A 233,077-nucleotide genomic window follows, 5' to 3' on the forward strand; every position below is an offset into this window, starting at 1 on the left:
TTTTTCTCCTGTTTTTCACACAATTCTACGAGTTGCGAATTTTCCTCTTCATCACTTTCTTCAATCTCGATTGGAATGGTTGAACTGTCGATCGTTGCTTTTTTCAATCTCAGTTTCTTTGCTGGTCGGAGTGGGTTTTGTACAGATGATGATGATGATGATTCTTCTTGCATTGTTTCAGCACAATGTAGCAACTGGACACTATCATCGTCATCACTATCTTCAAAAATTAACCTCTTCCTTGATTTCATCACTTTATTAAGAGGTGTTTTTTCACTAACTTGCTGGGACGAACTCATTTTGAAGTGCGTATGGTTCGAGCTCTGAACAATGAATGAATGAAAATGCTAAGTTGGAAACACTTTATGCGAATTTATTCACTAATTAGAGGAAGTCTTGGTTTTGATAAGACTTAATAAAAGTACTGAGAATTTGATGCTTTAACGTGATCTACCTTTCATCGTCTGAGCTTTGTGGTTGTACGCTCGATCCGTCAAGGATGTTTAGTCTACTACATTCTCGTACTGCCATTGTATTTCATTTGTAAAATATATTTATTAATATAATTTGTAATTTTCTCGGATTTTACAGTTTTGTTTGTTACCATGGAATACGTATTCAACTTAGGAAAAAAAAAATAAAAAAATAACATTGTATTTCAATACATTTGTTTAGTCTGAACGAAACAGAGTAACCCTTTGTAGTCTGGGTACGAATCCCTTAACTCAAAGAATTAATTGCTGATAAGAAGTAATTTTTTATTAATTTATTGTGAATAATTACATTGTATGTATGCACACATTGGATTTAATTTTGCATGTTCTACAATTGGTATTTCATAATCATTCCATTCTGATAATTTTAATCCGCACTGGTGACAAGTTACCATATCAGAAAATCCATCATAATAAAATCCCGCTTGCGCTAATGCTTTTGGAGTTGGTTTGTGATGATATGATGCATTTAAATATGGCCAGTTTGCTAAATAAAAAGTACCCACTCGCGTTTCAACAAATTTGTAGAATGCAGTTGCAAATGACCCTTGTAGTTGCTGTTGGTGATGAGGTTCTTGTTCTTGTGTTTGAGAGTGTTCCTTATATATGCCACATTCATCCAATCCATTTTTAGACGCTTGTCTTTGCATCTTTACACGGTGAATGTAGCGTTAGTCGATGTATTCGTTATTACTGTTGTAAACGAACTGATTTAGTATGCAAATAACTTTCGAATTAATCGGTTGTTGTGCAAAAAATGTCTGAAACAAACGTTGCAATGTCAAGTAGTGCATCTGCAGTTAACGCGGTGACTTATATTATTAGTTCTAAAACAAACATTTCACTTGGATTTATTACAACTATTGGTTTTTACCCTGGAATTATAATTAAATGTGGTAAAAAGAAACTGATGCTTCAAGCAGTGGAATGGGACGCATTTTTGAAGTATAAAGAAGATATTATAAATTATTTTAAAAAGCGACGAATAAACGTCGTTAATCATGTAAGAATAACAAAGAAATGCAAATATTGCAATTGTATTGAAAGCAAGGAAATCATAAACGGAAATGATAAAACTGAAAAGAAAGTCAAAGTTCCAGAAAATCACATCATTGAAGTTGGTATGGATCTCAAAATAATTTTTACGAAGCAATTATCACCATCTACTACAATCAAGATGATTATACTGGAAAAGGATGGAATCAGAATGCAATTTGATAAGCATGACATACTTACTTTATTAAACTTAAACCCACTGATTTCCTATCGTTTGGAAAGATTGGCACAACTGAAATTCTATCAGTTTTATAACAGTTGCATTGAATTTATTAAGGAACAATTAATACATCGACCGACTGAGGATCCAATAAAGGATATTTTATTACCAGCATTAGAACCAGAGCAGATAAATATTACAGATGAAACTACTAAGGAACTGTCTACAATTAATTATTATTATGAGACAACGGAAATAATGCATGAAATTAGTATTTTTAAAAGTGACTTATTATTGGAACATATAAAAACTTGATGTTACTAGCTTTTATAATGATAGAAATAAAAATCATTTAAATGTAATTCATTGCTTTATTTTACTAACTTTTATGCACACGATAATAAAATATCAAAATGCAAAATAATAGTATTGCAATGCATAATAAACTTATAAAAATATATTGTCCCACAAGAACATGTTTACAATTTATCGCTGTAGTTGTATTGATGGTTGTTTGGTTGTTTGCTGAGTTGGTTGTTGTTTCTTCCGTTGTATTGATGGTTGTTTGGTTGTTGTTTCTTCCGTTGTATTGATGGTTGTTTGGTTGTTTGCTGAGTTGGTTGTTGTTTCTTCCGTTGTATTGATGGTTGTTTCTACAGTTGTATTGTTGTTGTTGTTGTTATCATCTTCATACGTTGACCATACAACATCTTCATACGTTGACCATACAATGTTTATTTATCCAACTATTATGTGAATGATCTAATCCTAACCACTTAACTAATACTTTTGACCCCTTTTGACGAATAACTCTTTCAACGAGATATATATCTTGATGTTTTACTTTTTGTAACTCTGGCTCATAAAAAGCGCCAAGAATTGGTTGTTTTCTATAATCCTCCAATGTATAAGTGACTGGATTTGTGATTTTAACTTGTTTTATTGTAAACAATTCAGTACTCCAATTTCTTGTATACCCTTTCTCAAAGAGAGCTTTCTGCTTACTGATTCTAACAACGTCTCCAACCTTATATTTAGCAAAACCGGCAATTTTCACATTTGAATATACAGTCTTCAACAATTGTTTCTCTATAATTTTTCCTTTAACATCACATGGTCTCATTTTAATTGTTCGATGTACTCGATTATTATACTTTGCAGTTATTTTATCCAAAATTGTCACCCATTTTGAATTTCCATTTCGTGTAAATTCTTTAGATAGAAATGATTTTATCGTTCTTATTACACGCTCAACAATACTTGCTTTAAGTATGGTATAAGTGGAATAATGATTAATCTCATATGTTTTCATAATTTTATCAAATTGCTTATTGTAAAATTCTTTTCCATTGTCCGTTTGTAAATTATTAGGTCGACGTTTAGTTTCATATGTAAATAAATGATTAAATGCATTTGCAATACTTATTGCTGATTTATCTTTTAAAGCAACTGTCCATACATACTTTGAAAAGCAATCAATAATCACTAATAAAAATTTATATCCTTTATTTTGACTGCTAAACTTTTGGTACTCTGCTAAATCTGCTTGCCACAAATCATCAATACCAAGTAAAATAGTTCTTCGCCGTTTATAATTCTTTCGTGCCGGTTTATGTAATTCCTGTATTACATCTTCACGAGAATTTGTTTTTTTATCACTTTCCATTGTACTTTACTATGTTTAAAGTGTAAGTTTCCGATTTTGTTGCACTATTATTGTATTATTAGTAGTATAACCAACTGACTATTATACTGAATACGCGTTGATATTAATAGTATTTAAGTTAATATTTGGATCTAAGAGTGAATGTTGTGGTAATTTATTTAATGAAACTGTACTTGGAAAATAAGGAATTTCTTCAAGTTTAAGTTTTTTAAAATGTTTGTTTAAATGATTTTGAAAGTCGTTCATTTGTTCAACTGCTGCGTTGAGTTGATCAAATGTATTTTTATTTTGTGCTTCTACCATACGATGTATATAATTATCTAAACTTTTAATTATAACATAAAAATATTGAAAATCTTTATATGCGTTTCTTTCGGCCACTTCCATAAGTTTTTTCAACTGACCCGCAATATTTTGAAATGATTTCATAACTGTAGTACTCTTAAGTTTTTCATTTAACACATTAACACTTAACTCTCCTGTTATTTTTTTCGTTAATTCAGTTATTAATAAATTAGTTTCTGATTTAAATGTTTGAATATCCATATTAATTTTGTTATCGACATATTGTTTTGAAATGGCATCGTTTGCTTCTTTTGGAGTAGAGTTTAAATTAATAATACGCTTATGTTCCAAATCAAAATCACCATTTTCGCTTAATTTAAAACCCACACCAGGAGGACCACGTTGAAGGTTAAGCGATTTAGTTTTTTCACCCAATGTTGTTTGTCCAAATTTATTAACACTCATCTTGCAGCTTATTTCCTTCAACTTTCGAATTAAGACTGGCTCCAAAATATATTTTAGTTTATTTATACGATTTTGAAATCTAACACGATCAACTATCATTTGTGAGCAATCAATTATTTGATTTAAATCAACGCGTTCATAATAATAAATTGAAACATTTTTATTAAATCTAATTTTTTTCTTATCATTTGTCATATTTATAATTACTTAATAATTTTTGCTTCCCTAAGTTCTTCTTCAATGACAATTATTTCATTTTGAACTGAAGTGTTTCCAGCATTTTTAGAAGCATGTAATAGAAACAAACGATGTACTAATTCATTCACGTCATCCCAATATATTGCTTTATATGGCTTATTTTCTACTTTTAATAATTGCATGCCTTTACCAACCTTATCAGAAAAAAAAGGTTTAATAACATCCATATACTTTTTTGATGCATTACCCTTTATACGTTGAGTTGGATCGTTATTTAAGTATATAACTTTACTTAATTTTAACAATGAAATGTAATGTACATTGTCATTTTTAGTAAAATGTTTTGGATCTTTAAGAAATAGTAAATTATACAAGCCTGAAGTACCATTAAAACTTTTTCCGTTTATAATTATGTCTTTTCCTTGAATTTTAATTTCTTCTGCTCCTAATTTTAGTTTATTGTCATTAGAATCGTATTTAATACCAAATACATGATCATATTTATTGCTAAAATGTTGATCTTTAGTGTTTCTTATATGCTTTTTCAAGTCTTCCAAAGTATTAAAATGAGCAGATTCGTCGTATGCATCTTTAAATTCTTGATCATCATCAGATTTTGCTTCTTCTTTATCGTCTTGTTTATTTTCAATTTTATAATTCTCTTCTTTTAACTCCTGTTTGATTTTTTTTTTATTTTTGTTTCTTTAACATGTTCTACGATTGAATTGATCGGATCAATCAACTGTTGATATGATTCTTTAAACTCACGATCACTCTCTGATTTTCCTATTTTAAGAGCCAATAGTTTCTCTCTAATGTTTTTTCTAAGTTTTATTATTTCTTTTTTCTGCTTAATTAACTCATGAGACATGTTGTTTTTTCAATGCTTCTTACACAAATGAAGTTGATATTAAAATTTCTCAATTATATTGTCAAAATTTTTTCGGTATCTACCGCAGCTAATATTGCTCTCTTTATCTATTACCAAAAAATCATAGTTACATTGCCAGCAGAAACAACATATTTTTTTAAACTGTTCAAACGTCATATCACTACCTACATGATCGTTATATACATGTCTTAAGTTTAAGTCATCTTGCTTAAACAATATTATTAAATTTGCATTATCTCTAATCAAATGTTTAGGAATACGTGTATAAGTTTGACATAAATAGAAAGAATCAATGCCATTATGCCTACCCATACTAAAATATTCTCGAATTTTCTCTTGATTGCTGCAAGCAATATCGTCGAATATAAAGAGTGAATTTTTTTGTGCTTTATCCACACTTATCACCTCATCATTTTCCTTAAAAGAGTAATAATTAATTCCTTTTATTTTTTAAGACGCTTTCTAAATAAATATATTTAGGTTGATATAAAGACTTGGAATAAATGTAGAGGTTTTCAAACTTAAGTCCATTTTTATCGAATATTAACGAAAGCATTACATTCGATTTACCACAGTTAGAAGGGCCGCATATTAGACATCGAATAGTATTAGGAAATAATAATCCATGTTTTCTTACTAATTCTTTAGAATTTGTCACTGTTTTATCTAGATTAATAATAGGCAATTTTAACTTATGTTTAACAACCTTCATTTTATAGATCTAATTGCAATCACATCTTTATTAAGACTAACATCCAATCAACTTTTTAGTAATATATAAGAACTCGTAATGAAAGCAACGATAAAAAGAAAAAATAAACAAATTTTATCTAAAAGACGAGGTGGTGGAATTGTTAATTCAGTTATTAATAATCTTCCATTTGAAGCACATATTCCTGGTGGTTATCAGTATTGTGGACCTGGTACTTTATAAAAGCAATGTTTTTTCATTATAATAAAAACATTGTTTCCCTATAATTGTAGGTACTAAATTAAAAAAGCGGTTACAACGTAGAGATACGGGTATTAATGGCTTAGATTCGGCTTGTAAAGCACATGATATTGCTTATTCAACACATAAATCTCTAGAAGATAGACATAAGGCTGATAAATTACTCGAAGAAGCAGCTTGGGCACGTGTAAAAGCTAAAGATTCAAAGTTTGGTGAAAAAGCAGCTGCTTGGGCAGTTACAACGGCAATGAAAATTAAACGTAAATTAGGTATGGGAATTCAGAAGAAAAAAAGTAAGAATAACGTAAAAAAGAGAAAAACTGTTAGTTTAAACCAGGCGCTTCTAAGTAAAGTGAAATCAAAACTTAAAAATAATAAAGCAAAAACAAGTATTTCGGAAGGAAGTAAAATTGGCTTGACTGCAGCAAGAGTCGCTCTAAAAAATGTTGGTGGAAAACAAAACGTAGAACAACCTCGCGTAATACCCATTCCAAAATATGGTGGAATATTACCATTAATACCAATATTTGCGGGGCTCAGTGCATTAGGTGCACTTACAGGGGGAGCGGCAGGAGTTGCAAAAGCAGTTAGCGATGCAAAAAATGCAAGAAAAACATTGGAAGAAACAAATCGACACAACAAAACAATGGAAGCCGTTGCTATTGGAAAAAGTGGTTCTGGTTTGTATCTAAAACCGTTCAAGAAAGGTTTAGGATTATACCTCTCAAAAAAATCAATCAAAAAACTACTAGATAAGCTACCTAAAAACAAACCATTAAGTAATATAGATATAAATAGCTTTGGTCAGAAAAATATTCCACAGTTTAGAGGAGTTTTTATGCGTGATACATTGCCAAATCGAGCATATAAACTCGTCTTCGACGACATCAACGCAACTCGTCTTCGACGACATCAACGCAGCTCGTCTTCGACGACATCAACGCAGCACGTCTTCGACGACATCAACGCAGCTCGTCTTCGACGACATCAACGCAGCTCGTCTTCGACGACATCAACGCAGCTCGTCTACGACGACACCAACCAGCAAAAGAGTGAGTCAACTCATTTTATCCTTTTCGTTATACCTCCTTCAATTGCCGATATACACGTATCAAAATGGCAGAAAGAGATAATTTAAAAATGCTTACAACACAAAAAAATCGCAAGCATTGTTGGCAATTATTAGAAATAAATATTGGCCGCTATCTGGGAGAAGCTTATGTCGCATAATTGTAAGAAATTGCATTACGTGCTTTAAATGCAATCCAACCAAATCACAACAATTGATGGGTGATTTCCCTGAGACACGCATCAGTCCTGGTAGTCCGTTCTAGCGGAATTGACTACGCAGGACCCTTTATTGTTAAGGGCAGGAAGGGTCGCGGCGCCAAAAATCATAAGGCTTATTTATGCATATTTGTCTGTTTCGCCACAAAGGCAATACATTTAGAGCTTGTTTCGGATCTAACGACTGCCGCATTCATTGCATGCTTGCGTCGGTTTTGTAGCAGGCGTGGAAAACCATCACAAATTTTTTCTGACAATGGCAAGAATTTTGTAGGAGCACAAAGAGAGTTAAATGAGCTCGGAAAATTTATATCTGATATTGCAAATCAAAACTCTATAAGAGAAAACTCGAACGAATTCGATATTGAATGGCATTTTATTCCCCCGCGTTCTCCTCATTTTGGGGGGCTCTGGGAAGCGGGTGTAAAATCAGTCAAATCAGCATTAAAACGCGTTGTTGGTAACGCATCGCTTACTTTCGAAGAGCTAAATACGCATTTGATACAAGTAGAAGGTATCCTAAACTCAAGACCATTAACACCGCTTTCAAATGATCCTAATGACCTGAATCCTTTGACTCCGGCTCATTTTTTAATTGGTCGACCAATAAGCGGACCTCCGGATGAAGACCTCACCGACCTACCAGAAACAAGGCTATGCAGATTTCAACGAGTGCAGCAGCTTACCCAGCACTTCTGGCGAAGGTGGTCAAGAGAGTACTTGTGTGAGTTACAGCAACGCACCAAGTGGAAACGCAGTTCCAAAAACAATATTTGTGTCGGTGATTTAGTGCTTCTAAAGGACGAAAACATTGTAACATGTTCATGGGTGCTTGGCCGTGTGCAAGCGGTGCATCCTGGTGCCGATGGTATTGTGCGCGTCGCAACAATCAAGACGTCGACGGCATTGCTAAAACGCCCCGTGACAAGTATGTGTGCTTTGCCAATAGACTGCGCCAAGTGAATTTTTATTGTTGCGTTATTTACCTATGTAAACATATTATCACTTACTTGTTTCTATATTTTAGACATTAAGGTATCTTTACTATTAGTGCATGTTCTATACTTTGAATTGTTTCAACTTTATTTGTTTATGTACAATCTATGTAACTCATTTCCACATGCGCAATATCATTGAAGGATTTCAACCCTTCAAGGCGGGCGGCATGTTCGGGCCAAGTCCGACAAACGTATTGATAACGCGGTGAATTGTTATCATACATTTGGCTAACACCTGCCAGGGGACAGCTGCAATTATATGCTTTGTTCTCCCGGTCAGTCCAGACAGCAGCTGCATCATTCTTGCAACGTTAGCAGGAATGTCCCCAAGATCTGCATTTACTTGATTTATAAATTCATTCGCTCTTGAGCTCTTGTGCAAGTAACACGGTAAATGAACGGTTAAAATCATCAAGAGTTTTCTTCACTGCATACCTCATCCACCACATCACTATCATATCTTGGAGCGCGATGTTAGACCGGCTAAACTCAGCCAGAGTCGCTTGAGCATCGCAAATAAAAATCGGGCAAACCGTCTTCAGAACCAGGAAGACAAGCTACGCAGGTTTCGCCCCAACAGTATCAATCATTTAACTCGGTTAACTGTGGTCATTTATGTTTAGAGTTTTTAATGTTATAAACATCATGTCGATTACATTTACACTACATGGAACTAGCAATATACTACAAACTAATTTTTATCCACCAATTGATATTTCAAATGAGTCATATGAAATTGCTCTAATCGGCTTGTATATTGGGAACAACTAAATTTTACTATGATAATGATAAGGTTATAACAATTCCAACAGGAGCTTATGAAATTAGTGACCTTGAAAAGTATCTAAAACTAAAACTGAGAGAAACTCACGCTTTAAAGAAAGAAAACGAGATAATAACACTTAGAGCAAACAATAATACCATTAAATCGGAATTACATTGTGAGTACAATGTTGATTTTTCACCCTCTGATTCAATTGATAAAATACTAGGTTTTTCGGGTAATGAAATATTATCAGCAAAGAAATGGCATTTTTCTGATTTACCAGTTAATATTATAAAAGTTACTAGTATTAGAGTTGAATGTAATATTGTAAAAGGTTCATATTATGGTAGTGAAGAATCACATACATTGTATGAATTGTCACCACAAGTTGATCCAGGTTATGCAATAAATATAGAGCCAAGAAATCATATTTATTTAGCTGTTAACACAAGAACTATTAGTAACATTACACTAAAACTCATTGATCAAGACGGTCATCCAGTTAATTTGCGAGGTGAAAAAATTGTAATTCGATTAGAATTAAGGAACAGTGCAAGAACATGGGACTAATTTACAACAATAGCAACAAAGTGAACCATTATATTGCAGAGTCTACCTCAGATAGTATAAAACGTAAACGTAAACCCAATTTAACCGTTAGTCGTAAAAAAGTCGCTAAAGCGTGTAGTAATATACATAAATCATTAAATAGTGAGAGCAGAAAGATTTTGTTATCATTAGGTTATACTTTAATTTAATATTCCATCATGAACATCAATAACGATTTAAACATTATGGAAAAAATAAACTCTGATGATACAGTTACTAGAGAACAATATCATACATATCAACCGCGAACCAATAACTTCAAAAAGAACGATGAAATACGTATTTTAATTCAACAACAAGATCAATATACCAAACCTTATAAAAGTTACCTATTAGTTGAAGGAGAGATAGTGTTACCAGCTGCGGTTCAAGGAAACGATCCTCCTAGCGCCCAGTTAACTAGAAATGCATTTTGCTACTTATTTCAAGAAGCTAGATATGAAATAAATGGCATAGAAATTGATCGAAATTACGATGTTGGGATGACAACAACAATTAAGAACTACTTATCATGTAAAGCAAATGATTATAACAACATATTATTTGGTGCAAATTCCACTATGCAAATTGTTTGGTTTTGCTGAAGACTATTGTAAAGTTATCATTAACGCAAGGCAAGAGTTAATATTGTTAAGGTCAGCAACTGATAAAAATTGTTATGTAGGAGTTGATAATGTAAGCATAAACCTAACGAAAGTTGAATGGCACGTTCCACATATCGAGTTGAATGATTCAGCTCGCGTTCATTTTCTCAATCTTCTTAAAGCGGATAAACCATTATTATGTCCGTTTCGTAAATGGGAATTGCATGAATTACCTGCTCTAAAAAACACTAGTAATGATATTTGGTCGGTTAAAACCTCTACATCTCTTGAAAGACCACGTTATGTAATTGTATGTTTTCAAACTAATAAGAAAAATAATCACGAGGAAGATGTAACAGTTTTTAGTCATTGTAATATTAGAAACATTAAAGTATTTTTAAATTCTACTTCTTATCCGTATGACAGTATGAATTTAGATTTTGAAAATAATAACTACATTACGGCATACAATCAATTCATTAATTTTCAATCTAGTTACTATGGTTCGGAATATCAAACATCAACGCCTGATTTATCATATCTTGATTTTAAAACTCATGCGTTTTATGTTTTCGATGTAACAAAGCAAAATGAAAGCGTTAAATCTTCAACAATTGATTTGCGTATAGAAATGGAATCAACTCAAATATTCCCAGCAAATACAAAAGCTTATTGCCTCATTCTGTTCGACTCCGTTGTTGAGTACACACCATTAACGGGTATTGTTCGTAAATTAATTTAGTTGTTATGTTAAAAATGCTTCAAAAGTTTCGCGAAAGAAATGCTATCAGTTTACCCGCGTGTGACGTTATCAGCGCGTGTGTGAATAAACCGCAACGTATTTTATACATTGATATGCAAGGTTTCAACATACCATCATTCACACCAAAAGAAATATCGTTTACCTATGATGGAATCAACATCTACAACTACTTAATTCTACCCAAAGAAAATTATCACTCTTTAGATGGAAGAATTAAACAAACCATCCGTTGGACAGAAAACAATCATCATGGCATATCCTACAACAGCGGATATATTAAATATGACGATTTACCAAACATATTTAAATTGTATGAAACTAATTTAGTTGTAGTAAAAGGAGCACAAAAAATTGATTTTTTAAAAACATATTATAACAATATTATTAATATAGAATTTATGGTAAACTGTGTTAAGTTTGAAAAGCAATTAAATACTACTTGCTTTTTTCATAATAAACTTAAGATTCCATATGTAATGTGCTCTAAACATAATGTAAAAATGATATATAATTATATTCAAGAAAATAAACACATGTTTAATTTTTAATTTTTGAATGTATATTTTATTACTAAATCCTGATTAATAATTTAGTATTTAGCATCATGTCGTCCAATACGAAACAGTGTTGGAGCTCCAAAGCTCAATTCATTGATGGTTGTCCATTTTGTGGTGAAAAGTTCATTAAAACGATAACTGAACCTAAGATTTCAATTAAAACGCATTTACTTGCTCTTTTAATGTGTATAGTATTTTTTCCATGCGCATGTATACCATACATCTTTAACTCTTGTAAAACAGTAAATCATTATTGTTCAAAATGTAATGCCTACATAGGAACTTGCGATAATTAAAACACGTATTGTCTATATAATGTTGTTGTTGCTTATTTATTTAATACACAATTGTCCGTGTGCGCAGTTATGACTGTGGGCAGTACAGACCCGCCGTAACCGGGCGTGCAAAGCGTGCACCGCACGCGGGCGGCACGCCCAGGGGGGCGGCAAATTGAGCGACTTCTTACGTACCTAATTCAAGTTTTTGACAAAACACTTATAGTAGGGCGGCATAATCGGTATTGCACACGAGCGACGAAACAGTTGCACACGGGCGACGAAACAGCTAGCGGCGGGTCTGATACACCATAAGTCAAAAAAATGTTTCCGTGCGATAAGTGTGGTAAAACGTTTGCTAGGAAAGACATTTTAACTCGGCATAAGAAAAGTAGTGTTAGCAAAATTATATGCAATATTTGCAATAAGGAATTTACGCGTAATGATAATTTAAAGCGACATATTAAATTACATTCTTCGCATATAAAGCAATCGGCAACGCTACTACAAAAGAACATCAAGCACCGTAACGACAACAACGTCGAGGATAATGAAGAAAGCAAGATGTCGCAGCATAGATCACCTAAGAAGAAAATCCGACTACAAAATGAAAGTGCGATTGAGTGTAATGTGTGTAAACTAATTTTTAAATCAAACTTTGACTATATTTCACATATCAAAACTAAAAAGCATATTGAACAACAAGGAAAACTATGTTTGAACTCAGTGCAATTAATAGACACGGCATACAAGAATCGAATTCTGACGTATAGAATTTCTTGTGCATCTGATGTGATTATTGATATTACATCGTTCCTCAATAATCATAAACAGACAGTTATGCATCTTGTTGAGGATACATTTAAGAACTTACCTTCATGTAAAGTAAACATGGAATTATTTGCTTACTTTACGAAAATGTGTCAAAACAACGATAATGATGATGATTGCAATGAAAACGTTATCGACTTAAAATCGTTTATTACAAAGTTTAAAATTATGTCAAAAACATCAGATTTAAATCAATTGTGTGAAGAATTTTTTAATGAACTATTAAAAAAAAGTGAAGAGTTTCAAGAAAGGGATAGCGGCTGGGCCTTGTTTGCTATCTCACATCTTATCGTAAACATTAATAAATATCAACCGATTCGAGGTGGTAGCTACATTCCTCTACCAAAGAACATTGAGCTGAAGAAGGCCTGCGTTAACATCCTCAACAACGATGACAACTGTATTGGATGGTGCATCGCCGCCGCTATGTACCCTATTGAAGAACATTGCAATCGTCCTCAAAAGTACCAGCAGCATATCGATAAAATTAACTTAAAAAACGTTTCTCTCACGTGCAGTATCAGTGACATTCACATTGTTGAGAAAAATAATAATGTAAGCATTAATGTTTATGGTTTATATTTTGATAATGAGTCTAATTTGCATATGATAGAGGGGCCGCTTTACTATTCAAAAAACAAAAAAGAACTTCATATAAATTTATTACTGCTGCAAAATAATGAAAAATTTCACTATGTACTAATTAAACACTTATCACGATTAGTAGGTAGTCAAATTAATTCACACAATGGTAGACTCTATTTATGTGATGGATGCTTACAATATTTTAATAATTCATTTAAATTAGACGATCATTTAATGTATGGTTGTACAGGAGTTTGCTTACGATTACCGGATAGTTCAAAATTCATAACTACATATACAGGGGAGCAAGTACAAGAGAGCATAATGAAATTTACAAATTTTCAGAAAAAGATAAAAATGCCTTTCATTGTAGTTGCTGATTTTGAGTCGCTACAAATTCCTATTAGTACATGTGCACCTGATTCAAATAGATCATTTACGCAAAAAACACATAAACATGTCCCATATTCTTTTGCATACTATATAATTTGCGATTTTGATGAGGAGAAGAATAAATTTGTTACATACACAGGACCTGATTGTTCAACAGTATTTGTCGAAAAATTAACTCAAGACGTTAAACATATCTATAATACATATTTTAAATCTATTACTCCCATTATTCAACCTACAGGATTTGAGGCGTTAAAATATATGTTTGAAGATAAATGTCACATTTGTGAGAAAGAATTTTCCATTGATAACTATAAAGTAATGGATCACTGCCATTTAACAGGTATAGTACGTGGCGCTGCACATCTTAAATGTAATTTAAATTATAAACTTCCGAAAATAATACCAGTATATTTTCACAATTTAACGGGGTACGATTCACATCTCTTTGTTAAAGATTTAGCATGCGATGGGCAAGATATTGAAGTAATACCGCGCAATAAAGAAAAATACATTTCATTTAGCAAATCTATATTAGTTGACGTATGTGATAATAAATCAGTTTTCATGAAAATTAGATTTTTAGACTCGTTTCAATTCATGCCATGTAGTCTTAATAATCTAGCACAAAATATAACTTCATATAATCACGTTGCCAAATTTTTCCCAAATTTGGAAATGCAAAGATTGATGACTAGAAAAGGAGTATTTCCATATGAATATTTGGACGATTGGCAAAAGTTGAATGAAACTCAATTACCGGATAAAGACAAATTTTACAGTCGTCTTAATAATTCAGAAATATCTTTAGCTGAGTATGAACACGCTAAAAATGTATGGACTTTCTTCCAATGTAAAAATATTCAAGAATACTCTGACCTATATTTAAAAGTAGACGTACTTTTATTAGCTGATATATTTACAAATTTTCGCGACACCTGCTATAAAACATATAATTTAGATCCAGCTCACTATTTTACAGCACCAGGTTTAAGTTTTGATGCCATGTTAAAATCAACTAAAGTAGAAATTGAACTATTAACCGATCACACTATGCTGAATTTTTTACAAAATAACATGCGTGGAGGTATTAGTCAATGTTCCCATCGGTATGCGAATGCTAACAATGAATATACTATACCATACGATGTTTCAAAACCGCGTAGTTACTTATGTTATTTAGATGCAGTTAATTTATATGGTTGGGCTCAAAGTCAGTATTTACCCATTGGCAAATTTGAATGGCTTGAAAATTTTCAAAATCTGGATGTTTCTCAAGTTGCTGATGATTCGGAGATCGGGTATATTTTGGATGTTGATATTGACTATCCAGACACATTGCATAATGAACATAATGACTTTCCACTTTTACCTGAAACTATGAAACCACCTGGTTCAAAAACTAAAAAATTATTAACAACATTACAAAACAAACAAAATTATGTTATACATTACAGAAATTTAAAGCAAGCCCTAGCGTTTGGTCTAAAATTGCGTAGGATCAATAGAGTTTTAAAGTTTAAACAATCAGATTGGTTGAAACCATATATAACACTTAATACAAAATTACGTCAAACAGCAGCCAATGAATTTGAAAAAGCATTTTATAAGCTAATGATAAACGCAATCTTTGGGAAAACCATGGAAAATGTATTTAAGCGAATGCTTGTTAAATTTGTAAAAAATTGGGAAAATGAGATGAAAAGACAGGGTGCACGTTCACTAATCAGTAAACCTAACTTTCATAGCTGTAAAATCTTTAATGAAAATCTTTGTGCAGTCCAATTAAATCCTACTAAAGTATATTGCAATAAACCATTGTTCGTTGGTTTTGCAATTCTTGAAATATCAAAAACATTAATTTATGATTTTTATTATAATTTTATTAAAACGATATATCCAAATAATGCAAGCAAACTCCTATACATTGATACAGACAGCCTAACTATTCATTGTTATGACAAAAGCATCTATGATGTTATATTAAACAATCCAACACTCTTCGATACATCAAACTTTGAGAAAGGAAATGTTTACAACATAAAACAACAAAATAAAGCACAGCTAGGTTTATTTAAGGATGAATATGGAGGTAGAGTTATGCAAAAATTTATTGGCCTTAAATCGAAATGCTATAGTCATATGTTAACATTCAATGTAATAGGTGCTAAAAAAGCAAAAGGAACAAAAAATGTGTTGTAAAAAATAATATCACATTCAATGACTATGAAGATTGTTTACTAAATCAAACGTCAAAATATGTTAAGCAAGTAGTATTCCAAACGGAATTACACAATATTCACACTTCAGAGCAATATAAGAAATGTTTAAGTTTTGAAGATGATAAACGGTGTATTTTAGAAGATGGTATTTCCAGTCTTGCTTGGGGGCATTTTAATTTATAAAAGGAGAACTATAATGTAAAACTATAATGTATAAAATATTACTCAACGGATCAATTTGTATACTTGTTTATTTTTATTTTGTTATTTATAACACCCTATATATGCTATTTGTAACACGCAGTATCTCCGATGGTTCAAGTTTCAAAATTCCCACCAAGAAAATATTACTCAACAGGTCAATTTGGCTGATACTAACAAAAAAAAAGGGCCTGGACTGGCTGATAAAAACGAAAAATGGGGCCTTCACTGGCTGATACTAACAGAAAAGGAGCCTTAACTGACTAAAAAAACTAAAAAAAAAAAAATTAAAAAAAACTTGGGGCGTCCCACCTTAAACAGTAAAATATGAAAACTTATTGTGATTGCGAGTGTTTCAGAAAACAAAGATGAGCGTATAACAGATCTGGTCAACAAACTACTCTAGACTGAGTGAGTTAGAGTAGATGGTTGGAAACAAAAGATGGTCCGAGGACGAACCAAGGGCAGGAAGGCCGTGTAAGGTTGCGTATATGACCATGCACCAACAACATGCAGAACACCCGGTGGACATGCAGTCACATCACTGATGGGGGGTTTTTCTGTTCATGTCAGCGACTTGCGTCGCTTGGCATGCGTCTCCTAAGAAATAACACGGACTCGTGCTCCGGCATTCGTTGTAAACTGTTCACAATTAAGATCCGACCGCTCTGTATTTCTGAATAAAACTAGTAAAACCGAAACAACATTTCGTAATTCTAACATAAATATGATTTCTGGGCTCTATATGAATCGCATAACCTGGATAACTTGCTATTGTAGTAGGTATGCTCCACTAATATTATTGCACTCTACTCTAACACTTTAATAATAAAAACTGGAAGATCAGATGAGTGTAATTTATTTGCTGTTAAGATCTTGCTCCCCGAAAATCCCAACAATTTTCCAATAGAATCATGATTTTTAAAATTCACTTAATATTTACACATTAATTCAGCTTTAATAGTAATCCTCCTTTTTAATTGTTCACGTAGATAATCTTCAATATCACTGATTTCATATGATCCCGTTGGAATGGTTATTACTTTATTTTCATCATAATAAAATTTATTGCATCCATCCTCAATATTTGGAATTGTGTTGTATGTGTAAAATCCAATTAGGGCTAAACAGTAATGATCATTTTGCAGATGTATTGGAGGATAATATTTCCCCTCTAATACAGATGATGAACCATTTATCGTAAATGTGTATGACATATTGGTACAACTTGATGCGTCTAATAGGAATGTGATACAAAGGTTGCCACAATTTACCAAATTGTATGATTGATATTGGTGATAATTGTAATTAATTTCACAATTGCTTAAGTATTTTACTAATTCTTTCGGTGGTAGTAGATTTCCAAATGAAACAAAATATCGTACGTTTTTATCGTGTTTAATATATGCTACCCAATGCGTCCCTGCTGACTTCACACTGTCTAAATTCACAACAGCACATTCCCGTTTCTTTGCTCTCTTTGGACGAGTGTGTCGCATGAAAACACTTCTGAAGTCTTTTATGTACTTTGTTGCAAATTTATTTATATCAAGATCAGTCAATGGTCGATTTTTGGGTAACGTTTTCATAAGTTTTTTGGATTTTGTTTTAAATACAATCCATAACCTTTTCGAAATGGTTTAAGATGCAATCCTGAACCACTTTTTCCCAGCGCGACTGCTTCCATCATTCTATTGTGTCGAGCTGCTTCGGCAAAATTTGCTCGAGCGCTATTTGCATCAGTAACGGCTTTAGCTATTCCTGCAGCACCTCCTGATAGTGCGCCCAAAGCGCTAAGTCCAGCAAAAATTGGAATTAATGGAAGAATTCCTCATTGTTTTGGAATGGGTATTACCCGAGGTGCGCTTATGATTGTATTCTTGCGTATATTTTTCTTAGCTGATTTTGCTACCGCTAAAGCAATATTGCTTCCTTTTAAAATATCAGTTGGTTGCTGTTTTAATCGCATTCGATTCCTAACTTTATTTAAAACACCAGTTTGAAAGGAAACGACTTTATTTAACTTATTCTTTCTTTTATTTTTCTTTAGGCCCATACCTAATTTACGCTTGATTTTCATATCAGCAGTCACAATTAATGCTCTCACCCAACTTAGCGTCTGATGATTTAACACGTTTCCACGCTGCTTGCTGAAGAACTTTATCTGCTTGGTGTCTTTTTTCTAATGAATTATGTGTTGAATATGCAATGTCGTGATTTCTACACGCTGCGTCTAATCCATTAATACCTTTATCGTTCCTTTCTAAACGCTTTGCTAATTTAGTGCCAGGGCCGCAAAATTGATAACAAGGAATATGTGCTTCAAACGGAAGCCTGTTGATTACTGAATCTATTATACCATCATGTTTCTTTCGTATGCAAGACATCTTTATATAAACTAATATAAAAAAAACAGCAGTTTATATACCTGTTTGAGGTGGGTTTGTGTATGTATGTGTGTTTCAATCTCTTTATAAAAAAATATGAAAACAATTAAACATAAAGTGCAGCTGCCTATAACAAATATGTATCAACGTTGTTGGGAAAAAAGAAGTTGTTTTGCAAAACATGGAGATTTATTTCCAACAACGTTAAGAACTCTAATTTGTGGCCCATCAAATTGTTGCAAATCAAACGTTATGTTATCGTTATTACTTGATATTAATAGATTACGATTTGAAAATGTATACATTTACTCAAGATCATTGTATCAACCAAAATATCAATTTTTAGAAAAAATATTTAAGAATATTGTAATCTATTTTCCAAATAAGGATAATGAGGAAATTCAAAACCCTGAGGATGCGAGAGAAAACTCAATTTTTTTTTCGATAATGTTGCTTACTGCAATCAAGACAAAATTCGAGAATATACCGAAGCAACTCATACGTAATAACGTAAATTTTATTATTTTACTCAAACAAGATGATTTGAATTTAAAGCATGTATATCATGATCATGTGGGAAGTGATATGTCATTTGGGTGTTTTAAAGAAATGTGTGGTAAATGTTGGATTAATAAATACTCATTCATCTGCATTGATAAAGATAAAAATTTTGACGAAATTATACAATTGAACAAGTACCTAACAATATGGATCTTAAACAATCTAATAGTGAAATCAATGCAAAAAAAGAATTGATAAAACTTCGAAAGAATATAAAACGAAAGGTATTAGCTCTTAAATTAAATGAAACTGAAAATGATCAAACATTTATGAAAACATATGATGCAATCATAAATCCCTTACAAACAATTGCAAAACTTAAACCAATTAAAAGTGAGAACAGGGATAAATTAAAAATTAAAGCAGATCCTCGTTCAAATATTAATAATGAAGATACAAAGGAAAGCAAAAGTAAATAGTGTGTTGAAGAAGGAAAGTGACCGGGATGGGGAAGATAGGAGTATGAAGATGCGGAAGATGTGGAGTATGAAGATGAGGATGAATTAAAAATAGTTGATATAAAACCTATTACAAATAATGAAATGATCAATCAACACCTTAACGGATTTATTACCAATGCAAAGAAGTATGATATGAAACTTGGTTTGAACTATAATCCACACACAAAGCAACTGTATATTGGTAATCAAATAGCGCAAATTGATAATAATTCTATAATTATAAAGCAAATTCGATTTCCCTTAACAACTGGTCTTTGTGAGTTACTGTTTTTTAAAAAAACCTATGAATTATACGGAAGATGATGTTTTCAATTATATACAAATTTTAAAAATAAGTAGGGTAGACTGGGTACGGTAGTACCAGGGGGGCGGTAGTACCAAAGCAAATATCTCGTGAACAGTTGAGCACAGCCCTATGCGTTCAAGGAGTGATAGTAGCCGCATACAAGTTGAAGTATGTAAGTTGTAAGTTGAGTCACACAAAGCCAGTTACACGCGTGTAGGACGTGTTTTTGATTTTTTGAGATCAAAAGTAAATATTTGATGATGAATTGTTTTTAGTTTTTAAATCTTGTCTTGCGTGTTATATTATACGTGTGTGTTTATTGAAAATAAATGGTTTTTGAAGAATAAAGGTATGTTAATCAAATTCTTGTATCTCTATTATTTTTTTTATTATTAAATATAATTTGGAAAATTTCCACATGGGGACGGTTGTACCAAATAATATGGGGACAGTTGTACCGGTATAAACGACCCCATGCCTTGTATTATTTTAAAGTAAAATTTCTTTTTCTTTCTAATCGTAAAACGTTTGCTTTATATTAGATGCCACGAGTACGTATTCGCAAAACAGGAAAAGGCCAACATGATGATAGCGCTTATATCAATGCCTATGAGTGTATATTGAGTGTAAGAACTGGGCTCATGAGCAATGCACTGACGGAGAACCCAGCTACGTATGCAATAATTGTGATTCCAACTAATTTTATTGTTGCACACATAGCAGGACATTTAAGTATAATTTTAAAAGTGTTTTCTTTATTGTAATAAATACGTTTATTGTAATAAATAAGTTTTATTTCTGGATGGTACAATCGACCCCACCCCCTGGTACAACCGTCCTGAGGTCTGAGGTCGGTTGTACCATTTCTCACCCACAACAAAATTTAGATTTATGAAGGTACTTGTAACCTTGAGGGATTAAAAATATGGGCAAAACGTAGCCAGATGATTAGGCATTAAACTATGACAAGTACCATTGGGCTAAGTAAAATCCTATCAAGCCTACAGGCAAAAATCTAAAAAATGGTACAACCGTACCCAGTCTACCCTAAAGTAATTTACTTAAATAATGACTCTACGAAAAAAGTTAAAGGCAACTCGTCAGAAAAATACAAGGAAATAATTAAACCTCATTTTGCACATAGCAATGAGTTGTTAAAAGAAGGGTGAGGTTATTTTGATAATAAACTAAAATATGAAAATAAATCATATAGAATATAGACACATATATTGGGATGATCCCAATGAATTAGTTGAGCGATTGATGTTATTGTTAGCGGCAAAAGAAGCAAGAAATAATTCAACAAATAATGAAATCATAACTATTGAAGAAGAACTGAGAGAAGCAAAATATATTTATTAGATTAACGTTTTTTTCCTTATTGCACAAACAAGATGAATAGTAATCACACAATCAATAATAATCACAATAACGCTTCTAATAAAATACATAGTCCATACAAAGAAGTGTATTTATCAACATTTAACCAACAGAAACGTTTACAGTTATTTTGCCGTACCGGTCATTTTTTAGCAATTGATTCTAACGGAAAAGTTTATGGAACTCGAGATAAAAATAATGTTTACAGTAAGTAGTTTTTTTTTCTTATCTTTTCAAAAACTAAGATACATTATTGTTATTATGCAGCAAATTTGCAAATGTACTCAACTAGATTTCCTGGACATGTTATAATAAAAGGAATACAAAGCAATATTTTTCTAGCTATGAACAATAAAGGGAAAATCTATATGCAGGTTCTTTCATTTCAACAACACAAATAATATATAGTTGTAAAATTTAGAATGAAAATCAAGATGCTGAAAGATCAGTTTTTATCGAAGGCCACCATGGACTTTTCGGAATATAATATCACTAAGTAACAATTGTAGTTGCTCAAGTAATGGTTTTGTGGGGCAATTTAGGTTAAATATTAGACTATTCCTAGGTTTGGTCGTCTTAATTGTCTTTAAAAATTCATTATAAATGTATACAATTTCATCATGTATAAAATATAAATTACCATCAATATACCTATAAGCTACTTCAATTCCGTTTGGAATTCCAGGAAAAACACTATCGATTAGACCAATTTTTCGCACGCTATTATTATTCAAATCAATTTCAGCAACGAACATATTATTATATATAACTAGTTAACCGGGCAAACGTTGTTTTGCCATATAAATTATTTCAAGTTTCTAGATAAATTTTAGTGTAGACAAAAAGTAACTTACTTATTATAAAAAATAGGGGTTGGTGATAAGAAACCAAAAATTTAGGGTTGTATGTATATTTTAATGCCACATTAAAAAAAATAAAAACAAAAAATTTTGACCAAAATTTAAAAAAAATTAAGGGTGAACAACCCTTATCACTTAGAGATATGAAGTTACCGATTCTCAGACCTACTGAATACGCATATAAGAATTTTCTTTGAGCGGGATGAAAAATGATTAAATTACTAAAATGGCTATAAAGAAATAGGGGTTGGTGATAAAAAACTAAAAATTTAGGGTTGTATGTATTTTTTAATTCCACATTATAAAAAAAATAAAAACAAAAGAATTTGTCCAAAAATTTAAAAAAAAGTTAAGGGTGAACAACCCTTATCACTTAGGGGTATGAAAAATAGATGTTAGCCGATTCTCAGACCTACTGAATACGCATATAAAATTTGGTAAAAATCGGTAAAGCCGTTTCGGAGGAGTATGGAAACAAACACTGTGACACGCAAATTTTATATATATAGATAAATACATTTCGTTGGTAAGAGTTAAAAATAGCGTTAATTTTATTTATTTGTGGCAAATCAGTGAAAAACGTGATAAGAGGAATTGGGCCTTCTTTTAAACTTAAGCTTGGTATTTTGATAACATATACCAATGCATCAATAATAATCACCATCTCATTATTTGTTTGTTTATAAATGTGAGAAATTTGATATGAAAATTTTTGCAGTAGAAAAGTTAACCAATCATTAACTTTTTCAGCGTCAGTTAGTAAATCGTTTTTTGGATTTAACATCCAAACCCAATTTTTATAAAAAATACTAGTCAACCCGACAAACGCTGTTTTGTAAGGTAAGCTACCTTGTTTGGTATTATTTGTGGGGCGGTCGGGGGGTTGGGGTGGTCGGGGGGTTGGGACCGGCTAAGAGTACGGCACGTACTTAATACTGCAAGTTTTATAAGTGCAAAGTATTAATTTCATAGTGGAAAGCATTTTTCAAAGTGCAAATATTTATTTTTAAGTTCAGTTCTGTATTCTTAAGTGCAAACAATAATTATAAGTGCATTTAATGAATTGACAAGTTAAAAATCGAAAAAATAAAGTTCGTTTAATTACATGCCATTTTATTATTATCAATAAAATAGTATTAATTAATAGTTATTATGAGAGTTACACTGAGATAGCAATATGATAATTGTAAACGTTACTACTACACTTGATACATATACCATAATGATGTCCGAAAATTGTGTAGGGGGTGGGAGAAGTCTTATTGTGTGAGTGAAACAGGAGACCGGCTTCAGTCTCATTCCCTCGAACGGGATGAAAAATTATTAAATTACTAAAATGGCTATGAACAATAGGAATTGGTGATAAAAAAGTAAAAATTTAGGGTTGTATGTATTTTTTAATGCCACATTATAAAAAAATAACAAAAAAATTTATCCAAAATAAAAAAAATAAGGGTGAAGAACTCTTATCATTTAGGGCTGTGAAAAATTGATAGTAGTCGATTCTCAGACCTACTGCATACGCATTTAAAATTTTCTTTCGAGCGGGATAAAAAATGATTAAATTACTAAAATGGCTATAAAGAAATAAGGGTTGGTGATAAAAAAGTAAAAATTTAGGGATAAAATTTACCATCAATAAAGGAAAATGCCGTTAAATTCTTTTGCGCTTCTCATATATTAGGTTTTAGATGATTTGGTAGTTCAATTGTCTTCTTCTGTGTTGTAGTTTCTTCCTCATCAATTTCATAATCATCAGAAGTAGTGACTTTTTTGGGTACTCCGTATAGGGCTTGAATTGCAAATACATCATCTTTTGATAGTGTGTCAACTGTTGAACTATAGTACGGATACATTATTGAACGGTTCACACCATAATGTGATAGCCCTAACCCATGACCAATTTCATGAATCATAACTAGAGAAAAATTTCCATTGCTTGAGTAAACCCATGTTTCACTTGCATCCATATGAATTTCAACTATGTCATCAATTCCGGGGAAGTCTGCATGTGTTAATACATTGCCAGGTCCATCAAACGGACTGCACACATGTTTTCTACAACATCTTCGTTTTCGATGAGAAAATTTTTCATTTGATATAATAATATCGATATTTGATCCTGAAATTTGATCATTCACAAATGATAAGTTCGCAACTTTTGACCAAGTATTAAAAGCAATGTAAGCTAACGCTATTTCATGCTCATTTCCTGATAAGTATTTTCATTTGATGCCTATGTTTTTTTAAGTTTTTCCACTCAGTTTATAATTATTTGTTTCATTAAAGATATAGTGTCATAATTTAATCTACCATCGTTTGGTAAAATATTATAAAAATTTTGGAATGATATAAAAGCATCTTGATATTCTTCGGTTTCTTCTTTTTATCATTAAGTGAAGAAATTAGAGTTGATGTATTTACATCCAAATAATTATACAACATCAAAAAATTAACAGCATCATCATCATTATACGTTTTATTATTATCAAATCTTTGTTCAGATGAAAGTATATTGGCAAAAAGATTGATATATATACTCATGTTAAATATAATTTCATTTTTCTTTTATTCACTATTATTCACTTTTATTCACTTTCTTTATAACTGTATCTGCATTAATCCAACTGTTTTGGCTATTATCAAATCAACTTAACAATTTTTTTTCCTTTTTGTCGTATTTTCCTTTCTATTAAATAAATTTCACTGTATTTAACTTTTTGTAGCTCTTTTTCGTAGAACAGCCCTTTTATTGGTCTATTTTGAGAATCTTTTATTAAATATGTAGCAGAATTTGAAATTTTTACTTTGTCAATTACAAATATTTCATAAAATGTATTTATTAAAATAATTTTGTGATTTCAGAAACTGTTTCTGATGATGCCCACAGGGCGAAACATGTAAAACTCGCATACAAAATTGTAAAATCCAAGAAAATCACAAAATTATTTTAATAAATACATTTTATAAACCATGGATTACGTATTCAACTTAGAAAATAATACAAATATTTCAGTGCTCCAGTTGGGTGTGTAACCTTTTTCAAAAGCAGCCTTTTGCCGACTAATTCTAACTGAGTCGCCTCGTTTATATTTAGCAAAACCTGCAATTTTTGGGTTAGTGTAAACTCTTTGCAATAATTGCTTTTCAATTTTATTTCCTTTTACTTCAGTTGATTTCATATTAATTGTTGTATGTTTACGATGATTGTACTCATGTGTGATATCTTTGAAACGATTAATCCATATCGAATTGCTATTTCTAGTCATTTCTTTTGCCATCATCATTTTTATTGTTCTAATAACGTGCTCAACCATGCTAGCTTTCATTACGCTATATGTGGAATAATGATTTATCTCATAATTTTTCATTAACTTTTTGAAGTGGTTATTATAGAATTCATTACCATTATCTGTTTGAAAATTCTTAGGTTGACGATTTCCTTTGAGTATCAACTCCATTCCATTTTTCACAGCAACTGAAGATTTATTTTTTAAAGGTACAGTCCATAGAAATTTGGAAAAGCAATCAATCACGACAAGTAGGTACATATTTAAAACTTTTGTTATATTTAGCAAGAGGTTGATAATGAATTAAATCTGCTTGCCATAAATCATCGATCCCATACACAATTGTTCTTCTACGAGAATAATTTCTTCGCGCTGGCTTGTGTAATTCATTAATTACTTCATCTCTTGGATTCAACATTGTGAATACTATTTACTTTTTCGCGAATAATTAAATATATATAGATGTAGCAGGATTTGAAATTTTTACTTTGTCAATTACAAATATTTCAAAACTTCATTTGCTCTGATTGGCGTAACATTAATATTTTCGATTCGTCTCTTTTCTACATCGTAATTGCCGTCAGTTGTTAACATTAGATTTGCACCCAACAATGCATTCCTACGAATATTTGTACTTGTACTATTTCCACCATTTGAGTAATGACCAAACTTGTCAACGCTCATTTTGCTTATTAACATTCAGCATCATAAACATTGGTATATATATATAAGTTTCTTCATAGCAATATGTAGATCAAATACATACCTCGCCTATTGAGCAGGTGAGTCTAATTTAATTCCTATGCAAATATGTGCAAAATATGTTTTTATTATTTCCTTTGTTTAGATTCACAGTGTGCAATCTCAAACTGATACAAAAATGAGTTCTATTGAATCGCATCTTAAAGAGATTTAAGATGTAACTCGATTAAATGAGATCTTAAAGAACACGGATGTTATTGCATTACTTCTAACGCGGTCTAAAGCATGTGTCTCCGATTTGATACGAATTAAAAATAACATCCAACAAATCCAATACAATACATACACAGATCTGAAAAAGATATATAATATGCTAAAAGATTATATTAATAATCTATGCATTATGATACAATCTTTCGGCACGCATATGAATAGTCAGGCAAAAAACATTGCTGAAGTAGTAAATACTAGCATGAGAGTTGCAGATGACAGTAATGATGAAAAACGAGCGTGCGTCGGCTTTGCTGAGGTTGATTTAAGTGTGCTAGCTTCACATTAACAACTGAAATCAATCTAGCAACTGGAAGTAAATTAACTCCACTAGCCAATTGAAATGAAAAACCTACAACAAATGCAACCTAAAATATAATTTAGAAATAAATAAATAAATAAATAAAAACACAATTTTTTTTCTTCTTTGAACAAGTATTTATTTTCGTTACGATGAAAAAAAGTTATTTCCATAAAAACAATTTGTAATAATTTTTAGATGCTTCGCTAAAATTTCAACCATTGTGCAATCGTTTGAATCTATATGTAATTTAAAAATCTTTAGAGGTTCCTGTTCCAAACTTAAAATATATTTCATACTAGCGGACGCGACAGACTTCGTCCTGTCAGATTTGGAATGTGGCAGTTTCTTGTTCCTACCTATTTTTTACTCGGCGCAAATAATAACAAATATCAGTTTTAATTTCATTCTAGTGCTTTGTAATATACGATGTTTTTCAATTGACAACTTGTAGAGTGGTTCTACACAACACCGACACTTTACATCAAATGTTTTAAACCGTTCATTACCTAAAACGTCACTTATGAGGAACCATGTATTGATTACATTCATTACACCGTCACTATCATGTTGGTCGTACAGCGATTTGTCACAATCTTCACAAACTAAGTGATCACTGTACTCAGGTATTATTTCACCCGTCTCTGACCAGTTATGACCTTCTTGATTATTATATTATTTGCTGAATATAACGAATGGATCTCTGCTGATAGAAAAACATACGACACCACTCTTGCCCGCCTTTAGTAACTATATTTGACTGCATTTCGAATAAAAAAGGAAGGGATTGATTGTAGAGGAGGGGGGTATGAATCATACATATTTTGCACAATTGTCATTTCCGTTAAATTCAATATAAATATTTTACAAAAATCTCAAAATATTTCAGTAGAAATTAGATATTTGTTCAATATGTTTATGTGTAATGATTGTGACAAAACATTTACAAGAAAAGATACTAATCTAACACGTCATATTCGAGTATCTCATTCTGCTGACTTTATTTATAAATGCGATTATTGTGAACTTACCTATACGAGGCTGGACAATTTAACACGACATTTGCTCACCAACCACAAAGGAAAAATTGTGATGGAACGAAAATTGCCTACGACACCATCATCATCATCATTATCATCGTCATCAATAGCAACGAAACAAATTAAATGAAACGATAAGTGTGTTCTTAATAATGTTGAAGTAGTTCAAAGTGCATATAAAAAACGTCTAATTTCATACAGAATTAACGGCACGGATGGCAATGACAACATTCTTGATGTAAATAATTTTTTAACAACAAATATAGGGAAATGAGTGGATCTCATTGCAAACTATCTATTGAAATGGCCAGCTATTAAAGTAAACATGGAACTTTTTGCATATTATATTAAACAAATACCTGCAGAAAGAGAAAATGAAAAGGACGACGGGGTTCCTTTGAAATCAACTCCAAACTCCAAACTCCAAATTTGTAGTAATAACAAAAGGTTCAAATATTGGAGAATACTGTGACAATGTATTCGCAATTCTAAAGAAGAAAAGTGAAGAATTTAGTGAAATGAGCTCAGGCTGGGCGCTATATGGAATAAAACATCTGAAGATAAATATTAATAAATATAATCCTCTACGAGGTACGTCATACATTCCACTACCATCTTCAATTCAACAAAAGAGTGCATGTTTAAATATTATTAACGACGACAATGCCTGTTTTGCATGGGCGATTACAGCTGCATTATATCCAGCAGTGAAAACGAGAAATACGAGTAGAACATCCAGCTATCCACATTACTCAACTGTGCTAAACTTGAACAATATTAATTTCTCTTTCGAAATTTGTAATACGCAAAAAGTGGAAAAAAATAATAATATAAGCATAAATATTTATGGACTGCAGTTTGATCAAAATGTGAAGGATTATGTGTTAATTGGACCGTATTATTTAACTTCCAACAAAAAACCACAACATATCAATCTGTTGCTATATAAATACAAAAACAAAAAACAATTTATACTTATTACCAACTTGTCAGGACTGATTAACAACAAATTCTCGAAACATAATGGTAAAATGTTTATATGTGATAGTTGTTTACAATTCTTTCGCAGTGAATCCAAACTCAATACTCATTTTACATATGGATGTAATAAAGTAAGAGTATACATGCTTTGGTGTGCGTTAATATTGTACACCAAACGAACTCGAAGAATTCACTTCATTCAAGATTGTTGACACATTTGTAATAAACATCTGGTTGACAGTGACAAAGTTAAAGACAATTGCCATCTAACTGGAGCGTATCGAGGACCAGCACATTCCGTGTGCAACTTAAACTACAAAATTCCACAATTCATTCCAGTGTTTTTTCATAATTTATCTGGGTATGATGCGCATATATTTATTCGTGACATTGATTGTACTGAACATGAGTCAATTGAATTACTTCCGATAAATACGGAACGCTACATTTCATTCCCGAAAACAATTAAAGTGGAAGAAGGTACAAATATTTCCTTGAGATTCTTAGATTCATTTGAATTTATGCCTTCCAGTTTAGAGAAGCTAGCACAAAATTTACTACGTTCTAAATTTAACCACTTGAAACAATATTTTCAAAATACGGAGCAACAAAACCTTTTATTTCGCAAGGGTGTGTTTCCATATGAATATATCAAATCATTTGCTACCCTAACAGAACAACAACTTCCATCTAAAGAGAAATTTTACAGTCAATTGAATGATTCACACATTAGCAACGAAAATTATGAACACGCTCAGAATATTTGGAAAGTGTTCAATTGTGAAACAATTCAAGACTACTCAGATATCTATTTAAAAACCGATGTATTTCTCCTTGCTGATTATTCTTGATAGTTTTCGTGATACATGTTACCAAACTTATGGTTTAGATTCTGCACATTATTATACATCACCCGGATTAAGTTGGGATGCTATGCATAAATCAACATGTGTTGAATTAGAGTTATTCACTGATTATGATATGTTAAACATGATACAAAATAGCATTCAAGGTGGGATAAGTGTTGCGATTAGACGTTATGCGAAGGCAAACAATCATTTAATTCCAAACATTTTTGATATCACACAACCCGAAACATATCTTACATATTTTGATGAAAATAATCTCTATGGATTAAGTCAATCAGAATACTTAACAATATCAAATTTTCAATGGTGTGATAATTATGAGTTGGACGTTACACAAATATCAGATACCAATGATATCGGCTACATTCTTGACTTGGTTATTGATTACCCAATTGAGCTGCATGATATGCATAATGATTTGCCATTTTTGCCTATAAATGAAATACCACCATTTTCATCAAGCAAACAAAAAACTAATGTGCACGCTCACAGACAAAGAAACTACATACTTCACTATAGAACTTTAAAGTTAGCTCTAAAGAATAATCTCAAACTTAGGAAAATCAATAAAATTTTACAATTTAAACAATCACCTTGGTTAAAAAAAATATATTGATATAAATACAGAGCTTAGACAAAAAGCAATTAATGATTTTGATAAAGATTTTAAAAACTCATGAATAACTCTGATTTTGGCAAAACCATGGGAAACCTCTTTAATCGTTAAATTATTTTCACATTTCGAAAATCGAGGCAGAAAGAAAGAGGCAAGTGATTACATTTCCAAACCAAACTTTCATAGTTCAACAAATTTTACCGAAAATTTAGTAGCTGTTCAATTAAACCAAACTAAACTATTTTACAATAAACCAATAAAACCAATATGTTGGCTTTACAATTTTAGAACTGTCCAAAATTGTTATGTATGATTTCTTTTATGATTTTATCAAAAAGCATTTTCTTGGCGATAAGTCAAAATTATGCTATATGGATACCGACAGTTTTACACTCTTGCTTCAGTCACCCAACATACTCGTATATTCATTTATTCACGAACACCTTGATATGTTTGACACATCAAACTATCCTCCTAACAATCAACATAACATGCATTGGTAAATAAGGCAGTGTTAGGAAAAATGAAGGATGAATACGGAGGCAAGCTTCTCAGTGTAAAAGGAAACAAACATAATCGCTTATGGTTTAGCCTACGGGAAAAAAAGAGCACACACATATAATGTTTTTTATCTCCGTCTCACCTTCGTGCAATTCGTAGCTTCTCCCTAAGCATAGACGTGCAATTTGTAGCGTCCCCCTAAGCATAGACGTGCGTGAAACGTTACATTTTTAAAGGAAACCGCAACCCAAATCAGTGTAAAAGGAAACAAACATAATCGCTTATATGGTTTAGCCTACGGGAAAAAAAGAGCACACAAATATAATGTTTTTTTTATCTCCGTCTCCCTTCTGTGCAATTCGTAGCTTCCCCCTAGACATAGACGTGCGATTCGTAGCGTCCCCTAAGCATAGACGTGCGTGAAACGTTACATTTTTAAAGGAAACCGCATTCCAAATCAGTGTTAGAACGAAACTTTAATTGTGACTTATTTAGTAATCTGTGATAATTTGTGACATACCCGCCGCGCAAATAATAAGGTTATTAAAGTTTTTGACAAAGGTTTTAGATAAAGTCTTCCCCAAGCATAGACGTGTGTATGTGTGTACGTGTGGGTTGAAGTTGACCGGTTGATGTTTTTGTTTGGAAAAGGAAAGTCGCTTTCTCTGTCTGTCCCTTTGTATGCTTAAATCTTTGAAACTACGCAACGGATTTTGATGCGGTTTTTTACTTCCGTGCGAAGCCGGGGCGGGTCGCTAGTTATAGTATATTAAGTAGGTAACAAGTGGCTAAACGAAGGCATTACAGACAAGAATTGATTGGGAGCGAGCGTAGCGACATCACAGGTTGGCTCGATATTGCAGTACCTCCGAGATCGGCCCACATTTAATATCAATCAAAAATAATTACATTTTTCTACTTCCACCTATAAAACGCCAGCTTATCCACGATATTTAGACCCAAAACATAGTACTTTATAGGGGAAAGTAGCCATATTTGGACCATTTTTATATTTTTTGATTTATGGAGCCACTATAATCTATAAACTATAAACTATCAATAAAAATTAAGTAGCGGAAAAGTAACTCACAAGGCTTACCAACAAATTTTAATTTAAAAAAATTGTGTCTTTGGTCCAAATTAAGAAACTGGTTTCCTAAATTGGACCGCGCGGTTTCCTAAATTGGACCATGCTTTTTTAACGGCAATTGACGCAATAGTAAATTTTAGTTTTAGCAGTAACACAAGCACATTTTGTATAAACCAAAGTGCGGCATTTCATACAGTGGATCATTTCGAAGATTTGTGCTCGTCCACAAGCTTTTCTAGGAGGTCGAAAAAATGATATACGTTTTCCCTGTTAAAACCCCGGTGCCTGTCTTTGGTCCAACTTGGGCAACTAGAAGAATTTATATTTAATGATCAACAACAATCTTAATACCTAACATAACCTCTCAAAATTAATACTATAAATTGTAGATAAATAAAGAAGCTTTCTGATGATAAAATAATAATCGGCAAAACTAACGTTTAAACGGCTTGACAGCTTTTGCACTTACGTCGTTATAATAGATTTGATAATCAATGATTTTCGAAGTTGTTGTCACGACGAAAGCACGCGGCAAGTTTTAACCCAAATAGTTGCATTAATTGTTTATAAATACGAGTAAAACAAGGAGCCAGTCTATTTTTGCACAAACCTCAACAGTCCGCGGATATCGTGGTGGTCCAATTTAGGCGCTGGTCCAACTTAGGCTACCTTCCCCTATATGGGCGGCCAAGCCGTACACAATAATCATAATGTACTTGCATTATGCCCGGGACGCAGCAGCCGCCTGCGTATTTGCTTACGGAGCAGCACAAGGAGGTTAGATCTATATATCTCGAGTTGCAGGGGTGGCAATCGTACCTATGCTGGAGTTAAACATTTGGAAGGCTCTATTGTTGTTGAATTATTTTTTTTTTAATTTGGAGGTTTCTTTTTGTGCGGGATAAAAATTGAGTTTTCTAAGATGGTTGAAGAATTTCATGTTGCCTGGCGAAAACGGGGAAGAGAAGTAACGGGGATTTGTTTCCTTATAGAGCAAGAGCCCGTGACGGCCAGACTTTCTTCATTTTAGGAAAGATGAATTCGTTATTATAGCAAACTCCATTTTTACATATTTTCTTCGTAACATTATTACAACATACGCTGCTCATTGCCAGACACCTGGTATGGTTCTAACCCTAGCCAGACACCCCTAAACTATAATATTTTGTAACTTTTTTACTTTCGTTATATTGGGAAAGCTGATTTTGATACACATTATGAAGAAAGCTATGAAATTGTGTTTTCTTTCACGCCAGACAGTTTGGTCGGTTCTATCATCCTGCTAGATGCATTGAAAGTGTATAAGAGTTGCAAAAATTAAATTGTTTAAACATGAAATTTTCAGAGAGTAGTAATTTTATTTTGACAAATATTTAATAATAATCATCACTGTCATCGATATCTTTGCGATTCGTTCCTTTTTATCTCCTTTAGTTTACGAGATATTAGCAATTGAAATAAAACGTAAAAAATTGAAAAATTGCACTTTTGAGCACTTTCAGTCGAGGTTTCAGTCGCTAAATATTCTTTTGTTTTATAAATAATGTTATCTACAAAATTAGGGGATATTTATTATTGAAAGCAAATTACTTCAGTGTATTTCTTTCCTAGTTAAAATTGTGTTCGGATAGGGGGAGGCTGAAGGCACGGAATATCGTTTCAAATGTAGACACTTTATGTTGACGGGCATTAGGAATCAAACGGGATGATATTATCAGAGAGTGTGCCTTTCCTATAGATATCGACGATAGATATAATGATGTCCTCAACGGTGAAACAATTGTTGCTTCATCAATAAACTCAGTGCACATAAACTAAAAAATTCTCTCAGTTAAAATCTTAATACAGTGGAATCCCGGTAATCCGGACCCGGCTTGATCGCTTGATCCGGCACCTTTTGTAATCCGACATAGTCATATGCCATATGTTTGTACTTTAGGATTTGTAATTTGTTGGATTACAAGGTACTTTTTTGTAAAACAATTCCGAACTGTAAGGGGTCTTAGACAGTTTCCTATAATCCGACAAATTCGCTCATTCGACACTATATTTTGTATTAACATAGGTTGTCTTCACTATCACTACATAGTATAAAACAAAGTCGCTTTCTCTGTCCCTATGTCCTTTTGTATGCTTTAATCTTTGCAACTACGCAACTGATTTTGATGCGGTTTTTTTTAATAGATAGAGTGTTTCAAGAAGAAGGTTTATATGTATAATAACATCCATTAAATAGTGGAGAAGTACTGTTATTTTTGAGGTTTCTAATGTGATGCCGTAAATAATTACATTTTATCCGCTTACATTGCAAACGCAGGCTGAACCCCACGAGTTTTATCAAAATAATGTACTAAGTCTTGTACACATTGAAAAGGTCTACAGAAAAGTCCGTGATGGTATATGTCTATCTCTTACGGATAACCCACAATAACTTTTTTTTGGCATTTACTTTTTACGACAAATAATGGCTAATTTTCGAAGCTATTTTAACCAATACAGTATTAATCTTTAACCAATTAAATACTTTGAATATATTGTTCATTTAATATAGACTATATGACCCTTTACACCGTATGATTTAAGTGAATATTTTCGAAGATATTACAGATTTAAAAATTGCGGGACGGCAAGAGCGTGCCTATAAATAGCGCGTCTGAGGCCGCGGTTTTCCCATAGCACTTTGAATTTAGCAGCGTGCAAAAACCGGTGCGGGTCGCTAGTTGCAAATAAATTTCAAACACTCACACATTAACACAAGTGCCACGTTCAACAAAAAAAAAACGCGACCCTATAGTGTAATCCTTATTATATAATGAAAATCATAAAAAATCATATGTGAAGAATATTATGCAGAGTAACATAGAATATTGTAGTATTAATATCCTTGAGAAAAGAAATTGTACATACTTTCTGAGGGGAACTTTACGTGTGTTAGCATAAGTTTATACTTGCGTAGTTTGTTCATAGAGGGCGGTAAATTATTTCTAATGTTGAAAAATGACTAGTTTTGTATTTAGATGTGCAGAAATCCAAATTTAGTTATCGCTTCTCGGCTCCGGCTAAGATCAAAGTGTAGTATCTGTTCTTATCAGCTTAATATCTGATACGACCCGCATGCGGGTCCAGTATATTAAACTGATTTTTGGACATGGATGAGAGTTAGGGGCTTGCTCCACTCACATCACGGGTTGGCTCGGTATTGCAGTACCTCCGAGATCGGCCCACATTTAATAATAATTAAAGATAATTGCATCTTTTCCTTTTACCTATAAAGCGCCAGTTTAACACACAGTTTGACCTGAAACAATCATTACTACTACAGCGCAAACTCCAACAATCTTTTACGGGAACAAAACAAAAATATTCGCGAAATCGGGCAACGACTACAAGAAACTCATTCATTTATTCGACCATCAACAACTGGAGTATTTTTCCTATCACAAACAGACGGAAGCTACAAAATCTCTAGTCATTAAAACAGTTCCATTTTTGGAAGAAGACGAACTAACGAAGTTTTACAAACAGCAACATCCGGACGTGCTATACGTGCGGAAAATGAAAAGCAAGAAGGATGACTCGGAAAGTCGATCATATCTCATCAAACTCACGTCGGAACCAACATAAATGACTTTAAAAAAATCAAAAACACAGACGCTGCATTCATCTATTATGAGCGCTACATGAAACCTACGAAAATAACAATGTGTCGAAGATGTCAGGAGTTCGGCCATGGAACAGAAAATTGCCGGAGCGCCCCAAGATGCGTTAAATGTCCAAAAAATCATCTCACTGAGGACTGCGATAAGGAGGCAGATGCACCACCGATATGCACAAATTGTACCGGACCTCACCCAGCAAACTTCACCGGATGCCCTGCTTACAACAGGTATGTACAACAAAGCACATTAAAGTAGCTGAGGTCAGAATTCCAAACCTCACAATCGACGACAAGACATTCCCGCTTCCAAAGCCATATTACAAACCAACACCTTCTACTGCGCAAAACTCCTCGCCAAAAAATACATACACAAATAACACTAACACCACTCCTAATACTCATCATCCCATGCAATCATATATAAACATCCTACAAAAATTCCAAAAAATCAAACCTGAAATTGACAACGCTCCAACGGAGGTGGAGAAACTAATAGTTATTCTTAAACATTATGGATCCTAAATCCTTAAATCATTTAAAAATCATTACATGGAACGCATGCTCCCTACAAAACAAAATCCTTCAATTTCGGCATTTCCTAGAACAAAATAAAATTCATGTTGCATGTATACAAGAAGCCTCCAAATCCAAAAAACCTCAAAAATTGTGAATTACAATCTTATTTCCAACAAAAAATTGCAATATACATTAAAAAAGAACTTCACTATGATCAACTCCTCGAAACCGAAAACTCAATTAGCATCCTAGTAAATAAAATTCGCATTACCAACTTCTATAATTATCCGAAATTTGCATCTGACCTTAACGAATTAAAATATATCACAAAATTTCCAAATACCATAATCTTTGGCGATTTTAACGCGAAACACCCGAAATGGAAAAATCCTAAACGATTTCCTTAATTGTCATCCACAACTTAACTTACTTTACCCACAAAATTCTTACACCCATTATCCGACAAATGGCAATAATCCTTCCACAATAGACCTAATTGACACAAACTTAAAATTTTATGTTGAACCTCCTTCAACGGTCAATGACCTGGATTCCGATCATCTACCTGTCGCCACGCGAATCCACTTAAAAGTCCCCATAAAATTAAATACCAAAATTTCCCGAATTACAAAATGGAACAATTATAAAAACTACCTGAAAAATCAAAATCCCAATTTTTTATTACACAGTACTAACAGCATTGACAAAGCCCTGCACCGACTAACAAATGCCACTTTGCATGCATATCACAAAAACACACAAATTATAAACACTCCCTCACATAAATTACAGCTTCCCCGTGACATCCTAAACTTAATTAACACCAAAAACAAACTACGTAAAATTTCCCAAAAATATAATATATTTCAAATCCTTAAACCCCAAATTAATAAATTATCCCAAGAAATTAATGAATAAATTGCCTCCTACACCAACCAGCAATAGAATCATAAACTATCCAATACCAAGAATCTCCTATCCCCAAAATTATATATATATGTCGGATTCGAATACGAACAAGGACGCCATCTAGACATAAGAAGATGAATCAGCTAATGGAGGTGCAGTCTTGCATCGATGTGGTCTGGGTGTGTGTCTCGAGTAAGAGCGACAAGCGCAGAAGGGATTCGAAGGTTTCGAGGGAAAGGAGAATCATGTATGAAGACACTCACTCTGAGAGCACCGTTGAGCGCGCACCCAGAACTCATCCCGTTACGCCGATTCAATTCGTATTGTTTAAGCTAAGACATACTTTGTTTTGTAATAAATGGCGCGTAATTTAAATTGGAATGTTGTTAATGTAGTTGAGGAGGAGGTGTATCCGACATCAGAAGTGGGATCTGGATCCAATTTGCGATCTAATTTGCGATCTAGTGAAAAGTGCGATAGAGAAAGTGACAATGATAAAGAAAAGTGGAGTCAGTTATTACAAGTGCAAAATAACAATATGCGTAATCTTATTGAAGCGTTGATAAAACCCCAGGTGACCGAACAATTTAATTTGTCGGAATTTAATCCGGATGATCGTGATGCTGACGCGCGTGCTTGGTGTTCCATGGCAGAGTTATGTATTGGTGACAAGAATCTGACGGGTGCCAAACTAATTATGACGTTAAGCAGAACAATGAAGGGTGCTGCATCATCGTGGTTGTCGCAGATCTCTTACCCGGATATTTCGTGGGAAGATTTTAAATCACAGTTTACTGCATGATTTATTCAATCAGAGACGATGACTGCGTCTCTAATAAATCTACAGAATGGAAGGCCACGAGGTGATGAAAATTTGAGTACTTACGCGGGGCGACTTTTCAATTCGCTGATGACTAACTGGAAAGATGCGTCCATCGAGCAAATCGCTACTGCGACAATATTATCGCATATTGCTCAATTCGATAATCGAGTACAGCGTATGTCATTCACCAACGAAATTCAGACGAGACAGCAATTACAAAAGGAGTTACAAGCACTCTCTTTTAAACGACCAGCCGCAGTAGACAATGCTTCGCAACGCCCGGAGAAGATGCGAAGAACTTCATCATTCCAACCCAAGATGACGAAGTGTTTCAACTGCAATAAATTTGGACATCGACAGGCTGACTGCCCCGAGAAGCGGAGACAAGACCAGAAATTCACCCCTCAGCGGTCCACATCGGGAGCGTCAAACAGCGGGAGATGCTTCAAATGCGGTGAGACCGGACACTTCGCCAACCGCTGCAGGAAGAATGAGGGCTTTGTCAAGATGGTCAACATCTGTGCAGTTGATTTACCTGGAGGTACTTTTAAACATAACGGTGAGTCGTAACCCTTTTATTTGGATTCTGGAGAGAATGGAGAGAATTAGTAAAAGAGAGTATTGCACGAAATTTCTGCGGGAAGAAATTTTATAATTCAATTACGATGGTTGGAATTGGTACGAGTAAAGTAAATTCGTTTGAACAAATATTATGTCAAGTTGAAATTCAAAGTCACTATGCTGAGATCTTGTTTCACGTCTTGCCTGATTTGTATTTGATTCATGACGTATTGCTGGGTCGTGAGATTTTGAATCAAAATTTTACTGCGATAATAACTAAAAGTTCATTTCAACTTAAAAAAAGAGCTTTTGAAAAACATCCACTCGTGTGTTCCAGACAACACAACTTTTAAATTAGAGAATCTAGACACACATATTTCAGCTTGTCAAAAAGCAAAACTCGAAAGCGTGATAAGTAGTTTCTCTGAATACTTTGTGACCAAAATGCCATTAACGCGCGTAAACACGGGCACACTTGAGATCAGACTTATAGACTCAACAAAAACAGTACAAAGACGCCCTTATCGTCTCTCATTCGAAGAAAGAGAATCAATGCGTGGGAAAGTTAAAGAACTTTTGGACGCCAAGATAATTAGACCAAGTTATTCCCCATTTGCTAGTCCTGCACTTCTCGTAAAAAAAAGTGACGGCACTGATAGAATGTGCATTGATTACCGAGAACTAAACGACAATACAATTCCGGATAGATATCCATTGCCATTAATCTCTGATCAAATTGACCGAATGACGAATATAAAGTACTTTACCGCATTGGATTGTGCGAGCGGATTTCATTTGATTCCGGTGCATGAAAATTCTATCGAGAAAACGGCCTTTGTTACCCCCGACGGTTCATATGAATATCTTTCGATGCCATTTGGTCTGCGAAACGCAGTCTCTGTTTTTCAGAGAGCAATAATAAAAGCTTTGGGAGAATTAGCATTTAGTTACGTAATCGTTTATGTCGACGATGTGATGATTGTATCACAAACGGTCGACGAGGGAATAGAAAGGTTGAGAATTGTTTTAGATGTTTTATCGAAAGCAGGATTTTCATTTAATTTAAAGAAATGCTCATTCCTGAAAACAAAAGTACAATTTCTTGGGTATGAAATAGAAAATGGCACAATCCGACCCAATCAGAGAAAAATTGAAGCACTAAAAAATCTTGCACCGCCTACTTCAGTCACACAAGTCAGACAATTTATAGGACTCGCATCTTACTTTCGTCGATTCATAGAAAAATTTTCAAGGAAAATGTCACCTCTCCACAAACTTACAACGCGTGAACAGCAGTTTTCATGGGAAATAGAACATGAACAAATACGTCAACAAATTATTTCAATTCTAACTGGGCACCCTGTTTTAATTATTTTTGACCCGAACCTTCCGATTGAATTACATACGGACGCTAGTGCAGATGGTTATGGAGGAATTTTAATGCAGATAAAGGAACAGAAGAAACATGTAGTTGCGTATTATAGCAAGCGAACAACACCGACAGAATTTAAGTACCATTCGTATGAATTAGAGACACTTGCGATAGTGAACGCCATTAAACATTTTCGTCAATATCTAAGCGGACGCAAATTTACAATTTTTACGGATTGTAATTCCATAAAAGCTGCACAAAAGAAATGTGATTTAACACCACGAGTACATCGATGGTGGGCGTATTTGCAAGCGTTTGAATTTAACATAGAGTATAGGGAGGGAAAGCGAATGGCACATGTAGATTTTCTATCACGTAACCACCTAGGCGAAAATAAAAACCCACCGCGCATGGAAAATAGAAAAGAACTGAAAATTGTTAACTTAGCAGAACTACAAGACAATTGGCTACTTGCAGAACAGTTGAAAGATGAAGAGATTTCGAAATTAAAATTAGACTTAGCGAATAACACATTAGACGAAAACATAGCGGCGACATACGAGTTAAGATCGGGCATTCTTCACCGACATATCCAAAGAAACGGAAAGTCTCTATGCCTACCAATAATTCCTCACTCGATGAAATGGTCGGTCATAAATAATATTCATGAGTCAATAATGCATTTAGGATCGGATAAGACGCTCGAAAAGATTTACGAACACTATTGGTTTCAAGGAATGTCACGACTTGTCAAGCGTTTTGTAGATAACTTGTAAACTCAGTAAACCACATTCAGGCAAAATTCAGGCAGAATTACACCCTATTCCAAAGACTACTACCCCATGGAATACGATACATATTGACGCAACAGGCAAGCTAAGTGGAAAGAATGATACCAAAGAATATGTTTTCGTATTAATAGACTCTTTCACAAAATTTGTTTTTCTACATCACTCAAAAAATATCAATAGTCACAGCTGTATCGACGCATTAAATAAGGCTGTCTGTTTGTTTGGTGCTCCAACAAGAGTAATAGCCGACCAAGGTAGATGTTTTACCAGTAATGATTTTAAAACTTATTGTAATTCAAAAAATATTAACCTACATCTTATTGCGACGGGAGCATCGCGCGCAAACGGCCAAGTGGAAAGAGTGATGAGCGTTTTAAAAGCAATGTTAACGGCAATCGAAATTACACCAGATAAGTCATGGCAGAATGAGTTAGGAAATATTCAATTAGCAATTAATTGCACAATTAATAAAACTACAAAGACGTCCCCCTTAGAACTCTTAATAGGGAAAGTAGCGAGACCGTTGGCAATGATGGTAGATAACGCGGAACATGACGTAGATCTTAACTTAATTCGACAAGTGGCAATAGATCGAATTCAAAAATCGGCAAAGTACGAGAAGGCAAGATTTGACAAGACAAAAGCAAAAATAAAGCGTTTCTCAGTAGGAGAATTTGTGCTCATACAAAACGAAGAGCGTAATCAAACTAAGCTAGAAGCCAAGTATAAAGGGCCTTATGAAATAATAGAGGTATTAGAAAATGATAGATACAAATTAAAGTCGTTAAGTTCGAAGAGAACGTACAAGTACGCTCACGATCGACTAAGAAAGATGCCGGACGCACAAGTCGCGGCAGAGGAATTGTTAGGCAATACTACGTAGGAGTATTGGAAAGGTTGCACGGGGAGTGTAATAGCTGTAGTACTTGTAACGGTATGTAAGTTTTTCTTGAGCATGAGACGGTTTGTAGTTTGATGGATAATTATAATGTGTACCATTTATGACTAAATTGTTTTTCTTTTTGTTTAGTTGTGAACTGCTGGTCATTGTAGTGATCATGCAGGGTTGCCAACCATTGGTGTGGTTGTGTAACGTGTGACCTAATCATTGGTGTGATTAGTTGTGAACTGCCAACCATTGTAGTGGTTGAGTAGGTTGCCAACCATTGGTGTGGTTGTGTGACATGAGACCTAATCATTGGTGTGATTAGTTGTGAACTGCCAACCATTGTAGTGGTTGAGTAGGTTGCCAACCATTGGTGTGGTTGTGTGACATGAGACCTAATCATTGGTGTGATTAGTTGTGAACTGCCAACCATTGTAGTGGTTGAGTAGGTTGCCAACCATTGGTGTGGTTGTGTGACATGAGACCTAATCATTGGTGTGATTAGTTGTGAACTGCCAACCATTGTAGTGGTTGAGTAGGTTGCCAACCATTGGTGTGGTTGTGTAACGTGTGACCTAATCATTGGTGTGATTAGTTGTGAACTGCCAGCCATCATTCTAGTGATTGTGCTTGATGTTGCAAATCATTGTAGTGATTGTGCAGGGTTGAAAACCATTGTAGTGGTTTTGTAACATGTTATTTTTGTGATTTTGTGAAATGTAATATTGCTGCATATGAGAGAGATATGACAGAGATGTGGTCAGAGATGACCGAGTGATTAAAATTTTCGAACAAGATTCTGAGATTTACTTTGTTTTACAGAATAAGCCACACGAGGACGTGTGTGCGCAGGATGGCCGTGTCGGATTCGAATACGAACAAGGACGCCATCTAGACATAAGAAGATGAATCAGCTAATGGAGGTGCAGTCTTGCATCGATGTGGTCTGGGTGTGTGTCTCGAGTAAGAGCGACAAGCGCAGAAGGGATTCGAAGGTTTCGAGGGAAAGGAGAATCATGTATGAAGACACTCACTCTGAGAGCACCGTTGAGCGCGCACCCAGAACTCATCCCGTTACGCCGATTCAATTCGTATTGTTTAAGCTAAGACATACTTTGTTTTGTAATAAATGGCGCGTAATTTAAATTGGAATGTTGTTAATGTAGTTGAGGAGGAGGTGTATCCGACATATATATATATATATATACATATATATATATATATAATGACGAAAGTCTGGCCGTCACGGGCTCTTAGTCTATAAGGTACGTTAGGTTATCGGATTCCAAAATTTCGTTAACCTCGCTAGAAATGCCTTTAAAGTTAAGCAATTGTTGTTATCTTTTTTTGGAAATATATTTGTAACGTACAGTAGAGTCCGGTTATAATGACATCGAAGGGAATTGACAAACACGTCATAATAAGCGGACGTCATACAAAGCGTTTTGTGAAATGAAATCCCTTTTTTATGTAAATATGTACATATACATACATATTAAATCAAAATCAAAATTGCACATAATCAGCACATTATAACACATACAAGTGTATTTTTTACTTCAAGTAATCTGTAATTTTTGTCTGCTTTTGTTTTTTCATTTAATTAATTTTCTTGTGATTTTCGAAGCCTCTTCGGTTTCAAAACATTTGAATTGAACGATTGCTTAATGCGGTTCTTGTTTTTTAAAAAGCATTGAGATTGTCGAATGACCCACGCCAAATTCGGATTAATGGAAAATACGGATTAAGTCGTGGTCAAGGTACTGCTGCCCGAATGCTTATATTTATTATTTAAGCATTTGGTCTTTCCGATAGTAAATACATAAAAGTAATTTGACAATCATAAAAGAAATGTAGCAATATATATAAAAAGTTCGCCACGTGTCGAACGTCGTCGGGTATCAACGAACATTACCGGAGGTGTAAAGAATCATGTTGGTCAATATAACCGGACATAATCTGTTAAAAATGGGTCATAATAAGCGACATGTCACTGTAAGCGAAGTCATTATATCCGACTTTTTTTATACAGAATTTTATATGAAAACCAAACTTGGTAGTGTAGGTACGTCATAATAACCGGTTGGTCAATATAAGCGGAGTCATAATAAACGGATTCTACTGTATTTACTTGTTTTCCCTTTTTTACATTTATTGTAATAATAATAGAGTTCTTATGTCTGAGCCTAAATATCTACTACATGCTATTACCATATCTTGCCGTCTTGAATCTCTCGAATCATTGCTCGTTTAAAGTTTTCTTGTTTTGTTGCTAGTTAAAAGTATCTTATGGAGTGCTGTCCGGCAGAATACGTGATGTACCCTGTATGTTCTGAGTGTCACTTAGTGATATTTTCCATTATCCAGTAGCGCGATCAATACTAGTTCCAACTGTGTCCTAGTTAATAAAGTTTAAGCCATGACTTAAGGAATTGATGTACCACATCACAACCGAATACGCAAACCTGAAAATCTAAAAAACATCCATCAGAACAAATTGCAATATATAGAAATTGTCTGTCAATTAAATACATCCAACGCTAAAGCATTCGAATATGTTGCATAATTGTTTCCTATTTCAACGCCAAATACGTTCAACGAATTTAAGTGCATAAACATGAGAAATTTAACACTCTGTACATCTCCGTCCCAGGGACAAGCGTAAAAAATTGCGTGTGTTAGAGCCACGTTCTAAAACCAATTAAAATCATTTATATTTTAAAATATTTTCGTACTAAGAATACTCACAACTTCAAGAACTCGTTCACCAATCACTCCCATGGTTATTGTTCCAATCATATAAGTTAAAACGTGAGCAAATGATATTAAATTAAATTTCTATGAAATAAAAATAAAATATTCTTATATCGGCCATCTATAATTACCTTACACATATTTACAATTAACTGCGCTATAAAAATTATGGCCATTATAAAACCACTAATTACGAATTGCACGAGCAACGGCCATTTGAACATAAGATTTAAAAGCTCCCAAAATCTGTTAACCAAATATATTAAAATTAACCCAAATAATATCTTGGTTTTTTGATAAATATTATTAACACAATGAAAAGGATAGATTATATTACCTTAACATAAATATATGCTGCTCGTAGGCTAACATCAGTTTCTGTTTCCGCATTTTTTTGTCTGTTGTTTGTATTGCGTCCTCCAAAGTATTTTTAAATACATCCAGAAAAAGCACCAAGTAACAACTTGTGAAGTGCATCATAATTGCACCTGTTATTACTCCAAATGCTAAATAAATGAAGAGACATACTATAGTAACATTGTAAAATAACCGCAGAGCTGGCTTCACGTCATCAATAAAAAAATACTGCAACATTTCAAAATTTTTACAAAATGTTTATTTTATTATAAATATATTTGCGTACGCTTGGCAAAATATATCCGCATGAAAAACGTTGGGAAGGTACATCACAAGTCTGTAATTCAACACGAAGTACCGCAGTCACTCCGACGATAACATAAGCAACTCCAAATATCGCAAAAATTATATTATGTATTCTTGTTATTCGACAAACTCTTTTATCTAGTACGCTGAGATATGGATTATTGTCGACCATGTTGCACAATTGAAGACCTGTTTTAGTTCTTATTTTGATTGCGAATTGAATAAAGTAACCGAATGTGCTAGATAGCAAAACCGAGACATTAAATGATATATCTGCAAACGTCCCACCATTTTGATACTGATAGTACAAATGGCCTAAATTTCCAAACAGATATATAACGCTGCAGAGTACCAGCAAAATGTCTTTGATGGTACTTTTAATTAAGCCGTACAAAATTAATAGTACATATCCACACAACAATGAATTTAATATACCAGGATCTGAATTTGCGTACATTTTGAAACTAAGCCAGTTTTATTCAGTTCTACGTGCGCAATGATCACAAACTGCTAGAACTATCGTATTCTTTGATTATTGTATCAAATATTTAAACACCTTCTAATGATATGCTTTTTGGGAAAAATGTTTTTAGTACAATTTAATAATGTTGGAAATATAAATAATGTAATGTTATTATTAATTTATTTATGTTGAATGTTTACCAAATATCTAATTGCATTAAAATATAATACAATACAGTAGAGTCCGGTTATAATGACATCGAAGGGAATTGACAAACACGTCATAATAAGCGGACGTCATACAAAGCGTTTTGTGAAATGAAAAGCCTTTTTTGTGTAAATATGTACATATACATACATATTAAATCAAAATCAAAATTGCACGTAATCAGCACATTATAACACATACAAGTGTATTTTTTACTGCAAGTAATCTGTAATTTTTGTCTGCTTTTGTTTTTTCATTTAATTAATTTTCTTGTGATTTTCGAAGCCTCTTCGGTTTCAAAACATTTGAATTGAACGATTGCTTAATGCGGTTCTTGTTTTTTAAAAAGCATTGAGATTGTCGAATGACCCACGCCAAATTCGGATTAATGGAAAATACGGATTAAGTCGTGGTCAAGGTGCTGCTGCCCGAATGCTTATATTTATTATTTAAGCATTTGGTCTTTCCGATAGTAAATACATAAAAGTAATTTGACAATCATAAAAGAAATGTAGCAATATATATAAAAAGTTCGCCACGTGTCGAACGTCGTCGGGTATCAACGAACATTACCGGAGGTGTAAAGAATCATGTTGGTCATTATAACCGGACATAATCTGTTAAAAATGGGTCATAATAAGCGACATGTCACTGTAAGCGAAGTCATTAGGTATATCCGATTTTTTTATACAGAATTTCATATGAAAACCAAACTTGGTAGTGTAGGTACGTCATAATAACCGGTTGGTCAATATAAGCGGAGTCATAATAAACGGATTCTACTGTACATGCAATAAAGTTTTAAATTTTCGATGGAATGCTAGATGGCGTTAAAGTAGTCAATTAGCCAGATGCAGAGGTATTATTGGCTAAACAATTTCATTATTTTATTTTTAAAATATTTTTTTTATTAAATAAAAAAGTAGCCTATAACCATTTGGGGACCATCGGGGACCACCAAGAATATGTGTACGGATTTGATGTTGACGTAGTAATACAGTGTGATTCTACTATAGTACTTATGTGTGAGCTTCATTGCTGGAATGCTAGATGGCGTTAAAGTAGTCAAATAACCAGATGCAGAGGTATTAGTGACTAAACAATTTCTTTATTTTATTGAAAAAAATAATTATTTTTATTAAATAAAAAGTAGCCTATAACCTATCGGGGACCACTAAGAATATGTGTACAAATTTTCATGGTGATCTGTTAAGTAGTTTTTGCGTGAAAGCACGATAAACTTCAGGACATACACATTTATAATATTAGTAAGGATATATATATATATAGAGCTTGTTGCTCTACAATACTGTGGAATGAGAGAGCATGAAGGCTATAAAGACGTTGTTGTTAATTTTGTGAAATTGTAATTTTTTTTTTCTTTTTAACAAGTGAAATAAAATGTATTAACTTTAAATCGTTGACTTTTATTGTCATTCAAAATTACAGATTGTGTTCTCAGTAAAAGTGAGCATTTGGAATCCGCCACCAACAATACCACCACCACTACCACCACAGTAAAAAAAGTGCAATTTTCAAATGTTCTTGAAACGCGCATTTATTATCATCAGACATCTTTGAATGGTAATATTGATTGGTTAAGAGAAGCAAATGATCGTAGTCGTTTTCAAAGAAGAATAGAACAATTTAAAAAATTATTTGATTGTATTCCAATAAGGAAATAAAATAGGTATATATATCAATATTAATATACGAATATCTGTGTTTTCTCTCTCATTTTTCTTTCCTAACCTCCATTTTGTTTTTTTCTCACATCACCCATTTTGCGGTCACAAAGTGTATGTGGACCAATCACCACAACAAAAGTAAACCGCCATTTTCCACCCATTCCCTTTTTGCAGACGCCCCTTTAGATGATAAGCGTTATGTAAATGAAGACAATATTACAACACTCGCTTGGGGTCATTATAAACTATGTAAATAAATATATGTAGTACTTTATAAAAACTATATCTATTTGTTTCTCTCATTTTCTTTCCTAACCTCCATTTTGTTTTTTTTCTCACACCACCCATTCTGCGGTCACAAACCAATTAACCAATTACAACATAAGCCGCCATTTTTCTTTCAATATTTCCAAGCGCCATTTTGTTTTTTGCACAACACCCATTTTGCGGTCACAAACCACACCCATACCCACTACCACAAGGTGGGGGCCTCAAGACCATCCAATCACAACAAGCACCAATAGGCGGTGGCCTGAGGAGGAACCAATCACTTACTTGAGGAGGAAGGAGTGGGGGAACACTACCAACCAATCACAACACTCCTTTTATCCCCACCACACACTTTCAACCAATCACAGAGCTCCATTTTCACACCCACTCTTGGGGCGGGGCTTGAGGAGGTCACAGAACTCTCATTTTTATACTACTAACGCATCAAATTCACCTTCGAAATTGAAATCAACTAATCCATTAACTTACTCAACTTTACTATAACAAATGTAAACAATCAACATGCGCTTAAAAAAAATTATCACAAACCTACCCATACAGACACAACAATTAATTTTCATTATTTTCAGCCTAGAATCCATAAATTAGCAGCATTTAGATCAATGATCCATTGGTGATTACACACTCCTCTCTAAAAAGAAAATTTTAATGTAGAACTCGCGCACATCTACACCATTTCTTACAGTACCAATTTCCCAAAATTATATATATATGTCGGAAACCTCCTCCGCAACTACATCAACAACACTCCAATTCAAATTACGCGTCATTTATTACAAAGTATTTGATTATACAAAACGAATTGAATCGGCGTAACGGAATGAGTTCTGGGTGAGCGCTCAACGGTGTCCTTCACCCATGCTTCTCCTTTCCCGCGATACCTTTGAATCCCCACTGCGCCTGTCCGTCTTTTCTCGAGACACACACACACAGACCACATCGATACAAAACTGCACCTCCATTATGCTAATTCGTTTTCTTATGTCTAGATGGCGCCCTTGTTCGTATTCTGTGGCGGTCTCGCCGCCTCGGTCACGCCGCCACCGGCCACCAGCAGAAGCAAAGGGACTGAAGCGCCAGCCAACGCAGCGACAAGATCCCGAAAAACGATAAAATACTGACACATACTGACGAGAAGTTAGCTACCATAAGCGAATAAACAATCTAATTTTACTTATTTACTACCAGGAGTGAATATATTGTAGTTTAGAACCCTCGCAACTACATATTGGTGACCCCGACGTGATTCCTGCAAAAATAAGTAAAAAAAGGCCTCGCCTCGCTACCGACGCCGCGGCGATAACCAAGAAAGTAAATTGGCGGAAAAGACATCACGAAAAATTACACATGCTGAGGACCCCTAAAAAAAAGAACAACAACACCATGTCAACGAACACCACTCAGGATCCTCTGAACAACAATCTGCTTGGCGATTTCGGCGTCGAGTCATCGGACAGACCACCGGGTGTCGAACAAACACCACAGCAAAATAACAACGCCCACTCGAGCGGCCCACCAGTCCTCCAGCTGCCTGCACATCTGAATACAAATCCACAACAAGTCTTCGCAGTCAACCTCAACCTGCCGCAGTGTGCCGCGGATTCACCGGAGATGTGGTTCGCCATCGCTGAAGCTGACTTCACAGCCAACCGCATTACCAGTGACAACCAAAAGTACAGCCAGACCCTGAAGGCTCTTCCACTCAGCAAATCCAAGCAACTCTGGGACGTAATCAGCAACCCGCCAATTCAAGATAAGTATCCAACCCTAAAAACGGCAATATTAAGCCGATTCTCGGATTCCAGACAAACACAACTGCACAAACTCCTCAGAGACATGACACTCGGCGACAAACGACCCTCGCAACTCCTGCGGGAGATGCGCGAGCTAGCAAAGGGCTCCATGGAAGATGAGGCGCTGCACCAACTCTGGAAAGAGCGTCTCCCTGCCTGGGTACGCCCATACCTCCTGGTCTCAACCAACCTAAACGATCTCAACAGCCTGGCGGAAATAGCGGACCGCCTCGTGCTCAACATGGGCAGCAGCTCGGTCTACGCAGTACACAACAGAGACCATATACAAACAGCGGGACCTTCACAACTTGAGCAGCAAATCCTGGAACTCAAGATGACCCTGAAAAGCTGCCAGCAAGAGATCAATAACCTACAGCTAAGTCAACAACAAATCACGAAACAACTGACCGAGGTACAATATCAGCAGCAGCAACATCAACTGGCAATCAACAACCTGACACAACGCAGCTCAAGGTCCGACTCCGGCTACAGAGGTCATCAACCCAGGGGAAGATCAGTAACACCCAACCGCAACGGTTACTGCACGACAGTGCGTCCAATCATGCAAATTCACCCCCATCACAACTAACAACCAGCTGCTCAAACTTACAACGTCTCAACCATAAACTCAAAACTCCCGGCTCTCTACGCAGATCTACTTCAAAAATTCATAGAAATCACGAAGCCGATCAGCAGGCCGAACCTAGCAAACATCCAGTATGCTCACCGCATCAGCACCAAAGGACCGCCCGTCACAGCTCGCGCGCGAAAGCTGGGGGGCGAAAAGGCAGAAGCAGCAAAAGCCCAAATAGCAGACATGCTCGACAAAGGTATCCTCAGAGCGTCATACAGCCCCTATGCAAGCCCAATTCACATGGCAAAGAAGAAAAATGATACCTGGACTCTGCGGCGATTATCGTGGGCTAAACCCAAACACTGAAAAAGACATGTACCCACCACCGTTCATACAGGACTTATTTCAACGACTCCCTGGGAAACGCGTATTCACCAAGCTCGACCTCGACAGAGCCTACTACCAAATACCGATGCATCCAGACGACATACAAAAAATGGCAATCATCACCCCTTGGGGGCTCTTCGAGTATGTCGTCATGCCTTTCGGACTCAAAAATGCTACCCAGTCATTTCAAAGATTCATGGACTCAGTATTCCGCGATCTAGACTTCGTCTTTGTATACATAGATGACATCCTCATCATGTCAAAGAATGAGGCGGAACACCTCCAACACCTGGAGATCGTCTTCGAGCGACTTAAAGCTCACTCTCTCAGTATAAACAACGACAAGTGCGTCTTCGGCCAAACCGAGGTCAACTTCCTCGGACACACAATCAACGCACAAGGCTATGCTCCAGTTCAAGAACGCGTCTCAGCAATACTTAATTACAAAAAACCAGAAACCGTCGAGGAACTCAGACGCTTCCTTGGAATGATCAATTATTACAGACGCTGTGTTCCGCAAGCTGCGCACGCTCAACAACCGCTCAACAACTTCCTGAAACGGTCAATCAAGAGAGACAAATCGAAGGTACCATGGACACCTGAAGCCAACCAAGCATTTGAAGACTGCAAGACGAAACTGGCAGAAGTCACATTACTCTCCTACCCGTCACCCGACGCCCGTCTAGCACTAACAACCGACGCTTCCTCAACCGCAATCGGCGCCAAGCTCGAACAACTCGTCAACAACAACTGGGAACCACTCGGATTTTTCTCTAGAAAACTCACACCGACGGAGCAGCGCTACAGCACTTACGACCGCGAGCTACTCGCCGTGTTCGCCTCAATCAAATTCTTCCAGCAACTTCTGGACTGCCGGCACTTCACAGTCAAAACAGACCATAGACCGCTCACCTTCGCTCTAAAACAAAAACACGACAAGGCATCAGAACGCCATCTGAGACAGCTAGACTATATCTCTCAATACTCAACTGACATTCAATACCTGAAAGGAGAGGAGAACACAGTCGCTGATGCCCTCTCTCGCATCTACACAATCGACATGCCGACAGTACTAAACCCACAAGAAATCTCCAACCAACAGCTCTTGGACCAAGAATTAAGAGAATTGCTTCGAAATTCCACGTCTCTGCAGCTGCAAGAACTTGAAATCGAGGACGGCATCAAAATCTTCTGCAACGTCGCCAACGGACGGGTAAAACCATACATTCCAGTGTCCTTACGCAGAACAGCCTTCAACGTCATCCACGAGCCAGCTCATCCAAGCACAAGAACAACTTCAAGGCTACTCAGAGAAAAGTTCACATGGCCCGGCATTGGAAAAGACGCCACACAGTGGTCACGCGAATGCGTCGCATGCCAACGCTCCAAAACTCACCGGCACACCCGTCTGGAACCAAACCACATCGACGTACCGGACTCGAGATTCAACCAAGTACACATCGACATAATCACCCTACCAAACGTACAGGGATTCCAATACTGCCTCACGGTGATCGACCGCTTCTCAAGATGGCCGGAAGCCGTGCCTATGAAAGACATGACCACTGACACGGTGGCAACCGAATTCTTTAACCACTGGGTGACTCGCTTCGGATCTCCAATCACAATTACCTCCGACCAGGGAACACAATTTGAATCGGCGCTCTTTCAAGCCCTCACAATACTAGTAGGAGCAAACAAGAACCGGACAACGGCATACCATCCTCAGTCAAACGGGATAGTCGAGCGCATGCACCGAACTCTAAAAGCTGCACTCATGTGCTCCCCAAAACCTTGGCTCGACATCCTACCAACTGTCCTCCTGGGACTCAGGACATCCTTCAAAGAAGACATACAGGCCACCCCGGCAGAGATGCTATATGGCACATGCCTAAGAATACCTGGAGAATTCTTCGTCTCCGCAGACTTGCCACCGAATCCTCAGATATTTGTCGAGAAGCACAGGGAATACATGCGCGGCATCCGCCCGACTCAAACGGCTCATCACACAAAATCCAGAGTCTTCGTACTAAAAGACCTGGATAAATGTTCACACGTCTGGCTACGCAGTGATCATGTAAAGGCTCCACTAGAGCCGCCGTACCAAAGCCCGTACAAAGTCGTCAAACGGATCACTGACAGACTGTACACTCTGGACATCGACGGGGAAAATAAAAACGTGTCAGTCGAAAGACTGAAACCCCACTACTGCAACAAGACTGACAATGATCTCACGAAGGAAGAAGGCGCCCCTTCAACTTCCAACCAATCCAATTCACACCACTGGGGATCAACAATGGACCCTCCGAAGAGGACATACTCTCGCACCGTGACTTTCAAACGTCCCGCCGAAAGTCACTCGGGGGGGAGTGGTTGTGGCGGTCTCGCCGCCTCGGTCACGCCGCCACCGGCCACCAGCAGAAGCAAAGGGACTGAAGCGCCAGCCAACGCAGCGACAAGATCCCGAAAAACGATAAAATACTAACACACACTGACGACAAGTTAGCTACCATAAGCGAATAAACAATCTAATTTTACTTATTTACTACCAGGAGTGAATATATTGTAGTTTAGAACCCTCGCAACTACAATTCGAATATATATATATATATATAGAACTTACAGAACTTAGTTACTTCTCTTATTTTTTCCAGAATCTCGAATATTAAATCGAAAATTTATTCTTCTCAAACTTATGATGGAAAACCTTCCGATGCCTTTACTAAATTCTTAAGAATATCCGATCTGACAATTTCATTCAAAACATACAATTCCATAGGTAAATTTATTAAAAACTGTACAGACCAAATAGATCCTAAAACTGCTCTAAGGTATAGGTCAAACGTTGGTCAAACAGAGAAGTCTTTTAATGCCCAGAGTAAAGAACACGCGCACAGTTTTAAAATCAAGTCAAAACATTCAACATATGCAAAACATTTAATAAACCTTAATCATAAATTCGATCCAAATTTCAAAATTTTACATAGGTGTAATAAAAGCACAAAATTGAATTTACTTGAATCTCTGAAAATCAACCCCTATAACCAGAAGAGATTATTGTCAAACGATCAGGTAGAAGTTAACAAATCCACTTTGTTCAATTTACACCTTTTAAATTAGTTTCCGCCACCACTTTTTAACATTTATTTCTCTATAAATAGTTTAATTTTGCACTCTTTATTTTTACATTCATGTGCCTGATGATGAAACACGTGGCGAAACATGAAGCAGACGGTTAATTGTTTTTTGTGAAACCCTTAAGGTATATCCTTTCATTTTACGATAATAATGAAATTTCCTCATGTAAGTGCCGCAAGAATTTAATACCTACCTACCTACAATAACTACCTAAATAGTCGTATGTATAATCCATCGAACACTAAAGCACAATGTAAGATTTGTTTGCAAATCAGAGGAATAGAACATTCAACACACTTTTAAAGTAAAAACCGCTTGACACGCATCGCGAATATAATTTGTAGGTTACTTATCTAGGCGCTAATGCTTACATGCTAGAGAATCAACGCGAATCAAAATCGTCGTTACAATTACATGAAATCAAAGAACAAACGACCATCCGCTGTCATCCGAGCAGACAGCGATAACACACCATAACACGCTATAAAACCGTAGTCGAAAACATGCAGCCTCCAAGAAAACGCGATTATTTTCTGAATTGCAATTTGAACTTCAACAAAAACATAGCTCTTTTATACCTTCAGCGCGCCTGTAATTATTAAGGAACCTTTACAAACGTTAATTATAACTAAGGTTTGGACGGTGTAGGTCAAGGTGTTAGCACGTGTTTGAAAGAGCTCCGCAAACTCAATCTTGAGCCCTAACGACAGTTTTAAATACATAGCAAGTAAGCAATACATAAAGTAAGTCAAAGAAGTGAAGGGAGTTAGTATGCCAGAAGAGAATAAACAAATAGAAAAGTAATTACTAGTTATAACGCAAGCAAAAAAATTACGGTTAGGACACGACTGTCGGTAGCACGATACGAAAAAGGAAAATACAGTACAAAGAAGTGACCATGGAGAAATTAGAAAAGATGATTGAAGAATTGACAAAGAAAGTTGTGCACAGTAACAAGGAATTGATAGAGATAAGGAAAGAATGTAGACAGCGAGAAGATCAATGGAATGAAGAAAGGATGGCGATGAAGACGAAGATCGATTACCTGGAAACGTGACTGGAAACGATGGATAGGGAGAAGCGGAAGAAGAAATTAATAATAAAATGCCAAGATGTGACGGAAGGAAAAAAACAGGAGCCAGAAGTTCAGCAGCTACTGCAAGACTAGTTCGAGGTGCAAACCGAAGTAACAAAAGCAGTGGTAGGGGGTAGAAAGAGGAAGATAATAGTAGTAGAAATTGCCACATTAGAGGAAACAATTAAAATAATGAAGAACAAGAAAAATTGAAAGGACATAAAGTGCATATACTCGTAGAAAATGACATGACCAAAAAAGAAAGAGACTTCTATCTATATATATACAAGAAAGTCGTGTTGGTTACCTTGATTATAACTAAAGAACGGATAATCAAATTTAGCAAAAAATTGGTGGAGAGGTGGCTTAGGGGAGAAGGTAATGGGATACTTTTTGAAATGAAAACTTTTCTAAAAAGGCACTAAACGACACTAAAAAGAGACAAACATATTTGCGTATATGGATTATCTTGCGGGAGCATAAGAGAACGCAAATACAAAGTTTTCTATTATCCCCGTCTCCTCTTTGTGCGATGCTTCGTAGCTTCCCCCTAAGCATAGACGTGCGAGTGTTTGTACGTGTTGGTTGAAGTTGCCCGGTTAATGTGTTTGTTTGAATAAGACTTAGTAATTGTTGGATACTTTTTTTAATACTTTTGACGTGATAACGTCGGGTGACATGTTCAGAAACTTGTGTCACACCAAAACCTCACGAGCGCGGTCGCAGGTATAACGAGAGAGAGACGGACCGATCTCCCGTCTCATCTCGAGCGCTGCCAGTTATTCCGTGAAACTTGTCACGCGGAATCCTCACGAGCGGGGGCAGGCATAGCGTTCGAGTGAGTGGACCGATCTTCCGTCTCTCTCACTCTAGCGGCATACAAACGAATGGAGATTTTCTCGTGCGGTTAAGTTTTCGTTGAATGTTTAACAGTGAAACAAAATGTGAAGTGTAAGTGAAGTGTTACAACAATTGCAACAATAAAAGGAATTAAAATATTTTGTGTTCCATAGAAATCACCACGCTCAACTTGATGGATCCCTGTGCGCACATTCCTTCAACATCCAGTACACCGATGGAGACCGAGGATGCTTTGCCGTCAACGTCTGCAATACCCACCACTGCCGAAAAGTATGCCCTGCGAAATCGTGAGTACAGAAAACGTGTAGCAGCTATTAGAACACCAGAACAGGCCGCAGCGTTTGCAAGAAAAGCCGCTGAAAGGCAACGCAAAGCGTACCATCTACGTAGAGCTGCAAATTTAGCTCTCGCCAGCGGCATGGTGGAGACAACTACAATTGTACAAACCAGCGCTCAGCGAAAACGTGCATCTCGACAGCGTCAAGCCGAACGAGTTAGGAGTGCTGCACAACCCAGTACTTCATCGAATCAAGCCGGTTACAGAAAACGTAACTCGACGAATGTTAGAAGACCCAGAATTTCTTAAAGAATTTGTTATACAAAACCTTGCCTTTATGAAATCAGTGCCTAACTCCGTCCAGTACTGGGCCTCTCGCAAACGGGATCTCTTTGCTATGCTCCGTCAACTTGGGAAGCCGACCATCTTTCTCACTCTAAGTGCAAATGAAGTACGCTGGTTGACATTACTGAACTTACTCCTCAAATTGAGTAACAAATATCCTGGCAAAGTTGCTGAAGATCTAAACACATCAGAGCGGTGCAGCTTAGTGAGTGACGATCCAGTTACGTGCTGCATATATTTTCACAAACTTGTTGGTACATTGATGATTTCCTATCATCGTCCTATCCTGAACAGAATTACCCAGATTGGAAACAGATAAATTTACGAGAAGATTGTAACTGATCGTATTGTATGTTATGTATGTATGTATGCATGCATAAATGTTTGTATGAATGTATGTATGAAAAATGTATATCATAGTTGGATAAGTAAACTTGTCATTTTACACCCGAAATTTATCATCAAAAGTGTGAATAAAACGATAGATGTAATTTAAAATTTGAAAAAATTGTTATCTTCATTAATTCCTTACTTCCCAAAAACTTATATCACCAATAAGACGTTATCACGTAAACATCTCGATCGTAAACCTACTTTACAAACAACCATTCTGTTTTTTTTAACAACCCATTTTAATTTTTGACTGAAAAAAGGCGAATAAATTGTAAAATATAAATAATTATTGGTATTAATTATTCTTTACAAGTAACAATTAAATTTCATTTTTGAAGTGAAAACTTGTTTGGTAGATACTAAACGAGTTTTCTCCGTCTCTTCTTTTTGTGCGATGCTTCGTAGCTTCCCCATTCAACATGCCGCGACCAAAACGATCAAATCTTACCCAACAAAACCGTAAAGCAACTAGGATTCGAAGGATTGCGAATGAAAGGACTGAAGAAGAACAAAAAATTGCACGTGAAAAGCGCCGTGATAGTATGACTCGACTTCGTGCTTCTCAATCACAAGAGCAAAGCGAGGCGGAATAAAGTTTGCCGGGTCAGCTTGTACAATATAAAATAAGACAAGTTGTAACAGAAGAAAGGAGAGCTGGAAAGAAATGTGAAGTATGGATACAAAAAAAATAATGATAGATGGACAACAGTACAGATGGTGTGACAAAGAAGGGAAACTAATCTGGACAAGGAACTAAAAGCGTCGATTCTCGTTTTCTTCATCCAACTGATAAACGAAACAAGTTCCGCAGCCTTCTTTGATTTATTTATTTTTGTTTCATTGTTTTATATGGTGTTTTGCTCAAAGTGTTTTCTACTGAGTGTTCTTTTGTCATCTGATAAACAAAACAAATTCCATAGCTTTCTTCGGTTCATTTTTGTTTGATTGTTTCATTTCGGGATTTGAGAAAAGTGTTTAATTGGGAATTTGAAAAAAAAAATTATTTATTTTTTTTTATGTATTTTAAAACTTAATTATTAATTTTATTGATATGCAATGTAAAAAACGAAAAAAAATTTTTTTCAATTAATTATAAACGATTAAAAATTGATAAAATTCAAAAAAATCATGTGACTGTGAACGCACCACGATTGGCTACCATACTTGTGACGTCATAATGTTAAAGCAATTATATTACAGTGCAGCGCTTACGGCTATTAAAGATTTGTTAAAGTTAATTTCGTTCAGCTATGTGTGATACAGGATTTATAAAAGCAAATTCTGATAACATTCCTGATGTTGATATATTTATGATCACCAATTTTTTAAAAAATGACCTTCTAGTTCTAGTTATTTACTTTGAACACTTACATAAAAATAATTAATAACAATATGATTACGAAATACTTACATCAAAGTGATCTTCACAACAAAAAAAATCGATTTTGTTTTAGGATTATCTCGGAGCACTGCTTGAAACCATTTTTTTCGACTTTTCTCGTCTTGAGGAACATTTAAAAACATTTTTTCAGGAGTTGTCTTTGTTGTATTTGTACATAATGGTACAAAACAAGAGCGATAACTTTTGAGATTTGACATTTTTTATATATTTTTGAGTATTTAACAATTACAGAATGAAATTAATCAAAACTCAAAGCACTGTGCTTATTATCTCTGTCTCTGTATACTACTATGAGTGAAAACTAACATTATGACGTCACACGCGCTCGGATTTGTTCGGGAGTTGTCGGCGCGTCTTCGGTACTGGATTCAAAAATTAATTTATATTTTTATATAACTTTTTAATTATTGCGAAAAATAAAAAAAATAAAATTGTTTTGTTATAAAACTTATATATGATCTTTCCATTTAAAAACAAAAAAAAAAATAATTCAAAAACCCAATTACCACCGGGGTGACGGTTTAGTTCAAAAGAATTTTTTGCACCGACTATAAAATAATTAGGAACAAAAAAATGCCACATTCCAAATCTTTTTGACAGAACGATGACTGTTGGGTCCTCTAGTTGACCATAAAATTGACAGGGGCACAAAAACAGACCGTAATTACTGTGTATGTATTACTGGTATTACCGAATGAAGATGAAGTAGCAAGCAAAAAGGATGAATTTTGGAACGAGCTAACAAACGCAGTAGAAAAATCGGAAGGCGCATTTTATATACTGGATGATTTTAATAGCAGAAATGGTAAAACATGATGAAGAAAATAAAAATATAATGGGAGGACACGGGGAAGATGTAAGAAATAATAACGGTAAACGTATGCTAGAATTTTGTAGATTACACAATCTGATTATAACTAACACTCTGTTCAAGCACAAACAAATACATCAATATACACGTGAGATTATAAGTAGAAATTAAAAATCATTAATTGATTATATATTGATAGAGTAAGATAGAAGCAACGATATATTAGATACCAAAGTCTAAAAAGTTATGAAATAGAGGAGCGATCACTACATGGTAATTGCAAAAGTCAAGAGAAGGAAAGAAGAAGTAAATAGCATACAGTATAGCAAAAACAAGAACACATATAGAAAAATAAAGACATACAAGTTAAAAATGAAGCGGAATGCTACAAATATAAAGAGAGACTGGACCAGAAACTAGAATAACTTCAAGATACACAACCGGCAACAGACCTATGGAAACAGATGAAAGAAGCAGTGCTCGAGACAGCAATAGAAGAATGCGATCTCTACACTGTAATGAAGACGCATCAAACCAAATGGTAGACTGAAGAAGTAAAGGAAGCGATAAAGGAAAAGAAGAAGACTTGGAAACCATATTTACAAAAAGACGACATAAGGAATACAAGGAATACCTGGAGAGAAGGGCAAAAGCCAAGAAGATAGTATTAGAAGCAAAAAGAAAAAAATGGGAGGAATTTGGAAATATAACAGAAAATAATAGTTAACATAACCAAAAATTATTTTACAACGTAATAAAAGAATTCAGAAGTGGCAAACAGTACCAAGCCAAACAAATAATAGACAAAAAAGGAACTATATTAACAAACAAAGACCAAATTATCAGAAGATGGAAAGAGTATTTTGAAGAATTACTCAACACAACTAACCTAGAACGTGACCGGACATTTGCCCATAAGACGATCGCTCACACGACAACTGCTCATAGACAACTGCCCACAGTCATAACTACGCACACGGACAATTGCTCACAGGGCTTTTGCTCACAGGGAATACTCCCTACAGTGACTTTTGCTCACATTGACAATTGCCCACAAAGACAATTGCGCACATGGACAATTGCTCACAATTTAATTTTTTTATATTTATTAAAAAACAATGAATAATAATTATGAAATAATTTATATACAAATATATAACAATTAAGAGGCCTCGCTTGCACGCTAATAGTGTTTGATTTTTCAAATAAACTATTTGTTCATTCTATCTTAATTTATTAGCAATAAATATAACTCTTTGAAGTTTCACTTCTAGTATACTCGCACATAATTTTTAATAATTACGTAATTAAATAACTAATACTCGTATATGAATAATTGTAAATTTGCCAATCTCCTTAAATATTGCATTATTATTCATTGTTTTATAATAAATATAAAAAAATTAAATTGTGAACTATTGTCCATGTGCGCAATTGTCCGTGTGAGCAAAAGTCACTCTGGGCAATTGTAAATGTTTGCAATTGTGCAATTGTCCGTGTGCGCAGTTATGACTGTGGGCAGTTGTCTTGTGAGTAGTTGTCGTGTGAGCGATCGTCTTATGGGCAAATGTCCGGGAACCGACATAGAAATACCAGAAAAAGGTGAATTTACAGAACAACTAGAACAAGAAGAAGATAACGTCTCAGTTCTCTTAATACTATTTTAATATCCTCCTCTGTAATGTAATTTTCTGCTTGTTCTAGGTGATGCCAAAATGGTGAAGATCATAAGACAAGTAGGATACGAAACAACTATATTCAATAATGCAAAAAATATGGAATGGAAAAGATATACCTAAGGGATTGGCTAACATCACTAATAACACATATTTCCAAGAAAGGAGACAGGAAGAACTGCGCAAATTATAGAGGAATCACCATCATCAACACTGCCATGAAGATACTGGATAAAAATATTAGATAAGAAGGTTCATAAGAAAATAAATTAAACGTTAGATGAATGCCAAAGCGGATTCAGATCAGGAAGGACAACACATGACCATATTTTCACAATAAATCAGTTAATAGAGAAATTATATCAAAGACAATAAAATATATATATATACCTAGGATTCATAAATGTAGATAAAGCTTTTGATACAGTGAATAGAGGAAAATTATGGACAATATTAAAAAATAGAGGTATTAGTGACAAAATAATCAAAATAGCGCGTCAAATCTAATTTAGCTAAAAATTGGTGGAGAGGTAGCTTAGGGCCAGGAGAAGGTAATGGCATACTTTTTGAAATGAAAACTTTTCTAAAAAGGCACTAAACGACACTAAAAAGAGACAAACATATTTGCGTATATGGATTATCTTGCGGGAGAATAACAGAACGCAAATACAAAGTTTTCTATTATCCCCGTCTCCTCTTTGTGCGATGCTTCGTAGCATAGACGTGTGTATGTGTGTACGTGTGGGTTGAAGTTGACCGGTTGATGTTTTTGTTTGGAGAAGGTTACTAGGATACTTTTTGAAGTGAAAATATGGTTTATAGCCTACGGGAGAAAAAGAGCACACAAATATAATGTTTTCTATTATCTCCGTCTCCTCTTTGTGCGATGCTTCGTAGCTTCCCCACTCAACATGCAACGACCAAAACGATCAAATCTTATCCGACAAAACCGTAATGCAACTAGGATTCGAAGGATTGCAAATGAAAGGACTGAAGAAGAACAAAAAATTGCACGTGAAAAGCGCCGTGTTAGTATGACTCGACTTCGTGCTTCTCAATCACAAGAGCAAAGCGAGGCGGAACAAAGTTTGCCGGGTCAGCTAGTATACAATAAAAATGAATAAAAATAGATAATTAAAAATGGAAATCAGAAATGCAAACAAATTACAATAGGATATAATAACAAGGCACCAGTTAGAATTAGTCAAGCAGCATTTGCAGCTGATATTATGTAAATAGCCAAAACTGAGGAAAACTTGCAAAATAATATGACAATATAGAATAATACGAAAAACAATTTTCACTTACAATAAATAAAACTAAGACAAAAGTTATGATCATGAGGCGAAGAATAAATATTGACAATTAAAATAGACAATAATATTATAGAACAAGTCAATAGCTGCTGTTATTTAGGAATAAATATTTTCAAAAAACGGGAAAAACAAACTAGAAGTAAGTTCTACAATTGAGAAAACTGTTAAATTATATTACCAAAGAAGTAGTTCAAAACAAAGTTCAAAACAATATAAAGACCAAGTCTAGCATACGGGTGTGAAACATAGATTCTAAATGAAAATTGCAAGAGTAGAATACAGGCGATGAAAATCAAATATCTAAGAAGAGTAGCAAAAAAGACTAGGCTTGACAAAGTGAGAAATGAAATAATAAGGCAGGAAGTAGAGGTAGAAGATATTAAAGTGTACATAGAGAGAAGAACGCTAAGTTGGTGCGGACGCATGAACAGAATGAATGATTCATCACATGCAAAAAGAGTGTGGATGGCAAAACCGAACGGAAGTAGAAAGAGAGGTAGATCAAGGAATGAATGTGATAGTCTTGTAAAGCAAATTCTGAATAACAGAAAATTAAGTATAATAGAGGCGAAAAGGCTATGCAGAATGCTTAAAGTAAATTTAATGAAAGAAATGTAACTGTAAGGGAAAAACCCGACACCGAGAGGTAAACTGGGTATGACAAAATAAAAAATATTATGGAACGATCTCAAAAAGATCTGGTGATTACACCTGGAAAGTTTCTGATATTATCTTTACCTACCTTAATTTTCAAAGCAAACATTCAATATTAGATAGTAAAAATGTGATTTTTTTAGATAATGAAAACGGCCTATTGGTACTTTGCAGTTTTACAACAATACTATAAAGATAAGGAATTAATATTTGTTAAATTGTAATACTTTGCAATGCGCAAAGCAATATGTCACTTATTAATGTCAATTATAATGTAAGTGAAATATAAATACAGTGGAACCTTGATAACTTAAACCTTACTAAGTTCAAAACCTTTGTAACTAAAAAATTTCTGATTCCCTTGCCTTGACAGCGTAAAACCTCTTTTACTTAAAATAAAAAACCTCGTTAACTCAAAGAAATATTTTGAACATTGCCCTTGATAACTTCAAAAAAATATTTTTCTGACCTAGCAGGGTCGATAAGAAGGGAGGGGGTCAACTGGGGTAAATTCCTCGGGGCCCGGCCGAACAATCATAAAACGCAAATACAAATAAATTAGCATGGCAAAGAACGCCGTCGCCGAGCGATTTACTTTGTTGGTCAACAATATTTGCTAATCCGCAGCAAGTCATCGTATTAAGTATGAATACAAACAAAAAATCCAAAATTTCCAATCTATCTTCAATTTTTGCTTTACTGCTGTTGTAAATAGATTTAGTGTTCCATTCCATATTTCTGAAAATTCCTAAAATCGGTCATCAATCGTTACTCAATCAGCTATTTTGTCCCTTTGATAATAAATATCGCATCATCTCACTACAAATTGATAAACAATTATTTACACCCAGCTTTAAGGAACACAACCCCTCAATTGAATTAAACAAACAGATCAATCAACATTCCTTTTTCACTCACATTCCCGAAATCCATACACCTCATTATGATAAAAATTATTTTCCAGTAACCTCTCTAACTTCAACCCTCAATAACTTAAAACCTTGATAACTTAAATTTTTAACCGCGTCCCTTCAACTTTAACTTATCGAGGTTCTACTGTATATAGTATTGTGGGAATCTACGACCTAAATTTATTCCGCGCTATCCAAAAAAATTCCGTTTACCTTCAATTACTTCACATTACTGCTTAATTTTGTTGTAAATCGTTTTAATTGCATCTTTTCTTCAATCTAGAAATTCACAAAATTTAAGTTCCAAATAGCGCTGTTTCTAAATAACTATTGATCGGTCAGAGCGCTAAGCCACCCTTCTCATTACTCTACCAATCAGCAAACTAGAATGAGTGAAGTTGGTAAGGAGAGAAAGGTCGAGATCAACAAGACATTATGTTCACAGTTAGTTTAGAGTTCGTTTTTCAACTGCTACTGAAATGAGTTGCTTCTACACATCGTTGCTTTGATCACCTATTATTGTGCCTTATCTGGTATTAATACAAGTGCCACGTTCAACTATAAATACGTGACCCCACCGTGCAATCCTTATTATATAAAATAAAACATTAAAATATCATCTGAGAAGAATATTATACAGGGTATTTGCTTATTATGTTCAGAGAGGGCGCTAAATTATTTCTAATGCTAAAAACTTTGTGGTTTTGTATTTAGACGTGCAGAAATCCAATTTTTGTTATCGCTTCTCGGCTCCGGCTAAGATCAAAGTGTAGTATCTGTTCTTATCAGCTTAATATCTGATACGACCCGCATGCGGGTCCAGTATATTAAACTGATTTTTGGACATGGATGAGAGTTAGGGGCTTGCTCCACTCACATCGCGGGTTGGCTCGGTATTGCAGTACCTCCGAGATCGGCCCACATTTAATGACAATCAAAAATAATCACTTTCCGTAAATTTTCAGCCCTCAGTAGAAGTTGTAGCCGATGACCAGGCAAGAAACATTATTTAAGACGTAATCTCGATATTTATTTCCAGCGCAATACCTATTTATTTAAAACGTAATTACTAATTTCTCTAGAAATCATTGTCTTAAAATCATCTTATTGCGCATTTCCTGTTTCGTTGCACATCGTATCTTTATATTTATTTGCAACGCAGATTCAAGCCATAGGTATAAATAGAGCACAGACCTAGACCTAAGCGATTATTGTATTATCCAAGTTCGTTAAATAAACAAGTAAAAGTTAATTAGTTCTTCTGAATCAATCATCAAGAACGTACTTAACAAAATCCTAAAAACCAACAGAAGTTAATCGAAGTCTAAATCAATTCGCGATCGCGATTCGAACAAACAATTTTTTTACTTTTGAGTACTAGTTTACGCGCAGTTGATAGGTACCTGGAAAGATATTACTAACCACTCTTAACATATTTATAGGTACATTTAGATTTTTTCCGAAAACCATAGTTTAAGTTTAATGTCTATTAAGTGTTTTTCTTCTTTTATGTCAATTTAGAATGGAATAAAAACGTAAATTATAAAATAATGCAACGGCACGTACCTTCACACAATTAGAATATCAGAAATAATCGAATTTACAAAAAAATTATCTCACTTAAAAGAACCACTGGCACCAGAGCCAGTGGTTCTACAACACAAAACAATTGTGATGGTCGCTCCCTTTCCTGACTATTTTCTTCTTAAGTGTCAGGTTAAAACTTATGTTTTAAATTTATGTTGTAGTTAGGCAACCAAAACTACTTTTAACAACTGTAGACACAAATTTCTAACCGCTGAATAAAGCTATTTAAGCATTTATTTACAAATCATTTGCTGATTCAATATTATCATGTTATCCGGAAGCTGAACAAATTTTGAAAGAGGACAGAATGTGCCAAAATCTGTAATATTTAACAATCTAGGCTCATTGTAATCATTTTACAATAGCACCTACAAAACAAATTATTATAATAATTATTTTCATTCAATTCATTAATAGTTTTATTTTAAATCCGTAAGTTCCTCGAGTATAATACACTTCAAAAATTATATAGGTAATCTCCGTACAGCGTTTCTTCGCCTTCCGAAACATTGAAAGCTTGCAGCAAATAATAGACGTTTAAATCATGACCAGCTTAGAGAAACATTTTCCTTCCCGACGATTCTAAAGTGTTGCTAGCTTTAGCTACAGCATTATCAGTAATAAACTTTACCAATAGACCAATTAATCCCACGATTTACGAAGTAAACATTTAACGGTTCAGAATAGATATTTTTAAAATAATCTGGTATTTTTAATCTTTGTTCTGACTGGAAAAGATTTTTAAAAAATCGAAATATTAAAGAAAAAACGGAAATATTTTAATTACAGAAGTTTTTAGGTAATCATAAAAAAATGCTTGTCGGTATCCAACATTCTCAAATCCTGCGCATTGCTTTAAAGTTTGAAAAAACGACATTATTTCCTCATCCAATTGGTTCAAATCGGGATATTTAATGTTGTCCTTCATAGATGGACAAATTAATTGTACAGATAGAATATTATCCTGCTCTGGTGGTATAATAAAATAAGGTGCTTGCTATGAAATGTTTTTGATCGGAACAGCTTCTAAGCCTCCAAACAATCCGGTATGCAAAGCTTGCAACGACATCTGACATCGGCAATAACTCGAAGTGACAGATTCTACTTAATCTCTCTACTATACCTATCTCTCCTAGAAAGTCATTGTAACGTTTGCGAAGTTTAAGTCCTTTGTTGTACAATATTTTTTGACCATCTTGTGTATTAATTTAATTTGAAACGTTTTTAATGTCATGTATGTGTTGTTAAAGTAACCAGTGTCAAATCACCATAATTGTATTGAAAAATTGTCTCATTCTGTATAAATTGTATTTAGAAAGTTGCTATGAATTTAATTTACAGTGCGAGTGTGTAGTTATCAAAAAAATGTAATGGAGAGGTTGCGGTATTTGTGTTATCTGGTCCCGGTGTAAAGGTAAATGAGGCTGCTGAAGTGAATACGTTGGCTGGTCTCGTCTCCTTCTTATGAATGGCCTCTCGTCTGCTCGTTCAAAATATATGTACCTTGGGAGCGAAATAAACATTGTAGATTACTGGTTGTATGCTTTGTATACGGAATAAGGGCGTTATCTGTTAATTATCTCATTGATCACAAGTAGTTGGTTTAACACCAGGGGCGGATCAGCACGATGGGCTAAACGTACCAAGAATATTATCGGCTTAACCCGAGGGCGATTCAGTACGAGGATTTGAACGAAAACTGTCGTACCAAGAATGTTATCGGCTTAACCCGGGGGCGGTTCAGTACGAGGGTTTGAACGAAAACCTTACCGAACAGTTAAGCCGAAGACTCCCCAGGAGGCAGCTCAGTACGAGGGGCTGAACTACCCGAACAGTGGAGGCCTAACCCCGGGGGCGGTTCAGAACGAGGGTCTGAACGAAAACCGGACCTGACGGTTAAGCACTCGCAAAAAGAAAGAAGAAAAATGTACACAGCGTTAATGAGCCAACCTTAGTCGATTGAGGTTATTTATGAGTCGCATGATGGCTGTTAGTATCAAGTGGAGTTCGTAATGTAATGTGTTTACTCATACCTTGTAGCAGTAGTTTTGGGTGAACGAAAAAATTACAATTTTACTCAAAAAAAACGGGATTATTTCATAGTTCTAATTATTTAAAAAAAAATTGTCTACTTCTTCAAAAAATTCATTCAAAAGCAAAAATATTCAAGAAAAAAACGTATCAATAGGTCAATTTTGGAAAGAGTTATGGTTATTTGAAAATTAAATTGTCAATTTTTTGAAAAATTCATAACTTTTTTGAGGTTAGAAAAAAAAATTTGAAAAAATTCTAATAAACGTTTTTCAAATGGTAGAAAAGAATGAAAAAGTTTTAGCTAAATCAAAAAGGGTCGGGTTCAAAAGTGGTCGATTTGGCATGGAATACCCCATATATAATATATATGGCCAAATCTTCCTAGGGGCGTCTGAAACTTGCCAATGGGAGCAGATACATGTCGAGAAATTTTTGCTTGCTGGCACTCTAGGCAAGCCTTTGCCCACTCCCGACAGTCACTCTTCACTCCTGGCCACACAAATCTCTCCGCCACTGCACGAGCTGTCGGTTTGGGTCCAATATATGCAATATTATGAACTGAAGCAAAAGCTGCTCGACGAAACTCGGGCGTGACGTAGGGTCTAGCTTTCGATGTGGATATGTCGCACACCAACGATACCTCAACTCCAGGGATCTGAAGGAGCTTCAAATTCAGACCACTGCTGTCATCCTTGAATTTTGTCACATCTTGGTCTTTCTTTTGTGATTCAGCCAGGGCGACAAAATCGATGGCGATGCTTATCTCGTCGACACGAGACAAGGCATCGGCCACCACGTTTTCTTCGCCGGCGACGTGACGAATGTCTGTGCAAAATTGCCCAATCTATTCGAAATGTTTCACCTGGCGTGGTGTTGACGGCTGGGTCTTCTGTTTGAAAGCGAACGTCAAGGGCTTATAGTTAGCGAAAATGTGGAAATCCCGTGCTTCCACCATGTACCGGAAATGCTTGACAGTAGCATGCATGGCTAACAGCTCGCGATCGTACGCAGCATATTTGGTCCCCACCGGCGATAATTTCTTTGAAAAGAATTCCAAAGGTTGCCACTCTTTATCCACCCTTTGTTGCAATACCGCACCTACGACAAAGTCAGACGCGTCGCAAAATATTGCGAGTGGCGCTGTAGGATCTGAATGGCTCAGCAACGTTGCTTTGGCAAGCGCTTCCTTGCAAACCCGGAACGCTGCACATGCCACCTCATTCCAACTGATTGGTTTATTTTCCTTAATATTGCCGTGAAGTAGCTCATTTGGTGGGGCCTGAAGAGAAGCAGCTCGAGGGATAAACCTCCTGTAAAAGTTGATCATCCCGAGAAAACGCCGAAGTTGCTTAGCTGTCTCAGGTTGCGCAAAATCCATGATCGCTTTGACCTTTGTTGGGAGCGGGCTGGTGCCTTGACTGGACACCAGATATTCTGGCCAAACACACACTTCGCAGCATTGATTACAACGCCGTAGTCGCTCAGGCGATGGAATAGCTGATGTCACATGTTCCTCCTCAGTGGTCGATGCGACCAAAATGTCGTCAATATAAGCGAATGCAAAATCCAACCCCTGAAGAACCTCATCAATGAAACGTTGAAACGTCAGCGCAGCATTACGCAGCCCGAACGTCATCACGAATTATAATAGCACAGATGGTGAGATGGTAGTCCCCTTAGATATATAGTATTTTGAGTATCTTCGACCAAAATTTATTCCCAACTATCCAAAAAAATTCCGTCTACCTTCAATTACTTCACATTATTGCTTAATAGTGTTGTAAATAATTTTTATTGCATCTTTTCTTAAATCTTGAAATTCACAAAACATAAGTTCCAAATAGCGCTGTTGTCAAATAACCATTGATTGGCCTGGGTGCCAAGCCACCCTTCTCAATACTCTACCAATCAGCAAACTACAATGAATGAAGTTGGTGAGGAGAGAAAGGTCGAGATCAACAAGACAATAGGTTCACAATTAGTTTAGAGTTCGTTTTACAACTGCTACAGAAATGAGTTGCTTCTACGAGTACACATCGTTGCTTTGATCACCTATTATTGTGCCAAATCTTGTATTAATACAAGTGTCACGTTCAACTATAAATACGCGACCCCACAGTGTAATTGTATTATTAGTATCCTTTAAGAAAAAATAATTGTACCCAAATTGTGAGTGGAGGTTTACATGTGTAAGCACAAGTTTATAGTTGCGTAGTTTGTTCATAGAGGGCGGTAAAGTACTTCCAATGTTGAAAAATTAGTGGTTTTGTATTTAGATGTGCAGAAATCCAAATTTTGTTATCTTGGATTTTCTTCGATTGCCGAAGTAGGTAATTGTGGATTTTTCCGGGTTTGGGAGGAGTTTCCACTTTTGGTAATACATTTGGAGTTTGTTTAGGTGTTGTTGGGTGTATTTGTTAGCTTGAGCGGTTTGAGATGATGTAGTGATGATTGCGGTATCATCAGCAAACAAGGCAATATCGGTATTTGGATCGGTAGGAATGTCGTGGGTATAAATGTTGTAAAGTTGGGGAGAAAGTACGCCGCCTTGTGGGACCCCTGTGGTTAATTTTTGCGAGTTGGAAAAAGTGTTTTGAAGTTTTACTTGGAAAGAGCGATTGCTCAGGTAGTTGCGTATTAGCAGGATTAGATTTTTGGGATATTTTAAGAGAATAAGTTTATAAATTAACGCGTCATGCCAAATAGTGTCGAATGCTTTTGTTAAGTCTATTGTAGTTAAAGAGGTAGTTTTGTTCAGATTAGTGTTAATGGTGATTTTGTTAATAATTCTAGCTATTTGCATGTTAGTAGAATGATGTTTTCGGAAGCCAAATTGGGAGTCAGGTATAACTTTAAGTAATTGGGTGTGTTTTGTTAGCTCTACATTAATAATTTTTTCGTTAAGTTTACCGAGCATAGAAATTAAGCTAATAGGACGATAATTTTGTGGAAGTGTCTACTCCTTCTTTAAACAATTTAAACATCCCAGAAACACCCGACCCTAAATATTTAGGCGTAATTATTGACAAAAAATTAACTTTCAAAAAACACATCTCTTCAGCCTTATGCAAAGCCAGAATTACCAAAACAAAATTATACCCTCTTCTTGGACCCCATTCAAAATTAAATACACATCTGAAAACCCAAATCTACAAATCTTACATTCTTCCAATTTTAACGTACGGATCACAAGTAACTGAACTTGCTGCGAAAACAACTAAATCCAAAATGCAAATTTTCCAAAACGCGATTCTCCGGAACATACTCAAAATCACGCGACAATCTCGAATTCGCACCAAAATTATTCATGAACGTACGCGCTGCGAAACAATTTCAAATTACATTAAAAAATTAAATACCAATTTTTATAAACATCACATTTTAGCGTCCAACTTAACAGAAAACATACTAAATCATCCCCTTAAAAATCATTATAGAAATAACCAAAAAACTCTCACAAATATTCCTCTAAATTAATTACACCCCTTTTTCCCCCTCTCTTCCCTATTATTAACGTCTCTACTTTGTGTTTTTTTTTACTACCTACGTATCAGGGCACAAGTGACATAATAATAAAACTCTCGTCGTAAAATCATCAATGATGTCAATCATATGTAAATTTTAAAAATTAGCAGGTAATTTGTTCGTCAAAAGGTACTGTATAAAAATTATTATTAAATCGTAAACAATAAGAAATATGTACTGTGTAAGTTATTTTCTATTTAATTGTTTTTGTTTATACTTAATTTATTAAATGTTTTCCAAAAAAAAAAAAGTGTTTTTTTTTACTACCTACGTAATTTTGTTATCGCTTCTCGGCTCCGGCTAAGATCAAAGTGTATCGGTAAGTAATCGGTTCTTATCAGCTTAATATCTGATACGACCCGCATGCGGGTCCAGTATATTAAACTGATTTTTGGACATGGATGAGAGTTAGGGGCTTGCTCCACTCACATCATGATGTAGAGTTTAGTTGCCTAATTCAATTCTAGTCTAATTCCAAATTTTTCGCCGTTAAATAACGCCATTGAGCGCCATACTACACATCACAAATTCTTCAATAAAAATTGAACGGACATAACATTCAAACTTTGTTCGCCAAATTAGTTAAATTTTTACATTTTATTTTTTAACACCCCGTATATACAATTTGCAACATCCAGTATAAACACTGCCCACTGTTACTTCGCAGCCGAACACGTCAAATGTCAACTACCATACTCCCACACACAAAGTATCTCCCACTCTCCCCATTCCACATACAAACATTGCCGAATATTCTCGAACGATTTCAGAACGGCCCGAACGTTCCCGAAATTAACAAACCGGATGTCCATAGGAATAAAATGGGACCTTGAAGTCTGGGTTCCCTTATTTTGATTACTAACATGCAACATCGAGTGGTGCTTTTTTTGGCAGATCTTCCAGACATGATTGCTTTTACATTGCCTCTGCATAGACCGCTACCCAAGCAGTTGGTACAGACTTAGATCTCTGGTCTTCGCAAGTTTTTCGGTTGATGGCAAAGCATTGAATTGGAATCATAAACGAATAAAATGGTTTTTATTGCATAGTTTGCAGGTGCCGAACATGAGTACTAGCGTTATTAGAAGTATGCTTTGGTTTCGATGAATTTTGTTTACATAATGGTTTTGGCCCTTGAAAGCGTAAGGTGTCGAAAAGGTTGCATTGTTGGTCAGCGTCCATTTCTACGAAATTTACCCAGTCTACCAGCATCGTGTGCAGCATCTCGTCCCCGACAACATCAACCACTAAAGAGTGAGTCAATTCATTATATGCTTTTTATTTTACCTCCTTCAATTGCCGATCTGCTTGTATCAGAATGGTTGAAAGAGACAACTTAAGAGGCTATATACAATTAGAAGGCCGAAAAAAGTGAATTTTCCTGATTTTTTTTCTGAGAAAACTTTTAAACTGATTGATCCAAAAATTTATACACATATTATAATATCTTTTAACTATATTTTAAGATTTAGTACTAGTACAAATATTTATTTGGAAAAGAGCTACAGCTGATCTATGGGGGCTCCTCTCAAAAAAGACGTTTTGCGGTGACCACTATATCTTTGAACTGAATCATATGAAATTAAGAAACCAAACAGATTTCGTTAAAGTAATGTTAAATTTAGTAATTAATCAAAGGAATTATAATAGCAAATTTTTTATTTGGCAAAATGACAATTTCAAAAAAAAAATCGTTTTTCCCCAAAATTTTTGCCTTAAATTGTTTATAAAATTAAAAATATTTATTGGAGCAAAAAAATCTTTGAATAATTACTGAAAAATATATTTAAGAAGCTCATGTTGAAATTTGAGACTAATCGGATTAGCCTTTTTCGTGTAATGTTAGTCACCGACTTTGAAAACACCATTCTGAGAAGAACGAAACGCCTTTTCGAATTCGCGTGTAACTTCAAAAATATTCATCGGAACGATATGAAATTGTCTGTACGAGTATGTATTCTTCAATATATGGACATTAAGAAATTAAATTTAAAAAAAAATCAATTTTTTGAAAATTCTAACTGTAAATACTGCAAATACCTTATATAATAATTGCAATTTAGAAGTAATTGACCGCACCAACTTTCAAGTGCGACTTGACACAATTTTGCTATTGCTTGATAAATTTAATGATATCATGGATCAAATAGAGTTCAATGATGACGAAAACCCAGATATGCACAACAATGGGCATGAGACTTTCAAAAATTCATATTTTGTTATAATTGCCAAATACAAAAATCTGCTTAAGGATTCTGCATTAGATGCTAAACTAACGTCAAATGTAACTGAATCCAGTGCAACTTCATTTCAGGTAAAATTACCGACTTTAGTCTTGCCTAAATTCAACGGTCAATATAACGCATAAACGTCATTTTCAGAGACGTTTCAATCGTCAATTCACAACCATCCTGATCTATAGACAACGTCTAGAAAACTCAATATTTGCGCTCTTGCCTAACTGGAGAAGCAGCAAATACTATTTCATCTCTCACACCAACATCTGATAATTACGAGATTGCCTGGAATTTATTAATTGAAAGATTCCAAAACAAAAGATTAATTGTTGACAAGCTATAGCACGCAATATGGGATATGACTTTAGACAGTAATGCGTCAACCTTCTCGATACTGCGAAGTGCAACATAAGAACCTGTAGGAACATTGTGCCTGTCAAAGATATGTGGGATATCACAATGTGTTTCCTAATTAAAAACAAATTTGATTTTAAAACCAGAAGCGTCTCGGTCTCGTATCGCTTTTCCGAGACGATACCGAGACCGAGACGATACCTTTGATAGTCTCGTCCAGTCTCGTCTCGTGTGAAGCCCTAGACCAACCTCGGCGGATGCCTCTTGCAAATAGACGGTTAGCCCAATTTTTATTTGCGATGATAAAAGGACTCTGATTGAGGTTAGCCGGTCTAGCATCGCGCTCCAAAATAAAATAGTTCAACGGTGGCGGATGAGGTTTACAATGAACCAAATGTCTTGCTACTTTTAAGATTTATTTAAGTGTAACTTTCACAAGAGCTCAAGTGCGAATGAATCAAAGACTGACGCGAATGAGGCTGAGCAAATATTCCTCCTAGCTTCGCAAGAGTGATGCAGCTGCAGGTTAAGAGTGAATTTTGGGAACAAAGCAGGTAGTTTTAGCTGTATCCTTGCAGGTGGTTGCACCTGCTAACACTTTGACGTATTATCGACAGGTTTTGACTTGTCTGATTTTCGCTCAAACATTGCCATAAATCTAACATTCTGATTGTGCCTAGAAGTAGGAATCTGAGATCCAAAACAAAGACTCCGGAACAAAGAAGCTTACTTACAAAAGATTGCCGAACAAAGCAAGAACTAAAAGTACTCCCACAGGAAAACGACCCATACAAAAAATACAAAAATACCCAAACAGCTGAAGAACGCGATAGATTTAAGGTGATTAGAAATGATATCAACGCTTAAAGTTTTAAAATAAAACAGTATTGAGAGAACTTCTCCATAGACATTGAACATGATATCTATAGTGCGCAAAAAGAACATGGACATTGTTCAGGAAGTATGAAAAATCAGTAGATGAAGAGATTCAAACAGAAAATATAAATCAGAAGAAAATCAACAACCGCATAACAACAAATGATGAGCAGCAGGAATTTCGATCAAACCGCTCCAACTGAACAAAACTGGACACAATGTTTGTACTTTGGCAAATAGCAGAAAAGGCAATAAAATATGCAAAAGCCGCGTACTTGTACTTTATTGCTCTAACCAAAGCATTTGACAAAATCCGAATAACCGATGTGGAACACACTTTAGAAGAAGAAGCATTGGAAATTAATTTACCAACTTTAATAATCGACCCAAAAATCCATAACTGAACTCAAGTAAGAACAAACTCAAGCACTATAGGCTACATTCCAGAACAAGACGAAATTAGATAAAAGAATATCACGTTATATCACGGCATTATCAAGAACAATATCATAAAGAAAGTAAAGAAATTTAAAATAGGATATTGAATAGGGCAAAGACGTTTCAACGTATTGTACTATGCAAGGGATGCGGTCCTGATGGCTGAAGATAAAGACCCAACTGAAAAATCTCTCTCGACAAAAATACGAGCAAGGTTGTAAGTTAAACACAAGGATGTGGAGCGATTGGACGCTTCGCGTATCGTCCACTGGGCAATAACAAGCAAATCTTATAAAACCAGATCAATGTGCAGACCACTAAAAAGATGAGCCGACTCCAGGGTCTCGGTATCCCAAGAAAAAGGAGGATAACGCTCACGCACGCGAGATTAATTATCATTGTGTAATCAAAGAGGAGGAGTATATATGAACATGCAGAGATCACAAAAATATCAGAAACTATTCACGAATTAAAAGAGTTTCGGTTACTCCCCACCCGTTCTACGATCGCAATAAGAACTACCTGTTTCACAAACTCGTGTTAGGTAGGCGCATTCTTGCGATAAATCTGATTTAAATATATACTTACCTATCGTAAAATGTGTGTAAAACAAATTTGTGACATTAAATGAAATTAATTTTGAATTATTTGAGATTCTAATATAAAAATTCTTATGAGCTCGTAAATAAAATTAAACATATTAGAATCCCAAATAATTTGAAATAAATTTCTTTACCAGTATACCTCCCTCTGAGGTGGTCAATATTATGTACAAAAATCTTTGCCTTCGAAATTGTAATCAACAAATCAATTAACTTTTTCGGCTTTACTATTTCAAATGTAAACAATCAACACGCGTTCAAAAAAAATTATCACAAATTTACCCATACAGATACAACAATTAATTTTCATTATTTTCTTCCTGTGGAAGGCCACGAGGTGATGAAAATTTGAGTTCTTACGCGGGGCGACTTTTCAATTCGCTGATGACTAACTGGAAAGATGCGTCCATCGAGCAAATCGCTATTGCGACAATATTATCGCATATTGCTCAATTCGATAATCGAGTACAGGGTATGTCATTCACCAACGAAATTCAGACGAGACAGCAATTACAAAAGGAGTTACAAGCACTCTCTTTTAAACGACCAGCCGCAGTAGACAATGCTTCGCAACGCCCGGAGAAGATGCGAAGAACTTCATCATTTCAACCCAAGATGACGAAATGTTTCAACTGCAATAAATTTGGACATCGACAGGCTGACTGCCCCGAGAAGCGGAGACAAGACCAGAAATTCACCCCTCAGCGGTCCACATCGGGAGCGTCAAACAGCGGGAGATGCTTCAAATGCGGTGAGACCGGACACTTCGCCAACCGCTGCAGGAAGAATGAGGGTTCTGTCAAGACGGTCAACGTCTGTGCAGTTGATTTACCTGGGGGTACTTTTAAGCATAACGGTGAGTCGTAACCCTTTCATTTGAATTCTGGAGAGAATGGAAAGAATTAGTAAAAGAAAGTATTGCACAAAATTTCTGCGGGAAGAAATTTTATAATTCAGTTACGATGGTTGGAATTGGAACGAGTAAAGTAAATTCGTTTGAACAAATATTATGTCAAGTTGAAATTCAAAGTTACTATGCTGAGATCTTGTTTCACGTCTTGCCTGATTTGTATTTGATTCATGACGTATTGCTGGGTCGTGAGGTTTTGAATCAAAATTTTACTGCGATAATAACTAAAAGTTCATTTCAACTTAAAAAAGAGCTTTTGAAAAACATCCACTCGTGTGTTCCAGACAACACAACTTTTAAATTAGAGAATCTAGACACACATATTTCAGCTTGTCAAAAAGCAAAACTCGAAAGCGTGATAAGTAGTTTCTGTGAATACTTTGTGACCAAAATGCCATTAACGCGCGTAAACACGGGCACACTTGAGATCAGACTTATAGACTCAACAAAAACAGTACAAAGACGCCCTTATCGTCTCTCATTCGAAGAAAGAGAATCAATGCGTGGGAAAGTCAAAGAACTTTTAGACGCAAGTCTAGACGGTTATGGAGGAATTTTAATGCAGATAAAGGAACAGAAGAAACATGTAGTTGCGTATTATAGCAAGCGAACAACACCGACAGAATTTAAGTACCATTCGTATGAATTAGAGACACTTGCGATAGTGAACGCCATTAAACATTTTCGTCAATATCTAAGCGGACGCAAATTTACAATTTTTACGGATTGTAATTCCATAAAAGCTGCACAAAAGAAATGTGATTTAACACCACGAGTACATCGATGGTGGGCGTATTTGCAAGCGTTTGAATTTAACATAGAGTATAGGGAGGGAAAGCGAATGGCACATGTAGATTTTCTATCACGTAACCACCTAGGCGAAAATAAAAAACCCACCGCGCATGGAAAATAGAAAAGAACTGAAAATTGTTAACTTAGCAGAACTACAAGACAATTGGCTACTTGCAGAACAGTTGAAAGATGAAGAGATTTCGAAATTAAAATTAGACTTAGCGAATAACACATTAGACGAAAACATAGCGGCGACATACGAGTTAAGATCGGGCATTCTTCACCGGCATATCCAAAGAAACGGAAAGTCTCTATGCCTACCAATAATTCCTCACTCGATGAAATGGTCGGTCATAAATAATATTCATGAGTCAATAATGCATTTAGGATCGGATAAGACGCTCGAAAAGATTTACGAACACTATTGGTTTCAAGGAATGTCACGACTTGTCAAGCGTTTTGTAGATAACTGCATCACTTGTAAACTCAGTAAACCACATTCAGGCAAAATTCAGGCAGAATTACACCCTATTCCAAAGACTACTACCCCATGGAATACGATACATATTGACGCAACAGGCAAGCTAAGTGGAAAGAATGATACCAAAGAATATGTTTTCGTATTAATAGACTCTTTCACAAAATTTGTTTTTCTACATCACTCAAAAAATATCAATAGTCACAGCTGTATCGACGCATTAAATAAGGCTGTCTGTTTGTTTGGTGCCCCAACAAGAGTAATAGCCGACCAAGGTAGATGTTTTACCAGTAATGATTTTAAAACTTATTGTAATTCAAAAAATATTAACCTACATCTTATTGCGACGGGAGCATCGCGCGCAAACGGCCAAGTGGAAAGAGTGATGAGCGTTTTAAAAGCAATGTTAACGGCAATCGAAATTACACCAGATAAGTCATGGCAGAATGAGTTAGGAAATATTCAATTAGCAATTAATTGCACAATTAATAAAACTACAAAGACGTCCCCCTTAGAACTCTTAATAGGGAAAGTAGCGAGACCGTTGGCAATGATGGTAGATAACGCGGAACATGACGTAGATCTTAATTTAATTCGACAAGTGGCAATTGATCGAATTCAAAAATCGGCAAAGTACGAGAAGGCAAGATTTGACAAGACAAAAGCAAAAATAAAGCGTTTTTCAGTAGGAGAATTTGTGCTCATACAAAATGAGGAGCGTAACCAAACTAAGCTAGAAGCCAAGTATAAAGGGCCTTATGAAATAATAGAGGTATTAGAAAATGATAGATACAAATTAAAGTCGTTAAGTTCGAAGAGAACGTACAAGTACGCTCACGATCGACTAAGAAAGATGCCGGACGCACAAGTCGCGGCAGAGGAATTGTTAGGCAATACTACGTAGGAGTATTGGAAGGGTTGCACGGGGAGTGTAATAGCTGTAGTACTTGTAACGGTATGTATGTTTTTCTTGAGCATGAGACGGTTTGTAGTTTGATGGATAATTATAATGTGTACCATTTATGACTAAATTGTTTTTCTTTTTGATTAGTTGTGAACTGCCAACCATTGTAGTGGTTGAGTAGGTTGCCAACCATTGGTGTGGTTGTGTAACATGGGACCTAATCATTGGTGTGATTAGTTGTGAACTGCCAACCATTGTAGTGGTTGAGTAGGTTGCCAACCATTGGTGTGGTTGTGTAACATGGGACCTAATCATTGGTGTGATTAGTTGTGAACTGCCAGCCATTGTAGTGGTTGAGTAGGTTGCCAACCATTGGTGTGGTTGTGTAACGTGTGACCTAATCATTGGTGTGATTAGTTGTGAACATTGGTGTGATTAGTTGTGAACTGCCAACCATTGTAGTGGTTGAGTAGGTTGCCAACCATTGGTGTGGTTGTGTAACGTGTGACCTAATCATTGGTGTGATTAGTTGTGAACTGCCAACCATTGTAGTGGTTGAGTAGGTTGCCAACCATTGGTGTGGTTGTGTGACATGAGACCTAATCATTGGTGTGATTAGTTGTGAACTGCCAGCCATGGTAGTGGCTGAGTAGAATTTCCAACCATTGTAGTGGTTGTGAAATTGTTAGAAGTCAATCATTGTAGTGATTGTGCTTGATGTTGCAAATCATTGTAGTGATTGTGCAGGGTTGAAAACCATTGTAGTGGTTTTGTAACATGTTATTTTTGTGATTTTGTGAAATGTAATATTGCTGCATATGAGAGAGATATGACAGAGATGTGGTCAGAGATGACCGAGTGATTAAAATTTTCGAACAAGATTCTGAGATTTACTTTGTTTTACAGAATAAGCCACACGAGGACGTGTGTGCGCAGGATGGCCGTGTCGGATTCGAATACGAACAAGGACGCCATCTAGACATAATGATGAATCAGCTAATGGAGGTGCAGTCTTGCATCGATGTGGTCTGGGTGTGTGTCTCGAGTAAGAGCGACAAGCGCAGAAGGGATTCGAAGGTTTCGAGGGAAAGGCGAATCATGTATGAAGACACTCACTCTGAGAGCACCGTTGGGCGCGCACCCAGAACTCATCCCGTTACGCCGATTCAATTCGTATTGTTTAAGCTAAGACATACTTTGTTTTGTAATAAATGGCGCGTAATTTAAATTGGAATGTTGTTAATGTAGTTGAGGAGGAGGTGTATCCGACATATATATATATATATATATATATAAAATACTTAAATCTAAACTTAGTTACTTCTCTTATTTTTCCAGAATCTCGAACATTAAATCGAAAATTTATTCTTCTCTAACTTATGATGGAAAACCTTCCGAAACCATTACTAAATTCTTAAGAACATCCGATCTAACAGTTTCATTTAAAACATTCAATTGCATAGGTAAATTTATTAAAAACTGTACAGACCAAGTAAATCCCAAAACAGATTCTGGTGTTTATTTATAATCATGTGGGAATTGCCCTAAGGTATAGGTGAAACGTTGGTCAAACAGGGAGGTCCTTTAATGCCCGGATTAAAGAACACGCGCACAGTTTTAAAATCAAGTCAAAACATTCAACATATGCAAAACATTTAATAAACCTTAGGTATAAACCTTAATCATAAATTCGATCCAAATTTCAAAATTTTTCATAGATCTAATAAAAGCACAAAATTGAATTTACTAGAATCTTTGAAAATTAACATCTATAGCTAGAAGGAATTATGGTCTAACAATCAGGTAGAAGTTAACATATCCCTTTTGCTCAATTTACACATTTTAAATTAGTTTCCGCCACCACTTTTCAACATTTTTTTTCTATATAAATAGTTTTATTTTGCACTTTTTATTTTTATATTCATGTGCCTGATGATGCCACAGTGTGGCGAAACTTAAGGTATATCCGTTCATTTTACGATAATAATGGAGTTTCATCATGTAAGTGCCGCAACAATTCAATTTACTACCTATGTATAGTCCATCGAATACTAAGGCACAATGTAAGATTATGTTCGCAAATCAGAGGAATAGAACGTACAACACACTCCTTTAAAATAGAAACCGCTTGACACAAATCACGAATATAATTTGTATGTTACTCAACGGGAATCAAGATCGACACTACAATTTCATGAAGTCAAAGAACAAACGCCCATCCGCTGTCATCCGAGCAAACAGCGATGACACATCATAACACGCTATAAAACCGTAGTCGAAAACATGCAGCCACCAAGAAAACGCGAATATTTTCTGAATTGCAATTTGAATTTGAACCCTAACAAAAATATAGCGCGCCTGTAATTATTAATGAAACTTTACAAACGTTAATTTTCAACTAAATAGCTGATAATATTAGGAATATAACGCGATTTTTTGAAGGAAAATCTGATTGAATAGTACAATCAACGAAATTCACGTACATGCAACACAAAGATATCTCAACTATCAGCAAGCGCATTCCGAGAAATACGATAGCAAGCGATAAGAATGCCCGCAATGTACACTACAGCGTGGAGCATGAAATGTTCAACGTCACGCGGATCGCTCGCAAATTGGATGTTGTTATTATGCGTGACCGGACATTTGCTCACAAGACGATCGCTCACATGACAACTGCTCACAGAAAACTGCCCACAGTCATAACTGCGCACACGGACAATTGCTGACAATTTAATTATTTTTTATTAAAAAAAAACAATGAATAATAATTATGAAATAATTTATATACAAATATATAATAACAATTAAGAGGCCTCGCTAGCACGCTAATAGTGTTTGATTTTTCAAATAAACTATTTGTTCATTCTATGTTAATTAATTAGCAATAAATATAACTCTTCGAAGTTTCACTTCTAATATACTCACACATAATTTTTAATAATTTCATAATTAAATAACTAATAAATGATCTATTAGTCAAATAGGTTTTTATTTATTTGTACAAAATTAGGCGGTTGAGGAAATAGTACGTGAAACAATAAGTAAAACAATAATTACATATGAAAAATCTAAAACTAAATTTATTTTTCACCAAAAAAAAACAACAAATAATTATATTTATTGTAAACTAGTATTTATTGTAAATTTGCCAATATCCTTAAATACAGTGGAATCCCGGTAATCCAACAATCACTTTGCAAGGCAGTGTCGGATGAGCGAATTTGTCGGATTATAGAGGACTGCCTAAGACCCCTTACAGTCCGGAATCTTTTTCAAAAAAGTACCTTGTAATCCGACAAATTACAAATCCTAAAGAAGAAACATATGGCATATGACCATATCGGATTACAAGAGGTGCCGAATGAAGCCGGGTCCGGATTACCGGGATTCCACTGTATTGCATTTTGTCGTCTGCAGCTTTTTACTTCTATTTGGATCTATCTCCCAAAGCTAAAAAGTGGGGCATACTTAGCCGGTATATCGAAAGCAGATGTTCTTGGGTTTGGCAAATGTCCTGCTTGCCTATGCCTACGCAAATTCCTTTGCAGGGACGATTGCTTGGGAAGATGAGCTAATACATCATTATGCACGGTCGCCATCACTGCCCCAATGACATTTCTTGGCGTTGCACCAATATCAGTAATCGCTTCTTTCATCCTAATTCGGGCTTTCTGCACTTCAATTCGTTGCGGACAGGAATCATGGCAATGTGTAGTGGGTTCTTCAATAATTGCGTTATTTGATGTATTTCCTGCACCTCCAAAAAATGATGTTTTCTTTAACTCTGAATTGAAGATATTCAAACCCAGCGTAAATAAGAATGGGCTTGCCCCTTGCACTCTTGGTAAATTCCATTTTCAATTAAAAAAGAAACTTAATTAAACTAAAAAGAAAATCCAGAATAATAATCAAATTATAGTATTATATAATAAGACCAGGAATTCAAAAAATGAAATAAAAAGAAAACTGAAACACTTGAAAATACAATGAAATGAAAGCAAAATTCTTTAGAATTTACAAGCGTATGAAGAAAATGAAGGAAATTCCTGGTCTACAATAATATGTAATAAAATAGTAACTTACCAAAGATTAGGAAACTTTAAAACTTTATTAAAAAATACAAATATCACAATATGTAGGTAGAAGATCAAACACAAAATTTCACAAATGCCAAAACGAAGAGAACTGATATCGAACAACTCCAAAGAGTATTTGCACTGGATTTGCACGAGGACTATCAACACGGCACTTCAAAGACATTGCTTAAATAATATTATCAGGCTTAAATCGGGTTAAATTTTGGGAAGAGGGGATTTATTTAGATCTGACATTTCATGTATGGCTTGTACCACGGGGTTCCCTAATGTCTTTTGTATTTCCACTGGAATTTCCACGCCCTTATTACACTTGTATTTAATGGAAAATTAGAGTCGGGTTTTTCATGTTTATTGAACCTAGTTTGGAAATTTCTACAAGTTTTCCCTATATACCTGGAGTTGCAAAAATGACAATCATATCTATAAATACCTGAAATAAACATTTGGGGGACCCTCTCTTTGTTGTTGAATAAAATGGTTCTTAATTTATACGGAATAAAACTTGAGTTTTGAGTAATTATTAAAAATTTTGCATGAGTATACTAGAAGTGAAACTTCAAAGAGTTATATTTATTGCTAATTAATTAAGATATAATTGTTTATTTGAAAAATCAAACACTATTAGCGTGCTAGCGAGGCCTTTTAATTCTTATATATTTGTATATAAATTATTTCATAATTATTATTCATTGTTTAAAAAAAACAATTTTTAATTAAATTTTGAGTAATTGTCCGTGTTGAGTTTTGCGCTCTTTCACAAGTGGCGTTGCGCCACGGAGGGGGGGGGGTTCACCCCAAGTGACTTAAGGGCTTTCTAGCCACCTTGTGTGTTGTTAGTCAGTTAGTTAAGTTCGTTACGTTGTCAAGGGTAGTTCTGTTCTATGCAATATCAAGCAACACTGGATTGTTATTGGCGTTAAATAATAAACTCTATTCTTATTAAAGGTGTTGCTGATTGATGTACTCTACATTCCAAAGCTGGGTCGAAATCTTCTATCGTTGGGTGCTGCAACGAAGAAGAAAGTAGAGATCGGATTCCGAGAAGACTCGCTGATAATGAAACAAAATGGAAGAACGATTGCAACGGGGCATCGACAGGCAAATAACTTGTATGAAATTGACTTTGTTCAAGTGGATGCAAGTGCCCATATTGCCGAACAACCAGCATCGCTTCAAGTGTGGCATAATCGTCTGGGGCACGTAAATTACGGTTCTGTCAGGGAGTTGGCCAAAGGATCGGCTGTCATCGGTATGAATGCAACAAAGTCAACGACCAGTGGGAGCAAAGCGGAGGAGTTCTGCGAAATTTGCGTGTGTGCTAAACAAACGCAGAAGCCGTTTGAAGAAAATGAGAAACGGGCAATGTATCCTGGTGAGTTGATTTATTTTGACATTTGCGGTCCCATGCCTTGTAGATCATTCAGTGGTGCAATCGTGATGGCAGTCTTTGTGGATGATTATTCGGGTTTGATTTTTGTTAAGCCATTGAAATCAAAGGCTGAGATTGTTGCTGCAGTGCAAGATGTAATTGCAGAATTTAACGCAGCTGGGCACGAGGTAAGACGCATGAGGTCGGATAATGCCTGTGAATTTAAGAGTGGTGAGATGCAAAAGATTATGCGACACCACGGAATTAAAATTGAGTACAGCGCACCATATACACCACAACAAGTGGGTCGAGTCGAAAGACAGAATCGAACCATTGTTGAGATGAGTCGCGCCATGATAAACGGCGCCGGGCTTCCTCAAAGTCTATGGGCGGAAGCATGTACAACAGCGGCACTTCTTCGAAGTACCATCCCGTTAAAACGGTTAAGGGGTCGAACGCCTCACGAGGCGTTTTATGGCAGTAAGCCAAAGGTCGGTCATCTTCGAATATATGGCAGTACGGCATATGTTTTGTCAAACGATCCAAAGAAATCGAAGCTGGATTTGAAATCTGATCCGATGGTGCTCGTCGGATATTCTTCGGAGGGCTATCGTTTGTGGAAACGCGAAACATTGCGGGTAATAACAAGCCGCAATGTGGTAATAAACGAAGTGGTACCAAAATCTTTAGCCGTAATTGATTTGGCTCGGGAAGAAAACGCTGTGGTACCTGATACCGATTGTGTCAAGGTAGAGTCAAGAATTGCGGACAGAACGCGTTCAAAAGCTGGCGATCCTGCCAGGATACCTGACGCTGGAGCTCGAGAAGGAATTCCACACGAACCACTACCTGACGCGGCGGAGACGCATCGAAATGGCGCACGCGTTGTGCCTCACCTCAACGAGCAGGAGATGCGGGCGATCAAGGAGCTCAACGAGCAGGAGAAGCAGGCGCAAGCAAAGTGGCCAGTTCCGGGCAACTGGCGGACTGTTTAACGAAACCTTTGGTTAAGGACAAATTTGTGAAAAATGTGCGTGATCTCGGTGTAGATTAATTAGTGAAAGTGCGAGTGGGAGTGTTGAGTTTTGCGCTCTTTCACAAGTGGCGTTGCGCCACGGGGGGGGGTTCACCCCAAGTGACTTAAGGGCTTTCTAGCCACCTTGTGTGTTGTTAGTCAGTTAGTTAAGTTCGTTACGTTGTCAAGGGTAGTTCTGTTCTATGCAATATCAAGCAACACTGGATTGTTACTGGCGTTAAATAATAAACTCTATTCTTATTAAAATTCACTCTGCGCAACAGTCCGTGTGCACAATTGTTCGTGTAAGCAAAAGTCCCGTGAGCAATTGTCAATGTGAGCAAAAGTCGCTGTGGGGAGTATTCCCTGTGAGCAAAAGCCCTGTGAGCAATTGTCCGTGTGCGCAGTTATGACTGCGGGCAATTTTCTGTGTGCAGTTGTCGTGTGAGCGATCGTCTTGTGGGCAAATGTCCGGGAACCGTTATTATGCAGTCGTGTAAATGGAGAAACGCAGTTTTTTTTGTTTTTGCAGTATGCAACTCTCCATAATTGGTAAAACACAATATTACATTTTTAAAATGGTTTTAAATGATTGTAAACTTTACTCTGCGATATATTAACACAAATACCAAATAGACGAAACATTTATTTGTTAATTTCAAAATTAAAAATCCTTATAAATGTGGCTGGTTAACTCTATAAATTTATCTAAAGGGCAAAAACTTTTACATCCAGGTATAATTAGTAATCTCGTGTTCGGTCTATTATTGTTGTAGTAAATTATAAATCCATATACGTTGTTGATTTTGTGCAATTCAAATAGTAGGTAGGCGCCATATTCTACTGCTTCCGCTGACCATAAATTAAATGCAGTCAACATGTAATGAATATTCATATCGTGTCCGGAATACAACATGATTTTTCTGGTGATAGGTAATAAAGAGCCAGTTGATTTTTTTAGTGCATCTTCAGTAATCTTTTCAAGAGGAATCCACATCCAAGGTTGACATATTCCTTTGCCATAACACCAAATGTTTGAGTAGTCATCTGAGAAAGAGGGTTTGGATAGATAGGTCTGAGCCATGCAGGAAGCGGTAATCCATTTTCTGTTGATGTTTTTGTATAGTCCGAAATCTGCAATGCTTCCAGATAGGATACCTTAGAGTACCCAGAGTTCATTTGGAGGTAATCAAATATTTCTTGAGTAGCATCGTCAGGTTGTGGAAAGGTAACGTTGTAGAATAATTGTGGGTATGTACGCCATACAGCTATAAGCTAAAATGTAAAAAATACTGAATTGATCTTTTAGAATATGTATAATAAATACATGGTCTTGTTGTTCGTAAATAGAATATGGTATAGCTTGCCAGAAGAAGCCAGGAATGGGATTTTGTGTATTCGTTTTAAAAAGCCCTGCATGCAGAGCCTGTAAGGACATCTGAGTTCTAAAATAGTTTGATGCTGATGAGCTAATCAGGTTACTAAAGTATGTGTCACCAAGAAAGTCATTATAGCGATGCCTTAATTTACGTCCCACGTTAAACATGCGAGCTTGGCCTTTCTAAAACAATTATTGTGAATGTTTAATTTTTTTCTGTAAAAAAATTGTATACAATAGTCAAATCGCCATAATTATAGGGAGCGAATGAAGAACTTGTATATGGGCTATTTGGATACACTGTTGACTCATCAGGAATACGATCTCCATGTCTAAACAACTAAAATTTTAAATTTTTGGTATACTAGTATTGAATAGAAATGAAACTTAAAAAATTACTTACAACATTCGTGAAAACCAAAGTGCTAACATCATCTACGCCATCAGATGATTGCGAAGCATGGGTATCCAAATTAAAGTAAATTAGCACAAGCAAAATAAAGGTTGGTACTGAAAACATTACAAATTCCCAACTTTACTTTTTTTATGTTTTTGTAAACAGATGGAAAGTAAAAATGTTCTTTCATCAATATTTTAAATTTTGTACGTCAAAAACATAAGTAATTAGGTTTTATGTAACGGTGTTCATTAGCATGACCAAAAACAGTTAAGTTGATCGGATTTAAAATGTAAGTACATAGATCTGTAGAAAAACTCAATATACCATAGAGATAGCGTAAAAGTAATTTAAAGAAACATTTCATTTACTAATTGTGATTGCGAAAAACACTATTAAAACCAACCGTATGATTCTAGATACGTATACCTGCGTGTAATTGTATTTATTTACATAATCTAAGATAACATTTACGTATGTCAATGCGTCCTTAGTAACTAAATGTTTATAGACAAATATAAAAACAACTTTTTAAATACACATATAAATATTTAAATAATTTTCCATGTTGCACATAGAATTAATCTCATTAAAAATAACAATTGTCGTGTAGATAAAAATAATTAAACACAACTAGGCATTTTAATCATTTTTAATATAACTTAAAATTATTTGCATATTGGAGGGGGTTCATAAAGATGTCGAAACATTTGAATAAACTCATCCAACGGGCAAAAAGTCCCACATCCTGGAATTGTCTGAAGTTGAGGCTTCGTATACCCATTATTAAAATAAACCTAAACATTTATGGTTATAATAACGTTTAATATTTCTTTATTCTAGTAAGTACAAACCTTAAACCCATACTCAGGTCCAATTTTATGCAACTCCAATAAAACGTACGCGCCATACTCACAAGGTTCTGCTGTCCAAATATTCAACGCACTTCTCAAAAACAATATAGTAAAGTCATGAGCAGAATACAAAAACAACTTTCTGTTTGGTGGCACAAGAGTGTTGTCTCGTTTTGCGAGTGCATCGTCACTAATCCGTTTCACCAGGTATGCACCACCAATGCGTCTCTTTTGTATTCGCAACATATCTAAATATTTTGCCGACAATGGCGCCAATGGGTTCGGATATATTTTCTTATGCCATTCGGGTATAGGAATATTTGTTTCTATCATAGTTTTTGCATAATCTGCCAGCACCCACATTTCATGATAGCTTATTTGTGATACACCCGTATGCATCTTTACGTAGTTGAATAAGTCTTGAACATCTGGAGGTATTGGAGGATACGTCAGGTTGAGAAGAATTGCTAAACACGGCTTATATGCAGCAAGGTACTATAATATCATTAATATTTCATAAATGTGTAGTAACATATTATTAGGATATAGAATACCTTATCTTCAGACCAAGGAATAATTCTGTATGGAACCGGTTTCCACAAAAACCCAGGAATTGTGTTTGGTTTCATCGTGAGAAATAGCCCAGCATGCAAAGATTGCAGTGACATTTGAGTGCGTGGATAATCGGAAGTCGTTGATTCCACCAGATCGGTGTAATACGTGTCTCCAAGAAAATTTGCATAACGAAGTTTTAGCTGTTTTCCAATCATAAACATACGCGTTTGTCCTGTCTAAGTACAATTTAAATAAATATGATTTAATATGATTTAAAATTGAAGCTTACTCTGGTTAATTCGCCGAATTTGTAAGGAAACACGGATCTATTTTTATTTGGATCATTTGAATAAAAATGTGCAGGTTCTGGATATCTGTCACCATGTCTAAAGATCTAAAATGTGTATGAAACCTGTATAATTGAAATTATTTGGTTAGTTTTTATCTTACCACATTAGAAAGTACCAGAGTATCATCGGCTTTGAAAAGAGTTCTCTGTAAAGTTGGACCAATGTGAATAGTTTTATTGATGGCAGTTTCACATAATATGTTTTGTATTGATAAAATTACAAAACTTAAAATTTTAATTTTTGGAGTCATTTTTCAAATATATTTTGAGTGCAACCTTTAAATTGAAAAAAATTCTATTTATTCCTTTTGAACATGTCCTTGCAACTCATAATCTTGCTATAAAAATTATTTGATTGTTTAATATTAAGCAACACCAGCAAGGTATATTTGTTGAAGCGGCCAACAATTACTCGAATTTTATTACGTTATAAACGCACTTTTGAGTTCAAGTGCAGACTAAATTCAATAACAAACAGGGGTAGGGTCATAATACCATTCAGTGTTTTTGATAAAAGTATTCAATTTACAAAATGATTCACCATTGATGTCATTTTCACAGAATGGCACTTTCAATGATATTGGATGATCTTTCTGGTAGTTATTATAAAATATCTACAATATATTAAAATTAATATGAATAGTTATTGTAAAATATTTGTATTTTTAATTTACCTTGAATCCGTAGTGTCCATGAATTTTGTGTAACTCAAAAATTAGGTGTGCTCCAAAATTTGCCGAATCGACGTTGGCGATTTTTAAACTATGGCGTAAAAATAGCAAAGTGTAATCATGACCTGAGTATAGAACCATTTTTGGATGTTCTGTTTCTGAATGCTTTGCCATTTTTGCCCGGAGTGCATTTTCTGTAATCATTTTAAGCAAACCGCCAGCACCCAATCGGATATTTGCTTTAGCAAATTGTGCCCAGCCTATTTCATCAAACGTTAGAAGTGGATGTGGATACAAAGGCTTACCCCATTCGGGTAGTTCTAAGCCATAACCTGTCTGTAACAATGAGCTATAAATATTTGAAAAAAAATTATATAAGTAAAAATTACCTCAACTTGAAACGCGTTTGATACCACAATAGAATCATAATAACTTGTAATGTTCTCTCCGGATTTTTCACTTAAGAATTCAAATAGGTTTTTAGTTGTATTATCTGTTGGTTTAATGTGTGGTACTTTTAGTGTTTTGCAATGAGCCATAATTCCAATTCTCTACCAAATATTTAAAAAAATGATACTTGTTGTTGTATTTTCAATAAAAATAAAAATATACTAACGTTGTCATCATCAAACTCAAAAACTTCATATGGAATTGGTTGCCAGGGTATGCCCATGATAGTGTTTTTATTTGGAAATAGACCAGCATGCACGCATTGCAAGGACATTTGAGTGCGATCATAACCCGAAACAAAAGACTTGATCAAACCCGGATAAAAATTAGTTTTACCAAGGAAACTGTCGTATTTCTGTCTTAGCTGTTGTCCAAGATCATAAGCAACTTTTCTACCTTTCTAAAATAATATCCAGAATACATAAATATTTACAAAAAATATAATTAACTTTAACTGGAAAATTGTCTCCTACTTTAAATTTTATTTTACAACTTACCGTTGTTAATTCTCCGTAATTTTCTGGATGAAACGAATAATTATTATAAGGATCTAATTTGTAAAGTTTGCCAGGTTCAGGTGTGCGGTGACCATGTCTGAAAACCTTAACAAATACAATATAAAAGATTTAAATTATAAGATTTATTTTATTAAATACTTACAACTTGAACTGAAATTAACGTATCATTCTTTTCATTCTTCTTGATGTGCAAATTTTGCTGACTACTGCTACTGTTATTATTATTATTTAATAGACTAGCAACAATTGCTGAAACTGCAGCTGAAATTACAGCAATAGTTACAATTAAGAAGAAGAATTTTTGGTGCACTTCATTATGAAACTGTATTAACTATCAAAACTCATCAGGAACGACTAATAACTTAATCTAAGAGCTCGAGAATAATGTGAATTTATATGATTGTTCTAAATTCGTTATAACGATGAACATTTAATCTTTGCACAAGGTAAACACGTGCAGTACATGTGATGCAATAAAATGTAGTTTAATATGTGAGATGATGTGCAAACTAAGTAAGTTAATACATAATTAAATACTCGCACGTGATTTTTAGTACAAACCACAGTCAAATATAGTGAATTAAGGATTTTATAATGAACTAGTTTTTGCCCTCGACTTCGTCCCGGTAGTGTTTAATAAAAATGTAATTCGTTTTTATTCCCTTGTTCTAGATATAGTATGTGTCAATTCTATCAATAAGATACGCAATTTTATTTTAAAGAAATTGATTTCATAAAAAATCTCGGATTCAACTATTTAACTATAACTATGATTGAATCTCAATGCCAACTTTTATCCTCTAGAAAAGGGCTAACTTTAAGGTTTTCCCTACAATTATTCGAATTTTTTCGCCGTAAACACAATTCTTGGACTTTAGCGAACATTTACAAAAAAGAATTGACCAAATTGGTCTAGGCGTTGTTGAGTTATGTGCTTACCAACAAATTTTGCGATTCATTTTTATATAATGGAAAAGAAATTTAAATATGCAGTGACGTTTTATTATCTTAAATATTTCAACTTTCTGATGTATACAACCACTTAGTGGCGTTAATAAACTCGTCCAAAGTACAAAAGTCTTCTGACATAGATGGAATGATCTTCAAGGGTTTTCTAGTAGTTTCATCCAATCCATTTTGGAAAACAATTTTAACAAAATATTTCTCATCAATTAGATGCAGTTCCATTGCAATAAAAGAACAATAACCAGTATATTTCCGTTTGAATGAATTAAACGCTCCTAATAATGCTACAATATTGAGATCATGTCCAGAAAACAAGCATATTTTACGTTCTTCAAATCCTTTGTCGGAGTTCACTTTTGCATTGAAATTATTTGTTATTAACTGCACTAGAGGTCCTGCTACATCAGGCAAACGAAGTGTAGCCAAGTCCTCCCAAAAATTCAAAGTGTGGTCCATCATAACCTCTGAAGGAATTGATTTTGCCCAAGATGGCGGCTCTAAACCAAGTTCTGCCTATAATAAGTTTTTTTTTTTAAACTTAAATCAAATATTATTGTTTATGCTCCTGACCTGAACTTGGATGGCGTTTTGTACTTTGAAAAAGCAATGCGATGTTTGTATTTTTGTCCCGGCATGTTGACTCACATAATCGTACAGTTTCTGTGTTTCCGGATCAAGTTTTCTATGAACGTCTAACAAAGAGTTGTTGTATCGATGATATGCTAAATACTGATACAATAATATTTGAATTAATTGATGTGGATATAACTTAAAAAATTAAATTAAAAATTACTTTATCTCCGCTTTTGGGATAAACATCGTACAAAATTGGTTGCCAGGTGAGGCCTTCCTCAAGTTGCTTGTCTTTGCGAATAGGAAACAAACCCGCATGAACGCACTGCAACGTTAATTCGGTCCTCGCCATGCCGGATGTGACAGAATACAAGACATCTGGATCGTATTCATCTCCCAATAACGATCCGTAAAGACCACGCAAGATTTTTCCCAAACTGAAAGATTCCTTTTTGCCTTGATGCGTTAATTGTCCTTGACCATAGGGTTTAAAGTGGTTATCTTTGTGTTTGTCGGTTGGGAACGATGTTGCTGGTGTTCTATTACCATGACGAAATACCTATTCATATCACAAAATGATTAAATTATAAAATGATATTTTTTTAAGTACTTACAATTTGAACAAAAACCAATGAATTGGCAGTTGCCATATTTATTAATTATTTTTAAGTACATGTACTAAACTTGACTGCAATTCATTGTCTGAATGTTGTCTCAGGCTGAGTGTCGCCTCAATATTTCGCCACATAGATGATAGCCAGACAGACAACATTTATTTGTTGACGCTTTGTTTGATCGACTTTTTATTTGCCATAATTTACAATTCCAAGCTTAACATTTAATGTTGTAAATTATAATTAAGTCAACGAAATGTTAACCTTGACAACTGTGGACATACAGAGTAATATAACTAGAATTGTATCGATAGTTGTGTTGGCTGTAGATTAACAATTTAAGAAAATTTATCCACATGATTTACGTGTTCATAAGAACGAGTTTAAAATATCTACAGATTTTTTTGTGTGGTCACGGATATATTTCCAGCGACTTTACTATAGATTTAGTCTAATCTTTACGATCAGATATTTTAATTATTTTTTTAATAGGAAAATATTTGCACTAACTCATGACTGCCAGACTTTTAAATATTTTACCTATACATTGATAAGAAACAGTTGAACTATTTCTATTTAATAGCACCATGAAATAATTTTGCAATAAATATTTATAACTGTAAACAACAATTTGAACTATTGTGATAACTAGAAACATTCCGGATTCGGTTCGTAGAATTTTTTAGCTTTGTTTACAAAATCATCCATCAAACAAAACTCGCCACAATCAAGAATATTCACTTGTTGAAAACCTTGCGGTTCGTTTTTCTGATTTGAAATGTGTGATGTTTGATTTACATTCAACTGATAAAACAATTTAAAACCAACTTGGTCATTCACTCTATGCAACTCTAACAACACACAACTTGAGTCGGAGACATTGACTGCATTGATTTCAGTTAATGCCGATAATATGAACATCACATTGAAAATGTCACCTGAATACAGAAACATTTTTCTGTCTGGTGGCTTCAATGTTTGATTTAGTTTTTGTTCTGTTAGATTGATTATTTCTTTGAGAAATCTGCCAACTCAATTGCTTTCCTTTCTTGAATTAATTGTTTAAAAAACTCTGTAGAGGCAATTTCAAGATCTTTCAAAATATGGCTTTCTTCTTGCTCAACCCATTGAGGAAGATGAAAATTGTTCTTTTCCTTAAAAAAATATATACGTAAATTATAACACAGGCAATAAGTAGATAATACATGTGTTGAACTCACTTGGTAGTTGAATGAATGGTAAATATGATAAATATCTTCATTTGTTGTCACTTGTTGCCCGATTTTTTCAGAAAGCATTTTGTACATTTGACTGTAATTCATATTCGATGGTAGATTCCAAGATGACTTACCACAAAATTGCAGTGGCGATAAAAACTATAATGAAAATTTTTGTAGGAGTTCTATTTTGGTTTTTGTATTACTTACTTTATCGTAAGAGGGTTTTAAAATTTTATAGGGAACAGGTTGCCAGTTTAAATTTGATTCAAATTTTTGTACACCTTGAGGAGGGTATAATCCTAGATGAACACATTGTAAACTACTTTGAGATGCTTGAAAATAAGTAGAATATCCTTGTGATAAATTGGTTTGATAGATATTTCCCAAAAAGTCATCATAACGTGTCCTTAGTTGCTGACCAAGAAAATAAGAAGACAATTCTCCTTCCTAAAACAGTTAGATATTTAAACTTTTTGCCTGAAAATTTTCTTTTAATTTATTTTTTTACTTTGGTTAATGTTCCAGAAAATTGCTTAAAATGCATATGATTTTTATAAACATCTCCAGGATAACTCAGAGGAACTACTTCTCCAGAAGAAAACAACTAAAACATTAATGTCCAATATTATTTGTTTTGTTTTTTTTGATCAATTTTTATTCTCACCACATGTGTCAACAGCAATTCACAATTTGCAAAATTTATTAAAAAGAAAAACGGGCACAAAATTTTATATATGACTAACATTTTGAATGATATTAGAATCTGTGCAAGCATTTGATCTAATTTTCATATTTAAACCCATTAAATTACGTTTTATGGTTTACTTAAGATTAGAGTCTAATTACAACGTTAAGGCAATATTTGAACAAACTATTAGGTTAAATAATTATCATAAACTTGTAAAGATTATGTTAAATCCATGTTTTTATTTTCGACAAAAAGGTTTAGGTCCTTCAGTTAACCATTTTGTTCCATTTAAAAGTACTTCTAAAGGACAAAATTCTCCTTGTTGTAAAATATTAATAGGCACAGGAGCAACCTCGTCATAATTTTGAAAAAGTACCTAGAAATTACTGTGTTTGATTTTAAAATACAAATATTTCTTGATTAAATACCTTCAATCCGTAAGTTTGGTTAATATAGTGCCACTCAAAGGCAAGATAAGATGCCAATTTAGGCACTTGCCCACTGTATGCCTCAATTCCTCCAAGAGCATAAACTAATGTCTGTTCATGTGCTGAATACAGCATCATTTTGCGTCTGGGCGGCGATAACTTACCTTCTAATTTTTTAACAATATCGGAAGTTAAACGACGATAAAGACCGGAAGCACCCAGTCGTAATCGTTGCTGGAGCATATCGTAGTAGACTTCACGGCAAGCAGACCGCAAAGGTTCCGGGTAAATGTTGAAAACCCATTTTGGTTGAGGTTTTCCCAACTTAATCTTTGCATCAAATTTAGTCAATATCAATTCATGCAATTTTTTAAAAATATTTACCGTGACTGAAATAGTTTCATGCAGGATAAAAAGTGCTGAACTGTTTCGAATTGGTTCCCCAGTCTGTTCTGTTAGGTAATCATACAAATCAAAAAGACTTTTGTCGGTTACTTCATGAGTCAGGTTCCAGTAATTGTCACATTCGTACAAAGCAAAAGTCTTAAACATTTCAAAAATAAATGAATTGTAAGAAAATCAAGTAAAATATTTTTTTAATACATCATCCTCATTATCTGATAAATATTCATAAGCAATTGGACGCCATTGAAGATCAGCTATAAATTGCTCTTCTTCACTCGGCGGAAACAATGCAGCGAAAACACTTTGCAATGAAGTTTTACAACGAGGTTTCGGTGAACTTAAACCACCAATTAAATCAGGAAAATAAACATTTCCCAAGAAATTGTCATATCTTTTTCGTAATTCCAAACCGAGTTTATAGGTTTCCAACATTCCCAACTAAAAATTCCAGGTTTTATCATTTGGGCCATATTTATTTTAAAATTACTTTAGTCAACTGGCCAACTCCTATCGGCCAATACGATGCATATTTATTTGGATCATTTGCATACGTTGAAATTGACGTAGGTGTTCTATCTCCATGTCTAAACAACTAAAAAAGTATACATTACCCATTTATATATCAATTTTTTTTAGAGAGAAAAACTTACAACATGTGCAAACAATAAAGTGTCTTCAGCCGGGGGAACATTTACAAGCTCATTTAGTAAATCCTGTTTGCTCGGTAAAGCCTCAAAATTAGGAACTACGTTTAATATTAGCCACAAAATAAGGTACATTTTTAGTGAACTAAAATCAAGACTTTTAATGACACCACAAAGTTTGCTGTTCTACGTTGAATAGCATGCACTCACCGACATGCCGATGCATGATAATGACTTTGTAAGTAAAGCTTCTTATCAAGGATTAACATTTATATCTCACTAATGACATAATGTCTACGTTGTGTAATAATGTAATAGTTGTGTTAGTAACACACTGGTTCGGGAATATACAAATGTTTTGTCGATTCTATGAAGTCTTTCATTTTACAGAAATCTTTGGAACATTTCTTGAATTTTAATTGGCGTAGCTCATTGCCAGGTCCGTTTTGGAAATATACCTACAACAATAACGTCAGTATAATGCATAATAACAATTAAAGTCTTTGTGTTTACCTTGAAACCATATACGTCGTCAATTTTATGTAACTCTATATAAACATGCGATAAATATTCCAACTCAAACTTGGTGTAAGCATCAAACACACCTAGCATTCCAGCAACTGTCGTATCATGCCCAGAATAAAGAAATATTTGGTTTGCAATTTCGTTTTTAGTTTTTAACGCTATCTTCAGTTATTTTTCTGATTAAATTTCCTGAAATTATTGGTAATTGTTGTTCGATTATATCAACCCAAAGTGATAACGCTGCATCTTGCAGTTTGCCATTGTTAAAATTTCCTCTGCCCAGTCTGGAACTGGGAAACCATTTTGTTTCTCAACTAAAATTGTGTTGTACACATTCATAATATCATTAGAGTCAATCATCTTTTTTCCAGCGTGTGCACTGACATAATCGTACAAATTTTGTAATTCTTGGTCTCTTTTTACCGGTGTCTCGAGTTTTTTGGAACAGTTAACCATAATCAACTTAAAAATAAAATTTAAATATTGGGGTAGCTGTGTTAAACCTAATTTATTATATACGGTATCGTCATTTGTTGGAATAGTTTCGTAAGATATGGGTTGCCACATTAAATATGGCAAAACAACATTTGGATATATTGGAGGATACATCGCTGTTAACACAGATTGCAGCGTCATCTGTGTGCGAGATATGTTGGATGTGAACGCTTTGATCTCCGGTGGGAAGTAGGTCTCGTTGAGAAAACTCTGATACCTCGCGCGAATTTCCACTCCGAAATTGTAAGCGTTTCGTTTTCCTTCCAGTGTCAACTCTGCTTGCCCGAAAGGATAATAGGTTTCGTTGATGTGCGGATCAGACGGATAAATCATATCTGGAATGGTAGTTCGGTTGCCATGGCGGAAAATCTAAAATTTCACAACATTTACGTAAGATTAACATTTAAATTATACACTATTATATTTCTTACAACATGGACAAGTTCTAGCGTATCTTGGTCTCTTGCTGCTGTACAAAAATTTACATTAAGAATAAATAGTATTATTCCAGTGAATAAAATGTTACACATTTTGTAGAATTTCAACCAGGACTGTTCACGTAGGTAGGAATTATAATAGTTTTATATTCCGTCAAAGTGTCGATAATTTTAGTTATGTTATTTCGAATGAATGTTTGCAAAAGCTTATCACTATTGATTATGGCAGAACAGTTGCTAGTTAAACGTAGTTGTGAATTTTATCAGTACTCAAACATGCAAATTGGTTGAAAGAAATTAGTTGAGCGCTAGACTAAATTCAATAATTTACCTATAAAGTCAAACAAATGTCGTATTCCAATTGACGTAATGGCAAACAATAATTATTTACGTAACTACATGCAATTTATTTTGATCATCAAGATATAATTATTAGTAATCAATTGTTAATCAGTAATTATTTTTGAGAAAGGTGGGAAAAAGTAGGAAAATTATGCACGTAACGCGCATGCGCTATATACTTTAGAAGTAAAGTATCGTATTGCATTCTTTTGCAAAAAATATCGATTATAATAAATTTTATTTATAAAAGTGTTAGGCCATTAACAATTTTCGTAAACTCAAAAATTGTACAAGTCTCATTTGCGCATCTTTTAGGTGTAAACGGTCGTGGTTGATCTACTTCGGTCCCGTTTCCAAAATAAAACTAAAAATGAGAAAAAAATTATTTTGTTTTAAGTTTAATTGGCAATAAACTTACATGTATTTTATAATAACCTGTTGCAAATTCTTGGACCATTTCCAAAAGAATATACGAACAAGGTGTAATGGTTCCGTTTAGAATATCCCAACTTTCTAAACCCGATAAAATCTCTACAAGACTCAAACGATGGGCAGAAAACAAATGTAGTTTTCTAGCCGTGGGAAGCTCATTAGCTATTTTTTTCTTAATATTTTCTAGAAAAACATTCAGTAGTGGCACTAAAATATTGACAATTAATTTATGTTTATGTATTGAATTTTGTTTATGTTTTTGTATCTGTTTACCAGCAGATGGTTGTGCGTGTGATGCAAATTCTTTCCAAAATTCATTTACTAACGCAGTTGTGTCACCAGGCCAAATTTCGTTCCATTCATTTGATAACTTTCTAAATTTATTCTAAAATAATTATATTATTTTTTTTATTTGGTATTTTAACTAATTCTATAAATTAAATACTACCTGGATGTTTAAATAGTCATTAATCATAACTACATCGCTCAAACTAGCATTAAATTTAATAATATTTGAGATAACATCTAAAGTTTTCTTTAATTGTGTCTCATACATTGAATCATTTTGTCCATTAACTCTTAAATCTCTTAATGTTTTAAGAACTTCTGTTTGGTAGATATAGATGTCATCATTTTTAGGATAAACTTCATAAGGTACAGGTCTCCAATCAAGATTAACGTTAATAATCTGAGCGCCCGGAAATGTCGGAAAGAGCCCTGCATGTACACACTGTAATGTCGCTTGTAAAATATTTAAATATCCAGTGCTAGAATAAACTAAATCATATGAAAAATCATAGTTTTGAAGGTATAACTGATAGATGTTTTTTATTGCTTTCCCGAGTTTGAAGGCACGCTTTTGTCCTTGCAATGAAAGCACTGAACTTTCGTTTAACCAGTAGATGTCAGCATCAGAAGAAGATTGTGGAATGAAGGGTAATGAGTCTTGTTCACCATTAGCAAATATCTTGAAGTAATATTTGTAAATTGTATATTTATTTAATATATGGATACTTACTACTTGCAGTAACAGTAATTTTTCTGTCTTGTTTGGGTATTTAACAACGTGCTCTGAGATAGTTATCATGGCAATGATTATGCTTACTATTGCAAGAGGAACAATGCCAATATGTACAAGCCACTGACTAGTATTCATTGTTAAAACTAAACCTTTACTGTATCATATGTTGTTTGTTTTGTTAAAGAATTTAAAATAATCAGTTAAAAATACATACAGATATTATATTCAAAGAATTTGAAAAATTTAAAAAACATTTCTTTTTTATGTGAAATAAAATTTAATGCTTTCAGTTCTGAAAATGAATTTATTATCTACAAATTCGGATTTATCTTATGGCAAAAAATACTATATTTATTGTAAAATCATAAAATCACACATTGGTCATGTATTTGTACACTGCTGTCATAAAATTAGTTTTTTACGTAGTACTCGCTTAATAAATAATCATATTTAATTAATAAATACATCTATAAATCTTTGAGTTTTTAAGCCAATTTAAAACATTCAAGAATAAGATGCAAATGAATCATTTGCACCATTTATTAGGCGCTGGTATGTTTTCCTTCATCAGATCCTGGAACTGTTCAAAAGGACACAACTCTGGACAATCCTTTACTCGTAGTAATTTAGGTTCCGGTTCAGAATAATCATTATAAAATGCCTGAAATTAAATTATAGAGAATTACTACATGAATGACCATGAAGTGAATAAAGAAAGAACAATGTTATTCATGCTTGAAGGCAATAATGTGCATTGCCTACTGCCATTGACCTCATAAACATTAAATTGACTGTACCTTAATATAATATTCATCGTCAACATTGTGAACCTCCAAAATAACATGTGCGGTGTAAGGTGTCTCCGAAACAGGGTTACCAAGTGCAGCAACAAATGGTACCACATTGAAATCATGACCAGCGTAAAGGAACATTTTCCTCGCTTGTGGTAAATCATTGGTGATGTGCATAATGGTGTCGTTGATCATTTTCCCTAAGAGATTACCAATTGCCATACTTCGTAGTTTTGGGGTACTACCGTAGAATCTCCAGAATTCACCAGCGGCGCGTTTTAATGGACCGGGCCACACCTTCTCCACCCATTCTGGGAGTTGTAGACCCCACTCAGATTCAGTCTGTAGAGTGTTTTGAATAAAACTAGCGCGTGTGGTGCTATTCACATCCCATCCTGACTTTTCGCTGAGGTAATCGTACATTCTTTTGTTTTTCCTGAATTCCTTCCTTGCTTTCGGAGCTTTCTGGACTTCCTCAACCTCGTCAAATACTTTTTCGCATGAGATAAACGTCGCAATTAACTGTAATCAAATATAAATATTAGTTTTATACACTTTTAAATTTAAGATAATAAATTTTACATTATCAGTTTCTCTTGGTGTGAATTCAAATGGAATTGGTTGCCAGAGTAAGTTGTCTCTGATTTTGTACTCTTCGGTAGGAACAAATAAACTAGCAAGAACTAATTCTAAAGTTGCTCTAGTCCTAGGATACGACGAACTTCTTGCTTCTACAAGGTCTGGTAAATAAATGGGTCCAAGAAAATTGTCGTAGCGCTCTCGTAGAAGTTCACCAAGTCGATAAGCCCTTTCTTTTCCTTGCAGAGTCAATTGTCCTTTACCGTAGGGAGCATACGTCTCATTGGCGTACGGATCAGTGGGATAAATTGTGCTGACATCTGGTGTTCGATCTCCATGACGAAATAACTAAACAAATTCAAAACAAATAAACTATAAAAAAGTATATAAACAGTAATAACATTCATGTGAGTATGATACTTATAACACTCATAACAAACACTGAACTGTTTGAACTGGGAATTGCATTGTGATACAAAGGTTAGAATCATGATCATGAATAAATATCATTGAAAATTAGAAATAAAAGTTAATTATTATTAATATTAATAGATTTTGATTTGCTTACCACATGAGCTAGGACTAGTGTGTCGCTACTCTCATTTGAATCGTCATCGAGATGTTTATTCTTGTCCTTTTCGGAGATGCGATAGCCGGCCGCGAAGGTGGCGCAGGCGGCGAGCGCTACCAGAATGGCGAACGTCTTCTGCAGCATTGGCACTGATCCTGACGCGGATGGCGACACCGACGAGAGCACCTTGCGCGACGGCATTTCGCACGGATTTGTGAGAATCGGAATTATTCGTTTTGACTTTATAGAGCGCTAGGCTAAATGTCGGGCGTTCGCGAACCGCACCGACCGCGCCGGCAAATCCAAGTGATGTCGACTCGTTTCCCAACCACGGCGGCACGTCAGTGCTGCTAATTACCATTCATTTGCTAATCATCGACGCTCCAAACTTGACCGACTCAAGTGCGCCCTAATCTCGCTCGTCGTACAAGAGACGGAATTTGCGGTTTTTAATCATTATACAACTTTATTACATTTTTAACGGCGCACTGAAGCATGAATCACAAACAAACTCTAAGTCCTTGAAATTCACTAACGGAAAAATCCAAAGTTTATATTATTTTATCAATAAAAATAAATACTAATCTATAAATAAAATACTACTTCCTTGACATAAAATAAATGATAAGGAAATATACTGCAATTAGCGCTTTTGTGGTTAAAAATGCGGTTAAGTTGTAAATTTGTATTTTGATTTCTCATTCAGTTATTATGAATTCAACGCATTTGTGCTTTACAATAAACGTGCGTAAATATTAATGTGTTATTTCCAAACCACATTTTCACCGAGTGCGCGCAAACTAAATATAAATTTGTCACCAGTTATCAACGCATTTGTTTTGTTCGTGTATTTGTAGAGTCAAGTCAATTTCAATGCCAAAACAAATATAGCGAAACACACGCACTACTGGCGTTAGTTTCTAGTACGAGTACAATTCTTCTTTGCTCTTTGGTCATCGGTCAAGACTTAAGACTAATCAATCGACAACTATTTGCACTAGATAAACGTGCCGCGTGTGATTAATTGTGCGCACAATACGCAAAAATGGTCTGCCGAAGAATTATTACATGCTTGCCGTCGCTTTGAAATTACAACGCACACGTCAGTCAAGTACTCAAAGCCGATAATAATTAAGAGAATACCTAATACTTTTCTGCACATGATTTTGCCATGCATTAAGTTTACTTTACGTTAATGAGTTGTTTGTTGATATACCCAGCGTTTACGTTCGAAATTTTTGTAAAATATTTTAAATAATTGCCTTTAATTAAAATGCTTCAAAAAAATAATTACGTTTAAAAACGCTTTACGAGGAAATTTAATGAGTTGGTGAAGTATTTTTTGTATGCATGTGTTATATTATATCTTGATGGAACACTCGGTATGCCCGCAGTTGGCTAATTCTTGTTGGAAGTTACGCGCCTGCAGAAGCGTATAGAAGTCATCCTTGAAATTTATCGAACGACCTTCTGCACGTTGACTCTTGCAACGACCCACCAAGTTTACATCAAATTTAAAAATGCATCGATCCTAGTGTAGAAAATTAATAATTTTTATTGTATTCGTAATTACATCCACTCTACTATTATTATAGGCAATAATCTTGTAGTCATAAATTCGAAAGGCAATGAAACATTGTTCTAAAATTAAAATATACGACATTCAATTATTTTTTTATGTTAAAAAATAATATATGGCAGACATTGTAAACTGTAATTGTATTAATGAGAATAGAACATGTTATTAAATAATTAGTGATGTTAATATGAGAATATTAAAGTCGTAAAACTACGATTTAATAACACGATAAAATGTTAATATTTACATTTTTTCTCATTTTATGAATAAATTTAAATTCAGCAGTAGTTTGGATATGGCAAAAACTTAATTCTAGTCAATAAAAAGTCGTCAAACAAGCAGCGCATTTGACCATCACTTGCGGGTGCTTGACAATCAGGAATTTTTAATTCTAGAAGCGGTCCGTCCAAATTTGGCCGATAGAAAAACTGTAAACAAAAATATTTAATAAATACTTTTAAGATATATTACATTAGTACTTGTAAAAATGATTCCTCGCCGTTTTTATGAAATTCAATAATAAGATGTGCTCCAAACGGAGGATTATCAAAAATTTCTTGTCCAAGAATCCTTATTAAAAACATAATGTTAAAATCACTTCCAGCATAAATATGTATCTTTGTCATATTTGAATCCATTAGTTTTTTAGTTATTTGCTCAAGAAGCTCATCAATAAATTTACCTAAATTTAAATTTATTAAATAATATAATATAAAATAACTAGTCTAAGTACCAGCTCCTGCAATTTGAGTGTTTTCCGTATTTGTGAAAGCTTTCCAGAAAATATTATTCAATGTCAACGTCGGTTCCGGCCAGAATTCCTTTAAACTTTCATCGAGTTCGTAGCCCCAAGCCAACTTAAACAACCAAATATTATTTTTTAACATTGACATTCAAATTTCACGCAAAATTACATTCGTTGTGATTGAATTATACATCAAGTTGGCGCTTAGGAGATTGCGGTCCCATCCGGTGAATTCCACAAGTCGATCGAAGTAATTTGAATAGTTAGTCATCACGTCTTGGAAATTCGCGTGCGATTCTGCATAATATTGCGTCCAGTTAGCGCAATTACGACGGGGATTTCCCAAAAGCTATCGCAAATTAAAAATAACAGCTACTGATATCGTCATTATTATAGTAATTGTACTTAATTTACATAATTAGCATAACTATCATATTAGCAATCATATTTGAATTAAAACGCACATTATCTTTACCACTGTTGGAGTGAAACGGAATCGGCTGCCAGTTAAATCCTTTCATCCAAATAAATTCCTCACTAGGTGGAAACAATCCAGCCAAAATCAATTCCAACGAATTTCTGGCTCTTCCCAACTCTGAGGCAACAGCATTTAAATATTCTGATTTATAATCACCTAGGTATTCGTTATATTGATGTCGTAATGCTCTTCCAACTTCATACATTCTCCGCTTGCCTAAATTGGTCAATTTCCCAATACCTACCGGTTCGTAGGTTTCATTTAAATATGGATCATTTGGATATTTACATTCTTCTAAATTGGTTCGATCACCATGTCTAACGAGCTGAAAGATTTGATCTATTATATAATTTTATATGTATTTGATATTGACTTAAACTTTTAACGCCAGTTTAACTCAATTTTCACATTAGTTTTAACCTTGAGGTAACACCATAATAACACTATTTGAGTTTCGTTGTTTACTTCTTACCTAGCAACAAATTATAACATCGAAAACATCACAAACGTGTTTTTGATGCAACCATTACAAAAATAAATAATCCATCTCAATCTTGTTATGTTTTTATATAAAAAATTAATAATTGTATTCTTACCACATGTAATAACTTCAATGTGCTCATATTTCTCTCTGGATAATATTCAGAGTATTTTTGAAACCATGCTTCATTTTCTATATCATTTAAATAATCGTTATCTAATGAATTATTATTCGAATATTTTTATCAACTTCATTCAATCGATCACAATAATATCCAGGCCAGATACCAGTAAAGTAAATAATGACCAGCAAAACAACCCAGCAGGCCAAAATAATGAAGGTACCTTTCATAGCAGACATAATGGTGGTCTGATAAGTTAACAATTTGAATTTGAATGGTTTGAGGTGTTTCGTAACATGTTGAACTGTTTGAAGGCTTTGATTACCACAATGAGGGAATTATGTTTACTACATAATTTTACATTTAACACGCTTGGTTGTTTGGAAGATTACATTTTGAAATGATAACAGGTGCTTTATTCGCTTGGAAATTGTGACAGTTTAAAAATAATTTACATAAATCTTTTCGTAAATCTAAAACAAACTAAATCTAAAAGATAATTTAATTGCAGTTATTGTCAGTTCTACCTAAAATTATGACTACATTCTAGATGTCTAATAAATTTTAACATAAATATTAAAAATAATGTAGGTTATATTAAATCGTAATGTAGCTATGGACTATCCAGTTTGCAAGCTTCTTCAATACTGAGAGTCGGCAGATAATGATTCTGCAAATCAAAGAACTTTTTTAGTGGACAAAAAGTCCTACCATTACATCCTGGAAGAATGAATTCTAGAGCTGCATTGGCCACAGGACTATTGCGGTATTTAATCTGAAAATAGAATTTTAAATGTGCTATTTGTGTTGCCTACATTAACAAGTTAAATATTACTTTAATAAAATATTCCGACTGTTTATCTTTGTAAAGTTCAATCATTATCGCACTACCATAGGCAGGAATGTGCGGTTTGAGGACATCCAGTGCAAAAAGTAAATAACCTAAAGTACTCTCATGGCCAGAGTACAAATACAATTTCTTAACACCTTCTTGTTTCGGTACTTCAGTCATATTAAAAGCATCCATTAGAATCTTTTTCACTAAATATCCCGCGTTGATTTTCTTGATTTCATTGTCCATATTATGATAGCTATAAGTCAGACTAGCCACTGGGTATATTTGATCCGGGTAGACTTTGTGTACCCATTCAGGTAGATTTAAATGAAGATCTTCTTCTGTATTCACAACAAAATAGAATTCAAGAAGCTGATGGGGATGTCGTATTTTCATTCCAGATTTTTCTTCGACGTATTTATATAAACTTTCATATGGTTTAATAAAAGTTTGATAAATGCTGCCTTGATTTGGTAAGTCATCATAGTAAGCAAGTTTTTTCGGACATAACTCAGGATGCAAAAGCTGCAAACACAATTTCAACATTGAACTAGAAAAATTCATTGATGAATAGTCAAAATCGAATTAATTGTAGATCAATCCAGTTTGAGTTGTGTTGGCAAAGACTCATTTCGTCATAGTATATTGACATTGACGAGCGATAATGCGGCCGAGAATGAAAATGAGACTTTGCCTACGATGCGAACACACGAGTCGCGTGCGATAAGCGCAATTTATTGTCGCGTGCAATATAGTTCAGTTTACATACGTCTTCTTCTGGTTTTAACTTGCTGAAAACCGGAATTGGTTGCCAGCGCAGCTCGGGATGCCAGATCTGTTCAGAAACGGGTGGATATAGTCCTGCGAGGACTAGCTGCGCACTTTGGATTGTCCGAATTGTATTGGTACTTCTCACGTCCACATCTTGATCAGAGTATAATTCACCTATCAAGGAATTGTATTCTTTTCGCAGGAACTTTCCAAGTTTGTATTCGCCAAGTTTTCCATTCTAAATATAAATATAAAATATAATTAATTGATTATAATAAAAATAAAGCAATATAAAAGTAATTCTTACGTTTGTTAATCCGCCAAGTCCGATAGGATGAAAAGTTTTGTTAATATGGGGGTCATTTGGATAGAATTGATAGGTAGTACGTTCACCATGCCTAAAAATCTTTAAAAAACATTTTTTAAATTTTGTTTTATGTTTTATTGTTATAAATTATAACTCACCACATGTGCTTGTACCAATTCCTTGTCTTTACTCTCTCCATCAAGAGCTCTGCAGTCATTTATAGTCACAATTAATGCGAAAAACGCGAACGCAAAGTGCAAATTCATCTTGACAACGCAAAAAAACTTGTGATATTATTTTTATTACGAGTTATCAACAATTGCAATTGAGTGTTAATACATATTATGCAGTCAAGTTTTACTTTCTCGTGAAGTACAATCTTGAACTGATTGCTTTTATTGACAATTTGAATATTTATACGAGCAATGCGTCTCGATCTTCTTTTTTCTGCTCATCCCCACTTTGATCATTCCTTATTAATTATGCATAAAATCATAGCGCCCATCTAGACACAGCATGTCGTAGTTGATAACGGCGTCTGCATCATTATCGCACATGGTCATACGTTGTTTTTGATGTATATAGTGGTTTTGGATTTTTGCGTGCCCAATTGCTATGTCATGATAAATGTTACACTGATCTTTTGACCGATTTCCATATTACGAAATGTCAAGTGAATTATTCATAGCTGTTTTAATGTTTAACTGATAATTAATAATGATGAATTTATCAATTATTTTAATAGATGGTTAAAACGTGCACGAAACTTGTACAAACAAACTATTGCTACAGTGTGATAGTAGTTACGGATATGTAACTTTTTTATCTATTTATTTCTATTTGGTACATTGAGCATCATGTGAGGATAAATGAGGTGCGCTATTTCGATTTCTTAACAAAAAAGATTTAAATGGTTCAAATCACCTTGAACATTTAAAACAATAATTTGTAAAATGCACAATATTTGCATGAAATATATGAATATTATAATAGGTAGATATGCAAAAACATCTCATAGGTGCGCATATTCTTATGAATTTAATTTGTCCATAACTGAAACTTGATTTATATTATATAGTTTTTATATATATATATTTTTTAATTTGATGTGATTTGTTAACTTAAGTCGGTGATTCCTGCTAATATAACCATAAAATGCAAAATAATGCAAAGTAGTTTATTGGGAGACCAATTAAATTGGTTATCAAGACACCAAAAAGTAATTCTTTAATAATTCAATATAGGTTTCATTCAACTTTATTTCGGAATTAGATAGTACACACTTCCAGATGGACTTCGTGAGTGGGACATTTTAAAAATTGTTTTTTACATTCCTGTTTTTTCATGAATACATAATACAAATTTTATTTGCGCGGACATAACATTTTTATGTGATTACCACCCGAACCACACGTAAACGATTGCATTTTATTATATTTTTTGGAAAAATATTTAAAACTAGCCTTTGCCCGCAACTTTGTCCCGGTAGTGTTTAATAAAAATGTAATTCGTTTTTACTCTCTTGTTCTAGACATAGTATGTGTCAATTCTGTCAAAAAGATTCGCAATTTTATTTTAAAGAAATTAATTATATAAAGAATAGCTAATAATGCGCCTCAGCGCGCCATCTTGGATAGAACTATTTAACTATATCTATGATTGAATCTCAATTCCAATTTTTATCCTATAGAAAAGGGCTGTTTTTAGGGTTCTCCCGACAATTATTCGAATTTTTCTTACAGCAAAAACAATTATTGGACTTTAACGAACATTTAAAAAAAAATTGGTCAAATTGGTCTCGGCGTTGTTGAGTTATGCGCTTACCAACAGATTCTGAGATTCATTTTTATATTATAGATGTATACTTTAAATATTTCAGATATTAAATGTCGTATTGCTTTTTTATTTTCAATGGTAACTAATACATTCCATACAAAGTGCAACACTTTGTGCAGTAAAGTAACGTGTTTTCAATCACAAAACCGTTTCAAACATGGCAAACAATCAAATTTAATAAATACATTAAATAACAAAATTGTTCATAAATAATTAAACTAAGAGTTACATACAATAAATAGGAATAATAAATAATTACGGGTATACAGATATGGCTTAACAATGACTTAAAATAAATTAATTAAGTTATACATAATTGTACCTTATTTAAATTAAATATTGTACTAAATGTGTTCATTAATATTTGCTACTTGTGCATCAAACTTTAGCACCAAACTTGTTACATTTGTATTTATTGCACCTTCAAGGTTAGATTTAATTGATAGATTCTTAAAAGACACTGATCATGTTTGATGTCTTTGCTAAATTGCAAAACTTGTATCACAATTTCATAATTTCATAACTTCTCAATAAATTGAAGCTATTTAAAACGTGTTCACTCTTTAATCTAAAGCCCCTTGTCCTGTGCTCGGTAATTTGAAGCACAACAGTCCACTCCCGACGAGCATAAATGCGAACAAGGCTATCGGAACAACGCAATGCAAATCGATGAGGAAACCAAAGACGAGATTTCCAATCAACGCACCTGCTCGTCCAAATGTCAATGATAAAGCTGCCGCCATTACCCTAAACAAACAATATGTTATATACAATCATATTTATAGGTTATAACTTCATAAGTTACCTTAATTGTGTTGGAAATAGATCAACCATTACGCAATACACTGTACTGATAGCTAAACTGGTCAGAGCTTCAAAGATGCAGGACAAAATTAAGTTGGTACTGCTAGAGTCAACAAAATATAAACCCATGGTAACCCCACCAGCAACCAGCAAACTGAACACCAAGAAGAACTTGGCGCCGAAGCGATGCACACATAGTGGTAACCATAAACTGGTAGGAATGCACGCCAGACCGATGATCAAAGTATGAAGGTACACCTCATCACCAATTGGTTCCCCGCAGTATTCAACATCTGTGGAATTACCTCCAATAACGATGGAACTCACATCACACACCGACGCACTTTGTCCAGGGTGGAGAGATTCAAACTCTTCGAAACGATAGAATAACTCAGGGAACCAGATCATCAATGTGAAGTAGCTCGAGGTGAGACCAAATTGAATTAAGCAGGTTAATACAGTATATCTGAGGTATGGTGGTTTGCACAACGCCTTTGTTTGTTCCCAAATTTCTTGAAGAAGTAGTTTAAGTTCTTTTGGTTTTCTGATGCGAAGTGATCGTACACTACGGGTGGAGTTCTGTGAGACCACACTCATGGTGCGCACCTTTTCTCGTAGAGAGTGAACTGGAAACGTGTCTGGAGATTTACCAGTGTTGATGGAGTACATGTTTCTGAGAACTTCAAGAGCTTCATCTGCTTCTCCACATTCTAGGAGAAACTTGGGGCTTTCAGGGAAGAAGAGCAACCACATTCCGATTAGAATCGAAGGTATTGAACAAACGGTAACGAAAAGATTCCAACTGGCGTATTTGAAACTGGGCATGATGATTTCAAACTCCAATGGGATGACAATCCATGCTATACCAGGAAGTACTATCACTCCAATGGTCCAAAATATCTCCATCCAACAAAGAATGGTTTCACGGTGTTTGACGGGTTGGAATTCGCCAAGGTAAGGGAAGCATATACCCATAGCTCCCGTAATGCTAAATTTTTAAATAAAATTAGAATATTTCTTAAGTTGAGTTGTAGAAGAAGGTAACTTACGCAAATCCATTGATAAACCTTAGGATCAAAAACAGAATATAGGTTTGAGCAACACTGGAGAGAATCCCACAAAGTCCATCCATAATTAGTGCACCTATAAGAACAACCTTGCGTCCTTTGGTATCAGCCAGACAACCCCAGAAGTAAGATCCCAACAACATGCCTAAAAATTAAATGAAAAATGAGAATCATAACTAATGTCTACGCAAATCCTTGAATTAGTTTGAAATGACTTGGTCTAGGTTGAAGCTGTTAAGGAAGAAAGGAAAAACGCGCGCATGAGATTGACGGATAACCTTTGCATTTATAATCGATATAATCGACATTCTTTGGGTTTAAACATTCGACAAGTGGCAAGGCTTTTCATTTCAATGCGATTTCGCCAAATTGTCATCCATTAATCATGCGTGAATTTCGAGCGCAGATAAATCACTTGCCTAGCATTGGCGCAGCGGTCAGCCATCCTTTGTCAGAGGACGTCATCTGGAAGTCGCAGGTCGCCGACGGTAGCACAAACGAGATGATCGTGATGGCCACTGCAGTATTCAGGTAAATCAAGCCGCATAGTGTCAGTAATGCGTAGTGAAATCGACCAAAACCTAAAATTAAAAAAAAAAAACAATTTTTAAACTTATTGAATATTGATCACATTGACCTATCAGACAGACATCTTTATTTATAATTGTACAGAAATTAACTCAGCTCGATCGATCAGTTTGACGAAAATAACATGAAAAACATTGTCATAATGCATGTGTAACACACACGAAACTATATTAAGTAATTCTTATGGAACGTCCTTGAGGCGAACGCACTCGATATATCGAACGATTTGTGAAGCGCTTCTTAATTAATTAAGATGTTTACCACTTTTACTCGAAGCGGCTGCAAACGTGCGCCGGTGTGCAAACATCGAGGAAGAAACCATTTTCAGGCCGCGCGTCGAGCAAACAAAAATAACTCGTACAAAAGCGTCGCGCGCGCGCCTGGAATATTAAAGAATGACCAAGGTCGAGGGCCATTCAGATGCACGCATAATCGCTTAATTATACTAGGAGCATCAAGTGTCACTTCACTCATGAACGATATTTAGGCATCGATAATAAAAATGTGTTTCAGAATTGGAATAAAAGGGATTTATTTTTAGGTCAAGTGCTTGAATGTTGACATAATTACAGTCAAATAGAATACTATACATTATTCACGATTTCAAAATAGTATTTTTTGAGGTTATAATTTTTAAAAAATCAAATAATAATTAAATTTAAACTGAATTAATTTTATTTCTTAATAGTGATGACACTATGAAAGCAATAAATCATTTCAAGTTATAAATCAGTAAATCCATGATTGACATTTCATTATTTCGTTATTTTATTATTGCAATACATTTGTATCACACTCACGCATTATTCTCTTTGATTTATACAAATTTCTACCGAATTGAATTGAATTTAAAGTCGAAGTAATTTATTTAAATGCGTATGTTAATTTATGCATTATTCAAATCCGATGGAAATTTTTTGGTGGCCCATAACATTGAGTAACACCTTCTGGATTTGATTTATCTATTTCACGCGAGATGATTCCGCTCTCGATTTCAATATTATTCAAACGATTCAAACCATTCAAAAACAGATGTTGTCGATCACTTAAACAAATTTGATCTTATCTGTCATGAATGGATTGAATTTGGTGTAAATACAGGTAATAATTTTCTCATTTATACAAAATGAACTAATAAATTATTTCGAAACAATTTAAGATTTTTTTATTTTTAGCGCTCGTGATCACTTAATTAACATTTCGTTTAATGGAGTGCACGATATATCATAATTGGGAGTAGCACTTTAATTGAGACGTTTTGTGCGTGTGTCTTGCGAATCGATTTAATCTTTTCACGTCATGTCCGAATATTCGAGACACAATTAATCTTGTATCCTTTTAAAGTTCTACGTTTTCAATCATTGTAATTTTGTAATCAATTTGAATTAATTAATTTTTAAACATTCACTTGTGTAATCGATCAAAATAAAACGTCTAGAAAGTAAAATTTCGTGTGTAAATTAAAAAATTTATATTCAAATGAAACACATTTTATGGCACTTGAATATTTAATTAATGTGCGTTTAATGGCGCGATAAATTTAATATAACGCATTTTTAATTAATATGAATCCAAATTAATTAACTAAACTATTTATTAATAGATTATGAATATTTTTATAACTCACCAGTGCTTTCAAGCGCTCGTTCAAAGTCTTCTCCCTGTGACTCCAAAAAGTCCAACCCTAAAAACACACAAATATTAAAACACAATGAATTATTGTTATTTTTATTTGATTTTAGGTGATTTTAAGTGTTTAAAATTGAACTAACCCATCTTGTCTGAAGATAAATGTAAACTTTGTCAATGTTTGAAACTTTTCGCAGACACTTTTCAGTTATAGTCGCGAGCTCGTCGCGAAAAGAACGTTTATTTGGCTTTGCGCAAACTCTCACTAAAGACGCACGCGGTCCGACAATAGTTAATTATATAGCTGTCGATTCGCGATCAGCCAAAAAGCCGGGCAGGAGTAGCCTTCAAAGGACACTGCGTTTCATTGGCGCGATCACCATTATCACTCATTATCTCAAGATCAGCAACTCGCGGCTGCGAATATCATCAATGCGCTACTCTCGCCACTTCCCCCAAAAACTTACACACTGCGGAACCGTGACGGAATTTTTTAAATTTTCAATTTAACAATATTCTCAACAAGTTTACTTTGTATACATTATTAGTAGATTATTAATAAAAGGAACTTATCACGTTGTGATTGTAATCGGTGAATATGTTTCAAGTGATTTGGTTATAAATATCAACGTCTCGACTAAAAATACTTTACGATTGTTCTAAACTTGTTTATTTATAGCCGTGCACGCATGATAACAATAATAATTAACGAAAATTTACGCTCTGTCATAACATCCTCGATTGATAATAATTTGTTGTTGTGTTTGATATATTTTTAGTCACTGGTTAATTTGTTTTGTTAGGTTGGTGGAATTTATTTTGGAAAAAGTGTTTTTTTCCGCTTTTTGGGGGAAAATTTTCGAAAGGCGGTCGAATCCGGTTCTCTCCGGAACACCGGAGTGCTTGCAACGAGGCGTAATTACGAAATGATCGCTCGTGCCGTGCCATCGCACTGCGTAACAATGTCAGACCCAGAATAATCGATTCGATTGATTAAGACAACTTCTATTATATGCACAACAACAACAAGTTCATCATTTATATTATTAATTACAGATATTTTAAAAACAACTTTATTAAAACATCATAATATTTAATTTTTAATTTTTTGTCGAAAGATAAAATAATAAACACTTTGTATACTAAAATTGATCAGAACTCAGAGTTTAATTCCTTCAATGCGTGAAACATCCATTATTATGTCAACTAATTACGCGATGGCATTATAATTTCATTTTCTCCGTTAATGTTTGTTTCCATACATTTACGTTAATTATAGACCTCTATATTTTTAGTAGTTAGCCTAAAATACGCAAAAAATCATCGCCTTTTATTATCCTTGCAAAAATAAACTAGGTTTGCGATTAATTAAAAATCGATTTAAAGCATACACAACTAATTAATTGATTGAAAAAAATATTAATCTGGAACGGATGTAATTAGCGAAAATTTGTATGACTGCGAGTTAAAGGTGGTCTGAACGCGTGATTGACGTGTCGCTTGGTAAAAAAAAATATAAACATATAGTACCTACACATTTGCGTGTCATAACATTTTGAAAGAATTAAGTGGCAGACTTAAAAAAACAAATTGCACGGTATAATAATAAGTTCTGACCTTTCACAATGATCTCACACTTGATAAATGTCTTAAATATTAATTATTAAAAATAATTTACAATATTTTCGTACTTAATGTTTGTAATTTTAAACTGTCATTAGATTAATATTGTTTTATCCGAATACAGATCAAATTACTTTTTAAGTGTTTATTCTTGTATTATAACGTTGGAATATATGATAATTGGCATGTAATACGACCATTACCAATCGCTTAAACGGTTGGTAACCACATAAGTTACCGAAATGCTAATTTTCAAGTCCGCAAAAATCAGCGGCGAGCTCAGAGATAAATAATAGAAATTGAGAATTTGGTTCAGACTGAATGTGACCATGGAAAATTAATAAACAACACCTCCTCCTTGCCTTTTCGCCAATTTCGCAGAATGTCACCGCGTCAGACATTGGTAGTGATTTTAATGCCGCATAATTTCGAACAAGTGCCGCGATATTTGATTTGTCGCCGTCTCCCGTCCGCAATTCCTAGTAGCACACATAAATTTTGAAATATTCACAGTTTATGTGTTTGAAATCATATTATAAGTAATAATGAATGTTTGGATTGCTTGGAATTCGTCATTGGCGATGTTGTTATCCGAATATCGCTGTTATTGGCACAAATCTATCTTGTTTTTGGCGATTTTTTACTAGGTTACCACTTATGAATTTCGTGCGACATTTTTACGACCATGGCTCGGTGTTTAACTTTATTTCCAGAAAATTTTACGTTGACATATTCAAACATGTTGTTGTTGTTGCTGTTATTTATAAATAATCAATAATGTGTTATTAAGTAATTGTAAATTTTTCTTTTTCCTTTTTTGGTGAATGTGAAACGAAAAATATTTATTTTCTGACACAATTTATGAGATTTATTGATGAAATTTGAATTTATTGAAATCTAGTTGATGTCATGTTTTGAGTTGCGCTGCCACCACCGTTGATTTATTTCTTGACTTTAACCCAATTTCGTTCGTCCTTTGTTTCGGCGCGTCGCGAGAAATTCGCATGTAAATCACGCGTCTCACGACACTTCCACTTTTATTTTTTGCGCAAAACCGCGCACGCCCGTCGATTAACAATTAATCCGGCGATATCTACGAACAATGCGCCCGCGAATCCTCGAAGACGAAACAAAATCCTTGATGCGGCAATTTGCATAATTATGCAAACGTAATTTTCAACTACGCACCCAATAAATATTAAATTTAAATCAATTCATGAAAAGGTTTTCATACTCACACACATATATGAAAAGTGAAGATGTGAAAAAATATTTCCAATAAAATTTGCAGCTTTATCTTCAATGTTAAAAAGTTATTCGTGCATATATTGATATTTATGAGATCAAAGTAATTTTGCGTGCAATTAGTGTCGACACCGTTCATGAGAAGTGGCGAGGTGCCCGATGTCGGATGTGCTCGGGCCGGAGCAATGTCGGCGAGAGGGTCAGTGTATCGCCGAGGGACGGACGGAAAGAAAACGCGGCGACAATGAACGACCTCGTCGCGATTTCGCCGACGATGACGATGCTCAATGCTCTGCTTCAACTCGCGCGCCATCCGCGACAGCTCTCCGCTCGGTTACAGCGCGATTGTTTCATTATTTCGCGCAGAATTCAACAAGCAGCGTGGATGTCAAGAACGACGCCGGTTTTACTTGACCGCGAGTTACACCAAACCACACGTAACACGATTTATAACACTAATAATATATTTCAAACAAGACGGAAATGAAATGCATTAATGAGTTAAAGATTGGAATCTGGAAGTAGTGATCACATAATGTTTGGTAACTAGTGTAATAAATGGAACTCAAAATATAAATGCGAATGTGTGTTTGTTTATTTGTGACGGTTTCGCGCTAAAAACACATAACAAATTTTGAAATTTTGAAATTTTGGAAATTTTTGTATATTTTTGACGCTAGATGGCGTTAAAGTTCATTATTACTTTCTTCATTTCTTTAAATTAAATTTGATGATTTTATTGTCAGAGATAGCTCATAATAGGTCAAAGGAACAATAACGCAATTAGTTAGGCTATTTTGTATTAAAACACGTAATAATAAAGCAATGTTTGTAAATAATAGCTTCATTACTTGGGGAACTTAAGATTGAAAAATAAAATTTAATTCAAGTGATTAATAATTAAATATAATTTATCAGATTACTCGAAAAGCTGTCTGTGTAAATAAGCTACAGATATTTATCTTGAAGCATATTAAGTCACGCATTAAAAATCAGTTTCATTGACACTGCAATTTTTCTTCTCTTTAGTTGGTACCGGTTTTTGGCTCTCATGTTCCTCGATGTATAATGTAAAATCAGATAATTACAAACCCGCCGACAATAAAAGGTCTGCACAAAAACATCACGTTTGTAACCCTTTTAATCCATCACCATATCATATTACTTTCGGTAAAAATAAACAACATCATGTAATCGTAATGCTTTCATCAACCTGTCCAATGTATACATTTTAAAAATAACCTTCTGGATTTTATGGTAAGAAAATGAAAAAGTATTCTGATAAATGTATACCAACCAAATGTCCAGCCCAAATATTTAATTCATTCATTCGTAAACAAACAAGCATGTTATCCGTATACGTAATCACATCGTAACTCTGTCGCAGTGAGAATGTATGACTTCAGCAGATGTCGAAATATATGGGTCTGTATTCAACGCGAACCGGTGGAACCTGATGGTACGTGACTAACATCATCATAAACGACGAAGAAAAAGGAAGTAGTCCTTGTCAGTCAATGTTTTGCGGCGAACCGGAACGACGCCCAAGAATCCGGAACCAGACCAAAAAATTTCTCGTGTCGTAAATTATCTTCACACTTGTTGCTTTTATTTCGAGGCATTGCGATTATTTTTATAACGAGCGCCATAAATTTCAACGTGACAAATTGTTTATGCTATTTTTATTTATAATAACTGAACGAAAATAAATCATTATAATTAAAATGCTATTTGAAAACAACTCTACAAATATTGAAATTAAATATTTTCTGAAGGATTTTTAGGGATTCTCAGGAGGGTAAGTTTGAAGTTTAATTTGCCATGGCATAATCGATCTATTTATGCAATTTAAATCCAAAGAAACGCATTTTCATTAAAATTTACTTTGAATAACAATGTTATTTAAAAGCAGCATTACCAACATTGAAAATTAATATTTCCCGAATGATTCTATTGATTTTGAGGAATTTAATTGAAAATTTGTATTTTATTAATTTTTTTTTTAATAAAATTGAGACTAAAGTATTCAAATTCATTAATCCCTCAATATTTTATGTCACTAGCAAAAATTTATGCAATTCAGATAAAAAATCACACACATTCGTAGGTATTTACTTTAAAAGTCCAATATACTGTATAATACCTATGTGTGTTTTATTCAAGTTAACCTTTCTTTTAAATAAAATTAACACTAAAACCTTCCAAATCATTAATCCCTCAATATTTTTGTCGCCAGCAAAAAGAAAAGCGCATCGATTGCTTCACAAAACAGTTACGACAAGCCGATCCCAGATCCAATTATACGACCTAATTAGTAGGGTTTCTTATCGTTGCTCGACAGCCAGTGCGCAAGAAAAAGCTGCATCGCAAACATTCGCGACGTCTCATCCGAAGCGAGGAGCGTCGAGCGCGACAGAAACGAAAACGGCGCAGGACTTCGTATTGTCTCTCCTGCGGCCGTCTGCAGGGACTTCATTAACCGCCAGCTGGATGTTTACTCAGTCTCTGTGAGCTCTTTCAACCGTACATCACACAATGTGTCTCCAAATAATACACACGTGAAAACATAATATTTGAGCAATATGGCTGAAAAATTATATGAGTATCAAGGCATAACTGGTCGTTGGCATACGTTTAAGGATAATCTCCGAGAAAAGTTTGCTAGTTATAAGGAGGATAACTCTGATGGATTATTGGCGAGTGTTAGAAAAAAGTGTTTTGGAGTTCCACAACCTGGTGATACGATCACTGAAGAACATGCACACGTTTTCAGGTAAATTTTTAAATTTTTTAGTAAAATATACTTCCGATTGATGTAATTTTATAGACAAAAATCTCGCACGGATTTGATTCGTATCTCTGCGGCAGTGATGGGAATTGAGTTTTCATACGCTGCCGAAACGGCGTTTGTGTCGCCAACTTTGCTCAAAATCGGTGTTGAGCATAAGCACATGACCCTAGTATGGGCCTTAAGCCCTTTAATTGGATTTTTTCTCACACCAATTTTAGGATCGCTGAGTGATAAATGTCCGTTGAACATTGGCAGACGCAGACCGTTTATTTTCTGTATGTCCTTAGGTGTTCTACTGGGTAATTCATAAAAAAAAATACAGAAAGAAATTTAATTTTCAAATTATATAATCTTATAGGCTTGCTACTTGTGCCAAACGGCGAGGATATTGGTTATGCACTTGGAGATCCTTATTACAATACTAGTGTTACACAAATAGTTTCACATCGAACTTCCGCTACATCTGAGAATAATATTGATGATAATACTAATCATCCAAATAGTCATCCGTGGGGTGTGTTGTTTACTATTTTGGGTACTGTCTTATTGGATTTTGATGCTGACGCATGTCAAAGTCCCGCGAGGACCTACCTCTTGGATGTCACCGTCGAAGGTAACATAATTGTATTTATTAATTTCAACTTTCAAATATATAAATCTATATTTTATGTGTTTTTCGATTTTTATCGTGTGAAATTTAATATGTACTAAAATATATTGACATATTTGAAGAATTTCATTGCAAACTAATAAAATTAAATCTAGATGACCACGCAAAAGGATTAAGCACTTTCACGATAATGGCTGGCCTTGGAGGATTCTTTGGATATGCATTAGGAGGCATTAATTGGGATGTCACCACCATTGGTGAGTCAAAAACGGATGCTACTGATAAACCGACATATGTCTACTGATAAAATTCTATGCAAAAATTAAAAATAGATACTACCTGACCAAATACACATAAATCCATTTCATTTTAACCGGTTCAAAATGGATTCAATTACTGATGCAATAAATAAACTTTGTCGCATTGATTGATCTTTGATCATCTGTGAAACAATTTTATTGTCTATGTGTATTGTAGGAATTTTATTGGGCGGTCACGTACGCGCAGTTTTCACACTCATCACAATCATTTTTGTCGTGTGCGTGACGCTGACGCTGACAAGCTTCAAGGAAATCCCGCTCCAGCTATTGGAAAGCCATCAACTAGAGAATTTGCATACGAACGGTCCCGGCTACGGCAGTCTCTCCCCTGCTCCAACCGACGGGAACAATGAGGTTTTATTGCCATTCCCATATCAATTTCAATTTCGACTCAAATCGTGCCGTTGGGGCAACAAAACAAATTTACGACTTTCATATGTTTCCCTTTTTTTATTAAACAACTGAGATGTAAGCTGAACATGATACAAATGATGTTGTTTCATTTCCAGAATTGCAAAGAAACGGCTTTTAATGAAAGTGAAGGCGTTGCAATGGGAAGTGTTGAAAATGAGATTTCTGGCAATAGAAAACGAATAATGAAGCAACAGTCGAGTATTATCGTTCATCCAGATGCGTCCCTTGTGACGTATTTACAGAGCATTGTCTGTATGCCGAGAAGTTTGAAAATTCTCTGCTTGACAAATTTATTCTGTTGGATGGCGCACGTCTGCTACTCGCTGTATTTTACTGATTTCGTTGGAGAGGCAGTTTTTAATGGATCACCAACCGTAAATATAAAGCAATACATAATAAACACTTTAAAATATTCATCTATCTACATAGGCACCGGAAGGAAGTGAAAGTAGAGAGTTGTACGAAGATGGAGTTCGTTTTGGTTGTTGGGGTATGTCGATGTATTCACTATCATGTGCTTGCTACTCATCTGTTATTGAAAAACTAATTAAGAAATATGGGTAGGTAATAAACTAGTTTTATATTCGCTTAGTAATCTTGTTTGAAACTCTACAGTGCCAAACGTGTGTACGTTGGAGGATTATTGGTTTACTCTTCCGGCATGTGTCTGATGGCATTAACCAAGCATAAAGTTGGTGTAATCATATTTAGTTGGACTGCCGGAGTAATGTATTCGACATTATTCACCATGCCGTATCTACTGGTCGCGCATTATCACACAACCGGGACAGTAAGATTCGCAATTGATTTTTATATGTGAAGAGATTGTTTAACATTTTTTTGAAGTTTGAACTAAATCAAGAAGGGATCGGAGTCATAGGTGGGCAGGTACGAGGTTTGGGTACTGACATTGCAATCGTCTCTAGTATGGTTTTCCTGGCCCAATTTATACTCTCACTCTGTATGGGCACGATTGTGGTCGTCACCGGCACTACGACTGCCGTGGTGGCTGTCGCTAGTATGCTAGCGTTTTGTGGGGCTTTGAGTGCCACTCAAGTCATGTACTTGGAACTATGAACGAGTGCACTTCGTCTAATTGTTCGTTGATAATTGTGTTTGAGTGTCTGATGTCTGATATGTTTGATTGTAAGATGATTTCATGAATATTAATGTGTCGCGCATAATCAACGTTCACTTTATTTCACCCTACCTTCCATCGTTTCATCGTCGATCTCGGCATCCGAGTCCAATTGATGCACTTCGATTAGGACATCACTTCCCGCCCACGAAACGCTTGTAGCTGGTTTTTTCTTCGTGTACATTATCAATCAGTAAAATTGACGAGCGCGGACGAAGTACCGTTTAAAAGTAATAATGATTTTAGAGATCATTGCCAATCGCGATCGATTCAGGAGATGAACAACCGGGTGCCAAGAAATAAAATTCCTACAGAACCAACACGTGTGCGATATATTTATACTCGTCAACACGCGTCAACCTCATCATCAAGTACAATTAGTGAATCAGTGAAAACACGTTTATAAAGTTAATCATTAAGTGCGTAAATTATTAATACTCTTATCCAAAATATCCTTCTTAATCTTTACGTATTCTGGATGCATTTTGTAGATCAATTGGCCCACGTCAATTGCATCTGCGTACCGCTTGCACTTCATTAGATTGTATGCCAGGCGATATCCAATACTAGGGTTGTTTTTGCCATTATACTTCCAGGCAGCTTCGTAGTGAGCGGCAGCGTCACGATATTTCTGTTCTTTTTCCGAAATGAAACCAGCAAACTCGTAAGCTTTGCTAGATGCTTTGTTGTACTGCAATACCTTCTTAATCAGATCGCTCGACAGGTCATATTTTCCTGATTGAATGTAGTAATCGGCAAGAAGTAACCAACATCTCTCTAAATATTCAGCATCTTCAAAAGTCCATACGGCTTTGATCAATCGCTTCAACTGTGTTTTGGCGCGCTGTGACTGCTTCAACATGGTGTATGCTGTCGCCACACCCAAGATAGGACCTACCTGATCTTTGTAGTTCTCCTGTGAAGCTAAATTTACAAAATCTTCCAAGGCACGCTCCATGTTATATTTTTCTTTGGATGCCAGCAGTATAAAGTTTTGTAGTAACCGGCATTTTAAAGTAGACTCACCAAAACTAATCTGCTTCAATTCACGAAGAAGTCTTTCAGCTAGAAAAAAAATCGCTGTATCTGTATTCGAGTAACATTTTATAATCAAATACCTGTTTTAATTGCCATTGTACGAGAGTCTCTGTAGTCAAAATCATCCACGTCGACATTAAACTGATCTCCAAACATATCATCATCGGGATTCAGGCAAATTTCAATCATATTAATGATAGCATCTGCACCCCAATCGGGATCTTGTCTTGCCTGATTAAAATTCCTTAATGCCGAATTTAAATTACCTGTGTACCATTGGTACAAGGCGGTACAATAAAATAACCCTGGTTCGCGGTTATTCTCAGAAAATTGCTCAGCTTGTTTTAAATATTGTGAAGTTTCGCCCAAGTTTCCAGTGCGTCGCAGAACTTCGACCAATCTGACCAAGGCAACCCAGTTAGTAGGTTGTTTATTTACCAGTTGGGTAAAATGGAATACCGCCATGTCGAAATCTACCTTTCTAAAGGAAATATCCGCCATTAGCACCGAAGCCATCTCGTTGTCATTGTCAAGAGCGAGCAGTTTCGAGCAAGTTTGCTGGCACAGCTCCAAGTGATTCAGCTAATAGTAAAAAGCGGGCAATTTTTAGATAACATAATTAAAATAGGCCAATGAATTACCTGCATGTATAATTTTGCCAACGCGGCCAAAATTTTATGATTGGTTGGAGATACAGCCAAAGCATCCTTATAATAATTAATGGCTTGCCCATTATCACGAGTACTAACAGCGATTTCAGCCAGTTTAACGTTGAAATTAACAAGTAAGTCAATTTCTTCGGTGGGAATCACGGCTTGTTCCACAGAGAGAATTTTTCTAACGCGGCTTTGGTTGTCTCTGCCAGCCCTCAATACCTCACTCGCTGATTTTACCTTTCCACTTCGTTCCATTACTTCAGCCAAAAGTTTATAAATCTTGCTCCGATGTTGCAACAATATTAAATCTTCATTTTGTGGCAGAATTTTCTCCCGTTCAATTTCTGTAGTCAATAGCTCTTCGGATTTATCAAACTCCTTCATTTGCATGTACAACTCAGATAATTGTAACTTAAGTTCAGGATATCCAGTCGACTCTATAGAATCTTTGTAGTATTTCACCGCCTTTTTATAGTAGTGCGTGTCAATTAATGCCTTCCCCATTTTGCACATAAGCTGAACGTCTTTCGGATTCATTTGCAACGCGTTGTTGTATGCTTCCAGCGCCTTGTCCGGTTCCAAAATCGTCATGTATGCATCACCCAACAAGAGGAAACTCTCAGGGCTCATGTTAAATTGAACCATCTCTTGATAGCAATTCATAAATGCTTTCTTATCCTGGCGATGAATCAGAAAGATCTCAGCAAGTTTAGTTCTCGCAGTCAAGTAATACGACTCGTTGGGCGTGACCTTTGATAGCATATCAATTGCTTTCTCGACATCATCTAAATTTGCAGCTGATTCTGCGTTTAGAATCATGAATCTGGCTTCCTCGGGGGTATGCCGGAATTCCTGAATGGCATCCTCCATCAACTTAGAAGCTTCATGCATTTGATTTGAATCCCTGTGAGCGTTAATCAACTCAATGTAGATTGTCGCTTTGTCAGACATCGATAAGCCTCCCAATAAATTTTCCGCCCTTGTTTTTGACTCAATAGAATTCATGAGACTCAAAGCTGTGTTGAATGATTTTATGGCATCATCCAAGTTATTTTTTGCTTTGTAAATCAAACCAAAAATTAAATGGTATTGAGGACGCTCCCGAACTTGAAAATCATGGCTCAAACCGACTTCCAATGATTGCGCAGCTCTATCAAATTGTGAATTGTTTAGGTGGATCTGCGCCATCAACAAATGAGCATCGCTACTCGAAGTATCCAAACTCGTGATGTGATTTAATGTTTGCGTGGCTTCAAAGTAATCACCCCTTGAAAACTGAACCTGAGCAAAGAGTAAATGTGCCTCTTCATGGCCTGGTAAAGCTCTTGTCACAATTCTTAGAGTGTTCAATGCATTAGTTAATATATTGTTGGGCTGAGTTGTTTTTGTGGTAGTTTGCGTAATGCCAGTGGGTTTGGGAGCAAATGTTAGGTAATACTTAACAACTTGTAGTAAGAAATCAGCATCCAGTTTCGTCAAGTAGTAATCACAGAATGGCATATTCATAATGGGTTTGAGTTGCTCACTGCATGCTTCCTCCAAAAATTGCACTGAACTTTCCATTCCATCAGCTAACTTAGCTCTCATATACAATAACAGTGGATTTGGTTCAGTTTCTAACTCCAATAAGAAAAAAATCTGCTGTTTTATCTGATCAGTTTTAGTATTCTCGCTCATTTCACTCAAAGTCATCCCAAGCAGTGCATTAAACGATGTGTTATCAGTCTTCGACGCAGTTCTGTAGTACTTCAAAGCGTCCTTTGATTTGTTTTGCAAAAGACATTGATAACCCAACTCAATCATTGCGTCAATATCGCCACTGTTGATATAAACTGCTTTTTCTAGCATGCCATGCGTTTGTTCTAAGACAGATTCGTCCCTTGCACAGAGACGTGAAAAGAGCGCGCCGTTTTCAATAAATATCTTGGCATTTTTCGGCTCGGCCACTTGGAGAATCTGCGAAAACTTGCTGATCTCCAATGCGGCTTCAGAGTAGTTACCATTTCGACAAATCATGATCAAAATTAATAGCTTTAACGCAATGTAGTTATTCTCATCAGCAGAAAGTAAACGATTGCAACTTTCTATGGCTGGGTCAAAATCCTGCATTGAAAACAAGATCTTCGCTTTGTACATCAGTGGTAAATTCATCGATGGAAAACGAACAATCGCTTTGTTCGCCACATTCAAAGAATCTGAATAATTCTTATCCAACATGTATGCTTCACACAAACCCATGCTCAAATCCAAATGTCTTTTTGATTCTCGAACGCATTTCTCAAATACTTGAATACAGTCCTGCACATTAGCCTTGTTCTGATATGCCAGTTTAATCAAAATCCAACCCTTAAGCCCTTGAACATCAAGCTGTTCACGACTTAACTTCAGAGACTTTTCAACATATTCCAAAGCTTTCTCGTACTTCTCCAGGCAATACAAAACAAACGCCGAGTTGTAGAAGTCCGAAGCATTGGCATTCTTTCGATGTTCACGCAAAGCAGTATCCAAAGCACCCAGAACTTCGCTGTCGGTGGTCTGTGTCCGTTTGTGAGTGTAAATCAAACCAATGGTACTCGCAAGACGCACGTCAGTCTCGGAGCGTAGAACTTCCAACTCGCGAATGCACTCAGTGAAGCGATTATTCAAATACAAAGCAAGGGCGTGATACAAATTCAAATGAACTTCCCCAACAAACTTTTTAAGAGCATCGTTGCACGATTGCAGCATGCTGTTATAAAGTTTCTCGCGCAAAAAGAAATTAATCTTTGCTTTCACGTCAGTAAACTCCATTTTAATTAATTGCAGCAAATAAACGATAGAAAAATAGTTATTTTTTATAAAATATCTTTACACAATATGTTCTTTATATTGATCTTTGTTTTGTGAATAGAAATGTACCAGAAAATCACATGTCAGCTTCATCTTGCCATTTTGACTGATAATGTGATCAAAGGTTTTCTGAAACAAATATTGACACTTAAGCAAAAAAATTAAGAATCAAGAATGTGGTGAAAGTGAGAAATGAAATGGACCCCAGAACAATGGTAAATCATTGTTACACCATCAATACTAATTATTTTGTGAAGTGTTCTTATAGTGAGATTTATAAAACATTTATAGTGTCAGGTGTAACTAACCTGGGCTAATAATTTTCCCAATCCTTGCCCAGAGTACTCTTTAGGAACCACAGTCTCTACTAGATCGTAGGTCTGGTCAGTCAACTCATACTGAATAAAAGCCACATCATCATTATCAAGAGGCAATTCAAATTGTTGCTCCTCTACATTGTCTTCAACTTTGCGGTTTAAGTAGTTGGACATTGAACGTGTTGTGGCCCCAAGAAATTTGCCTAATCTACTGACAAGAACGGTGCCCTTAGTGGTGCTATTAGCAAGCATTGCACATCTACAACAAGAATGCAAATAATTAAAAACCATAGCCACAATTAAACAAGAAAACAAATTTAGAAGAAAAAGTGTTTCTAAAACGGTGAAAGTACAGTAAAATATAAAATTTATATTTGGATTTACCTATTGCGTCTCAAATTCCGTGCTGCTCGATGGTATATTTAGGTCAATATGAAGTATTTTTCGATACAAACAAATTTTTACGGACTTAGAGTTTGACCGGCCTGACGCAAGTGACGCAAACACAAATCACAAGGTTATAAACATAGAGTTTGGAATGTTTGGAGATGGCGCCACATCGCACAAAAATATAGTTTTTTTTATTTTAAAAATATTTAAAATAAATGCGGACATAGTGTAAATTTATTTAATTTTTATTTATTTATGCAAAACAAAACAGTTTCAATTGAAACTAAACTATATAGCCTGCAGTAATTGTCAAATATATTAAAATACTATCGTGACTAATCATTGACTAAGTTCTATCAATTTACAGCCTTTCAACTTCATTCATTCGCATTAATAGTGCCAAATAAGAGTATGATGTCTTCAAAACCTACAAGAAACCTTTCAAATCATATTTTAATTACTGTTAAATATCTTAATATAACCTGCATCAACGTTTGTAGTGTTAAATCAAAAAACTTTCCAGCTGTCAAGGTTACTGGACGTTTAGATCTTTCCATAATTATAAAAATTGTTCTTCCAACTCTTATACCACAATTATACCAATCGGACATGTAACATGCTTCACCAATGCCTTCACTCTAAAAATTATATCATTCATAGTTATATTAAAAGCATAAAATGCGAATATTAAAATACTTGAGTCATAATATCGTGTCCAAACCAGCAACACATCAAAACCTGGATCAAATTACAAGAAAAATACAATATTAACGTTATAAACTTCATATCTGTGAATGGTGTTACAATAATCTGAAAACCAGTAACACAAATGATGATGCTGCTTGCCAAGAACTGGACAAACTGAACAAAAGAAAACATATTTTCAATTTCATACGCATATCTAAAACAATTAAAGTTATAAATTGTTTAAAACAGATGTTTCGAAGTAATTTACTTGATTGTAACAACATGATGGTGTACATATGTCCGCAATTTCTTCAAAATATAATCTTCTTGCATTTCTTTTTCTATATCACTAGCAGGCATTCTCAAACCTTTTCTTAAATTGTTTAAATTATTCTTCAAAATCTCAAACTGCGCCGATCCCATCATAATCAAGCCTGCAACCATACTATCATGACTAGAATGCACATAACCATTGATAATAATTCCCCAAAGTTGAAACAAATAACAGAAGAACTGATATCGTTCGACTGATGATGGAAACCAACTGGGAATGATGAGAAGATTATCAGACTTATCCAAAAATGGGAACACAATAAAGAACATGATTGTTATTGTCACGCATCCTCGAAAAGCATGTGCAAAAATATGCACCAGTGTTATTCCTTTCTTGATGAAAGCTTCTTGCTCCCTTGTGTATTGATTAAAAACCGGATTTGATAGATATTTAACCAAGTTTTGATATGTTTTATAACGAAAGTGAATATTGATCAATTTTGCAACAAATGTAGTTTCAGTCAAGCCAAAATACAAAGTTTCAATTACTTCTCCCGAGTTTTCAAAATTTAAGATGATATTCATCCAGATTGAAACGCTAAACGAAAATGTCACAATTAAATTGATGACGTATTTCATGTAGAATAAAATGCGATTCTGAGGCATTGTTTGGTTGTACATAGGAATTAATCCAAATGATTTCATTATGGCTATTTCATTCGATATAGCATCCATTGGTACCTACATAATATAAATGAATAGTATTCAATTAATTTATGTCACAAAACTCTTACTTTCTTTTTGGATGATTTCTTAGGTTCATTATCTTTCTTAAGAGTCATTGTGATAAATGCACAATACACAAAGATTTCTTCAAGTTTGCTGCAATTTGGAGTTTATATATCCACCAATCTCTTTGAAGTCGAATAATTGAATTCTCTTTGTTTGCCACGGTGTACAGACAATACTTAATTGGTAGTTTATAATTAATTACGTTTTATATAGATGTTCAGATCGATGTAGAACCTTGTAATTAACTAAAATTAATTTATTTTTCATGTATTTATTAAATAATTACTACTGTTTAATATAAAATGTATTAAAAAAACTACAAAAAACAATTTTAATCAAAACTCGTTTTTATCAATTTATAACATTTGTTTTGGTTTTAATCATTAGTATGTAATTCTTTCGTATGCATTCTTTTATGACGCATAGAGGTCAATGCAAAAACTGTTATGATAAGAAAAGTCAGTATCAAGGAGTAAAGAACTCATTATGATGCTACGTCGACAAAAGATATAAATAGACATTAAGTTTTTCTTAAAGTATATTTTATTCCTACATTAACAGTACGATAGACGTTTATGAAAAATTTATTTAAACCAAGTTTTAAGTTTATTCAACATGCAGTGGTGTCACATTAGTTTTATTTTAGTTCTAAGTTTAATTGTTGTTGATTTTTCCAGTGGATTATCAGTGAATTCTTATCATGAAGAATCCAAAGAAGATTTTGCAAAGACTTTATTATCAGTTATTGCGGTAAATATCTATTTCTAAGACATGAATTACTACTTAACCTCAAATGTCTGTCACTTGTGCACATAACCTTTAAACTTTTATTGGTTAGTTTTTTAGACATGGCGAACGAATACCTGACAAAATGACAGATTACCCAGCAAATCCGTATAAAAATTATTCATATTTTCCATATGAGTTGGGTGATTTAACAAGAGTAAGGTTGTGTTTAATATTATGCATTTGACAATAGCATAACCATTCTAGAAAGGACAAAAAACAATGATTGAATTAGGACTTTTGCTTAAAAAACGATATAAAGCTTTTCTTGGTGATAGATATTTCGGTGGATTAATTAGTTCAACATCATCTTCATATATTCGATGTCAAATGAGTTTGCAAGCCTTGCACGCTGGTTTATTTTGGACTAACAATTGGAATGCTGTCGAAGGACTTCCTTGGCAACCAATTCCTTATCAAACATTACCAATCAACAACGATTATGTGTCGATTTTCAAAACTTGCCCATCAGTTTTAACCAATATTACTATTCCTGAACTTGACATGGAAACTCAGGAAGTTTTTGATTATCTTAAACAACATTCTGGATATGATGAAATAGATTACATGCGTGCTTTGACTATTTTTGATCATACCAAAACTAACGTGAGCACTTTCTGATTTTTATCAGCAATCCACTTTTGTTTACAATATTTTAGCTTGAAGTTGGATTGGACCCACCTGATTGGTTAAAGAAAATTTATCCGGAACCATTAAAATCTGTAGGAATGAAGTTTTGGAAACTGGTCATTGATCAAAAACAAAGAATTGGCGCCGGACCGCTTTTGCAAAGAATCGTGCAACATGCAGAGTTGAGTAATCAAGGAGTATCGATTACTAAAATGTTTCTTTATGCTGGTCATGATATAACAATCCACTTTTTGTTGAATGCTTTAAATTCTTGGAAAAGTGAAATTGTTGAGTATGGTGCTTTGCTTTTGTTTGAATTGCATAAAATTCATGATACGGTTGGGTTTAAAGTGAGTGTATTCATAGAATATATTAAAAGCTGTTGTACAAAAGTAACAAAATTTTTGCTTTAGGTGTTTTTCCGAAATAATGCTGGCGGATTGGAGGACGGAGCCATTTACATTCCAAATTGCGGATTGTTTTGTCCTCTAAAGCAGTTTATTAAACTTGTAGAACATACATATAATCCAACATTAAGCAAAAATATCACTTTGGCAGTTTATTAAATTTACGGCAAAAGACGCAAATGTAAAATTGACTTCATGCTAAATAAATGTTTGTCACTAAAATAGTTTAACATAGTTATAAAACTTAAATAAAATGTAAATGTATGTGTTGCTTTTACATATGTTGAGAGATATACCTCTAGATAATTATTTATTTACTTATTTATTTCCGTGATCATGAATCATATAGCTGTGTGAGTCATTACTCTACAAATGTATTCATTTACACAATTAAATTAAAAGTTGTATTTAAAATTAGCTTAATACTTTCTTTATTACAAAGTCTGGATGTAAAAAAACCTTTTAAAAATACAAATTTTTAAATCAGTAGTACATAATGAATAAGTTATATACTAAAAATCTGCACATGCATATTTATTCGCTAATAAATAAACTAAAGTTTGAACAGATGCATATTTTCGGCTTAGTCACTGTCTACGTAAATAATTTGACACCATTTGCGCAATTTAGACAGTTTTGGGAAAAAGCACGACGCAACACAACCACTTATCATATAATTACCCCAAAATTAAACACTGTATTTGTTTGTTTAATTATATCTACCTATTACTGTGCTAAAACTATTGTGTAAATATAATTAAAGTTATTAAAGCAATAAATTGCACATTACATTTATTATCATATGAATTCCTAGCAATTTATATAAGTAGAATTTGCTTCATTTCGTAATTATAATAATTACAAACATGATGTTTTATCAAGTTTTGATAGGTGTTTCGTGCATTTCTTTCTGTGTGATATCAGTTGATGCACTTCCAGGTTATTTAGAAGCAATACTAAAGCATAAATTGAAGGATCTGATTATAAATAAAGTCAATCAACACGTTGACAAAAGTTTTAAAGACACGCTAGTTTTAACATCAGTTGTATTTCGACATGGTGACAGAATTCCGGAACTACAAACTGGCTATCCTAACAATCCGTATGTGAATGATACATTTTTTCCATACGATTATGGTGATTTAACTTTGGTTAGTTTAACAACACTAAAATTACAATAAAAAGGTTAAGGATTAAATTATTTTGCAGGCTGGTCAAAGAACATTGTACAACAAAGGACTCGAACTTCGCAAACGTTACAATGACTTTCTAGGAGAGATATACTTTAATGATTTAGTAGAATCTGTTTCTTCGAGTTATAGACGATGTCAGATGTCGTTGCAAGCTTTGCACACCGGATTGTTTGGAGGATTAGAAGATGTTCCTATCAAAAACATTTCATGGCATGCTGTACCTTATTTTATTATACCACCAGAGCAGGATAATACTTTATCTATTCAATTAACTTGTCCATTTATGATGGACAACATTAAATATCCAGATTTGAACAAAATAGATGCTGAAACAAAGACGTTTTTTCAAACTTTAAAGCAATGCTCAGGATTTGAACAAGTTGGATATCGACAAGCATTATTAGTTTATGATTACCTAAAAACTTCAGTAAGCAAAATTATTTCCGTTTTATCCTTAATATATTTTTTAAATCTTTTCAGTCAGAACAAGGATTACAAATACCAGATGATTTTAAAAGTATCTATCCTGAACCGTTACGAAAATATGCCATGCAAGATTGGAACATGTTTACTTCGCAAACCGTTGGATTAATTGGCCCATTGGTAAAACTCATTACTGATAACGCTGTTGCTAAAGCTAGCAACACTTTAGAACCGCCGGGAAGGAAAATGTTTCTCTACGCTGGTCATGATTTGAACGTTTATTATCTGCTGCAGGCTTTGAATGTTTGGGAAGGCGAAGAGATGTTATACGGTGCTTATATCATCATTGAAGTGCATAATATCCGAGGAACTTACGGATTTAAAGTAAAACTATTAATACATTCAATAGAAATAGTAATAATAATGCTTTATTTTGTAGGTATTATTGCAAAATGGCTACAACGAGCCTAGATTGTTGAACATTACTGGTTGTGGCACATTCTGTCCTCTTTCAAAATTTGTTCAACTCTCGGATAACTTGATGAAATTAAATCAGCAAATGATTTGTACATAAATGCTAAAATTGTTTTATTCAGCAGTTAGAAGTTTAACTTAACAGTTGTTAAGAGTTGTATTGGTTGCCTAAGTATAACAGAAACTCACAAATGAAGCTAACTAAAATTAATTCCATTATGTACAAAGTGATTTGTCCTGTAGAACTACCGACGAGAACAGTTTGCTCTGGTGCCATTTTATATACTTAAAAAAGAATATTTTTTGATTATGTATTTTACCTTGTTGTATAAACCATGTAATGAATATAAATAATACTATAATGTAACTCTTATATTATTCTACGTTTAAATTTGCATTTAAAATAAGCGTAGAATTTATATATCAGTATAAAGACGTTGCAGAACCGCAAAATACGAATAAGAAGATTTCAATATCTACAAAATAACTTTACGTTATATGTGGCTAATAAATTATTTAAGAAATTCATACCATAACCAAAGTAGGTAGGGATAAAGTAAAAAACTTCCCTGCGGTCATTCTCAACTGTCGTTTAGAGCGTTCCATCATAATAAATATAAATTTCTTATCTGATACGGAACCTTCGTACCAATTGGACATGTAACATGATTCACCTAGGCCATCACTCTGTAAAAATATATTTTTAATAATCAAATGAGTGTCTTTGCATTAATTTATTAAACCCACCTCAAATAGAATTTCATTGCCATACCAACAATACATTATAACTTGACACATCATACAGTTGATATAAAGAATCAACAATACGAATTGTCCACTCTGTGGTGGTGTAATCATAAGTTGAAAACCAGTCATGCAAACCACTGCAATACTCGCTAAAAACTGAATAAAAATGCCATATGAAAACAATTCTTCCACCATTAGCAAGTATTTAATAATATATTCATGAAATCTATACAGTTCAGCAAGATCTTTTGGTGATAAAACTTTGTTAGTTGTATCTGTCGAATTTTTATTCGCTTTTTTAATCGATTCTGTTGTTTGTAGTGTATAATCAACATGACGAAAACACTCTTTAATCAATTTTAACTTCCCAATTCCAATACTTAATAAATAAATTGTAAACAAATCCATATTGCCATTTGTAAAAGCGCTGACAAACACGCACATTAATTGTAAAAAATAAACCAAGCATCTGTAACCCAACACGTTGATATCTACCGGAATCCAACCGGCAAATGGTAAATCTTTGTTATCATCCAAATATGGAAAAATGGCGTATAAACCCACGATACCAACAATAAGAAATCGAAAAATTACTGCCACAGCGTCACATTGTTTAATAATCTTGTGTAGATCATCTCTACCAAATTTTTGATAAAATTTCTGCGAAATGGGATGTTGAAGGTGTTCCTCGATTTGAAGAAGTTTACCAGGGCCATAAACAAAGTTGGTTAATTTGCAGAGATAGGCTGCTTGCGTGACCAAGTAATAAAGAATATCGGCAAATTCTTCTAGTGAATCCACTCCGATGAGAAGTTTAATAATCATGCTCACTGGTAAAAGTATAGAGAAGAAGAATACCAACGCACGCTTCAAGCTGTAAAGGATCGGAGTAGGTCCATGAAGAGGATACAAACCAGTGAGAAGAAATTGTTTTCGCTCTAAAGCGAAAAATGAAGTAAAATCTTCCGACATTTTAGACATTTTAATTGAGCACAACTCAAAATAAATCTGTTTATAGTGTTTATATATGAATTGAGAAGTGAATGAATAATTCACCTTAAATTTATTGGTATAGAATCGGGGAATAGCTTGAATAATTCATTAATTGAGTCATTATGTTGTGATTTACAAAAGTGCTTATTAACTGAAAGAGTTATATAATTATCATTAATTATACTATAGGAACTTGAATTCTAGTACATCGAAACAACAACACGCCTTTTGTATGTTTATGATTTTAATTTTATTTCAGGTGACTGAATTGTATATTGCAGAAATCCGTTGAATTCTTTTATAATTTACGTTCTTACGTTCTAAATTGACATAAAAGAAGGAAGCCACCTAACTAAACATTAAACTGAAATTAAGATTTTCGGAAAAAGTCTAAATTTACCTATAAATGTGTTAAATTGTTAGTAATACCTTTCCAGGTACGGAAACTACGCGAAAACTACTACTCAAAAAGTAGACACACAGATAAAGAGTGGGCACACAAGTGAAATGGTGTGACGGTAATCCCAATTTGTTCACTTTGAAGAATTAGCAAACACGCAAAACAAAAAAGCATTAGAGAGAAACTTTATGCATCTATAACTTCTACTAAGGGTTGAACGGACAATAGTTTTAGGAGAGAGTGAGTATAAAGCTAAGTAAACACTTACTGTACGCTATAATAGTGGAATAAAATTCAATTGGAAAGAGGTCAACGAGATTAAGGAAACGTAGTATGTGATAAATAAACGAAGCACTGAAGCAATGATGAGGGTGCGCATCGACGTGATCGACTCCGGGAGCGAGGAGGAGAACAACGCGCCAGTGCAAGCAACGCAGAACATTCTGGAGGCCAACGGACTTCTGCCGGCAACACACCCGGACCCGAAACAAGAGATAGTGGTGGAAAACAGTTTTGTGGATTTTTTGGAAGTTCTGTGGGTTCCGACATTCACCCTGAATGTGTTGCTAACGATTCTAGACAAGGTACTGGTGGAGTGTACATTAAGCTGGTCCTGCAGATTCATGGATGTCTGAGAAGCCCCTCAAGCAGCTCGGCGAAATGAACACGAAGCCCGTGGTTGGCATGTCAATCGATACATTCAAGCTGGCGTTCTTAAACGCCGATTCTTGCATGATATTGACCGAATAGATGCTTCCCGCAGATATTCGTGACTTCATACCGAACTTTATATTCAACTTCCTGCTTGTCATCAACCACGACGATCACTCCTACGGCAACGACCCCTGCCGCTGCACAAGAATTAGGACAATTCTATCAGACCGTGTTTTATTAAGTGCTAAAATTTACTGAAAGTGGCATTCTTAATTATTTTTGATTGTCATTAAATGTGGGCCGATCTCGGAGGTACTGCAATACCGAGCCAACCCGTGATGTGAGTGGAGCAAGCCCCTAACTCTCATCCATGTCCAAAAATCAGTTTAATATACTGGACCCGCATGCGGGTCGTATCAGATATTAAGCTGATAAGAACAGATACTACACTTTGATCTTAGCCGGAGCCGAGAAGCGATAACGAAAATTGGATTTCTGCAAGTCTAAATACAAAACCACTAAGTTTTCAGCATTAGAAATAATTTTGCGCCCTCTCTGAACATAATATACAAGTTTGAACCTGAGCTAACACACATAACCTCAGAATGTGTGTACCATTTTTGTATTCGTGTTTTGTATTTAAAAAATATTAATAATACAATTTTCTATATCACAAATAATTTTTTTATTAGTTACATTATATAATAATGATTAAAATGTGAAGTCGCCTATTTATAGTTGAACGTGGCACTTGTTTTAATTCAAGATATGGCACAATAATAGGTGATCAAAGCACAGATGTGTGGAAGCAATTCATTTCGGAAGCAGTTGGAAAACGAACTCTAAACTGACTGTGAACCTACTGTCTTGTTGATTTCGAACTATCCTCACCAACACGTCTAATTGTAGGTTGGCGGATGTTGATTGGTAGAGTAATGAGAATGGTGGCTTAGCGCTATTAACTTAGCTTTTGTGAATTTCAAGATTGAAGAAAAATGCAATAAAAATTATTTCCAACAGTATTAAGCAAGAAAGTGAAGGAATTGACGGTAAACTGTAAATTTTTGCTTAACTGGGAATTTTTAAATCAAATTTTGGTCTAGGAGAACAACACTATATTATTTCACTTATATTAAAATTGACATTAAAAATTAACATACTGCCTTGCGCAAAACTGCTAAGTACGAATAAGCCGTTTTCATTATCTAAAAGAATCATATTTTTATTATTTTATATTAAATGGATGTTTCATAAAAACTGTCTTACGAAAATTAAGGTAGCTAATATAATGTCAAAAACTTTCTAGCAGTAATCACCAAATCTTTTTGAGATCGTTCCATGATAAGAAACAAAACCATCGTACCATCGTACCAATTAGTCATATAACAAGACTATACAATTCCACCGCTCTGGATTTAACAAAATTCAAAATAAGTCTTTAAAAATACATCTTCGGTTACTAATTATTACCTCAAATAGAATTTTGTTTCCAATGCAACAATACAAAACAATTTGATTCATTGCGCATACAAAGAAGCAATCCACCCCAAAAAATTCCTTGGAATCCGTAGGAACCTGAAATAAAGACATTTTGGAGATAAATGTATTACTTGATTGCACAAATTATAAAAATACTAGTTAACCGGGCAAACGTTGTTTTGCCATATAAATTATTTCTAGTTTCTAGATAAATTTTAGTGTAGACAAAAAGTAACTTACTTATTATAAAAAATAGGGGTTGGTGATAAGAAACCAAAAATTTAGGGTTGTATGTATATTTTAATGCCACATTAAAAAAATAAAAACAAAAAATTTCGCCCAAAATTAAAAAAAAATTAAGGGTGAACAACCCTTATCACTTAGAGATATGAAGTTACCGATTCTCAGACCTACTGAATACGCACATAAAAATTTTCTCTGAGCGGGATGAAAAATGATTAAATTACTAAAATGGCTATAAAGAAATAGGGGTTGGTGATAAAAAACTAAAAATTTAGGGTTGTATGTATTTTTTAATTCCACATTATAAAAAAAATAAAAGCAAAAGAATTTGTCCAAAAATTTAAAAAAAAGTTAAGGGTGAACAACCCTTATCACTTAGGGGTATGAAAAATAGATGTTAGCCGATTCTCAGACCTACTGAATACGCATATAAAATTTGGTAAAAATCGGTAAAGCCGTTTCGGAGGAGTATGGAAACAAACACTGTGACACGCAAATTTTATATATATAGATATAATCATGGCTTACAATCAATGTTTGAAAACCGATTAAACCCATTACTCCAATACTTGACAAAAACTGCGAAAATATTCCATAAGAAAAAGTGCTTTCAATCATTGCAATATACCTATAAAATGATATATTTATCATAAATTTAATGTTAACCAAGTTTGGAAATTTGCCATACGTTAATACATGTTTATGTAATTCAACAATATCTTTTAATTTACCTATTTGACGCAACTTTTGTCTTATTCTTGCCATTTTCTTCGATCACATAAATTTCAGTCCTTTCATCTGATCTGTGTGCCCGTAATATTTGATAAACAAGTTTTCAACAATCGCAATTGCCCAATACCAATGCTAATACTAAACGTCGAATACCAATCCAAGTTAGCATTCATGTTATCACTCACAAATATGGCAATGGATTGCACGAGGAGGCGATATATTATATTCTTAATTGGATACCATCCGGGAAAAGTCTACTCTCCATCTCTTAAAATGAGAGGTACTATCATATTAAACAAATTAAACAGTGAGATAGCTCCACGTAAAGTTATCGCCATTACGTTGCATATTTTAATAATAGCGTCTAAATATTTTGTATATTTATAAGACAATTTTTGGCGTAGGAGTTCTTCTATTATTAATAATTTGTTGCGATTGAACTAAAATATACAGGTCTTCAAAACGCAACATACACTTTTTATATTGTAGATAAGAATTTCAAGTGAAGTGTTTAAATAACTGCCATTTATTCTTTGTTTGAATTGGATACATTCCTCCCAAGATTAAAATGTTACGCTCTAGTTGATTATAATCATTCAAGTCAAACTTAATGAAACTTAAATTAGATAAGGAAATTATGATTTTATATAATTCCTGAAATAGTTTTTTAATAGGTACCTAATCAATATTTTTATTTGAATGATTTGTTAATATATAAACAATATTTAAGTATTCCTTTTACTTTTTCCATCTTTTTAATATTTTGATCTTTCCTCAAAAAAAAAATAAATCTATACGATAACGCTACACTTGTACAGCTTGTTAATACTTCTACTCTATTATTATTTATATGTGATATATAAGATATAGAGGTAAATATCATTTAGAACGCAGTAATTAAAACCAATTAGTTTTTTGAAGAACTTAATACATTAATTTATTCAGTGGGCAGTCAAGGTAGGCTGACAATGTAAAACACTACCCTTTTCAATTGTGTAAAAAGTGGTATTTAAAGTAAACCCCGTTCCGGGTACGTTTTGTAGAAAGGTCAAAACACATTGTACAACAAAGAACTCGGACATCGTAAACATTGCATTGATTTCCTAGGTGAGACGTACTTTAATCATTTAGTTGAATCGGTTTCTGCGAGTTATCTTTTTTCAAGTGCCCTGTCCGGTCCCCCTGACGTTGGCGATCACTTTGACAAATTTCTGACGGTCTTCTACTAGTGTAAAAAATTGTTCGGCACTCCGAATATTTGTCAATTCGCGAATTTTACCTAGCCAAGACATTAGCTTACTAGCGATTCCTCAACGGCCTTCAATTTTTCCTTTTATTGTCAGATGTAGATGTAGAGTTTAATTGCGGGAAGTTTGCGGGCTGTATTTGCTGTGTTCTGCGCGTTATAGAAGAGGTCATATGTCGATGCAAAACTTTGCATACCGGATTGTTTGGTGGTGAGAAGCCTTTCCGACCAAAATGTTGTAAGCGTTATTACAAAATGATGATCTAATTATTAGGATCCATAGTGTTTGAGGATAACTATTAATTTCTCCACATCTGTTGGAGCATTGTTATAGGATTGCATGGGATGAGTATTATGGATGATGTTAGAATTATTTATGGATGTATTTTTAGGTGCGGAATTTTGCGATGTCGAAGGTGTTCGTTTGTAGTAAGGGTTTGAAAGCGGGAAAGATCCGGTGCAGTTTGTACAAAGGAGTGGCGCGTCTCTTTGTCGCAGTCCTGGGTTAGGTGTTTTTAAAGTGATTTCACACATCTTGGGAGTGCACGATTAGTTTTCTGCCGAACTCTTGGCATCTTGGGCGCATTGTGATTATCGTGGGATTTACATAGCTTTCGTAGTGGATGTACCGTCTTGTTAATTAGATAGATCGACTTTTACGTATTCCACGCCCGGATACTGTTTGTAGAATTTCGTATGTTCTTCTTCGAAAAAAGAATATTAAATTTACGATTTCTCCACCTGTAAATATAAAACCAATGAATGTTCAATATTAAGGTAGAAACTTGTAATTACACATCTCAGCTTTCCCTCAGAATATATATTATGTTTCCATTTCTTTCTCAAATGACATTAGTATTAGAATTTTTATGTTACCCTGTATAATATTGTTCGCGTTTCAATAGCAATACGTTCTGAATTAAATCATCTTAATATATATATATTGGACTCCTAAACCACTTAACCGATTATAATAAAATTCGCACACCATGTGCAGTTCGATCCAACTTGAGAGATAGGGTAGTTTAAATCTCAACTTATAGTCGCAATTTTAATTTATTGCTAATTATTTGTCTGTTATTATTTTACAAAGTTTTCTATTATCTTCTTCTTTGTGCGATGCTTCGTAGCTTCCCCCCCTAAGCATAGACGTGTGTATGTGTGTAAGTGTGGGTTGAAGTTGACCGGTTGATGTTTTTGTTTGGAGAAGGAAAGTCGCTTTCTCTGTCTGTCCCTTTGTATGCTTAAATCTTTGAAACTACGCAACGGATTTTGATGCGGTTTTTTACTTCCGTGCGAAGCCGGGGCGGGTCGCTAGTATTTTAATAAATATTAAGTATTATTAATTTTTTAATTGAAATTAATTTTATTATTGTGATAACAATTTTTCCTTACCTAAAAAAATGACATTAAAGATTTACATACTATTTTGTGTAGACATTATTTTTAAAAGTATTTCTATTAATTTTATCATAAATTTATCAAGATCTATTTTATATAAGCAAATAATTCGTACTCGTATTTCTAAGACTTCTGCACCTCTAAATACAAAACCATAAGCCTTTGTAAGTTTTCAGTGATATCATATTTTATATTATATTATTTATTATGTATCAATTATTAATTTCTTTACCAAGAAGTATGTTAGTGTTGATAACACTTTATTTATATTCCACACACATAGAAATTGGCAATAACAACTACAATAATGCCTTGTTTATTATTGTTAAAATATCACTATTGCTTTTATTATAAATTTATCAAGATCCATTTTAATTTACCAAGTATTAACTTGTTAATCTTATAAAAACAAGTCCTTGTTTTTATAGTATTGTTGTAAAACTGCAAAGTACGAATAGGCCGTTTTCATTATCTAAAAAATCACATTTTTATTACATAATAAGGAATGTTTGTTTCCTAAAAAATGCCTTACAAAAATTAAAGTTGCTAAAGATAATGTTAGAAATTTTCCAGCTGTGATTATCACATTGTTTCGAGCTCGTTCCATGATAAAAAACAAAACTTTCTTTTCCGACTGAGTACCATCGTACCAGTTTGTCATATAACAAGACTCTACAATTCCACTGCTCTGGATTCAACAAATTTCGAAATAATTATTTACAAAAACAATCTTGCACTATTAATTATTACCTCAAATAGAATTTCGTTGCCAAACCAGCAATATAAAACAACTTGACCCATTGCACACACAAAGAAGCAAACCACCACAAAAAATTCCTTAGAACTCGGAGGAACCTGAAATAAATGCATTTTTAATTGCATTCCAATTATCTAAATATATAATTTTGGCTTACAATCAAAGTTTGAAAACCAATTAAACCAATAATTCCAATGCTTGACAAAAACTGAGAAAATATGCCATAAGAAAATATGCCTTCTATCATTGCAATATACCTATAAACAGATTTAATTAACATAAATTTAAATTTAAAGAAGTTTATTAAATTGGTTTACGTTAAAACATGTTTATGTAATTCAACAATATCTTTTAAATTATTCGACACAACTTTGGTCCTTTTCTCTCCATCTTCTTCGATCGTATAAATTTCAGTTTTTCCATCTGTATGTCCATAATGAATATTAGAAAAGCAAGTCTTCAACAATCGCAATTGCCCAATACCAATGCTAATACTAAACGTCGCATATATATCCATGTTAGCATTCATATACGCACATACAGGTATCGCTATGGATTCTATAGAAAAAACGATGAAGCGATATTTTGTTTGGTCAATCGGGAACCATCCAGGAAAGGGAAGTGGAGCATTAGGTGAAAATAATGGTACCAGTATATAAAACAAATTAAACATTGTGATAGCTCCACGTAAAGTTATCGACATTACGTTGCATATATGAATAATGGCTTCTATTCCATCACGTCCAAATATTTTGTAATATTTATAAGACAGTGGTTGTCGAAGGTGTTCTTCTATTATTAACAATTTGTTGCGATTGTAGAGAAATATACAGGCTTTTACCATGCAACATATCATTGTTATATTGTAGATAAGAATTTCCACTTTCTCAGGTAATGTTTTATCGTCGAGAATCAAAGATAATGTGAGAGTTAATACAAGTGTCATAAAACACGAAAGTACAAAGACTAGTCGCAAGAAATGTTTAAATAACTTCCATTTATTCTTTGTTTTAATTGGATACATACCACCCAGGAGAAAAATATTACGTTCAAGTTGGTTAAAATCATTTAAGTCAAACTTAAAATAAAATAAATACATAAATCTTTATTTAATATGAAATTATTTTTTTGATAGGTACTTCATCAATATTTCCGTTCGCATGATTTGTTATTTTATAAGCAATTTTTTGGAGTACTTCTTTAACTTTTTCCATTTTTTTAAAATATTTTGATGTTTCTTTGAAAATAATTGAAACTGTACTACGTTTACGTTATAAATCTATGAGTGATCAGACTTTTATAACTTCTCTGCAATTATTATTTAATTGGGAAATATTAAGTGAAGGGGAAGATATCGTTTAGAATACAGTAATTAAAACCAATTTAGTGGTGAATAATTATTTATTCAGTGAGCAGTCAAGGTACTAGCTACCTACTAACAAGTACTCTTAAATAATATCATGTACAAATTAGTGTTTTGCTATAATTTGATTGGTGTTTAAAGTAAACAGATGCGTTGCACCTACTCGTACATATCCGCTCCGAGTGCCACCTGTGCTTTTTACACCATTCACGTAAACACCAATTAATTATTTTATAATGCTATTTTCTAACATGCTATAATCTAATAGAACTATTGTTGGTTTAATGCATAAGTAGCAATTAGGTCATACAAAGTTTTCGTTTAAGTTTCTTTGTAAAGACGTTGCAACACCGCAAAATATGAATATGATGATTTGACGATCTGAAAATTAACATTGAATTAAAAATTACGTCCAGCGAATTACAATTAATTATTTTCAATTAAATAAAAAGAAAAAATATAAAATAAAATTGGCCCACTCGGGAATTAGCGGGAAAAGTTGTCAGAAAAAAGTTTTTTTGACGAAAAAAAAATTGAATTTGCGAACTTTGAAAAATCACAATTACTAAAAAGGCGATTATTTCATAGTTTTGATCATTTAAAAAATGTTTGTTGACTTATTTGAAAAATTCATTCAAAAACAATATTTATCAAAAAAAGGTATCTAAAGGACAATTTTGGAAAAAGTTATGGCTATTTGAAAATTAAAATGCCATTTTTTTGGAAATTCATAATTGAGGATAGGAGAAAAAAAAAATGAAAAAGTCTCAATAATATTTCTCAAAGGATAGAAGAATGGAAAAATTTCAATATAATCTAAAAGAGACGGGTTCAAAAGTGGTCGATTGGGCATAGAATACCTCATATGTACGTATATGTCCCTGTTTTTGTGTGTATGTTTTTTAACTCACCATAACTAAAGTCGTCAGCGATAAAATGAAGAATTTCCCAGCCGTGAGAAATATCACTCGTTTAGAACGCTCCATCATGATAATCAAAACTTTCTTGTATTTTGGGTCAGCTTCTTGCCAATTTGACATATAACAGGCTTCAACAATACCACCACTCTAGAATTAATTTATGTTAGAATAAAAGCTGTATAGTGCTGATTTAAATTTGACAATTACCTCGAACATAATTTCATTTCCATACCAGCAGTAGAGAATAACTTGACACATCATACAAGCAAAATAGAAAAAAAGAAGAACAAATTCTGCACTTGCCGGAGAAACCTACAAAGAATATTATGAGAGAGAATGAGAGATAACGTCGTAACTAAATAATTATTTTAACTTAAAACATTTCCAAGTAAAAATGTTTGCCAATTTTTGATTTTTAACAAATAAAACTTTTAATTTTAAGGCAAAGTAAAACTTTTTTTGAGAGTGGTTAATGCCTCTTAGAAACACGAGCTTAAATCTTATAACATTTTATTGTGTAATACTTACAACTAGCATTTGGAACCCAGTTAAACAAATAACCGCAATACTTGCCAAAAACTGAACAAAAATGCCATACGAAAATGTATTTTCGATCATATTAATCAACCTGAAATTGTATGCTTATTAAATTTGTCTTTTCCCCTCCTGACAAAACAATTGTTTTACGTTATTGCATGTTTATGTAGAACTAAAACTTCACGAAGAGTACTCGCCGGTAATTTAGGCTCATTCTTCTCTTGAAAACCATCATCTTCCCCATATTGTTTTTTAAGATCAGGATTAGACTCATTGTGAAATGCTTTGCAAACTCCATCATCTCCCATGGTATAATCAATGTTCATTAATGCCGATTTAACCAATCGTAACTCTCCAACACCAATACTGATGTAATACGCAGAATAAATATCAATCGATGAGTTTGTGTAAGCACTCACAAAATAACAACAAATCTGCACAGTGAATATAATTGCCCTGTAATCTTCCTTGCTAACTGGCATCCATCCAGCAAATGGCAATAAAACCCCACTGGACACAAGCGGTACAAGAATGTAAAATACCAACACAACAGTGACACACACTCGAAAATACATCCCAGTAAAAACGCAAACTTTTATAATAGAATCCAGACCTTCATGCCCAAAAATCTTATAAAACTTATAGGAAATATAATGTTTTAAATGCTCCTCAAGATGGGGTAGTTTATGTCGTTGAATGAGAAAGTTTGCGAGTTTAATCAAGTACGCACTTTGTGTAATCAAATAGTAGAGAATTGCTGTGACCTCCGAAAGGTTGTCAACGCCAAGAATCAAATTGACCGTCATTGAAACAGCAAGAATAGAAGAAAACATTAAAAGAATTAAGAATTTAATGTTGTGGATTAATATTTTCCATTTATTGGTCGTATCTAGAGGGTACATACCACTCCATGTAAATTGCTTGCGTTCCAGGGATGTATAATTACTTAAATCAAAAATTTCTTCGTCTTGAGATTCTTTGTTTTCATTTTTATAAGCAGATGTTGCTGTTTTAACAGAGATTGCCGATGGTTTCGAATACATTTTTAGTCAATTCGCTGACATTGAGGGAAATGTATGGGAAGTGGACCCCGTAATCAGATCCATTTATATAACATCTTCTTTGTAAACATTTGCAGGGCTGGAGCTAGATATTTAAGTTTTTAAAATAAACTTTATTCGAATTATTTGGTGTCTTACATTAATCTATACATTATAAATTTTAGTGTTTTGATTTTAGGCTTTATTGCTTATTTTGCTTTTAAATTAAGCCAATTCTGCACTTGTTTGCTTAATTTTTAATGCACAGTGCATCATATAATTAATTTTGATCTAGTGTAACATTCAATTATGTATTTATACATAAAAGAAAACAGTTCTGTGAAAAATGTCAAAAATATCAGAAAATGTATGAGATTATAAAATATTCATTACAGTAATATCTTGTCCGTGTTATTACAGAATAAGAGTAATAGCCTACATGCTTTCATTTTTTTTCCTCATTTGGTTCATAAATAATTTTAAATTACGTAGTTCTGTGTTTATTACGTTAAATTATAGTAGTGGCTTAGATATTTTGGTAAACACGACGCAAAACAGCGAAATACGAATAAGATGTTTTCATAATCTGCAATTAGAAATAAATTAGAAATACTATACTTGTACTGACTGAATATCAAATTGATGCTAATAATGACGCTTTTATATAAATAAATTACTAATATTAACTTACCAAAACGAATGTTGTCAAAGACAAAAAGAAGAATTTTCCAGCGCTGAGCGCTATTAATCGTTTGGAACGCTCCATCATGATAAGAAGAACTTTTTTGAACTTTTGCTTGCCTTCATACCAATTAGACATGTAACATGCATCACCAATTGAATTGCTCTAAAATTTTCAAAATATTAAAAATTGCAATATTTGTGAAATTTATTATTATTACTTCAAATATAACTTCATTTCCGTAATAACAATAGAATGACATTTGCATCGTCATGCAAAGACAGTAAAAGAGGAACAGCATAAATTCCACACTTGCTTTGGGTACCTAAATTATAAAAAAATTAAAATAATATTAGTAACGCATAGTAAACAAGTAAATAACAATTAATAAAGCTTTGCATAGTTACCATCAACATATTAAATCCACTCAAGCATATAACCGCCATACTTGCCAGAAACTGCACAAATATTCCATACGAAAAAATACTTTCAATTGTGTTAATAAGTCTACAAGATAACATCATAGAATTTAAAAACTTTAATCAGAACAGTGTATTTTAACTAATATTATAAATACAAATTTGAGTTTCATTATTTGTTTGTGACGTTTACACTTAAAAACCACTTAACCAATTTTGATAAATTTTGGTATTGAAAAAATGGCTATTTCAATATGTAAAATAATTGATGAAAGAAAATATGGAGATTCTTGAGGTGCAATATTAATATTTCTCATTTTTATAAAATACTAGCTTTTGCTCGCGACTTTGTCCCGATAGTGTTAAATAAAAATGTAATTTGTTTTTACTATTTTGTTCTAGACATAGTATGTGTCAATTCTATCAATAAGATTCGCAATTTTATTTAAAAAAAAATAATTATAATATAACGAATTGCTAAAGCCATCTGGATTCAACTATTTAACTATAACTATGATTGAATCTCAATGCCAACTTGTATCCTATAGAAAAGGGCTGTCTTTTGGGTTTTCCCGGCAATTATTCAAATTTTTCTCGCCGTAAAAACCATCTTTGGACTTTAACGAATATTAAAAAAACAAGAATTGGCCAAATCGGCCTAAACGTTGTTGAGTTATGCGCTTACCAACAGATTTTGCGATTCATTTTTATATTATGGAAGATGTAGTGTAGTGCCTCTATATGTGTATACTTACACAATTGCATGCTTATGTATAAATACAAGATCATCCAAAGAACTAGGAGGTAATTTTGGCAATTCTTCCTCATCTTCATCCAAACAAGCACCAACCAAATCATCACTTCTTGCACTTTCACTTCTTTTCTCATTGTTTTCCAATGTATAATCAATATTCATCAAACATATTTTCAACAATCTTAACTCGCCTACAGCTACGCTGATATAATGCGCAGTAAAAATATCAATTGATATATTTGTATATGCACTGATGACAAAAGATATCATCTGTATCAGAAACAGCAGGCCTCGGTACTTCTCTTTATCTAGTGGGTACCAACCAGCAAAAGGTAAAATATGACCGGTGTCCATCAATGGCACCATCACATAAAACACGATATCTGTGGTAACACACACTCTGAAAAAGTGTGCGGTGAAGGTGCAGATTCTGCTTATCGAATCCAAGCATTCAGAGCCGTACATATGATAGTATTTATAGATGATTTTGTTTTGGACGTGTTCTTCCATTATTGGTAATTTGTAGCGAGTTATCATAAAGTTAACCAGTTTTATAAGATAAGCAGTTTGTGTTACGAGGTAGTAGAGAATTTCGGTGACTTCTGAAAGACTATTTACTTCTACAGCCAGTCCAATAACCATTGAAACGAAGAGAATCGAAGAGACCATGTACAAAATTACGAATCGGATATAGTGGATGAATTGTGCAAATTTACTCTTTGACGGGATGGGATATAAACCAGAAAATATAAACTGATTTCTCTCTAAAGCTGTGTAAGACCCTAAATCGAACTAAAACATAATATTTTAATTATTAGTTTCTTTAATTGTTTATTCTAATTATTCTAATATACATCTTCTGCTGTTTTCTTTCTAGGCGTACTAGTTCTTTTAATATTTGTTTTGAAATAACCATTTTCTTTTGATTTGACATTCATTTTGATGAATGTCTAATTTGTGTCAACCACAAAAGAAATGCGTAACTAATGTAGAAGAGAAATGTCTTATATAATCTTTTGATCGCCGGCTGTGATTGAGATAAATATTTAATAAAGTTCCTATAGATTAATTGTGTCAATAATTATTTTGTGTACATAGTAATTATAAGACCAACTAATTAAATTCTTATTTAAAAATGATATAAAATGATGAGATAAAATTTTATACTACTGTAGTTGAAAACGGATTTATATTAAGAGGATATAATTAAAAGTAATATTAAATTAGTATTTCAAAAAATAGAATGAAATATTACTTAACATTATGATTACGATGCAAATAATTAGTCTTATGACAAAATTTAACTAAAATAAAATATTCTGAATAACAATTTCCTAAGAAATCTACAATTAAAAGTTAATATTTTAATTATTAATGTTTTTGCGTAAAAAGTAATGCGGAAAATGAATAATTCAATGAATAAGTCATACACATTTGGAAAATCTAAGACGTAAATTTACATAATTAAGAACGAAAAAAAAATCAGTTTTTCAAAGTTACGTAATTATTGGAAATGGTCAATAACTAATTATAGTATCCAAATTTTAGATTAAATTAGAAAGTTTGGGGAAAATCAGAGTTGTTATTTAATTCGGTCAATTCTTGTTTTCACCTGAATTTTCCAAAATGTCGGTGTTATCAGAAAACTACGGAATATCTTTTATCGCTTCGTAATTGAGCCAAAAAAGAGTGAAATGTCTCTTGACTGATTTCAAGTGGTTCTTGGCCAACTTAGGAAAAACAACAAAAAATTCAAGTGTGCTATATTGCCTTCTTAATTTTTAAGATATCTGAAGTTGCTTAGTTTAATTTTTTTCGATTATAATTAATTAAAAAAAAAGTTTCGGCGCAATCTTTTGACAAAATATATAGTTTTAAAACAAACTAAGCCCTGTTTTTCTACCAGAATGATAAAAATTAGTATTTATTCATAAATGGCGTTTTAGAGCTCTTCAAGAGGGTACAAAAGTCTAGAAACACATAATTTGTAAAGCGATTTATTGAAAAATGTTATAATATAAACATAACATAATAAATATAACATTTGTAACATTAAACATTAATAACGTTCCTTTGATAATTCCTCTACAAAACTTGATAAATAATGTTTTGACCATTCAATTTGCTTATTCACTAGTACAATTGTATTATTTAATCTTCTTTGCAGGACGTGATTCAAATTTGCAGATATCTTAATAATCTACAATTAGTAAAACATGTAAATATTTAAATGAATGGCTATTTTAAGAAAAAACCAACCTTATTTAGATTTGTTGTAGTAGACATCGAAGACAAAAATTCATCATTTACAATTTTCCATACTTCGGTTCCTTCACCACTTATAGATTCGTTCGCTGATTTAATACCATCACCAATAGGTGATTCCTCCAAAAATACTATTCCCGTCAATCGACTCATTGATGACTTAGCCATGGCGGCCCAAATATATTTCGCATAATTTATATTATCAAAACTCTCCTCCAATAAACTAAAAATTCAAAAATTCAAAAAATCAAAGAATAACTAGAAACAGTTATTAAACCTATTAATTTTCCAAGAAATTTTTGTACACGTCAGACTTTGTAGCAAAACACGTATTTCATTATAATTTCCAGATTGTTTCACTCGTTGGTACAACAAATCAAAAACATCTTCTTGTGAGTGTGTTAAAACCGTGCAATATACCCATTGAGGAATCACAACATCTCTGCGATTTTTATACGTATCATAAAACTCCAAAGCTGAATGAATACACGGTTTATATTGCATTTGACAGAGTTCTGTTTCAATCATCTGGGTAAGCTTAGTATTTAAACGAAGACGAATAGGCCATAGATGACTTAATAAATCAATTTTAAATTTCTACAAAAAGATATTATCTTGATATAAATAAATAAAATAAAATAAAAAATTATACTCTAAATATTCCGTATTGTGAAGAATCTAAAAACACAGCTGCGTGTCGATTAATTGCGTCTAATGCAGCCCTCCACGGCAGGTAATTACTTTCATTACCACGGCGTAAATAATTTATTAAATCGAACGCCACTTCAAATTGCAGTAGGCCTTCATCAGCGAGCGCAAAAGCGTCGTTTATCAACGCCGCTCGATTAATTACTGGTATGACAGACGGTTGCTCTTCTAATTGTTTAATTAGTTTATACCAATTTTCCTTATGGTAGTTTACACGGTAATATCCTACAATTTTACAATAAAAAAATAAAAAATATTTTTTTAAAATTAAGATAAAATATTACCAATGCGGTTATAATTTAACAATATCCAATCGTCTTGTGGAACAAACAAATTTGTCAATATTTGCCTGTTGCTTAAAGTAAATTCTTGTTTGAGGCTAACATTGTTTTGATTTTTGATAGGTAAGTCAAAGGAATTGTAAACAAATCGTGTTTTACATTTTCTGCAATAATTGATTCTTGTTCAATTAGAACATTCCAACCAGTTGTTCTTGTTATGGTAACAATTGGATAACCAGGATTATTCCACCACGATAGTAAAAGTTCTTTAGTCGTTGCGTTTCCTCTCAAGTGTAAATTTTGTGCAGATTCCCAAAAATCTTCATTTGAACTAAAAACAATCAAATATTACATTTAAATACAGTTTTATATTGGTTGTATTACTTTAGCAAAAATGTACTCAATCCCATTTGAAAAACATTTTCATTCAACGTGTAATTGATCATTCTCAATACACAAGCCATTTTTAATTCTTTGTTACTGCCGTAATTATCCAGACTGTTTTCTAGATATTTTTCGATAAAATATTCTTCTCGGTTCCAGTTTGATTCGATTTGATCAACATCATTCCTTACTTGATTGTTTAAAATATATTCTGCATTGTATGCTAAAAATGTAGCAAATGCCTGCAAAAGTTCTTTATTTTCGTTGTAATTTAATTTAATTTGCAAAAATTGAAGCGCAACTGATTCACTAATTGCATAAAATATCTTTCTACGATTTTCTATGTGATCATCGATGATATCCATAAGTAAATATTCACTGTTCAAAGTGATCAATCCAAGTTTAGAAGTTAACGGTGTCACTGCATCATCCACAAGAAGTAGATCCAATTTAGAAAGAGGATATTTCATTTGAAAGTATCTTTCAAAATATTCAAAAATCTTTGGAAAAATGTGACGAGCATAAGACAGTTGTGCGTGGTCCTTTTTTGGTGCAAACAATTTTAGTAAGACTGACGATGATGTTGACACATTCACACTTTTATAATCTGCAATTACAATGGCCAAAGTCGATGGGAGTATTTGTGGCGTAGTCTTAAAGTGTTCCCAAAGATATCCAGCATCAGATTTACTAAAAAATATTATAATTATCTTATTTTAAATAATCATCAAAATATTTACATTGGTTCAATTTCCCTGAAAGGAACATTCGTAAAACACGCAGCATCTGTTTTTCTTCTAACAGACAACTCAAATTTAATTTTTTGATTGTTGTCAAAGTATGGTAACACTCTTGAGACACTATTCATAGTAATCAAATATTTAGTTTTATTTACACCATTTTGTTTTTCTTCATAAGTTGTTCTTTCTAATCCTAATGGATGAAATTGTGATGAATAATGGATGTCCATCATATAATCACCAACTTCTAAAGGTTTCTTAAGCAGTATTATAAGTTCCTTGTGATTATAATACCAAATTTCATAGATTTTCTCAATTTGAATGTGTGTAACTTTACCAATATGATAACTCCGTCCAGTTTCATTCTGTTTCAAAGACGGTAAATGAGTCAGTGATTGATCGTGAGCTAAATTGATTTGATTCCTCAATGTGAGATTAATTTTTTCAATGTGTAAATCATGAGATATTAAACGTAATTCATTTATTCTTCTCGCACTGTGAAGAATGATTGATGCACGTCCATGAAAATCAGATTGATTGGACTGGTTTAATGAAAAGTTTGGTTCTAAACGGAGACGATAATGTTGGACAGTTATATGTGATGGTGAGAATCTATAGAGAGGATATGTTCTCTAAAAATATATAGAAATAAAATTTTTGAAGTAAAAATTTAACCAATTTAAATAAATTACATTTAGAATCAATGGGCCAAACAAGAAACTAAATCCTCCAATGATAACAACAGTTATTATGCATGTACAAGCAAATAGAATGCTTGTGTTGCATTTTGGTTTGACATTACTGTCATTGCTATCAGTAGTAATTGTTGTTTTTGGAACGGAATTTTCTTCTCCTACTAAATATGTTTCATTCATGTTTACTAAAACAGATATATAACAAATACCAATAATTTATTGTTATTTTCTTTAATAATTAAACTTGAATTTAAAAATTTTCACGTGTATAGTTCATTTATTATTTAAGATTAGTAATGATAAAACCAATTGAATAATTCATGACCATTGAAATATTTTCTCACCCTTCCCAGTAATTTGCCGTCTTGGCAAGTTAATTAATATTAACGACGCGTTTACTTCGATGGAAATTAATAGTAAATTAATGAAATGAAAAACGTACGTGTTTTTAATAAAATATCACTCACGTGCACAGCGTGCACGAACATTTATGGCTGACGACTGACAGAAATAAACTAACAAATAGAATAGGTATATACATATTTTCAAGAAGTTTCGATTCCTAGAACATGTAAATCGATAAAGTTCAACATTTCTTTGACATTGGTTAAAATATTGATGATAATGTACGTTTGCATGTTGCAATCTGCATGTCGTGATTTTGTTGACAACAATCTCACACAGAATTAAATATTGAAATCTGTTGTCGTCTCAATTTGCCAATTTATATCACACAAGCGATGAGCCGACCGGTAGCGTCTCGTTAGGGCGACAAAACCGTTTGATTAAACGACAAAGGCGTCGTGACGCGCGGGCTATGCGCGTAATCGGATAATCGCCCGATTCGCTAATCCGCCCGCCGGACACGGCGCACTGATAGAGGCTAATTGCGTAATCATCGCAATTGTGCCCACCGAACCCGCCACAACAAACTACTCACACTTTACGTTGCTATCAGTTGTTCCAGCAAACGTTTTCAGTGCGGTGCGGTGCAAATATCATTTTGTTTTAAAATTCATTTCCAGCATGATATGAAATTATAATCAACACAATATGTAAGTACATATTAACATTTTATTTTGATTGTTTACAATTTCATTTGATACCTACTAAATTACGAATAAATATGTTACATTGGAATCATTTAATTATTTGATGTCGTATTTTTTAAACCGTTTGTCATAAGCTGTCAACCATAAGTTTCGTGTATCTCTGTCCAAAACAACGTAGAATAAGAATATTACACTTCCTTGTAGTGTACCCATCAAACAAAAGAGATAAACGCAAATCAACCGCAAAGGAAATGCTAATATCTCGGCTAAAATTCCAAAAACCCATGGTAAGCCCAGCATAAAGAACAAAAGTATTCCTAAATAAATCTGTAGCTTATTTTGGGAAGTTGAATTCTTGTAACTAGTCCTTGGTTTTATCTCTACATTCGGATTGAAGATATTTTTCATTATCAATATAAAAACAACCAAATTAGACAAGACAATTAAAGAAACCGGAAGAAATAAACCAAAATACAACGCTAAATCAGCCGGATAGCAAAATTGTCTTGATGCAGCGTTATACGTTGGTAAAAAAATCGCTACAAGTCCAACCGGAATTAAAGGAACTCCCCATGAGAAAATCATTGCTTTTAAAATTAATCTACTGGGTAAAACTTGAAAAATTTTCACAAACCGATAGTATTGTAAGATAGCCGACACAAACATCCAAGACGATTTCGCCAGTACTACATAATGTAAACATATTCCAACAATGGTACACAATTGTGTTTTGACAGTAAGTTTTGCATCACCAGCCACGTGGATGACTATAATTTCCAACATAATAGTCAAACTGAGTTGAAGCAAGATTATACTCCCTGTTTTCTGACGCCAGCGAGAGAAACAAATCGCTGTTAGAAAAATGCCCAAAATTCCAATAAGCGAGGGAATAGATCCAATTATTGTGATTAAAGAAAGTAGATTATGGTGGAAATCAAAATCAAAATCATCTTCTATATCTAACACGTTCCAAGCTTCCGATTCGTTAACCATAATGCGTTGATTCATAATCAATAACGCAAAGTGCGTCAGATGATGGAAATAACATTTAGTTAACGTAGAATTTCCGAACATCTCTGTTTCAGTTTCTGTAGATCCTCCCAAATTGGACCAGCGACCTGTTTTGTTGGCTGCATACTCTCCATATTGCCAATAAGCACATGTATTATTATATTCTACAATATAAGACACATTTTCATACTCGTCATAATTTTCTATATCTTCTATGGAGTCGTTCCAATTTTGACGAAACAATAATGGCAATGGTTCGTCCAAATAAAGTCCATAATCTGGTATTTTCACACTAATAACTTTACTTTGAGGAACACCCAGTTCTTCATATTCAGAATTAAATAAGTTATCATTGTAGAATATAGTAGTAATGACTGTAATATTCTCCTTACTTCCGTTTTCTTCCACAATTAAATCTAAAAGTTCTACTGGAACATACGTAGCTAATTCTAAGTCATCTAAATTATCCAAATCATCAAAAGTTTGATCAATTTTTATAGATTTAATTAAATCTTCCGAAAATGGTAAACCATTCGGACTTTGATATAATCCTATTCCATGAACGTTTGATAAGTATGGTCTCGTAATATGTAGAATAAATTTAGGTTTTACTCTTAAATATTCCTGACCAGCATTCAGTTTCACTAAAATATCTTGCATTGATGTTTTAGAATCGTCGTCAAAATATTTCTCAATTGAATCCAGTAAAGAATCAGTTGCATTCAGTTCGACTTGTGATTCCTTTAAAACAGTTTTGTTTATCGTGATCATGTGATCAATCGTACCCAGTACATGATCTAAAACGGATGTGTTTGAAGAGTCAGTTTCATTGGTGTGTTCCACGTTGTTCATGATATTTGCTATTAGATAAACATCAAGAGGGATTATACTTTCTATATGTGAAGTAATATTCGCAATTTGTTGAAAAACAATCGGAGATATTTCAGATTTTATGGAAATATTATACAATTCTTCGGTTTTCTCTGTGATAGCAACGTTTTGATTGCATGTTTTATTAAAATAGTCCCAATATGCACCAACGATAAAATTACCAAGACATTTTCGTTTGTGTGGAATCGCTTTCTCATTCAAACAAAGTATATCAGGACTTCTATCTTCATGCATTGGTGTTAGTTTCCATTCCAGTTTTATATTACCGAAAACATAAGTTGTTTCGGGAAGACAATAATCAACACTTCGGAACCACATTATGGTAATATTCGGAATACTGTGAAGTAACCCGTTAATTTTATAAAATTCTCCAACAATATTCACATTTCTTAATGTGGTTAAATGTAGAATTACATCAACGTCTTGTCCGGTTTTACCAAAAATCTTCATTACTCTAATGGCCACATCCACGTGATATAAATTATTTACAAATTTGATTTTGTCCAGGTAATTCATAATAACTGCACCGCTCACTACAGTACAGTTTTCTTTACTTGAAGTTTCAAAATTATAAAAACTTGTTTCTTCAGGATCAATACATATTCCTTTAAGAATTACTCGAAGAGAATATTCGTATCCTTTTTTCTTCTTGTAAGCTATCAAAGTATTGCTTTTTATCAGTTTTTGTGTATAATCAAAGGCTTCACACCAATATTCGCCTGGATGTACATATCTGAATGTAAGCAAGTACACATTCAACGCTTCTTTTGATACAACCCTTTTAATTTTCAACGGAGTTTTAAGTTCAACTTCATCTGCGTTGGTAAAACAATAAACAGCATCGTTGGTAGGATCATCTAATTTTTGAAGAATACTTTGAGGGCTGTAGATGTTCAAATATATTTTACCACGTTTTCTATCAAATTTTAACTGCATATCTAGATTATTCTCTGTGGGTTCGAAGTAAATCGGTGATGTACTATGTTTAGGTGTTACACATATTTGATGAAATGATTCATTGCAAAATTTGGGTAAGGCTGTACCATTCAAGATCACAAAACAATCCGTTTTTTGATTTGGAGCGATAAATTCTTTACCATACATAGAATCCGAACCAGTGTGTATGAATACATCGTCGATTTTTCGTGTGGATGACCAATATTCAAAACTGGGATCAAATCTGGTAAAATTGTAGTATTTTAGAAAACCGTTCGGACATTTATCTTGAAAATGTTGAGGTAATGTTACCAAAGCACAGTATTCTTCCAATGGTAATAAATTATCTGAACAAGTATCATCTGATACCACTCGGGCACATTCTGGTGCATACGAGTCAAAATTCCAATTGTAATTTTGACATATTTTTAAAATATATTTATTATACATATTTATACATCGTGGATAAGATGGAACCACAGAATTTTTGTAACTTTGCCATTTTATTTCCTCAGAGTCTACAATTTGTGAAATTGTTGGACATGCCTGAAATTTTGAATTTTTATTTTAAAAATTATATATTTTTAAAGGCCTTACCATTTTTTCAGCATAAGACCATCGTAGAGTCACTAAAATAAAAACAAAATTTACAATCATATTGTTGAAAAATCTAATCCCGACACCAAAAATGAACACCAGAACTTTAAATCACTATGCAACTAATTTTTACATTGACTTTCTTATTAAACAACACCCACGACCGACGAGTGTGCATGTTTAAACGATTCTATTGAGCGAGCTAGGTACACAATCTCTCAATTTAAATATTTGCCGAGCGCAATTTCGTTCAACGTCGCGCACGTTTGTCTGCGAGAAGAGAAATTAGCGCAACAACAAAGTCATTGTATTATTAAGTTTAGTTAATTATAAGCACACGATTAAGCACATTTAGCTTTTATCGGATTTCATCGATGAACTGCCGATATAATATTATGAATCATATCACGCCATGTGGTGGTTAATACTAAAGTCATGCTTGCGCTTCAGCAACGCAAGTGAATTAGCGGGTTTTGTTTGCATAATAATATGCTTAGTGTAAGTACATAGACGTGTTTATATCGGAGCGAGATAACGTGCCGTACGTGGTGAATTTAATTGTTATGTAAATATAGTGCAGCTGATGCACGCACTGGTGATAAACAGTTGGGTAATTAATATAATTAGTATGCGGATGAAAGGAATGGCAATGTATGCTTGGAGCAATATGTATATGTAGTTGCCTATATTAAATGTCCATCTTCACTTTGGAAAAACGTATTATTTTTGTTTAGATTATGGCTGCAAAGAAACTTTTACTGCTGTTGCCAGCGGTGTTGTTTCTTCTGGAGGTGGATGCGTTAGGAAAACGAAGTATTGATTTAATCGCAGCTCATGGTCTAATCTCAGACGGCAGGTTACCACGAGAAGTTATCCCTAATCGATACAAACTTGAAATTCAACCCTTCCCCAATGACGGGAACTTTAAGGGAACAGTTAAAATTAACATCACATGGGTTGAAAGGACCGACGAGATTACTCTTCACGCTGATCCGGCGTTAGAAATTGTTGAAACTCTAGTCACACAATTTGCTCCAGATGATGAAACGTAACTTTTGGTTTCTTCGATTTGAACTTCAATTAACTTTATTGTTATTCTAGGGAGAAACTTTCTTCAACTCCTCTTCCACCAACTCCTGTTGCGGTTAAAGAAATAACCAAAACCCCTAAGAAACCCTTACTGGTCATAAAATTAGATAAAGAATATGGACAGGGCACTCAAGCCCAAATTACTCTTAGGTTTAACGGAAAACTCTTCAATGATACGTCTGAAGGTCTTTTTAGGCATTTTTACATCGATTCAAAGACTAACGAGAAGAAATGGTACATTGCTTCCCATCTGAGACCTAATCTGGCAAGACGTGTCTTCCCTTGTTTTGATGAACCAGCATACAAGGTCCCGTTTGAGATCAGTATAGCTAGACAAAGAAAAATGGTTGCTTTGTCCAATACTCCATTAAAATCAACTTCTAATATGTAAGGTTTTTAACAAAAAGTTTTTTAAACGTTGTATTAATGTGTCTATATTGTATAGGGACAAAAACCCGTCATGGGTTTGGGACCACTTTGATGAAACACCTCCTATGAGTACTTTTACTGTTGGAATTGTTGTAACCGACTTTGCTTCCTATATCTACAACACATCGACAGAAGATGCTTTGAAATGCGTTCTACAAGTCAAAGTATGGGGCAGACCTGATTACATAAGTTCTTTGGAAGATGCTGGCAAGAAGATTGTGAAGTCTATGAAAATTTTGGAAGACTTTTGGGGCACGTCATATCCGTTTCCAAAATTAGACTGCTTAGCTTTGCCAAATTACCAAGCAACAAGACCTGCTGACAACTGGGGATTAATTCTATTCAAGTATACATTTCATTATAACAAATAAGACCACAATATTAAAATGTTCATTTCAGGGAAAGTGAGCTTGGCAGCAAGACCACCTGGCATATTGCTCAAGAACTGGTCTATCAATGGCTTGGTGCCATGGCCACACCCTTCTGGTGGAGTGATGCCCATGTAAACCACGCACTTGCACGTTACTTGACAGCTTACACTACAATTCAGCTCTTGGATGGCACGGAGAATTACAACAACTGGCCCATTACCATGCTTTACTCAATTTATTATGAATTCAGTAAGAGATATCCTCATGGCAAATCAACAGCAATCAAGCAAGATTCTGCCTCGACGAAAACTGAACTTGTTTTCCGTATGCTCAATTACACACTTGGAGAACCCACTTTCAAACATGCAATGCAAAAATTCATGGCCGACAGACAATTCAAAACATTCTTTGGTGACGACATTTGGTCCACTTTCACGGAACAAGCTAGAAATGATGGTGTCCTGGACCCATCCATGTCTATTAATGAAATTGCAGCCAGTTGGATTACCAAAGACCGTTTACCAGTAGTAAACGTCACTAGAAACTATCAAGATAACACAGCGACTATCCACCAGAGGGTGTACCTTCGAGAACGGCCACATGACGTACCAGATCAAGAAAAGTTCTTATGGTGGATCCCTATTGTGATGATCAGACAAGATAAACTCAATTTTACAAACTCTACACCCACAGTATGGATGAAAAAAGAGCGACAAATTACAGTAACTGACCTACCTAAATCCAATAAATTTATTATAATAAATCCAGAGGAAATCGGGCCTTTCCCGGTATTATACGACAATGATAACTGGAACATGTTGGCACAGTATCTAGCTGATAACAAGGTCCGAACAACGATTCCAGTTAATACCCGAGCTAAATTATTGCATGATGCGTGGAATCTTGCCTATGCTGGTGATTTATGTTTTGGTACCGCCTTGAACATGACATTATTCTTAAGATACGAAAGGGATTACATTGCTTGGGATCCTGTCTTTACTATGATTGATCACATTGGGAGACATATCGATAGTTCAGAAGTGCATAAGAAATTCCAGGTAGGTTCCGATTGACTTATACAAACCTAACCTCAAATCAATAATGATTTTTTGAAGTCCTACGTTAGACTACTTCTAACTCCATTATACGAAGAACTTGGCAATGAGCCACAAGAAGGGGAATCTGATGGTCGAGCGCATCTTAGAAGTTCATCAAAGGTGTTCTTATGTCAAGCTGGTTACAAGCCCTGTATTGATGAAGCTCAAGCAGCGTTTAGGAAATGGATGGAGAGTGATAATCCAGATGAAGGCAATCCGTAAATGTTTCCTTTTTTATATTCCCACTTTATTCATTTAGATTTTTTATGTTTTTCAGAGTAGCAAATCAATACATTTGTCCTGTATTCAAATGGGGTACCAATGAAGAGTGGGACTTTGGTCTACAGCGAATCATCAAATTCCCCGCGACAAGAAAAGCGAATGAACGCACTTATCTTCTAAAAACGCTCGCGGGTTGTCCAATTGACGCCTGGAAGATCGAAAAACTCCTGAATATAACTGTCTTGGAAGAAAACGGAAACTTCACCGATAATGATGTGTATCTCATCTTCAGCATGTTGACCGGCGGAGCAAGTGGTTACACCACATTGTTTAATTTCCTCGAGAAGAATTGGGATGTCATCAAAGTCAGGTCAGTATTGCACCAATTGTTTTAAATGTCTGACCTTGGCTCTAGTTGTACAACAATAAAAGTGTCTCATTTCCTCCGATTATGTCCCATCAAACAAAATATAATAGGAAACATCCAAAACAATTGACGGAATAATTAATTTTGCTAAATGACGGGTGACACGACAACCTTTTAGAAGCACATAAATCGTTAAAATTCTATTATACAATGATAATAATGATTCATGATGATGCAGACCGGAAAAAATACTGTTTACAACAATTTTGCGCATAATAACTTAACTTGTCACTCTCGTTAAATCATTATTTTACTTAGAAAAAAAATTAATGATTTATTTGCAGGTTTGAAAACAAACCGCACCTTTGGAACAGCTTAATCACATCAGCTACCACAGTATTCAAAACACAAGAAGGTCTGGATATGGTTTCTGAGTTATACTTAGAGAAACAAGGTGAATTCGGAACCGCTGATTTTGTCATTGAGAAGGCGCTCAAGAACATCAAAGAAGAAACGAAATGGAGTAATGAAAATCTTCCAGTCATCGAGAGGTGGCTGGATGATTATCTAAAGATTAACGATGTTTAGATATTTAGATATTTAACTCTTAACACTTATTATTTCTTTTTCGCAGTGAATGTACATTTGTGTATGACTAAACGTATGACAAAAATATTTTTCCTATCGTGTATATTTGAACTGAATTGTAAATCCTCATTATTTTTTTAGAACCAAATTTATGTTAGTTATGTTTCCAAACGATAATTATGTGTATATCATTATGTATAAGTAAAATATTTTAAGAAGTCTTTGTTCAGAAAATATATTTTGTAAAGAAAAATATATCGCTTTTTACTGTTAATAGTTAATAGTGAAAATATTAATATCGATTAAAAGACAAAATCGATATTGCAATTTAAAGCACGAACAAATATACAAGTCTATAAAATATGTAAATAATAATAGGTAAACATATTTATAGTTATAAATATGCGAAGACAATTGTTTCAGTTCAAAATTCAGCCATATGAGTAAAACAACGCATAGAAAATTGACGTAAAATCATGGATAATATAATATTTTCTATTCCTGAAAAGTGTGGTACTTTACCAGGTAGCCTGTATAAAAAATGGCCCAAACCTTATAAATTTATTTTGGCTCTAATCTTTTTAATTAATACATACAATGGACTACAATCAACGTATGACGTTTTTATGCCAATTTTGCAAGAACAGTATGATTATCCAACAAAAATTTACATGACATTAATGAGTATTGTTAATATACTTTACACCATGAAAACAGCGGTACCAGTGCTTTATAATAACATATTATATCCTGATGATTATGTCAAAATGAAAACGTATTTCCAAACAATAGACGCTATATTAAAAAAGCGATCAATTCATATAGAAAATAAATGGTTACCGTTTCGATTTTTATGGTTTTATGCAAGTTTCTTTTGGGTTTTTGGTGTGGCCACATTTGCATATTGGAATAGATTCTCTAATATAATCAACGTTTTATTTATATTTCCGTGTTTCTTTTGGTTTCTGGAGGTGGCCATTGCTTGGGAAATTCTTGAGAGTCTAAGAATACATTTAAAAAGTTTCAATAAATTTATCAGCAGTGCTTTGCACCAAAACAGTTTTCAGAATAATTCGCAGCTACGTGATAACACAATCTATAAAATTTATTTCAAAAGTGATATTTTCGATTTAATACAATTATATAACCACATCATAAAAGTTGTAATCATTTATAATCAGTTATTCGGCATATTTTTCGGCACGTTAGCTCTTCTCAATTTATTTGAATATGTTTCATCTATATATAGATTTGTTAGTTTTACGAATGATTCTGATAATGCATCAAATTATGCGGAAAATCTTAACATGATATCACACACTGTAAGCAAATTTTTAAGCAAATTATTTATTAAAATAACAAGCATTGCAACTTTTTTAGGTGCAATGGATTATACTTGTGGTAAAATGTCAAAGTGTAATAAACCAAGCAAATATGACAGTAAACATTGTAGTAGAAACACTAAATCGAATAAAAATGTCCAATAAATCAAAAAAATTACAAACGCAATTTGAGTTTTTGGCGGAAATGGTGACAACTAACCGTTTGAACTTTACAGCTGGAAAATTATTTGATATGGACTATAGAGCAATTGTGCTTTTGTTTAACATAGCTGCCACTTACATTATAGCAACTGTTCAATTTTCTCAATCTTTTAGAAGTAATCGTCTTACATTTCATCCACCACTGTAGAAAAAACCGTACATAAAATATCAAAATCGTTTTAATATAATTAAGTACATATCCGGCACTGACAAAAATGGAAACCTGTGGTAACGTATGGCAATTCATACTTAATTCGGGCTCGTGCCACGTACAGTCCCTACGTGTTGGATTGGGTACGAGTGTAGTGATCTCTGTCTGACTAACACCACCTAACCCACAATACGCTATTAAATTAACTTTGAATTGTCATACCACCGCACGCAACTTTACACAGCAATACCTGACCTATATAAGCAAGTTTATATTGTTCTAGGCAAAAATACATTTAATAAACACTTACCAACTATTGTTTATTGTTTACTCAATACCCAAACAAAGTTTTATAAATATAGACATAAATGTTTAATGTAGTAAATAAATTACTATAATAGACAAAACTACTCCGAATCATAACTATCGATTTTATAAAAGTTACTAGTTAATAAACCTAACAATCTGGCTGAAGTTAGTCAACAAAGTATATAATGGATAGTATAATATTTTGTATCCCGGAACATTGTGGAATCTTACCTGGCAAATTGTTTAAAAAATGGCCAAAAACGTACAAACTAATAACATCAATGCAGTTTCTTATACATATATGCAATGGATTATATCCTGCATATATTCTTATAAATGCAATATTTGAAGATTTTGATAACGTCACAATAATCTACATAATATTATTAATTTTCTTTAATATACTTTTAGCAGTGATAGTCTCTATACCTGTGCTGTATAATAATGTACTATATACTGAATCATATAACGAAATGAAAACATATTTTCAACTAGTTGACACCCTGTTAAAAACGTGAAATTGTCGTAAATGATAATTGGTGCATTTTTAGATGTATATGTTTACATATAGTTTACGCATGTGCAGTATGTCTATTTATCATTGCTTATTGGGATAGATTACCACATGTAGTGGTGATTATTTCAGTTATTACATATTACTACTGGTTTTTTAACGTTATCATCGCATTGACTATTTTGGAAGCTCTAAAATTACGTGTACAGATATTAAATAAAATTATTAAAACATTCCAATGTGATTCTACAAATACAAGAGTTTTGAGAATGACTTACAATGAAAATATGAGTAATACTGGTGTAAACAATTTATTTCCATTGGATATTTTGGATTTAATCAAAGTATATCTTATTGTAATGAAAACAGTGAACATTTACAATAAGTTATTCGGTTCATTTTCGAGCACGATGGTCTTTGCAATATTATTTCAGTGTATAAGTTATGTATACAGGTTTTTAATGTTTGACACTCAAGATAACACTGAAAGTATGCCAAATATTGTAGAAGGATTGGTTTTGATTATACTTATGGTAAGTTTCTTGTGTTTTGTCGCACATTTAGATAAAACCGTATATATTTCAGATACAATGGATTTGTATTGTTGTGAAATGCGAGAGTGTCGTAGATGTAGCTACTTCGACGACTGATATCTCAACAGAAGCGATGAACCGCATAATATTTTATAAAAAGCCCCAAATATGTTGCAAGCACAGTTCTCATGTTTAATTATGCTGGTGACGAATATTCGACCGCATTTTATAGCTGGAAAATTGTTTAGTATAGATAATCGTTCGATGTTTATTCTGTTTAATATTCTGACCACTTATATTATTGCAACTGTTCAGCTTTCCGAAGCTTTGAAGGGTTATAGTAGCAAATTTAAATCACCACTGCCAGCTAATTGATAAATCAGATGTTTTTAAACTAAATTTATAAATTTCTTATTATCTTACAGTAAAAGCAAAAGATAAAAGCTTTCCAAACGCAATATTTCTACAGATTTTTTCTGAGTTAACCTAAGAGCTCTGTGCTTTCAACTTTTGTCTCATTTATATTTACATGTTGCCTGAACAGCAAATAATATAAATTCCTGCATGAAAATATAACATTTTGGTTAATGTGAACAAGAAATATTATTTCGTTTAAGCATTAGATAACGCATAAACTCTGGAATTTGACACATATTGATAAACAGACCAAACCAAGGCCGTAATCATGTACAAACAAAATTTTATAACACTACACAACTTTTCAGTATCCAGTATAACCAATAAATGCGACTAAGTAAGAATTAAACACAGTAAACTCACCTGTAAATCGCACCGGGCAAAAATAAACCATTATATCATTATAATAAGACTAATAATAAAGCTAGTGAGTTTAAAATTTTGCACAGTATCCTAATTACACTAATTCGAAACAAATTTCAACGTCCGACATTAAGTAATTAGCCAGAGTATTGCGCATGACGTGCTCCGGCGTTTATCGGCAATCGTCATCGTTTATTCGACCCGCCGTGCATTATTGGCGACAATTGATGTTAATTGCGTCTGTGGGCTCGGCGCAATTACTCGCTTTTACCATCCGTGTGCCATTGAAACGGCGATTAATACTCTGTAAAAATTAACACAACAGACGAACAACAATATTATAATAACATCCACAATATAAACAATACAAAATAAAAAACACTCATTTAAAGAAATTCGCAATCAACAGAAAACAGGAAAAACAATAATTGGCATTAATTAAATGTCGGCGTTTCAACATTCTTTCTTCACACTATACAGTCAACAATAAATAAATTATACGTACCTGATGTAAAATATTCAAATCTCAATAGATGTTTGCGTATTACACAATCATTGTGTAAATATGAATTTTAACACAACTTTCCTCAGTTGAATAAAACCGACAAATTGACACCAGTCAATTTTGTTAACGCGCATTCCTCAAGTGCTTCAAGAGTAATAAATATCAATGTCATTAACGCAATACCAGCACGCTACTTAAATCAAAGTCAACAAAGGTAAATATCTAAAATGTTATTTATTTATTTAAAGCTATATAAGAACAATCAAGAAAACAGTGATGATGTCAAAATGATGGTCATGCGGTCAAAATATAAATCGTTTCGTAGAGTGTACGAAATTTTAATCACGACGCGTCGTGTGACGTCAATACTTTTCATTTTGTCATGCTCGGACGTTCACCAATAAAATTATGTATGCATACTAATAGTAATGAATGAAATGCGTGCGTAATTTAAAAACAATCGAGTCAATAAAACATACATGAATTAAATATTAAACATTGGTGTTGATATTGATAAAATGTCAAATTTGGCAATGCCCAATGCCATTTCTTGTCAATGTCATGATTGATGGAAGGTTGCGACGTGTTGAAGGTCACGATCACAACCAATTTCTTTTGGCGTACGCTAGCATCGTCTTTCGTAGCTTATCACGATGCGCGTCCCCGATAAGGTCTCTTCTGCCCCAGTCGCTTGGCTGGAATTCCGCCAGGTTGTTGATTTTGCCCTTTTCCGTGAAAATAGGTTTCAGCATGAAAGCCACATGATAAAATTCGGCATGTGCGCAAGAATCAACTTCTTGAAGGAAATCGCTCCAGTTATACGGCGCTAGATCAACTTTGAAGTCCTTGAGGTATTCAATAAAAGTGTCATAGTATAACTTGATAAGGGCATCACAATGCACGTCCAATACTTCATTAACCACAGAAGTAAACAGGAAGAAAACCAAATCCACCAATGCAGAATTGTATTGCATAATCTGCAAATCTACCATTTTATTACTGACGATTTTTCCGGTTTTGGGATCTTTTTTAATCATGGTGTTGTTGACCCAGTAATCCGAATGAGCTGCGGTGGCGTAGATAGGATTTGGAGGTGGGATATTTTTATTTGCCGCATTTTCCTCAGCAATCCGAACGTTTTCCTGAATCTTCGTGAGGTAATTTGCAAGTTCCGGAATGGTTTTCGAAACTTCAATTACACTATCAACGAAAGCTGAGCCCACCTCCTCGGGTAAGGTTTCAATCCCGGAATTTGGCACAATTGTAGGTCCAACCTTCTCTTTAAAATCATTGGGTCGTAAGATTCTCATTGCGATAGGAATAGCGTGAAACTTTGCCAAGTCTTGGACAATCATCTGCGCTGATTCTAAATCAAAGCCTATGAATCTATCTTCAGTGTCGTAACCTTTGACTTTGAGGTTTTCAAACAGTAGCAGAGCATCATCGTCGACTACATCCGATCCATTTAAATTAATCCGTCCCCCGTAATATTTGGGAAAGATATCGATGATTCTCTCTTCTGGGACGTTGTAATCACGTTGGAATTCTTGTAGTGCAGGGATCATAATCGCATAGGAATCCAATTCTTTTTTGAAGGTGACGCCAATATCAAAGCACGTCTTGAGCATTTCACTCGCCGGAGGCATCTTGGCCACCAAATTAAGGGTCTCACTTTTACCTGACGCACTTCTCCGGATTACCACATCCAAACTAAGCATTATACTGCCATAATGCTCACCGGGTGGTGTGAGGAATTTCGATTTTTCTTCTAAAACTTCAATTTCTTCTCCAAGGGCTTCGCTTAACAGCGAAGGCAATTCTTTAATTTTACACTCAGGCATTGTATTAATTTTTATTAAATTAAATCACTTGAGACACTTGAAGGGTTTAAGCTTGTTTAATTTAACAAGTAGTTGAATGCGTGCGCGTCGCATCAATGATCGAAACTGACGGGTCGCGTGCGCTGCCGATTTATTTTGTACTATCACTAATCGGCTACTGCTCGAGTGACTAGCGAGTGACTGAGCAAGCTGCACAGCGACGACGCGGGTGCGATTATATCGGCTCAACTTGTGATACTTGTGTATTTTAATTCGGAAGTCGCGTATCTACGCTCAGTAATAAAAACACGCCGCGCACCCGCTAGCGCAAACTACGCCGATGTGTTCTTCGTGTTGCTACAACTGGTTGGTAAGCCGCTTGGCTGACAACTTGGGCCGTTCCGGCCTAAACGAGGTGGAGTTTCGCTGAGTCGGCTCGAATTACGCATGCCTGAACTGTTGAGCAGAATGCGTTTGTGCATCAGTGCTGATGCGCATGACAGACTTACAAAAATGTATCCATGAGTGTGTATCAATACTTATACTCGCGTCCCTCTCAAGCAAATATTTGAAAACCATGGAAAATTTTTGCTAGTCTATTTGATATTTTAAGTGCATATCTTTACACTTCGTAAAATTATAAAGATTTATGACTTTTATGACGTTTATTGAGCGTTATATTACTAAGAAACCCATAAATTTCAATGAAAAGTCATAAATATATCAAATATCAACATATTGTGTGAAAATTTATGATTGCGAGCTCTTAGATATTTGTAATTTCAACTTGTTGCTTCAGATTATCTTTAAAATGTGTTTGCAGACACATCACATGCGTTGATTATACGTAATCGCATGCACAACAAAGTCAACGAAGCGTAATCGATAAACTTGTGCTTTGAACTTCAATAATTCGCAGTAAAATCAACTTTAAATGATTAAAATCCTATAGTTACAACGCACTTATTCAATATATATATATATATAACTAATCTGGTAAAGAATTTGGTTATTAAATTATTCAAATAAACGTTATAAATCATTAAAATTGTACCCTGTTGTTATTTAATTTTCGAAATTGATCTATACCTATTATTATATTTTTTTGATTATTTTTGAATCCCTAATATATGTCACGCAATGCTTTGTAAAATGCTTTAAATTATCTTAGCATTTAATAGTTCTAATTGTTTGATTGTCCACTTAAGTTTAAAAGCTTTCTAACCCACATCTATTTGAAAAATCATTCTGGAGATTTGAATTGAATAGCAAATAATTGAATACTGAATACACAAATCAAAACGAAAACTCATCGTCTATGAAGCGTACTTAAGTACGTATTCTTCAAAATAGGTTAACATTGAACTACATGTGGAAATAGAACTGTACGTGCCTTTTATGTCTCCCGTTGATAATAATAGTAGTGAGATATTCTCGACTTGACATGCCATTTCATGACTTGCACAATCGAAACCTAGTTTCATACCTACCAATTGTTTAAACCCAACTACACATTACCAACTTAACTTAATTAATAATACAATTTTTTTATAGTTCATTAAATGAGTTCAAAACGCATAAAATGTTTGATTTTATGTAAGGATATAAAACGAAAGTGACTATAAAAATTATTTGTAGTGTATTAGCATAAAATATTTCTAATTTGTTTAAAGAACGTTTCTGGTACGTTTCGCAAATAATACATAAAAAGTGGTAAAAGTTACGCGAGGCGCAAACAAAAGGTGAAGTGTTTAATAACCGAAGATAATTCTTATAGAAAGTGTTGACATGCAAGACTCGTAGGCTATGTAAAATGTTAACTCATTCAAAACGTTTTCACAATTGTTTTAAGTAGATGTATTTTTGGGCTAGACATGTTATTAAAATTTTAAGTGTGAAGTTTACTCATGCTAATATTTATTTCGCGATTGCGTGCAAAATTTTTAGTTTCATAACCTTTTTGTCTACAATATTGTATTATTTATTCATGTGACATTAAAAATCAATGAATCACAAGTACCCACATTTACTGACCTATTGTAAAAAATACTCTCCCTTGTTATTTAAAGGTGTAAAGTACATGTTAAGAAGATTAATATGATTGCATTCAAATATTGTTTGTTTTGAGATTGGGAATATTGTCAAAAACTATAATAATTAATAAAATATCAACATGAATCGCTAAAAGTATAAATTTCTACGTGCATCGGAACAAAATGAATAAAAGTCATTGATCAAAATTAGCAAGTCAATTTCTGACCGGAGTTCATTTATAATTGAACCATCGTTATAAATTGTACTGTACTTATATTACTAGAAACAACAAAGTAACAACAAGATAAATTATTCGATCAATCCCATCCATTAGTATTACAGTTACAGCTAATTACGCACCGTTATAGATGATGTGATGTGATGTGATGTGAAGTTTATTACAGAGAAATTTCTATACTAAAACTTTATGTCATGTTAAGCTCCATGTTACCAACTTACACGCACGTCATAATTATTTCCACATTAAGCAACACTCGAATTAATTCAAGTCCTCTTCATGCTTAAGTAATATTTTTTTCTTGTTGACTTGTTTCTCTATTATTTTATTGCCACACATTGGCCGGCTCATAAAAATAAACCAAGTACTTTTATGTTTTTGCAAATTATTATTACTTTTATAAAACATATCATCAAATATCAACAGTAATTTGAGTTCAAGGCAAAGGTTTATTGATCGCAATAATATATTATGTAAAGCTTCTTTATATTTTTAAATAATTTTCTTATACATTAATCCTTTAAACCAGTTACATGTACAATCGACATGTTATAACAATTATATTATTGCGTTATATTGTTTTCTAGGTTGTTATTTCATGCCGTTAGAGTTGTTAGTGACGGTGCATCACTGTTTTATACATTTTTGTCAATGCAACGCAAGCGGCAATTCAAAATAATTGCGACTTTTACAGAGCGTAGAATATTCGACGCTTGTTGAGTCCCAACGGAAACTAAATACTAAATTGGATGTTGTAAGTTCATGCCTCATAATATTGCTATCAACTATCAACTTGTATCATGTTCTAAGCACAGAATTATGAAATATATAAAGTCATTGCTTATGTATTTTAACAGTTGACAAACACGTGTGCACTTTCATCACACTTCTTATTTTTAAATGCAAATAATATTACTTTATTGACCTGCATGTAAAGTAAACTAAATTATGAAAAGTTGAACAACGCAACCGTCACTGCAAAGTTTGTGTGGAAGGTAGGTATATTTAATGCTAATATTTGTGAATAATTATACTTAATCCTAAATTCTTAATTAAAACCAAAAATAAACCTAGACAATTAATAATTGAATTAAGTAAAAAGTCATATAAAATAATTTCTACCAAACACAACGCCTGGAGCGATTGTAATCTTCAAATTCTGAATTTTTTTGCTTTGGAGTAGTTAAATTGGAAAAAAGGAAAAAAACATTTTCTAGATAAGGTTACGTTGTTTATTATTGTGTGCGTCTTACTATATTGCATACCTACTTCGAATTGTTTTGAAACTATTGCTTCGAAATCGTATTTTTTTATTATCGTTAAATGATTACATCAATAATTTAATATTAAATTAATTTTTGAATAAATCATTCATGTCATTTTATTAGTTATCCAGCAATTTGAAAATAACTATTACTACTAACTACTTTCCTTTGACATAAATGTACTGCGACTATATAAATATGAAACACTTGAAATGTAAAACTATTTCATAATTTTATGGATATTTACACTAGTTTAGTATAAAGTGATTATAATACCAAATCGATTAGGTTATCTGTAAGTTAATAGGCGGTTTCATCATCACTTCACTTTATTAATAAAAACGCGGTGTTAATTAATGGCTTTTAAAGCGCTCTTAAGTCCTAAATATTCATGAATTCGGCGTGGCGCACAGCGCAAAACTCAGCGACTTTGGCATTGGAGAAAGCAATCAATTTGGCGAAACCAAGTCAAAGTTTATCCGCGCACATATTCGCAAGGCCCAACAGACTAGGTCATTATTAAAACGACGTAACTCTGTGCAATACCGCAGATTCGACAAACATTAGAATAATAAAATGTTATCGGCAGTGAATGGCCATGACTAGTAAGTCAAACGTACCGAAAAAATCACTAAAGTCATATTAAGGTATAATCAATATGTTTATCCCCAATTAAATTACCACAAATTTTTAATCTTCCTTGAAATTTTGGAAATCGGAAACACATAAGATATAATTAGCATTACCGAGTGTAGTGATTAAATTAATTCGAGAATGTGACAATTGAGAGCACAATTAAATAATGTATGTTAATTTAAAAGCAAATATAAAGTAATAATTATGTAAACATTCAGATTATAATTGTAATCTGTGGGATTTACGTCTTACAATATTTGTCAACAAAACATGGAAACATATTCCAGGGATTTAGATAAGTTTAATACTTTGAATTCGATATTAAATTTATAAAGAAATAATTATTTGCATTATTTGCATTTTAATAATTCATTTAAAATTTGTAAAATACTATGACGCTCGGTAGTTTTTACGAAAGACAAATATTTTTAATACCGATAATATTTTGATGATAATAAACCCAACGTTTTGATTTGTATTTTGTTGTTTGCTTAGATTCACAACATGTTCATGTTACTTCACTTTTAGTTGTCGCAATATCAGTACTTATCAGTTCTTATCATAAAAATATCTAAGTATCTATAGTACGTGCAAGTCAAACATTACTTTAATTAAAATCCACGTCCGCACAACTCTACGATGACTTTAAAAATAAACCTATTGCAAAACTGATCCAATTTTGCATTATCAATTTACAGTGCACCACGTGCCAAGTGTAAATAGCATGCATTCTATTTTTAATAACAATGAAAATGTAAAACCCGAGGACATTTGTTATTATATTAGTGCACTTTTTATCGGTGGCATTTTTTAAAAACGATTATTTTAACATTTGCGGGAGTGCAATTCATATCTCCGCATTAAAATATATCATTGCACATAAAAAATTGTTAGTTGCGCAAAAAGTACACGAACATAAATTAAGCCGGGTCGAAACGAAAGTCACGTTCGGAATGATACATCATCAGGGAAATAACACGCGCATTTCTCCGCATAATTACACATGTTTATGCAAGCAAGCACACAACAGTATATCATAAATGTGAAAATTAATTTTGCGGTACATGAATGCATTGAACCTGATGAACCAACCATAGTAAGCATATCTGAGGTGGAAACAGAACTCGCTAAACTCAGAAACAGAAAAGCCAGTGGCCCGGACGGAATACCCAATGACCTCCTGAAATACGGCGAAGAAGTGCTCGCGGCCGAAATTACGAAACTTATCAACATCATCCTGAAGCATCAGAGAGTACCAACTGAATGGAAATTGAGCACACTAATAATGATGTTTAAGAAAGGAGATAAGCAAGAACCATCCAACTATCGAGGAATAGCTCTGCTAAACACCACCCTGAAACTAACAACTCGATTACTAGCGAACAAGATATTAGCACACACCACACTATCAGACGAACAACAGGGCTTCAGGAAAGGAAGGTCCTGTAACGACGCAATATTCATAATAAGACAGGTGAAGGAAAAAGCCGTGGAGTGGAACAAACCGGCTTTTCTTTCCTTCGTGGACCTAAGGAAAGCGTTTGACAGAGTGCAGCTCCAAGACATAACCAGCATACTCCGAAAAGAAACATCGCATCTGATATCATCAATACTATAAGGGACATCTACAACAACAACGAACTGCAACTAGCAATAGCCGAACAACGCACAGACCCCATAAAAGTAGGAACAGGGGTAAGACAAGGCGATTCCTAAGCCCCCTGCTATTCAACTTCATCATGGAAGAGATAATTGCAAGAGTCCGACGCTGTAAAGGATACCAGATGGGGGGGAAAGAGCTGAAAGTTGTGTGCTACGCGGACGATGCCGTGCTAATTTCCGATAGCGAAGACAACCTACAACGCATGATTCACCAGTTTAACATTGCCAGCAAAGCCCTCAACATGGAGATAGCAACAGAAAAAACCAAATGCATGGTCATCGCACCACATCCAATAAGATGCAAACTTGAAGTCGATGGACAAATCGTACAACAAGTGAGCGAGTTCCGATATCTTGGTATAAACATATCCAGCAGTGGAGGAGTGGAAAAAGAAGTAGCAGAGCAAGTTGAAAAGGGCCTGAGAATAGCAGGATGCCTAAGGAACACGATTTGGGACAACAAACATCTAAGAACAGAGACGAAAGTTTCCATCTACAAGGCAGTAGTCAGGCCCATATTTACATACTCGGCAGAAACGCGTGCAGAGACGACAACCACACAGAGATTGCTCACCACCGCGGAAATGAGGACACTAAGAAACATAGATGGCAAAACACTGCTCGACCGGATAAAGAACGAAGACATCAGAAGAGCGTGCAACAACATAGAAGACATAACACAATGGTGCAAAAGACGCAAAATCGAGTGGAACGAACACATAGAACGGATGGACGAAACCAGAATAGTCCGAATAGCCAGGGACAAATCGCCAAGGGGAAAGCGATCCCTGGGAAGACCCCGAAAGAGATGGAGCGACCACCTAAACCCTGTCTGAAGTAGGAACAGGCAATATGCCTACAAAAGAAGAAGAAGAAGATGAATGCATTTACTTCGAAAAAATATTACATAATATGTATGCGCATGAAAAATCAATATCTTCGAGAACAATGTATGCAACTTTTAAGTACTACTGCTAGTGAACCACAGGTAGCGCTAGATATTCGGTTGCAGGAATTATTTTGTTCGAAGTTCATTAGCTCAAGGTCATCCATATGACCCGACACAGCAGGAATACATGGCTATCATCGTTGAACGCACGTAAACTTGGAATGGTCGTATTGCAGGAAGGTTATGTATATTCTATTTATGCCATTTATGTATAGTATTAGACGACCACGCGGTGGGTTTACGTTGACATGACTGAGGAATCGGAGGAATCGCTATGGACGATATTTGAACGTCGCAGTTTGACACACGCGGTGGTAGTGTTAAACACTCCGATTAACTTCAGAGATTCACACGCAGCGAGGATCGTCGAAATATGGAACTCGGGTGAGTTAAATAAACATATTAGTAAATATAGTAAGTGAATCTATTAGTATTTCCATGAAATCTGCGTTTTAGTAGTGTTTTTTGTTATGTTTTTAACAATTGCGTTAAATTTCCGATAGATGTCGCCTGGATGCTAATTCTGGAAATAAATTTATTTGATTTTATTATAGCACTGGTCAGAATCACAGTCGACGGTGGGACAAACAAATGGTTGGAATGGCTGACCAAAACGAAAATCAGCAATGCGAAATTCCCGCATTTAATCACAGGAGACATGGATTCTATCCAACCCCAAACACTTAAATATTTCCAATCGCGTCCGGAGAGTAAAATTGTTTATACCCTAGACCAAAATCAAACGGACTTTACCAAGGCTTTAATGCAGCTAGAAAACTACAAAACGCTAAATTCTTTACGGATCCCACACGTTTTGGTCTTGTGTGACCTTTCAGGACGCTTTGATCAGACTATCAGTAATATAAACACCTTGTATAAAGCACAAAATTTATTAACCGAAAGTAATGTGTACCTTTTATCGGCTTCGAGTTTAACATGGCTGCTAAAACCCGGAATCGAACATAGAATTCGTATTCCGATGAATCTCAGAGAGGAAAAAAGGTGTTGCGGATTGTTACCAATTGGAGGCAAATGTAGAGTGAAAACCCAAGGGCTTAAATGGAATTTAAGTAGGCAAAAATCTATTTTTTATATGAAATATAAGTATTTATTTGTTGTTTATTTTTAGATAATCAAATTCTTGAATTTGGCAACATGGTAAGCAGCTCAAATACCTACGATGATAGTAGCGATACAGTAACAATCCTCTCGGATAGTAATTTAACGTGGACTATGGAAATTGATAGTTACCTTAGCAATGAATTTTGTAATACTCTCTGTGCAAATAAACTTTGATGAAATATACTATTTTTGATGGCTTGAAACGTTCCTGTTTGTGCAATGTGGCGTTAAAAGTTTCCAACTAGCATGGCGTCTAATTTGGATATCGGTTTTCATCGCCGCTAATCGTTTGGGATCGTCGCGTGTTAGGAATGTGGGCAGAAACCGTATAAGGACCTCATAAAATCTTCAACGGAAGTAACCAGAGAATAACAGGAGTTCTGTTTATTCGAAATTCTTAAAAAGTTGCAAATTTCATTCAAATGTACTTTTACTATGTGTTTGAATTATGAAAATTCCTAAATTTTGGCAAGAAAATCATGTCGGTAATCATATGTGAAATTGTAGTGAACAACAGATTTTTATTTTCACATCAAAACGTATAAAAATAAGTTGAAATAATAAAATATCTTGAAATTAGCAAAAATTGACTTTACAACTAATGTCTAACCGATGTATGTTTTTCAAAAATAAAATAGCTGAGCTACTAAGCTGGGTAGAAGTGTCCCGTCGAATATTTTCGTTGTCGTCGGTTGAAAGTGCGTGGGCGCCGATGGAAACTGCGCGATTGTATTTTTGGATAAAAGACAAAACTGCAGCGAGCACCGATTACCTCCACGACGTCGTAATACGCTGTGAAATAATATCCGAACTCAAGCTGGTGCGAAAAACCTACGTTGCGAAAAGTTTACGTTCGCAAATAGCAGGAGTGTAATCATGTTGAGCAGGATGCAATCGAGCCAGAGCCAAATTTTCATTAATGTGTTTAGATTTGGTCTAAACCAAACGGGTCAATAAGAAATTCGTTTGGAATCTACACATATTCTAAAAATAACCTCACACTTTAGAAAAAATGTTATTTTTGTGAAATTGTATGCGAATTTGATTGTTTTTTAGGAAAATATATGTGATTAATTATGTGTTAATGTAATGCTTGTCTAGGAAATCATAGATTTCGTAAAACTGTGTCAAACGCAGAATCAAAGCGTGTCTGCAGAGAGCGCGCGTTTCGAATCGTCTCCGAATGTGTGTATTTATATAAAGTCAAAATGCACGAATAAGCCGGCTGAGCGCGGGCGCTTTTCAATATGGCTCGCGAAGAAGTAATCGAGAAGACGGCGGTGACGTGGGCGTCGCGTCGGCGCACGCCGCCGCCGGTCGATCGTCCGGCCGTCCCCAGCTCCCGGTCGTCGCCATTCCCACTCAGTCACTGCGGACTCCTTGGGTTGTGTGGTGCTCCTGGACCGCTCTTTTATCTTCCTTTTTGTTGTAAGTACCCTACACACATTTATTTGCTCTTCAAACTTTCAAAAGTTCTTTTTTACTTTTTCTTGAAAAACAACATTATTATTAAAACAACGATTCAGTTTTACTTTAAATTTTATAAAAATTAGACTTAAGATACTTTTAAGTTAGTATGTTGAGCAGATAAACACTAAAATTGTTTTTAAGTTATAAACAATTACATTTGTTATTGTAATATTAATATTTTAAGTAAAATATTAAAGTTTAAGCCGCGTTGGTAAAGTGACTTAAGTTACTTAATTTGCGCGCGTGCGTCGATTTTTGGTGCGGCGTGTAACCGTAGTTGGGACGAGCGAATCCCGTCCGCGCGTTCCCGAATTAGAAACGAGCGCCGCCGGCGATGCCAAATACAGTCTGGCGTAACGAACTCGAAATCTGGCCGCCGCCTCCTTTGCGCCCGTCGCCCGTGCAGGCGCAGCTGGTGTGCGATTACACTCGCACGCACGCACACACATCTCGATTAAGTAACCGCCGCTCAACTGTGTGCGTGCGTGTAGCCAAATTAATTTTCCGGCAAATTCTTCACGCAATCCATGCGATTTTTATAGAATGTCGAAAGTTTTTCAATTTTTTTTAGCCGAAAAACACTTTCATTGGCAAAACTTTGATTTTTATTCATGTATTGGGAACAAATCGCATCTTCACGATCTTAACACGCAGACTTTCGCTAGCATCACGTATTTATATTTAAATTATTTACGAATATAAATAGATGAACTTTATTTGCCGAGTGTGTGCTCTGGACCAATCAAATATCTATGTCATGTTTCCTCTCTGCTATCTGCTTCTTCTTATAAACCTATCAACAAGTCAAAATGTAATTGTTGATCAATTATCACCTCAAACAAAAATGTATTGCGCACAATCAACAATTGTGTCCAAAAATAAATTGAACTTGAAGTAGGTACTAACTATATCATCTTATGGCAGATAATTATGAATATTTTGAAATGCCAAAACAATGAATAAAATTAGCTTTGGCATAAGTATTCCTCAGCCAAATTTAGACAAAACAATTTAACTGCGTTTCAAGACAAAACTGTAAACAAGTTTGACTAATAGATATATTTTTGCAGAGTTAAATAAAAACCTTGTCCAACATGTCCGACGAAGAAGAAGTTTACTCGTAAGTAGCAACGCAAAACTAACCTTAAAGCTCGATAGGTGCTTGTTGCATAACTTAAATTTTAATTGTTTGCTTGATAGCTACCAGTGGCACGATAAATAATGATCTGTACATGTTATTAATTAAATTGTGATTTTTTCTTTAACAAACAGCGAAGAAGAGGAGGAGGAGGAGGTTGTTGAGACGTAAGTACCATTTGATCGTAGAAAAAATCGTAGAATATCACACAAATAGCACACAACGCTTTTTGATTTCGATTAGTAGATGTAGAATTAAGATATGTTTCTAATACCATCAAAAACAGTAGAATCCACGTTACTAAAATAGACAAAATATTGAAAGATTTCTGATGATTTGGTTGTAATTGGCATTGTTGCGTGTTTGATATTAATCGCGCGTGTGGTAAGTATGTTGAAAATTTGACGTGCAAAATTTTATTGACTTTCCTCAAATTCCATGCAAAATCAGCCCACAAACTAACCTTAACCACACATGAACGTAGTCTAGATACCTAGTAGTCGTAGTTAATCTAACAGTATGTATTTTCTCTTTCTTTTACAGAAAGTAAGTAAGCTAGAGTGTTGTTGTGTACCATCTCACTGATATCCTACTGAAACAGCTAAAAAATACGAATGAAAATGTTTCACGTCTCCACAATATAAAAAATCAAATCGAAACGTTGAAATCAAAACGAATTATGTGAATAGTTTGGTTTGATTTGAGCGTGTCGAAATACGTAGTTAGTTTTTGTCTAAAACCACCGCAACTTGTGACGTTTGACGCCCCCTCAACTCAAACTCGTAGATGTGAAGTGTGAAGTCGTAGTTATGTAAAATGTGCAAGTAGAATATTTACCAATTTGTGTTTATATGTTGTATTTATAATGATTAAGACATTAACGCAAAGCATATCCAAATGGCGTTGTGGTCAAATCCACCATTTTGTGTTGGTAATAATGGTGGCCATTTTGATGCTGCTCGCGTTAATGCAATTGACAAAATGACACATATCTATGTTGTTGTACTCGTCCGTATTTGATATAATCTTTTGGGTATATTTGTTATTTATGTGATGTTTTCTTTTTCTCTTTTCTATCGTAACGTGTTACGTATCGTATGAATCGAACCACCCTTTGATTTGTGACACCTGCACACGCACACGCACGTGAAATCCCGCTCGTGCACCAAATCTCTCACCTCACCTTCTCTGCGTCCGTCCGGCGCGTTAAATAACGCTCTGTAGGCACGTCGAAAAGAGACACGTAGAAGAACAGTAAGTCACGACGGCGACCACCACAAAAGTCGTCTGCACGTCTGCAAAAAAATATCTGCGCCCGCCCAAAAGAACTGCTTCGAATGCCGCCTCTAAACGCTGCCAGCTCTGCTTGCCTGATACTAATCCTAACCGTAATTGTTTGATGATCGTTGGTGACCACTTACACGACTTCCTGATTTTGGGAAAACTTTTGACTTCCTAACTGTTTCAATTTTATGTTAATTTTGCACTGAATTTTAAGAGTTTATTTTTACGACTTTGTGCAAACTGGAAGTTTTTTGTTGACTTTTTTAAGAGTTATAGTATAAAATGTGAATTTGCGACTAATATTGAACTTTCGACAGGGAACAAACTGGCGATCCAGAATTCATCAAGCGTCAGGACCAGAAGAGGTCCGATCTCGATGAGCAGCTGCGTGAGTACATCACGGAATGGCGCAAGCAGCGCTCCAAGGAAGAGGACGACCTCAAGAAGCTGAAGGAGAAGCAGGCCAAGCGCAAGGTGACCCGCGCCGAGGAAGAGAAGAAGCAACAAGAGCGCAAGAAGCAGGAAGAGGAGCGTCGCATCCGTGAGATTGAGGAGAAGAAACAGCGCGATATTGAAGAGAAGCGCATGCGTCTCGAGGAAGCCGAGAAGAAACGCCAGGCAATGATGCAGGCGCTCAAGGACCAAAGCAAGACCAAGGGTCCCAACTTCACCATTGCCAAAAAAGATGCTTCTGTAAGAATTAATAACAAAATTATATGTATAAATCAAAATATTTTAATTATGATATGTTTATAGTCCAACCTTAGTGCTGCCCAAGTTGAGAGGAACAAGACCAAGGAACAGCTTGAAGAAGAAAAGAAGATCTCCCTCTCCATCCGCATCAAGCCTTTGGTGATGGATGGTTTGAGCGAGGACAAGCTCAAAGTCAAGGCCCAAGAACTCTGGGAGTGCATTGTCAAGCTGGAGACCGAGAAATACGATCTGGAAGAAAGGCAGAAACGCCAGGACTACGATGTAAGAAACAAAGAAACAAAGCCTTAACCAAGATATCACTAAATTTTACGTATTGTTACTATAGCTTAAAGAATTGAAAGAAAGACAGAAGCAGCAGCTCAGACACAAGGCCTTGAAGAAGGGCTTGGACCCTGAAGCTCTCACCGGCAAATACCCACCCAAGATCCAGGTCGCCTCCAAATACGAGCGTCGCGTGGACACCAGGTCATACGACGACAAGAAGAAACTCTTCGAAGGCGTAAGTCCCTAAAATATTACGATCTAATACTCTTCAAATCCTCCAGTATAGCCGAAATCCTATATTGATCTCTTTGATAATTATGCCAAACAGGGTTATGATAGTTTAGCGTTGGAATTTATGGAAAAATCGTGGAAAACTAAACAGGACGACTTTATGCAAAGGTCGAGACGTAAGTTTGAGCTGCAAAGAAACAAAACAACCGACAGTATACAGCAATGAACACAATTTTTCACACTGTGTTTGTTTTTTCTAATACTCGTTACGTTTTGTGGCTCATTTTTTCGTCCGCCATGTTCATTATGTACGTGTTTACTTTTGCATGGAAGGTCTTGACAGTCATCCAAAAGCAGAGAAAGGCAAACATCGAAAATAGACACTAAAATCGGAGAACTAAAAATATCTAACGATTTGTGGGTTTAACCTGATTTCAAGAATTGAGTATTTTTAGTCGGGAGTCACTTCAACATCCAACTTTGGTAACTAGATTTATATGAAAGAAAAAGAAAAGGTTTTGAGTCATTTGTCCGGCAAACCTGTCTGTCCTTTGTCCAATATCTGTGATTATGTTATCATGCAATGCTTTGTTGTGCGTTATCACGTTTGTTAATTTGTCACGAATCGCAGGGTCTTGAAGAATTCCAGAAGGAAACCAACGAGAAATCGTGGAAGGAAAAGATCGGCCAGTTCGATTCCAGACAGAAAAGTAAGACAATCACATTCATTCCAATTCTATCAACATTATCAATTACATTGATAATAATTGCTGCTTCAAATAAGCTTCAAAAGATAATTTTAACTAATTGTTAAATATTTGTTTTGATCATTGTAAATGTCGCTGTGCAATTTTCTGTCGCACAAATTTAAACAAAAGAACACATTACGCTATCTTTGTTAGGTGATTCCTATTGATTGAATGCAAACTTTTAGGCAAACTTCCAAAATGGTTCGGTGAACGCCCTGGCAAGAAGGCCGGCGACCCAGAGACCCCCGAAGGCGAGGAGGACCTGAAGCAGACCGCCGATGACGATGACGAAGTCATCAGGGAACCCATCCCCGAACCAGAACCTGAAGAGGAGGAAGAAGAAGAGGAGGTCGAGGTCGATGAGGAAGAAGACGATGAAGAGGAAGAGGAAGAAGAAGAGGAGGAGGAGGAAGAAGAGGAGGAATAAACAGCGCTAAATAATTTAAACAAACAATACCAGAACTATTAATGAAGTAAGATTCACGTATACACATTAAACAACTTACGTATATCTAATCAGCGTTTAAATTTAATTTCCTTTTACTTTTTAAGTTATACATACATAGCTAGCTTACTTTATCGATGAATCATTTATTGTTAAATTAAGTGTGACGTTTATGTGGGATTAATATTACATTATACATTCAATCAGATTATTTTTCCCTTATAATTTTTTCATTTTCTTTTGTTTGCAGATATGTATTGATACAAATTCTTCCACTTGCCTTTGCTTTTTGTACTTCATCTGTCTGTCAACTACAATCAATGCAATGAACGGCAAGCGATAGGACAATCCATCTACCTATTATCTACTTATTTATTTATTATAAATATTATTGTTTACTTAATTAATAATAACGAATTCCGGCACACGGAAGCAGATCACGCTACTGGCATGTTCAGATTATGATTTCATAATATTTACTGTTAACTATAATAAAGTTGTATTTGTAATGACGATTTGTGCTTTAAATATTCGATGCAAAAATATTATTATTAATAGCTGATAGCAAAGTTGGTGTTTTCCTCTTATTGTTTTTGCCTATAAATATTTTGAATGTAAAGTAAAATTAGTTTTAGAAGGAGTATTTCATAAATAAAGTTTAAAATAAATCGTATAAATGTATAGGCAACCCAATATGAACATATTAAGAATTATTTGTTAATGTATAAATAATTAAATAAAAATTAAATTATTTACCATAAACATATATCAGATTTTAATTTACTTTTTCCTTAGTATTATTTCATTATAATTAATTTAGTTTAACAGTTAATGAGTTTATTATTTGTAAACTATGCAACCAACTATCCAATTTAATTTTGCGCAAGCGTGTCAACATGTTGACATGAAAAGCAAACGCAGAGCATCTGACATCAACTGACACGTAGCCGACAAGAAAATTGTAATTGTCCGTATTTAATTTATTTCCATTGAACTTCCATAAAACGTAAGTCTTTTTATTAAATATTATTCATTAAATGCATATTTCTATGCGTAAATAGTTGAAACCTAGTATAATTAGCTTGTCACAACAAGAAAAAAACTCAAAATCAAAACCTAGCCTAAAATGTTCGTTGCAAATATGTAAAAGTTCTTTTCATAAAACAATACTTTGTTCAGGTTTTAAAACAACTGTGTCAAGATGACTGCCGTGGAGCAGCCATGCTACACCCTTATAAACCTACCCTCTGATTCGGAGCCAAACAATGAGATGCAACTCAAGATGGACCTTGAGAAAGGTGACACCAAAACAAAAATTGATGCATTAAAGAAGGTAATCAACATGATTCTCGCCGGTGAGCGTCTTCCCGGCGTCCTGATGATAATCATAAGGTTTGTCCTTCCATTGCAAGACCACACAATTAAAAAACTTTTGCTAATTTTCTGGGAGATTGTTCCTAAAACATCTGCAGATGGCAAACTTTTACAAGAAATGATTCTTGTTTGTGATGCATATCGTAAAGATTTACAACATCCAAATGAATTTTTGCGTGGGTCGACTTTGCGTTTTCTATGCAAACTAAAAGAACCTGAATTGTTGGAACCCCTGATGCCTGCCATCAGAGTTTGTCTAGAGCATCGTCATTCGTATGTTCGGCGCAACGCCGTTTTGGCCATCTTTACAATCTACCGCAATTTTGAATTTCTCATCCCTGACGCGCCTGAATTAGTTGCCACCCTCTTGGAAACCGAGCAGGATATGTCGTGCAAGCGTAACGCATTCTTAATGTTATTACATGCTGATCAAGACCGTGCGCTTTCCTATCTAGCTTCATGCTTAGATCAGGTGAATACTTTCGGGGATATCTTACAGTTGGTTATAGTAGAGTTGATTTATAAAGTCTGCCATGCGAACCCTAACGAACGCTCTCGGTTCATCCGATGCATCTACAACTTACTGAATTCAAGTAGTCCTGCTGTACGGTATGAAGCCGCAGGTACTTTGATAACTCTATCCAACGCTCCAACAGCTATCCGTGCCGCTGCAAGTTGCTACATTGAATTGATAGTTAAAGAAAGCGATAATAATGTAAAACTTATAGTATTGGATCGCTTGATTGCGTTGAAAGACCATCCAAGTCACGAGAAAGTTCTGCAAGAATTGGTTATGGATATTCTACGTGTCCTTGCAAGCCCCGATCTTGAAGTTAGGAAGAAGACGTTGAATCTAGCGTTAGACTTGGTTTCGTCGAGAAATATCGAAGAGATGGTGCTGGTTCTTAAGAAGGAAGTGGCTAAGACACATGATGTTGAACATGAAGACACCGGCAAGTATCGACAATTGCTTGTAAGGACTTTACACTCCTGCAGTATTAAATTCCCCGATGTTGCTAGTACGGTGATTCCCGTTTTGGTCGAGTTTCTTTCGGATACTAACGAATTGGCCGCGGCTGATGTATTGATCTTCGTAAGAGAAGCTATACAAAAGTTCGAAAATCTAAGGCCGATTATTATCGAAAAGTTGTTGGAGTCGTTTGGCGATGTGAAGACTTCTAAGATACATCGAGCTGCCTTGTGGATTTTGGGTGAATATGCAACTACAGCCACGGATATTGAATGTGTTTTAAGAGAGATTAATGCAACGTTGGGTGATGGACCGTTGTTGGAAATTGAACAGCGATTACACGCCGGTGAGAACCCCGAAGAAGGACAGAATGCTGCAAATGGAAATAGCGCAACTGGAGGATCTGCTTCCACTGGCACAAGCAGTAACAATACTCTGGTTACATCGGATGGCACTTACGCAACTCAATCTGCATTTAATACTACCCAGGTGTCTAAGAAAGAAAAGCGTCCGCCTTTGCGACAGTACATGATGGATGGCGACTTTTTCATTGCGGCTGGTCTAGGCACTACCTTAACTAAGCTGGCATTGAGGTATGCTGAGTGTTCTCAGGACGCCAAGAAGAAAAATAAGTTTGATGCTAGTGTCATGCTAATCATGGCTGGTATTATTCACCTTGGAAAGTCCGGCTTGCCCACCAAGGCTATCACAAATGATGATACTGATCATCTTCTCTTCTGTTTGCGAGTTTTGTCCGATCGTTCACCGAAAGTTATCGAGATTTTCAATCTGCGGTGCCGAAATGCACTCAACGAGATGCTGCTCGCCAAAGAACTCGAAGATATGTCCATCCAAAAGGCTAAAGAGAAGCCTAACAATAAGATTCAGGCTGATGACCCTATTAGTTTCTTGCAGTTAAATCAGGATAAGTCTGGAGAGCTCGGCGATAACATTTTCGAGTCGTCTCTGTCGCAAGCTTTAGTTGGTGGTCGCAATACTGGATCAGAACTTGTTTCAACCAGTAAACTTAACAAGGTTACTCAGCTTACTGGATTCTCCGATCCTGTATATGCTGAAGCGTATGTCCATGTTAATCAATACGATATTGTTCTTGACGTACTCATTGTCAATCAAACTACAGACACTTTACAGAACTGTACTTTGGAAATCGCTACCCTTGGTGATTTAAAACTTGTGGAGAAACCGCAACCCGTTGTATTGGCTCCAAAGGACTTCTGTAATATCAAGGCGAATGTCAAAGTCGCCTCAACAGAGAATGGGATTATTTTCGGTAATATTGTATACGATGTTACCGGAGCTGCCTCCGATCGCAATGTGGTTGTACTGAATGACATCCACATTGACATCATGGATTATATTGTTCCCGCTTCGTGCACGGATACAGAATTCCGCAGCATGTGGGCTGAGTTTGAATGGGAGAACAAGGTTTCTGTGGTTACTACCATCACCGACTTGGCGGATTATTTGAAGCATTTGCTGAAGAGCACGAATATGAAGTGTTTGACGCCGGAGAAGGCATTATCCGGGCAGTGTGGGTTCATGGCGGCGAATATGTACGCCAAGAGTATTTTTGGTGAGGATGCGCTTGCCAACTTGAGCATTGAGAAACCTTTCAACAAACCCGAAGCGGCAGTTACCGGACATATTCGCATTCGAGCCAAGAGTCAGGTAAACCTATTCACGATTGAGAGATTATTTGAAATACGTGTTTTAATATGTATATTAATTGTTTTTGCAGGGCATGGCATTGAGTTTGGGTGATCAGATCAACATGTGCCAGAAGAGCTATCAAACCAAAGTGGTGGCTGGATAATCTATTGTGTTTGCATGCTGATTGAATCAACTTTATTATTTTATTCATAAGATTCAATTTATTCCATTGTGCAAGTAAATTAAAATAAACTAAATACTGTGTAATTCTTAGCCTCATTGAGTTATGTAGCCAATATATTGATATATTTTCATTGTTTCAAAGTTTATTTTTCCTAGTCATTCAAAATGATTATTCATTAAACACAATTCTGTTTAAATTAACTTTAGTTACCGGAATTTTGACCTGAGAAATTCACAAATTATCAAAAGAATACCACCGAAGTAGGTTGAATTATTGATTATTGCATTAATAATTATTTAAAATAATTGAGATCGCATTACCTGATCGCGGCTAAACTTTCAAATGCATTCACACGCACGTCATCATGATGCATTTCCAGATTTAAAGATGGCTGGTGTCACTCGCTATGATTGGCTCTCATTGCAACGTTGCCGATTTTATAACAGCTCAAAGTAAAGCTAGGCAGTTCAAACAAAATATTCAGCGCGATAAATACATAAATAACTTGCTTGTTATAAAAATTTAATAACTATTAGAGCTTTTTAATTAATTGCTTTAGTTTAAAATAGTTTGAAATATTTTTACTATTGTTGAGTGTTCGACCGACGCACAAGCGTAGTAAGATATTTTGGGCGGCAAATGTTGGCTGCACTGATGACGCTAACCTTCGAAAGGCATTCTGGGTACAAGATGTACGTCGCCGCCGAGTGAATTTGTTACGCGTTTATTGACAATTAATATAAATAAAAATACGTTTGGTGAGTTTGGCGAAGGACGAGAATTCGCGTCCGCCTAATGTTTTGGACGCCGGCGGACCGTGCTCTTCGCATTCGCTCCAAGAATTAAGGTTATGATCGGTGGCTGTGCTCCTGCGCTCTATTTCTTTGCAATCTCTATTTGTGCGAAGCGTTTGCCCGCCGCCACACTGTAAACAATCGTTCTGCTGGTGGACAGAAAGAGATTTCAAAGAATTGGAGGTTGTCTAGCGCATACCACCGGCGGTGACGTTTTTAGTGCTGTGTTGATCAACAAGCATCATTGCCTACAGGTTTTTATATGTGGCGTCGTGAGCAGCCAAAATGTGCGACACTCCGTCTGAATATAAGCACGGGGATATCGTCTGGGTAAAGCTAGGTAACTGCTGGTGGCCCGGAGAAACCGTCGGCTTTGAACACTTAGAAGAATCTGTCAAGGAGGATCTTCAGTCTTCATCCAGGGCTAAACTGCCATTTGCAATTGTAAAATTCTTTCAAGAGGATTCATAGTAAGTTTATCTTATAAGATTTTTGAGCGAAACTGAATTTATGGTGTGTTTTTAGTGAGTATGTGAAAAAGAATGATCGAATATTTCCATATAACTACTCAAAGAAAGATGAGTTCATCAAGAAAGGATTGGGTATGTTTGTTGCTAACAAAAATAATAAAGGGATACATTGCTTGTTTTCACAGATATGCATAGAGCAAAGAAGGGAAATATGGAGAAGTTTCCTGAGGATGTGATCATTGCTGAAAAACGTACTGATGGTAATGAGAATATTTTAGATGATGCTAAATTTGCTGTACAAAAGAAGGAAGTGAAAATTTCTGAAATATTTGGTTCGCCAAAAGTTAAGAATTCACCCAAACTTGGTCCAGGAGGTCGTCCAAAAGGGAGTACGTGTTTTTTAATAACTTATTTATTACGTTTAACTGAGTGCATAATTATTTATTAAAGCTCCAACGTCCAATAAGAAGACGCCAGCGCGTTTTGTGACTCATCCTCGATTCACCGGCAAACGGAACGATCATCGACGGAGTATTCTGGTGCAACAGAAACGAGAAGATATCAAAGGAACGTCGTTCAAGTGTACGTCTTGCAGTTTTACCTGTAGCCGTATTGATGCACTTGCGTTGCACACGAAAACACATCTAAAAGCCGATCCGCTCTTCAATGATAAACGGAAAAAGGTTAAAAAGCGGGGCCCCAGGAAGTCTAAAATTCCAAAATCAAAGACAAATAGCATTGATGAAGATTTGGCTCTGTTGGAGAAGGGTATAACCCTTTCCGGTGGTGAAATCAGCGAAGGTGAAGTCCCCGAGAAGAAAAAACGAAGGAAACGGAAACGAGCACAAGCTCCAATTCCGAAAGAAGAGCTAACTAGTGTAAAGAAACCTGCGCCCGATATTACAAACGATTTATTAGCAGAATGGGATGATGGCGATGACGATGATGATGATGATAAAAGTTTGGACTTTGATGACACAAATAACTCGTCTGTGTTTGACAGTTCAATTGAAGCTTCACCAAAGCCGGCTAAAGAGAATAAAGTATCGAAAGTAAAGACGCCTGCAAAACAGACGCCGAAAGCTAGCAACAAAGACAAAGCTGATAATGCAACGACGACACAAAAGGGGGCGAAAACGCCTAAAGAACAGGAAAATGGCGCGAAAGCTGCTGAAGAAAAGATGGAACTTGACTTTACTAGTTTATTAGAATCAACTAAAGTTCCAGAAGTACCAAGTTTACTCAAAACAGATGACTTAGGTATGGGTGTGAAATCGCCTGAAATTGCGACCAAATTAACTAATCCCAAGAAACGATTTGTTAAATCATTTGAAGACTTTGAATTGAGTATGAAGGAAAAGCAACAAGAATTGGAGAGAGATGTGTATGAGATGGAGAAACAAATGGAAAAAGATGAATCACTTCTAAAAGATTCGCCTCCAAAATCTGCTAAGAAGACAAAAATTGATATTGATGTTTCTGTGGCGAAAGAAGAAACTACTATCAAGAAATCCTCAGAAGTGTCAGACCCAAAAGGTGATAATGATAAAAAGCAAACGCTTGAGGATAAAAAGCACACTCGCCGTAGTACAAGATTCGATAAGGAAAAAGAGAAACTTCCAGCGAAAGAAACCGAGCCCGGAAAGAGTGTAGAGGTTGAAAAGAAAAAGGACGTAGTGATGGAAGAGAAGAAATCCACTCGAAGGACTTCCGTTCGTGCCGAGAAAGAAAAACCAGAGGCAAAACTCGAACCAGAGAAACACCTCGAAGAGGAGACTGCCGTAAAGGAGGAAGTAGAAGAAAAGAAATCAACTCGAAGAAGTTCTGTACGCGTGGAGAGCGAAAAAGAAAAGCCTGCCGAGATCAAACCCGAAAAAGAAAAACTTGCTGAGATCAAACCAGAAAAAGAATCGGTTTCAGAAGATAAGAAAACAACACGTAGAGTTTCAACCCGCGGTGGCGAAAAAGAAAAAATAGAACACGTTGAGGAGAAGGTTGAGACAAGAAAATCAGCACGTAGAAGTGATGTTAAACCTATTGTGAAAGAAGAAGAGAAAAAGTCAGCGACGAAGAAGGAAGATGTTAAGACAGAAAGCGAGTCTGATGAAGCTGAAAAAACCGACAAGCATACTAAAACTGTTGAAGCTAAAGATGCTGATAAAGGAAAGAAAGATATCAAACCTGTAAAAAGTGCACAGGTAGATGAAAAACTAACAAAAGGTGAAGATGAAAATGTTCCGAAGTTAGAGGATGAGAAGCCCTCGAAAAAGGAAGAAGAAAAATCATCTAAAAAGGACGATGACAAAGTTTCTAAGAAAGAGGATAAGCCCTCGATTGTTGAAGAACCGAAATTATCGGCTGCTAAGAAAGATCAGGAGAAGTCTGATAAGTCTGAAAAATCTGAGAAAAGGGCAAAATCTCATGAAAAATCAAAACCTAAAGAAAAAGTACTCTTTGAAATTGATGTGTTCGGTAGTTTACGAGCACAGGAAAATGAAAAGTACAACAAAAAGGCTGAAGACAGTCCACGGCGAGAAACTAGAGCGAGCAGATCAAAGTCCCAGAGTGAATCTTCTCAGGACCGAAAATCTGAAAGTTCTGCTTCCAAAACTACGCCGAAACGTGGCAAGAAGGACGATCACCCGGATGAAGCTCAAGTCAACAATGGCAAGACTGATGAGCCTGCTTCACCACTTATTTCCAAGATGAAAAATAAATTGATGAATAAACTTGCAGAACCTATGGATGCAGCGTCCAAATCGCCGAAAACTCGACAAAAAACTCCTGTGCGTTCCACGTCAACTGATGATATCGAACCTAAACCGGAAAGTAAGAAATCCGATGATAGAAAGGGGCTAAAACGTCAACGTGGCCATTCATCATCCAACGAAGATGTTGAAATGAGCGATAAATCTGACGATGACAAGAAGAACGATTTAAAAGGTCAAAAAACATCTGAATCTAGAGAGACAAGAAGGGACAGCTTGAGGAATGCTTCGTCAGATAGGGAAGATGAGAAAAGAACCAGATCGGAAGACAAGAAAGAAAAGAAAGCTGAACACCATACTCCTAAAACAGAAGAAAAGAAACCTGTCTATAGTAAAATGAATGAAGAAAAGAAGGCGGTCCCAACCAAAGCGGAAATGAAGTCACCATCATTACCAAAATCTGGGAGTAGATCAACGGGCGGCCCTAAAACTTATCTGCGCTCATCACGAACTGAGAAGACCGAGGTGCCTGTAGTTAAATCTCCACTTACTTCCCCTACGAAAGCTGAGGTTAAATCAGTACCTCCAGCTGAAATAGTTGAGGAGGTCTCGGTTAAAGAGTCATCTGAAAAGGTTGCAGAAGATTTAGAAACGAAACACGAAGAGAAATTGACTGGTGAAGCACTTCTTGATAAACTATGTCAAATGCAATCGCCTCGAAGATTGAGTGGTCACGATTCCGATTCCGGAACTGGTGATTGGCTCAAAACATTATCACCATTAAAAAAGAAAATTGTTCCCTCTGCAGAATTGCCATCGAGTCAAGAATCTATTAAAGCAAGAGATAGTTCGCCAGTCAAGGATTCTTTACCAATGACAGACGTTAAATCGCCAGAGTCGCCTATCAAAGCTCCAACATCCCCAGCTAAAACTCCAACTTCACCGACGAAAGCTTCAACCTCGTCAACGAAAACTCCATCTTCACCGGCGAAAGCTCCAACTTCACCCACTAAAGCTCCAGCTTCTCCGATCAAAACTCCGAAATCACCTGTAAAGGCTCCGCAATCTCCGCTTAAAGCACCACTCTCACCTGCGAAACCAATGTCGCCAGTCAAAACTCCATCATCACCTATCATGGCACCATCATCGCCTATAAAGACACCCCTATCTTCGCAGACTAGACAGTCGCCGATAAAATCGCCGCCAATAATTCTCAACAAGGATGCATCCAAATTTGATCCAGCCAGCCAACCAAAGAAGACGATTAAACGAGATGACGAATTAGCGAAAGTAGCAACTATTAAATCTCCGAAGAGAATTTCGCTTTTATCTGAGGAGGTTAGCATCACTGAGAAAGTCGAGGTAACTTCGAACAATAATGAGGATAATGAGAGCACCGTTGCAAATACCGATGCAGTGGAAACTGCTGCAAGCGATGATCCACTCGATTTATTAGCATCTGTGTCCACATTCAACAAAGATATAATTGAGAAGAATGTCACAGTTGTGCCTGAGAACATTCTGGCCGAAGGTCAGGTGGAAATTGCTAAGATTATTGAGGATGGTACTGAAAAAATTGCAACTATTCCAAATGTCACTGCATCGCCAGAGAAGGCTGAAGTTGGTATTAGTGATGAACTTCCAATGCAAAAGGAAGAGGAGCCTGTGGTGCAGCCAGTCTCAAAAGAGGCTGAAATGAAAGCAAGTTCCAAACCCATCATTTTGAATAGCCGATTGTCATCTGATCAGGAAAGTACCTCTAAATTGCTGGACATTCTCACTGACAATAAGAGAGTACCACGTACGCCGGCGTCCAAACCCCAACAAGTGCCCTTACCAAAAATTGCAACTCCCAAGTTTGAAATTGATCCGAAGAAACCAGTTGTTCCGAAGCAGATGGGAAGAATATTTGCAGGCACACATACGACAGGAAATATTTCTCCTTCAACAAGTAAAACCAAACCTACTATATTGTCCGACACACTTATCCGACCAGCGGATTCAGTTGTATCTGTTCAGAAGGTTAAACGAAGTTATGATGACATTGAAGATATTGACGCGTTTATTATCACCAAGCACGCTAAAAAGTCATCAGATGATGAAGTCAAAAAGACGGCAGTATCGACAAACGTCCTGACAAAATCCAAGCCCAAAATTCTCGAACACACTATTATTACAGCTGCAGGCCAGGTCTTGCAACCGATCTCGAAGGTGAAGAAACCAACTATTATCCAGCAGCAGACTATCAAAGGTGGTTCGACTAAAACCGTCGAAGAAAAGGTTTATGACCTTCTCAACAGTCCCAGAGCAAAGGAAGAAGATACGTTTGATATTGACAACATGCCAATTGTGTTGGGCGATCAATTTTTGACAAGCGACAACATTGAAACAATGCCCGTGGTGGTACCTGAAGCTGGGAAGCATACTGCTCAACAAGTTATTAGAAAACCAGTCCAACAACAAATCAAGCCAATACCTAAGCAAACTATGATTGCGACGGGCAGTAATTTAAAGACTACACCCACTTCCAAGACTTATACCAAAATTGTTAAAGGTCAGAGGGTCTATCAGAGTACCACCACAACAACTCCGACAATATTGAAACATCAGCCGACCATATTGGCATCTGGTAAGCAGGGCAAGTTTGTCATTGTTCCATCGCAGAGCACTGCTGCGCCCGGAACTAAATATACGGTTGGTAAGAGGCAAATAGTTAAGAAGCAACCAGCTATACTCCAAACTAAAACTGGTCAAAGTACAGCCACATCAGAACCTAGTGGCAATAAGATTATGATTGTTACAAACAATCAAGGCCAGCAACAACGAGTCCTGATAACTCCTGAACAGCAAAAACTTATGGGATACCAAACTCAGGTGAAGAAGACGTTTGTTAAGTCTTCTCCGGCTCAGATGAAAGAGCGGACGAAAATAATTGCACATTCAACCAGTTCACCAGGTTCAGGGTTGATTACTGTAAAGAAACCTAAGATTGAGGCAGGCAAAGTAGCAACGCCACAAAAGAAATTTTCTTTACAAGGGGCTTTGCCTCCAATGAAAGGCCCGCCTGGTCAAACACGTACGGTCATCATTAAGAATCAGCAGGGTGAAGTTGTTAATCGAATTCATGGCACAAGCGATGAGGATATTGAGAAGCAAGTCGCTGAACAATTAGAGGCCATTAATCGGGCAGCAAATAAGACGAAAGGAGGTGCACCGATTAAGCGTGTAATCAAAAAAACTGTTGCTACTTCATCCATGCCGGACGCCACTAGGACAGTAATACAACAAAAGGCATTGAATTCTAACGCCGCTGTAACCACCCCTGTTTCTCGCAATGTTGTACCACCTCTTGCACCAATCACTCAAGTCAAAAAGACTGCCACAGAAGCAAGTCAGCCTAAACAAATAATGAGACAACAGAAAGTTGGTGTTTCTGCTGTAGGTGCGCCACGAGTACCTGCAACAGTTGCTTCTGGGGCAAAATTAGAAGCAACTGGAAAACCAACTGATAAGAAAGAAGACCGTCCTCCAAAGCAACTCGTTATTCAAGATGCCATGGGTAACGAAACAACAATCATGGAAGGCCAAATTTTGGCCTTGCCTAGTGAAACTGTCGATGGTCAACCACAGTCTTATATGTTGGTTACCCTAGACGAGTCAGGAAGTTTGACTCCTTTGAATAACGAGGCGCTCATGTCCTTGGATCCTAATCTGAACCTCGGAGGTGATCTAAGCAACATGGTATTACAGATTGAAGGGTCTGGAGCAAGTACAGAGTCTACAGATACGACAACTACCACCCAAGCAACAACGACTAAAACGACGGCACAGAAACAACCTGAAATTCGAAAGACCGTTGAAGCGCCCGCCCAGACCAAATTGGACAGTGCAGTTCCAGTGGTTGCTCCTCAGGTGCCCACCTTAGAGGAACCGCAAATTCCACCTGTTACAGAACAAGCACTAGATCAAGTGGAACAACCTGCAGATGCAGAGGGGTCTACCGAACAGATCCACGCAATCACTTGCAGCATAAACAAAGGGGACGTTCAACAGAACCTCATCATCACTGGTGATCCTGTTGCGACGCACAAGTTCCTCGAATCTCTCACCGAAGGCAATCCCGAGATAGCAAATCTTTTAGCCCACGTGGAAGGACAAAACATTCTCATCCACACCGACGGCCAACAGATATTAATTAATTCCGACGTAGATAATCAAATGTTGATGTCATTGAATAGCCAATTAGGTATCGATCCTGCAGAGGAATCAAGCCAGATCTTTTCATCGCAGTCGTCAGTTAAGAATCAGGATATTCTTGCAGCTGCGCTGGCCGATACTGATGTATTCCAACAAGAGCAAACAATTGCCGCAGCGAAAATCACGCAATCACAGTTAAGTCCCGGCTTTCCAATGGCAGTTAACAACGTGCTGGAAACGTCCACAGTAAATTCTCCCATTATGACACCTTTGGAGGTTCCCACAACAACCGCCAAAATAAAGGAGAGCGATGTGCTGAATCAACAAGTACCTAAAAATGTCGATCTGCCGATTACGATCACTGATCCTAATATTGCGCAGTCTGTTGCCAATCAGCAAGTGAACTTATTGCCAGCTGATTTGACAGCGAGTATTGAATTGCCGTTGACGATACAGGACGTACCTGCAACGTCCACCGAAATGAGCAGTCCTAGTTTCTATTCGCTGCCTTCGCTGGATGATGGCGAAAAGTTCACAAGTCCGATATCAATGCCCTTGTTGACTGAGGACCCCGAAGAAGTTCAAACTACTTCAGCGAGCACCAGTCAAAAAGATGAACTTGAATCGGTTGCTATCTCAGAATCCTCATCAACGTCTGAAACAACGGGTACGGACACTGATGCGAAAGTGCAAGAAGGCACTGCCGAATATCTGCTAGCGACTGGAGACATGTGCACGATGTCCAATCAAATGAGTTCGCTGAGTGAACCACCGCCGGATATGTTCGACTTTCATGTAGAGCAGTCGACGCCGTTCTGTAATTCTGAGGAAATACCGACGACGGGGGACATGGACGCGGCCAGTATTTTGGTGAGTAAAAGTCCGAAGCGGGGCTTAACCGATGTTTCAGCGACGGAGGACACATCCGAGGACATCAAACGTGCGAAATTGGACTGAGACACTTGAACACTAGCGTCAGCGGACTTCGGCACAATTTCGTTCGAGTGTTGCCTGTGAGGGACAAAAGACTTGTAAATATTTAAAACAAAAGTGTATAGGGATTTCTAATGTTCGACTTATGACGATTTACAACATCGACGCGATTTTTTAAGCAAACAGTTAGTTAGAGAATTTGGAGACATTACCATATTTTTCTTTGCAATGTAAATATGGAAAGTACACGCGCCGCAAATGCTGCAAATTGTACAGAGGACGGAAGAGATAGTAAGCGAATTCAAGCGCTGCAGATTAGTTATTAATCAAAGCATATTTTAAAAAGAAACTAAATCTTATTATATACATTTAACTTCTATGATAAGCTGAATTCAAGACAGACATCGATTTGTTCGAGGTACCATAATAATATTCTTTACGTGGTAAATACATACAAACCTAATTAACGTTAGCATAGAGAACACAACTACATACTTCAATGTACTTCAAGATGTTGCTTTCCGAAGCCGATATGGGAAGACGGAACGATATAATTATAATGAAGAAGGATGCATGATGTTCTCTTAGTTGTCATGGTTTTATTTTCAAGTTAAAAAGAAAATGTGTTGATTGAAATGACAGAAGATATATTTAGATATTTTACTTATTTCACGACTATATCATAAATGTGTAGTTTTAATACATACGACAATTAAATTGTGTTTTGTGTTGCTTTTCTTTTTCCACTTTATTATCGATTTAAACAATAAAGAAGATCAATTTATTGTGTAATGAGCATACTGGCAGCATGAATGCGAATTGTTTTATGGTAAAGAATAAATTATGATCAAAACATACTTTAGTTCCTGTTGAGAGAACCTCTAAAGTACGACAACGGTGTTTTCTTTGGAATTTTCTGAACTTTCCTTACGCAAACCGGCTGAAATTTGATTGCTTTTTTTTTTCAATGTTTTGTAATAATAAAAATGAAGGAATATTTAAGAATTTTTTCCTTGTTAATTAAACTCTGTGCAGGTGGTAATACATTTTAGGATTACCAGTCAAAAACAATTATGTATTTTGTACGAGAAAATTTAATTATCATGAAATACAATAAGAAAACCAGCACATAATTGATATGAATCACAAACGATTCTTTTAAAAACTAAGTTAGTACTTTACGGAATATTAGCCAAATAATCTTTAACGTGTGAAGGATCCAATCGTCTAAATCCCTGACTGTCACAAATTCCGACTTCGATGTTGTCGGCCGTCATTTGCCCCTCAAAACTCTCCTTCAGTGTTAAAATAGCAGTGTGCACAGCATCATCCAACTCCAAATCTTCAGAATATCTATAAAAATATGGAATATTGATATAATTATTTTTGATAAGTAGAAATGTGGTAGTATTCACACCTCTTTTCCAAGAAAGTCTTTCCATTAATAAAGTTCTTGCCCATTGCAGTAGCCTTCCAAGCAAAATATGCCCCAGAAGGATCACACTGAAAGAGGTAAGGACGATCGTTGTCCCAACCACAGATAAGAAGAGATACCCCAAACGGACGGACACCGCCAGATTGAGTGTACTCCTGCATTACAGCAGCAACTCTTTGGACCAACTGCACAGTGGGAATGGGCTCACCATAGACAAGGTAATACTGCTGTGCCATTTTTCTTGCCTGTTTAACCAGAAGACGATAATCCGGACCCATACCGGAATAAACCATCCCAATATGTTTGGTAATCATTTCCACTTTATTCACACTATGTTCATCATACAAGATGGACTTGTGTTTATTTTCGGTGGCAATAACTACACCATTTATAGCTATAAACGTGATTATTTTTGTTAGAAAAAATTAACTATCTGGTTGAAAGTGAATGTTACCTTTAATTCCAATCGATGGGGCACCAGCAGCAACCGCAGCAAGAGCATATTCAATTTGAACAAGTTTTCCCGAAGGACTGTAATTAAGTTTAAGGTTATTTTTTAAATACCAGGAATTTAAGCCGATTAGGCATTTTATGTAACGATTTAACTAGCAAACATACCTGAAAGTTGTTAGGGAGAAACTATAACGTTCCGTAGCCATGATTACTTTAGGAAAATACTAAAGTAAAACACCGAAGCCGGAGAATGAACTTGCAACAAAATTGTTTGTCATTCCACAACTGCCGACACCGACGAACGTACACGAATACAACCGAAAGTTTCTGTATTGCCAACCTCACACCGAAAATTTGTTTGGATTCATAAAATTCCCAACATATCACTAAAAAAACTTCTGGAAATAACCTCCATGTGCGGTGTGACTTTGGGTGCAATTCCGGATCTCGTGCTTTTTGTTAAACATTAGATTCCACTGCAAGAACAACATCATTCTTTCGTTTTCTACGCCAAGCATTAAATAAAACCGCCCCCATTCAAAATGATGGTAAGTTACGTTTAGATATGAAAGCCTTTTTATCTTTATGAGTCATGCTATTTTTTTCCAACAATGGTTGGACATCTGAATTCTAATATTAAAATTTTTATTGAAATACACCCCAAATCAATCTGAAAATGTCTTGATTAATAATATTTTTGTAAAAATCGTTGCAGCAACCACAAATTGTTCTCCTCAAAGAGGGTACAGACACCTCCCAGGGCAAACCACAGCTAGTCTCTAATATTAATGCCTGCCAATCAGTGGTTGATGCAGTCAGGACTACTCTTGGTCCTCGCGGTCTTGACAAACTGATCGTAGACCGCAACGGCAGAGCAACGATTTCTAATGATGGTGCTACCATCATGAAGCTGCTTGATATTGTTCACCCAGCAGCCAAAACACTGGTTGACATTGCAAAGTCTCAGGATGTAGAAGTTGGAGATGGCACAACCTCAGTTGTGCTTATTGCTGGAGAATTCCTCAAACAGTTGAAACCATTTGTAGAGGAGGGAGTTCATCCAAGAGTAATCATCAGATCTGTACGTACTTCACTTCAGCTGTGCTTAGAGAAAATCAGTGAGCTTGCAATTAAAATCAAAAAAGAAAATGCAGGTGAATACCGTTCTTTGTTGGAGAAATGTGCCGCTACTGCCATGAGCTCGAAGCTAATTCACCAACAGAAGGATTTCTTCTCAAAACTGGTGGTTGATGCAGTATTGATGTTGGATGAGTTGCTGCCACTAAATATGATTGGCATCAAGAAGGTTGCAGGTGGAGCTCTGGAAGATTCCACGTTAGTTGCTGGAGTTGCCTTTAAGAAAACATTCAGTTATGCTGGCTTTGAGATGCAACCTAAAACTTACAAGCAGTGCAAGATTGCACTTTTGAATATTGAGCTTGAGTTAAAGGCAGAAAGGGATAATGCTGAAGTAAGAGTAAATAATGTCAAGGAATATCAGAAAATTGTAGATGCCGAATGGAATATTTTGTACAATAAATTAGCAAAGATTCATGAATCTGGCGCGACTGTTGTTCTCTCCAAATTACCGATTGGTGATGTAGCTACACAGTATTTTGCTGATAGGTAAACTAACAATGTTTTATTGTATTATGGTGTGTTTAATGAATATTTTAATAGGGATATGTTCTGCGCCGGCCGCGTTCCGGAAGAGGACCTCAAGCGAACCATGAAGGCCTGCGGTGGTGCCGTCATGACTACTGTAAATGATGTTAACGACTCTGTGTTGGGTCGCTGCGAACTGTTTGAAGAGAAGCAAGTTGGTGGCGAACGCTTCAACTTTTTCCAGGTAAATATCTTTTTGGTTTTTCTTACAAGATATTTAAATGCGTATTTATATGATATTACTTTTATGTTTAGGGATGCCCTAATGCAAAAACATGCACAGTAATTCTTCGTGGTGGAGCAGAACAGTTTCTAGAGGAAACTGAGCGTTCCCTTCATGACGCCATTATGATTGTCCGTCGTACGATTCAAAACGACTCCGTTGTAGCAGGTGGTGGCGCCATCGAGATGGAATTGTCCCGTATGCTGCGAGATCACAGCCGTACCATTGCCGGCAAAGAACAGCTCCTTATCGGCGCACTCGCGAAAGCATTAGAGGTCATTCCCAGACAGCTGTGCGACAATGCTGGATTTGATGCGACGAACATTCTGAACAAACTGCGCCAGAAGCACGCTCAGGGTAATTGTTGGTACGGCGTTGACGTTATGACGGAGGACATCAGCGACAACTTCGAGGCGTGCGTTTGGGAGCCAGCTATCATCAAGGTGAATGCACTGACGGCAGCATGTGAGGCGGCTTGTCTTATTCTCAGCGTGGACGAGACGATTAAGAACCAGAAGTCCGGTGACGCAGCGCAAATGCCGCAAATGGGACGAGGAATGGGCAGGCCCATGTAATTCTACAGCTCCGCATCGCATTTATTTCTTTGTTTTGTAACATTTTATGGCTTAAGCATAACACTCATAAAGTTATCAGAAATTGCAAACTCATTGTCACCATTCTTATCTTATGTACTAGCGAATAACGATCACTTTATTATTAAAATATAACGAACTAATGGTTTCTAAAAAAGTTTTTTGAACTATTTCACATCTGAAGTAGTTAGTCAGGATATAATAATTCTATTTTTGTTGCACGGGTGCATATTAATTTGTTTACTTCATTACACAACACCAGTGGTTTAAAAGAAGAGAAATTATTATTATCTAATTATTATTCCTGCTGGCGATATCATGTCATTAGACCGAAAAGTGTAATCTTGCGAATACTTAACCGGTCCTTTCTACCACCCTCCACCCCCCACCGCCCCATAAATATTACCAAACAAGGTAGCCTACCTAATTAAATATTATACCTAAATAAAATTAGTCCATAATCAGAATTTCAGGATTACTGGCATAATTGTAAGCCAAGTTACAAAGTTTTGTAAAAATTCACCAGATTTTTCTAAATTATTTACGGCGCGACATTTTTCATCACCTTGCAATTCTCTATCAATTGTCGTTTTCCATTTTCTTCTGGCTTAAAAATAATTTAAAATCTAAGTCTACACTCTCTTTGTAATTTTAGTCGAATAGATAGAAATTTGATGTTTTAAAAGTCCTTTTTCTCCTAGCCTTTTTAATTGCCAAGATATTGAACATTATTATTGATTTTAACCACTAATAAATTACACTAATAAAATTTGACCGTGTTTTTTGACCGATAACCAAAAATTTGCTACTGGTTTTTTACCTAAAATATTATTTGTTGTGTAAACATATATTTAATTTATTTAAATTACTTTTAAATGTTTTTCAGGAAGAATAATCACACATGGCATTAGTGGTATTATATACTCTGATTATTACATTACGCTGCTGATGATTGTCTGGTTTGACATTAAAATCTCATCATCCACTTTGTATATATTTATTTCATATCATTCGTGATTGATTAAGTTTGAATCTTGCTATTGAGGTATATTTATTATCAAGAAATATCAGACAATCATGGACAAAAGTCTAGCAACGAGCAACATGGTCAAGATATCTTTTGTATATTACGTTTTGCATTTCCTTTATATGCGCCAAAATAATTACAAACGTAACATATGTTTAATCAGTATTACTTCATTCATTTTATGCCAGATTGTTTTATGGAATGGTAATCATGCGTTACAAATGTTCAGTATGTATTATATAATATATTAGTTTTATAATACATACTCGGATTTGCACTACTATTGCAGGAAATAGAAAATATGACCAACTTATCTATGATTTATGCTTTTTGGTATCTATACTTTTTGGAGCATATGTAACTTGTTGTATATACCATTATACTCAACAAATTAAAGAAATATTTTTCAAATGTATTGGTAATCCCAAACTGCAACTTACAAGCAAACTTCAATTGCAATCTTATTTAACACAATTTAACTGGTTTACAAAGGCATGGTATATCAGTACATCAATACTTTTGGGTGCATATTTGGTACTGCAGGCTACTTCCAATTGCAATGATAAAGATAATTTTACATGTGGTCTACTATTACCTAGTGTATTACTAAATAATTAATTATGTTCACTTATAACTAACTAAATTTGCACTTTTAGATATTTCCGATTAATGTGTATGAACGCCGTTTCAAAAATATCATTAACATCTGTTACGCTTTTGTATTTCACTATCTGTCACTGGGCGCTATGAACGTAATATTGTTCTTGGTGCAATTAAAATATTCAGTTAATTTACATTACACCGAAATTATACAAAGTATCCGCAAGTTGAAGTTTATTGTTAATAAAAAACACCGCTATGCAAAATTTTCTTGTATGGTAAAAGCTAGTCTACGCATTGAACAGTAGGTGAATATATTATATTCAAAAAATTCTAAAATATTGTTCTAGTATATGGAAAAAAATTGATTTCATCTATAAATGGCCAATCATGGCGCAATTGCTTGTTTCTACCGTGGTGATCAGCCTTACAATTTCAACTATTCGAACAGTATATATTTATAGCTTAAAACTGTATTAATATCTAATTTATTTTTATTTTAGTCGATTCATTGGTTTATCTTTTTTCTATTGTGCCTACAAGCGTTTAACTATTTGCTTGCGACATTGGCATTTGCTAATATTGGCGAACAGTTACGACAAATTGTAAGCCAAAAATGAGTTAATAGTGTAATTTTGATTCTTTAATTTGTTTAAATTTGTTTAATTTGTTTTCATATGAATATCAAGAGTGCACAATTACAACTGGAACTATTCAATGCAATGCCTTGGGATGGAGATGTGAAATTCGCCAAAGCGATGGTATTTTTTCATATGAAATTTCAAATACCAATTGTTCTCCACGTTGGAAACTTTATGGTGCATTCTAACATGATCGTCCTGCAAGTAAGATCTTTGCAAAATTCTTTACAGCTTTTCTTTATTCCATAATTATTTTTTGTGTTTCAGGTTTTCAACACAATTTATTCTTTAACAATGCTGTACTATAATCAACTAAAAAGAATTAATTCTTAAGTAATTATGTGGAAACTTTGATATTTTGGTTAGATACATAAACACTTAATAATGCTACTTTAATAAAAGTGCACATTATGTATTGAGAAATAAATTAAAATAATTTGGTCCTGAATTACTTTGTTATTTATTCACCTGGCAGTTGACAGTGTCCACAAAAAAACTTTATTTGACAAAAAAAAAAGAGAAAAACAAATGCTTTAGTTATTGTTATTAAGAACAAATCATTAGAAGTTATATTATTGTTCATTTTGTTCAGTTTTTAATTATTTATTTACGAATTCAATTTTAAAAACTATCATATACTCTGAAAATGTCATTAAACAAGTACGATGTGGATACTAATGAGGATACATTGAATTCTACTTAGTAAATGTGTTTCAATCATGATTCATGTCATATACAACAAGACTAGTGGAGTGCACAATCATGGCACAATTTGTAAAATATAGTGAAACATCATTTATATATTTTGTTGTCAATACATTATATTTACGGCATTTCAATCACAATTATAATGTATGTTTTATTTCTTTTAATATAATAATTCTCTGTCAAGTAATTATGTGGCCGGGTTATCATGCTTTGCAAATGCTTGGTAAGTGTAATATTTCATATTTAACAATTTTAAAGTTTTATTGTTTGCTTCAGTTGATCAAAAATTGGACAATCTTCTATACGATTTATCGTTTATTGTATCTATAACATACGGGGTGTTCTTAAGGTTTTGTCCATATTATTACTCATTTCAACTCCGGCAAATTTACTTTGATCTCCTCGATAATCCAGTATTTTTGCTTCAAAGCAAATATAAATTGCAAAAATATAATACTAAAATTAATTTGTTAGGAACAATATTGTTTTGCATATGTTTTGTTTTTGCGGTCACGTATGCAGTTGTATCGGCATTTTCTAATTGTAGTGGAATAGACAAGTATACTGCTTGTTTAGTATTGCCAAGCGTAATAAATGTAAGTCAATTATCATAAGTTTACAACTAAGCGTAAAACTATTTTAGATTTTCCCGTTTGGTGTGTATGACCATCCATATACAGACATAGTTAATGCTTGTTATATTCTTATTGTTCTGTATCTCTACAGTCTCCCGCTATTTTCAATCTTGTTCTTAATACAAGTCGTACATTCATTGAATTTGCATTATACCGAGATTATATATGCTATTAGGATTTGAAGTTTGTGCGAAACCAAAAGAACCGATTCAAAAAGTTCACTCAGGTGGTGGAAAGGATTAAACATGTTGAAAGGTATATCAGAGATTGGTATTACTTTTATTAAATATCTATTAAATACGTCTATTTTTAGTATATGGAAAATAGTTAATTCAGTCTACAAATGGCCAATTCTGGTTGAACTGTTGGTTGCGGGCCTTGTGATTAGCTTCGTTTCAATATCCATTCTAACCGTACGATTTAATATCCGAAATGACCAGATTTTAAGTAAACGCAAACGAAAACGCTGAAACTATTATATAATTACCTAAATAACTCGTGTAAAAACTTTAACAAAAATTTCGTTTGCGTTTATTGTCTCTTAAGAGGCTTGAACAATTATTTTGAATGAATTTTATTCTATTTTTAGTCTTTCGAGTTGTTTCCAATTTGTGTAATGGTTCTGCACGCATTTGTTTATTTGTTTGGTACATTGGCATTCGGTAACATTGGCGAACAATTGCAACAAACCGTAAGTTACAATAATCTATAATATAATAATGAATTGCAAAATCTGTTGGTAAGCGCATAACTCAACAACGCCTAGACCAATTTGGCCAATTCTTTTTTTTAAATGATCGTTAAAGTCCAAGGATGGTTATTACGGCGAGAAAATTTTGAATAATTGCCGGGAAAATCCAAAAGACAACTCTTTTCTATAGGATAAAAGTTGGCACTGGGATTCAATCATAATTATAGTTAAATAGTTGAATCTGAGATGGCGCGCTGAAGTGAATTATTAGCAATTCTTTATATAATTAATTTCTTTAAATAAAATTGCGAATCTTATTGAGATAATTGACACATACGAGTACAATGTCTAGAACAAGAGAGTAAAAACGTATTACATTTTTATTAAACACTACCGGGGTGAAGTCGCGGGGAAGAGCTAGTGATGACATAAAAATATAATACAATGTTGTTTTCATATTATAATTAAGAGTGCACGCGTACAACTGGAGTTATTCAACGCAATGCCATGGGATGGAGATATGAAATTGGCCAAAGCAATGCAATGCTTTCATATCAAATATCAACGACCACTTGCCTTGCACGTGGGAAACTTTATGGTGCATTCGAATGAAATTGCATTACAAGTAAGGAATATTTTTTAAAAATTACGTATAAAATATTGGAAAAAAGCATAAAAGTTTAGTTCATCAAATCAAATCAAACTGCTTATTTTTGATTTCAGGTTTTCAAAGCAATTTATTCTTTGACAATGCTGTGTCACAACCAACTACAAAGATTGCATTAGATATTCTGTCTAATTAGATACGTTATCATAAAATATTATATCACTGATGTTCATTTCTTATAGCATAGTGCTTAGCGCGTTTCATTGAAGACATTTAGTGATTTCTCATTTAATTCTCATTTACAATCGACAATGTTTACCGCTTGATGTATAATGTTCAATGCAATGCCTATTATGAAGCTGTTTGATCAGTTCTCCGTTTACTTACTTTCTGATTACAACGCAAAAATATGGACGAATTAAAACATTCTGACATTATTCTATATATAATTTTTGACAAATTATATGCAATGCATGATAATTACAAACGAAATGCATTACTGATTCTATTAAGCATAATAGCTAGTGTACACATATTTATATGGCCAGCAAAGCACGCGATTCAGATGATTCGTAAGAATAAACTGTTCAAGATTAAAAATTGAGATCGCGATAATTTTTTAAATGTGTTACAGATGATCAAAAATACGACGAACTTCTGTACGATCTATCATTTTTAGTGTCGTTGGCTTTCGGCATTTTTTTAACTGGTGGTCATTATTACTACACACAAAAATTGCGTCATTTATTTTCTGCTCATTATCTCAACGTGAAATTTATATCTAAACGTCAACATCATATAAAAAAAAATTTGGTTTCTCTCAATTGGATAGGAAAAGTATGTTATTCGAGTCTAATTATGTTTATGTCTGCGAATTTATTGACTTTGGTTTTGGTTGATTGCCATGGAAAGGACAAATATAAATGTGGTCTGCTAATACCAAGCGTAATATCTGAAATTGAAAATCTGAACTTGAAAGTTTTTCAAAACTAATTTTAAGACATTTGCAGATATTTCCATTTGTTAATATGTATGAACAGCCTATTCGAGATCTTATTAACATTTTCAGTAGTCTTTCAATTGCATATTTTTATGGTTCTGCTATGAATGGAATATTTGGAATAATGCACTTGAAAGAATCCGTATCTTTGCATTACGCGGAGATTATAGATGAAATCCGTGAATTAAAATTAATCAAAAACCCAAAACTTCGATACAACCATTTAATATACATTGTAGACGCTAGTATGCATATTCAGGAGTAAGTAAATAATTTAAATAAATTTGTAATTATAAAAGTGTTTAAAGTTTATGGGCAGAAATAAATTCTCTATTTCAATGGCCGATCCTGGCGCAATCGTTGCTCGCGGGTGTTGTAATTAGTTTGGTATCAATTTCACTTTTAACCGTACGAATTTTCCACTGTAAATTACAATTGATGTAAAATTTATAGAAGTATTTTTAGTTATCTGACTTTATGAGAAGTTTAGTGATGATCTTGCACGCCTTGGTGTATTTATTCGGAACACTAATTTTTGCTAACATTGGAGAGCAATTGCAACAAACGGTAAGGACAAAATAATTAATATTAAAATTAGTTATATAATTTATGTTTTCAATGTTCATGAAGACTGCTGAAATGAAATTGGAGATATTTAACGCAATGCCATGGGATGGTGATATGAAATTTGCAAAAGCAATGCAATTTTTCCACCTGAGATATCAAAAACCAATTGTTCTGCACGTGGGCAGTTTTATAGAGCATTCAAATGTAATTACACTACAAGTAAGATAAAAAACAATTTGTATTAATAGTTTTATAAAAACTTTGAATTTCTTAACATTTTAAAATTATTTGTGCAATTTTCATTAATTTACATTACTTTTATTTTTAGGTTCTGAAGATGGTTTATTCGTTGACAATGTTGTATCACAATAAATTAATAAGCTTAATGACCAAATGATAAAAACACACAATCACAGAAATTGCTAGATTGCTAATTTGAAACGTCTTTATTTAACGTTTATTTGTATTTTATTTGTACATAGGAATACACACTCATCTTGGAATACCATATAGTTAATAAATAAGTCACAAAAAATCAAAGTGGAATCAGATATAAAGACACATCAAAGAAAAAAGAATTGTAGGGAATTTTATGATTGTGCTAAGTTTGTTTTCTGCCTAATTCTATTGCAATAGATATTATATACTATTCTTTTCTGGTACGGTCCAAATTTAGCTGTGCTACCACTCGGAAATATGTACGTCTATTAGATTAATAAATTAATTACTAATAATAATAATACTTGTCCTAGTTGTAGGAATATTCATTGGGGAAATGTTTGTTCTTTTAGTGCTGTTTGTGGTATGACTTCCCAAGTTTCCATACTTTATGACTTTTTCTCTTTGAAGTTAATCTGGAAATTATATAAGTGTTATTAAATATTTATATAACGCAACTGTCGGTAGCAATACTTATTTCTTAAGTCCTTCTAGAGGACACATGACGGAAATGTAACCAGAGAAGTCTTGCTCGGTGAGTTGCCGCATGGCAATCGTCACCGAGTTATCAAAACCGCCGCTCGATACCAGTCTTATGGTAGTGGTGCCACAACCGATTAATTCCGTTATTTTGCCTGTGGGGAAAAAAATTCCATCTCAGAAAATGTTTTACATCAGAATCAGCAAAGTAATGTCTTTCGAACTTCTTATTGAAAGTTCAATCATAATTTCTTTTAACAAAGTTATTATACTCTTTAGAACGTAAGCATGTACGCGTAAGTACTTGATTCATAAAAGAATAAAGTCAGGCGAGAAAAACAATTTAAAAATGCTTAAAATATGGAAATGAAAGCCAGCTAAACGACACGAAGCATGAATTTTAATGACGGAGTGACGGAATGAAAATGGAAACGAGAACATTCTGATGTACTCGTAGTAAGTTAATTTGGAGCGTAACAAACCTGGCTTGGAATCCATGCCACACACCGAGTCTGCTAACATCAGTCCCGCATTATCCAGACCGGATGAACCGCCGATCTGTGCGTAATCGTCCAATCCTCGTTTTTGGCACTGAAATATTCAAAAACCTTCCTGTTAATTAATTGCCCAACAATACTAAAGTAGAAAAAGATTATAGTTCGTTTAAAAATGTTCTTAAAAGGTGAAGAAAATAGACTTTTTAATAATATCTCATTTTCTATTTTATTATTATATTTTTGTAGCTTTTAGCTTCAGCTTTTATCTTTTCAAGTCCGTGTCACGTTAACTCAATGAAGACACATCAGAAGTTCTGAGAGATGTCCTTCAACATTTCAAAGTAACCGACAACATCGTTCAAACGTTACGAGTGCACTCAAACTGCAGATTATAACACATCACTAGTAAATTTTATAACGATTCAACTTACAACAACAAACTACTGAATGTTTCAGAATTTTTTGACTTAATATCAATTGAGACGAAAGTAGTTAATTTAATAGTGAGATAATTAATTTTAAAATTATTTTAAATATAGTAATTCAATGGAAAATAATAAATATTTATTCAGAATTTAGAATAGAATAAAATCTACACATGTCTACCGAGTCAGGGTTAAGCAGTGTCGTGCGTCATATATTCGTTCTAACTTAACAATAACTGGAACACTGGAAGGAAGCACAAGGAAACACCACTAAGGGCTTGACTAAAGTGGCAGCTTCTGCCATCTTGAGCATTGTGTTATTGCGTCTTATTCCCCATCATCTTATTCCCATTTGCTGGCAGCAATTTCCATTCGTGGCCGATGCTCAATAAATTCTACCGCGCGTCATCATAACGCTAAACAAACTCGTGGCAATCGAAGCAACGCAATACCATTATAAAAATGAATACAACTTGTGTACACACAATTTTTTTTTGTTATTTTTGCGAGAATATATCGATAAGATCTTTGCATGCAAAATGCATGAAAATAAAATTAATGTTTTCCGATGATGTGGCTGAAAAAAACACGTTTTTGGTGTTACGAAAATTAGTTTTCGATAGCGAGCGCACCCCGCCGCTCTAAGCCGGGAAGTGATTGGGGGTGGGCGCTGCTTTTACCGCACATTATTGCTTTCAACGATAAATGCAAAAAAGCATACTCAGAAATAAAAATAGTTTAAAGCCCAGCATGGCTAGGATTGAGTATTACGGCTTACCTTGTGCAGAGTGCCCGTTTCCAATTCGACGCTGCGTCCATCTCGTGATGTTACCCCCACGTTTACTGACAGCACCCTCACAGCGGCCGGAAATAGCGCACTGAAGCTGCAATTACTTCGTCTGCCATAATTGCGAAGCGTGTATACGTCCTCGACGTCTTGTAGTAGTACATTGCAGGCTGCAGACAATAAAAGTCAACAATTACTTACAAATTAAATTAAATGAAAGCAAAAACCTTGATATTTAAAAATTGGAATATTTTATATGCTCACAAATAATAAGGTTAATAACATGTAACGAACGAATGAAAGCATGATGATCAAGTAAACAGATCGTTATCGATGAGTGGTCGCTTGTAACAACATAAAACATAATTATGTGATACTTACGCGTCGTGTTCTTGACGAATCGCACCGTTAAGCTAAAGCTGCTCGTTTGCGACGGCATCCTGTACTGGACAAGAGCGACATTCTGCGCGCTGACAAACGATTGCTTAATCTTTCGTTCGCCACAAAACTCACTGAAGCGTTGCGACATTGGCTTCGGATGATCTTCCGGACTAGGGAAGAACTGCCCGTTCAACTCCCAGCCATCAACAAACTGAACAAAAACCATTAAATACATCACACAATGTAAATATCGTAATAAAAAGTTATTTGTTTGCTGGATAGCTTTACCGAAACTAATCCGCCGTTGTCACACTCGACGTCCAGATAGTTAAAATGCAATTCGATTCGTTTGTCCGGATCGGTGAAGAAGTAAACGCCGCAGGTGTTCCCCTCTTGTTGGCTGTGCGCTTTGTAGTAGTATTGACCTTCTTCGGATGACATGTGGATACAATCTGTTGCAAGTGGGCAGAGTAATTATTTATCAATATTTGCACTCGCGTCTGTTTGCACACTTCAATTTTATTGGTTTTCGGTCGCTAATTGGCAACCGCTGATTACAACAATTCTATTTCGAAACACTTGTTGTAAATGTCAAACAGAACCTTAAAATACCCCAAAATATAATCGCTGCTTTTATTCATAATCCTTAAAAACACAACAATGTGCTCGTGTCTGCTTTGCGATTACTGTAGGCTGTACTATGATTACATGTACACGGTATGGTGTTGGTTTTTCATGTGTATGATAATGAAATAACAATAATTCAAGATGGCCGCCTGGCCGCTTTAGGAACACCATTGGATACTGTTTAATTAACTGATAGCACTCGGTGTGCGCAATGTTGATAGTGTTATGTTAATGTGAAAGAATTAATTATGCCGTTGATAGTTGACGTGCGCGCACAATACCCTTTTGATGTCACACCTCAACAACGCAATTATGCGGATTGTACGCAGCGGGATGATGTTTGCAACGTTTGCAATAACCGTACGCATCCGCAAAGGAACACGCACGATCAACATGTCTGGAGATGATTCAGCTTGCGGTTGCAATCAACACCCGATTGGAAATGCTTTGTGGTAACACCTACCTGCTATGACATGATCACCGCTTCGTTTCGTACGCAGCAATTCAGCGAAGTTCTTGGATCTTGTCCCGCTTGTAGTCTGCACAAAGAAGAAATAATAATGAAAGTTAAACTAAAATCTGTTCAAACCCTCAAAGTTAAAAGTTAAAAAACATAATCTTTGTTCAACTTTTACGAGCCTTTCAAGTTTTATTCACTTTAACCTCACCCTAATTGAATTGTAACCGGAGTAGGAGCGTAAATTATCGCCAGCCTTTAATCCAAGTGATATTCTTCCAAAGGAGAAAATATAATGGTAAAGATCAGATATTTTATACTCAATTTGCAAAAAGATTCCTTATTAAACAAAATCTCCTACTTGTACTTATAAGCCGCATGCAGTAAGATAATCATATGTTGTTAAAGAAGTTATATCATGCAGCTCTTTTGTAATCATGCACGTTCAAGTTTCCTAACAACCTAATGAGTAATAAGTTAATATGTTCTTTTGAAAAGCAAACGCAGCAAGCGCTTTTCTCGTCGAGCGCGTGTCGTCTTTCCAGAAAAGCCAATCACGTTCGTTACATGAAAAACCATAATATATGCAAGTTTTCAATTTATATCAGTCTCGAGGTTTCATTTTCATGGAACCTAGGTACTAAGGTAAACATGTGCTATTGAGTTTGACGTTAATAAGTGCACGCTTTGCATTTTAATGATATTCGCGTTAGTGTGTGTTTTTCATGGTGGGTTGGTTGATAGGTAAGTAAAAAGTGCAGTACGAGTAGGTACTAGGTCAAAAGGCGTAGGTTTGTAACTGTGGGCGATCAAAGTAAAATAAAGACACTTCATTTGCATCTACATTAATGTTTTTAAATATTACTTCGTAGTTGAGCATTACATGAATCGTTAGCTTTGTTTTAAGCCTGAAAGGTTTAAAATTCAATTTTTTAATTCCTTTTATGGAGATTTCGATGAAATAAAATTTTTTATCTTTTTTTAAGATTATTTTTGTATTCTAATTAAGTATGAACGTAATCTACAATAAAATCAGTTTTTTCAGTATAATTATATTTTTTATATATTAGGAAAAACTACATATATTTAGCACTAATGGGGCTTTTAAACAACAGTAAAGTTAATAGATATTAATAAAAATTAAGCTTATCCTTTTGTCCGTATACCGGTAATGGATACCTGAACCTTCAATTTCCATTGTGGATGAATTATGAATAAGCCGCGTTAATGACGGCGCACGCAAACTAATACAAAGGAAAATTTTCAAAACTAATCCGAAAACAATGCGTGTGCACCGCCAACAAATAAAAAACTTTAAATTACTTTACTACATCCAACTTTTTTGCACAAATAAAATTTGTTATACCTATCTGGGTATAATAGATTTAATGTTATAATAATTTAACAGGTGCAAACTACGATTGCACTCTCTATTTACACGTACTGATACGAAATGTTTGAACAATCGATTTGATGATTTTGCACTATCGTAAATGGCGTTCTGAAATCCCCAAGGACAGTAAACTTATAAAAGCTTCTTGGCAAGTTAGTTGAAGTTTGGGTTGTGGTGAGTGTTGTCATCGAAAGTAATTAATTGAATCATAATGCAAGGGTCCGCACTCGCACCATGTCCATTAACTTTGTTATTAAAAACAATTTATGACCGAGAAAAGCTTTTCGCGCGCGGAAGCCGGCCGTTAATAGCATAATCGACGCAATCAAATGGGATCATTAAACGTCCATGAATATTATGCGCTCGTTAATCGACAATCGGCGTCGTTAAGTTTTTATTTCCTTCATTGCGTGGGTGTGTAATTAAAGTCGTTAAAGATAAAATGACATATACGTACTCCAACAAGTTGTTTAGTGCAACATATAATGAATAATACAACAAAAAATATTACCTTTACGTGTTGATCACCGGCATGCAGAGATGGCAAGATGTGCGGATGAGTTTTTACTAAGACAATAGCCCAGCAGCAGAAGAACGTCGCGACGCTGCACAGATACATCTCCGCGTCGGTGGGTGGCTGTTGCACTTCTGGACTTACTCTGCGATCACTGGCGGTCGCCGGCCGACGCTGGAGGGTGATATGTGGCGTGTGCGAAAGCGTCCCGACGCTCGGATGCTTGTGCGGACGCCGACGACGACGGACAAGCTTTAAATACACCGACGCTCCACCCTGCCTGTCGCGCAGAACGCCAGCAAGCGCCGAATCCGATTCATTCATACGCGGTTGTAATTGCTGCACATCGACGCTTGTGTTTTAATTAAACAGCAGGCGTCGATCTTTCATCGCAACAGGTCACACTTGCAGATTATTGATTAGATCAATAATTAAATAATAATTTATGATTTTACTCGCGCACCATATTTTATTTCATTTATTTGATGTTGTTTTGTTTTGCTTTTTTGCTTTTTGATTAAATAAGTCGGCAATGATCTAAAAATACTGAGCGAATTGCTGTAAATATTTAGAGAAGGTAATTGAAGAATTGCGATCCGCAGCTCACGAGCACAATAAGGTGAAAAGGCGTTTTTCTTTTTGATTAATTAGCGACGAAATTGCTTTCTTCCACGATGCGTACGTTTCTTCCGGTCTTTCCGGCCGACCTCTGTCACTGAGTTGTCTACCTACCCATGTCTCGAAAAAGATTATTTCTCATGACAATTGCACTTTTTTCGAACTTTTTGGTGTTTGTCTAGAAACTCATAATATTACTTAATTTACTCCAGTTGTGAGGCTGATAATTGAGTATGACTAACTTAATTAAAGTACCAGACTATTTGTTCACTCATTTCACATCAGTATGCAATATCAGTAAGTAATGAATTAGTTAGAGTTCTTCGGGTTTAGTTTAACTTTATAACATTATTTTTAAAGCTGAAACATTTTAAAAGTTTCACTTAAATTGCACGGAAGTAAGTTGTTCGAGTAAGCGGATCTGTTAAGTTTCCATTGACGTCATCGGATTTAAAAGAAGCGTGGGAAAAATACCAAAAAACGAATAAAATCAAAGAAAATTCACTTCCATTTCAGTGATGCTCATTTACTGATTGGATGAGTTGATCGAGTTAATGATGTGAATTCATGAGTATATTGAATAAGTAGGTATTGAAATTTGCTGATAGTAGGTATGCCACGCCATTTCAGTCTTACCTTCGCGGACTCAAAGTGTCGATAAATTTTCCACTTTATCTCGCATCCGGCGATCCGCTCGAAAGTGAATCGGTGGAGTGCAGCGGTGAGCGAAAAACATTCGCGGGCAAGACGACGGCGAGGAAAAGGAATAGGAAGCGCGTAATTCATGGTGCATTCAACTTTCCACCAGCCGCCCGCGCCGCGGTGCACTCTCGTGTTATGAGGTAAACGAGTTCGAGAGCGGTTCAACAACTTCGCCCGTTTTAAAATATTTTCAACCGACCGAGTCCATCGGATCACATCCGAGCACGTTCGATCTTAGGCTATAAATGGACACGAATTTACAACAATTTTGCGCGTCATAATCGTACCTTCGTGATTAACCCCAAGAATCAGTTTTAATATAATTGTTAAAATTATTTCCCGAAATGATATTATATAGATAACGTAACCTAACTTAACAACCAACAGTGATTAGTTTAGTTTAGCGTGTGAAAGCACGTGATTTATCGATAATGATATAACCAAGTGAATATTTTTCATTACAGTTATAAAACAAAGATATAATATTACAGAATACAAATTGATGATAAAAGTTAGGTCATGATAATGTATATTATTATTGTCATTGGTACTCTAGGGTTAAACACTTGCGTAACAATTGGGGTAATTTCATGAATGCAGAAATTTGCATACACGAGATAACAATGTTCATACCAAATTAGCAATTACATTAAATTGCATTCAAGGTACGCCAATTATAGAAAATATATTTTCGTGTTTGTTCCTACAAAAGCTGGGCTGTAAGTAATTTCCTGTTGGTCAATATTTATTTTGATTTTGTCGGACCGCGCGCACGCTCGTGAAAAAGCACAAGCAGCAATCTAAACAAATATTTATCTAAACGATAAAAAACTAACCGGCATCGCACAACTTGCACATTCTGTTTATTACAGTACCTGTACTCTTGACACGTGTATTTATTTAGTATCAACTGAAATAATAATTAGTAATATTATATTCGTCATTTATTTATATATTTTTCAATGGAAGCAAAAATATAAAACTGGTAATTTATAAATGAAAGAATTGTGTAAGTCATGTTTTTGATATCATTGCTGAGTTTGTATTTATTGTGTAAGCTGCTTGAAAGAAGAAAAAAGATCTTATTGCATTTAACACTGAAATTGCACGCGAGTGTTCGATTTCACTTCTTTTGTCTTCTTGCCCTTCAATCCGATCACTAACGCTCTGTCGTATTGAAGTTTTTAACTTTTGTTTTCTGTTTTATTCGAGAAACTGAACGAGACTGATGGCTTATTGCGTTAAAGTGAACTTTAAACTATACAAACAACAAAACAAAAGAGCATATATAAAGCAAAGGAATGTAGCGCACAGATTAGGAAGTCTTGAAGAATAAAGTGTAAAGATCGATCACTGTTTACAAATTTTCAACACATCCACCCGCGATAGATACTTTTGTGCAAAATATAAAAAATTCAAGTTGATCCTAATACACACTGCACGAATAATTATAGTGTCTACTTATCTGACACTCCTATCATTAAATAAACTCTAGTAACATGTTTGTCTGCTATGTGCGCGTTTAATAATCAATTATTCTACTTCGTTCAATAAAAATCATTTTTCGTAAATATTTAAATTACAAATAAATAAATAAATAAATAAATAAATAAATGTGCTGTAGAAAAATAATCAAAATAATTACATCTGTATCAGAAACCTGTTGATTTGTGAGTCATTTATTATTGCATTGCTGCTTGGCGTTCAGGAAAACTGATCCTTGGTCTGATGGCGTCCAAGGCCGGTGATTCGGGTGACATGTCGAAAGCATCAAACAATCCTGGTTGTTCGGCTTCAGGTTGTGGTGGTTGCCATCTTCGATCATAATGATCTAAAAAATGTAAATGGCGCTAAATTTAGCTGGCAGACTTGACAATAAGACATAATTAACTTATTGACGTTTTCTTGACAGTAATAACATCTTTTGTGCACCGAATTTGTGATTAATGACTTAATAGGTGTCGTTGAATAACTATTCAGTATCAACTTACATCTGCCTGGACTATGATAAAGCCCATAGCTGAAATTGCTGGTAGCGATCTTTTTGAGACCCTGTATCGAGGTCAGGATTAGTGCCAGTTTCGCCAACATAAGTGCCTTGCCACCTAGAACGGCTAGAAACTGGAAACCCAATGGAATTGCGATCACTGACATTGCCATCACTCCAAATAACATCAAGCCCATCATGTCGTTCTTCTGACGATGACGTCTACGTCCTTAAAATCGCAAAAATTTAATTCTATTAAAAAACGTGACCGAACAAAAGTCAATTTTCTATAATCCCCATCGGAGATGTTTACGCGCTTAAAATTAAATACCAAAGTGCTGCACAAGAGAGGATATTAAAAATTACCTTCGAAAATATCAAAGCTGACATTCCTCGGCAGCGGAATTTGCAAGGAGTGCGTGCGCAGCAATCGCGCCGCTCTACTTAAAGTCTCGTTGAATAAGTCCACGCTCCACGAAGCGGCACGCTGACGCCTGAAAAGCCGGGCGCGTGTGTTTACCAGAAATTAGCCGTAATTAAGCCGACGAAACCATCGAAATTTACGTCTAATTACTTTCGTTATTAAATACACATATACTTCAATACCTAGCGTCGAAAAGCTGTGCGGTCTTGTTGAGTGTCGTATTTGTCGCATCTTCATCAATATTATGGTTTTTGATTAATTTAGCGCCGAAAGGCAGCTCGAGGACATCGCTAGAGAGAAGTCGGTCCATTGCAAGCAGCATGCGCGCTTCCACGCAGGCGAGCAGTTCTTCGCCCGTGGCGGGGATCGATAATTTCTTGTTGCAGCCGGCGACCACCATTTTACCAGCGCGCAGGACCTCCAGCATCCATTCACGCGAAGCGGTCACATTATCCAACCGACTGGGCACTTCTTCGGCACTTACTATGGTCGAGAGAAACAAGATGAAGAAAAGCATTTTTTAATACTCCGAAAAATATGGAATTCTAAGAAATATTTTTTAATATGTCGACTGTTTACCAAGATCGAAACAATGCAACTGAATGTCACATTATACGCGTTTGTACTGGAGGCACTAATAGCGCGTTATTTGCTTTTTATATCCGGCGGAATGCGTTTGCTTGCATTCGACCTTGCGACGCCGCCATCGAGGGGGTGTTTCTACAGATATGGTGCGTGAAATATGCATGCGTGCAACTCGACCGTAAATTCACCTACATTCCGAAAAACTGTAATTAACAATCATTTCCCAGCAATCATTGAAAATGTCCACATCGCAACTTTTTTAAATCTGGTAAACTTCATTACTTCTCTAGGTACATGGAAGTTAGTTCGCAATTACAAATTGTGCATTTTGATGGAAAGTAAAGTTTGGCTAAAATTAATAATTTTTGCACACACTGCTGCTGGCTAATCGTTTGTATATTTACGCTCTGATAAGTACTAAATAGTTGTGCCGGATAAGTGCATGTATTAAAAATGCATCAACAATGATGGTAAATAATATTGGACGCACTCCAAATGGTTGTGCACTTGTCAATATTACATTGTACCGTTTATTTTCGCGTTTGCAGTGAAATTCTACTTTCAAACAATTAATTCTATTAGTTCAATATATGATTTAAATGACACTTGTAATTGTTGTTGTTTGTTAACACAAACTAGAACATAAGTTTTTAATATCAAAACTACACTGTATAACGTTAATTTTAATGGTAACATAATGCATTCAAATCAGTTAAAGTAAATGTGCAAAAGTTAAAATCGAAAATTGATTCGGGTAATTGGAAATAGTTCCTGGAAGCAGTTCTTGTTTTTGAAACTTTCTGTGGTGCATCGAAGTCAAGCAGCTAATTAAAACTTGTTTTTACAAAAGTTGGCTTGTCGAATAAAGTATTCAATTAGGGTGCCAAGTTTTAATAAAAACACATCTGTGTGATGAACTTATAATTGCATATAATTTTTATGTTTGATAAATGTGGATAAATGTAAACAAAAACTTTTTTTAGTATTGTAGCGCTATCTCGATGTTTGCTATCAAAGTTTCACCTTGATCGTAGTTTAATCGCAAGCAGAATCCTCCGAATGTATTAACTACATCTAGCAAACACTAGATGGCAATGTAGTTTAGTATATTAAGAATTTGTGACGCAAAATAAATTTCTCTTCAATACATGTGATTCCAGTAAATGCAGTAGTAGTACTATTTGCATATTTAATTTATTTAATACCCATACGCTTTATTTTATTTTATGATTAGGGTAAATATGATTTCATTTCACAATTCCTTTAAATTAATTAAATCGTAAACACAGATTTCCCCGCATCCGAGTAATTTGCCGCTTTAGTCGTCTTTAACAATGATTCATTCGGGATCAAGAAATGCATTCGACCGTTATCTACACGATTCGGAAATCGCCGAAGCTTGCTTTCTGTGGCGAGCACATCGAGGTCAATGGTGGTCGGAGGCGGCGGGTGCAGACAAATGTGTCCTTCGCGTCCGTCGTTCCTACCCGCCTCCGAGCAGGACCAGGAAAGTCAATCGCAAACATCCTTCTCCAGCGCCTCCTCCCCCACCTCTCGCAACGTAAGCAGATAGCAACCCGATCTGGCGACTAAAGATCTTAATCCGATACGTAGGACGTTTTACTGACGGCGAATTTAATGCGACTTGACAAAACACCAAAACAAGCCACAAAAACGAAGACCGGAAAACAAATCACAAGATAATGCTTGTTTCCAATATCAGATGCAATATCAATTTCCATTCGAAGATTTGTCAGTTTGATTTTTGTACTTTCCTGCGGTGCAGTGATGTATTATTAAGTAGGTGGGTTACCTACAAATTGAAGGTTTTTTCAACGCAGGAAGAAAATCGTGAAAATCGTTATCGTGCTGGGAAAGGTAACGAAATGGCGTGATCGCGTGTGGGGGCGAATTGCCGAACTTCTAGAACGGGAGCACGCGGAACGACTTCGTGCGCGGTGCACGTTAGCTGCTTTTTTCGACGCGTTCAACTGGTACCCATCGATAGGCTGGTACGGAACGCGGAAAACCGCATCGCGTTTAATAGCGGAAAAAGGAACACACTCGCAGTGGAGGAAATTTCTTTGCGGCGAAATTTCGCTCGAGCCTGCATGAGAAATTCGATTGTAAATCAACGCACAACGTTTGTGGATGTTATCATGTTCGATTCCATTAGGGAATCCGTCCGCTTCACGTTTGATAAATGACTTTCGTATGTATATCGAACGCATCAAACTAAAATTTGCCATCTACTAAAAATATCTTAACTTGCATAAATAATTAAACACTACTTTAGGAATGTTGTCACGCTACGTTTCGCTGAAATATTGAAATATTTGGAATTTTAAGATAAAATCATAAAGAAAATAGTAAAATATACCCTATAATGTCACCCCGGTGCTCTGGAGAACATAATTGTGGCGTAAAATTATGCACGACAGAATTTTAATCGATGTAGAGTGGAAACTCTCAAGTAGAAAATATTTTAAAATTCCCACAGAAGAGTTGGTGCGCTGGAAGATAAGAGACATTACCATGTCAGACGTATCTCGCTTGACAAGCGTGTTTTAATAAAAGTCCTTTTCAATGCGCAGCGCTCGTCTCAATCTAACAAACGTCTCCATCACTCCATCGCATTACAAGAAGCCGCAAACGAGTCAGACGAGCAAAAAGACAGTAAATCAAATTGAAATCATTAATTATTGATATAATTAGTTCTGCCGTTAAGATATAAAACGCTAATGTGATTCGCAGTATTTAATTAATGGTTTGCTAACGAAGGAAGACGCTGCAAACGATGGTAACGTCGTCTCGAAATGGAAATTACATTTTTCTTCTCTCCCCGAGACTTGCCTCGGAGAACATTAACGTGGCTGTGTCAGAGAGACTCATTCGCTTGTCGTCTTCCGCATTGTAACCGCGCCACCATTGTAATACGCGTAATTCATTTCAATCGCAAATTTCGGTTTGTTTCAGTCTGTCGCGGCGCTAGACAGCTTGTGAAATAACGAAATGAATGCGCATTGATTATAGTTTTGCGTTTGGTACCAACATTTGCGTTGCACGATTGCGAGCAAAAGTTAATTAAAATCGCATTTTGTGCGATGTGCTATAATGTTATACGATTTATTACGCACGCCAGGAAAGGGACAGTAATGAAATGCAAAGGGTTGAAGTCGTGTTGAAACAATTCCGAGTATTACCAATCACAAATCACACGCTAAATGAGCGTACAGTGTATTTTTATGTAAAAAATAGAATAAAGCTAAAAACATGGATTTCTTCAATTTTATCATACTCGTAATATCTATAACAGTAGGCATTCAAAATTAATGATAACCTGAATAATTTCAAAAGATATTAAATTTGAAAGTGGTAATTTATGATCTAATGACTATATGTGTTCGCAATAATATCGGTATCATAAATATCACTTATAAGTACAATCCAGTAAAGATTTGTTCTGCTCGCGGTGGCAGGTGGTCGTAAAAACAATAAACATTCCACCTTGCCTCGCCTAATTGATACGCCCCCGAGGCGCTAAAATCACAATCGCGGCAATGTGTATCGCGCAGTTCCTGGAGGCCGCGCTTCGCCGTCTCTGAACAATGCCCGAAATGTTCGGCATTCCGGGGACATTCTAGAGCGCCGTATCGCACGCTTATTATATCGTTATAAATTTGTACGTAATAATATGGCCAACGCGTGGCAAACTTCATATTGGGCCGACACCTTTGTGCGGCCCGAGGACAATACGCGCAGGACCAGCGGGAAGGCCAGCGCATTGTTTCTCCCCCGACGCCGTGGAATTGACAACAGAATTTCCATGATAAATGACATGCTCCTTTGCCGATATTCACGTTGGTGTAACTAATGGGTCGAACTTTACAATGGAATATTCCGCACGCCATTTACATACGTGAATATCTAATTGTGCGTACATGTTTACAACACGTATATTCAAACGCGTTCGTGTGTGTAATTCTACAACAAGATGATCTTCAGAATAATAAAATCAGCTAACTTATTTGGGAGCGAAAATAACTTTTTAATAAATATAAACCAGAGATTTTCTTTTCATAGCTCCATTTCAGCACAAGTAAAACGAAAATGTAACACATGTAATGTTATAAACAAAACACAGTAAAACTCGGTAAAGCCGTGTTCTATTTACTGTAAACACACTCGAAAAAATACATTCGATACACGGCTCTTGCAGGGCAAACTTCCATAATAGTAAATTCGTTCGTTCGACACTGCGTAAAAATGTTCCTTGTTTCTGTGTTTTCAGTGTCTTCGAAGGATTCCGGCGCGCCACAATGTCGTGCTAAATCGTACTTACACGTCGGGCGACGCTAAACCCCGCCGGGTTTTATGCTAATGGCTTTTCCATCACGTACATACCATGCGGGGGATACCACGCCAGAATCGAATCGACAGCCCGTGTTATTAATGCGGTTGCATCACCGTATCACCCTTGAAGACAATGCACGGAATGTCAGGATTCGGCAGCCAGAGTATGATATAAAGCAAAATGACAGAAATTTTCACTCAACGTTTCTGGTAAAATTATTGATTTTCAGTTCGTTTGATATTTGAAGTTATTCGCTTGGTTTCAGTAAGAGTATTGGAAAACATTTTTGGCAATTTCGTATTAAAAATTATCTAGATATTCCAGTGGACTAAAAATAAAACGCTTTTTAAATTTGTCAAACAACATAACATTATCAAAAATATATATTTTTTGTTGATATTTTAATAGTTATTCTATTATAAGATGCAGAGACAAATTCAACAAATCAAATATCAAAACAAACTTGGCTGCACCTTTAAACTCATAAATAAAAAAAACGAACAAGATGGTTATAAAGGGTTATGATTATAATCATTCGTTATATCGTGACTTCTTTTATTAATATTCTGAAAGCACAATTTTAAGAAAATGTTTGCAGAAAACCGAATAGGTAAGTCCTTTCTATCGATTGTGATGATAGGAAGCTAATATGAACAGGTTTCCAGCACGAACGAAACACGATCTAAGTACGCGCTCAACTTACCATGTTCCTATAAACACATGCATTTTGTATATTGCGCGTGGTGAGGAACCAACGAACAAGATCAGTATACTATATATGCGCACTCCCGGAAAACCTGAGAAGTACCAGTTTTAACTCAAGTGAAAGAAAATATGTCAATACAATTCAAGGCAGGCAGACCGCCGTAATAAACAAAGAAACCGACAAAGTGCCCGCCTTTGCTCTATTATTTTCCGGAGGTTGAAGCATTAAAATCACGCAGAAAAACTAGTCCTTTGTATCTTTAATGGCTCGCATTACCGTTGAATCACCGCAAAGCGACTTGAGCGACGTATGCGACAGTCATTTATGAGTGAGCAGAGTAAATTTATAACCGCACTGACGGAATGGACCCAGTTCGCAGATTTCGTGGCGGTGGGGTGCGCCCGCAATCCTGGTTCAAAATAAATGTATGAAATACGAAGCCTAACCGGATCACAACTTCAGCGCGCGTATTCGTGTATGCGGTCGTCGGTTGGTTTTCATCCAGCCGAGAGTGGCATAATAGTGGCGACGGCGGAGGCGGCTGCTGCCGGCTTTGGTAGTGTGCACGACAGTTGGGTTATTACAATCTTTCTCATACCACTCACTACTCGCGCGAGCGCTGGCAACATAATAAATCGACGAAATATTATTCCATTTTCGAATCTCGGTGCCCTGCTCGTATATTGACGTTGAAAGGACGAACGCACGGAGCGAAAAGCGGAAAAGCGGTAAACCCAACGCGGGAATAATATTTCCCGAGTGACTTTTCAAGGATGTGCGATCGTGTGTGAACAGCACATTTATAACTTTTTCGAATTTAAATGCAAGTCTTAATCTTACACAACTAAACCGATTTACATTTGCAAACTATTTTTTAAAGCAATTTTTATCCCACAAGTTGAATATAGCATCAAAAAAATTAAATAATTACACAGCATGAATGAGATCAACCAGCTCCCCTACTACGGGGACCTGTGCAATGATTTAGTACTTTTTCATGGTTATGACAAAACCGGGCGCGTCGTTAAACGCAAAATAGGATTCCGCCTTTTTCGTGTACGTCACTTGATCCAGCGGTCGCACGATGTTTGACTTTTTCACGCAAACGAGTATCAGAAACCACTTGAGCGCACGCACCAGAAAAGCGCAGTAAAGTCAAGTACAATGCCAGACAAAAACTCATCCCCTATTTCAATGAGTATGATTTGAGGAGAACATCAACTGCAGACTTTGGACTTTTCAAACAAAAAAAAAACGGAAATGAAAAACGACATTCTCAGTTTCAACTGAATGAAAAAATAATTATATTGCGTTTCGTGTGATTTACACACCTGTGCAAACGTAAAAATCCTCAGTGGATTCGCAGAGGTAAAGCTTTGGAAAATTGGAAATTAAAATTCAACTAGCTTTTAATGAATGAATATATACGATACTGTTTTGCCCGTTGATTCAACCCAGCAGAATTCTCTCACAAGGTGAGTAAATAAATTTCGTACCGAAGTGTAAATTCATCCACATTGGATTCGAATTTCCTCCGAGTGAGATTGGTGGTAAGTAAGTAGTAAGTTTGCTTTGCAAAGCGTGTTGCGCACTCCCGCATAGATTTATTACGCTCGGCAAATAGATTTTAATTTAATCGATTTGCATTTAATACACCAACCACGCTTCGAATTTGTGTGCGGCAAGTAGTAAAGCGTAGAACTCGGCAAGACGTTAAAGTTATGTTTTCGGCTGACGTTTTATGTACATAATATTTCCCCAAGCCGGCGGTTTAAATTTCACAGCGTGCTTTAATGAAAACGGTGCTGGAGGGTTGAATATGCGACTGTGAGCGCGCCCTCGCTAAGAAATCAATCGGCGTGATGTTTATGACTGTGAATTCGTCGGGCCGGCCGGAATTTACGCGCGCCACCGCCGGCGAATTTACGATCGCGCAATGCATAATTGAGCTCGGACGATTATCAATGTGCAATGTGATTTATTCGTCGCATTATTTGTTGCTATGGATACGCCGGTACTAATTCAACTATGCGACATGATTTCAATTAAGCGATCGTAATTGTGCGCACTGCATTTCGGCTTCATACCCAGCAATATCCAATATTTATTTGGACCAAATAGGATTACAACTGATTGGAAAAATTAATTAAGTACTAAATTAAATTAAATCGACCATAACAAAAACTTACAAAATATCTTTTTATTTAAAAAAATCCAATACTCTCTCATCAATAACAGACGCCTTGAATTGATTATTAAATATTAATGTAGATTTCTATTTGAAATAAAACGCGAATGAAAAACATTGCGAAAAATATTGATTTCTTTTCGATTTTCTTTTGTTCTTTTTAAAATTATCCAACAATTTAATTAATTATTCTGTTATTTGACATAAAACAAATTATTTATAATACATCACATTTTATTCATGTATTTTATGAGAAGTTAAAAAAATAGATTAAATAATGACTAGACATTATTCTGCCCCTTGTATTATTTAAATTTGTTCGTAAATTTGCGGAAAATGTAGTTTAGAAAATATCATCTCGTGGTTGGGTGCACGACCCGACGAGAAGCGTCCGGAACGTTTTGAGCGTCCCCTCAAAAGAGTAAAACAGGAAGACCTAACGAACCGTAATAGATTACGTTCAGGGAGCGGATCGCGTTATCGGAAACCTTTCATTACTTCATTTACTCGCCACCACCCTCTCGGCTCCGATCGCCGTATCACTCTCGGTGTTACTACTCACTTATAGGTGCTCGCAATATACCACGTGTCCAATATTATTATCGTCAACGCACAAACCAAAACAACAACAAAACCTACCTACTCAGGGTAAATTACATTTTATTGACATTTATATTTAATAATATGTTATTCTACTATTAATGTTATGGCTCATTGAAAGGAGTTATTAATCATAATAAAAATATGATATTTTTAATTTAAGTTATTAAGTTATTTTTTACTATAATTTTAGGACAAACTGTATGTGTACGTGTTAATGATTTTAATTTTGATGACCACGCGTTTGCACCTCGTTAAAACAAAACCAACGCTAAACGGTCGATGAAATTTATCTGTATCCACAGGCGATTATGCGCGATTAAATCCACTTTTTATCCATTTACAGCACGCAGCATCAATGCGCGCTTAGCTAACGCTGTAAACTCTCTAACGCTATAAACTGTGAAAAGCCCCCGCCTCTCCAAACTACCAAAAACACTGATAAGTGCGTCATAGCACAAAGATAAGCTCGAATTGAATTTTCGCGCTTCATGCAGCGCTAATAATTTTTCCTTGTTCGAGCGTGTAATCCATTAATAACTTTCTACACCCGATTACCAGATTACAAAATACAAGGTGTTGCAATTGAGTTTCGAGGTGGGTAATAATAACCACCGCCAACACTTTCTAATAATAAACTTTCGTGAAGATAAACACACCAACGAACGAATGGTTGAATATAAAAGTGAAACCGAAGGGTGCGCGAAAAACGAAGGTAGGATATTAATGGTGGTATAATTGTGTTATTGAGTGTGAAGCGACGAGATAAGCAACGCAACAATAGAGCGTGCGAAACGAGAGGGAGGCTAATGGTTGCGACGACATCCGATGGAATGACGCCTTTCATCTCTGCTGCTGGTAATGACGATAGTTTATGCGCCTCCTGACAAACCAAAAGAATTATTTCCACACAAGAAAAAACGGAAATATTTCAACGAAATAGACAACCTTCGGTAAAAAACCTAATATTTAGTGTTATACGGGTTTGAAAATGTAACACATATCAAGTGTCGGCGTTGACGTTGGCTGTGAAGCTTTAAAAGTGCACTGAAGCGAGTGAATCATCAATTATTACCTATTCCGGACGCTTTTTCCGGCCAGATCGACCGCCGAAGCCGTAAAACGTCCGGAACACTCGCTGCCCGGATAAACGCACGAGCGCCCACGCTCCGCGCACCCCTAGCACACGGTTAAACTCTTCTCCGGCGTTTAATGTGATATACAAACAGCGCATCAGGTTTAAAACTCTAACAATCAGCTCTTCATTGCCGAGACAAAGTGCCTTGCATGGTTTTCTACTATTGCTTTATCAATTTGTATACCTACATAGATTACAAACCAGCAATTGAATTCAAATTACGTTTTTATAAATAAAGTATTGTTATATTTTCATTTGATAGCAAATGCATATAAAAAACTATTTTGAATAAAGCGATCGGAATTTGTTAAAATGTAATATCCCAGTATCAAAAAATACATCACTCAAAAAGCGAAGCGTTGAATATGTGTAGATTTAGTACGTAGCCACATTATTACTCGCGTGCGGATGTAAAGGAGCGACGAATTCATCACGCGCTCTCACAACTCAACTCGCGAGTGAAATGTTACAATTCGCCGCATGGTACTTCGAATCTACAAATGGAATTAACGCGACAGCCGTGTTCCCAAAATGACGTATTTTAATGAAATTCCGCGAACGCTATCGGGAGTTATTCGAGTGCTTGTGTGCGCAAACATGAAATTGTTTGGGATTATTATAATAGAGTGTATGTAACATTTCATTTGGTAAAAAATGTTTTGTTTTTTGTTTGATTTTTGCTTTAGAAGCGTTTTTTCTGTCAGTTTTGATATTTCAACTTGTTATACTGTTTGCAGTACAAATATCATTATCATCGTTGTGATGTTTGGCGTACAGGTGCTATATGAACCCTTAATATTACTATTACTTTGCACTTTGATTGAGTGAAACTTCGAAGTAATAAAATAATGAGAAAGGAACTTAGGGTTGCTGAGTGTAAGCTAAGGAAAGGGAACTACTAAGACAAACTACTAGACAACTCAGACCCAATTGAGCGCATTGCACAGTATTCTTTTGTACCTTTTGAATCTGTTACTTACCAGCTTAAAGAAGTGGGGGTAGGCGCACCATTAGGAATGCCCAGTGAATTGCACGCATAAAGATGGGGCTGCGGTCATCTGTTACGCCAGGGGCGTAGCTACCGCCGTATTTGCCGTATCAATTATACGGGGCCCCCGGGCCACGGGGGCCCCCAAAGTGTGTAAGGAAAAAGAATAAAATCTTTCTAATTTATTTTATTTTACAAATGACAAAATTCTATAAAGCAATTCCTTTTTTCCCGCCTTAAGCGTGCGTTCAAAAGTTGCTGCTGCATATAAGGGCCTCCAAAAAAAATTTTATACGGGGCCCCGACAAGGCACGCTACGCCGCTGCTAGGCGCGCAATCGAAACACCTTCTTACGGTTTTTTTCTTTTGCAGAAGAATTCGCAACAACAATACAAATAGTTTCATTCTAACCTCTTCATTTCACACCCTAAAAAGCCTTGTTTTCTAGCTACAACACTTTTTATGTTGATATGTCAATTTTGATATATCTTTTCTAAAAAAAACTTGAAAAGCGTATCGATATAAATTACTTCTACGTATCAGCGTGGGGTTGCGTGTAAGGGCTTATTGCGTCATAAATGCGCACAAACATAAAGCACGCATGCACGCGTGCAACGTGAAAATAGGCTGCGCAAAAAAAAAACAAGACACATGAGCCGATCAAGATTGCGCACCGCTCGGCGGTGTTGAATTTCCTTGTAATATCCCATCACCTGGATAGATTATTATTTTTAACTTGGTGCGACGTGCAAGCGACATGTCTATGAAGGCCGGATATTATATCGGAAAGTTGAACAAATCGATCAGGATATTTCAAAGTTTTGTTCAGATTTTCAAAGCCAAAGAAACTCGTTTTGCCCCCTAACCGGGGATCATTTTATAAATTTTAATTTAATTTCTAAACCAAACCAGAATATTATCCATCATAATCAACGTTCACAATAAAAATTAAAAGAGAATTAAATTCAACAATAAATCATAGAATATTCAACGTGAAAATTTCACGTTTTCCGCATAACTTAATTAAAAATTCCTTCCTTTGTGCCACACGAGCGTAAATTACAAATCTTCAAACGCCTTTTAGATTTACGAGCGACGGCACAAAAAGAAAATTGCAAATTAAAAGCACTGTTTTTTTGTGTTTTTACATTTTAGCTGACGCCAAGAACGTTCCGCATCCGGCATTTTAACACCTCCAAACATGCATTAGTACAACTGGACGGCATTCACCATAGTTATTAACACGAAACATTTGCGAGACTTTATTGCCTCGGAATGCGTTTGCTCCTTGAACTTAACACTCATTACACGTCCCGTTCGCGCATGATGCGCATTGTAACAGTCGGCATTTTCGCCCCTCGAAGAACTCTCGAAAAGTTTACGATTGTGTTAAGTTGAGGTGTCAACGATCTGACGAACTCAATTTGGCACCTCGACATTTTGCACTCGTTTCTTAAACGTTACACATTATTTCTTAGTAATGTTAATACTGCGAAAGGAATAAGGAGTTAAAGAGGTTGTAAACTTGAAAGCGCCAAGAGTCGCAATAAGGATGACGCCAGGTGTTGTTATGGGACGATGAGGGTATTAAAATGTCATGACGTCGAAATAAAATGGGCTGCGAATGTACCTATGCAAGAAACTCTATCATCAAAAGCTCATAAAACGAGATTAATTGCGGATTAGCAAACCAAGCAAGTAAAAGATCTTTATTTCTTCATCAATGAAGAAATTATCCAAGATTTTACGTAAAAAATTAATCTACATAACTGTTTTTTAGCATAGGTACTGTTTGGTGAGTAATTATTTAAGTATTAGACGTTTAGTTCCTTTTTAGATGTTTCCCAAATTTCCAATTTCCTTGGATACGATGTCGTGAGCTGCGCGGAGAAGATTGAGTAAATTACTTAAAAGAAATCCTTGGAGCAACAGCCTCTATTTTTAACAGACTGCTTGCCTTGTTTTCATCCCCCGCACTCACGAAAAACAGCGGTAGGCAATTTTCAATCTGCAGATTGCATTTCCGGGCGTTTTCGTAACACGAGCAGCAGCTGGCGGCGGCCGTTAGTTGCGAAATTATTTACAGCGACGTATTAGGCGCTTTATAATTAGGACCATCAATCACCAGCGTCGATACGCAGACGATAAAACACCCCGATAAAGTGGACAGCTTCGAAAACGAGCGCTCAGGTGGACGTTGCTAATGATGCTAGTCATGGATAAATAACACTATAAATAACAAACTTTGATCAAAAATGTTGTTAAATAAATTGTTATACTCGTAATTATATTTCCAAGTAGATAATATTAAAATTGAAATTGTAGACATAAATAATATGTATACACTCAATATTAAAGGAGAAGAATGCTGCCCCTTTCAGAAACATCCGTTTTTCTTATACCTTATGTTAGATGATAGAAAATGTCGCTGTGGCTGCATTTCTTTCGTGGAAGTAGGTAGAAGAATAATTAATTACCATGGTGGTATTATTATGTCTTGGGTTGTAACGAAGATAAATTATTCCTGGAGTATTAAACCTAAAGTAGACTTATTAATTTCAAAAGTTACGTTTAAAGTTATTTTTTATGCATTCATAACTTACTAATATATTGTTAGGCAACCAATTATACGCAATTAATAGTACAATATGCCAATAAAGTTGCATGTAAAATATGAATGAAACTTATAGGCATTTAAAGCTCTTTTAAACCAATATAAAAGTTTATTGCAAAATTATTAAATTTATGACTGCGTATTTGACTTGAAAATTACATTAATTTATTTTTGTTATTGTAACTGATATCCAATTAACGTTTACTCTCAATTTTTGATTCGGCAATTACGCGTTAGCAGATAACTGATTAATTACAAAATTTAATAATTAAATTCAAATTCGGCGTGCATGTCCGAGCACAAGTCCGACGTCCGGTGCAGATGTTGAACTATGCAACCGAACACCACCGGGAAGCCGGCAACAACGACCGAAACGCCTACCCCGAGACTCCTCTCTACACATTCCGGCATTATCAATCATTTGCTTTAATATCATATACCTAGGTATCATCTACCACGTGGACATAACAATAATATGTTTTAATTCTCTTTGTAACCATCAAATATTCTTACAAACGCGCCATTTAAACATAAAACAAATTAAACATTTTACTAAATTAACATTAATCAGGTTAAATCGTATTTAGTATGTTGTATTCAGTGAGGTTTGTTTTGATGACTAATTTTGTATTGTGGCGTTGAGTATACGGGTCGTGGGTATGATTATAGTTTCGAATTGAATGCGAGGGCGACTAAACCTGCCAAGCGCACTCCCACGCCATAAATACGACTCACAATTCGCAAATAAATGCACATTCGCATCAGCGATGTGTCTATACGGTGCTCGAAGGCTCCAAACGAGCGCGAAACGAACATGAATGGGACTGGCATCCAATGCCCGGCGGCTCCACCGCAATGATGGATTTCCATACATTTCCAAAAACCGAATTTATTTTTGTTTGCAGGATAAACAATTTTTCTACGCATTCATAAATACTCAAAAAAAAAATAAAAGATTTAAATTGACAAAAATCCAAGTAATTTATTTCAATTTACAATAATTAAAACAAACATTAAATAGTTAAAATATCTAAAATGCTATAATCAATAAATGTCGCTTTGAATTAATTACTAATTAAATTTAATTCGGTAATTTTATTGAAATAAAATACATTTACAAAATGTTTATTATATAATTATTCTTCTTTCCCATTTTTTTCATGAAATTTTTGACGTCTTAATAAATTCATAAACCTTTTCTTATATTATATATTATTTAAATTTAATTAAATATTGAATTGTTGAGGCACTCATCAGTGCGCAACAAATTTAATTAAGTTTTTTATTAACTAAAAAGTTTTATTAATTTCTTTCTTTTTTCTCCTTTTTTTTAATTTCCAAATTTTTCAATAAAAATTCTTAAATATCAGTCCACAATTAATTTTGAATCTTTCATGAGTATTTATTTTTGAGTTTTATATTATGTCTGCAGAATGAAATGTTTTATATCAAAGGCTTTGTCATAGATTAATATCCAAAAAGCATCTCTACAATTTATCATTTAAAATACGCGCACAATAAAAGACTAAAACATCCTGCGGCGAGAACCCTCATAATCTATCCCTTTCTGCTATTAAACGTTACGTATTACCTATTCGGCTATTCCACACGTGACACATTAATATCATGTATATTCCGCACCACTTTATCGCTTTTCGCACGTCCCGGATACCTGAGTTATAAGCTGCGAGGCAATATTAAAGGACGACCAGGACTGCTATAACTAGCTGCGCAAAATAACAACCTACATGCGCCGGGCGAACTAGACGACGAGAATTGTTATTACGTTATTAGTTAACGGCGAGACCCAAGCTCCTTGAGAGGCCGGCCCAGCGCAACCCACACGGAAAATGCTTCAGAAGCTTGGGAGCTCGAGTGCCTACTAGAAATTGTTATTAAATAAACGACCCAGCTCCCACGTGCAAATTTATAACGTTTGTGTTAATTTTACGTTGCCAACCAAAAACACTACAAGTGACGACAGGTAAATACGTATCATTATTATATCAGAATCAAAACTATTTTTAAAATATTATTTACGAAAGCATAATACTAATCTAAATTTTATTATTCATGCGATATTTTAATCACGACACCAAGCGCGTGCACCAGCGTGAAATTATGAAAATTAGTAACATGAAAATGCGCTGTTGCTCCAAATTCGCCGCATAATGACGCCGCAATGAAAATAACATTGGGCTAAGAATGAGAAACTAAGCTAATCACGTTTGCGTGCATTGAAAACATTTCACCAACGTCATCGGGGTGAAGAAATAAAGAAAAACTTTAAATGTTGAAAATACTTTCATTCTGCTAGCTTACTTTAAGAAGGTTTATGTGAAGAAAATCCGGCAACCACAATAATAAACGATTAAGCTCACATTTACGTTGCGAAGCTGGTCTCATGGACACTTGAAAACTTTGCTAGCGGCCATTAGGCGACGAAGAACAGCGAAGGATCTGTGCAGCTGAGCGAGTTGGTTTAATATTAGCGAGGATGCACGCGGGATGAATGTTAAATTAAAAAGTTCCGCGTTTTACAAATAAAGTTCAGCCATAAAATCCACTCGACTATTGTAATTTATATTATGCAGCCGGCAGAACGTGTGTTTTTCATGTTTCTCGTCATAGACATTTACATTTTTTCACTACCTGCATAAAAATTATATTTTGAAGTAAAAAAGGGTTGGAAATAGTTTGATTATTAAAAGACGGTTAGAAATGCAAAAGAATATTTAATTCACGCAATGTTTATAATAAAGCGCCGGTCACTATAATGTCATAAGTTAAATTCAAACGCGGATGACACCCCTGAATGCGTAATATCCCGCTGTGTCCGGGTCGTGCGGGGGCGGCGCATCTGCGAGGCATGTGCGAGAAGATTTACGAGCAGAAGAGCCGGGTCGCCGCCGCTAATGACTCATATGTGCAGGACCAGGACGAAAACAAACACATTACGCTCACCCGCGCTCAAAAATGTATCGCAGCGGAATTGTTATTAAACACACAAACCGTTTGTTAGACGTAAAGTTTTTTTTTGCGTTTCTCTGCCAAAGGGATAAAACGATTGCGCACAATTCCAGAATTATCCCAAAGCGTTTCATCTGAAACTTTTATCACAGCACAACGCATAACAGGTGAAAAACTCAGTGTTTTGCATTAAATGTTTTGTTGAATTTTTCATGTTTTCACGCTGCAATAAAGCATCAAAAACATATCTTTCGCAATACGCAGGTATTTCATGAAATGTTAAAGCGTCGCCGCTTGAAACTGCTTGCAATAAGTGTGCAAAAGCGTCGTATTCCCTAAAAAGTATGGCACTCATGCAGCGCTTTACAGATTAACACGATCTAATGTGTTATGGCGTGCTGAATGCGAGTGGAGTTCTACTTTTAGCTTTTTTTCTGCCGTGTGTGTCCCGGTGGCAGGTACGTGTGTTATATGCGCGACCCCTTTTAGCGTTAACTATTGCAAACATACATTTTAAGGGAGTGTAAAATTATGTTTAGTCAAGCTCCCCAACGCGTCATTTTGGTCCGGTAGCTTTTTCATTCACTGCGTTGCTGGGTTCCGCTTTATGCTTTCAATTGCTTTCTGTAATCAAATGTAGAATTAATAAATAAGATAAAAGCGTAAAAAGAGTAAAACAAATAAAAACAACCACATAACCTAATCACAATGCATGGTTAGTATTAGTCTACTAAACGAAAATAAGATGGCAGCACCTTTCCCTACTATTAATTTATTTGAGTTATTTATTTTTGTACTATAAAAATACATGAGTTTTTGATAAAACCGTAAAATAAAAACGGTTTTGTTAGTTTTGATACAGTGTCTAAACTATAAATTGTTATGGTTCGCCGGGAAGCAGCAATAGATGACGACATAAATTCCCAGACCCAAAGCGATATGATAGTGGTGAAAAGACTAAGAAAAAGGAAAAAGGGCGCATTATCGATTCGGGGCGTCGTGGCGCCTGGCGCACGATTATTACCGCCAGTAACTGATTGCCAACAAGCAAACCAACCATTCAGCCATGAGACGATAGAAAACTAAAAACGGCCATTGCCGCATTCGCATTCGTCGTGCTTCTTGATTCACATTCCTTTTCTTCCTTTCATTAACGATTGAGTGTCTGTGTTTTTCTGTGAATACATTCCTCGTCAAAGAAAACTAATTGCTTCGCCAAACAAAAACAACCAAGAAGAATCTTTAATAAAGTTAAAAAAGATTGACACAAATTTAGATCTCTTTAGATAACACTAAGCAATAAAATATTCCATTATTACTTTTATTGAGTTTCTATTGTTTTATTTCTGCTTTTGAAGTAAATTTGTCAAAATGTATTCGATGAAAAACGAGTTTATTCGTGTATTCATATAAATTCCAAGTTTCTTGTGTTCCATATTCGAAACAATAAGTTTGGAATGCTTTGTGATACGATTCGTTTAGTTTTTATTATACTTGTCATCCCGTTGTGAATTTTGGTATCGTGTTTCAAACAAGTTTTTTAGATAACGCCCCGAAACTTTCCGTCATGTTACGGACCGTCGACGGACTCAAAAGTCCTCGAATAACTTTATACTGACAGCGCTAAAAATCGCATTATTCAAACATTTTAATACAAATTCCTTAATATTTATGTTATTTAATTAGAAATAAACATTTTTTCTATAAAGTTATATGAGAACATAGATCATAAATTTAATAAATGTTGATTCGAGTTTTGACGTTTCGTCCAGCGTCAAATATAAACGTACTAACAGAAATGCAAAACAAAGTTAACGCAAAAGTTTGGCAGCGTCAGGAGCCGAATACTCTGGAGGTCTTACTTCGGCGAGTTTATCCTTGCCGACGCGTTTAGTTTGGCGCTGGCCTTTTCCTTGAGTCGTGCAAGCGAGAGGGCTAATTCGATAGCAGGCGAGCAACTTGGAAACTTTCCGCAAAAAGCTGCACAAGAATGGGATGCAAAGCGCGCCGTGACCGAACAATGCCGGGGCACAAGAAACGCGTCCGAGTTAGAGTGCAAATTGACGTAACAATTTCAGGCATTCGAGTGACTGGAAAAATGGTTGTTGATCGCGTCAAAGTTTCTAAAGACTAACGTGCACGAAATGTCGCATGACTACGATAAAACAAGCTGACTTTATTTAAGAGTTTTTGAAATTACTGTGTCAATCAAACCGGCATATAATATAAAAATAAATAAAACTTTAACTCGGGTTGAAATAATTAAAATGTGGACGTTTTCATGCGGAAATGTAAAACTTACCACTTAACTTAATGATGTTTTCTTCGTGTGAATGCAGCGCAGAGTGTAATGAAAACATGTTGTGCCGGAAGTCGGAATCTGTGCTTATCCGAATGTAAACGCTAGCTCGTCCTCGTCCAGAGTCCTTGCCTGGAGAGAACAAATATGAAGAATGCGCAAAGTGCTGACGTTTTTAATTGCGCGCCGTGTCCGCAATCCGCGCGCGCTCATTGTTTTCGGATTTTTTTCATCTTTCGCTATGAAAAACGCAGTCCGCTTATTGACATTTTGCTCATCTGTAGTGCATCAACCATGCATTCAACTCAGTGACAAACAACAAACAATTAATATTCAGTCGAAATTAAATATTTTTCTTGTTTTGGCACAGTTGCAATATTTTTCCTAGACCTGACCTACTTTAGCAAATATTTATAAGCAAAGGAGGACTTCCACATCAATCACCTTGAAAATATTCATCAGAGAAGTTTGTAGTGGCAAACTGGAACTAGAGATGGGAAAAAGAACATCAAAAGAAGAAAAGGCAACACTCCAAAGATTGCAAAGACTACAAAAACATAACCTATATTTATATCGTATTTATAGATGGCGCAGCACACTTATTGTTTCTGTCTTTTTGCAATAATGATGAAATATTAGAAATATGTTTGCTCACGTTGAAATTGGAAGCTTATTAAGGCGAGTCTATTTCCCTTCACGGCCGGTTAAGCATACCGTGCAATTTGCGCGACGACAAGCACTCGAAAACAATCTCAGCATGGGGTGGTGGTGCTAAATCAAAAAGTCAAACACAGCGACGTGGCCGCGGTGCGGATATCGCGCACGGACGACCTTATCGCTTTTACTTTATTTCACTTTTTCGCTTACTTTTTGCTGTTTTGTTCTCTTTCAGCTTGCTGCACTCGTGCCAACTCAAACACAAATATCTACTGCCTGTTTTCTAACCTAAAAAACATCCCCATCCACTTAAAACCGCCTTACCAATGCAAAATGCAAACGTAAGATTTTAATTTGTATAATAATCTGATCTTTTTATATTCGTCGTTTGGACTGTGCTTGAAGTACGCAGATCATGAGCGGCATAGTAAGTAAGCGGCTGTGCTCCTGACATTTTCTTTTATTTTTCCCGCATTGCAAGACTTGTACCTATATCCCACAGGAAGCATCATAACATGCCGTCGTTGCAATTACCCTTTAACTTCATTCCAGCGTGTAATGTAGAAAAATATCACAATCCGCTCACAAACTTGCGCACTCCAAGGGTAAAAAAATAAATAAATAAGCGGAAGTACTCAGAAAGAATCGACTGACCATTTCGCTCCTTGTTTTAAACCCTTGCTAGGATGGATATCCAGAAATGTCTAACTATTCCTTGTTTATTTCGTGTAAATGTGCAAACAAGTGCGGAGTGCGAGTCGTCGAAAAGATTTCCTGGCGAACAATGGAGACTTTTGTTTATTGTGATAACAAAAAGTCTTCATATATCTTCAGTGTTTAGCTGGCGCTATTGTGAAGAGCTCATTCAACAACCACACAACAAATATAGTGAAAAACATATAGTGGGGCTTCAAAACTGAACTGAAAACAAAAAATATCAGAATTATACATTGCCTGAAAACAAAACTAATTTCAAGATTAAAGGGAAACAATTTAGGTACTTATGAAATGTTTTCAAAGCTTAAATTTTAACCGTAATTTTAGTTTTAGTTGAAATTTTTAAAAGAATTTTTAGATTTAAAATTTTTTTCTTCCTAAAATCGTGTCGAAAATCCTTAAACCTCTAAAAATCTCAGTGCAAACCCTAGTTTGGTTCGTTGCAAGCAGACATTTCCCATATTCCGACACTAGGTTTACTGGAGCGGTTATAAGTCCACTACTATGA

At 35.0% G+C, this 233,077-nt stretch overlaps 35 protein-coding genes and 4 non-coding genes across 46 annotated transcripts; 16 read left to right on the forward strand and 23 right to left on the reverse strand.

Annotated features, from left to right (window-relative positions):
* Nucleotides 1–12,315: 12,315 nt before the first annotated feature.
* Nucleotides 12,316–37,719, forward strand: LOC135800694 (uncharacterized). Its single transcript, XM_065313999.1, has 2 exons — nucleotides 12,316–15,908; nucleotides 37,313–37,719. The coding sequence occupies exons 1-2, from the start codon at nucleotides 12,332–12,334 to the stop codon at nucleotides 37,717–37,719; spliced, it is 3,984 nt and encodes a 1,327-aa protein (XP_065170071.1). The 5' UTR covers nucleotides 12,316–12,331.
* LOC135801552 (U2 spliceosomal RNA) lies at nucleotides 34,876–35,064 on the forward strand. The gene has a single exon (XR_010550396.1). It is a non-coding gene; the product is annotated as a U2 spliceosomal RNA (small nuclear RNA).
* Nucleotides 37,720–37,737: 18 nt separating the features above from the next.
* Nucleotides 37,738–38,310, forward strand: LOC135800695 (uncharacterized). Its single transcript, XM_065314000.1, has one exon. The coding sequence runs from the start codon at nucleotides 37,738–37,740 to the stop codon at nucleotides 38,308–38,310; it is 573 nt and encodes a 190-aa protein (XP_065170072.1).
* Nucleotides 38,311–63,767: 25,457 nt separating this feature from the next.
* Nucleotides 63,768–63,956, forward strand: LOC135801562 (U2 spliceosomal RNA). The gene has a single exon (XR_010550407.1). It is a non-coding gene; the product is annotated as a U2 spliceosomal RNA (small nuclear RNA).
* A 6,501-nt stretch (nucleotides 63,957–70,457) lies between these two features.
* On the forward strand, nucleotides 70,458–70,653 carry LOC135801542 (U2 spliceosomal RNA). The gene has a single exon (XR_010550386.1). It is a non-coding gene; the product is annotated as a U2 spliceosomal RNA (small nuclear RNA).
* A 4,413-nt stretch (nucleotides 70,654–75,066) lies between these two features.
* LOC135800712 (uncharacterized) lies at nucleotides 75,067–75,549 on the forward strand. Its single transcript, XM_065314021.1, has one exon. It carries the CDS (start codon nucleotides 75,067–75,069, stop codon nucleotides 75,547–75,549), a length of 483 nt encoding a protein of 160 aa, XP_065170093.1.
* A 9,513-nt stretch (nucleotides 75,550–85,062) lies between these two features.
* LOC135800899 (venom acid phosphatase Acph-1-like) lies at nucleotides 85,063–86,215 on the reverse strand. Its single transcript, XM_065314231.1, has 4 exons — nucleotides 86,032–86,215; nucleotides 85,864–85,968; nucleotides 85,578–85,811; nucleotides 85,063–85,525 (listed from the first exon to the last, which is right to left on the reverse strand). Exons 1-4 carry the CDS (start codon nucleotides 86,146–86,148, stop codon nucleotides 85,208–85,210), a joined length of 774 nt encoding a protein of 257 aa, XP_065170303.1. The 5' UTR covers nucleotides 86,149–86,215; the 3' UTR covers nucleotides 85,063–85,207.
* Nucleotides 86,216–86,451: 236 nt separating this feature from the next.
* On the reverse strand, nucleotides 86,452–88,034 carry LOC135800211 (lysosomal acid phosphatase-like). Its single transcript, XM_065313372.1, has 5 exons — nucleotides 87,885–88,034; nucleotides 87,724–87,828; nucleotides 87,434–87,670; nucleotides 86,880–87,374; nucleotides 86,452–86,822 (listed from the first exon to the last, which is right to left on the reverse strand). The coding sequence occupies exons 1-5, from the start codon at nucleotides 88,032–88,034 to the stop codon at nucleotides 86,694–86,696; spliced, it is 1,116 nt and encodes a 371-aa protein (XP_065169444.1). The 3' UTR covers nucleotides 86,452–86,693.
* Nucleotides 88,035–88,060: 26 nt separating this feature from the next.
* On the reverse strand, nucleotides 88,061–89,852 carry LOC135800713 (venom acid phosphatase Acph-1-like). Its single transcript, XM_065314022.1, has 7 exons — nucleotides 89,844–89,852; nucleotides 89,565–89,753; nucleotides 89,402–89,506; nucleotides 89,071–89,304; nucleotides 88,844–89,005; nucleotides 88,458–88,790; nucleotides 88,061–88,397 (listed from the first exon to the last, which is right to left on the reverse strand). The coding sequence occupies exons 1-7, from the start codon at nucleotides 89,850–89,852 to the stop codon at nucleotides 88,248–88,250; spliced, it is 1,182 nt and encodes a 393-aa protein (XP_065170094.1). The 3' UTR covers nucleotides 88,061–88,247.
* Nucleotides 89,853–90,402: 550 nt separating this feature from the next.
* On the reverse strand, nucleotides 90,403–91,714 carry LOC135800213 (venom acid phosphatase Acph-1-like). Its single transcript, XM_065313376.1, has 4 exons — nucleotides 91,576–91,714; nucleotides 91,182–91,520; nucleotides 90,959–91,117; nucleotides 90,403–90,901 (listed from the first exon to the last, which is right to left on the reverse strand). The coding sequence occupies exons 1-4, from the start codon at nucleotides 91,609–91,611 to the stop codon at nucleotides 90,440–90,442; spliced, it is 996 nt and encodes a 331-aa protein (XP_065169448.1). The 5' UTR covers nucleotides 91,612–91,714; the 3' UTR covers nucleotides 90,403–90,439.
* A 33-nt stretch (nucleotides 91,715–91,747) lies between these two features.
* On the reverse strand, nucleotides 91,748–93,718 carry LOC135800214 (venom acid phosphatase Acph-1-like). Its single transcript, XM_065313377.1, has 5 exons — nucleotides 93,460–93,718; nucleotides 93,304–93,399; nucleotides 93,003–93,242; nucleotides 92,796–92,951; nucleotides 91,748–92,729 (listed from the first exon to the last, which is right to left on the reverse strand). The coding sequence occupies exons 1-5, from the start codon at nucleotides 93,568–93,570 to the stop codon at nucleotides 92,583–92,585; spliced, it is 750 nt and encodes a 249-aa protein (XP_065169449.1). The 5' UTR covers nucleotides 93,571–93,718; the 3' UTR covers nucleotides 91,748–92,582.
* On the reverse strand, nucleotides 93,603–96,764 carry LOC135800724 (lysosomal acid phosphatase-like). Its single transcript, XM_065314043.1, has 10 exons — nucleotides 96,412–96,764; nucleotides 96,005–96,349; nucleotides 95,708–95,947; nucleotides 95,296–95,418; nucleotides 94,967–95,146; nucleotides 94,804–94,908; nucleotides 94,515–94,754; nucleotides 94,296–94,454; nucleotides 93,912–94,241; nucleotides 93,603–93,859 (listed from the first exon to the last, which is right to left on the reverse strand). The coding sequence occupies exons 1-10, from the start codon at nucleotides 96,508–96,510 to the stop codon at nucleotides 93,722–93,724; spliced, it is 1,959 nt and encodes a 652-aa protein (XP_065170115.1). The 5' UTR covers nucleotides 96,511–96,764; the 3' UTR covers nucleotides 93,603–93,721.
* A 216-nt stretch (nucleotides 96,765–96,980) lies between these two features.
* LOC135800212 (venom acid phosphatase Acph-1-like) lies at nucleotides 96,981–98,395 on the reverse strand. Of its 2 annotated transcripts, none has more exons than XM_065313375.1 (5): nucleotides 98,210–98,395; nucleotides 97,640–98,158; nucleotides 97,465–97,576; nucleotides 97,195–97,398; nucleotides 96,981–97,123 (listed from the first exon to the last, which is right to left on the reverse strand). In XM_065313375.1, exons 1-5 carry the CDS (start codon nucleotides 98,345–98,347, stop codon nucleotides 97,071–97,073), a joined length of 1,026 nt encoding a protein of 341 aa, XP_065169447.1. In that variant the 5' UTR covers nucleotides 98,348–98,395; the 3' UTR covers nucleotides 96,981–97,070. The 2 variants fall into 2 exon arrangements, with proteins under 2 accessions (XP_065169447.1, XP_065169446.1); XM_065313374.1 differs by having other exon boundaries at nucleotides 97,178–97,398; nucleotides 98,210–98,394.
* A 141-nt stretch (nucleotides 98,396–98,536) lies between these two features.
* Nucleotides 98,537–100,471, reverse strand: LOC135800210 (venom acid phosphatase Acph-1-like). Its single transcript, XM_065313371.1, has 4 exons — nucleotides 100,151–100,471; nucleotides 99,586–99,930; nucleotides 99,010–99,525; nucleotides 98,537–98,873 (listed from the first exon to the last, which is right to left on the reverse strand). The coding sequence occupies exons 1-4, from the start codon at nucleotides 100,352–100,354 to the stop codon at nucleotides 98,739–98,741; spliced, it is 1,200 nt and encodes a 399-aa protein (XP_065169443.1). The 5' UTR covers nucleotides 100,355–100,471; the 3' UTR covers nucleotides 98,537–98,738.
* Nucleotides 100,472–101,920: 1,449 nt separating this feature from the next.
* On the reverse strand, nucleotides 101,921–103,872 carry LOC135800914 (venom acid phosphatase Acph-1-like). The gene is made up of 6 exons (XM_065314243.1): nucleotides 103,552–103,872; nucleotides 102,942–103,280; nucleotides 102,647–102,826; nucleotides 102,466–102,589; nucleotides 102,212–102,414; nucleotides 101,921–102,160 (listed from the first exon to the last, which is right to left on the reverse strand). Exons 1-6 carry the CDS (start codon nucleotides 103,576–103,578, stop codon nucleotides 102,011–102,013), a joined length of 1,023 nt encoding a protein of 340 aa, XP_065170315.1. The 5' UTR covers nucleotides 103,579–103,872; the 3' UTR covers nucleotides 101,921–102,010.
* Nucleotides 103,873–103,950: 78 nt separating this feature from the next.
* LOC135800912 (venom acid phosphatase Acph-1-like) lies at nucleotides 103,951–105,881 on the reverse strand. The gene is made up of 5 exons (XM_065314242.1): nucleotides 105,629–105,881; nucleotides 105,471–105,569; nucleotides 105,162–105,401; nucleotides 104,393–104,917; nucleotides 103,951–104,332 (listed from the first exon to the last, which is right to left on the reverse strand). Exons 1-5 carry the CDS (start codon nucleotides 105,734–105,736, stop codon nucleotides 104,171–104,173), a joined length of 1,134 nt encoding a protein of 377 aa, XP_065170314.1. The 5' UTR covers nucleotides 105,737–105,881; the 3' UTR covers nucleotides 103,951–104,170.
* A 1,471-nt stretch (nucleotides 105,882–107,352) lies between these two features.
* LOC135800158 (synaptic vesicle glycoprotein 2C-like) lies at nucleotides 107,353–119,819 on the reverse strand. Of its 2 annotated transcripts, none has more exons than XM_065313301.1 (6): nucleotides 119,608–119,819; nucleotides 111,393–111,449; nucleotides 109,597–109,758; nucleotides 109,160–109,322; nucleotides 108,112–109,098; nucleotides 107,353–108,053 (listed from the first exon to the last, which is right to left on the reverse strand). In XM_065313301.1, exons 1-6 carry the CDS (start codon nucleotides 119,717–119,719, stop codon nucleotides 107,870–107,872), a joined length of 1,665 nt encoding a protein of 554 aa, XP_065169373.1. In that variant the 5' UTR covers nucleotides 119,720–119,819; the 3' UTR covers nucleotides 107,353–107,869. The 2 variants fall into 2 exon arrangements, with proteins under 2 accessions (XP_065169373.1, XP_065169374.1); XM_065313302.1 differs by lacking the exon at nucleotides 119,608–119,819 and adding an exon at nucleotides 111,538–111,691.
* lovit (loss of visual transmission) lies at nucleotides 116,536–119,581 on the forward strand. 2 transcript variants are annotated; one of them, XM_065313300.1, is made up of 9 exons: nucleotides 116,536–117,035; nucleotides 117,090–117,352; nucleotides 117,412–117,666; nucleotides 117,819–117,920; nucleotides 118,141–118,381; nucleotides 118,543–118,771; nucleotides 118,827–118,957; nucleotides 119,013–119,187; nucleotides 119,244–119,581. In XM_065313300.1, exons 1-9 carry the CDS (start codon nucleotides 116,845–116,847, stop codon nucleotides 119,472–119,474), a joined length of 1,818 nt encoding a protein of 605 aa, XP_065169372.1. In that variant the 5' UTR covers nucleotides 116,536–116,844; the 3' UTR covers nucleotides 119,475–119,581. The 2 variants fall into 2 exon arrangements, with proteins under 2 accessions (XP_065169372.1, XP_065169370.1); XM_065313298.1 differs by having other exon boundaries at nucleotides 116,540–117,035; nucleotides 118,141–118,337; nucleotides 118,493–118,771.
* A 29-nt stretch (nucleotides 119,820–119,848) lies between the features above and the next one.
* On the reverse strand, nucleotides 119,849–125,104 carry LOC135800156 (tetratricopeptide repeat protein 21B-like). The gene is made up of 5 exons (XM_065313297.1): nucleotides 124,760–125,104; nucleotides 124,367–124,634; nucleotides 121,215–124,187; nucleotides 120,654–121,155; nucleotides 119,849–120,600 (listed from the first exon to the last, which is right to left on the reverse strand). The coding sequence occupies exons 3-5, from the start codon at nucleotides 124,017–124,019 to the stop codon at nucleotides 119,951–119,953; spliced, it is 3,957 nt and encodes a 1,318-aa protein (XP_065169369.1). The 5' UTR covers nucleotides 124,020–124,187; nucleotides 124,367–124,634; nucleotides 124,760–125,104; the 3' UTR covers nucleotides 119,849–119,950.
* Nucleotides 124,077–126,567, reverse strand: LOC135800725 (odorant receptor 94a-like). The gene is made up of 7 exons (XM_065314044.1): nucleotides 126,520–126,567; nucleotides 125,721–126,466; nucleotides 125,462–125,666; nucleotides 125,248–125,403; nucleotides 125,131–125,192; nucleotides 124,367–124,634; nucleotides 124,077–124,187 (listed from the first exon to the last, which is right to left on the reverse strand). Exons 1-7 carry the CDS (start codon nucleotides 126,565–126,567, stop codon nucleotides 124,077–124,079), a joined length of 1,596 nt encoding a protein of 531 aa, XP_065170116.1.
* Nucleotides 126,568–127,078: 511 nt separating this feature from the next.
* On the forward strand, nucleotides 127,079–128,837 carry LOC135800161 (venom acid phosphatase Acph-1-like). 2 transcript variants are annotated; one of them, XM_065313305.1, is made up of 5 exons: nucleotides 127,079–127,267; nucleotides 127,356–127,460; nucleotides 127,511–127,909; nucleotides 127,963–128,283; nucleotides 128,347–128,837. In XM_065313305.1, exons 1-5 carry the CDS (start codon nucleotides 127,133–127,135, stop codon nucleotides 128,497–128,499), a joined length of 1,113 nt encoding a protein of 370 aa, XP_065169377.1. In that variant the 5' UTR covers nucleotides 127,079–127,132; the 3' UTR covers nucleotides 128,500–128,837. The 2 variants fall into 2 exon arrangements, with proteins under 2 accessions (XP_065169377.1, XP_065169378.1); XM_065313306.1 differs by having other exon boundaries at nucleotides 127,364–127,460.
* Nucleotides 128,838–129,191: 354 nt separating this feature from the next.
* Nucleotides 129,192–130,797, forward strand: LOC135800160 (venom acid phosphatase Acph-1-like). The gene is made up of 4 exons (XM_065313304.1): nucleotides 129,192–129,491; nucleotides 129,550–129,960; nucleotides 130,014–130,340; nucleotides 130,396–130,797. Exons 1-4 carry the CDS (start codon nucleotides 129,207–129,209, stop codon nucleotides 130,528–130,530), a joined length of 1,158 nt encoding a protein of 385 aa, XP_065169376.1. The 5' UTR covers nucleotides 129,192–129,206; the 3' UTR covers nucleotides 130,531–130,797.
* On the reverse strand, nucleotides 130,365–132,163 carry LOC135800159 (odorant receptor 94b-like). The gene is made up of 3 exons (XM_065313303.1): nucleotides 131,178–132,163; nucleotides 130,962–131,117; nucleotides 130,365–130,906 (listed from the first exon to the last, which is right to left on the reverse strand). The coding sequence occupies exons 1-3, from the start codon at nucleotides 132,156–132,158 to the stop codon at nucleotides 130,847–130,849; spliced, it is 1,197 nt and encodes a 398-aa protein (XP_065169375.1). The 5' UTR covers nucleotides 132,159–132,163; the 3' UTR covers nucleotides 130,365–130,846.
* A 1,351-nt stretch (nucleotides 132,164–133,514) lies between these two features.
* LOC135801560 (U2 spliceosomal RNA) lies at nucleotides 133,515–133,703 on the reverse strand. Its single transcript, XR_010550403.1, has one exon. It is a non-coding gene; the product is annotated as a U2 spliceosomal RNA (small nuclear RNA).
* A 4,560-nt stretch (nucleotides 133,704–138,263) lies between these two features.
* On the reverse strand, nucleotides 138,264–142,969 carry LOC135800726 (uncharacterized). The gene is made up of 11 exons (XM_065314045.1): nucleotides 142,053–142,969; nucleotides 141,894–141,993; nucleotides 141,573–141,677; nucleotides 141,357–141,512; nucleotides 140,771–140,826; nucleotides 140,222–140,342; nucleotides 139,400–140,160; nucleotides 139,240–139,339; nucleotides 139,076–139,180; nucleotides 138,858–139,013; nucleotides 138,264–138,797 (listed from the first exon to the last, which is right to left on the reverse strand). The coding sequence occupies exons 1-11, from the start codon at nucleotides 142,943–142,945 to the stop codon at nucleotides 138,726–138,728; spliced, it is 2,625 nt and encodes an 874-aa protein (XP_065170117.1). The 5' UTR covers nucleotides 142,946–142,969; the 3' UTR covers nucleotides 138,264–138,725.
* Nucleotides 142,970–143,468: 499 nt separating this feature from the next.
* LOC135800727 (odorant receptor Or1-like) lies at nucleotides 143,469–145,735 on the reverse strand. The gene is made up of 6 exons (XM_065314046.1): nucleotides 145,652–145,735; nucleotides 144,799–145,589; nucleotides 144,032–144,131; nucleotides 143,845–143,949; nucleotides 143,634–143,789; nucleotides 143,469–143,528 (listed from the first exon to the last, which is right to left on the reverse strand). Exons 1-6 carry the CDS (start codon nucleotides 145,733–145,735, stop codon nucleotides 143,469–143,471), a joined length of 1,296 nt encoding a protein of 431 aa, XP_065170118.1.
* A 1,043-nt stretch (nucleotides 145,736–146,778) lies between these two features.
* On the reverse strand, nucleotides 146,779–150,562 carry LOC135800342 (aminopeptidase N-like). Its single transcript, XM_065313554.1, is given in 11 exon segments — nucleotides 146,779–146,997; nucleotides 147,057–147,285; nucleotides 147,340–147,659; nucleotides 147,715–147,995; nucleotides 148,055–148,165; nucleotides 148,168–148,382; nucleotides 148,436–149,125; nucleotides 149,176–149,807; nucleotides 149,868–150,055; nucleotides 150,313–150,432; nucleotides 150,501–150,562. Coding segments are annotated over 10 exon segments (2,853 nt in total). The 5' UTR covers nucleotides 150,359–150,432; nucleotides 150,501–150,562; the 3' UTR covers nucleotides 146,779–146,856.
* A 201-nt stretch (nucleotides 150,563–150,763) lies between these two features.
* Nucleotides 150,764–158,773, forward strand: LOC135800343 (aminopeptidase N). Its single transcript, XM_065313555.1, has 8 exons — nucleotides 150,764–150,925; nucleotides 155,092–155,405; nucleotides 155,459–155,833; nucleotides 155,892–156,221; nucleotides 156,275–157,304; nucleotides 157,362–157,561; nucleotides 157,621–157,935; nucleotides 158,277–158,773. Exons 2-8 carry the CDS (start codon nucleotides 155,095–155,097, stop codon nucleotides 158,518–158,520), a joined length of 2,805 nt encoding a protein of 934 aa, XP_065169627.1. The 5' UTR covers nucleotides 150,764–150,925; nucleotides 155,092–155,094; the 3' UTR covers nucleotides 158,521–158,773.
* Nucleotides 150,927–154,882, reverse strand: LOC135800341 (uncharacterized). Its single transcript, XM_065313553.1, has 2 exons — nucleotides 154,358–154,882; nucleotides 150,927–154,306 (listed from the first exon to the last, which is right to left on the reverse strand). The coding sequence occupies exons 1-2, from the start codon at nucleotides 154,415–154,417 to the stop codon at nucleotides 151,019–151,021; spliced, it is 3,348 nt and encodes a 1,115-aa protein (XP_065169625.1). The 5' UTR covers nucleotides 154,418–154,882; the 3' UTR covers nucleotides 150,927–151,018.
* Nucleotides 158,774–163,071: 4,298 nt separating the features above from the next.
* On the reverse strand, nucleotides 163,072–165,055 carry LOC135800689 (uncharacterized). Its single transcript, XM_065313993.1, has one exon. It carries the CDS (start codon nucleotides 164,695–164,697, stop codon nucleotides 163,456–163,458), a length of 1,242 nt encoding a protein of 413 aa, XP_065170065.1. The 5' UTR covers nucleotides 164,698–165,055; the 3' UTR covers nucleotides 163,072–163,455.
* A 4,852-nt stretch (nucleotides 165,056–169,907) lies between these two features.
* Nucleotides 169,908–172,785, forward strand: LOC135800660 (thiamin pyrophosphokinase 1). The gene is made up of 3 exons (XM_065313960.1): nucleotides 169,908–171,844; nucleotides 172,015–172,530; nucleotides 172,590–172,785. Exons 1-3 carry the CDS (start codon nucleotides 171,709–171,711, stop codon nucleotides 172,754–172,756), a joined length of 819 nt encoding a protein of 272 aa, XP_065170032.1. The 5' UTR covers nucleotides 169,908–171,708; the 3' UTR covers nucleotides 172,757–172,785.
* On the forward strand, nucleotides 170,589–171,347 carry LOC135800731 (uncharacterized). The gene has a single exon (XM_065314050.1). The coding sequence runs from the start codon at nucleotides 170,589–170,591 to the stop codon at nucleotides 171,345–171,347; it is 759 nt and encodes a 252-aa protein (XP_065170122.1).
* A 1,077-nt stretch (nucleotides 172,786–173,862) lies between the features above and the next one.
* up (Troponin T, skeletal muscle) lies at nucleotides 173,863–179,446 on the forward strand. 3 transcript variants are annotated; one of them, XM_065313680.1, is made up of 10 exons: nucleotides 173,863–174,010; nucleotides 175,123–175,172; nucleotides 175,325–175,357; nucleotides 176,415–176,444; nucleotides 176,792–177,167; nucleotides 177,231–177,449; nucleotides 177,514–177,687; nucleotides 177,781–177,859; nucleotides 178,618–178,905; nucleotides 179,128–179,446. In XM_065313680.1, the coding sequence occupies exons 2-9, from the start codon at nucleotides 175,147–175,149 to the stop codon at nucleotides 178,857–178,859; spliced, it is 1,179 nt and encodes a 392-aa protein (XP_065169752.1). In that variant the 5' UTR covers nucleotides 173,863–174,010; nucleotides 175,123–175,146; the 3' UTR covers nucleotides 178,860–178,905; nucleotides 179,128–179,446. The 3 variants fall into 3 exon arrangements, with proteins under 3 accessions (XP_065169752.1, XP_065169751.1, XP_065169753.1); XM_065313679.1 differs by lacking the exon at nucleotides 177,781–177,859 and adding an exon at nucleotides 178,315–178,393 and having other exon boundaries at nucleotides 173,865–174,010; XM_065313681.1 differs by lacking the exons at nucleotides 175,325–175,357; nucleotides 176,415–176,444; nucleotides 177,781–177,859 and adding an exon at nucleotides 178,315–178,393 and having other exon boundaries at nucleotides 173,865–174,010.
* A 316-nt stretch (nucleotides 179,447–179,762) lies between these two features.
* betaCOP (coatomer subunit beta) lies at nucleotides 179,763–183,206 on the forward strand. The gene is made up of 3 exons (XM_065313677.1): nucleotides 179,763–179,883; nucleotides 180,057–182,910; nucleotides 182,981–183,206. The coding sequence occupies exons 2-3, from the start codon at nucleotides 180,079–180,081 to the stop codon at nucleotides 183,053–183,055; spliced, it is 2,907 nt and encodes a 968-aa protein (XP_065169749.1). The 5' UTR covers nucleotides 179,763–179,883; nucleotides 180,057–180,078; the 3' UTR covers nucleotides 183,056–183,206.
* Nucleotides 183,207–183,701: 495 nt separating this feature from the next.
* Nucleotides 183,702–193,033, forward strand: LOC135800436 (titin-like). Of its 2 annotated transcripts, none has more exons than XM_065313674.1 (5): nucleotides 183,702–183,923; nucleotides 184,125–184,340; nucleotides 184,396–184,472; nucleotides 184,526–184,729; nucleotides 184,791–193,033. In XM_065313674.1, exons 2-5 carry the CDS (start codon nucleotides 184,156–184,158, stop codon nucleotides 192,200–192,202), a joined length of 7,878 nt encoding a protein of 2,625 aa, XP_065169746.1. In that variant the 5' UTR covers nucleotides 183,702–183,923; nucleotides 184,125–184,155; the 3' UTR covers nucleotides 192,203–193,033. The 2 variants fall into 2 exon arrangements, with proteins under 2 accessions (XP_065169746.1, XP_065169748.1); XM_065313676.1 differs by having other exon boundaries at nucleotides 183,702–183,834.
* Nucleotides 193,034–193,249: 216 nt separating this feature from the next.
* Nucleotides 193,250–194,385, reverse strand: Prosalpha2 (proteasome alpha2 subunit). The gene is made up of 4 exons (XM_065313682.1): nucleotides 194,232–194,385; nucleotides 194,068–194,144; nucleotides 193,596–194,007; nucleotides 193,250–193,531 (listed from the first exon to the last, which is right to left on the reverse strand). The coding sequence occupies exons 1-4, from the start codon at nucleotides 194,270–194,272 to the stop codon at nucleotides 193,357–193,359; spliced, it is 705 nt and encodes a 234-aa protein (XP_065169754.1). The 5' UTR covers nucleotides 194,273–194,385; the 3' UTR covers nucleotides 193,250–193,356.
* A 52-nt stretch (nucleotides 194,386–194,437) lies between these two features.
* On the forward strand, nucleotides 194,438–196,704 carry CCT7 (chaperonin containing TCP1 subunit 7). Its single transcript, XM_065313678.1, has 4 exons — nucleotides 194,438–194,614; nucleotides 194,782–195,692; nucleotides 195,747–195,915; nucleotides 195,987–196,704. Exons 1-4 carry the CDS (start codon nucleotides 194,609–194,611, stop codon nucleotides 196,527–196,529), a joined length of 1,629 nt encoding a protein of 542 aa, XP_065169750.1. The 5' UTR covers nucleotides 194,438–194,608; the 3' UTR covers nucleotides 196,530–196,704.
* Nucleotides 196,705–203,450: 6,746 nt separating this feature from the next.
* Nucleotides 203,451–209,346, reverse strand: LOC135800732 (corticotropin-releasing factor-binding protein). Its single transcript, XM_065314051.1, has 8 exons — nucleotides 209,020–209,346; nucleotides 207,122–207,197; nucleotides 206,320–206,483; nucleotides 206,032–206,242; nucleotides 205,642–205,820; nucleotides 204,424–204,532; nucleotides 203,936–204,096; nucleotides 203,451–203,877 (listed from the first exon to the last, which is right to left on the reverse strand). The coding sequence occupies exons 1-7, from the start codon at nucleotides 209,344–209,346 to the stop codon at nucleotides 203,936–203,938; spliced, it is 1,227 nt and encodes a 408-aa protein (XP_065170123.1). The 3' UTR covers nucleotides 203,451–203,877.
* A 2,498-nt stretch (nucleotides 209,347–211,844) lies between these two features.
* On the reverse strand, nucleotides 211,845–213,366 carry Osi23 (DUF1676 domain-containing protein Osi23). The gene is made up of 4 exons (XM_065314434.1): nucleotides 212,936–213,366; nucleotides 212,696–212,823; nucleotides 212,334–212,558; nucleotides 211,845–212,173 (listed from the first exon to the last, which is right to left on the reverse strand). The coding sequence occupies exons 1-4, from the start codon at nucleotides 213,268–213,270 to the stop codon at nucleotides 212,025–212,027; spliced, it is 837 nt and encodes a 278-aa protein (XP_065170506.1). The 5' UTR covers nucleotides 213,271–213,366; the 3' UTR covers nucleotides 211,845–212,024.
* Between the last annotated feature and the right edge of the window lie 19,711 nt (nucleotides 213,367–233,077).

This window comes from Atheta coriaria, unplaced genomic scaffold (genome assembly GCF_025399875.1).
Source record: "Atheta coriaria isolate IRGN ID8LTWV9N9 unplaced genomic scaffold, Caltech_Dcor_3.1 hic_scaffold_10_pilon, whole genome shotgun sequence".
Classification (NCBI taxonomy): Eukaryota; Metazoa; Arthropoda; class Insecta; order Coleoptera; family Staphylinidae; genus Dalotia; species Dalotia coriaria.

Excerpts from the sequence above, each read along its gene's own strand:
- Osi23 (XM_065314434.1), bottom strand. The coding sequence starts at position 213,270 with ATGCTTTTCTTCATCTTGTTTCTCTCGACCATAGTAAGTGCCGAAGAA. Across the intron at positions 212,824-212,935 it reads GCACAGCTTTTCGACGCTAG|GCGTCAGCGTGCCGCTTCGT; the intron begins GTATTGAAGTAT and ends CCGGCTTTTCAG. Across the intron at positions 212,559-212,695 it reads CAGCTTTGATATTTTCGAAG|GACGTAGACGTCATCGTCAG; the intron begins GTAATTTTTAAT and ends TGCGATTTTAAG.
- LOC135800724 (XM_065314043.1), bottom strand. The coding sequence starts at position 96,510 with ATGTGTAACATTTTATTCACTGGAATAATACTATTTATTCTTAATGTA. Across the intron at positions 94,755-94,803 it reads GAGTTGGCCAGTTGACTAAA|TTGGGAATGTTGGAAACCTA; the intron begins GTAATTTTAAAA and ends TGGAATTTTTAG. Across the intron at positions 93,860-93,911 it reads ACCAAACTTACGGATTGAAG|GTACTTTTTCAAAATTATGA; the intron begins GTATTTAATCAA and ends AGTAATTTCTAG.
- LOC135800899 (XM_065314231.1), bottom strand. The coding sequence starts at position 86,148 with ATGTTTTCAGTACCAACCTTTATTTTGCTTGTGCTAATTTACTTTAAT. Across the intron at positions 85,812-85,863 it reads ATTATGGCGATTTGACTATT|AAAGGCCAAGCTCGCATGTT; the intron begins GTATACAATTTT and ends TAATTGTTTTAG. Across the intron at positions 85,526-85,577 it reads TTTACGAACAACAAGACCAT|CTTATAGCTGTATGGCGTAC; the intron begins GTATTTATTATA and ends TTTACATTTTAG.
- LOC135800694 (XM_065313999.1), top strand. The coding sequence starts at position 12,332 with ATGTTTCCGTGCGATAAGTGTGGTAAAACGTTTGCTAGGAAAGACATT. Across the intron at positions 15,909-37,312 it reads ATTTAAGGATGAATATGGAG|TTGAGGAGGAGGTGTATCCG; the intron begins GTAGAGTTATGC and ends TTGTTAATGTAG.
- LOC135800695 (XM_065314000.1), top strand. The coding sequence starts at position 37,738 with ATGACTGCGTCTCTAATAAATCTACAGAATGGAAGGCCACGAGGTGAT.
- lovit (XM_065313298.1), top strand. The coding sequence starts at position 116,845 with ATGGCTGAAAAATTATATGAGTATCAAGGCATAACTGGTCGTTGGCAT. Across the intron at positions 117,036-117,089 it reads GAACATGCACACGTTTTCAG|ACAAAAATCTCGCACGGATT; the intron begins GTAAATTTTTAA and ends GTAATTTTATAG. Across the intron at positions 118,958-119,012 it reads AAACTAATTAAGAAATATGG|TGCCAAACGTGTGTACGTTG; the intron begins GTAGGTAATAAA and ends GAAACTCTACAG.
- LOC135800726 (XM_065314045.1), bottom strand. The coding sequence starts at position 142,945 with ATGTATTCGAAACCATCGGCAATCTCTGTTAAAACAGCAACATCTGCT. Across the intron at positions 141,678-141,893 it reads CTGGGTTCCAAATGCTAGTT|GTTTCTCCGGCAAGTGCAGA; the intron begins GTAAGTATTACA and ends TATTCTTTGTAG. Across the intron at positions 139,181-139,239 it reads TTGGTTTTCAAACTTTGATT|GTTCCTCCGAGTTCTAAGGA; the intron begins GTAAGCCAAAAT and ends CATTTATTTCAG.
- LOC135800160 (XM_065313304.1), top strand. The coding sequence starts at position 129,207 with ATGATGTTTTATCAAGTTTTGATAGGTGTTTCGTGCATTTCTTTCTGT. Across the intron at positions 129,492-129,549 it reads ATTATGGTGATTTAACTTTG|GCTGGTCAAAGAACATTGTA; the intron begins GTTAGTTTAACA and ends ATTATTTTGCAG. Across the intron at positions 130,341-130,395 it reads GAGGAACTTACGGATTTAAA|GTATTATTGCAAAATGGCTA; the intron begins GTAAAACTATTA and ends TTTATTTTGTAG.
- LOC135800660 (XM_065313960.1), top strand. The coding sequence starts at position 171,709 with ATGACTGAGGAATCGGAGGAATCGCTATGGACGATATTTGAACGTCGC. Across the intron at positions 171,845-172,014 it reads CGTCGAAATATGGAACTCGG|CACTGGTCAGAATCACAGTC; the intron begins GTGAGTTAAATA and ends ATTTTATTATAG. Across the intron at positions 172,531-172,589 it reads AGGGCTTAAATGGAATTTAA|ATAATCAAATTCTTGAATTT; the intron begins GTAGGCAAAAAT and ends GTTTATTTTTAG.
- LOC135800731 (XM_065314050.1), top strand. The coding sequence starts at position 170,589 with ATGGAAGAGATAATTGCAAGAGTCCGACGCTGTAAAGGATACCAGATG.
- up (XM_065313680.1), top strand. The coding sequence starts at position 175,147 with ATGTCCGACGAAGAAGAAGTTTACTC. Across the intron at positions 176,445-176,791 it reads AAGAGACACGTAGAAGAACA|GGAACAAACTGGCGATCCAG; the intron begins GTAAGTCACGAC and ends AACTTTCGACAG. Across the intron at positions 177,450-177,513 it reads AGAAACGCCAGGACTACGAT|CTTAAAGAATTGAAAGAAAG; the intron begins GTAAGAAACAAA and ends TTGTTACTATAG.
- LOC135800914 (XM_065314243.1), bottom strand. The coding sequence starts at position 103,578 with ATGAGCACATTGAAGTTATTACATGTG. Across the intron at positions 103,281-103,551 it reads CATTGAAGTTATTACATGTG|CTCGTTAGACATGGTGATCG; the intron begins GTAAGAATACAA and ends CAAATCTTTCAG. Across the intron at positions 102,827-102,941 it reads CCAACAGTGGTAAAGATAAT|CTTTTGGGAAATCCCCGTCG; the intron begins GTGCGTTTTAAT and ends AATTTGCGATAG.
- LOC135800210 (XM_065313371.1), bottom strand. The coding sequence starts at position 100,354 with ATGCCGTCGCGCAAGGTGCTCTCGTCGGTGTCGCCATCCGCGTCAGGA. Across the intron at positions 99,931-100,150 it reads CACTAGTCCTAGCTCATGTG|TTATTTCGTCATGGAGATCG; the intron begins GTAAGCAAATCA and ends GAATTTGTTTAG. Across the intron at positions 98,874-99,009 it reads ACGATGAATATTATATTAAG|GCATTTTATAATGATTATTC; the intron begins GTACAGTCAATT and ends ATTTAATTTCAG.
- LOC135800732 (XM_065314051.1), bottom strand. The coding sequence starts at position 209,346 with ATGAATGAATCGGATTCGGCGCTTGCTGGCGTTCTGCGCGACAGGCAG. Across the intron at positions 206,484-207,121 it reads CGGTGATCATGTCATAGCAG|ATTGTATCCACATGTCATCC; the intron begins GTAGGTGTTACC and ends CACTTGCAACAG. Across the intron at positions 206,243-206,319 it reads ACAACGGCGGATTAGTTTCG|TTTGTTGATGGCTGGGAGTT; the intron begins GTAAAGCTATCC and ends GTTTTTGTTCAG.
- Prosalpha2 (XM_065313682.1), bottom strand. The coding sequence starts at position 194,272 with ATGGCTACGGAACGTTATAGTTTCTCCCTAACAACTTTCAG. Across the intron at positions 194,008-194,067 it reads CCCATCGATTGGAATTAAAG|CTATAAATGGTGTAGTTATT; the intron begins GTAACATTCACT and ends TCACGTTTATAG. Across the intron at positions 193,532-193,595 it reads AAGACTTTCTTGGAAAAGAG|ATATTCTGAAGATTTGGAGT; the intron begins GTGTGAATACTA and ends ATATTTTTATAG.
- LOC135800341 (XM_065313553.1), bottom strand. The coding sequence starts at position 154,417 with ATGATTGTAAATTTTGTTTTTATTTTAGTGACTCTACGATGGTCTTAT. Across the intron at positions 154,307-154,357 it reads GGTCTTATGCTGAAAAAATG|GCATGTCCAACAATTTCACA; the intron begins GTAAGGCCTTTA and ends TCAAAATTTCAG.
- LOC135800161 (XM_065313305.1), top strand. The coding sequence starts at position 127,133 with ATGCAGTGGTGTCACATTAGTTTTATTTTAGTTCTAAGTTTAATTGTT. Across the intron at positions 127,910-127,962 it reads TTGATCATACCAAAACTAAC|CTTGAAGTTGGATTGGACCC; the intron begins GTGAGCACTTTC and ends ACAATATTTTAG. Across the intron at positions 128,284-128,346 it reads ATGATACGGTTGGGTTTAAA|GTGTTTTTCCGAAATAATGC; the intron begins GTGAGTGTATTC and ends TTTTTGCTTTAG.
- LOC135800156 (XM_065313297.1), bottom strand. The coding sequence starts at position 124,019 with ATGGAGTTTACTGACGTGAAAGCAAAGATTAATTTCTTTTTGCGCGAG. Across the intron at positions 121,156-121,214 it reads TGGCAAAATTATACATGCAG|CTGAATCACTTGGAGCTGTG; the intron begins GTAATTCATTGG and ends TTTTACTATTAG. Across the intron at positions 120,601-120,653 it reads TACAATGGCAATTAAAACAG|CTGAAAGACTTCTTCGTGAA; the intron begins GTATTTGATTAT and ends TTTTTTTTCTAG.
- LOC135800212 (XM_065313374.1), bottom strand. The coding sequence starts at position 98,347 with ATGAATACTAGTCAGTGGCTTGTACATATTGGCATTGTTCCTCTTGCA. Across the intron at positions 97,399-97,464 it reads ACACGCACAACCATCTGCTG|TGCCACTACTGAATGTTTTT; the intron begins GTAAACAGATAC and ends TCAATATTTTAG. Across the intron at positions 97,124-97,177 it reads CAGGTTATTATAAAATACAT|TTTTATTTTGGAAACGGGAC; the intron begins GTAAGTTTATTG and ends TCTCATTTTTAG.
- LOC135800213 (XM_065313376.1), bottom strand. The coding sequence starts at position 91,611 with ATGGCAACTGCCAATTCATTGGTTTTTGTTCAAATT. Across the intron at positions 91,521-91,575 it reads CATTGGTTTTTGTTCAAATT|GTATTTCGTCATGGTAATAG; the intron begins GTAAGTACTTAA and ends TGATATGAATAG. Across the intron at positions 91,118-91,181 it reads ATCCCAAAAGCGGAGATAAA|TATTTAGCATATCATCGATA; the intron begins GTAATTTTTAAT and ends TTATTGTATCAG.
- LOC135800727 (XM_065314046.1), bottom strand. The coding sequence starts at position 145,735 with ATGAATGTCAAATCAAAAGAAAATGGTTATTTCAAAACAAATATTAAA. Across the intron at positions 145,590-145,651 it reads GAAAGAAAACAGCAGAAGAT|TTCGATTTAGGGTCTTACAC; the intron begins GTATATTAGAAT and ends ATTATGTTTTAG. Across the intron at positions 143,950-144,031 it reads GTGGATTTAATATGTTGATG|GTACCCAAAGCAAGTGTGGA; the intron begins GTAACTATGCAA and ends TTTATAATTTAG.
- CCT7 (XM_065313678.1), top strand. Across the intron at positions 195,693-195,746 it reads ACACAGTATTTTGCTGATAG|GGATATGTTCTGCGCCGGCC; the intron begins GTAAACTAACAA and ends ATATTTTAATAG. Across the intron at positions 195,916-195,986 it reads AACGCTTCAACTTTTTCCAG|GGATGCCCTAATGCAAAAAC; the intron begins GTAAATATCTTT and ends TTTTATGTTTAG.
- LOC135800713 (XM_065314022.1), bottom strand. Across the intron at positions 89,006-89,070 it reads TTGAGTTTGATGATGACAAC|AGAATTGGAATTATGGCTCA; the intron begins GTTAGTATATTT and ends AATATTTGGTAG. Across the intron at positions 88,398-88,457 it reads ATGGACACTACGGATTCAAG|ATATTTTATAATAACTACCA; the intron begins GTAAATTAAAAA and ends AATATATTGTAG.
- LOC135800436 (XM_065313674.1), top strand. The coding sequence starts at position 184,156 with ATGTGCGACACTCCGTCTGAATATAAGCACGGGGATATCGTCTGGGTA. Across the intron at positions 184,341-184,395 it reads TTCTTTCAAGAGGATTCATA|TGAGTATGTGAAAAAGAATG; the intron begins GTAAGTTTATCT and ends GTGTGTTTTTAG. Across the intron at positions 184,473-184,525 it reads GTTCATCAAGAAAGGATTGG|ATATGCATAGAGCAAAGAAG; the intron begins GTATGTTTGTTG and ends TTGTTTTCACAG.
- LOC135800159 (XM_065313303.1), bottom strand. The coding sequence starts at position 132,158 with ATGTCTAAAATGTCGGAAGATTTTACTTCATTTTTCGCTTTAGAGCGA. Across the intron at positions 131,118-131,177 it reads GCAATGAAATTCTATTTGAG|AGTGATGGCCTAGGTGAATC; the intron begins GTGGGTTTAATA and ends ATATTTTTACAG. Across the intron at positions 130,907-130,961 it reads CCCTACCTACTTTGGTTATG|ATATTGAAATCTTCTTATTC; the intron begins GTATGAATTTCT and ends GTTATTTTGTAG.
- LOC135800214 (XM_065313377.1), bottom strand. The coding sequence starts at position 93,570 with ATGCTTGCACAGATTCTAATATCATTCAAAATGTTAGTCATATATAAA. Across the intron at positions 93,400-93,459 it reads AATTGCTGTTGACACATGTG|TTGTTTTCTTCTGGAGAAGT; the intron begins GTGAGAATAAAA and ends TTAATGTTTTAG. Across the intron at positions 93,243-93,303 it reads TTTCTGGAACATTAACCAAA|GAAGGAGAATTGTCTTCTTA; the intron begins GTAAAAAAATAA and ends TAACTGTTTTAG.
- LOC135800158 (XM_065313301.1), bottom strand. The coding sequence starts at position 119,719 with ATGTACACGAAGAAAAAACCAGCTACAAGCGTTTCGTGGGCGGGAAGT. Across the intron at positions 109,759-111,392 it reads ACGAGCGCTTGAAAGCACTG|GTTTTGGTCGATTTCACTAC; the intron begins GTGAGTTATAAA and ends TTTTAATTTTAG. Across the intron at positions 108,054-108,111 it reads CTATTTCCAACACAATTAAG|GGTAATGGCGGCAGCTTTAT; the intron begins GTAACTTATGAA and ends TTGTTTGTTTAG.
- LOC135800689 (XM_065313993.1), bottom strand. The coding sequence starts at position 164,697 with ATGCCTGAGTGTAAAATTAAAGAATTGCCTTCGCTGTTAAGCGAAGCC.
- LOC135800712 (XM_065314021.1), top strand. The coding sequence starts at position 75,067 with ATGACTAACTGGAAAGATGCGTCCATCGAGCAAATCGCTATTGCGACA.
- LOC135800343 (XM_065313555.1), top strand. The coding sequence starts at position 155,095 with ATGGCTGCAAAGAAACTTTTACTGCTGTTGCCAGCGGTGTTGTTTCTT. Across the intron at positions 155,834-155,891 it reads TTAAAATCAACTTCTAATAT|GGACAAAAACCCGTCATGGG; the intron begins GTAAGGTTTTTA and ends TATATTGTATAG. Across the intron at positions 156,222-156,274 it reads TGGGGATTAATTCTATTCAA|GGAAAGTGAGCTTGGCAGCA; the intron begins GTATACATTTCA and ends TGTTCATTTCAG.
- LOC135800912 (XM_065314242.1), bottom strand. The coding sequence starts at position 105,736 with ATGAATTTGCACTTTGCGTTCGCGTTTTTCGCATTAATTGTGACTATA. Across the intron at positions 104,918-105,161 it reads AGTTAAAACCAGAAGAAGAC|CTTTTGCATCCTGAGTTATG; the intron begins GTATGTAAACTG and ends TTGTGTTTGCAG. Across the intron at positions 104,333-104,392 it reads AGTCGGAATATTTTATTAAA|ATTAAATACCGCAATAGTCC; the intron begins GTAATATTTAAC and ends TTCTATTTTCAG.
- betaCOP (XM_065313677.1), top strand. The coding sequence starts at position 180,079 with ATGACTGCCGTGGAGCAGCCATGCTACACCCTTATAAACCTACCCTCT. Across the intron at positions 182,911-182,980 it reads GCATTCGAGCCAAGAGTCAG|GGCATGGCATTGAGTTTGGG; the intron begins GTAAACCTATTC and ends TTGTTTTTGCAG.
- LOC135800211 (XM_065313372.1), bottom strand. The coding sequence starts at position 88,034 with ATGACTCCAAAAATTAAAATTTTAAGTTTTGTAATTTTATCAATACAA. Across the intron at positions 87,375-87,433 it reads TTCCTTGGTCTGAAGATAAG|TACCTTGCTGCATATAAGCC; the intron begins GTATTCTATATC and ends ATGATATTATAG. Across the intron at positions 86,823-86,879 it reads GACCTGAGTATGGGTTTAAG|GTTTATTTTAATAATGGGTA; the intron begins GTTTGTACTTAC and ends ATAAATGTTTAG.
- LOC135800725 (XM_065314044.1), bottom strand. The coding sequence starts at position 126,567 with ATGACTCTTAAGAAAGATAATGAACCTAAGAAATCATCCAAAAAGAAA. Across the intron at positions 126,467-126,519 it reads AGAAATCATCCAAAAAGAAA|GTACCAATGGATGCTATATC; the intron begins GTAAGAGTTTTG and ends TATATTATGTAG. Across the intron at positions 125,667-125,720 it reads CATCATGTTGTTACAATCAA|ATATGCGTATGAAATTGAAA; the intron begins GTAAATTACTTC and ends TAATTGTTTTAG.